The sequence below is a fragment of the Delphinus delphis genome, chromosome 5 (genome assembly GCF_949987515.2).
Source record: "Delphinus delphis chromosome 5, mDelDel1.2, whole genome shotgun sequence".
Classification (NCBI taxonomy): Eukaryota; Metazoa; Chordata; class Mammalia; order Artiodactyla; family Delphinidae; genus Delphinus; species Delphinus delphis.
The window spans coordinates 134,757,387-135,040,554 of NC_082687.1; the positions used below are offsets into that span (position 1 = coordinate 134,757,387).

Below are 283,168 nucleotides of genomic sequence, written 5' to 3' on the forward strand. Positions count from 1 at the left end.
AGTTTAAATACTTCTTCCTCCAAGAAGCCTTCTGGTCCCACTAGTTCGTGGTTTATAAAAACTGGTCTGTGGCAAAATGAGAAAAATGTCAGAAAACCCGTGTGTGTGTGTGTGTGTGTGTGTGTGTGTGTGTGTGTGTGTGTGTGTGTGTGTGTGACTAAAAGGTTGCCAACCGTGTTACCTTTCTCTGAGAATATCTGAGATATATTGTTACTACAATCATCCCTCCATTCAGCAGGGATTGGTTTCAGGACCCTTTCAACACCAAAATTGGAGGATACTCAAGTCCCTTACATAAAATGGCACAGTATTTGCATATAACCTATGCACATTCCCCTCCTTCATACTTTAAATCATCTCTAGATTATTTATAACACCTAATGCAATGTAAATAGTTATAAATACAATGTAAATGTTATGTAAATAGTTGTGGCAAAGTCAAAATTTGCTTTTTGGAACTTCCCGGAATTTTTTTCTTAAGTATTTTTTTGTTTTGTTTTGTTTTGTTTTGTTTGCGGTACACGGGCCTCTCACTGCTGAGGCCTCTCCTGTTGCGGAGCACAGGCTCCGGACGCGCAGGCCCCGCGGCCATGGCTCACGGGTGCAGCCGCTCCGCGGCATGTGGGATCTTCCCGGACCGCCGCACGAACCCGTGTCCCCTGCATCGGCAGGTGGACTCTCAACCACTGCACCACCAGGGAAGCCCTTCTCAAGTATTTTTGATCCATGGTTGTTTGAGTCCACGGATGCAGACCCATGGGTACAGAGGGCTGACTGTATTTTTATTTTTTACTGTTAATAAGTCCTTTTCACTAAATGATGAGTGTAGATGACGACAAAGTTAACGCGGCAAAAATTAAAAGTTGACCACTCTTTGCAAATCCTCTATATTGGGGGGTAAATTTCTCTGGTTGGTCTGTGAATCCCAGGTCCGAGGGCACCTGGGAACTAGACTCCGAAGCTCCATTACTTGCCCCTTCTTTGCACCCAGGTCACTCTGGATTTCCCACACCCTTTCATCCTCTCCCTCTTTTCAGAGTTTGATCTCCAAGAGGGCAGGGTCGCCCCTGCCTGGCGTCCAGCAAGGCCCAGAACAGGTGCTCAGAAGACACGGATTGAATGCACTGTGATTCATGATGAGACACATTCAGTTGAGATGAACCTCACAGAATAAAACTGGGAGCAAACTGATGAAGGGAGAGAGCTGTGTAAAGGAGAAGATCCCAGACCTCACAGCCAGGAGCCTGGGTTCAAATCCTGCAAGCGGCAGTGTGGTTTGGGGAAGTCAGAAGACCTCACTTCTTCTGGAGCAGTAAAGCTTAGGTGAAATCATTTACTTTCTCTCAGCCTCGGGTTTCTCTCCTGTGAGATGGGAACAATAATGCCTTGACTCAGGATTCTTCTTAAGAACAAAACACAGGTGTACAGAAAAGCACTTTGTAGAAAGTGTGCAAATAGTTTGTGGTCCATCCCTCCAGCACCCACCCAGCCCGTAATATCCAGTTTGCCCCTTCCCAGCCTGTACGTCAGCTTCTCCTACGCCAGGGAGCTGGTGCGGGAACCTTGCTTCGCAAGTTCTGAAAGGAAAGCTCAGTGCCTGGCACTTAGTAGGTGCTCAACAAATAAATCAATGGAGAATGACCCCCAGGCAGGTCATGCTCCCTCTTAAGAAAATTGGCAATCTCCAAGGCTCCTTTCTCTCTGGCGCCTGTGATACTTATTTGCCTTTTTAAGGACAGACCTACGAATCACATTTAGGAAAAGTGGGTGGGTGTGAAGAGACTTTGATTAAAAGGTTAGTGCACATTTTTGGTTCCCACTTCCGAATCTTCCAGAATTTATTTTTGCCTACTTAATAAAAAGAGCCATGTCACATTTCTTTAGCTTGTCTTCTGGGTTAAAAAAAAAATTTTTTTTTTTAAGCCTGTATTTTAAACCGCCCACTCCAGCCATCCCAGGACGCGGCGAGGAGGGGGCCGCAGACAGGTGGAGCGTGTGCCGGGAAGGCGGGGACCGAGGCAGCCCGGAGGCGGGGAGGGGCGGCGGCGGAGTTCAGGAGCCCCACTCGCCCCTCCGCAGGGGGCGTCTCCGCTCCTACGCCCCGCACACCGGGTGGGCTCCTGCCTCCTGTCCTCCAACCTCCCGGCGACTCCCAGCGCCCACCGGCAGCAGTAAGGCTCCGCCAGGCTCCAGGGCCCTCCGCTCGCCCGCCCGTGTCGGGAAGCCCAGCGCCGGCCGGAGGGGCGGGGCCGGGGCGGGGCGGTGGCGCTGATGTAATCCCGGCTCCTGGGCGGAAGGATATGGAGCGCGCCCGGTTGGCTGGGCGCTGAGGCCAGTTGCCGGGTAACGGAGCGGAGCGGCCGCGGTGCGCCGCCTCCCGCCCTCCGCCGAGTGGCGCCGGAGCCGCCGCCGCTTTACGTAAGGCGCAGGCCAGGGCTGCCCGGCGCTCGGCAGCCGCTCGGAGCCCTCGGAGCGAGGAGGCGCCCCCGCCAGCCGCCGCGACGCCCGGCCGCTCGGCAGGTACCGCGGGTGGGCTGGGCGGGCTGAGCGGGCCGCGGCCCCTTGGGCGGCTGGGGCGGGCCGCCACCGCGGCCGAGGGTCTCCGGGACCGGCCTGAGGGAGGCCGGGCCGCCCCGCCGGGCCGCGGGCTCCGCAAGGACCCCGGCCGGACCCCGGGCGTGCGGTGGGCTGCCGGCCCGGGGACCCCGGCCCTGGGGAGCCGGGCGCCGGCGCACGGGGCGGACGATGAGTCCGCACAATGGGCGGGTGTCGCCGCGCTGGGAGCGGTTCTCTGGGGGCAGGCGCGGCGAGGTGGGGAGCGGACGTGCGGCCGGGGTGCGGCGCCCAGAGTGCGGCGGCCGCGGGACAGTTGGAGCGGCCGGCCAGCCGGCCGGTGGGCGCTCGCGGCGCTGCCCTCGCCCAGCTGCATCCCTCCGCCCCCTCCCCTCCTGCATTGTCCTTTAGGGGCCCGGGAAGGGAAGCCGCCGGCGGGGGAGGGGAGGGGCGGGGCGGCGCGGACGGACGGGCGCGCGGGCCTGTGGCGCTGCGCGCGCGGGGCGGGCCCTGCCGGTGGGGCGGGCCCTGAGGCGCAAGGTTCGGCGAAGGTTACGGCCGCCCGCGGGAGGGACTGGCACGCAAAGTCATCCGCGGCCGCGGCGCAGGAGGGCCTGAGCCGGCTCGGGCCGGCTCCAAGCACACGCGTCCCCGGCAGCCCCTCGGAGCTCTCCGCTCCTCCGCGCCCGAGGAACGGCTGGTCGCGAGGGAAATGCCTGCAGCCCCAGGACTTAGCGGGCGGTGCGCAGTTGAACGGGCCTGCCGAACTGTTGGTGGCGGACCCCCCCCCCCCGAAATCCTGGCAGAAGCCGGTTTTGATTTCACTTTCGCCACCTTTCACTTTTTGCCCTCCATAGACAGGCAATGGAGACCTCACCTAGTACAAAGTGTAGGAGATTAAGCGGGTAGGGGGACATGTGGTTCTTTGGAATGGTTTAACTAAATGTGGTTTCTGCTAATAAATATCTGGGTTGGATTCTTGGATATCTAGGTCGGCTACTTCGGCCAGGTTCCTAAGATTGAGCTTTACGTGTCTGGGTCTTTGCTTGTTTTAAAAAAACTGTGGTAGGAGATTGGTGAAGAGGTCGGGGCAAGCAGTTTTGATAATAGGTGATGCCGTGGATAAAACTAACTATACAATCAAATCCCTAATCCCTAAGGTAGGTTTCTCCTGTGCAATAAGACCGGGGCCCGAGCACCTTGACATTTCATAGATTTCGAATTCGACGTGGCGGGGTCGGGGGCGGGAATCTATCACTTTGCAGCCTGAAGGTCAAATATTCTCTCATAGGTTATTTTGGATTGATCCACTCATAAATGGTTCTCGGGATCTTTATGACATTTCTTGGTAGCAAAAATTATTTCTGAAATTGTGCCTTTGCATACCTATAGATAAGCTTCTTGCAATGTTCTATATTCAGTTGCTGTACTTGATAAATAATGAATTTTTAATAATTCAAAAAAAATTTATTGCTTCAGTTTGGGCACATATATTACGGTTTTTATATAAGCCTGTGTCATCAGTGAAATGCCAGTTTGGCCACTGAAACATTGAAGGAAGGAGAGAATATTACTCTTCAATATTTAACTTTGTAGAAAGTAGAATTAGAGGTACAAATGTTTTGTTTTTAAAGAAAAGTACCAGTCTTTACCATGGCATCAACATAAGGCAAATCTGTAACTATTTCAAAGGCAATTAGCTTATTTGTTACACAAGTTGCAAACATTTAAGAAAATTAAATGGATTTTTGGTGCTTCTTTAATGGTACCGTAGATCACTCCGCGCTTTATTTTATAGCAGCACTTTTCAAAAGCAGTAGGGTTGTTTTTATTTCGCAGTGTGGAAAGTACTGAGCCTGGGTTGTTCTCCCTGTTTCAGCAGCATTTGACTTGGAGCAGTTCATGGCCTCTGGGCCAGTTTTCTCATCTCTAAAATGGGAAGAGTGTTGATAACTGTCCCGTGGCATGGTTGGAATGATCAAGTGAGGGGAGATGTGACATTGTTATGCCAACTTTCAGTCCCTTTTAAAATACTAGGTAGTGCTAGTATGTCCAAGCTTCAGATTCCTCTCTTGGCTTAAAGCTTTCTTGTGACCCTCCCCATCCCTTCCTGTCTGCACTTTGCCTGGCTGTCAGGTCACCTTTCCTAAATCTAGATTGCATCTTGTCAGCCTCTGGCTCAGAATGCTTCTAAGGACTGACCGCCTGTTGTTTGGAGGCCAGAACCAGACTCAGCAGCATCACATTCAAGGCCCTTCACAGTCTGGCCCTGGTCATCTCTGAACTTTACCTGTCTTCTCGGTTCCCCTTCCACACTGTCCCGCCAAATGAGACTACTCTTGGTTCTCTGAACAGGCCAGGCTGCTTCATCCCTTCTTCCCTTATAACTTTTTCTCTGACTGGAATGCCCTGTCTCACTTCCACCCACTCCACTTTTTAAAAGTCCACATCTGATTTTATGTCCTCTCTGGAGCCCTTTGGAAATCCTGTCAAAGTGAATTATTCATTTCTGCAGTCATAATCTTCTATTTTTACTTTCGTTATTGCCTATATCACGTGTTGTGTATGTAATACTCTGGCTGTGGTGACCCTGTCATTATTTTATCCCCAACACCTTGCTCAGGGGTTTAACCATGAAAATGTTCAGATGTTTGCTGAATAAAGTCAAAGTCTGTAATCCACCTTATTATTATAAACGATTTTAATAACAAACATCAGTACCAACCACAGCACTGGGAATGAGGTTTTATTATATTGAAGATGGTTAATACTTAGCATATTTCTTTTCAATTATTTTTAATCTCTCACAAAATACCAAGTGGTATTTTTATACAAAGTACAAACAACCACCTCTCCCACGTGTGTGGAAACTTTCAGGGCCCATGGACCAGCAATGCTGACTGAAGTCACTGCACCCTGTCTCTTGGGAGAGGGGATCAGAGCATACGTTTTAAAATGTTCCTTACCTTTAAAGTGTAATTGCAGTCTCAGCAGATTCACGCTTTTTGTCTGAAACGTTTCTGGAGGTTTATTGTACTCCTAAGAAGTAAACTGCTTTTGAGGGCTCTTATTTAGGCCTGGATTCGAGAGACTCAGGTCTGTGTGTTGGCTCATCTCCTCACCCCTGGGGCACCATGGGCAGGTCGGTTAAATCTCTCTGGAACTTCAGATTCTTTATTTTGTGAAATGCTTTGCGGTGTCACTTAGAGTGGCTATTCTTTGTGTACTGCGTGCCCTTGTTCAGATAAAGGTAATGAGATGATATTACTTCACAGCACATTGGTCTTCCTTGTTACCCAGGCTGGAAACTTTTTGAGGCTTCCTTTTCTTGACCAGATTTTTACCAGGTCTGCCTCCATGTGTCTTTTCCATCAACCTTCTTGTTTTTGCTTTTGTTTTTCTCCACAGTTCCCCGGTCGCTGCCCTCCCTGGCTCTTGTCAGTTCTTATGGGGGTTGTTCCTGTAGGCCTGCTGACTGGTCTCCCTGTATCTAGTCTCTCTAGTCCTCCTGTGTTCTGTTCCCAGAATTATTCAATATGTAAATCAAATCGTATCATGCCCTGCCCCCCAGGTATATACCAGCGGTTCTTGACATCCCCCCGCCCCCGAGTTCCATCACGCCTGGGGTTATGACCTAGTGCTGTCCAGTAGGCTTACTCCTACAAAGATTTTCACCTTGGAGGCATCACCACCTGGCCGGTTGAGAATTAGTGTTAAGGGGTTAGGAAAGCATTCTAAGACCTGTGCCATCTGGCCTCACTCTAACTTTTAGCTTCATATTTTACTGCATCTCTCTTGTTACCTGGTATTTCAACACTAGACCTCTGGCCACTTTCATGGTTGTTGGTCTGACTTCTTTACTCTTGAATGTCCTTTCTGCCTTTTTCTTCTTATCAAAATCCTTAATACTGAATGAAGGCTTGGCTTAAATGCTTCTACTTCTATGAAAGAAGCTTCCCCTGATTTTCAGAATTAACTCTTCATTATTCTCGCACACAGTGCTTGACGATACTTCCACTCAGCTAGTTTTTCTTTTTGACTTTTTAGTTTATTCTTTACATGGATTACAGACTCGTTAAGGGGAGAGAGGAAAATCTTATCCATTGCTGATTCCCTCTAGTGTGTAAAGTAGTCTTTCACATAGTACTTGTTGACTTAGATGCTTGATTGAGTTAACTCAATCACTCTACATTCTCTGAATTTAGCAGAGGGGTAGTGGGGTTGGAATGGCTTTATGTGAGAGCTTCATGAATCCACACGACATACTCAGAACAGGGTCCAGCACGTAGTAAGTGCCCAGTAAGTGGCAGCTTTTAGCTGTTAGTTGGAGCAGGTGTAGAGAATACTAGTGGTTGGGTATGTTGATTTTTTTTTTTTAAACATCTTTATGGAGTATAATTGCTTTACAATGGTGTGTTAGTTTCTGCTTTATAACAAAGTGAATCAGCTATACATATATCCTCATATCTCTTCCCTCTTGCATCTCCCTCCCACCCTCCCTATCCCACCCCTCTAGGTGGTCACAAAGCACCGAGCTGATCTCCCTGTGCTGAGCTGATCTCCCTGTGCTCTGAGGCTGCTTCCCACTAGCTATCTATTTTACATTTGGTAGTGTATATATGTCCATGCCACTCTCTCACTTCGTCCCAGCTTACCCTTCCCCCTCCCCGTGTCCTCAAGTCCATTCTCTACTTCTGCATCTTTATTCCTGTCCTGCCCCTGGGTTCTTCAGAACCATTTTTTTTTTTTTTAGATTCCATATATATGTGTTAGCACAGTATGTTGATTGATTGTATATGCTGGTTACTGTAACAGTGTTCACAGATTTATTTCTGGCTTCTGTGTAAAGGAAAAAAAAATCGTCTGGTCTCTCCATCTTCATTCTTTCGTTAGTTTTGGGAATTAGCAGAAAAGTGAGTATTTGGTTGGAGGGAGCTTTTGCATAAGCAGATTCATGATGGTGGTCCTAAATTATTCTGAAGACAGGAAACCTTTCTGTAAGTGAGCCAGGTTTTTTGCAGTGGCTTAAGAAAGTGGAAAATGGTTTGTCAGTTGTTATACTATATGTTATTTTTCTGTAAAACACATGCTTTCGCTTTAATCTTACAATTATATATTAAGCAGTAGAATCTTCTTATTTAGTATTTAGAATGACTGTTGAAATTTTGTTTTTGAAGTCATCTCCAAAGCTTTTTCTTGCCACTAGGCTTTCTCTGTAGTTCTCTATCTTTTCCTTTGTCTGCTCAGCAGTCTTGCCCTGTGACTAGACAGGGAGAACCTAGGGGAGGAAAACCAGCTATCATTTTGAAACTTTTAATTAAATATTTAGGTACTATTTTTAAGTTTATATGTGTTACTGATTGACAGGTTGTATTCAGAAACCTTAAAAAGTGGTATCTCTGGTTCTAACAAAATATGGAATTCCCTACTTGCAGCAACATAAGAATATGTATTAATTGCTATTTAGCTTACGTTGACTATATTGATGATTATGAGCTTTTAAAAAATCACTGGAAATATTATATTCCTATTATATTCTTAGGAATTATTATATTCCTAATAAATCTCTCTTAAAACCTGCCCCAAAGAATTGGGGATGATAGGCCTATCCCAGTGGATGAATTAGTATCAATTAGAAATAAAAGCAGTAGGACAGTTAGAAGATTAATAATTGCAAAAATGCTTGAGAATGTGTTGCTTTGTGTGTGTGTTCCTAGCTAGAGTGATGAAGGAATGTGAGTTCTGTGAATGCAGGTTGTGTGTGTGTGTGTGTGTGTGTGTGTGTGTACACGTCTGTACACGTATGTGGTTCTCTGGTGACGGGAAGCGAACCTAGGCACTGTGTGTCTATAGTCCTTATGGTGCCTGGCGCAAGGAGCGGTCACTCAGCACACACTGATGTCAGATGAGTCAGTCACACGTGGAGATAAATAAGTGTAAAGAAATGGGCCTCAGCACGTTTCCAGATTTCTTTTTTGGTAATGTGGTTGTTACCTCAATAACAGGAGGAGGTAGAAAGTGGGGAGGGATTTATTTTCCCTTTCAGCCAGGAGTTTGTTTCTAGCTCAACTACATTTTGCAAAGTACCTGTGGAATCTTAATAGCCAGTACATAACTATTTCAAAACTGTTTACCCAGCTTGGGGATTTATTCAGGCTCTTTACTTGTCTTCCTCAGTAACTATAGCTTTTTCTTGGGCATCTGATTAACATTTAGCTCCTTGTTAGCATCTTCCCTGAAGATTTTAATGGTGAGAAAGTTGAAAAAACTTTTCTTTATTGAAGTATAATTGACTTACAATATTATATGAGTTTTGCTACACAACATAGTGATTCAGTTATTTTTATACATTACAAAATGATCACGAGAAAGTTGAAACTGAATAGACACATTTTTGGTCCTTTTTTTGGTGGTTGTTTTTGCCACTGCTTCCTTTGATTACCACCATAGATAATTATTACTGATTGTATTGTTAATAGTTTTTTGCTGGTGCCATCGAAGGAGTTTCTTGTTTTTATAAGATGTAAAGCTCAATTTAAAACTATCAAAACATGTTTTGTATGATTTACCAAAACATTGTTTTGAATATAAGTAGCTCTTACAAAGCCTGTTTATTTTTTGGAGAGTCCGTGTTAAACCTAAACAAGCAGTAAGCTATAAGCTGAATGGTAGGTGCTCTCTTTCGCTCCCCTCCCCACCCTGCGCTCATGTTGAAAAATCACTGATAAGCTTCTCGGATGTCATACAAAAAACATTACGCCTGTACTTCTAAAAATTGGAGTCATGGTAGAGAGTGTTCTTCGTTTAAACAAACACTAAACTTTGTATCTTGGAGCGCTTTCCGTATCAGCATGTATAGACCTACCTCGTGTACAGATCTACTTCACTGTTTTTTTTTGTTTTGTTTTGTTTAATTTAATTTTGGCTGTGTTGGGTCTTTGTTGCTGTGCGTGGGCTTTCTCCAGTTGCAGCGAGCGGGGGCCACTCTTCATTGCAGGGCATGGGCCTCTCAGTGCGGTGGCCTCTCTTGTTGCAGAGCACGGGCTCCAGGCTCGCGGGCTTCAGTAGCTGTGGCTCACGGGCTCTAGAGCACAGGCTCAGCAGTTGTGGCTCATGGGCTTAGTTGCTCTGTGGCATGTGGGATCCTCCCAGACCAGGACTCGAACCCGTGTCTCCTGCATTGGCAGGCAGGCTCTTAACCACTGCGCCACCAGGGAAGCCCCACTGTTTTTTTTTAATGTGCCCAGTATTCTGTGGTATGAATGCACCAGAATTTATTTGATTAGTTGATGGAGTGGGTTTCCATGTTGTTATTGTAACACAGTAAACATTTTTATACATAATGTTTTGGTAAACTTGTGTGAGAAACCTCCTTAACCTAGGCAGCCTTAAACAAAACAAAACAAAAACTGACGAACAAGTTTCTAACTTCTCTAAATTATCATTGATCATATTGAAAATTTTCTTGGTGGCTTTATTATATTTAATAATTTTAGACATTAGGCTGGGTATTTTCTTTTCTGAAGTAGTCCTGCAGGTATTTAGGGTTATTTGGGGCATTATTTAGTTTAAAAGTGGTCAGAGTTTGTGGTGAAGGGGAAAGGTAAGGGATTCTTAGAAGTAGCTATTAGAAAACGGGTAAGGAGGAGTCTGAGCTCACGCTTGTTAAAGCACTTCCTACATGTGAGGCCTTTTGTTAGGGACCTTAGGTAAAGTGTTTCCTTTAATCCTCCTGACAGCTCTTGAGAGAGGAGGTATTATCTCCATTTTACAGATGACGAAGCTGCAGCTCAGAGGCCTCAAGAAACTTCCCCAAGGTTACACGTGATACATGGCAGAGCAGGAGCCCCAACTTCTATCTTCGCAACTTAAAGTTAACGTACTTCCCACTGCCCGGCTCTTCCTAGAGATTCATTGGTTCACACGGCACTTGTCTGCTCACAGTGTCCTATGCCTAGATGCCAAGATGGTTAGACGTGCACGAGACTTACACGGGGCGGGAGGGAGGGAGCAGGAGGGAGGGAGGAAGAGCCATCGGCTTCCGTGCAGGTGTCATCCAGGGGGAGGAGAGATGGGGGAGGGCAGGCCAGAGCAGCCTCAGGCCAGGGCAGTTTGGAGACTGTCTTGGCCAGGCTGCTGGCTGCTCGGCAGGTCAGATCTGTACCCCATCCTGGTCAGCATTGCTGGGAGCAGCCTGAGGGGCACGTGGCCTGATGTCTTTGCCACCATGTAGCAAGTGGAGGCTCTCAGTCAGCTGGGCTCCCCACGGCAGGCCGTCTCGAGGGGCCGCCTGACCAGCCCATGGCCACCACACCATTCAGCGCTGGGGCAGGTGGGGGAAGCAAGCAGATGGGTACACGGGTCAAGTGCAGATGCGTGCTGAGAGGGAAAATGAAGTAGGCCGGAGGGGTGTTGTGTGTTTAGGGTGGGCAGGAAAGGGCTCTCTGGTAAGACATACTTGAGCTGAGACCTGAGGGGAAAAGGGAGAAAGGTGTGGGGCTGTCTGAGGAGCAGAGCATTATTCAGGGCGAGGGCAGAACAAGTGGAAGACCCCGATCGTGCATCGTTATGAAGGTGGAACAAACGTTATGAAGGTGGAACTGAACGGAGAGGACTCGCTGACAGGTTGGATTGGAATGTGAGAGAAACAGGAGGAGTTAAGGATGATGCCAGAGCTTTTGATTTGAGCAGTGGAAGCACGGAGTTGCCCTTGACTGACACTGGGAAGGTCCTGGCAAGGTTGTTGGTGGTAAGAATTTTTGGGTTTTCATTTGTGTTTTTTAAGAGATGTTGTAAGTTGAGATGCCATTCAGACATCGTCTAGTAGCTTGATGGCTCTGTAAGTTTTGGGTTCATGAGAGAGAAGTGGGGGTGAGAGAAAGTTTGGAGTAATCTCTAGATAGATGTAGAGATTACAGTCATGGGAGTGGAGATCAGCTAGGCCTGTGCTGTTCAGTAAGGTAGCCATGAGCCACATGCGGCTTCTGAGCATGTGAGATGAGGCTGGTTTGACTCGAGATGTTCTGTAAGTGTCACATACACACCAGATTTCAAAGACTTAGTATGCGAAAAAAAGAATGTAAAATAGTTCATCTTTTACCTTGATTATATTTGGAGTGATAATATTTTGGGTCTGTTGAGTTAAAGTATATTATGAAAATTAATTTCATCTGTTTTTTTTAATATGGCTGCTAGAAACTTTTAAATTACATTGGCGTGACTCAGGTTTTGCTATTGGATGGCTTCAAAGGAGGAAGTGAATGTAAACAGAGAAGTGTGAGGGCTGGGCGGAGAGCTGGGGAAGAGGAGGGGCCCGCAGAGGAAGGGCCGAGAGGGCGGGGCAGTGAGGGTGGTAACAGTTGTGGTCTCTAGAGCTTGAGCGAAAGAAAAGTACCAGAGAGCAACTAGGCCTGCCACCGTGTGACCGACGGCCGTTGCTTTAGGAGTGAACGAGTCTTGGAGGTGGTCTGTAGAGTGGGATCTTTCCCTATACTGTTTTTTGTTGTTTAAGTGAGTCTCATCAGGACAAGACTGCGGCCTTTTCAACCAGAGTTATAATGTAGCCTCTCTGTGGATGCAGCCACGCAGTAGGAAGAAGCACACATTTAGAAGCTTGGACACAGTTAATGCAGGCAAGTGACTCTGACCTTCAAAGGCTCGCTCTCAGGGCTTTCTTTCATCTTGCAACCTTCCCTTGATGAAACAATTGTGAGAATTTCTTACCTTCCTTTTCCCAGTTCTAAGCCGGGGAGTGGACCTAGCTTCCACGTGGCCGTCCGTTATCTAGACCTGTAATTGGGTTTTCTGGTTGACACGCAGCTCGTTCTGTTGTGGTAGTCACATGATTTGGCACGCGTCCCTCCCTGCCCGCCCGCGGCCCCAGTCCACTTCTGGCCCGATCAGCGCACAGGGCTCCAGAGCTGAGGAACAGGCTTGGCCCTTCACTGGCAACAGGCCGTCTGAGGACCTTCCGGTGCCGCTCAGGGGCTTCTTTTTACTATGTTGGTATGTGTGTTAGGCACATGTTTTTGTCCTTAGATCTTATACTTTTTCCCCCTGCATTTCATTTTCCTATTTCCAAAAGCACACTTGCACATCTAAGGACAGTGTTTCCAAGTGTTTTCACTAGCCGTGTGATAGAAGCTGTCACGGACCCCGCAGCTCCTCTGCGTGGAACTCGCTTGGGCCTTGCCAGGGTAGGCTGGCGACCACCTTGAGGAGGCTCGGGTCGTGCCCTGCAGTCTGCACTGGCTGCGGTGGGGCAGGGCTGGTCTCCCTTTCTCTCTGGCTTGGGAGTCAGGTCTGTCAGCTTCTCGAGATGCCTCTGTGCCTGTGGGGACAGTGAGCAGAGATGGCTGAACCAGGAACTGATTCAAAGGAGACGCTAAATGCAAAGTAGGAAGACTTGGCTTTGTTTCTTTACAATTATCTGATGGCAAGGCTACAGGTTAGATGAGGGGTGGATGGTGTGATGGAAAGGGCACCAGTTTCGGACCTAGGCCCACAGTGGCCCTGGTCTTGACTCACCTGGGACCCCGAATACATGTTTAAGTTTCTTAATCCATAAAATGAGGAGGTTTGGTTGAGCTCAGTGTTTGTTCATGCTGTGAAAGCAGTGTCTGCACAAAGTAGGTGCTCAAAGACTTATTGAATGAACGGATGAAGAAAAGAATTCTAGAGAGCCCAGGTACTTAGGGCATGAGGCAGAGGATGGGGTGACGGGGAGGCGTGTTTGGCCAGGCCCCCCCCCTCACCTCTGCTCCTTCAGCCTGTCTCAGATATGGTACTGGGTTCTGCTGCTTTGAGAAATGTTTGCACAACACTGGGTTAGCAGACCGATCTCTGAACGTGAAGACGGCACGCTTCCGATGCTCCCCGCTATCACATCCCTGTATACTTAGTGCCAAGGTAAAAGTTGTGGGAGAATAAATGCAGTTGCAGTCATATGTGGGGTGGGGAGTGCTGCAGAGGTGCTGTATCGTTTCCTGGCGCAGCTGTAATAAAGTGCCACGAACTAGGTGGCTGAGAACAGCAGACGTCCTCTCTCAGTTCTGGAGGCCAGAAGTCTGCAGTCCAGATGTTGTCAGCAGGGTTGGTTCCTTCTGGAGGTTCTGAGGGAGGACCTGCTCTGTGTCCCTCTCCTCACTTCTGGTGGTTACTGGCAATCTTTGGCATTTCTTGGTTTGTAGGCACAGCAGTCCAGTCTTCGCCTTTGTCTTTGTGTGACATTCTCTGTGTGTCTTTGTCCACATTTTCTTCTTCTTATAATGACATCAGTCATTGGATTAGGGCCTGAACAGAGGTAGATTGAAAATGAGTAGTGCTTGTAAGAGAACGAAGAAGAGTTACTAATTGAAAGTGATTACGTTGCCTAGAGCTTTGATAAGCATATTCATGTTCTTAAACATAAAACATAGAGTTTCCATAGAGTGGAATGGTGGATCCTGGTTTTTCTGCAGAGCAAACGATGTGTGAGGATGATCATTTCATGCATGTGCTGAAATCACATTCTCTTAGCTTTAAAATTACTAGACAACATGCCACCATGACCTTCCAGGTTAAGCTGCCTTGTGTCCCCCACTGTGTCTTGCACAGAGTAAACATACACCAAATGGTGGTTGTTTCTGATATTTAACTATGATTAAGGGGGTCGTGAATCTGATGGGGCAGTTGGTTCCTTTATGAGTTCTTTGGTAGGTGGGTTCTCTGGAAAGCAGCTGCAGATAGTTTAGCATGCAGAATGTTGATTAGGAAGTACCCCTGGGAGGGACTTCCTGGTGGTCCAGCGGCTAAGGTACTGTTCTGCCAACGCAGGGGGCCTGGGTTTGATCCCTGGTCAGGGAACTAGATCCCACATGCCGCAACTAAATGATCCTGCACGCCGCAACTAAAGAGCCCGAATGCTGCAATGAAGGTCAAAGATCCCGCGTGCTGCAACTAAGACCCGGCACAGCCAAATAAAGAAGTAGATATTTAAAAAAAATATTAAAAAAAAAAAAAAGAAGTACGCCTGGGGGCCACACCTGCAGAACCTGCAGAAGGAAGGGAGAAGCTGGGCTGCTTTGCAGGCCCAGTCACAGCCTTGGCACCCCCCATGGGGAGCTGTGGAGCTAGAACAGCCCTTCAGAGTTGCCCCAGGTTGGACCTGTGTACTCTCAGTCAGTCATCAGATGTGGGGCGGTCCTGGGAAGGGTCAGGACGCTGGAAGGGACAGCTCCCTGCAGCTGAGGCAGTCCCTGAGGGGCTGGCACAGCACTCCCAGCAGCTGGCAACGTGTCCTTCAGTTGCGGGTCTGGCTGGTACATCACAGCATCTGCCACAGTTGGACAGTATTTTTCTTAGAAAACTTTTGATTGATTTGATTTGATTCATTGGTTAGCCTTCTGGAGAAATACAGGATAAGTCTGTCCCCTTTGTGACTCCCCTCACCCCTCCCCACTGTGTATGTAATGTGTATGTATATGTGGCAGGGGTGGGCTCGGGTGGTGAACAGAGTTACAGTTCGCCGTAAGCTTTTCTGTGCCAGGTTAGACACGCTGGTTTCCTTAAACTTACGTTATTTCACGTGGTTTTGATGCTAACCTGCTCTTTTCTTGGTGTGGTTGAGACTTCCTTGGTTTTCTTTAGCCATCTGTCTGCCTGTTTTCAAGTATTTATCAGTGACATTGAGGTCCTCAGAGCAATAGCTCATTCTCAAAAATGTGAAACCTATTTAATGTGAATTTAAATTCTTATCTCATTTTATGCTACTTCTCTCTTTCCCCTGTTGATTTGCCCTGCTTTGATGATTTGAAGGACCCTTTACAGAATCCGTGGTCATATTGGACTCCATTAGAGGAAAGTGTGTAATTCCTGGAAAGCCAGAGTTAGATGAGACCATTGCTGCTAAAGTCGTCCCCTTTGGGGCCAGAAGGATCCTTCTGGGTTGTTGCAAGTTGTTATCAGATGGTCTGTGGTGGTGAAGAGCTTGACCCTGGCGTTAGCTCAGTCTGCTTTCATATCTGAACTCTTCCTCTTTTCTTGCTGTTTGGGGAAATTAATTTCCTAAGTTTCATTTTCATCATCTGTAAAAAGGGAACACATAGATAGTAAGGATTCAGTAAACGTAAGCTGCTTCTGCCGTTGCTGGAAGAAAACCACACTTATGTTATAAGGAAGAAAGTATCTTTGTTCACTAATTCTAGATATAGGTGACTGAGCTATATCTGTGATCTTAGCAAATGTCAAGTAGAAGGAAATGTTCTTAACTAATAAAGAATGTCTACAGAAAACTTAGAGAGACATCTGTCTTAGTGAGGGTGTGGAAACATTTCCTGTATAATCTTGTACAAGACAAAGGGTGCCCCACTGATACTACTTCTCCTCACCGTGGTCCCGAGCACCAGCCCACACAAGGAGAGAACAGCGTTAATGGGATTGGAATGCTGGGAACACAAAACTGTTGTCATACGCAGACAATGATTGTGTAGAAGACCTAAGAGAATCTGTAACCTAGTATCTGGGAGTAAATCTAATAGCCACGGTCTGTGTGTTGAAAATTAAAACTTATTTGAAGGACATAAAAGGAGATCCAGTTCAATGGAGAAATGGCCCTTGCTCAGTACTGCAAAGCAGTCAGTTCTCCTCAGATTGATCTGTATATGTAATGCATTTCCAATTAAAATCCCAGTAGGGTTTCTCATAGAATGTGATGGTTGATTCTAAAATTATAAGAAAAAGCAAAGGGCCAAGATTGGGAAGACACCTCTGGAGAAAAATCTCGAGACTTCATGGAAAGGTCTAGTGATGAATACAGCATGGTGCTGGCGTGGGATGAGTATACTGAGCACAAGACCTGTGATTATGTGGAACTTTGATACAGGAGAGAAGTGGTGCTACAGATGGGGGTGCAGGGCTGATCCGTAAGTGATGCTGGACAGTTGATTTTCCTTGTAGAAAAGAAATGAAATTAGATGCCTTCTTCACAATTCCACTTCACTAATTCTAGACATAGGTAACTTGTGGATGGGTTAAGGACTTGAATATTTTATTAGACTTTACAAGGTTGTACTTTGATGACCAAAACCCCAAATCTCAGTGACTTAAAACATCAAACATTTCTTCCTGGTTCACATCACATACTGGCTGCTGTGAATTGGCTGCTGTGGCTCTGTTTTAGGTGTCTTCTCATTCTGGGGCCCATGCTGTTCTGTGATACCAGAAGAGGCCAGGCTGAATCCCATGATTAATTTTTTTTTTTTTTTTTTTTCCGGTACGCGGGCCTCTCACTGCTGTGGCCTTTCCCGTTGCGGAGCACAGGCTCCGGACGTGCAGGCTCAGCGGCCATGGCTCACGGGCCCAGCCGCCCCACGGCATGTGGGATCCTCCCGGACCGGGGCACGAACCCGTGTCCCCTGCATCGGCAGGTGGACTGTCAACCACTGCGCCACCAGGGAAGCTCCCATGATCACTTTTAAAGCATCTTTTTGGACCTGGTGTATGTTATGTCTGACCAGTCATAGGGAGCAGTGCAGGGGCATGTACTGAGGCTTCAGGGAGGTGCTGCCAGTCTGTCCCGTGGTGACAGTAGAGACCTGCTGGGTAAAGGGATGGATAAGGGAAGGAAAAGGATAGTTGGGAACAATAGTATTGCAGTCTGCCACAAATGCGAGAAGAGAAACTTGAATACTTTCAGACGAAAATGCATACAAGTATCTTTCTGATCTTGAGGTAAGGAAGGATATCTGAAGACAGTGTTCTCAAACTTTAAAGTATATGTGTTATCTGGGGGATGTGATAAAATGCAGATTCTGATTCAGTGGATCTGGAGTGACATCTTAGAGTCTGCATTTCTTTTTTTTAATCTTTTTATTTATTTATTTGGTTGCACCGGGTCTTAGTTGAGGCAGGTGGGCTCCTTAGTTATGGCATGTGAACTCTTAGTTGCAACATGCACGTGGGATCTAGTTCCCTGACCAGGGATCAAACCTGGGCCCCCTGCATTGGGAGTGCACTCCACTGCGCCATCAGGGAAGTCCCAGAGTCTGCATTTCTAACAAGCTCCCAGGGAATGCTGATGCTGCTGGTGCATGCACCACACTTTGAGTAGCAAAGTCTTTAAGGCACATAAAGTGCCAGCCATAAAAAGGGAAGATTGATAAACTCAGCATATTAAAGTTAGAATTTTTTATCAAAGGATAGCATAAAGAAAATGATGAGCCACACACTGGGAAAAATACTTCTGGCATATATAACTGGTGAGGGATTAGTGTCCATTATATGAAGAACTTCTAGAAGGCCACAAAAAAGAAACATTTCAACAGAAAAATGAGTAAAAACTGTGCACAAGTAGTTCAGATATGAGGAATCATAGCCAATAAGTATATGAAAAGGTGCTTGTCACTAATGATAAGGGAAATGCAAATTAAATCTCCATGAGCTATTTTTCTTTTTTTACATTCACTACAGTGACAAAGATTCATGTCTCTGAGTACCATGTATTAGAGAGGATGTAGATTAAGGGATAACTTACATACATTGCTGATTGGAGTGCAGTACTGGCATGATCTCTTTGGGAAATAATTTTACATTATGTTGCACAGTTCAGCATTTGTGTATCCTATAACTTGACAGTCCCACTTTTGGGTATATATCTTCAGGAGAAATGTGTACCAAGAGCCATATACCAGACTGTTCATAGCTGTTGTGTTTATAATAGCAATTGGAAACAACTCAAATGTTCATTGACAGGAGATTGAATGAAATATGGTATTTATACAATGGAGTATTATAAAATAGTAAAAGTGAATAAACCTCTGCATACAACATGAGTGAATTTTGGAAACATATGCTGAGTAAAAAAAGGAAGTCCCAGGAGATTATATACATTGTAATACCATTTTTACAGAGCTCAAGAATAAATACAACTGAAAAATATATTGTTTAAGCAAATCTGCATTTGTGACAAGTTTTATCTTTTAAAACAATCAAAGAAATGACAGAGGTTAGTAGCCACTGTTGGATGGGGAGGCAGTGGGATGGGGTGGGACGGGGTGGGGAGGTGGACAAATAAATGGTAATGTGTTCTAGGCTGGGTGGTACTAACTACCTTTTTGTGTTTTATAACTGAAAAGCGTTATGTGCGTAGATGTTTTACCTGTAATAAAAGCAAACGTTAATACCACTAGTAGGCTCGGTTAGAAGACAGATGAAAGAGACAGGCCTGCTCTGTCTTAAGTGATTGTGTTAGTCAGGGTCCTCCAGAGAAGCAGAACCAATGGGATAGGGGTGGGGTGGAGGGTGGGGAGATAAGGAACTGTTTCTTGTGATTGTGGAGCCGGAGAAGTCCAGACCCAGGAGAGCTGATGGTGTAGTTCCAGCCTGTGCGTGGAAGCCTGAGACCCCGGAGAGCTGATGGGGTACCTCCAGTTCCGTCTGAAGGCGGGAGAAGACCAGTATTCCAGTTCAAAGACGGACAGAGAGAAAGAGAATTCTTTCTTACTCCTGTCGTACTCCGGCCTTCAGTGGACGGGGTGAGGCTCACCTGTGTTGGGGAGGGCTGTCTGTGTTACTTAGTCTACTAATTCAAATGCTAATCTCACCTAGAAAACACCCTCACAGACACAGCCCAGAAACGCGTTTACCAAATATCTGGGCACCCATGGCCCGGTCAAGTTGGCACCTAAAATTGTGCCAAATATCTGGGCACCCATGGCCCAGTCAAGTTGGCACCTAATAGTGACCATCTCCCTTCCTAACTTCAGTTGCTCCTCTAGTAAAGATCACAGATCCCTGGGGAGGCATCCTTCTATTTCAGTTAACGCTTTCTCAGAGTTTCATTATTCTGAGCAACCGTCAGGCCAGAGCACTAGTTAGCTAGCTTTGTAGGAGGCCTGGGTGGTGTTGGCTGTGCTGTGCTTCATCTTCATCCCTCCCCCAAGGACATAAGGACACAAAGGGGATTTTGCTGGAACATAATAGGATACACAGTGGTGATTCAGGTATAGAGCAAGGCGAAGTAGATTGGTGATGTAGGGAGCGCAGAAGAATGAAATTAATTGATGTGAGATTATCTCAGGGAAAGAATGACAGAACATTGAAGGAAGGATAACAGTTAAATATGAGTGCATGGCGGTCCAGTGGTTAAGACTTCGCCTTCCAGTGCAGGGGATGCGGGTTCGATCCCTGGTCGGGGAGCTAAGATTCCACATGCCTCCTGGCCAAAAAGCAAAACATAAAACAGAAGCGATATTGTAACAAATTCAATAAAGACTTAAAAAAAATGGTCCACATCAAAAAAAAATCTTAAAAAAAAATGAGTCGCATGTATGTGCAACTCTTGTACAAATTGAGGCCTAGCTAACTTACGTTCAAATGGAAATATCCTCTGGGTAGTTGGGAATATTAGACTGAGAGGTCAAAGTAGGAGAATTGATTTGTAGATGGTGACATTTGCATAAGTTACACAGATCTTTAACATTGTCATTGAATAGTTGAAACATAAATGTTCATAGGGTCTGTAACACAACTCTAGGTAAAAGTCACTCCAGTAGTTATAATTACTGGTACCTGAAAGATGCATTAGAACAAGATTACTCTAATTTATTAAATATTTCAAGGGATGATAATCTCTTTCTTTTTAGAGTTGTTTAATTTCATATTCATCTGAGTAGAATACTCATTACTAACCCCCAAATCAGCTATTTCACATGACAGAAAACTTGACCAGAATCTATAAGAAAGGAATAATCAATTTCATATTTGACATGAGTTGTTTGAAAGTTGATTTTTTTGTTTAGTGTTTGGATAGTTAACTATTTTTCTTGCATCTTTGTTTATATGCCTTTCTGAACCATGCTGCTTAATATTTCTGCTGATTTTTTCCTTCCTTTACATTTACCTTTGTAACGTAATACTTACGATTTGAACATATCTGTGAAGTTTTAAAGAGTTTTGACCTGTATTGGGCTCTGTAGATAGTCTTTTAGTCTGTTTTTTTGAGGGGAAGAGTTTTAATTAGTGTAAAATTCCAATCTCAAATGTATCACCTTTGTTGAGTATCATACTTGGCTGCGTACAGTATTTTAAATATATTTTTCAGGAATGTTGCATTGTTAACCTGTCTTTTTTTTTTTTTTTAATTTACTTTTGGCTGCTTTGGCTCTTTGTTGTTCTGCGCGGCTTTCTCTAGTTGCGGCGCATGGCTTCTCTTGTTGCAGAGCATGGGCTCTAGGTGCACGGGCTTCAGTAGTTGTGGCTCACGGGCTCTAGTGCGCAGGCACAGGCTTAGTTGCTCTGCGGCATGTGCGATCTTCCCCGATCAGGGCTGGAACCCGTGTCCCCTGCATTGGTAGGCGGATTCTTAACCACTGTGCCACCAGGGAAGCCCTAACCTGTCTTTAAAGTACTTATATTTTAGGTTCGGAGAGTATGTCTATTTCATCGATCTAGGGAGAATTCCATACGTAAGTAGTCACTTGGGCTCCAAGTGTAGTAGGGCTTCTCATGTTTCCCAGATTCAGGAATGCCTCAAAGTACACTTAAATTTGGTAGCATTTCTAAATTTTTTAGCAGCTGTGCCTGATATCCAGCAAAAGTTTGTTAAATACAGGTACTTTGCGTTTAGCTTGCGTCTTCACCAGCCCCAGGAGTGTGCCCTCTGAGCGCCATCCTCTTTCCTCCATTGTAGATCCACTGGTCAGTTGGATTCACTCTTGGTGGTGGCTCTGCTATGAACATCCTGTTGTCAGATGTCTGTCTTGATCCACTAAAAGATAGCTTGGTTGTTCTGTGAAATAGGAACAACTCAAGACCATTTCAGTGGCTGTAGGCACCCGCATAATATGCAGGTGCCTGCCTTGCTGCTGCGCATGTCATGTAGGTAGGTAGGTCACAGTGGACCCTGCCCTTGCAGTGGGGCAGAGAATGCATTGAGGAGTCAAGAGCCTCCAGGTGTATGTAATCAAAGATAACAAATGAGGGTGAGGCATGCCCAGGGGAAAAGGGAGATTCTGGAAGTTTCTGACACTATTAAAAAATGGAGTACTGATTGATTTTACTGTATAGAACAGTACAATTTATGCAGATTATTTAAAGAAAAGGAGAAGGATATACTTAATGGTCTCATTCCTAAAATTATATCTTCAGTTTAACTTTTCAACCCTGGGAAGTTGAGACTGTAAGGACCCTAGGTGATCTATGTCTTGCTTATAATGTGGACCTTAGAGAAAGTGTTAATTCTTTCTGGTTAGAAGATTATGTTTACCAAAGCATATTCTGAGGAACACAGAAAGGATCCTTAACAAGTATGGAAAATGCTCTCTACTTTGTTTCCTTCAGGGAGGTTCCACAGGCACATTACCATATTAAAAGTTTCAAGATGTCCTAAAATAAACAAACCTGCTTTTGTTTCAGCTCTGGTATTTCCCTAATTTATGCAAAAAGAAGAAGTTCTATAACAAAAGTAATACATTTTTATATCACCTGGAATACACCTTGGGGAAACTGTGGCAGGTTATCTTTTAAATGATGACACTGTTCATTTAAATAGCTGCCTAGGAGCTATAACTATCGTTATGTTAAGAGTCACATCTAGTGGTATAAGCACAATGAAATATTACTCAGCCATTAAAAAGAACGAAATAATGCCATTTGCAGCAACATGATAACTGTCGTTATGTTAAGAGTCACATCTAGTGGTATATAAACAATGAAATATTACTCAGCCATTAAAAAGAATGAAATAATGCCATTTGCAGCAACATGGATGGACCTAGAGATTGTCGTACTGAGTGAAGTAAGTCGGGCAGAGAAAGAGAAATACGGTACGATAATGGGGAATCTAAAAAGAAATGATACAAATAGACCTATTTAAAAAACAGAAACAGACTCACAGACTTAGAGAAGGAACTTACGGTTGGGGGTGGGGGAGGATAGGGAAGGGATGGTCAGGGAGTTTGGGATCAAGAGGTGTGCGCTGCTGTATTTAAAATGGATTAACCAACGAGGACCTAATGTAGAGCACGGGGAACTCTGCTCAACTCTGCAGCTTGGATGGGAGGGGAGTCTGAGGGGGAATGGATACGTGTATATGTGTGGCTGAGTCCCTTTGCTGTGCACCTGAAACTATCACAACATTGTTAATCGGCTATACTCCAATATAAAATAAAAAGTTAAAAAAAATCAGTTTTAAAGCTAAAAAAAAGATCATTTTTAAAGCTAAAAAAAAGTCACATCTAAAAACTTGATTTAATCTTTGAAGCATGTATTGAATAATTAATGGATGCAAAATGAAAATATGTACTTTGAACATATTTTGAGTTCTCAAATATATATCTTTTTGCAAGATCAAAGAGAATTTTATTCTGATTCTTTAAAATTTATAACTAGTTGGATATGAGTCTGATAATCCATATAAAATTTTTATACTGAATTAGATATCTCTTATTAACAGATACTAAAACATCACCAAAGTATTGCTTATTACCTAAGTTCATTTTAGAGAATTGTAATATGTATTACTTAGATTATGGCTTTTAATAGTAACTACAAAAAAGAATTGACCCACTGTCTTACCAGCGAGTTGTAGAATTTCAGGCCATTTTTTTTCCCCCACTCATTGAAACTCAGAAGACAGATCACTTTGTAGTTTTGAGATGAGAAGTTGAAAGCTGTAAAATTTTAATGCACAGACATTTTGACAAGCAACAATATCACTTTGAAAAATTATTTTAGTACACAATGATCTAGTATTTTACTTGATAAAGTGTTTCATCCTTGACGAAATGGGTTTCATCATGTTAGAGCTTTTTGCATTTTCAACAATTCTGAAAATCTACTTGTTTTAATTTTTTGTTTCCAAATAAACTTGCTTTGGGCTTGTGAAAATTTGCATTTCTTAGAGTGAAGATCAATTTAAGTTTCTCCTAATTGAAGTTTTTAGGTTTCTAAAATTTAGTTGTTCCATCACTTTTCCAACAATTTTTCTAACAACTTTCTAGAATTTCATAATAGTGAACTATGTTTTGATTTTTGGATTTTGTTTGGTAGCTGGTTTGTAATCTTTTACACTGTTTCTTTATTTCAGATGTAAGTGTATACGTTTCCCCCTCCCTTTTGACCCAAATGGCTTCATGCGTGTTTTTTTATCCTGTAAACTGTGTGACGTGAAGTTTTCCCCTTTTAGGGAAAAAGGGCATTTAAAAAAATCTCCATAGGACTTTTTTGAAGGCATAAAAACTATCGTTTTGTAGCCCTGCTAAAGAATTCTGACATCTAATAGATCTTGAACTAAACACCTCATTGGTTACTGTACTGTGATAACCTGCAAAGAAATTATAACCTTTGAAAGGCAGTTCAGCTTTTCAAACCAGAAATATTAACAGATGAGTATGAATCAGCAAATAACTGCCCGTCAAGTAAAAGTTAGAGATAAAGCAATGTTACTTTACATAAGCAGTTCATCTCCTCAATATTCAGCCCAGTTAAAGCTATAAGAACATAGAAGCTGATCCAAACTCTCATTTCTGTAAGCATTTGACAACAGCACGGTCAGCAGAGGGGAATTCATCCAAGCTGGATGGAAAGCTCTTCCCTTTTATTCATTCTCATTACACACTTGATCTACATCTCATTTGTTTTGCTTTAATGGAAGTCTGTTTAGTACTTCTGATTCTTATGTAGAACTGAGTGCTTTCACCTATACTTTATCTTCATATAGTTGGTTCTTCCTTTTTTCTTATCTTTTAAACATAGATATTGGCCTAGGTCTGTTACATGCCTGTAATTTATTAAGACACCTGCTAGTTCCTGTTACTATCAAGTAGTAGTCTTATCTATAAGAACAATCCTACATTTATGAAAAAAATTGATTTTATTTGTTACTGGAGAATATACACTTATCAGTTCATTTCTGATAACCTGTAGTAAAAATGGAATTTCTTAATCTGTTATGCAGTTCTTCCTATTTGCACAGAAGGAACTCATGTCCCACACAAGATTTATTGATTATGTTATTTTTAAATGGAGCCTTATTCATTTCCTAGGACTTGATACATTTCTAGATGGGGAAGAGACTGTAGGTCTGATTGTCCATTTCCATACGTTTTCCAGTTACGTGGCTAAACAGGTGTACAAGACCAGCTTTTAGCCCTTGGTCCTGTCTTCAGTGATAGGGCTGTAGGTTAGGTTATAGATTCTCTGTGGATTTTCTCTTCTGGCCGTAAATTGGCTCTGGAGCCAGGCTACCTACTAAAGAGAAAAGCAATACCTTGTGTTCCAAATTGATGCACTGAGATCTGAAACTAACAGGTAAAGATTGTGTGTATATGTATGACTATCTCATTGTATGAGTGCACTCTCTGGTTTGCTTGGCAAATATTATTTAGGAAGTTTGTGAGAGTAGTAGAATATAAAAGCCAGAGGCTTGCTATGTCAGACATCTCTTCTCTTTTCTATGTTCTTTTGTCTATTTCTCTCTTATACCCTTTACCCTTCCCCTTCAAAGGCTTTTCTTTATGTGAAAATCCTATGGACACCCAAATTGAAGAATTATGAAAAGATAGTTGCAGGTAGTGTAGGCCTTTGATGAATACGGAGCATTTTAACCATTTTTTGATGAAATTTGTAGTGAAAAAGGACCAGTTAAAAATAGAGTGAAGGCATAATTTGCAGAAGTACCATACCGGGTCAAAGGGAGGGCAGTGGGTTTCGGTGGGAAGAAGTCCAAATTGGCTACCTAAGGATGAAGACCAAAGCCCACTAATTCAGGGTGGTGACCCCGAAGGAAAGACCCCAAGGGTCGCCGTCTGTGTGTCACTAACACTGTGCACAGTGCCTGGTACACAGTAAGCCTCCAGTAGGTGTGTGGGTGGTGAGAGAATGAGTGAGAGCCCTGGCTTAGAGGGTTACTCCCTTCTGGGGGGGGGTTTAGAAATTGACTAGAGTTGAGTCCCTCCCCAACCCTCCCTGCTGGTGTTATGAATATTGTTTTATTTCCCAAACTTTCTCCTTTGGAATTCATTCCCCCCCATTAGATTTGGAAAGTATTTGGCTAGACACAGGTTTTTTTTTTTTTTGCGGTATGCGGGCCTCTCACTGCTGTGGCCTCTCCCGTTGCGGAGCACAGGCTCTGGACACACAGGCTCAGCGGCCATGGCTCACGGGCCCAGCTGCTCCGCGGCATGTGGGATCCTCCCGGACCCGGGCACGAACCTGTGTCCCCTGCATCGGCAGGAGGACTCTCAACCACTGCGCCACCAGGGAAGCCCACACACCTACCCTCCTTGGACTAAATAACCTTTCCTCCCAATTTTGTCCGTTGGCCCTCTATTCTATTTATTCTCAGTTTTCTTTTTGCTCTGTTGATAAGCTTCATCCCTTCTTGCCGTTCTGAACAGTCTGGCTTCGTCGTTAAACCTTCCATGGTTGCATTCTACCATAACGAAATTTGACTTGTTGACATTTGAGGCCTCTCAAACATAAAGGTAAATCTTTTCCAGTTCCCTCACACGATTCCTCTCGGGCGCAAACTATCTCAAAATAACAGTGTGGTTGGTACCCTACCTTCCGGGTATAAGGAAGAGTGTCTCGTACAGTCTACAGGCACATGAGGAAGGACATGGTGAACTCTTGAAAAGAGCTAACGGTTCTTGGTTTAGCCCAGCATAATCATTGCCAGCATTGTCCAGTAGAACTGTGATGATGGAAATGTCCTATACTTTATATTAGCACAGAAGCTGCTAGCCATGTGTGGCTATTGAGCACTTGAAATGTGGCTGGTGTCGCTGAGGAGCTGATTTTTAATTTAAATGTAAGTAGTCACATGTGACTAGTGACTACTGTGTCTGACAGTGTAGTAAGACGCTAAAACAACACTGGGATGACATAATGCTAGGTGAAAAATGCAGGATACAAAAGTATATATTTGTTTTTAACGTGTTGAAATATTGAAAAATTTTAAGTTCTTTGCAAAGGAAAAAACACTGATAATCACACCAGAATACTAACAGTGAATTGTATTAGGGTAGAGAAATTGTGTATGGGTGCCCTTCTGTTTTCATATTTAAGAATACTTTAAAAAACTTTTATAATAAAGGTATATATGAGCAGAAAGAAAAAGTGTTCTGAGACTAAAAGAATGCTTCAGCAAGTGAATATATTGCTTGAACAGAGCTGCACAGATATTTCTTCACGAGATCTACCTTTTATTCAGTACATTTTGCCTGAAGAAGCCAGATTTACAACTTTTTACTGTCTGGTGCTCTTTATCATCAGTTGTGCTGTAACACAAGTAAATTGAGAAAACAATCCATAAATAATATTGTATGTACCGTGTCAGAAAGACATTATGCTTTTTGAAATAATTTTTATGAGTTTTGAGCAAACCTAAAAACCTAAAAACAATATATTATCAAAAATGAAGGGAAGTACCTTAATGTGTCTGCCACATGTCTGCTCTACTTGAGCACTAAGGAAAGTGAGCTATAGGTTGAGTGTATGTCTCTTACAGCTATTTAAGGACACTCATGGGAGCTGTAACTTGAATAATTTTCAGTAATGTATGTGGTGTTACAAAGAGTATAAAAAGATGGCACTACATTTCTTAGCACATTGTTACATAGGGGATGAGATTTTGGAAGATCAATGAGCTTCTTCAAAACCACCCCTCAGGGCTTCCCTGGTGGCGCAGTGGTTGAGAGTCCGCCTGCCGATGCAGGGGACGCAGGTTCGTGCCCCGGTCCGGGAAGATCCCACATGGCGCGGAGCGGCTGGGCCCGTGAGCCATGGCCGCGGAGCTTGCGCATCCGGAGCCTGTGCTCCGCAACGGGAGAGCCCACAACAGTGAGAGGCCCGCATACCGCAAAAGAAAAAAAAAAAAAAAACCACCACCCTTCAAGGGCTTCCCTGGTGGCGTAGTGGTTAAGAATCAGCCTGCCATGCAGTGGACACGGGTTCGAGCCCTGATCTGGGAAGATCCCACATGCCACGGAGCAATGAAGCCCGCGAGCCACAACTACTGAGCCCGCGTGCCACAACTACTGAAGTACGCGTGCCTAGAGCCCCTGCTCCACAACAAGGGAAGCCACCATGATGGGAAGCCCACGCACCGTGACGAAGAGTAGCCCCCGCTCGCCGCAACTAGAGAAAGCCCGCGCACAGCAACGAAGACCCAACGCAGCCAAAAATAAATAAGTAAAATAAATAAATTTAGAAAAAAGAAACCCCACCCCTCAGCACCCTGCCCCCCCCCCCCAAAAAAATCCCGCTTCATTATTAAATTACTCACTTGAAGATTGTGGCATTACTATGTTTTGGCTGGCTATTGTTGAAAAGGTACTTATGTAATAACTTCAGTACCTAGATCTGTTTTTTTCTCCTTAATAGACAAATCATTTGTGACTAATTATCACTCTGAAAACATGTGGACTAGATAAAGAATTAAATGCTTTCGATTTTAGAATTCAGTTTGTTATTCTAGTTCCAGGTCTGATCATAAGCACCACAGGCCCCAGGGCCCTCACTCCTGGAGACTGAGGGTGACACGGGGTTTCTTGCAGGGGTGGAGGGGTGTGTATGTGGGGTGGTGTCATGGGCGTGGGTGGGGCTTGATAGATGTTCCCCCCTCACTCCTCCATTTTCACTTCCAGGCTCACATTAATACTAGGCTTGGAGGCTTTCATCCATCCCCAAATCTTTGGGGAGTGATTTTCATTCACCAGCAGGGCTGTGTATAATTCTAGAGTCCTTAAAATGTCTAGAAATTGCACACTAGGCCACAGAAGGAAAGCGGTGTGTGCTAAGCTTCTGAGTCTGTACTGTTTGGGGATAGTGCGGCTTAAATGCAGAGGTTGCTCTGCAGATGTGCACATTCCAAAAGACAGGAAACAGCAGCCTTGGTATTTCTGTGTTCATCCTCTGCACTTCACCACCTTGAGTTCTTAGCAGCGTCGCACTGGAATTTGTAGTAGAGACCAAACTGTTACTTAAAAAGAGGAAAGGCTTTGGTATGACTAAAACTAGATTTTTATTGTAAATGAAGGTGATTTCATAGTTCTTTTTTTTTTTTAAGGATAGCGAGGAAATTATTTTTTGTACTAGAAGCCTAATGTATTTTACGTAATTACTATTCTTCAGGTAATCATATCAGTGAAGAACCCTGTTAGAGTAAGCAAATATAAACAATTTGAGGGGGGTAGTTTGTAATAACAGCACCTTCCATTGGTGTGACATTTTGTGAAATACGAAGGCCACAAATATCAATACTTGGATGCATTTCTCACTTGCTCATTGAAACAACGAGAAGTTGAGAGGCAGGGAAAGCAAGTATTTATTATTCTCCTTTACAGATGAGTTATGGGCAGAAAACCCAGCTATTCAGTAGTGGAAGTGATACTGACTATAAAAACCTACATGTTATGGACTGCTGGGCTGGTGCACTTTGCACTCTTCCGTCCTGCCTTCCTGAATTAAAGAAGATGCATGCTTCCATGGGCATTAATCCGCTATATATATTTTTTGGTATCCTTAATAGAAACCATTTAAAATTTAAAGTAAAAAAGACAAGAGAAATTCTAAAATAAGTGTATTATCGTTGGACCTTTAAAATTATCATTTATACAGCCCAGTCTTTAGGATGATTTGCGTTAATTTTACGTGGGAGAAAGATGCTCAAGACAATTTGTTGAAGGTCTTTTTTTCTCAGTGTAAACCTTTGTAGAAGGCAAAGTTGAAAAAACGAAACAAAACGAAGAACCTTTGAGTGTATATGGTGGTGCTTTTTCTTTAAAACTTTTAGAGAGGGCTTCCCTGGTGGCGCAGTGGTTGAGAGTCCGCCTGCCGATGCAGGGGACATGGGTTCGTGCCCCGGTCCGGGAAGATCCCACATGCCGCGGAGCGGCTGAGCCCGTGAGCCATGGCCGCTGAGCCTGCGCATCCGGAGCCTGTGCTCCGCAACGGGAGAGGCCACAACAGTGAGAGACCCGCGTACTGCAAAAAAAAAAAAAAAAAAAAAAACCTTTTAGAGAAGTTAAACTAAAATGCAGTTTAACTTCATACTGACTAAACTTCACATTTGGAATGAGTATGAAGATGAATAGACAGAGTTTGACATATGGGTGTTTGCCAGCCATGTTCTTGAACTTGCCAGGTGAATGTTAAGTGGGTTTTGCATGTGCTTGTCAGATCCCTCCATTGTTTTGGCCACGTGGTGAATCACACCTGAAGTAAGTTAAACAGATAATTTTATTTCTGAAACAGTTCAGAACTAAAAATAAAGAGCCTCTTGTTCGGTCAGATGTTCGCTCTGCTACCAAAGGCTTGCAGCTTAGGGGAGGGGAAGCTTAGTTATGACCCAATATTTATACCTGGGCCATCTGTTAACAGTTTATGTTCACAGTAAGGAGAATGGACACTCTTGAGCTCCAGGAACATTTAGACCTGTCATGACGGTACAGGAGGAAGCCAGCTTGGGGTGCTTCTGTCTCAGACCCTTGTTATTGGTGTCCAGTTACAGGTGCTGCCCAGATGACTACATAGGCTGACACTCCCAGACTTACCAGCCTTTCCTCTCTTTTCCTCAGTCCTCTGAGTCTGTTCTACGTAGAGAGTAAAAACAAAATATAGTCACTAATGACTCTAGGGATATGGACAATTTAAAAATTATATGGCATCAGCTATTGAACAAGTCACCGCAGGAGTTCTGTTAGTGGTAATGATGCAAGGGAAGGTCTTAACTGGCTTTGATGAGATCATGGGCGTTCAATGTGTTTTGCTTTCTTTTCTGCATCTCACCTACTTCTTGAATCCTTTGATTTGTCCAAATCTCTTAATGACAACAGAGAGAATCCCATGGTTGGGTTGATACCATGTTTTAAAGTAAACATAGTAAACTAAAACAGTTTTTCTTTATCAGTCTTAACAGTGAACCAGGTCTGTCATATGTGAATTTTTAAGGCCTTTATTCATTTAAATAATGGAAAAAAGCCTTATACTAAGTTGTTCGCAGCGAAACTAAGTTTTAGAAGTTCTCTGGCAAAGACAATTATATACATTTCGTTAAAGACATTCTTCTGATACCTCTGTACTCTCTGGATCTGATGTATATTGTTGGATTCAATTCCCTAAAATTTTGTTTAGAATTTTTGCATCTGTGTTCGTGAGCCATATTGGTCTGTAGTTTTCTTATAATATCTTAGTCTGGTTTTTATGTTAGGATAATGATGGCCTCTTAACATGATTTGGGAAATATTCCCTCCTCTTCAATTTTTGAGAAGAGTTTGTATAGAATTGGCATTATACTTTCCTTAAATATCCGGTAGAATTCACCTTTAAGCCGACTGGGCCTGGAAGTTTCTTCGTGGGAAAGTTTTTGTTTGTTTGTTTGTTGTTTATTTTGGCTGCGTTGGGTCTTCGTTTGCTGCGTGTGGGTTTTCTCTAGCTGTGGCGAGTGGGGGCCAGTAGTTGTGGCTCGCGGGCTCTAGAGTGCAGGCTCAGTAGTTGCGGCACACGGGCCTAGTTGCTCCGTGGCATGTGAGATCTTCCCAGACCAGGGCTCGAACCCGTGTCCCCTGCATTGGCAGGTGGATTCCCAACCATGGCGCCACCAGGGAAGCCCCTGTGGGAAAGTTTTAAACTGTAAACCCAATTTCTTTTATAGGTACAGGGCCATTAATTCTATTTCTTCTTGAGTGAACTTTGGTAGTTTGTGTTTTCAAGGAATTTGTCCATTTCATCTAAGTTTATTCTATTGGTGTAAAATTTTTCTAGTATCCCCTTATTGTCTTTTTTATATCTGTAGAATCTGTAGTGATCTCACCTGTTTCATTCTTGATATTGGTAATTTGTCTTCTCTCTTTCCTGAACAGTCTGGCTAGAGGTCCATCTTGTCTGAAAGAACCAGCTTTTGGTTTCATTGTTTTTCCATTTTCTATTTCATTGATTTCTGCTCTCATCTTTTATTCCCCTCTTGTGCTTAGCTTAGGTTTCATTTGCTCTTCTTTTTCTAGTTTCTTAAGATGAAAACTGATTTGAGACCTTTTCTAATATAGGCTCTCCTTGTGCTATAAATTTTCCCCTAAATACTGCTTTAGTGGCAACCTAAAAATATTGATACGTTGTGTTTTTATTTTCATTCAATTCAGAATACTTTCTAATTTCTCCTTTGCCCTATTGGTTATGTAGAACTATGTTCTTTTTAACTTTTTTTTTTTTAAATTTTGGCTGCGTTGGGTCTTTCTTACTGCATGCGGGCTTTCTCTAGTTGCAGAGAGTGGGGGCTACTCTTCACTGTGGTACATGGGCTTCTCATTGGGGTGGCTTCTCTTGTTGTGGAGGCTCTAGGCACTCAGGCTTCAGTAGTTGTGGCACACAGGCTCAGCAGTTGTGGGTCGTGGGCTTAGCTGCTCCGCAGCGTGTGGGATCTTCCCGGACCAGGGCTCGAACCCATGTCCCCTGCACTGGCAGACGGATTCCTAACCACTGGACCACAAGGGAAGTCCCATCCTTTACTTAACCTATTTGTGACTTTATGTTTATTGTAGAATTTTTACTATATTGTAATTGGGACTTGTTGTTTTAAGACCCATCTCTGCCTTTTAATTGGTTGTTTAAGCCATTTAAATTTATTATGATTATTAACAGCTATCTTATCACAGTCTTCAAGAGATAACATACCATTTAATGTGATGTATAAGAACCTTATAATAGTGTTCCAGTTTCCCACTCCTGGTCTTTATGCTGTTGTTGTCATACATTTTATTTATACATATGTAATTAACCTCACAATACGTTGTTGTTTTTGTTTCAATGGTCAGTTATCTATTTTCTTTCTTTCTTTTTTTTTTTTAAAAAATCTTTGGCCATGCAGCAAGGCGTGTAGGATTTTAGTTCCCTGATCAGGAATAGAACCCACGTCCCCTGCATTGGAAGCGCAGAGTCCTAACCACTGGACTGCCAGGGAAGTCCCTCAGTTATCTTTTAAAGATACTTAAATAACAAGAAAATTTTAGTTAATGTTTCTAGTGCTCTTTGTTCCTTTGTGTGGATAGGACATTTTGTCCTATCATTTTCCTTCTGTCTAAAGGACTTCCTTTGACATTTCTTTTAGGGCAGGGTTGCTGGTGATGAATTCTTTCAGTTTTTCCATGTCTGAAGAAGTGTTTGTTTCACCTTTGTTTTGAAATATACTTTTGATGAGTACAGGATTCTCAGTTGACAGGTTCTTTTTTTCACTACTTTCAAGTGTTTTTGCCCCATTCTCATTTGCATGGTTTCCATCAAGAAATCTGATGTCATCCATATCTTTGTTCTGTTCTACCTAATGTTTCTTTTTTTCTCTGGCGACTTTATTACTGGTTTGAATAGTTTTATTATGTGTTGATTTCTACATGTTTCTTGTGCTTAGAGTTCATTGAACTTCTTGGATCTGTGTGTTTTGGTTTTCATTAGTTTTGGAAAAATTTTGGCCATTATTCAAATATTTTTTTCTGTCCTTCTCTCTCTCTTCCAATTACATGTATGTTAGATTTCTTAAAGTTATCACACAGCTCACTGAAGCGCTGTTAATTTTTTGAACTTCTTTTTCTCTCCATATTTCATTTTGTATAGTTTTGTGTATGTGTGTGGTTTAAGATTCAGTAATCTTTTCTTCTCAAATGTCTGATCTGCCATTAGTCCTGTCCTATATTTTTAATCTCAGACATTGTAGTTTTCATCTTTAGATATTTGATTTTATATCTTTTCAAACATATGGAATATAATCATGATAACTTTTAAAGTCTTTTTCTGCTAATTCTAACTTTTGTGTTGATTCTGGATTGGTTTCAGTTAATTTTTCTCTTCATTTCCATTCCCTTTGTGTCCCATTTCTTTGCATGCCTGCTATTTATTTATTTATTTATTTAGACCGCACCACCACCGCGGGTCTTGTGGCATCTTAGTTCCCCTTAGTACCAGGGATTGAACCCAGGCCCTCGACAGTGAGATGGGAGTCCTAACCATTGGACCGCTGGGGAGTTCTCACATGCATGCTAATTTCTGATTGGATGCCAAGCTTTGTAAATTTTATCTTCTTGGGTGGTGGATATTTTGTATCCCTTGAGCTTTGTTCTGGGGCCACAGTGAAAATAGTTGGAAACAGTTTGGTCTTTTGGGTCTTGATTTTAAGATTTGTTAGGCAGGTCCAGAGCAGTGTTTAGTGTAGGGCTAATTATTCCCCATTACTAAGTCGAGACCCTTCTGAGCACTCTACCTAGTGTGCCCTGAATTATGAGGTTTTCCAGTCTGGCTGGTAGGAAACAGGCACCATCCCCAGCCACGCTGAGCCTTAGGGCGTGTTTCCTCCTTTCCTTTATGATGACCCTTTCCGGTGGGTGCCGTGGCTGGGTCCTCACATGCATGCCCCGATTAACACTCTTTTGAAGGCTTAGGAGCAACCCTTTGCAGATATCTGGTGTTTTCCTCTGGAGAGCTCTCTCCTCTCGGTACTTTTCCTGTGATCTCCAGCTGCCTTAGATTCTCTGACCTACTTCCTTCAGCCACCGCTTCATGTCTCCTCATTGTCTTGGTGCAACCTTCACTGAATGAGTGCTGGCTATCCACTCGCTTCAGGTGATGTCCCCAGAAGTGAAGGTATTGGTTAATTGATGATCTGTCTGGCATCCTGAGAGCCACACGTATTAAACAATTTATGGAAAATGTTTTAATTTTGAGAGTCAGCTGGAAAATTTCAGCAAGTAAACGTTATAGAAAATCTTTGCTTTAATTTATCTAGTTTTTATAATTCAGAAAAGAATTATAGAGAAGATTTTAGGAAGTAGCAGAATACATATTAGTGATACATTGATCTAGTAACTTCATCCTGTGGTGGATTTAAACATATTTTCTTTATATTTAATGTTTGTAACATTTAGTGTGTAGTTCTAGATGAAATGCAAGAAACTGAGCATTAAATCTTTGGTGAAGAGTGTCTGTCTTTCTGACTTGATGCTCTTACTAAAAATAATTATTAATACTTTTTAAAAGGTCATTTTTGTAACCCTCTTATTATCTGCTAAAATTCATGCAAAAGCTGATCCAATGAGATTTACCTATCACTATGTTAGTTTTCATTTTCTAGTGGCATAAATTAATCAGAACTCTAGCATAAAGAATATTATGACTTAATAAAGCCATTGTTAGATTAGTATGACGTATTGAAAGTATATTAATTTAGTGGAAAATGGCATCTATCACAAGTAATCAGAAAGTCAACCTAGGTATATAAGAAGAAAAGTTAAAATAGATATAACTATTGCCTGGCAGGGCTATAAGACAAATGTGTGTTTCATCTTAATTTTTATGAAATAAGTGATGAGCAGTCCAAAGTTTTTAGCCATACAAAAATTGATTACCTGTGTAAAACTTACGTTTATGGGACTAATTTTTTTTTTTTTTTTTTTTTTGCGGTACGCGGGCCTCTCACTGTTGTGGCCTCTCCCGTTGCGGAGCACAGGCTCTGGACGCGCAGGCTCAGCGGCCATGGCTCACGGGCCCAGCCGCTCCGCGGCATGTGGGATCTTCCTGGACCGGGGCACGAACCCGTGTCCCCTGCATCGGCAAGCAGACTCTGAACCACTGCGCCACCAGGGAAGCCCGGGCCTAATTTTTTTTTTACCAGTGTTTCAATGAAATTACCATTCAGCTGCTTGTTTCTGTTTTACTTTAAAATGAGCTAGTGATTTGTTACGAGATAAATTCTTTCAGCGTAGCAAAATTTTACAAGTCCAGTCCCTTGAGACATAGCAAAATAAACATCAGTATAATTGAGCATGAGTACAAAAATACAGATTTCTGAGTTTTCCTTACTTTTAAATGATATTAAGCTTTTAAAAGTTTAAAATGTCACTTAGTTTAAAATGTCAGCGATTACAGTAAAAAAAAAAAAAAATTAATGTTCCAAGATACCAAAGGTATTTTAATAAAGAGGAATGGTTCATTTGGATTTTTTTCAAAAGATCAATAACGTAATTTATATCTATACATAACACGTACCTTTTTTCTCTCTTATTTTTGTAGGTTCTGCTGGAGACTTACATTTGGCCTCAATGTGAAATTAAAGTAGAAAATCACATCTACATGTATGTTGCTATCAGGATGTTGATTCATTGGTCATGCCTGAAGAGGGAAATTCAGTTCTAGATGGCTGACTGCCAGCAAAAATAAATGCTTACCCTAGATGTCAAGCATCTCTCCTTTTTACTGGAGTGAAAATCCCCTCCAGATACCAACAGAACATCACTGCAGAAAATGCTCCACATTTTAAGGATGTCAGCAACCTAAATTCATGCGCCCTATCTGTACAGTTGTTGTGGATGGTTTACCATCTGAAAGCTCCTCAAGCTCTTATCCAGGCCCTGTATCTGTCTCTGAAATGTCTCTGCTTCATGCTTTGGGTCCAGTGCAGACCTGGCTGGGACAAGAGCTAGAGAAATGTGGCATTGATGCCATGATTTATACTCGATACGTCCTCAGTCTTCTGCTGCATGACAGCTATGACTACGACCTGCAGGAACAGGTATTTACATATTGTAAATGTTTTGTGAAAATTTATGATTGTGTTTACATTTTCCTTCAAAGAGCACTTTCGTATTCTAGCACAAGTTAGACGGCTGGGGTCCACCAACTTTTTAAGCTGTCAGTGAATATAGATGAGCCGCGTTACCAAACACACAGTTTGGTTCAGTCATTGTCTCTGACATTTTCTTGATGTTGATTGCATTCTGACACAGACTCTGGATCTTGTCACAGACGGTAGTAGTTTGATGACCCACTGCCTTTGAGTTAGCGCTGCTCCAGAATGTTGGTTTCTACTATTTAGGAAAACCCCACATTGTGATTAGACGTTTTCATCGTTGGGTCTGTTACACTTCTTAACATTCCAAAGTTTAATATTTCATTTTATCTCTAAGAATGATGATAAACTGCTTATTAATCAAAGTGTGTGTTTTGAATCAGTAGACTTAAAATTTCGGTAAAGCATATAACCTTAAAGTGGCCAATATACATTTTACTTGACTTAGGTGCTTAAAGTGAAGAAAGCAACCAAATCTATGTTCTTGAAAAAAATCTCAACTTCAGTCTCACTCTCCAAGAGAAGCTCCTGAATGTGAGGCTTGCTGAAAGGGAGGCAGAGTCATCAGCACTGAACCAGTGAGCTCTGGGTGACTTCTGGGTACAAATTTCATGTAAAAGGGAGTGTTTCGGGAATTCCCTGGCGGTCTAGTTAGTGGTTAGCACTCCGCACTTCCATTGCAGGGGGCACAGGTTCGATCCCTGGTTGGGGAACTAAGGTCCCACATGCCTTGTGTCACGGCCAAAAGATAAACAACTTTTTAAAAAGGGAGTGTTTTGTGGGCAGTATTTGTTGTTGTTGTTTTAAACCATTGTTACTAACACTGAAAACAGGAGCAAAGTTTCATTGACGGAAGAATCTGGCTTTGACCTTCCAAACCACAGAGCAGTTTCAGAGTCCTGTACATACAGGGGGTTTCACAGTGTGCCTAACATTCTGTCACATGTCAGTTGAGCAGAGTATTTCCCACTGCTGGTGTTCCGCATCCTTTCTAGCTGGACACAACTACATTTCCCCTGCTTCCAGGTTGCTTACTGCCCTGGCTGGTGATTATTAGGTCAAGTAAGGCTTTGAGGGGGTTGACTTAAAACCTAATAATCAGAAAGTGTGTTATTTTGGCGGTCAGTATTTTGCATAATTTTCTTACCAAAGCTCTATTATTTTCCATCATATTTCCAGTAAATGTACTTTAAGGGCAAGTAACATGTTAAATCTACCAACATAGAAGAATTTTTATTTCCAGAAATGAGGAAGATACTCCTCTTAACTCAAAAATCATGTACTTCAGTTGTAAATACGTACGTGTAGGAAACAAATCGTTTTTTAGTGGGAGTTTAATAAGACTTTTTACTTCTTAAAATTGTGTATTAACAGTATCAACACCAATAACTATATTAGCACAAAGTATTTATGTGTTAGGTGCTATAGTACATGGAAAAAGGGGGAAAACATAGGCCTGCTATTAAGATTATAGTGAAGACTTCTGTGATGAGACCTGTTTGTGAATCCCTCTGGTCTCTGTGTTCGCTGTAGGGTGGCGGCGGGCGGGGGGTGGGTGTCTTGGCAGCTGTCAGCGGCCTACTGTGTTGATCCTCCCTGTTCTGGTTCATCTTTAGGACACAGGACAGATAAAGGTTAGTGAAAACAGAGCATGTCTGGAATTACAAGGAGAATCCACAGGGAATTAAAAGGGCCCTAAAATCCTTTTCTGCTCAGCCCTGGCTCGCACAGTGCCAAGTCCCATGCTGATGGGGAAGGTCAAATTGAGAATGACCTTTCATAGGAGATGACCCATAACTTTTCCATGACTCAAGGAGGAGGATATGCTCACTGTATCCCCCCAGAGAGAGTCAGGGCATAGAGCCAAGGGAAGGGCCTGAGCTGACCTTCTGTGATTCAGACTCCACCTAATGGGCATACTCACCAGCCTGCTGTGGGCGAGCAAGCGTGCCACTCTCCTGATCCCTGGGTCACACTGAGGGTGGGCTCACCCCTCATTTGAAGGCCAAGTGACTCCACTTTTGGGTGTTTGTTTCCTTGCATCTTTTCTCACCCCTCAGTCCTTGAATTAGTCTAACCTTGACTTGAAAATGCCTAGTTTTAAGGCCGTTGCTTCAACTACTGGCCTTATTTGTCATGTTGAATTCATGGCTTTTCACAGCTTTAGCTAAAAGAAACACACAAAGAGCTCTTGAGTTCTGAGAAACAGATTTTGTACTTGTCTCAGCAGCCCCTGGTGATTGGGTAGGAAGTACAGCTGATCAGGCCCTGGTCTTGGTTGAGACTGACTAACAAACAGAGTTACATGTAAACCTCTGATTTGGGCAGGTTTGTAAATACAGTTGTGGCGACAGCTGTGTACTGCGTAGTGCTGGAGAACAACTGCCTTTTAATACGTAGATATTATAGGTGGGTCATAGTAATTTTATTTCCACAAATTCTATTTTTTTTCTTTTTGTCAAGATTACCATATTCTGATAAATGTATGCTTAGATAAATCAGGAATTCACTATTCATCATTTTTAGATGTAAATATAAACTACTTTTCTAACCCATCCTTCAAGGTCCAGGTCACCTTCCTCTGAATCCACTTCTGATAATTCCTGATGAAAACAATGGCTTCTTCTTCCAAACTTGACCATGTTTCTACTATAGAGCTCTTAATTATAGTTATTAGAATGTATTATCTTTCCCAGTAGTTTATAAGATGCTTAATGGCGGAAATCATATATTCATCTTAAAAATTTTTTTTAACTTTTTTCTTTTTTTTTTTTTTTTTGTGGTACGTGGACCTCTCACTGTTGTGGCCTCTCCCGTTGCGGAGCACAGGCTCCGGACGCACAGGCTCAGCAGACCTGGCTCACGGGCCTAGCCGCCCCGCGGCTTGTGGGATCTTCCCGGACTGGGGTACGAACCTGTGTCCCCTGCATCGGCAGGCGGACTCTCAACCACTGCGCCACCAGGGAAGCCCCTAAACTTATTTTTTGAAATAATTTCAAACATCAGAAGGATTGGAAGAGTACGACAAAGAACCTCAGTCAGCCCCAGTTGCTAACATTTTCCCACTTTTACTTTATTTCTCTCCTCTCCTTTTTATGCCCGCTTATCCTACATAAATCAGCATATTATATATTTATTTATTTATTTTGAGTTTTTGAATTATATTTTATTTATTTTTTTGTACAGCTGGTTCTTATTAGTTATCCATTTTATACATATTAGTGTATATATGTCAATCCCAATCTCCCAATTCATCCCACCACCCCCCCCCCCAGCCCACCACTTTCCCCCCTTGGTGTCCATACATTTGTTCTCTACATCTGTGTCTCAATTTCTGCCCTGCAAACTGGTTCATCTGTACCATTTTTCTAGGTTCCACATATATACGTTAATATACGATATTTGTTTTTCTCTTTCTGACTTACTTCACTCTCTGTGACAGTCTCTAGATCCATCCATGTCTCTACAAATAACCCAATTTTCTTCCTTTTTATGGCTGAGTAGTATTCCATTGTATATATGTACCACATCTTCTTTATCCATTCGTCTGTCAGTGGGCATTTAGGTTGCTTCCATGACCTGGCTATTGTAAATAGTGCTGCAAACATTGGGATGCATGTGTCTTTCTGAATTATGGTTTTCTCTGGGTATATACCCAGCAGTGGGATTGCCGGGTCATATGGTAATTCTATTTTTAGTTTTTTAAGGAACCTCCTTACTGTTCTCCATAGTGGCTGTATCAATTTACACTCCCACCAACAGTGCAAGAGGGTTCCCTTTTCTCCACACCCTCTCCAGCATTTGTTGTTTGTAGATTTTCTGACAATGCCCATTCTAACTAGTGTGAAGTGATACCTCATTGTAGTTTTGATTTGCATTTCTCTAATAATTAGTCATGTTGAGCAGCTTTTCATGTGCTTCTTGGCCATCTGTATGTCTTCTCTGGAGAAATGTCTATTTAGGCCTTCTGCCCATTTTTTCATTGGGTTGTTTGTTTTTTTAATATTGAGCTGCATGAGCTGTTTATATATTTTGGAGATTAATCCTTTGTCCGTTGATTCGTTTGCAAATATTTTCTCCCATTCTGAGGGTTGTCTTTTCGTTTTGTTTGTAGTTTCCTTTGCTTTGCAAAAGGTTTTAAGTTTCATTAGGTCCCATTTGTTTATTTTTGTTTTTATTTCCATTACTTTAGGAGGTGGATCAGAAAAGATCTTGCTGTGATTTATGTCAGAGTGTTCTCCCTATGTTTTCCTCTGAGAGTTTTATAGTGTCTGGTCTTACATTTAGGTCTCTAATCCAGTTTGAGTTTACTTTTGTGTGTGGTGTGAGGAAGTGTTCTAATTTCATTCTTTTACATGTAGCTGTCCAGTTTTCCCAGCACCACTTATTAAAGAGACTGTCTTTTCTCCATTGTATATCTTTGCCTCCTTTGTCATAGATTAGTTGACCATAGGTGCGTGGGTTTATCTCTGGGCTTTCTAACTTGATCCATTGATCTGTATTTCTCTTTTTGTGCCAGTACCATACTGTCTTGGTTAATGTAGCTTTGTAGTATAGTCTGAAGTCAGGGAGTCTAATTCCTCCAGATTCGTTTTTTTCCCTCAAGACTGCTTTGGCTATTTGGGGTCTTTTGTGTCTCCATACAAATTTTAAGATTTTTTGTTCTAGTTCTGTAAAAAATGCCATTGGTAATTTGATAGGGATTGCATTGAATCTGTAGATTGCTTTGGGTCGTATAGTCATTTTCACAATATTGATTTTTCCAACCCAAGAACATGGTATATCTCTCCATCTGTTTGTATCATCTTTAATTTCTTTCATCTGTGTCTTACAGTTTTCTGCATACAGGTCTTTTGTCTCCCTCGGTAGGTGTATTCCTAGGTATTTTATTCTTTTTGTTGCAATGGTAAATGGGAGTGTTTCCTTATTTTCTCTTTCAGATTTTTCATCATTAGTATATAGGAATGCAAGAGATTCCTGTGCATTCATTTTGTATTCTGCAGCTTTAGCAAATTCATTGATTAGCTCTAGTAGTTTTCTGGTGGCATCTTTAGGATTCTCTATATATAGCATCAGGTCATCTGCAGTGACAGTTTTACTTCTTCTTTTCCAGTCTGTATTCCTTTTATTTCTTTTTCTTCTTTGATTGCCGTGGCTAGGACTTCCAAAACTATGTTGAATAATAGGGGTGAGAGTGGACATCCTTGTCTTGTTCCTGATCTTAGAGGAAATGCTTTCAGTTTTTCACCATTGAGAATGATGTTTGCTGTGGGTTTGTCATATATGGCCTTTATTATTTTGAGGCAGGTTCCCTCTATGCCCACTTTCTGGAGAGTTTTTATCATAGTGGCTGTTGAATTTTGTCAAAAGCTTTCTCTGCATCTATTGAGATGATCATATGGTTTTTCTTCTTCAGTTTGTTAATATGGTGTATCACATTGATTGGTTTGCGTATATTGAAGAATCCTTGCATCCCTGGGATAAATCCCACTTGATCATGGTGTATGATCCTTTTAATGTGTTGTTGGATTCTGTTCGCTAGTATTTTGTTGAGGATTTTTGCATCTGTATTCATCAGTGATACTGGTCTGTAATTTTCTTTTTTTGTAGTATCTTTGTCTGGTTTTGGTATCAGGGTGATGGTGACCTCATAGAATGAGTTTGGGAGTGTTCCTTCTTCTGCAGTTTTTGGGAAGAGTTTGAGAAGGATGGGTGTTAGCTCTTCTCTAAATGTTTGATAGAATTCACCTGTGAAGCCATCTGGTCCTGGACTTTTGTTTGTTGGAAGATTTTTAATTACAGTTTCAATTTCATTGCTTGTGACCGGTCTGTTCATATTTTCTATTTCTTCCTGGTTCAGTCTTGGAAGGTTATACCTTTTTACGAATTTGTCCATTTCTTCCAGGTTGTCCAATTTATTGGCATAGAGTTGCTTGTACTAGTCTCAGGATGCTTTGTATTTCTGCGGTGTCTGTTGTAACTTCTTTTCCAATTTTATTGATCTGAGTCCTCTCCCTCTTTTTCTTGATGAGTCTGGCTAATAGTTTATCAATTTTGTTTATCTACTCAAAGAACCAGCTTTTAGTTTTATTGATCTTTGCTATTGTTTTCTTAGTTTCTATTTCATTTATTTCTGCTCTGATCTTTATGATTTCTTTCCTTCTGCTAACTTTGGGTTTTGTTTGTTCTTCTTTCTCTGGTTCCCTTAGGTGTAAGGTTAGATTGTTTATTTGAAGTCTTTCTTGTTTCTTGAGGTAGGCTTGTATTGCTATAAACTTCCCTCTTAGAACTGCTTTTGCTGCATCCCATAGGTTTTGGATCATCGTGTTTTCATTGTCATTTGTCTCTAGGTATTTTTTGATTTCCTCTTTGATTTCTTCAGTGATCTCTTGGTTATTTAGTAACGTATTGTTTAGCCTCCATGTGTTTGTGTTTTTTACATTTTTTCCCCTGTAATTGATTTCTAATCTCATAGCGTTGTGGTCAGAAAAGATGCTTGATATGATTTCAGTTTTCTTAAATTTACTGAGGCTTGGTTTGTGACCCAAGATGTGATCTGTCCTGGAGAATGTTCTGTGTGCACTTGAGAAGAAAGTGTGATCTGCTGTTTTCGGATGGAATGTCCTATAAATACCAATTAAATCTATCTGGTCTGTTGTGTCATTTAAAGCTTGTGTTTCCTTATTAATTTTCTGTCTGGATGATCTGTCCATTGGTGTAAGTGATGGGTTAAAGTCCCCCACTATTATTGTGTTACTGTCGATTTCCTCATTTATAGCTGTTAGCAGTTGTCTCATGTATTGAGGTGCTCCTATGTTGGGTGCATATATATTTATAATTGTTATATCTTCTTCTTGGATTGATTCCTTGATCATTATGTAGTGTCCTTCCTTGTCTCTTGTAACATTCTTTATTTTAAAGTCTATTTTATGTGATATGAGTATTGCTACTCCAGCTTTCTTTTGATTTCCATTTGCATGGAATATCTTTTTTCATCCCCTCACTTTCGGTCTATATGTGTCCCTAGGTCTGAAGTGGGTCTCTTGTAGACAGCATATATATGGGTCTTGTTTTTGTATCCATTCAGCAAGCCTGTGTCATTTGGTTGGAGCATTTAATCTGTTCACATAATTATCAATATGTATGTTCCTTTTATCATTTCCTTGTTATGGGTTTGTTTTTGTAGGTCCTTTTCTTCTCTTGTGTTTCCCACTTAGAGAAGTTCCTTTAGCATTTGTTGTAGAGCTGGTTTGGTGGTGCTGAATTCTCTTAGCTTTTGCTTGTCTGTAAAGCTTTTGATTTCTCCATCGTATCTGAATGAGATCCTTGCCGGGTAGAGTAATCTTGGTTGTAGGTTCTTCCCTTTCATCACTTTAAATATATCATGCCACTCCCTTCTGGCTTGTAGAGTTTCTGCTGAGAAATAAGCTGTGGACCTTATGGGAGTTCCCTTGTATGTTGTCATTTTTCCCTTGTTGCTTTCAATAATTTTTCTTTGTCTTTAATTTTTCCAATTTGATTACCATGTATCTCGGCTTGTTTCTCCTTGGGTTTATCCTGTATGGGACTCTCTGCGCTTCCTGGACTTAGGTGGCTGTTTCCTTTAGGGAAGTTTTTGACTATAATCTCTTCAAATATTTTCTCGGGTCCTTTCTCTCTCTCTTCTCCTTCTGGGACCCCTGTAATGCGTATGTTGTTGTGTTTTATGTTGTCCCAGAGGTCTCTTAGGCTGTCTTCATTTCTTTTCATTCTTTTTTCTTTAGTCTGTTCTGCAGCAGTGAATTCCACCATCCTGTCTTCCAGGTCACTTATCCATCCTTCTGCCTCAGTTATTCTGCTATTGATTCCTTCTAGTGTATTTTTTATTTCAGTTATTGTATTGTTCATCTCTGTTTGTTTGTTCTTTAATGCCTCTAGGTGTTTGTTCTTTAATTTTTCTAGGTCTTTGTTAAACATTTCTTGCATCTTCTCGATATTTGCCTCCATTCTTTTTCTGAGGTCCTGGATCATCTTCACTATCATTATTCTGAATTCTTTTTCTGGAAGGTTGCCTATCTCCACTTCATTTAGTTGTTTTTCTGGGGTTTTATCTTGTTGCTTCATCTGGTACATAGCCCTCTGCCTTTTCATCTTGTCTGTATTTCTGTGAATGTCAGCATATTATTTCTTAAGACTGGATTTTCTCTTAGCCATAGAACAGTTGTAAAATTCAGGAAGTTAACACCGACACATTATTATCTAATCTACTGTCAGTGTTCAGTTATTGTTAGCTGTCCCACTGATGTCCTCCACTGTAATTGTTTCCCTCATCTAGGGTCCTGCATTGACCTTCGTGGTCACATCTCTTTAATTTCTTTTAATCAGGAATAGTTCCTCATCTTTCCTTTGTGTCTCATGATGTTGACAGTTTTGAAGAGAACAGGGCAGTTATTATTTTGCAGAATATCCCTTATTTGGGTTTGTCTGATGTTTCCTCCTGTTTAGAGTCAGCTTATGATTTATGGGAGTACCGTTGTGTAATGTTACTGAAGCGATGAGTTTCCCTCTTTTTTGTGCATCACGGTGGACAGCACATGATGTCAGTCTGTTCATTCTTGTTGACGCTGACTTTGGTTCAGATGGTGGCTGCCAGGTTTCTGCACCGTAAAGCTGAACACTTCTCTGTGTAGTTTTCGGGTCACCTGTCCAGAGGAGACTTTTGAGTTTGCCGTCCATAGATGACTCCCACCTGAATTAATTATTACTTTGATGGTCGCAAAATGATGATCTTTTTTCTAACTTGGTTATCCCATGTACATTTAGTCATTGGCGTGTGCTGCAGTGCCTTCCATCTTTTTAAAATTAATCTCCTTGTTGTGTAGAGAACACTGCCGTAGGCCAACTGCAGTGCCGGCCATTTCCTGCCACATCTTGAAGCTAAGTGGTATTTTCCCTGCTTTTACTCACCTGGAAATATATGTTCGGAGGGGTTAGGTGACATGCCTAAGGCCGGGTGGTTAGTAATGAGTCAGGATTTAAACTCATGTCTGGCAGCCAAATCCCGTGCCCATTTGTTACGTCAGAGTTTTGTTTTTGTTGGCTTTTGTATGTAACAAATAATTGTTGAATGAATAACATTAAAACACTCTACTGTAAAGGCAAGTTTTAGAAACTACGTGGAATTGGTTTACTGTTTTTTAATGCACTGTGGGCTTTAGAGGTGGGGAAAGATCGCTTTGTCTTCTCAGCTCACAGTTGAACTATGCGTTGAGTGCCCATGGAGCAGACGTGAGCGGCAGACAGCGGTGTGCTTTGCTAGGAGGTCGGAGCATTAGCCTGGCTCCTGCAGCTCTTAAAACAGACTGTGTTACATTATTCCAGAATATTTCACAGTCTTATTAAAAATGGCTGAAAGGAAAGCTATAGTAAAACTGTAATTTAAAGGTGGGAGTTACCTTTTCTTGTCCTGAGGATCATGGTCAACAGCAAGTTCCCAATAACCTGTCATGAGTAGGAAGAATTATTTTAGGAAGGTGGAACTGCCTTTCACCACACATTCTTATACAACCCCAGGCAGTCTTAGTTTTCCTATGTAGCCAATTACGTTAAAACCACCATCCAAGAGTTTATTAAGACATGTCTTATGTCTTTATATTTTAATGTTCTCAGCATCATGAAAGCTTTGTTTGTCTGGTCCGTGATTATGACAGAAAGCCCAGCTTGGTCTGTCTTCAACAGAAGCAATGGTAAAACACAAGCCCATGTGCATCATGTGCTGCACGTGAGCCTCGAGCTGGAGCGCTCACTTCCAACACACGGCACCTCATTTAACCCTCACAGCCACCCTGCTGTCCCCATTCCATAGGTGGTGGTACTTAGACACAGTGGCTAAGTAACTTGCCCAGCATCACACAGCTAGTAAACATTGGAGCATTTATTGGTTTTAACACTTGAAATGTCCATGGGGTAGGGCTGGCCTCAGCGGCAGCTTGAGGAGCCTTCAAAGAATCAGTGCCTCATCTTGAAGTTTGCCTTCTCTGTTGCCGTTATTCTCGAGCTTCCCCGCTCCCCTCCTCACTGTAAGCCCAGACTCCCACCCTCATCCGTGCATGACCGGTCCCTGACCCAGCTGCTAGGATGAGGGGACTTTGGTGCCTGGGCTGCAAGCACTTGGAACCATGAGGACTAAGAATTGGAGAGGGTGGGCTCCCAAGGAAATCTGGGATGATGAGGGTGCTGACCCATCAAAAAGAAGCGCTCTCTAAATACCTGTGTACAAAGTCACGCTTTCTTATTATAAATTTAAATTTTAGTAAATATTCCCTGATTGTACTACATTCTAAGATTTGGGCCTCAAACAAACCACTTGCTAATGTTATCCACTCTCTTCATGATTTTGTTCTCTCTGCTACTTCTAGGACTTTTATCTTTGCAGACCTCCTCTGAAATTGTCCTTTCATGATAGACCCTCAACCTGTGTGATTGCTTTAGATGTTCTTACGATGTTAGATTTTGTTTTTAGGTCCCAAGGCTCCCAAGAACTTCATTAACTGTTGCAGATAGGGAGCAACTCTGGATTCTGTACAAGAATTAAACTTTTAATTGAGGTATAAAATGCATACAGAAAGGGTACAAATTAGTGAATTTTCACAAAGCTTGTATCTATGTAATTACTCCCAGAAAAATAAATAGAACATTCCATTGACACAGAAGCCGCCGCCACCCCTGCCCCACACAGCTTTAGAATTCCTCATGTGTCCAGAGGGGAATCCAGCAGACTGTGGCTTCTGTTTTCCACTCCTTCCTTTTTCTGGGATCCTGATGCCTACATCTCTAGTTTTTTCTCTCCAGATCTGAGAGACCACTCCCAGCTCCACTGGTTTATTGCCTCTTAAAGGCTACCTTTTTCTCAGCCTTTTGTCCGGGGCCTGGACTGGGTACATTTCCCAAGGGAGAAAGCAGCCTTAGCTGTCCCTCCCTGGAACGGTCCTTTCTGCTTTTCTCAAGGCCTGGGTGGCTCACTAGGTCACTAATGACTTAGCGCGGATGTTGGGTGTTTGGTTTGGTTTGGTATGTTATCTGGCTTTTCTGGTTAGTCTGGGCAGGACAGTTGATCTGCTGCCAGTTTTTTGGTTTTTCTGTTTGTTTTGGTTTTTTTAAGGCAGTTTTTTTAGAGCACTTTTAGATTCATAGTACAGTTGAGAGGAAAGTATAGAGATCCCATATCCCCCGTGCCTCCACATATGCACAGCTTCTCGCACCATCAGCATCCCTTGCCAGAGTGGTACCTTTGTTACAATCAACAGACCTGCATTGACATCATTGTTACCTAAAGTCCATAGTTTACATGAGGGTTCACTCTTGGTGTTGTACATTCTGTGGGTTTGGACAAGTGTGTCATGACATGTATCCACCATTATAGGATCAGACAGAGTAGCTGCACAGCCCTAAAAATCTGTTTGCTCTGTCTCGTCATCCCTCCCTCTCCACTAACCCCCGGTGACTGCTTTTTTTACTGCCTCCATAGTTTTATCTTTTCCATCATCAGGATCATACAGTCCGCAGCTTTTTCAGATTGGCTTCTTTCACTTAGTGATATGCGTTTAAGGTTCCTCCATGGCTTTCAGTGCCTTGCTGGCTCATCTCATTTTAGTGCCGAGTGACAGTCACTGGATGGATGGACCACGGTTTATTTATCCCTTCACCTACTGAAGGACATACTGGTTGCTTCCAAGTTTTGGCAGTTCCCAGTAAAGCTGCTGTAAGCATGCGTGTGCGGGTTTTTGTGTGGAAGTAAGTTTTCAGCTCCTTTGGGTGAATACCAAGGAAGCCTGATTGCTGGATGGAATGGTAAGGGTATGTTTAGTTTTGGAAGAGATTGCCACACTACCTTCCGACGTGGCTGCACCATTCTGCGTTCCCACCAGCAGTGAGCGAGAGTTACTGTTGCTCCACGTTCTCGCCAGCATTTGCTGTTGTCAGTGTTCTAGTTTTTGGCCATTCTAAAGGTGTGTAGTGGTATCTCACTGTTGTTTAATTTGCATTTGCCTGATGACATTATGTAGAGCATGTTTTCATATGCTTATTTGCCATCTGTATATCTTCTTTGATGAGGTGTCTGTTGAGGTCTTTGGCCTATCTTTTAATCAGGTTGTTTGTTTTCTTATTATTGAGTTTTAAGAGTTTTTTGTGAATTTGTGTAGCAGTTCTTGCAGATGTGTCTTCTGCAAACATTTCTCCCTGTCTGTGGCTTGTCTTCTAATTCTCTTGACATTGTTTTTCGCAGAGCAGTTTATATTTTAATGAAATCCAACTTACCCATTTTCTCTTTCATGGATTGTCCACCAGTTACTTTTTAAAAGAGGGTGTTCATTTGTTTTCTTGTTTAGTTTGGTGTTTATTTTGCTTATCTTCTCCTCAGTCTTTCTTTGACCACCATATTTAAAAAGAAACCTTCCATTCTCAGTCCTCTTTTCTACTTAATTTTTCTTCATAACACTTGTTGCTACCTGGAATTGTATGATTATTTTGTGATATTTTATGTTTATTTGTATGTCTCCTCTGCTGGAATATACAATTCATGAAGTTAGGGACCTTGTCCGCCATGTTTTCTGCTGTATTCCCAGCCCTTAAAGCAATTCATGGGATGTAGAAGATGCTCAGAGATTTATTAAAGAAATGAATAGATGTGTGCTTCTTTCTCAGGTGTATGACTTGTGTGTGGAGGGGGAAACATGATGGAGGTGAGTGCAGACGTCATAGGTACACACTGGGGCCTGCCTGCCCTTCAGAGAAGTTACTGTAGCTTCTTCCCTCATCACCACCACCATCTTTCCCATTTTAAAATTTATTTTATTTATTTATTTTTGGCTGTGTTGGGTCTTCGCTGCTGTGTGCGGGCTTTGTCTAGTTGTGGCAAGCAGGAGCTACTCTTCGTTGCGGTGCGCGGGCCTCTCATCGCGGTGGCCTCTCTTGTTGCGGGGCACGGGCTCTAGGCACACGGGCTTCAGTAGTTGTGGCACGTGGGCTCCGTAGTTGTGGCTCGCGGGCTCTAGAGCGCAGGCTCAGTAGCTGTGGCGCACGGGCTTAGTTGCTCCGCGGCATGTGGGATCTTCCCGGACCAGGGCTCGAACCCGCGTCCCCTGCATTGGCAGGCGGATTCTTAACCACTGCGCCACCAGGGAAGAAGCCCCATCTTTCCCATTTTTAAGTGTACAGTTCAGTGGTATTAAATGCATTCATAATGTGCAGCCATCACCGCCATCCATCTCCAGAACTCTTTTCATCTTGTAAAATGAAAACTTTATAATTCCCCTCTCCACACAGCCCCTGGCAACCACCATTATACTTTTTTTAAAAAAAAAAAATTTATTTATTTATTTATATTTTTGGCTGCGTTAGGTCTTTGTTGCTGCGCGCGGGCTTTTCTCTAGTTGCAGTGAGCGGGGGCTACTCTTTGTTGCGGTGTGTGGGCTTCTCATTGGGTGGCTTCTCTTGTTGCAGAGCATGGGGTCTAGGTGCACGGGCTTCAGTAGTTGTGGCACGCAGGCTAGAGTAGTTGTGGCTCACGGGCTCTAGAGCGCAGGCTCAGTAGTTGTGGTGCACGGGCTTAGTTGCTCGGCGGCATGTGGGATCTTCCCAGAGCAGGGCTCGAACCCGTGTCCCCTGTGTTGGCAAGCGGATTCTTAACCACTGCACCGCCAGGGAAGCCCTAGTTTGTTGGTTTTTTTTAATAAATTTATTTTATTTATTTATTTACTTTTGGCTGCTTTGGTTCTTTGTTGTTGTGCGCGGCTTTCTCTAGTTGCGGCCAGTGGGGGCTACTCTTCATTGCATGCACGGGCTTCTCATTGCGGTGGCTTCTCTTGTTGTGGAGAACGGGCTCTAGGAATGCGGGCTTCAGTAGTTGTGGCATGCAGGCTCAATAGTTGTGGCTTGCGGGCTCTAGAGCGCAGGCTCAGTAGTTGTGGCGTACGGGCTTAGTTGCTCCGCCACATGTGGGATCTTCCTGGACCAGGACTCAAACCCGTGTCTGCTGCATTGGCAGGTGGATTCTTAACCACTGTGCCACCATGGAAGCCCTATACATTTTGTCTGTATGATTTTGACTGCTCTTAAGTACCTCGTATCAGTGGAATCATACAGTGTTTGTCCTTTTGTGACTGGCTTATTTCACTGAGCACAGTGTCTTCAGGGTTCATCCATGTTGTAGCAGGTCAGAATTTCCTTCCTTTTTAAGGCTAAATAATATTCCATCATATGGATATGCCACTTTTTGCTTATCCATCCATCTGTCAGTGGACACTTGGGTTTCTTCCACATTTTAGCTACTGTGAACAATGCTGCTATGAACATGAGTGTACAAATACCTCATCGAGACCCTGATTTCAGCTTTGGGGGTTATATATCTAGAAGTGGAATTGCTGGATCATGCGATAATTCTGTTTTTAATCTTTTGAGGAAGTGACATTAGCTCCACCATTTTACATTCCCACCAATAGTGCACAGGGTTCCATTTCTACGTATCCTCACCAACATTTGTTATTTCCTGTTTGTTTGTTTGTTTTTACATAGTAGCTATTCTAATTGGTGTGAGGGGTACCTCATTGTAGTTTTTTTTTTTCCCACGGTACGTGGGCCTCTCACTGTTGTGGCCTCTCCCGTTGCGGAGCACAGGCTCTGGACGCGCAGGCTCAGCGGCCATGGCTCACGGGCCCAGCCGCTCCGCAGCATGTGGGATCTTCCTGGACCGGGGCATGAACCCGCGTCCCCTGCATCAGCAGGCGGACTCTCAACCACTGCGCCACCAGGGAAGCCCCCTCATTGTAGTTTTGATTTACATTTTCCCTGATGATTAATGATGTTGAGCATCTTTTCTTGTGTTTATTGTCTGTTTGCATATCTTCTCTGGAGACTTTAAAGTCCTTTTCCCATTTTTGAATCTGGTTGTTTTGTTGTTGTTGAGTTTAGAAGTTCTCTATAGGTTCTGGATATTAACCCCTTATCAGATACATGATTTGCAAATATTTCCGGGGTTTGCCTTTTCACTGTGTTCATCGTGTCTTTCAGTGCATGAAATTTAAAAATTTTCATGGAGCCCAGTTTGTCTGTTTTTTATTTTGTTACCTGTGTCTTTGGTGTCACATCCAAGAAATCTTTGCCAAATCCAATGCTGAGAAGCTTTGCCCTATGTTTCTTCCAAGAGTTTTATAGTTTTAGCTTTTACGCATAGGTCTTTGATCCATTTTGAGTTAACTTTTATATTTGGTATGTGGTAAGACTCAAATTCCATTCTTCTGCATGTGGGTGTCTAGTTTTCCCAGCACCATTTGTTGAAGAGACTGTCCTTTCCTCATTGAATGCTCTTGACACACTTGTTGAAAATAATTTGAGCGTATATGTGAGGGTCTATTACTGGGCTGTCTGTTCTAGTCATTGGTCTATATGCCTATCTTTATGCCAGTACCTCACTGTCTTGACTTTTGTAGCTTTGTTGCAGTTTCTTTTAAATCCCTAATTAATTGTATCTTCTACCTCAGAGTCCATCATTCTAGAAGTGTAACTGGGTTATTGCACTTTCTGGTTTTGCCCACAGGTTCAATAAGAATAATCCTTGTACTGATTGCTAGTTGAGTTGGATCATTTCTGTATTCAACAAAACTTGTTCTTTCTGCCCACTTGTAACCTACTTTACAGTATATCCCCATTAGTGTAGCATTTCACTGCTTGGAAAAGCTAGCATTTGCAGTGTTTTCCTTTAACAATAACAGTGGACCCATCCTGGGTTCCTCAGGTGTCTTGCTGCATATACTGTATTTCAACAATCATTCACTCAATAGACATTAATTTAAATTAACTTTACACATAAGGAGTGTGAAAAAAAATTGAGAGTAGGAGTTAGTACTAATGGTGGGTGCACAAGTTCATGTCCACAGACTCCCTCAGATACATAGTGAAAGGGGTGGGGGGGGGTTGGTAAAATCTTTTCATGGAATAGAGAAGATGTTTTGAATATCAGCACTGCATTTAATGCCTGGGTTTTTACTCACCACATGAATGGCCATGATGTGCTTGCTAGACACCGGCAGGCACCAGGACTGCAGAGATGACTGGGGGCGGGGGGGGTGGGCTCTGGGAGACGGCCATCAGGTTCGGGTCTGTGATGTGCTCTGGCTGTGCACAGTCCGGGACGTGGGCCTGGGGGGCAGCGGTGGCGGGAACCACAGGCAAGATCACGGTTGAACAGCCTTGAAGGAAGAAGAAAAGGCGGGTGCGTGCGAGGTCACAGGAGCAGGAAGGGGCCTGATACTGGGAGGCCAGAGGAGGATAGGGAGGGAGAGGGAGGAGATTAGACCGAGAGAGGCGAGCAGGAAGCTGATTCCAAAGAACCTGATGTGCTCTGCTGGAGGATTTGTATTTTAGTCCTGGAGACAAAAAGACCCATTGCTATATTTAGTCAACAGTACCAAATGGCAAGCATGGTAATGGGTGATCGGGTTGGGCAACTGAAAACAGGGAGGCCAATGAGGAACTTGTTGGCTGAAGACCTAGTAGGAAAAAAAAAGGATGCACTTAACCTGAAGTTCTCATTTAATTGGTGCTATTCAATTTTTAGAGGCAGTTTACAGTTCCTTTGAGCAGTGAGAAGTGAATTTATTACTGAGGCCTTTCCTCAGATTCTAGCTATATCTTTCATTCACAAGCAACCAAAAATTTGGTGTAAATCGCCTTAATTGGAAAAAAAGAAAGTCTCGTACAGCTGCAAGTCGAGAATGAGGACTGGCCCTGCCTGGCTCAGCTCAGAGCTCACAGTGTCGTTAGGGCGTCCGCCTGCCTCCCAGCACCAGCTTGGTTTTGCAGCCACTGCTGGGGACTGGAGGGCAAATGACAATGAGCACGTTTCCAGCATCCTGCTCTCACACTGTGCAGAGGGTGTGTTCCCTGCATTCCCAGCAGAAATCTTGTGTGGAGGGCCCATTTTCAAGTGCTCATTTCTGATTGGTCACATGCCTCTCTCTGAACCAGTCTTTGTGGCCAGAGGGATTAAGGCCCACAGATGGGAGTGGCATTAGTCCCATTCAGACTCTTGGTGGTTTGGTTTTTCAGGACTCTTGTTAATGGGAAGCTGTGGGAGGCGGGTGCCCCCGCAGCGAACAGCAGTCGTTGATCCCAGCTGCATTTCACAATGCCGTGGTCTTTTCCTTCCTCCAGTTCTCAGTTTCCTTTTTGATAGAAGACGGCAAGAGAAAGTCAATCAAAACTCTAGCCTTATGTTACCTCACAGTAGTGTCTAGAAAAGCGCCTGACAGTAGATTCTCGGCCTGAGAAGTCCTTTAGCCACATCTTCTTTTGGTGCTTAATAATTGTGCTCTGTCTTTAAGATTATGACTTTGAAGAATCATACTTGATTTGCTGAGTTTACCTAGTAAATATTTGACACATGCATAATATTATATGTTTATGTCTAAGTGGACTTTTAATTAGTATAGCACAGAAAATATAGCAAGTAAAATAGAAATATCTTGAGCTTTTTTATACTGTGTTCTTTTAAGGTCTAATTATTAGTTCAATGCTAATGGTTAATGAATAAGTCATAACACATTCACACAGTACATGAAGGCAGAAAAAAATAGAATAAGGGAGCTCTCAAATACAGTAAGTGGCAAGAGCAGGATGCATAAAAATATATCTAGTATACTAGTGTTGGTTTAGCTTTTGCTATAGACTTGATGGTGTTTCTTAATGGGTTCAGCCTAAAATTGCAAGGCAAAGTAGCACATATAAGCAAAATTTGTAATGTGGTAAAGTCATTCTAACAGCTAACATTGTTTGAATCACAAATAATGTCAAGTTGCTTTATGCATTTTCATTATGTCAGAAGTTAAAACAAGAAGCAAAATCTCCATTCCCACACAAATTTGCGCTGGATATGTTGTCCAAGGTCAAACTGCAGTTCTAGCAGCATTTTTCACACCTTGACACAGTGCAAAGGAAATGTCTGCCTCTCAGAATCTGTTTAACTTCAGTGAGAAGCTCCCACCTAACTTTCACTTGGGAGTGATTGATCTGCAATATGATGACATGCTAAAAGGCACGTATTGGGCTTCCCTGGTGGCGCAGTGGTTGAGAGTCCGCCTGCCGATGCAGGGGACACGGGTTCGTGCCCCGGTCCGGGAGGATCCCACATGCCGTGGAGCGGCTGGGCCCGTGAGCCATGGCCACTGAGCCTGCGCGTCCGGAGCCTGTGCTCCGCAGCGGGAGAGGCCACAACAGTGAGAGGCCCGCGTACCACACACACACACAAAAAGCACGTATCAAGGGAAGAAGCTAACAGAATTTTAAAAATTCCTTCTAAGCAATTAATCTGTTCCGTTGAACCCATGCCTGTGGATTAATATCAGTAAAGACATTTTCAAAGATGAAATACGTAAAATCTTAAAAATCAGCATTCACAGGGCAGTTAGGCAAGAACCAAAAAGACATCTAGCTTGGAGAGGAAGAACGGAAACTATCTCTACTGACATACTGACGTGGTGTTGTGTATAGAAAATCCTAAGGAATGAAATTATGAAAATTCCATTTACAATAGTATGAAAAAGAATAAGATATGCAGGAATAAATTTAACAAAAGAAGTGTAAGACTTGCACACTAAAAATTATAAAACATCATTGACAGAAATCAAAGAGATCTAATAAATGGAAAGACATCCCATGTTCATGATCAGAAGACTTAATATTGTTAACATAGCAGTGCTCCCCAAACTGATCTGCAGATTCAAGGCAATCCCTATCAGAATCCCAGCTACCTTTGTTGCAGAAATTGGCAACTGATCCTAAAATTCATACGGAAATGCAAGGGACCCAGAATAGCCAAAAGAATTTGAAAAAAGAAGAACAAAGTTGGAGGACTAACACTTCCCAGTTTTAAAACTTATTGCAAGGCTCCTATAAGCAAGATGGTTTGATCCTGGCATACATATGGCTGGCCGTATGTAATGGAACTGAGAATTCAGAAATAAACCTTTGTAGTTTCCAGCAAGACCATTCAATGGGGGAAAGAATAGTCTTAAGCAAAAGGTGCTGGGACAACAGGATAACCATGTGTAAAAGGATGAAGTTGGACTCCTGTCTCATACCACATACAAATATTAACTGAAAATGGATTATAGACCTAAATATAAGAGCTAAAAGTATAAAACGTAGGAGAAGACATAAGAGTAAATCTTCATGGCTTGTATTAGGCAGTGGTTTCTTAGATACCAAAGCATAAGCAGCCAAAGAAGATATCAATGTATTAACTTCATCACAGTGAAAAACTTTTATACTTCAAAGGATATCATCAAGAAAGTGAAAAGACAACCCATAGAATTAGATAAAATAGGGACTTCCCTGGCGGTCTAGTGGTAAAAAATCCGCCTTCCATTGCAGGGGACTCGGGTTCGATCCCTGGTCAGGGAACTAAGATCCCACATGCCGCGGGGCAACTGAGCCTGCGCGCGTCTAGAGAGCCCGCCTGCCGCACACTACAGAGCGTGCCACAACTAGAGAGAGAAAACCCACACGCCACAACTAGAAAGAAGCCCACGCCGTGACAAAAGATCCTGCATGCCTCAGCAAAGATCCCGTGTACCACTACTAAGACCCGACGCAGCCAAAATAATAATAATAATAAAGAAAATAAATAAATAAAATGAACATTAAAAAACCAAATTAGATAAAATATTTGTAAATCATTTATATCTGATAAGGGATGTGTATTCAGAATAGATGATTTAAAAATGGGCAAAAGATTTGAATAGACATTTGTCCAAAGAAGATATGCAAATGGCCAATAAGTACCTTAAAAGATGCTTAACTTCATTGGTCATTAGGGAAAATGATGAGATACCACTTCATCCTCACTAGGATGGCTAAAATAAAAAACACAGACAATAACAAATGTTGGTGAGGATGTAGAGAAATTAGAATCTTCATATACTTCTGGTGTGATTGTAAAATGGTATAGCTGCTTTGAAGAATAGTCTGGCAGCTCTTCAAAAGGTTGAATATAGAGTTACCATGTGACCCAGCAATTCCACTCCTAGGTATATCCCCAACAAGATTGAAAATATGTGTGCATACAAAAACTCGTATATGAATGTTCACAGCAGTATTATTCACAATAACCGAAAGGTGAGAACAATCCAGATATCCGTCAGTGGATGAATGGATAAACAAAGTGTGGTACATCTATGCAGTGAAATATTATTTAGTCATAAAAGGTAATGAAGTACTGATACATGCCACAACACGGATGAGCCTTTAAAACGTTACACCAAACAAAAGAAGCCAGGCAGGAAAGGATATGGATTGTATAATTCTATTTATATGAAATGTCTAGCATAGGAAAATCTATAGAGACAACAGATTAGTAGTTGCCAGTGACTTGGGAGAGAGAGGAATGGGAAGTAACTGCTAGTGGGTACAGGGCTTCTTTTTGGGGTGATGAAAAATGTTTCAAAATAAGGTAATGGCAGGACTTCCCTGGTGGCGCAGTGGTTAAGAATCCGCCTGCCAATGCAGGGGACACGGGTTCGATCTCTAGTCTGGGAAGATCCCACATGCTGCAGAGCAACTAGGCCTGTGTGCCACAACTACTGAGCCTGTGCTCTAGAGCCCGTGAGCCACGACTACTGAGCCCGCGAGCCACAACTACTGAGGCCCGCATGCCTAGAGCCCGAACTCCGAAACAAGAGAAGCTGCCGCAATGAGAAGCCTGCGCACCGCTATGAAGAGTAGCCCCCGCTCGCCACAACTAGAGAAAGCCTGCGTGCGGCAACAAAGACCCAACGCAGCCAAAAATAAATAAATAAATAAATTTAAAAGAAAATAAGATAATGGTATTGTTGCATAACCCTGTGAATTTTACTAAAAACCACTGAATTGTATATTTAAAAAGCAAATTTTATGGTTTGTGACAAAGCGAGTGCCAGACACGTGTTCTAGGTGAACAGCTACAGGAGCTCTTCTCATTTCTCTATTCTTGACTTACGAGTATTCCATTAAAAAAAAAAAAACAAAAAACTTTCGACTGTTAAAGGAGTATGACCTAGTTACAAGAAAAGTTATAGATTCCTGTTCCTGCTCACAAAGAGACGAGCTCCTTGGTGGCCTCTTAGTACATTTCTCTCAGACATTTTAATGCACATTAATAGGTGTGCATGTGTATTTTAACCAAAAATGAGATCATACTGTTGTATAAACTACTTCTCTTATATATATTGTGAGTAGCTTCCCATGTCAGTAAATACACTTCATAATCTCTTTAATGGCTGTAATATCTAATTGCCTGGATGAATTATAACTTATTAACCAAGTCCTCCTTATTTGACATTTAGGTTTTCTCTACATGTTTGCAGTTATTGACAGCTATATGATCAACATCACTGTAGCTAAATTTATGCACACTTTGGTGATTTTTTTTCTTAGGCTAAATTCCCGGAAGTAGAATTATTGATCAAAAGTACATATGCATGTTTAAGATATTTGATATGTATTGTCAAACTGCCCTCAAGAAGGACTGTGTGTCCATGTGAATTTTGAAAAGCCCTTCTGCCTGTATAATAAAACTTTATTTGGACCTTTGAATGTGTTATTAACCCTGCTGAGCTTTGATATAGCTGCAGTAGTGGACTTCCACTAGTGGACCACCAGTGGACTTACCTGGTGGTCCAGTGGGTAGGACTCCATGCTCCCAACATGGGTGGCCCGGGTTCAATCCCTGGTTAGGGAACTAGATCCTGCATGCCACAACTAAAAGATCTCGCCTGCCGTAACTAAGACCTGGCACAGCCAAAATAAATAAAAATAAATAAATAAATATTAAAAACATTTTTATATATATATAGCTTCAGTAGAGAAACATGTTTATAATGCTGAGTAAAGAGAAAGCCAGTCTCAGCAACTCAAACAGAAAGGAGTCCTGTTTTCAGTAATTACACAGAACTTTTCTACCTTCTTTGTTTTATACACTGTGAATAGAGGAAAATTATAACATTTTCCTCTGTCTTCAGAAGCTTCAAATCTACATTGTTATGGTTCCGTTTCTGCTCCTGTGAAAGAACAAGCTCTATCTCCAGAAGATATCACTGATAAGGAATGTCAGGTTTCAGCTGTTATCCAGCCAAACACATTAGATAAATGGAAATATACTGAGAGTTTTTACTTGGCCATCAAGCACATTTTCCCTTGGCAAATGGAATTGACACCACTCAGCCAGCAAATATGTTTTTCGGGTTCACGAGATCTGCAAACATGCCCAAGAAATTAAGTAAAAAGTATGTTAATCATGATGAGTATAGAGGGGAGGGGTCCTCCCACTCTTATCTGGTGGCCTGAAAGTAATTTTATGTATTTGATTACAGTAAAGATTGGCTACACAGTTGATGGTGTATGATTTGATCCAAGAGATCTTTTGAATTTATTATTATTGTGCTTTTCCTTTCTTCCATCTCATTCATTAATTCATATCTATTTCCTGAGGGCCCACTGTAGGCCAAATATTCTTCTAAGGAGTTTTCTTAATTTTGCCTTTGTCTTTCTTTCTAATCTTTTTTCCCCCTCTTGTCTGTCCACTGGTTTTAATAATAATTTACCAAATGAAGGGCAAAATGAAGTGGCAAAGCAATTAAAAATACTCAAGTCCCAGTTTAGGGAGTTAAAGTAAACCTACATCTTGGAATATTGTATAACCAAAGAATTTGTAGTAACATGGGGGTAATGTTTACAATATAAGTTAAGTACAAAATTGTACAAATAGTGTGAATTCAATCATGTGTGTTTTTGTTTTTTGTTTTTTGTTTTTGCGGTACGCGGGCCTCTCACTGTTGTGGCCTCTCCCGTTGCGGAGCACAGGCTCCAGACGAGCAGGCCCAGCGGCCATGGCTCACGGGGCCCAGCCGCTCCGCGGCATGTGGGATCTTCCCGGACCAGGGTACGAACCCATGTCCCCTGCATCGGCAGGCGGACTCCCAACCACTGCGCCACCAGGGAAGCCCCAATCATGTGTTTTTTTAAAGCATGTGAAAAAGACCAAATGAAGCAGACCAAATTGTTATAATTTTCACTGGGTGGTAGGATCGTGGATGATTTGCTTTCTTCCTGCTTTTCCAGTTTTCCTTAGTTTTTATAACAGGCATATATAGTCAAGGGGAAAATAAGCTTAAAATACATGAAATATTTTATATCTGTTGTTTTTTAGACTGCAAGTTACAGGAATGAACCATTCACCTGTTAAATGTTAAAATCTGCTAGTAAGGGACTTACTTCCCTGGCGGTCCAGTGGTTAGGACTTTGCCCTTCAACTGCATGGGGCACGGGTTCAATTCCTGGTCTGGGAGCTAGGATCCTGTATGCCGTGTGGCGCGGCGGGGGAAGAAAAGAAAATCTGCTGGTAACATGAGCAGTCATTATTGACGAGTGGGAAGTACAGAAAAGAGGACCTTTAATTGTGTGTATAGTTTAGAATTTATACTGAAATTTAAATGATAACACTTGAATTTACATGTGAATGAGTTTATTAGCATTTTCTATAAATATAAATGGGTCAGATTTATTGAGATCATAAATCCTAAATAATAATTACTTCAGTAACAGATATCGAAATAATGGATTAGGACTTCCCTGGTGGCGCAGTGGTTGAGAGTCCACCTGTCGATGCAGGGAACACAGGTTCGTGCCCCGGTCCAGGAAGATCCCACATGCCACGGAGCGGCTGGGCCCGTGAGCCATGGCCTCTGAACCTGCGCGTCCGGAGCCTGTGCTCCGCAATGGGAGAGGCCACAACAGTGAGAGGCCCACGTACTGTAAAAAAACAAAAACAAACAAACAAAAAAGGATTATTCTGAAGTGCTCTGATTGACAGTGTCCTATGGTCTCTTAATTTATTAGTGTATACCAATTTGTGAATGAAAATAATTTGGTAGGGGAATATATGTGTAAGTATGTGGGAAATAATAGTGTTTGAAACTTGTTATTCAGCGTTGATCATTGAAACTCGTCCATTCTTATTTTAGGAGAATGACATCTTCCTGGGCTGGGAAAAAGGAGCTTATAAGAAATGGGGAAAGAGTAAGAAAAAGTGCTCAGATCTAACTTTAGAAGAAATGAAAAAACAGGCTGCTGTCCAGTGTCTTCGATCTGCTTCTGATGAAGTAAGTTTACATTTGATTTCTAATACTTAGGGGAGAAAAAAAGGTGGTGTGTCTTAAAAGTTTACCAATAATACATCTTAACCAAAAAAACCTTAGAAAAGTAAAGTACTCATTATCTCACCACCGTTATGTAAACATTGCCATGTTTTCCTTTATAGTATTTTTCTATATATATTGAGTTTTATATAACATATTCTTTTTTATGTACTGTTGTAGTTGGAGAATACATAAAATTTTATATATATGTTTCCCCGTTTAACATGTATTTCATTTTGTTATTATTGATACCTTATCTTTATGCTTTTTAGTGGCTAAGTTACGTTTCATCAAGTAATATTCCAGTGGCCGCCTAATATGTTCTTTATTACTGGATATTGAGAGTGCTCTTGGTTCTGTGTTATGCTCTCCAGAATATTTTCATGCGTGGCTCTTTCCATGGTGTATATGTATATATTTTGGATACATTGCTAGAAGTGGGAAAACAGTTCTAACATTTAAGAACACTATGTTTGCTTGATTCATAATTTTTTGTTTGTTTTTAAGGAAAATAGTATAAGATTGTTTTAGTGACCTTTTAACGTTTCATGTAAAATATTTCTTATGTCCTTCAGCATCCTGAACTAACGCCATAGTTTTAGAGCATAATCGCTGTTTAAATTAATACTCTGATTCTTTGTCGCTCACTATAAGATAAAATCTCTGCGATCATAACTGCTTGGAAAATTATTTTGCTTTTACCATGCTATTTGAGATAGTGTGCTTTAAGCACCTTTACAGTTCAAAGTTAAATTGAGAAGATTCATACAAGGTGTGGAGAGCAGCTTCCGACCTGCAGAAACTTCCTTCCTAAATTAAGTTATCAAGCGGTCTGATGTTGGGGGTAACCAGCTTTGCTGCATTTGATAATCTGCAGAAGCTCTATTTTGTCTCCCACCTACCACACATAGCCGTGAAAGCTTGTTCAGTGCTTCCCAGCCGTGTGTTCTCATCCTGCTCAGAGTTGTCTGTGGGAGCCCGACTCCCTGGCCTGTGCCCATGGTACCTGGTGCCTACCCTCACATCCTAAACGCAGTCGTGCTTTTCTGTCTTCCCTTCATGACTGTGCTCCTTGGACGCCAGGACTGTGAGTTCCCCATCTTTGCATCTCCTGGTGCCTGGCAGAGTGAGTGCCTGTCGTGTAGAAGGTACTGCATTTCTCTTGAATTAGTTGAACCTCGGTTTCCAAAGCGTCTTCCACTTTCATCCAGTCCTTCTTTTTCCCCTTCCCACTGTTTTCCTCTCCCTCACCTCTTGGATTTTTTTTTAACTTCTGATTTCTTGAAGCTGCTGCCTCATAGACTATGGGATAGGAATTTGGAAGTTACCACTCATGTGGTTATCTTAGGTACCTTTTTGTTACAAAGAGGAGGAACATAATTAACCTAGTTTAGGAGAAAATGGAAATATACATAAAGGTTACAGGGATATCTCACTGAAACCCAGTGCTGGAAATGCAGCAGCCTGGGGAGTGACCTGAACTGGGAGCCAAATGATTGGCAGCCGAAGTCATTTTCTCTAATGACCCACAGTCTCTCATTTGCTTCTCTCTGTGCTTCTGGGTCATTCCCTCTCTACCTGAAGTCTGGCTTTCTCTGCTTCGGCACACGCATGGTGAAAAAATGACCATTCTAGCCCCAGCCCAGCATGACTGCTGAAGTCTGGTACCCAGCCCCATTCAGTTGAGGGAGAATCTGATTTGCTAGGCTTGGGCCGGTTGTCCACCTGTGCTTTGATAAGCTGTGGCGAGGGGACAGAGTTGCCTGCAGGTCCATTCCTTCAACAGGGGCTGAGTGATGAGCAGTCCTCAGAGAAACGGGGGTGGTTGGACAGTTACCCAAAAGGTGTTTTCTGTGTGACACTGAAGGGGGTAATAGATTGGTAAAGGATTTCAGAGCTTTTAAAGGAATTGAAAATGGAGATGGTTTTTAAAAGTGAGAGGTTAGTTCAGGTAAATTCTTTGAGCAAAATCCAAAAAAGCTACTGCTGAGTCATGGTGGGGAGGAAAATATTAGTAGGGAGTTTCAGTCTGGGAAAGGATCTTATTTCTGCTTTGGACCAAAGTTGCTGAGAAATGACTCTAGCCTTCGACTCATGGTGAAGTGGACTGAAAAACAAGGACAGCTGAAATCAGCTGTGGGCAAAGGGGGAGCACAGGCATCTTGTTGTGTGCAGTGCAAGACCCTTCTCCTCTGACAGCTTTTTGAGTGTGTGTAATTCATCCTAGCTGAGCATGATGTGTGCCAACAAAGAACTGGTGTCAGGTAGAAACAGTGCAGGGGAGGAGAGTGGCTTGCACAGATCTTTGATTCTTTAAGTTGTTGCTTTAGAAAATGCTTTCCTTTGCCTGGCTGTCAAAGGCGGGATTTTTGTTTTCAAACCCAATGAAGCATATTTGTCCTAACTCTTTCCTTCTCATTTTATTAAAAATTACTGCGTTCTTTTTCCTAATAAGGATTGTTTTTTTAATCTTACCAAATTAAAGTCGGCTGAGGAAGTGAATGTGCCAGTCGTACACCAGGAGCTCAGCCGAGTGCTTGGGGACAGAATGAAAAGGAAGTAGGAAGTCCTCAAGCCCCGGAGCCCTGTCCCGAGCCGCCTGCTGTGTGTGCATCAGTGCACAGCCCCCTTAGGACAGCTCACCTGGCTCTTGGGAGCCAATGGAAAGAAGTTGAAAAGAACCCTCTCTAACTATGGCCTGTAACAATGGAAAGGATTCACTGTGGTCACTTATGAACTGTAGGCTAGCTTTTTTCCCCCTAGAATCTGCCTGGTGGCTTCAGTGAAAAGAAGAGAGCAAAGAAGGCCCTATGTAGGAAATTATAATGCAGAGTTCTATTTTATCTTATATTTTTGCCACAGTGAATGTTTGCACGTGGGTGTGTTGTTCATTCCCTAAATACTGAGGATGGTAATGTTCGCGATTCTGTGCTTTGCTTTCCCACCCAGTTCTAATGCCAACTTAGACCCCTTCTTCGTGCAGCTCTGTGTAGTCACTACTAACTGATCAGAGTCAAAAGCCACTAACAAGTTTACAGTCTAATTGCTTAAAATGTTAATGACATAATCACAAGACAGTAACGTAGGTGATGCTATCACTCTATTAGGTAGGTAGGTAGAGGTGATGTTCTGAGTTACATGTGAGATGAATTCTTTTCTCATTACTTTCGTGTGTGCATGTGTGACTGTTACAGCTACAGTGTTAGCTGTTTCTGTAAAAGCATCCAGAGTTATCAGACTCTTCGCTCGCCATGGTTTAAATAGAATGGTAGACTTCTCTGACTGCAGTTTTACATCCCTGTGGTGGGACGCTGTGCCTCCGCTTAATCCTTGCATCAAGTTGTACCCGCATTTCAGCACGTCTCTGAACCCACTCAGCCCAATATTTATCTGAGAAACGTCACCAAAACCATAAGGAAACTCAGTTATGTCCAAATTTAATTTTATACACTGATGGTAGTTTGGCAACACCCGTGAACATCTGTGAGCCATCGTTTATTCCTGTTGGGGACCATGACCTTTAATGGGCTTTGTTGTTTGTTAAGTCCCAGCTGAAACTGCCTTTGCTAATACTCTTCGTTTACACATGCAAATAAAATGGAATTCTTTGGTACTCACTTTTTTATTTTTTCGGTATGCGGGCCTCTCACTGTTGTGGCCTCTCCCGTTGCAGAGCACAGGCTCTGGACATGCAGGCTCAGCGGCCATGGCTCACGGGCCCAGCCGCTCCGCGGCGTGTGGGATCTTCCCAGACCGGGGCACGAACCCGTGTCCCCTGTATCGGCAGGCGGACTCTCAACCACTGCGCCACCAGGGTAGCCCTGGTACTCATTTTTTGCTATAACATTTTGCATTTGATTTGAGTGCAGTTAGTAATGGGGACTGTAAATAAGAACGGTGCTGTGACTCAGCGATAGGCCACTCAGACCTCCCCCAGGTGGGCATTTTATAGTTACGTGATGTTATTCTAAGCTGTTCTGTTTCTCTTACCAGTGGACATGGCACATGCCTGATGTGGTTACATATATCCACACCTCCCTTTCTCCCTTTTAAAAACATAAAAAGTGGAACTGTGCGGACTGTTGTTTTTTGAATCCTCAAGTTTACTTGGTTCTGTTTTCTCTTTCCCCAGAGTTGGAGCTTTTCATATTGTTTTGTTTTTGTTTTTAATAATTAGTTATATTTCTGTTTTATTTTTATTGAGCTACTTAAAACTGAATCAGGGCTAGTATTTCATCTCCCATTTTGGGAATGGTTAGGATACTAGAAACTCAACAAGGCCCTGTTTGGGGAATAAAGTTAGGATGCAATGATAACTTATTTCAATTAAGTTAGTCTTGAAAGTAACAGCACTGCAACTTACCCTGGGTAACTGACTTGCTCTGTGGTTATTCAGCGTCTTGTAGAGGATTTATGTCCTCAGTACAGTGAAGTCTTATTGCAACTGCTCATGTTTTCACATTCAGCTAAGTTCACCAGTAACATTCTTTTTGCCAGGAAAAGTACGTAGTACATCTCAATATTTTGCGTATGTTTTGTTTATATGCTGTACAGGGTTGTATATAAAATACATGTAAAGTCATTTATGGCAATTTACTTTCAAGGTTAATTTGGACCATGTACATTGTTTCTTTGCATGCTGACATTTGAACTTATCCATTCTGGATAATGAGCATCAAGACAATGGTAACTAACATTTACTGAGCCCTTAGATGTGTGCAGTGCCCGTCTGGGTGCGCTGTCCACGTTGTAAGAGGTGATGCTGTGCTCCCTCTACAGGCCAGACCCCTGAGAAGCCAGTGGTTATTAAAGCCAAGAATGTTCACAATTGCTGTGTTGTCACAGCCAACCCTGCGTGAGGAAGCCTAGGCCTTATCTCCTTGGGCATAGAAAGAGCTGGGTATTCAAGGAAGCCTGTAGGCCGTTATGAGGACTTGGCTTTTCCTCTGAGAAGCCTCGAAAGTTGGAGAGTTTGGAGCAGAGGGGTGATGTAACTTGACTTAAATGCTGATAAGGTGCTGCTGGCTGCTGCATTTAAGAGTAGATGGGTTGGGGCGAGGCAGGGTAGATGGAGGGGCAGAGGCAGATGCAGAGAAAGCAGGTAAGGAGCTATTACCTTATTAGTCCAGCAGGCCGATGAGGGCGAGACCTTGTTTCTAAATGTATTTTGAAGGTAGAGCTGACAAGACTGGATGTAGGGTGGAGGAAGAGGGCAGAGGCAGAGAAGGCAGCCAAGGTTTTGGGGCTGAGCATCTGCAAGAAAGGAATCTTCATTTACTGAGGAAAAGGAAATTGGGAAGAAGCACTAATTTGTGGGTGGATGGGTGTGAGATGCCTGTGAGAGAGGCCGGTGGAGATTTTGAAAACGCAGTTGGATATGCGTGTCTGGGGTTGATGGGCTGGGTGGTTTGGGGGAGGAGATTGAACAACAGACCACTGGCTTGTTTGGCCAGAGCTTGCCGTCTGGCATGTCTCCAGGGGCTGAGTAGGACGCTAAATGAATGAGGTGGTGGGGAGCGGGTTGGCCTGTGGGAAACGCCGTCCCGGTGGTGCCAGGTCTTCTCTCTTTTTAGAAAAGGTAGAAAGTTGGGATTTTTATAGGAAATTTCCTACACTATTAAATGCTGAAAGTGAGGGTGTGGAAAAGGAAACAAATGGGAGGGGCTGCTCTAAAAATCTGAGGGTGAGGTGAGCAAAAGGGCATAAAAAGAGGCGTACGCGGGGGTTAGTGAGTGGGGTGTGACAGACCGAGTGCGCGAGGGCGGGAAGGCAGACGCGGGGAGGGACAGAGACCAGAACAGTGAGCACCTGTGTACGTGGCTTGAGAAACACATAATTGTGAAAACAGCTTGAGCCCCGCAAGTGCCCTTTCCTCGTGGTACTTCTCTCCCTCTCTCTCCAAGGTTACCAGTGCTCTGAACTTGGTTTTCCTCTCTCCCGTGCACATCTTTATACTTTTACTAAATGTTATTTGAGGGGATACACAAATGTGTGACTATTTTGCATGTTAGCTTTATATGAATGGTATCATACTCTATGTATTTTGTAACTTGCTTCTTTTAGTTAACATTTTGAAAGATTTATCTATGTTACTGGTATGATCTTATAATTTCTCTTCACTGCTAAATGTCCATTGTAACACTGTAAAGCTATTTATTCTTCTGGTAATGGACCTTTCAGTTGTTTCCCAGTTTTGATTGTTATAAAGAACACAGCAAGGACCATTCTTGTGCTCCCACCCTTGTGCACATGTACAGTGCCTTGTCTAGAGTATATACTTAGGCATCAGACTGCTACATTAAAGTCAGTTGTTTTTTTCACCATTTTAGCATTACAGGCTTGCGTATCTGATGAAAGCTATGGACCTAACCAGAAAGATTATCTTTTCTTCTATGCCGCCTTGGCCTATAGTAGGTGTGCAGTAATATTTATCCATTGCATACTTCCCTCCTCCTCTATACCATATTCTAGAGAGCAAATATAAATAAGAGCTGGAGGCAAGCCATTGGGTAGATTTTTGTAGATCCTCCTGTGTTTAAAGATGGGAATCACAGCCCTCATGCAGGTGCCTTGGCAGAGACAGCCTTTTGTTTGTTTGGATTTTTTGTTTAAAAATTATCCTTAAATGGCTGTAGGCCATGGATGTTTATTCCATCCACGTAACCACGTGCCCCACTGCTTCCTATTGCATTATACCTGGCTGTCACATGTTTGTATTACTTCCCTGGCCACTGAAGACATGAGTTTATGAACCCTGGTATATATTCTCAGTTGTCTTATTGGTGCTCTTTTATTTATTGACTTAACAAGTCTGTGGGTTGGGTAGGGCTCAGCTGGGAGGTTCTTTTGCTGGTCTTGTTTTTTTTTTTTTAACTATTGATATATATATATATATATTTAATATTTATTTATTTGGTTGTGCTGGGTCTTAGTTGGCGCGTACGGGATCTTCATTGCCCTTTTAGTTGCGGCATGCGGGCTCTTAGTTGTGGCGTGCGGGCTCTTAGTTGTGGCGTGTTGGATCTAGTTCCCTGACCAGGGATCGAACCCGGCTCCCCTGCATTGGGAGCACGGAGTCTTAGCCACTGGACCTATAGGGAAGTCCCACTGGTCTTGTTTGTTTGGTTTTTTTGTTTAATAAATTTATTTATTTGTTTTTATTTTTGGCTGTGTTGGGTCTTCGTTGCTGTGCGCGGGCTTTCTCTAGCTGCAGCGAGCGGGGGCCCCTCTTCGTTGCAGTGCACGGGCTTCTCATTGTCATGGCTTCTCTTGTTGCAGAGCACAGGCTCTAGGCACGTGGGCTTCAGTAGTGGTGCAGGCTCAGTAGTTGTGGTGCACGGGCTTAGCTGCTCCGCGGCATGTGGGGTCTTCCCGGGCCAGGGGTTGAACCCGTGTCCCCTGCATTGGCAGGCAGATTCTTAACCACTGCGCCACCAGGGAGGCCCCCGCTGGTCTTGTCTGCGGTCTCATACCGTTGCAGTCATTGGCAGCTGGGACCGGAACATCCAAGATTGCTCTCTTAGCTTGTCTGGCACCTCAGGAGGGATAGCTAGGAGCTGTGACCTTCTCCGCGTGGCTAGCTTAGGCTTCTGTCTACGGCAGATGGAGCCCGGGAGTTAGCATTCTGAGAGGGCATGCATCACACTTGCTAGTGTCTCACTGAGGAATCCTAGCACATTTGGGGGAGGGACCTATACTAGGGTTGAGTGCCAGGAGTCGTGGCTCACTGAGGTTACCAGGCTTTCCCCATCCTGACAGGTACTTTCGTGACAGACGGAAGCCAGACAGGCTTAGGACACCAGGCACCTCTGGGGGAGAGCATGAGATACCATAATGAAAACGGGGCGAAATGAAAGTTGGCAAGCTGTTGAATCCCCACCCCTTTCTTCTCCCTGTCTGCTAGAACTCTGAAGATTGGGGAATTTCTCTCTGAGGAAAAGGTTGCTGCAAAGAAGAAACAATCCAAGGGACAAGATGATCTCTTGAAAATTCTAAACATGATAATGGGAATGAAAGAACTCAACAGAAGGGTTGGAAGGTATAGCTGAGGAAATCTGCCAGGAAGTAAAAGCAAAAAACGAAGAAATGGCAAATAGGAAAGAAAAAAGAAATTAGGGGACCGATACAAGGAGTTCAAAACCCAGCTGTTTGGAAGTGTCATTGGTATGCTCCCATTTTCCAGCTGTGAAAAGTAAGGCTTTGCTAGGTGACTGGCTTAAGGGCGGCCATGTGGCTAACCCTGAGGTGAAGTTCAAACCCACGTCTTTTTGACTCCCAGCGGCATGGACCGCTTGAGTGCCCCGGAGAACCACATTGGTTAATGATCACAGGGTTGGTGTGGAACTGCCTGTCACGCATTTAGGCAATATCCAGTCCCAAAGGGTTCTCCATAAAAGATTAACCTTTGAGATGATTAACATAGCTACAGAAGCCTTTGACTACGGAGAGGAGAGAGAATGAGGCAGAATACGTCAGATTGCCTTTGTTTCCTTGATGCTGATGATTAAGTTCAGTAGTTGAGAAGGATGGGAAGCGCAGAGGGGGGAGAAGCATTGGAAACGCTGTGGTATGGGAAGTGATAGAAACTTATCAGGGAACAAATAAAAATCTTTCCCAGAAGCAGTGGGACAGTAGCTGCAGTGTTTGACCTGGGCTGCATCATCACGGAAGTGGCTCCACCCTGTAGCCTAGGAGACGGAAGGCAGCAGTGCCAGCACCGTGGAGTCCCCAGAATCCAGGGGACTCTGCAGTGTCTGGGTCAGGTTAGTTACCTTTCCTACTCCTCCACCCTCAAACTCAAATCAGAGCAAACACTCAAGGCATTTTAAAAAGCAGTGAATCCAAAACTGAGACTCTGGGAAGTGAGAAACGAATCAACAGTCTAGAGGGGCACCAGTATTTAGGTGACCCATGTGACAGGCACTCTGAGGGGTGCCTCACACGCACATCACCTTAGTTTACCCTCGGGAATCTTGAGAGGGAGGTGTTCAGAGACCAGGAGTGGCGCTGCACCCTACTGCCCAGTGAGTATGGGCAAGGCAGGAATGCAGGCCCAGATACATTGCCCCCGGCCATCTCCCAGCTGTGAGAAGTAACAGTTATTCGAGGGTAGACTCCCTGAGGGTAGGGAGCTCATCTCTCCCCGTGTCCTACCTGGCCGTCGGGGGCCCTGACCATTTGCTGAGAGTGAGTGAGTGAGTGTGTGAGAGAGAGAGAAGTACACGAGTGAATGGTCATGCGTCTGGAAGACCACTTATTGAACATCTCCTGAAAAGTGCCCGGCTCTGTGTGTGCGCCCCCCGGTGTTCAGATTTGGATACCATAACTTGAATTTTAGAGTGGTCCTGTGGTTTGCAGAGCAGTTTCTCATGTTGGTTTGGTACTGGGAGGTAAGTGGGTATCAGCCATCTTACAGCTGGGAAAAGCAGTTCATGAGTTACGTGGTAGAATGTTAGTGTTTTTTCACCTACGGCATTGTTTCCCCTTAGAGCTGTCACTAAGGTATGAGTATAATGTACTGCAGGCTCTCAGTATTCTTGAATGCCCTCGCGGATATGGTATACTGTTAAAATATGATTAACAAAATTATCTAGTATTTAATATCATAGTTGGGAAAATGGACATAGTTTCTCATTAACAGCGCCAAGTCGACACCTCAGAATGCCTGCCAGGAGACGACAGGGTCCGGTGCTGCTTCTGACACCCCTTCTTGTTGCTCAGTTTGCTATCATGATAACCCAGTGGTCTAATGATTTTTTTGAAAAAATACAATTATGATGCTTCAGGAATCAAGGAAGACAGAATCGGGGTCGGTAGAGCTTGCTCTTGTGTACAGGGTCGAGGACTAAGCGTGTTGTCTATTATCCATTTATATATGAGAGCAAATGTATATACTTCTAAGCTGCATTACTATCCAGAACAGCTAAATTTTACAGTTGCTTGCAAGTGCTTTCCAAGACAAAGCGTAAAAAGTAACATCTGGTGACTGTTGTAATGAGCACTCTATGGAGAATAGTAGGTGGCCCGCCGTTGCAGAGGATCGAGCGGAGTCGTATAAGCAACCCCTAGGGCTTGGTGTTCTGCCCTGGAGACTGGCACCGGCTTTAGAAACACAGTGACACAGGCTTGCTGTACAGACCAGCGTGCAGCCGCGAGTCAGCTGACAGTGGTGTTAGGTTCATGGTCTGGAGGAAGTGGAATAAAACGGCCATACTCATCACACCTTTAACATTATGGTAAGCAGAATCTTTCCGATGGAATTGTGTAGTCAGAGTTGTGCTTATGACTAATATCTGCCATGGTTTTTAGGAATTTTTAAGGAAAGGACAGCTCTCCTCTGGCCCATTTCCCTTTCTTCTTTTGTCCTGTCTCCTGTAAAAAGCTGTGATATGATGTGGATAGACTGTAACTATCAATGTTTACAATTAGCTGTTTTCATTGTAATCTTTCTTGCTGCTCAAACTGTGTAACTGCGGTTTCTTGTTGAGGATATCTGTAATACTTTGCTGAGTCATTTTGTGTGAGGTGAATGGGGTAGCGTCTATTTTTAGCCCCTCAAGGCCCTGTGAGGACGACAGGAGGCAGAGTCCTGTGCCTGTTCGGGTTGTGACCACCTAGAGAGACTCGATTCCAATTTAAGTAGGGCTTTCAGCCACTGAATAAACAAAAAGTTCCTAGGAAATGCGTTCACTTTTTTTGTACCTTGTAAAAGATTTTTCTTTCCTCCTGTGAGAAATAGAGAATTTTAAAAGTTTAAAAGTCTCCATAGTAAAAGATTTGCTTATGCCTGTTTCCATCATTCATTTTTCTTTAGAGTTTGGCTCTTATTCTTTTCCTCCCAATTTCAGACTCTTCCACGCACTCTCCTTAAATTTTACCCCAGTTCTGTACAGAGGCTAATACCCTATTCATGGCCCTTAAAGTAAAGCTTTCACATTCGCTTGCAGTAATGACATATGTTTTCCACCTGCTCTGTTTGTTCCAGTCATGAGTGTTCACTTTAAGAGAAAAAAAAGAAAAAGTCACCTGTTTTCTTTAGACCATGTACTCCTAGAGGACCACGAGGAGATTTTTGTGATTTTAATTTGTACTGAGTCTCGTACAAGCCCTCGCTTGTACAGATATTGAATAATGGTTTTGATAGCGACTGACTTTTAACCGTAAGATGGGCATTTAGGTCCTTAGGCTCCCCCGTGAGCAAGATGCTGTATCCCTGGGAAGACAGAAGCTACTCTGGAAGGTACATTAGTATTTTCACATTTTATCAGTAAGTGCCGGTGAATATACTTTGTTAGTAAAATACGTATACTAAATTGAATCTAGAAACCTATAGTTTTTAAACTCTTCATTTAAATATTCATAATGTGTTTCTTTTGAAACATGGAAGATTTGTAAAGCTTTTATATTAAGACAAAAGTGTACAAATACCTGACTCTTACATACCTGGCAGTAAACTATGTGCTTTTCTGTTTCCACGCAGAGCTCTGGTATCGAGACTTTAGTGGAGGAGCTCTGCTCCAGGCTGAAGGACCTGCAGAGCCAGCAAGGTGAGGGTGCCGCCTCCAAGGGCCATCCCCGCACAGTGGGTAGAGCCACCAGATCTTGGAATTGATCAGAAAGAAGAGGCAACAGGAGCAAAGTCTTTGTATTCAGTGTGTCACCAGGCCAGTGTCACGCTCTGTCTTTAGCTGTGAGTGGCTTCTGGGTCATTCCACAGCCATCACTGGTCGATAGATCCCTGCCCTCAAAGGGATGACTTAATCCACAAGTGCCCTCATGGAAAGGAGACGTTTCATTGTGTTTGTCTTCAAACCGAAGCTCAGGGATCTGGAGCAATAATCTCTTACCTTTCCCATCCTTCTCCTCCCCCCCACCCCCCAAGTTAATATTTGCCTGTTGACTTCAGGGCCTGCAAAGGTGTCAGCTAATTATTTTAGGTTTGGAAGGAGCTTTTGCCTTTACTCTTGAAGTTATTGGAAAGGCAGGCTTGACAAGCTCATTGAGTCATTTTGATGCGTGAACCCTCACAGCTGCTTTTCTCAACTTTCCTGCAAGCCCGTAGAGTAAGAGTGACCTATTAAAGTGAAGGATCTTTATTTTACATGTCCTCCTCATGGTCATTGTGCTGCCCACCAAGCCTTGAGCCTTCTTTTTTTTTTTTTTGCGGTACGCGGGCCTCTCGCTGTTGCGGCTTCTCCCGCTGCGGAGCACAGGCTCCGGATGCACAGGCTCAGTGGCAGTGGCTCATGGGCCCAGCCGCTCCGCGGCATGTGGGATCTTCCCGGACCCGGGCACGAACCTGCGTCCCCTGCATCAGCAGGTGGACTCTCAACCACCACACCACCAGGGAAGCCCGAGCCTTCTTTTTAATAAGGGCACAATTTATTTGTTTCTAATCTGAGGGCAGTATCATGAGCTAAGCTAAGAGTATAGCCCTCTGCTTCTATTTTAGTTGAAACATAGCCCTCACCTAGATGTTAAGTAACAGAGAGCTAATTGTAATAACTTTCTTTACAGATTAGTGTTAGTCAAGATGAGGCAGTATAAAGTCGGTGAGTGCAGAATTTTGTGAGAAAATATTTTTGGAATCTAAACAGGTGTTCTCTCCTTCTGGTGTAATTAATAAGTACACAGGGAATTTCATTCTCTTAATTAAGTGCCTCTAGAGCCTCTGTCAGTGATGAGGTGAACCTCTCTCCGTTCTCAGCCCAAAGTTAATGTGGTTTAGCCAGAGTTCCCTCTGGCACACTTAAGAAATAGATTTTTATTAAAAAGATAAACTGGTGTAGAGTTCTTTTAAAGCCACAAAAGCCTATGTAATTTCTGATTAAATTTACTTAAGAAAAAGACAGGAGCATTTATTAACTAAATATAAGACAAATCTTTCTGAATTTTTGTTTCATAACAGAAGAGAAGATTCACAAAAAGTTAGAGGGGTCTCCCTCTCCAGAGGCAGAATTATCCCCTACAGCAAAGGATCAAGTGGAAATGTATGTAAGATTGTATTCAGTAATAAAGCATGTGTTTGTTAAAATCAGACAAATGACTGCTACATGGTTTACAGTTTTTTGTTTGTCATATGCTATTTAGTTTGATATTTTATAATTCAGGAATTTATTGAGCACTTACTGTGTGCTTGACGCTGAGAATTCAAAGGTGAATAAGAAGGTCTTATCTTTTTCACGCATATTGAATCAATATTTGTGAAATTCACGGAATGACACAAACAAGGCCATTTATGGTCCATTCATATACCACTTTTGAAATTCACACCAGTCCTTTGAGACAGCTGTAAGCAATTAGGCTTGTCCTTGTTTTATACACAAGGAAGCCAAGTTCCCCTTGCTGATTACAGAAGGAACTGGGCAAGTCATTGACCTTGTCCGACTTGTTTCCTAAAGATGCTTTTCTGTCTTTGTTTGTAGATGGTTCATATTTAAATTGACAGCATTGTAAGGAGACTTCCTTATTATACATTTTATTTGAATCTTCTCAACTTCTAAATCTTAAGGGAAAAAGAGTACTTGGTTGTGTTGCTGTGCTGTCCAGCACGGTAGCCGTAGCCATGTGCGGCCTCTTGGCCGTTTGCGATGTGGCTGTTTCAGGCTAAGAGGTGCCGTGTGTGTCATACCCATCAGCGTTCAAAGACTTCATTTAAAAAGAATGTAAAACACTATATTAATAGTTTTTTCTGTTGATTACATGTGAAATGATAATGTGGATATATTTGGTTAAGTAAAATATATTATTGAAATTAATTTCACTTTCTTCTTTCCCATTTAATGGGATTCCTAGAACATTAAAAAGTACTTAAGAAGCTCATAATATATTTCTATTGGACAGCTCTGGTCTAGACTGAAAAGGAGAGTCAAGTATAGGCCCTTTGAACACCTGGCCTTTTATCACTTCATGTGTGAGCTTGACTTGCCTCTAGAATGACCCCCACTTTGGTAGCCATCCTGACTCTGGAGTCTTCCTTTGTCAGTCTGTCTTGCTCTGAAATCTTCAGTGGCTACCAGTTTCCTAGCAAACTGAAAACGCTTCTTTCCTGTTGAAGCCCTCTGAAGCCAGCCTCCCTGGTTTTCCTGCCGTGTGTTTCCAGTGGTTGCTGGTCTGACGAGGCACAGCATCTTTGTGTCCTCACACAGGTTCCCGTGCCTCACAGTACTCGCCAGACCGCTGCGTAGCTGGAACATCAAGGCTCAGCTGTGGTCCGCTTTGTCTGATTGTTCTAGGCCTCACCAGCATCCCCTTTTCTGAACACTTGAATTCCAAGAAACCTGCCATTTCTGAGGGTCTGCTTAATGCTGGGCATTGCACTTGCCTCCTGAGAAAAGATTCGATAATAACAGTCACTGACTCATCTCGCATGTTAATTCCTTTACTCCTCACAACTCTGTGAGATAGATACTATAATTACCCCGTTTTCTAGGCCACAGAGAGGTTAAGGACCGTGCCTAAGGTCACATAGCTAGGCAATAGCAGAGTGAGGATTCAAACTCAGGGAGTGTGGCTTCAGAGCTCATGCCCTCGACTGCTTTGCTATCCAGCTTTTCACCTACATTTGTTTCCAGTGCTCATAACAGCCTTGTGAGGTAAGTCATAGTATCACTATCTTACAGGTGAGGAAATGGACCAAGACATTACATGATTAGCTTAAAGTCACAAGCATAGTAAATGACTGAGCTGAGATTCAAATTCAGATATTTCGTATCAAAATATTACATTCTTTCCACTGTATTAATTTGTAACTAGTGACTTATGAAAATCCAAATTTTAAAGATCAGAGTCATCTTAACGTATTTTCTAAATATTCCTATAGTGCTTATCTCACTGCTGAATGTAAGGGTGCTTGATCCATAGAACTAAGTATAAAGTATATTTTACGGTATTACTAATTTTTAAGAAGTTACTAATTCATGGGTGACGTAAACACTGACTCTATTGAAATGAAATATCCCGTTTCTCTGATCGGTGATGTTTTTACTACATCTGATACGTCTGAGCGCCCACTTTTGAACTCTCTACTTGTTTTTCAGGTACTATGAAGCATTTCCACCACTTTCTGAGAAACCAGTTTGCCTGCAAGAAATCCTGACTGTGTGGAACAAGTCTACAGTCTGTTCTTACCCTAGCTCTTCTTCATCGTCCACAGCCCCACCAGCTAGCACAGACACGTCCTCCCCGAAGGACTGCAACAGCGAAGGTGAGCTCATCAAGGAGAGAAGCAGCGACATGCCCACCACTGTGCACGAGAAAACCCAGAGCAAGAGTCAAAATGAGAAGGAGAACAAATTTAGGAGTGGCACAGGTGAGGAGAAGCCTGCTTTGTACAAAAAGCAAATCCGACATAAGCCTGAAGGAAAGATGCGCCCTCGCTCCTGGTCTTCCGGCTCCAGCGAAGGAGGCTCGAGCTCAAGTGGTAATCAGGGAGAATTAAAAGCATCCACGAAGTGTGTGAAAGTGAGACACAAGACACGAGAAATCCGAAGCAGAAAAGGGCGGAATGGGCAGAGCAGGCTTTCACTGAAGCATGGCGAAAAGGCGGAAAGAAGCGTGCATGCCGGAAGCAGCAGCAGCAGCAGCGGCGGCTCCACCAAACAGCTGTGCAAGCGGGCTAAAAGGCCGCTGAAGGAGATGGGCAGGAAAGACGCCGGCAGCACCGAAGGGAGAGACCTGTACCTGGAGAGCAGAGCCGACAGAGAGTACAAAGAGGAGCCGCTGTGGTACACCGAACCGATTGCTGAGTATTTTGTTCCTTTGAGCAGGAAAAGTAAACTAGAGACCACATACCGAAACAGGCAAGATACAAGTGATCTGACCTCAGAAGCAGTAGAAGAATTGTCTGAATCAGTGCATGGTCTTCGTATCAGCAACAATAATATTCATAAAACATACCTCGCAGCAGGTACTTTCATTGATGGTCATTTTGTAGAAATGCCTGCAGTTATAAATGAGGATATTGACCTCACGGGGACCTCATTCTGTCCTCTACCGGAGGACAGCAGATACTTGGATGACATTCATCTATCAGAATTAACACACTTCTATGAAGTGGACATTGACCAATCCATGTTGGATCCTGGTGCCTCAGAAACAACGCAAGGAGAAAGTCGGATTCTGAATATGATTCGACAGAAAAGCAAAGAGAAGACAGATTTTGAGGCAGAATGTTGCATAGTGTTAGATGGAATGGAGTTGCAAGGGGAACGTGCAATATGGACAGATTCTACCAGCTCTGTGGGTGCTGAGGGCTTATTCCTGCAAGACCTTGGCAGTCTGGCTCAGTTCTGGGAGTGCTGTTCATCCAGCTCTGGCGATGCCGACGGGGAGAGTTTTGGAGGAGATTCTCCAATTAGACTCTCCCCGATCTTAGACAGCACAGTGCTCAATCCGCATTTGCTTGCTGGCAATCAAGAGCTCTTCTCAGATATTAATGAAGGATCTGGTATAAACTCTTGTTTTTCAGTGTTTGAAGTGCAATGCAGTAATTCTGTTTTACCATTTTCTTTTGAAACACTCAACTTGGGAAATGAAAATACAGATTCTAGTGCTAATGTGCTTGGAAAAACACAGTCTAGATTACTAATATGGACCAAAAATAGTGCCTTTGAAGAAAATGAACACTGTTCTAATCTTTCAACAAGAACTTGTAGTCCATGGTCCCATTCAGAAGAAACACGTTCAGACAATGAGACATTAAACATTCAGTTTGAAGAATCCACACAGTTTAACGCAGACGATATGAATTATGTAGTTCCTAGAGTCTCGTCAAATTATGTAGATGAAGAACTTCTAGATTTTTTGCAAGATGAAACTTGCCAGCAGAACAGTAGAACTTTAGGAGAAATTCCGACATTAGTTTTCCAAAAAAAATCCAAGCTAGAATCTGTCTGTGGTATTCAGCTAGAACAAAAAACGGAAAACAAAAGCTTTGAGACTACACAGGTATGTAGTGAAAGCAGCCCACGTGGAGATGGCTACAGCTCAGGGGTTATTAAAAACATTTGGACAAAGATGGCAGATAGCAATTCTGTAGCTGTGGTAGAAGTAGAAAGGATCGAGGATGAGTTGTTTTCGACAGATGTAAATAACTACTGCTGCTGTTTGGATGCTGAAGCTAAAATGGAGCCCCTCCAGGAGCCTAACAAGGCTGTGCAGAGATCAGAATATCATCTGTGGGAGGGACAGAAGGAGAACCCAGAGAAAAGAGCTTTTGTTTCCGGTGAGCTATCAAAGGTGGATGGTGGTGACTATACTACCCCCTCTAAACCTTGGGATGTGGCCCAAGATAAAGAGAACTCGTTCATTCTTGGAGGAGTTTATGGAGAGCTCAAAACCTTTAATAGCGATGGGGAATGGGCAGTAGTACCACCCAGTCACACAAAAGGAAGTTTGTTACAGTGTGCAGCTTCCGACGTGGTGACAATAGCTGGTACAGATGTCTTTATGACCCCAGGAAACAGTTTTGCTCCTGGTCACAGGCAGTTATGGAAACCCTTCGTGTCATTTGAACAGAATGACCAGCCGAAGAGTGGGGAAAACGGATTGAATAAGGGGTTTTCTTTTATCTTCCATGAAGACTTATTAGGAGCTTGTGGTAACTTTCAAGTTGAAGATCCTGGACTTGAATATTCATTCTCTTCCTTTGACTTAAGCAATCCATTTTCACAAGTTCTTCATGTAGAATGTTCGTTTGAACCCGAAGGGATTGCATCTTTCAGTCCTAGTTTTAAACCGAAATCAATCCTCTGCTCTGATTCAGACAGTGAAGTTCTCCACCCCAGGATATGCGGCGTTGACAGAACACAATACAGGGCTATTCGGATCTCTCCTAGGACTCACTTTCGCCCAATTTCTGCATCTGAACTGTCCCCAGGAGGAGGAAGCGAGTCAGAATTTGAATCTGAAAAAGATGAAGCAAACATCCCCATTCCTTCTCAAGTCGATGCATTTGAAGATCCACAGGCAGATCTCAAACCACTGGAAGAAGATGCAGAGAAGGAAGGCCATTACTATGGAAAATCAGAGCTTGAGTCTGGAAAATTCCTTCCCAGGTTAAAAAAATCTGGAATGGAAAAGAGTGCTCAAACATCACTTGATTCCCAGGAGGAATCAGCTGGGATTCTGCCAGTAGGAAAGCAGAATCAGTGTTTGGAATGTAGCCTGAATGAGTCTCTGGAAATCGATTTAGAAAGCTCAGAAGCAAATTGTAAAATAATGGCACAATGTGAAGAAGAAATTAATAATTTTTGCAGTTGCAAAGCAGGTTGTCAGTTCCCTGCTTACGAAGATAATCCAGTTTCTTCAGGACAGCTGGAAGAGGTATGTGTCAGTGTGTATTGGTATTTGGTAAAAGCATTTGATCAGACTTTAATTCTAAAGAACAGTCATTTCAGACAGTGAAAGATAGGGTTAAATTATTGGGAATTTAGTTTAAATGTCTTAAAACTTAGCATTCTGAGGATTTTTACAGAAGGACTTAACGTGGATTTGATATTCATAAATTTGAACTGGACAGTAGACATTTTCTGCAAAGACATTTTTAAATAAATCAGGATATGAGATGTTTCCGTGTTGTCTTAAGGTGCACGTACTATGCTTAAAGCAAAGCCTGGCATATAAGTGCTCCAGCTTTCAAAAATTGATGAATCCAGAAGTCGCTATTTACTCTTCAGACAGTCCTTTGCTCTTCAGAAGTGGCAGCAGAGGGTTTCTTTACATAGGAAGCCTGTCTAATTGTCTCTGAAACACTGATTAGCTTATTGAAACTTATGTTTTACATGTAAAATAAATTACATCTCTACAGAATTCTCTAAAATTTGTCGTGGAACATGTAAAAATTAAGCCACAATCCAAATGCAACAAAATAGCTTCTACAAAACCCGTACAGGTGGACTTTGCTTTATACAAAGTACCTATTCCCGAGGTTACATGAATGATACGGGTCAGCCTATCAGATGAGGTTAATAGTAATAGCTTTGTTAATGGGAGTCATTGTACCATTTGACTGTTCCTAAGAAGTGATTCGAGGTTAAACTGAGTGAGTGTACAAGAGATAACACTTAAGGCAATAACCTGTTTCACAGAAAAAGCACAGTGCTCTGCCCATTTGCAGCCATTATTTGATATAGCAGTGCCTGGCCTTTTTCCAGGCGCAGCTTTTAAGAAGACAGTTGGAGGTGTTTAGAAGTCAGGCCACCTGTGGCTGGAGAGCAGCTGTGTCGCCCTTCCTCCCATCTGTCCCCACCCCCGCACACTCCGACCCCCCTTCACATGGCTCAGTCCCACTGGTACCATGAGGCTCCCTCAGGCTCCCACGTCTCCCACTGACGCATCCCTCATTCCTCTTCTCTCCCCTGCTGCATCCCCACCTGCATCAGAAATCATTTCTCCCTTCTTTTAATTTTCATGTGCTCTATGCCTCTTCTTTTAATTGCATTTGCCCTTTTTCATGAGTCATCGATGTACTTTCCTCATTAGATTATAAGCGCCTTATGGATACAGTTCATGCCTTACTCATTTGTCAGCTAGGTGCTGACGTGTGGCCCTGAGTGCATGTGATGGTCGGAAGCCCCACAGGCAACTCGAGAGTCAGTGCTCCCATGAGCTGGCCTGGGGATGTTTAGACATGAGTTGAACCCCACTGAAACGCTGAAGTCTGAACTGCTCAGAACAACAACAAAAAATAATGTTGTTAGGTCTTATCTGTTTGTTTATTGCCCCACTTTTCTTCCTTAAAAATTCCTGTATGTACTTTGTATTTCACCTGGTTCCACATTGGGAAGAAAGAAAAAGAGGAAAGGAGTGAGATTCTGCATCATACCATTACCATGTTCCTTAGCTTTCTAGTACGTTGACGTACTTATGTGTTACCAGAATTCTGGGTTGTCTTGAAAGGTCTTAGCTGCCAGTAAAGTCCTCAGAGGACACTGAGGTTGTCCGATATCCTAGCTGTCCTCGGTCCTCACAGCGCTGCTCTCTCAGCAGAATCGCTTACAGTTCAGAGCCAGGTTGGAGCTAACTTCAGAGATTCATCTGAGGTACAGAAAGGTTGAGGGTGGCCTGAAAGGACAGGCTGGGGCCAGAATCTGTGCCTTTTCACTCTCTCACACTACCTGTCGGTCTTGGGGAGCTCCTGCCAGGGTCGTCTTCCCCTCCTTTCCTGAGTGAGGGCAGTCTTTACAGAGGGCCAAGCTCTGTTTTAAGTCACTAGCTGCCAATCTGTTTCAGTGCAAGTGGTCTAGAAGGTAGGATTTCTAATAGAATTGTACCCAGCAACATGAATTATGATCCTTTTCAAAAATTTAGTGGAGTTCAGTTCAGCAAACATTTATTAAACATTTACACGTTCTGTGCCCATCACTAAGGTAAGTGACCTGGATGAACAAGACACTGACCTTGCCCTGGGAGAGGGAGAGTTCAGTCTAGTACTGAAGACCAGTTGGCAAACAGATCACTTCTTTTCCTTGACCTAGGTAATTCACTCCTGTGGTTCAAATTCAGGAGTTACAGGAGGGTATGTACACAGTGCACAGGTCCCTCCCCAGCAGCAGCCATGAGTGTGGGTCCCGGTGTGTATCCTCCGAGGATACTGTGTGCTTGGAGAGCAAATACCTGTTCACGTATGTTTCCTCCTACTTTTTTTTTTTTTTAACTGAAATGACTTTATTATAATCACCCTTCTTTTTTATTTTCTGCATATTATTCCATTGTATGGATGTACCAAAATTTCCTAGCCAGCTCCTTATCTTTTAGGCTGTTTGGGTAACATGGTGGGTGGCTTGGGGAGGGTGAGCATAGGGTGCCGTGGGATCGCAGAGGAGAACCGACCCAGCCCGTGAGAGTTGAGGAGGGCTTTTGCACGTACCTGAGCATCCAGGGCAGAAAGGAGGAGGCACGACGCTCTAGGCAGAAGCAACAGCGCGCACGAAGGTAGAGGGGCTTGAAATTTCTCACGTGTGCAGGGGAGCTGCCAACGTTTAGGTCGTGGCTGCTGAAGTAGGAGCTAAAAGCCGAGGAGCAGTGCGCCAGGCGTCCGTTATTTGTGCGTGAGTTTGTGCAAGAGTGTTCTCTGTGTCATCTGCTTGATTGCTGCCTCCATGTCGTGCGCTTTAAGGCGCAGAGAAGCAGTAGAAGGCCCCGCCCTGTCTCGGGGAAACCATAGTCCAGTCCAGCAGAGGAGGCCTCCCGCGAGGAGTGTGCCAGGGGAGTTGGAACGCTCTGTTGAGGGGAGGGTGCTCGGTCCCAGCCCCGCTGTGCTGGCTCTGTGCCCACTGCTGTGCCACCACTACCCTACTGAATGCCTGTAGTGACTTGCCGCCATGGGCTTATCCCCCCCGTGGCGGCTACGGGCGCGTAGGCCCAGAGGGTGGGATGCCTGCCCCAGACCCCAGTGTAAGGGCAGAGCCCAAGTTCCTTCCAGAATGGGGCACTTCCTGTCAGTAAAGGAAAACTTAGGACAGCAGTGTCCCTTACTGGTCTCTGTTGCACAGGGTATCTCTTCATTTACATTTTCTCTCTCCTTTTCCAAAGAACAAGGCTTATTATAGGAGGCTTTCTTTTCCTTTTGTGAGGCAAATAACTGAGAGCTGACTGTGTCAGAGGGCACTGTTCAGTGCTCTGTTCCCAGAACAGAACTCACCTTTCTCTTCACCAGAACTAGGACTGTCTAGTGAGCATTTAAAGCAGTGAGCCTTTACCTAACTTTCACCTTCTAAAGAATTTCTGAGTATTACGTCTGTGGCTAAAGACGTTTCTGATAAGCCTTTCTGGATTAAGTTCATGTTCTTCTCTCTTTTTTTAATTTTTTTTTTACTGTTTCATTCATACATTAAATATTTATTAAGAGCCTACTATGTCTGGGCGCTATTCTAGGTGCTAGGTTTAATAAAGGAATAGACAAAGACCCCTGCGTTTGTGGAGGTATATTCAATCAACAATATGAAGTTACACAGTATGTTAGAATCCCAATGCTGTGGAAGAGAAGAGCCGGATAAGGGACGTGGTGGGATGGGAGTGCTTGGAGGGGTTTGCCATGATAAATGCGGAGTAAGGGCAGGCTTCCTTGCCAAGGTACCACTGAAGAAGGGCTCCCAGGTGGCACGTGAGCCAAGAAGCTACCCGGAGGGAGCGGGAGAGCGCTGCTAAGGCAGAGGTGCTCCTGGATCGCCCAAGCTTGTGTTCTGGTCCGTTTTCCACTTCTTCCATTCTTTCTTCATGCTTTTCATTCTCAACCAAGTCAGAAGTTGAATTAATGCATTAAACAGACATTATTTAAGCAAAGCCTGGTTATCTTTTGCAGCCTAAAAATTGGAAATAGCTAAGTGGAAAGATGTCATAATGTGTATTCGGTGTAACAGAAAACAGGAAAAATAAGTCCTTGCTGTTGGAATTGACATTCAAATGGAGGATGCAGAAAAAAATCCTAAAACTATGCCAGAGTCGGCATGGTCTAACAGTGATTTCAGCAGGGGAGGGAGAGAGAAAGTGGTGTGCTAGATAATCAGGGACTTTGACCAGGGGGAGCCTTTTCTTGAGGCCAGCAGACCTGGAGTATCTGCTTTGTGCCAGGCCCTGTTCCTGGAGGTGTGAAGATCAGTAAGGTGCGCTTGCTGCCTCGTGCTCACACACGTCTGGTCCTGCCTGTGTCTCACCTGCTGTTCATGCTGGCCCAGCCCCCCGGCTACACCTCGGTCCCTCCAGCCTGCTTTCTCCCACCGCATCCTGTCTGTCCCGGTGAATTCTCCCCCTTTCTTACTCTTTACCTCACTTGCACAATCTCAAGAAAGGATTAAAGATAAGCAGTCTGACAGCACTCACATGAATAAAACACTGATCCTTCCTCAGCCTGCCCCACACACTTCCCTTCTCAAATAGGAACTTGTTACCTTCAAATCCATCTCTCTTCGATAGTGCCTTGGGGACGACCGGGAGACTTCTGTCCAGGGAGCCATCCTTGCTCCTCCTGGATAGCACCAAGTAATCTGTTCGCAGATAGGTATACCTTGGAGAGAAGGCGGAGCCTTTCCAGAAGGGCCTCATAGTGCTGTGAGTTATGTGCCAGACGCAGGAGTCAACCTTGAATTAACTACAGACCTGGCATGTTGCTGGCTTCATTTGCGTTAACCCTGGCCTTGTTGTCGCTGTTGCCCTTGCTATCTGTTTATCTAATAGGTTTACAAATTTTTATTGTTAGAATATACTGCAGGAGAAAATGGTGAAGGTTAACTGACCACTCTGGGTAGACAGCACAATTCTTCAGTTTCTAATTGAGGGGTATTTCTGAAAAGTTACATGAAAATCAGAATCTGAAATACATTTCCCGTTTAGTAAGTAATAAAAATCACACATTACTGAATCAAAAAGTTCTTGATAAAGTAAAATAATTTACTTTGTTTAGGAGAGTAACAAAATCCTGTTAGAGAACTGAAGATCATGGGTTGTAAGACAGTTCAGGTTTTGAACTTGAACATGTAATGAAATGTCTCCTGAAACACAGGTGTATGCAGTGTGTACAGGTCGTATGCATCGAGCAGACACTTCCTGAGACTGGGATGGGTGATGGGAGTTACAGAGATGCCGAAAGCAGGCCTTACTGAGCCTGGCAGGGCCTGTTGTCAGGCACAGTGAGGCAGCAGCGTGGAAGACCCCAGCAATACCAGGATGTCCCCGGGGTGGCTGCCCCTGGCCACGTCTTCTGACGACCGCTCACGAGGACACTCCTCGATCATGCGTGACAGCCACACTGCATCTAGTCCTTGCTGCCCAGACAGGTGGGCACGTCCAGCTGGGACTTGAGAGCTCCACCAGCGAGGGGTGGGCGTGAGCGCCTTCCCCTCTGCCAGGGCTGTGGATGTGCACGGAGTACGGGGTCATTCCTGCTCTCAGGAGTCCTGCCCTCCTCTCATTTCGATGTCTGTTTCCTGTGTTGAATTTGAATTAGTATCAGTGTTATTACTTGGTTTTAGTCTCAACTTCCTTCTGGTTCTCATCGAAGCAGCTAATTGTTATAAAGACATTAGGTTGGTAACTCTGCCTATAAAATTTCCTCTGTCCCATTTCTTCTTTGACTCCCTCCTGCCTGAGTGTGTGAAGGAGAAGAGGGTCCTCCTCACGTTCTCTCGAGCACCTCACACTAGCCACCCCGTTATCTCTGTACTTCCAGAATCTAAAAACTTGCCTTATTTGAGGCTGTTTCCTTATGGTTTTGCCTCGTAAGAGTTTTGTTGTGGTTTTTGAAAAGACTTTTTATTCCATTTGCAATATAAGTGTTTTTAAGAAAAACTTCCTTTGTATGCTATGAACACGTTGGCTTTCTGTATTCACCTTGTCTAGAACAGTAAAAACAAAAAGTCAAAAAGAACCTCACCAGTTAAAAAATCCTGGGTTTGTAGTCCATAGTTAATAACGCTTGAATTTTTTCCCCTTTATTTTGGAAGTTTGTGAACTTTGTCTATATTTGGTTTGATCTAAACAGTTTCCTGTATTGAACACTGATGTACAAGGAATGAATAGAAGTCAAGAAAAACAGACCTGGTGGGAAAAAGCCTTGTACTCTCCTCTTTTTCCTGCCTCAGAATGTGAAGGTAAGAAGACCTGCGTTAGGTCATTGATTCATCCACTCAGATGTCTAATTCATTAAAAGCAGTAAATTCTTTTGCTGTAAAAATCAGTCCAAAAACATTCTGTGTGGCCAGCGTTTGTCAGGCACTGGGGACGCAGAGATGCATGAGGACTGGACCCTGCCTTAACCCCTATCCCAGCCTGGAGGGGCGGGGCGTGGAAACGCTACGGAGAGGCACCCCAGCCCTGACGGGCTCCGTGCCTGCTCCCCGTGAGAGGGGGAGCCCCCGTGAGAGGTGGAGCAGGGAGTCCTCAGCTCTGGGGGGCCTGCAGGAGGGGCCCCGGTGGGAGGGCTGGGGAGAGGTAGTCCCCGTGACAGGAGTGGCCTGAGCAAAGGCCGAGGGTCTGCGGCAAGTCGGGCTCGGGGACAGGGACCCACTGGGCCCAGCTGGGTCGTAGCTGAGGCTGGAGAGAGGCGGGGGGCGGCGGGGGGAGCGCTGAGTTTGGCGGAGTTGGACAGGCAGGAGGAGAGGGCCACTTAAAGGAGTTCACATTGGAGGGTATCACGTCAGGTGTGGTTTTTAAAACAGTTCTAGCAGCAGAATGGAGGGGGGAAGGGATTGAAAAACTGCAGAGCCCCTGCTGGGGTTCTTAGGCTCTTGCAGTGATCTGGGTGTGACAGGATAAAGGCCTGGATTGAGGCACTCGGGGGGGTGGGGGGGGCATAGAGAACAGCATCGAGAGGTTTTGTGGAGGATGCCGGAGTTTGCTGGGTGACTTTCTGTGAGTAGTGAACAGCAGGAGGGAGTTAGGGGAGACCGGACGTCGGAGCAGTAGCAGATTTGGTGAAGATGATTTTAGTCTGTGAGCCGCCCAGGTGGACATACTCAGAAGCTATAAAAAGATCCCGATCTGAAATGTTGGGAGAAGTGAGAACTAAGGAGGCAGCCGAGTGGTCAGCTCAAGACTCTGAGCTTGTGCAGACCTCCGTGGTCCCCTGGGCTGTCAGCTACAGCACTTCGTCAGTGGTCTCTCCGGTCAGAGCCCTGGGGGCAGGTCAGTCTCCTGTTAGTATTTGCATGTTCGAGTGTGTGTCTCTCCCCAGCTCATTTGTAGTTAACCTGGAACAGTGATGTCCCTCACTGCCCGTGGGGCCTTGCACACGCTGGGGGCTCCGGACGCCTGCACTGGCCTGCCCTCGCAGCCTGGCCTCAGCCGACTGCGGGGGAGGCTGGGACTGTTTGCTTCTCTCTGTTCTGTGGGCACAAGAAACGGCTTCCCCAGCCCTGCCTTCCTCCTTCCCAAAGGGTCATAAGGGGAGCATAGAGCAGAGTCTTTATTTTCAGCATCTTTTTTTTTTTTTTTTTGCGGTACGCGGGCCTCTCACTGCTGTGGCCTCTCCCGTTGCGGAGCACAGGCTCCGGACGCGCAGGCTCAGCGGCCATGGCTCACGGGCACAGCCGCTCTGCGGCATGTGGGATCCTCCCGGACCGGGGCACGAACCCGTGTCCCCTGCATCAGCAGGCGGACTCTCAACCACTGCACCACCAGGGAAGCCCTTCAGCATCTTTTTTATTTAACAGCATTTATTAAAGGCCTGTTCCTCCATCATTAGCTAGTATTTGGGTTGCTCTACATGACTTACGAGGTGCTTTCAGTCTTTTATACAAGCCCCGTGAGAGCCTGGTTTTCAGATGAAGAAGCTAAGTCTCAAGTTGAATGCCCAGAATCAGGCACTAGCCATGCAGCTCAGGCTTGAGTCCAGGCTGTCTCCTTGTGGTCCAGAAGCTTGCTGTCCACAGCAGCTGTCTGCAGTTGGTGCCCGGGAGACACCAGGGTGATAGGAGTGCAAACCAGACCTTGACCTCAGTCTAGTCCAGTGCACTGGCTGAGTGAGTCCCAACTGCAGTTAATGGGAGTGCAGGCGGCGAGGGCCGGGGACCCTGGAACAGTGCAGCAAGAGGACACCCACACGCAGGAAGGACCCAGAGGGAAGGAGGGACGCGGTGGCAGAGCAGGCAGGGCCAGGGTGGGGGGCGGCTTGGGGTGACTTCCAAGCACACTGAGTTGGGGCTCCATCTCTGTGTCGCGGGCTGTCTCTGCAGCCTCTGTCCCGTTTTCTGAGGAATGCGCTTCAGCTGTCAGCTCCAGGTCCGTGGTTATCTATACAGTGCCTTGTAGGTGCTGTACGTGGTTGTTAGTCCATTCAGCTTTTTATATATTGTGGAGTGGCGTGCAGGGAAACTCTCAGTGGATAAGTGTGGTGACCAGGCCTTTGAATGACCTTGAACTCACGACCGTGAGTTAAATCCTTGCACGGTTGCCTCATAGTGCCGTTACGAAGTGTGGTGCTTTCAGCCTGTGGGGTGGGGGCATAGACTCAGCAGAAGCTTAGCCGGGAAGCAGGTGGCCTTCTCACCCACTCAGCAGCCGTGACTGCCGACGCTCGTCCCTGCTCCAGAAACTTCTGACGTCACGCTGATGATTACTGAGAAGCCTGTGCAGCTCTGAGTCTGAGCTGGGAGCTCCAGCCTCCCCGGGAAGGAGGGCAAGGAGGATTGTCCCTTTCTCCTGTGAGTCAGGAGATGGCGGCCCCAAAGGAGGAGGAGGCAGTGTGGCCGTGGAGCAGGGGCAGCGAGGGCCCCGTCGGCACGAAGGCCCAGCCCCCGCCCTGCTGTGTGCCCACACACACACCCACTCTGCACATATTTCGTGCATGCTTGCCTCATGCCAGGCACTGTTCTAGGGGCTGGGGACGCAGAGGCGTCGTCCCTGCCCTCCTGATCAGCTCACCTCTCAGCAGGACCTGAGGGAGTCAGGACACAAGCGCCTGGCGGCTGGGGCGCGGTCCGGGCAGGAGCGCCAGCCGGGGCAGCAGCAGGACTGCACACGCTGTGGCCCCTGTGTGCCCGGCACGTGGGCCGGGGGTAGGGGCACGTCAGGTGGGCAGCAGGGAGTCCGACCACAAGGGCCTCGCAGCTGTGTGCCACAGTCTGTCCCACGCGTCCGTCTCCAGAGCTCATACACCGGATTCAGAACATTTGGAAAGCTCACTTAGAAAAGTGTTTGTGTTATTTGAGTTTTAAAGAGAGAGCCCTGCAGGGAAACAGTATAGGTAATAGTGGGGGGGATCCGCTTCGTCTATGGGCATATCCGAGCCAAGGAAATGGTTACCTTCCCCACCTCGTACGAGTGGTGACCAAACGCGGTGGGGCGCGGAGATGATGAGAGCTTGGTAGGTGAGCTGAGAAAAAGGTGACGGCCCAGAAAGGGTGAGGGTGAGTGTGAGGGTGAGGGGTTCCCTGCCTCATGGGAGAGCAGGGCGTCCTCCCCAGCTGTCCTGCGGCGGGCCGGCCCCAAGCCCAGGGCTTTCGTTAGTAGCAGCTGTGGAAGGTGTTAGTGAGTGTGCCAGCCCGAACTTGAGGCTTCGCACAGGTGATTTCTGAACTTGCACAGAAATCTGCGAGGGCAAATGATGATCCTGTTTTAGAGATGAGAGAACTGGGGCTCCAAGAGGTTCGATAAGTTGCTCCAAGTTCCATCACAAGTAAGTAGCATCATCAGCAGTCAACTGACGTCTGTCTAATCCCAGAGCCTGGGTTTTTTCGTGAACCTACACTAGTAAGTTTGAGGGCCTGAGGCTGTCAGGACCAAAGGTCACGGAGAGTACAGCCTTTTGTGGGAGGCCAAGCAGGGCCCAGGCTTGCCCGCCCCCGGTGATGGCAGGAGGGCCCATGGTCGTGGAGCTGGCCCTGCCGCTGCTGTGACGCGTGGGGTGGCGCGCAGCTCATCCGGCACCTCGCGGTGACTGCTGCGGGCGGCCGGGGTGGAATCCTGACACCCTTTCCGTGGAGTTAAGGTGACTGGGGGGCCAGTGCAGGTTAAGGCCGGTGGGCATCAGCCCTGGGAGTGCTTCAGACTCACCTGGGAGCTTCTCAGAAAGTGCTCATACCCAGACCAAGTCAGTCAGAATCTCAGGTGCGGGCCGGGCTTCCGGACTTTTCTTAAAGCTCCCCAGGCGCTTTGAATGCGAAAGCAGGGTTGAGAAGCTTTAGACTAAATGATTTATCTGATTCCTTCCAGTTCCAGCTTACAGTCCTGTCCCCTTCCGAGAGCCGCTTACCCAGTCAAAGCGCTAGCCACCTTCCTCCTCCCTGTTCCACGGGTGGCTTAGTTGCTGCTGAGCTGAGGAGGAACAGAGGATGTTGCCCTGCTTTGTTATCTCCGTTGCGCCCCCTCTTGTCTGAAATTCCTTTGCTCACTTGTTCTGTGAACATACGCGTGGTGCATCATCTGTCCCCCTCCACACCACGTACGTGCTTGAGAGCTCGGACCTTGCTGGTCTTTTTATCCTGTTTTCCCAGGGCCTGTCACTTAGAGGTGTGAGTACGTATTTGTTGAATGAATGTCTCATGGTGGGATAACAAGAATGCATGGTTATGCTGGCGTGTGTTTTTGGTTTTTGTTTTTCTTTTTCTTTTTAACTCCGTGAACAATTTGTTAGAAGAGTTTTTAAACTGGCCTAACGTTCTCCTCGTACACCCCTGTCTGGCTGGTGCTGAACGTGTCTGCTTTTAGTGACTTCATAAAATCCCCAGAGGGCTGTAGACCTCATTGATCTGACTTTTCATTGAAAAATGAAACAAGAATGTATGTTTCGTAACTGTGTCTTAATGAAATTTCCCCCCTTTCCCTCTTCCCTTCTCCATTCAAAATGACTAAGAATGTTACACAAATACCAGGGGAGAGAGTGGTATAGAAGAGCGTCCAGATGCTAAGGAGGCGCCCAGTAACGGAGAGCGGCCGTTAGATTTTAATAGGGTAAGTGGACTGTCCTCCTCCTTATTACTAACTTACAAACGGCCGCCACAACCCCCAGAGTCTGGGAGTCCTGTGACTGCCTTTCCCTGTCACCAAGCTCTGTGGGTGTGGCCTTCCTCGTCCGCGGCCCTTTGGTCTGCATCGCCTCCCACTTACTGCCAAGGCTTCCCTCTCTCCCTGCAGTCTGTCCATCACTCTGCCGCCAGAGGGAGTTTCTCCATGCGAATCTGACCCTGTCACTCCCCTTAAACTCCTTGGGTGGTCGCCCTCTTCCCCATCAAAGTGTGGTGCTCATTCCTGCCCCTCAGCTGACTGCACTTTCTGCTCGCCCGCCTCCCACCCCGCCTGTGAGCCCCTGGGGCAGGGACAGGGCCTGTGCCTCGCCCGGGTAGGCAGGCAGGTGAATGAGTCGGAGGGAGCTTCCTTGGCTTCTCAGTGTGATTGTCATTGTCAGTTGAAGTCTCGTGAGAAATTGCTCCCAGAGCGCCCTGTGGTCTTGGTGTCCGTGGACCTGTCAGACCGAGCACATCGAGGCAGACGTTTGGGGGCGTCCCCCAGCGTCTCTCCATCTCCGTGGATGTCCCACCCCCCGGTGTCAGTCCCCAGACCCAGAACTCGTTCTTCGTTCCTCCTTCTCTCACCTACACACGCGGTCCGTGTGCCCGTGCTGACCACCCACCTCTCAGCCGGCTCCATCGTTCGCGCTTCCTCCGCGTCACAGCCCCCTGCGGACCTCTGCCGTGGGCTTCGCCGTGGGCTTCGCCTTGGCCTTCCTGCTTCCGCCTTCCCCTCCGCAGTCTTCTCCCCACACCGTGAGGCAGGACAGCCTCGCGAGGGTTACTTCGTTTAGTCTCACAGCCGCCCCGGGAGGTAGGTGCTGTTGTTTTGCGGAAGAGAAAACTAAAGGCCCGTAACGATTCAGAACGTGTATCCACACAGCCACAGCCCGAGTGCAGACCTGAGCCATGACCCTCAGCCCTGAGTCCGACTCCCACTGCCGACCGCCATGGCCTTTCGCCCTCGCGCACTCGCTGCCGGGCCGTGTGTGTTTGCCCTCGCCTGCCTCTCTGATCCTGCGTCCTCTGCTCCCCCCTCAGGCGCGTGGTGGTCTTTCCGTCCTCCTTCCTCGGGGGCTCTCAACCAGGGACAGTACTGCCATCTGGAAGTGGGGGCGGGCGGGTGCTTGGGGGACTTTGCTAGTCACTGTGGCTGGGGGACTAGGGAGGCATTGCTCGTCACCTGGGGGAGGGGGAAGAATTACTAGTCACTGTGGCGGGGAGGAGGATGTTGCTAATTACTGTGCAGGGACGCATCACCAGGTGTTATGACTGGGGAGGGACTACCACTTGCACTTGGTGTCCTGAGGGCCAGAGATGCTAACCATCTTGTGGGTGGGGGAGAGTCCCACACAGCCAAAAGTATCCCCCAAAGGTGCCATATACCTATGGACCCCCAACTCAGAAGCACAGCCCCGAAGTCCCAAGCCAGCTCTGGCTGTTTCTGTGGTACCGCTTGCTTCTCGGCCGCGGGCGGGGATGCCCCGCCGCTCCTGTCTGGAGAGCCCGGCAGCCACTTCCCCCAGCTGGTCAGCGCAGCAGGAAGCTGGGAAGCTGTGCTGGTCGGTCTGCTTGCTGTCCTCTCCCCTGGAACGGGAGCCCCAGCAGGGCAAGGCCGTGCCGTCCTCCCGGTGGAGGCCCCGCTCAGAGACTCGTTTCCATCCAGCCCTGACATCGGCAGCCTTTTGTCCGAGGGGTTGAACATGGAGAATTAGGGCTTGGGATCGCGTATAGATCAGGGAGGAAAGCTTGTTTGTTTTGCTTTCAAACAGGAAAACTCTTCAGATTTTTGTAACTCTCCACTGGAAAACATCAACGATTTGTTTCTTAATCTCTGCATATATAGAGTGTCTCACATAGCCCTTTTGAAAAAATAACTGGCTTTTGGCCTGTTGACAGTTGTTCCTTTCATCTTAGGTGTCTTCTGTTTATGAAGCAAGGTGCACAGGAGAGAGAAATTCTGGAGCAAAAGCAAACGGCTTCCGCAGAAAGATGTACTCCAGTGCCAGCTCTGCCTCGGAGGACACGGGCTCGGAAGGTGGCGGCGCGTGGGTGGAGCCCAGCGAGGAGGCGCTCTTTTCCCGAACTCATCTCTAAACCTGCAGAGTGTAGTACAAATTATTTTTAAAAATTGATATGTGAGCGAAAAGTACCCTTTTGTGAGGCCTGTTCATCTAAAACAACAACTTAGGTTTCTAAGGTTTCTTCTTCAATTAACTGGTTCAGATCAGTAATTATCTTTCTCTTCTTGCTTATTTTAGAGTTGAGGACAGCTATCCTGTTGAAGATTTTTTTTTCAAGCTGTTAAATTCTTGGCTATTTGAAATAGACTAGATGTGTTGTCATACCAAGAATGGGTGTGCATGTGCTCGTCTTAGAAGCATCACTGCCTTTTGCATCTTCACTGCAGTTACCTTCCTTCCAGCTGCAGTCACATCACTATCACCTTACTAGCATCGCAGTGTCAGCAACCACTTCCGCTATTCAGAGACTTTAGCTTTGGAACATTTAGGCTTTGTCCTCCAAGAACTGGGATATGAATACTTACCCTGCAGTGGATCAGTGCCTTTCTTGAAGGCAAGAGGGCAGCATGGGTGACTCATCCCCGGTCTTCATTCAGTAAAATCTCATGTACATTTAACGTAGGAACCACAAGGGTGTGCTTTTTAGAGACTTACAAAATACTGTGTTTTCTCTCTTAGGATGTTCCCCCTAGAGTATCATGGACAATACCATGGTTTGTGACTTTCTTGTCACCTGAGGCAGCCAAGGCTTTGAGGTACGGGGTAGCGTTTGAGGCCAAGCGGGGTGAGAGCGCACCCCCGACCTGCTCTTAACGCCGCAGTTACATTTTCCGCAGGCGCCGCGCAGGGTTATTTGCGGTGCGTCTGACAATACTCGATGAGGACCTTAGTTGCAGATGAGATTTTTCTGGTGACCGATACTGAATCGCAGCCCCCAGAACTTGAGACTGTACACGTCTGGCACGCAGTAAAGGCCATCCCAGCGCCCCAGAGAGACCTTGGCTGCTGCAGCGGGCTGCTCCTGTGGCTGTGACTTAGTGTAGCTTAGATCTCATTTTGTGTTTGCGAGAATGTTCTGGGCAAGTTCTGTGTGTGGCGGGTCGGAGGGTAGAGTACTGATTTCTCCCATACCTGTGTGATTGCTTCATGGGACCCGCTTTCCCGTGTCACTCGGGAACCCAGGGGTCAGTCCCTCTCATCCAGTCCCGTCCGTTCGTGACGGTTGCTTCCTTGAGCTTTCACGCTGCCATGCAACAGGCTGAAGTTAGAAGGAGCAACATTTGCAAAACCTAAACGTTTAAAATTGTTTTTCTTTTTTAACCAACTCATTGTTTTTTAAAAAACAAAAAACAATGTGTGACATCAGTTTAGCATGTCTAACATCAGGAAGTCTAATATGGGTGAGACAGCTTCGCCACTATTTTGGCGGGCAGTAAACACATAATTTACTAGCTGGGAGCTGAACTGGCTGAGAAATACATCATTTGCTTCGAGCATTGGGTTTTGTTGCCTTTTTCTTCATTGATGACACAGACAACTCCATCCAGGGCTGTGGAGTCATCCCCGGCGCTGTCTGTCCTCACTGTGGGAAACCTGATGGGCCGTTGGGTTTGGTCTCACCACATGTCAGGGTTTGTTTTTATACAGCACATCTTTGACACTTTAAAGTGGGTTTGTGTGTGTGTGCGTGTGTGCGCGTGTAAGGTTTTATGTTGCTGTTATTTATTTACAGACTTTATAAGGTTATATGTATTTTTCTTTCTTCCAGAGCTTCCTAAAAATTGATTAGCATCTGCACTGAAATATAATTTAACAGCAAAGGCAAAAAAGAATTGGAAGTTGTAAATTCCTAAAATCACTACAGTGACGATCATCCTAGAAATCGTTGCTTATGTAGCCGAGACCAAATAAATATATTTCAGACACAACCTTTAGCTCAGTTGATTTCTGGACAGCTGCTTTTTATCACGAAAGGGCTCCAGGTGGTCAAGGCGCAGCCTTCCCTACACGCCAGTGGGAAGACGTTGCACCTTCCACGGGGGAATGGGAATGGATTATAAGCGGGCAAGGGGATTAACAGATTATGTATTTATTTGTTTTCATAGCTAAGTGGCTGAAGCCCAGAGGCTTTCAGCGACAGAGCTGAAAGTATGGTTTTCAGTTTTGTAAATGGATGATCACAAAGAAAAAGCATTTTTTAAAAAGTTGGCAAAACGCTGAAACGCACTGTGGTATGAAGCGCATTGCATATCCGTAGCACTGAAGTATCAGTTTTCCATTCCTGGGCTCTTTTTTTCCCCCGTGGTTGTATCGTTCTGATTTCACGTACACCAGAGTAACTGGTTTTTTGTTTTCTTGTGGAGTTAACACCAAATAAAAAATTTAAAAAACAGTTGGTTGTCTTTATTTATCATAGCAAAGATTCTTTTATAAAGAACCCCAGCCTCCTCTTAATTATGTGTGCCAAGGTCACATCGTTCCAGAAGAAGGTTATTTAGCTCTTCCTATAGGCGTTGCAGAAAGTGCTGGCGTCTGCTTTGCTGGAGAAGAAAATGGGTGGGGCCTGCTGAGAAAAGAGTCCACACCCCCCCGCATCCCCACCCCTAGGAACTACTGCCTGAACCTTGCAAAGAACACACCGTTTTTGTCTTGTGGTGGTAGACAAAGCTTAATCTTTCTGTTCTGAAGAAAAAAAAAAATTACATGTATGTATATTAACATGATCACTGTAGACTGTAAGAAAGAAATCAGTGTATTATTAAAGAAGTATACAGGAATATTCATCTGTACCTCCATCACCCTGAGAGGGTAGCTTCTAACATTTGTGCAAAACACCATTCTAGACAGCTGAATGTATATATGGATATATATAGAGAGAAATTTACATTAAAGGGTTGTACTATACCTGCTCTTCTGTGACTTCAGAAATAGGTTTTTTTCTCAGACATCTTTTCATGTCAGTAATGATAGATCTGCGTCATTTTTATAGCTGTATGATTCTATTATATGAATTTAACAGGTTCCTTGTGGATCAATTGTTTTTTTTGGCTGTGCTGGGTCTTCGTTGCTGCGCAGGGGCTTTTCTGTAGTTGCGGCGAGCGGAGGCTACTCTTCGTTGCGGTGTGCAGGCTTTTTGTTGTGGTGGCTTCTCTCGTTGTGGAGCGCGGGCTCTAGGCATATGGGCTTCAGTAGTTGAGGCACGTGGCCCCTAGAGCACGTGGGCTTCAGTAGTTGCGGCATGTGGGCTCAGTAGTTGTGGCTCACGGGCTCTAGGTCACAGGCTCAGTAGTTGTGGCACACGGGCTTAGTTGCTCCGCAGCATGTGGGATCTTCCCTGACTGGGGATCGAACCCGTGTCCCCCGCACTGGCAGGCGGATTCTTAACCACTGCGCCACCAGGGAAGTCCATGGATCAACATTTAGAATGTTCCTTTCGTGTTTGTTCAGTATTCTAAATAGCATTTCTGTGGATGTCCTTAAACATGGGTCTCCTTGGACGATGGCTGCGGAAGGGCAGTTCCAGCCCGTGGGATGCCTGCTGCTGGTGCTGTGGTGTCGCCCACGTCACACTGACACAAGGTCCTTTAGACCTGTGCATGAGCTTAGACATCCTTTTCTTTTTTTTTTTTTTGACTTTTAAAAATAGTTTATTTCAAAATAATTACGGATTCACAGGAAATTTCAAAGATAGTACAGAGAGGGCTCATGAACCCTTCACTGTTTACCCCATGTCTACATCTTCTAGAACTACTGTACAATATCAAACTCAGGAAATATGTGTTGATGAGATATGTATGTATAATTCTGTGTCATTTTATTACATGTATAAATTCATGTACAGCTGCCCACCCTTACCGTGGATTTACTTTCCAGGGTTTCAGTTACCCACGGTCAACCTCAGAAAGCTTAGACCTCCTTTTTTTCAACCGTCCTTAAGCTGAGCACTTGCCTCTCGACAGCACGGAGGAGAGGTGGGTTTCTACAGGAGGATTCGAATTGTGTTCTACCCATCTCTTTTTTCTGGTTTCTAGGATGTGTAGGCACGTTTTTAAAATGCCTTCTCCATCTTAAGAGTGAAAAAATAATTCTCCCGCGTTAGGTAGAGCAAATCTCTGGAGCATGCATCTTGCAGACGAGGACCAAAGCTGAAGGAGTCAGCTTCACTTTTCCCAGCTAGCTGAGCGGCTGCCTCAGCACCGTTGTCTGTGAAATCCTTCCCCAGCCCGACTGGAGGTGACATCTGTAAAGGGAACCCCAGGGCTGAGTACCTAAAGCAGTGCCTCGTGCCCAGCAAGCCCCCGAGCGTTCTCTCGTGGCTGAGCAGCGGGTGGGCGCCATCCCGGGATGCGTCTGCATCCTCCCTGGCTGAACTGGCCGAACTACGTCTTCCTTGGTCTGGCCGCGGCGCCCAGCTGGGCGGTGTGGTGGCAGCCGGCCGCCCTGCCGGAGGCACTGAGGCAGGGCCGGAGGCTGGCGGGGCGGCCCCGTGTGCGGGCGCGACAGGAGACGTCACAGGAGCGTGCCCTCCGCTGCCGCGTCCAGGACCTCTCCCGTCCGCCAGCTCCTTGCACGGGGGTGCGCCTCGTGGCCACGGCGACCATTGGCCCTACTGTCGTCGTGGCTCTTTGAAGACCTGCGAGCGTAACTGCTTCACAAGTGCCCTCACCCGCAGAAGCAGGGTGGGGTGTCGAGCTGGACTGAAACGGGGCTGCCCTGTGCACAGCAGCTGGGGGCGGGGCCCTGGCCTGTTACTGTCCCCAGGAACCGTGGTGTCACAGCCGAGTGAACAGCGAAGGGAGGGGCGTGAAGGCCCCTGCTTAGATGTCCCTGAGGTGCCGACCTTGCCCCTTCTGCCACTGCAGACGCCGTCCCGGCGGCCCTGGGCCCGTGGGTGAAGTGACTGTGACCGGGCCTGGGAGGCTGGCGGCTGCACAGCGGTCGAGGAGCAGGAGGGCCCCGCCCCCGTTTCCCTCGGGAGCAGCTGGTGGACGGCCTCCCAGGCTGGGCTGTTGCCAGCACGGAGACCAGCACCCGAGCCTCTGCTTCGGAGCCCGCCGCTGGCCTTCCGTCGCTGGCGGGTAGTTGACAGCATTTTTCGGGGACAGTTCCCTCAGTGAACTGACAGCAGCTCCTGACACGCGGGCGGGGTCGGCGTCACCAGTACCAGCCGAGCACGTGCCGGGCGTTCTCGCAGACAGTGTTCAGTGTTCATGCTCAACGCCGTGGGGTAGGTACAACTGGCCCCCTTTACGGCTGAGAAAGCATACACGGGGGGAAGGTAACCACCCGCCTAGGTCTCACGCCTCGTGAACGGTGGAGCCCATCCCAAAGCCTCCATCTGGCCAAAATGCCACTATGAAAAGTGTGCTTGGGGGGGGGGGGAGGGGAGGTGTTGAGCAGCCGCCTCTGCCCCTCCGTCTCTTTCTAGTCCTCGTGAGTTACGTAATCGTAAGGGCGTCATCTCCAGGAGTCCAGACTGAGACAGGATGCCGGGGGCGGGGGGGGGGGGGTGACTCCTGGCTCTGCCACCCGCTGGCCGTGCGCTCCTGGGCGAGTGTCCACGCCCCGGTGTCCTCGGCTGTCAGTGGAGATCACGACAGGACCTCTCGTCAGGGTTGGCTGTAAAGATGAAACAGCGCAGCCGCACGGGCTAGAGTGAGCGTCAAGACCCCTCCCGGAAGCCGCCGTGCCCAGCCCTGTGGCTCAGGAAGATCACAGCTTCTGCAGGCTGCCCCTCGCTTCCTCCCCTCCCCTCCCTCCAGCCAGTGGCAGCAAAGCCCTGGGCTCAGGGTCAGGCCCTGCAGAGGCCTGTGGCCCTGGGCGCTCACCGCGGTCACGTGGCCATCAGGTGGCCTGCTCAGTCCTACCCGGTCACCCTCACGAGATCACACTGTCCCTCCTGGTGGGGGCCGGGGCCGCAGCAGAACCAAGTGTGCCCATCGGAGTGGAGCCAGGATGGCAGGAGGGCCCTGACCCTGCGGCAAAGCAGCAGCTGGGACCCGGCCAACACTTGTCTCCCTGGGGGACAGGCACGTGGCCGGCTGCAGCTCACACTGGGCTGGCCACTTCATGTCACAGTCCAGGGGACCCAGAGCTGGGGAGGCCTGTGTGGGAGGGACAGAGGAGGCCCCACCCTCTGGCCTGCCATCCCAACAGGCCCTGGCTCCCCTGAACCCCAGCCTCGGTCGCAGAGGGGGACTGGGGAGGGGGCAGAGGAGGGCACGCTGACTGCTGGGCCTCTCAAAGGAAGAGGCTGGCCTACCTGAGCTGGGCCCCTTCCTCCCTGCTGCTTTTTTTTTTTTTTTTTTTTTGGCGGTACACGGGCCTCTCACTGCTGTGGCTTCTCCGGTTGCGGAGCGCAGGCTCAGCGGCCATGGCTCACGGGCCCACCTGCTCCGCGGCATGTGGGATCCTCCCGGACCGGGGCACGAACCCGTGTCTCCTGCATCGGCAGGCGGACTCTCAACCACTGCGCCACCAGGGAAGCCCCTTCCCCGCTTCTTGTTGCCCACCTGAGGAGGTGCGAAGTGACCTCGGCCAGCCGTGTGACCCTGAGCTGGTCACTCTCCGCCAACTGGTGAAGGGCAGGTAAAGCTGCCTCCCCTCCCCTCGCACGCATGCGCTTCTCTCTGTCCCCGAGCCAGTGCGCGGGTCTGGGACGCGCCCGGGTCTGGGACGGGTGGAGGAGACCAGGCCCACGTCAGGAGCTCCTGCTCTGACCCGCCGCCGTGGCCAGAGCAGACCTGCCACGGACCCGCCCCCTCCGTTCCCTCGCTCGGGAAGTCCAGGGGCCCGGCCAGGAGCACCGCCAGCCGGGGTGAGCAGGCCTGGGCTGTCACTCCCAGGTCGGGCAGCCTACCGCCGTGTGGCCTCCATGCTCCCGCGCCCCTGCCCCTGCACCGTCAGACCCTCGGCAGAGGGAAGAGCCCCCGGAGGAGCCTGGGCTGACTGCAGCACCGCGGGCTCGGGGTCCCCTCGAGGACACACGGAGGCCTGGGGGCCGCAGGCCACGAGCCCCAGGGCGACAGCTGGGAGGCCAGCTTCAGGGCGCTTCCCCCCTTTACCGAAGAGGGACCCCGGACCCTGTGCCGAAAACCCCAGGCTCACTGAGGGCCTCGAGCACATCCTGGCCCCTCTGGGCCTGACTCTCAGCTCTTCTCCTCCCAGCCCCGGGGGCAACTCCTGTGGCCCTGCTCAGGACCCAGTTCCTGCCGGTCACAGATGTCAGGTGTGACCACGGCGTCCTCCCACACACCGGAAGCTGCGAGCCAGCGATGGGCAGCAGCCCCCTCCGCGGCTCCCCCTCTGGGCTCGCGTGCGCCCCCGGCGTCCCTGTACCCTGCAGCGATCGCTCGCAGACCCCAGGACTACTCAGAGAGGTTGGGGACCCTTCGGGAGGCACACTCACAGTGGTGGGCCCTGGCTCTTAACAGCGGTGCTGCACTGCTCTGGTCACCACCCCTCACACTCACCTGGGCCTGTCTCCATGCCCCAGCCTTGGGAGCCTGAAATTGCGTGGCACTCAGTCCCGCTGGCAGCCCCACCTCCCCCCAGTAAGGCCCTACCGGGGGTGCTGGGTGAGCCTGGCCTCTCTGCCAGCAGCTGTTGGTAGGGTCTCAGGTGGTCTCCTGGGACCCTCACTTCCCCAGGCCCACTCCCCCACTGGGCATCCCCCTCCTGAGCTTGGGAGGAAGTGGGGAGACCTGAGCCTCTGGGTCATGTCCTCATGCTGAACTCGGGTCCCCCGCTCAGAAACGCTTCTCCCAGGCTTGGTGCCATTGTGCTGGGAGGGTGTTTTGTTACCTGGACGAGGTTGGAGAACAGTGGAGCCTTGGAGTCTACACCTTGACCTTACTGAGCCATCACGTGGAAGTAGGGACAGCAGTTTGGGGCCTTTGGGGGGCCAGCGTGTCTTCATGTTGGCATTAAGCTACTAATTGGGAAGAAAAGGAGGTCTCTGGGCCTTGGTCGCAAAAAATAGGGTTTGGAAACATTCATTCATTCAACAAACACATGTTAAGAGCCTACTAATGTGCCAGGCCCTCAACCTGATGTTGGTATGAATCTTTTTTTTTAACGTCTTTATTGGAGTATAATTGCTTTACAGTGGTGTGTCAGTTTCTGCTGTATAACAATGGTATGAATGCTATTTTTCTAAGTCAGTAAACCTCCCTCAGCCCTAGCTGTCTGGTGATAAAGATACCACAATTTCCTCTTTCGTCTCTCCTCGATAAACTTCGGAGGGTCTCTGCAGCCTGCCTGAGCTCTGGCCCTCTGAAGTTTTCAGCAGTTTGAAGGAAAGCGGTGAAGCCCCCCGAGCCCAGGCAGCCCCCTTCCTTAGAAGGCTGGCTCTTCTTATCTTGCCCCCAGATAGCCCCGCCCCACTCAGGGGCCTCGGAAGTCAGCAGGCCAGGGGTGCAGGGTGACGCGTGCGGGGCCCAGCTCTGTCCTGAACAGCTGGGTGGCCTTGGGAAGGCCACGTGATATCCCTGGGCAGGGCAGGGGGAGGAAGGCGGTGCAGTCGTCAATTTCACACACTCCAAGGGCATACACGCGGCCCTTCCTGTGGAATGAGTTACCCGTTTCATCTGGAAGAAACATACTGGGGTCCGTTTCCACCCCGTCACTCTGCAGATTGGCCGTGAACAGCGTGGTTTCCTTCCTGGCAGTGACCGCTCTCCAGTGCGCTGCAGATGACAGAAAGCACAGGAGACCAAGGCCCGGCACGGGGAGCTCCGACGGCGTGTGGAGTGGAGCTCTCCGCCACACTTTCTGGGGCCCACCTTTTCCCAGCCCCGGGGAGGTGGCTGCCTGGGGCCACCTGGAAGAAGCCCGGGCCGAGGCCGTCCTGCACGGCTCCTCATGAGCTCCGGCCCCCTTTGGCAAGCCGGTCACCCTCTCCAAGCCTCGGTTTTCTCATGTGAAAGCTGAAAAGGTGAAACCCACTCCCCAGTGTTAAAAGCAATAACGTGCCTGCACACATGGGTGCTGGACAGGGGTTAACCGCCTCCTTAGTGCCCACCAAGAGCAGCTGGTCAAGCCATAGCAGAAGTCTCCTGTTAGTGTATCAGAATCCGAGTTCGGTGTCCCAGTTGGGTTTGGCTGGGGTGGGGACCGTGATGTGGGAAAAGATGGGGAGACAGATGTGGGAGGGGCTTGAGAGGGTTTGGGTCTCATGCTGGAGGTGGCAGGAGGCCTGAAGGGGTGTGAGCCGGGCCCCCCTTTGTGTCATGGGTGAGCAGTGGTCTCTGAGCTTGGAGAGGGATGCTAGAAACAGCTGATGCACAGCAGAGAACCCTTTAGAACTTTTGTAGCTCTTAAAAGAAGATCACAGGGCCTTTCCTCCCTTCTCTGCAGCTGCATGAGCTCAGCATCCTCCAGTGAATGGAGCTCTGGGCGGCGGCCCTGCCCAGGCCTGGCCTGCTTCTCCTACTGAGCTGTGGGGTCTTGTGCCCCTTCCCTTCTCTGATCTCAGCCTCCTTGTCTGGAGAAAATTATCAGAAGATTATCGATAAATGGGGAGATTGGGATTGACTTAGACACACTACTATGTATAAAATAGATAACTAATAAGAACCTACAGTATAGGGCTTCCCTGGGGGCACAGTGGTTAAGAATCCCCCTGCCAGTGCAGGGGACACGGGTTCGAGCTCTGGTCCAGGAAGATCCCACATGCCGTGGAGCAGCTAAGCCTATGTGCCACAACTACTGAGCCTGCGCTCTAGAGCCCGCGAGCCACAACTACTGAGCCCACGTGCCACAACTACTGAAGCCCATGTGCCTAGAGCCCGTGCTCCGCAACAAGAGAAGCCACTGCAATGAGAAGCCCGTGCACCGCAACCAAGAGTAGCCCCCGCTCGCCACAGCTAGAGAAAGCCCGCGTGCAGCAACGAAGACCCAACGCAGCCAAAAAAAAGGTAATAATTAATTAATTAATTTTTTAAAAAACCTACTGTGTAGCACAGGGAACTCTAGTTAATACTCTGTAATGACCTATATGGGGAAAAAATCTAAACAAGAGTGGATATATGTATATGTATAACTGATTCACTTTGCTGTACAGCAGAAACTAACACAACACTGTATATTAACTATTCTCCAGTAAAAATCAATTTACAAAAAAAGAGGAAGATTATTGGACCCGCCTCCAGCATAGCTGTGAGTTTGGTTGTTCGATCCTGGATGGGAAAGCCCTTTGTAAACAGTATGTGAGAAAGCATTAAAGTCATAATTGCATTACACTAAAAAAACAATAGGTCTCACCATCCCGCAACCCGAGTGGTTGATCTAGACCATGATTACGAATGGTTGCGGAATCATCAGGTGATGTGCTGACAGCACCGGGACCCCCTAGTCCAAGGCGATGTTGCTAAGAGTGGGATGAGCTGTCCACTCCTGATGGGACATGTAGGAAGTACACATGCGTGGATGCTGGGAGTGACCCCTAGATGTAGACCACTCTGCTGGTCCCACTCCCATCCCCAGCGCAGTGCCTCCTAAGGGCCTCTCTTCAGAGGATACTGCAAAATGTTCCTTGGGGGCAAAATTGAGGACCGCTGCTTGGGATGAAACTGAGTTTATAGGACATACTGGGGCTAGAGGAGCTTGTTCAACACCACCACAAATGTACAGTCCTCTGAATCCATAATTCAGAAAATTCCACAAGACAAATAACACCATGTCATCAAATATATCGCGTAGGAAAAACAAACCAAGGGAGAACTATTTCAGACTAAAAGAGACGTAATGACCCATCTACCAAGTGCAGTGTAATTTTGGAACCTGATTTAGAACCTTAATTCCCCGACCAGGGATCGAACCCGTGCCCCCTGCAGTGGAAGCGCAGAGTTCTAACCATTGGACTGCCAGGGAATTTCCCAGAACCTGATTTGAACAAACTATAAGAAGACATTTTTAGAGATAATTGGGGAATTATAAAACATTGAGGAATTATTGTTAATTTTATAGGTATCTGACGATATTATGATTATGCCTCAAAAACAAAAAGCCTTACTACTAAAGATGTGCATGGAACAAGCTGAAGTATTTTCATGGGTTCTGATATATCTGAGATACACTCTAAGTGAATCCAGGAAAAATAAAAACAACAAGAATATGGGGTGGTGACAGGAAGAGCAGAATATAACCAGTGTTGAGATGGGTACCTAGGGGATCACTCTACGGTTCACTGTGTATATGTTTGAAATTTTCCACAATAAAAATGGCTCTCGGGCTTCCCTGGTGGCGCAGTGGGCTTCTTCTGCTTCCCTTGGTAGCCCGCTTCTCGGGCTTCCCTTGGTAGCCGCTGTCTACCAAGCACCTGCCGCCCCGCCGGCTACACCACTCCACATTCACTGCTGCACTCGGCTTCACACTGTCCCACGGGGGAGGGAACGCGTTTTAAGCTCTATTTCAGAGACGAGGAAGGTGCAGCTCACAGAGGCGGCTTGCACCGAATAAGCAGCAGAGAAGGACCGCATCGGGGCTGACGGTTACTCAGAGGGTAGTCCGTAGGGAAAGAAGACAAAGGGGACGCCTGAGTGGCTCACATGCCAGTGGCTCTCTGGAAGGGAGGGTGGCAGGCACCGTGTATTTTCTTCTGTGGACTCATCTGCATTCGCCAAATTTTCCACGGTGGCTATTACTCTCACATGGAGCTAAAGTAAAAGTTTGAAAAAAATAAAATATCATTTTACACGTCTCCTCTATAAACTGAGAAGAGATTGTTTCTGAATCATTTCTTGGTCCTAGCTTTTACCCCATGACCTGGCACGCACGAGATAATTTGGTAAATATTTTAGTAATGATAAAAGATCCTTTTTTTTTTTTAACCTGTAGAAAGTACCTAGGGTAAAAATCACACCACCAGCCAGTTAACGAACAGGAACCCAAACTACCCGGGCCCTCGCCCCTTCGAGGGCCACTCAGGGTCTCTGCGAAGATGCTTTATATCTTCTGCAAACGGAAGGCCAGCCTTTCCCTCTAATATCTTTATTTTTATTTTTATTTTATTTTATTTTTTTTTGTGGTACGTGGGCCTCTCACTGTTGCAGCCCCTCCCGTTGCGGAGCACAGGCTCTGGACGCGCAGGCTCAGCGGCCATGGTTCACGGACCCAGCCGCTCTGAGGCATGTGGGATCTTCCCGGACTGGGGCACGCACCCGTGTCCCCTGCATCGGCAGGCGGACTCTCAACCACTGCGCCACCAGGGAAGCCCTAATATCTTTTTTTTTTTTTTTTTTTTTGCTGCACTGCATGGCACGCAGGATCTTACTTCAACAACCAGGGATCGAACATGCGCCCCCTGCAGTGGAAACTCAGTCTTAACCACTGGACCGCCAGGGAAGTCCCTTCCTCTAATATGGAAAACACATAAAAATGCAAGTGGTAATCCCTGTACATCTAAAATCGTCCTTGTGGAATTCTAGCTTGTCTCACTCCACACACACGTTAGAGCTCTGTCTGTGCCACACACTCCGTGCCTTGGGTAAACCGCACACCTCCTGATGTGCCCATTTCACAGATGAGGAGACTGAAGTTCAGGCATGTTAAATATGCCGCCCCTTTGTCACACTGGGATGGGGTGCCGACCCCAGTCTCCTGGCTTGGGTCTCTTTCCTGACCCCACGTGGTCTCCCTGCATAGGCCTCTGGAGGGGCTCAGGGCGGCTTCTTGGGCCCCTCCTATGTCTCCAATGTAGACATCTGCCGGGAGCCTCGATGGGGCGCTGAGGGAGGCTCTGTGTCTCCCAGAACGTGGGCCCGGCTCAGGGCTCCCTGGCACACCCCCGCTCACCTCCTCTAGGTGGTGCTACGCCTGCCCCTTCCACGCAGAACCCCACCTGCCACTGCAGCCCCGCCTCTCCCCAGGCATGCACCTCCCCACGGGCTCCCAAGAGCCCAGGGAGGTGGCGACGGTCATCCGCATTTTACAGATGAGGAAACCGAGGCTCAGAGAAGGGCAAAGTCAAGACAAGCCAGTGCCAGACGGGTGTCTCCAACCGCCGCCATGTGCTGGGGGAGCAGAGGCGGGCAGAGCAGGGCGGCCCGGCCCTGCATGTCAAGGGCAGTGAGAGGGTGCGACGCAGTGTGGACCCGAGTGTGCGGATCGCTCTTTCTGGAAGCTCGGCTGCGCAGGTTTGGCAAGAGGTAGTGGCAGCTGGGAGCAGGCCTCGGAAGAGGTTTGTCTCCTTCTGGGACAGGAGGCAGCTGAGCCTTGCATGGGCCCAGGGGAGGAGCTGGAGTTGGGGACTGGCCCTGCATGCGAAGAGGCCCCCAGGGAAGGCGCCCGGAGCCTGGTGGACCCTGGGGGAGTGACCAGCTTTTTCCTTCTCGCCCCTGAAGCCCAAACCCAGCTCTGCTCAGCGCCCCTGGGCAGCCCCAGGCCCATCTTTTCTGGACGTCCCACCCAGGGAGTGGTTGTGCTTGTTGGGTGAAGCCTGGATCTCCCTGGAGGGCTGGGCCCACTGGGATTGGGAATGCCTGGAGGGGGGACCCTGATGCCTGAAACAGCCATCCTCAAACCGTCCTGAGCACTTCCTGTGTGCCAGGGTTAGGCTCACAGCCTAATGGGGAGGCAGGTGGACAGACAATTCTAGAGGCCACTGACCAGGACCTGAGGCTATGTCAAGAGGGCCCAGAGAGGGATCTCCAGGAGAAACCAGAGGCCAGGGTGCTCGGCCTGGTCTCCCTGCGGCTCCAGACAGCACACCTCACCTGTGGCTCTTGGCCGATATCTTGGCCCATTTTAGAGTTTAGGGGCAGCTCTTCCCCCAAGCCCAGCCCCACCCCCGCAGGGCAGGAGGAGGGCTGGACCATCAGGCGGGTGTTGACGCTGAGCGCGTCCCAGGCCAGGCTGCGTGGGGTTGGGAGACCCCTAATCCGGCGGCTGCCACCCCCTTGGAGAATCTGGTTCACCTGCCGCGTGCCCAGCACGGAGGGCCACGGGGATGAGCAAGGGGCTCCCGGGCCTCTCAGGAGGGCGTGGCCAGCTCTGCCAGGTGTGGGAGCTGGGGGTGGCACGTGGCCAAGGGGACCAGGGTTGTGATGGCTGGAGAAGGCAGGAGGGGGTCCAGGCAGAAGGAACAGGACAAGCAAAGGCGGGCTCTGTGCAGCCAGGATTGTGAGGTGTCTGGAAAACGCCAGTCTGGATGGGAAGGGGGCGGCGAGGCTGCAAGGTTAGGCTGGGGCCGGATCTGGGAGGGGGTCCTGGAGAGATCGGGGCTGGTGGCCTGGTGGCTCTAGGGGGGTGGGTGCAAATGAAGAGGCAGCAGTTTGGAGGTGGATCCGCCCCCCTCTGTCTACTTGTCACCCTGGCTGCTACGCTGCTCCTCTCGGGCCCACACACCCTCACCTTCACCTCTGCAGGCCTGTCCTTGGGAAGTCCCCCCGCCCAGATTCAAACAAGAACAAAAGCCTTGCAGCCACCTGTCTCCCAGCCATGAGCTCACCCTCCGTGGGAGGGAGTGGGCAGCCAGTGCTCAGAGAATCAGCGCGACCCGGCAGAATCTCAAGGCTTTTCCTGGAGACTTCTGAGACCTTGAAGGGCAGAGGTGGACCTCGTTCAGGCGCGCACCGGGTATCAGCTGGGCATCGGAGCCTGGTGCAGAGAGGGTGTCTACAGTATCTGGGGGTTGGGGGTGGAGTGGCAGCGGGAGGGAACGTCTCCTGATGGGTGACACTTGGTGGGGGGGGGGGGAGGAAGGTCAGCCGGCCTGGGGCTTGTGTGAGGCCCCTCAGGGCAGAGACCCAGGGGTGGGCAGGCTGAGGCCTGCTCCCTCCCCAAAGAGGAGGGGCGGCTGCTCTGGGGGGGGGGAAGGGCAAGGAGCCGCCAGGGGTGTTTTTGTGAGAGCTAAGAACATCCTCCACTCCAGGTGCAGGGCGGAGGAAGGACAGCGGCTGGACTGGGTGCTGGGACATTTAGGAAGCCAACTTCTGTAGCCAGGAGGGAGCTGGGCCCAACTCTGTGTGTGTGTGTGTCTCAGGAGCTGTTGGTTGGTGGGTGGATGAGTTAGGAGAAAATAGGGGCTGAGGTTTGGCAAGAAGAGGAACATGGAGTGCATCCAAGAAGGTTCCTCTAAGGTGGGCAATATCTAAGGTTGGCTTAGGATGGAGGAGCAAAGGGAAAGGTTGAAGTCGCTAGGTCAGGGAGGGTAGATGCGTCAGGAAGAAAGAAAACACGTATTAAACCCCTCCCCCACCTGAGGTATGTGGGACACCCCTTCCTCTGAAAGAGGAAACCGAGGCTCAGAGAGGTTAAGTAACTTGCCCAAAGTCACACAGTAAACACCAGAGTTGGGATTCCAGCCCAGATCTGCCTGACGTGAAAGCTCATGTTCTCTACTATCGTCAACTGCTTCTCAGGGGCTGGAAAAAAATGGGGTCTCTTGTGGAGGGGCAGTGGGGAAGCAGGGGTGGGGAGAGTGTGGCATGGGCAGGGCCTCACCCCAGGTGTCCCGTCTGTCACCACCAAACAAGCACCACACTGTATGTTACCTGGAGCCAGACGGCCTGGTTGCCAATCCTGCCTGTGTCCTTCGCAGCTATGGGGCCGTGGGCACGGAACGTTCCCCCGCGTGAGCCTCAGTTCTTCTCGGCAACATGGGCGACTGCGAGGACGAAGACGGTAGACACACACTGCGCAGGGCTCAGGCAGGCTACGCTCTTCCCCTCTCCTCCGTGTGGGCCCTGACTACCCGCTGGGGACCTGGGGACTGCACAGAGACCAGACAAGATGGTAAGGCATCTGGGAGGTGGCCCAGGGGCTGCTGGAGCCCTGCACGGCCTCGGGTGGGAGTTGGGTAAGAGTCGGGGATGCCGTTCCGAGGGTCAGAGCACCTGGGGTACCATTCTGAGCCACACACCAGAGGGGACTAGGAAGTAGAGGAGAAGGGAATCCCAGGAGGTCCAGGCCGAGGGCAGAGCAGGTGCAAAGGGGAGGACTTGACAGAGTTCGAGGTGCTTCCGGGGAGCCGTACGCGTGCAAGGGGCGGGAGAGTTTCCCGCAAGGGATGATCGGGCGTGAGAAGCATCTGCATCCCCTGCCACCTCTGCCCTCTGCACCCATCTCACGTGGCTCCCACGTGAGACCTGATCCCGCAGCTTCTAAATCGGGTTTCGCTTTCTGAGGGTGGCGGCAGCAGAAGGCAACGGGGCGATGCCTTTAAAAAACAAGGCTATTTGGAAAATTCCACTGTGGTGTGCTGTAACGCAGAGCCCCACCCCCACGTGCTTTCTGTGGTTTCTTAGTACCTAGAGCCTTAAGGCCTCCAGCCCTGGGCTCCTCTTAAGCATCAGTGAGCCGCAAGCCACAGGGGGTCCCCTGCACCACACCTCCCCCGCCACGCCACCCACCAGCGCCAGGTTGTGCATTCCATACTTTGCAGGGTCTGTTGGTTTCATTATAACTTACTTCCTCCAAGCAATTACTTGGGATGCTCTGAGAATTAGTGACCTTTGATTTGGGCACCAGACCCCACTGGTTCAAATGTCCCCAGTAAAATGGGGCAACAATACAGCATCATGGGGCTGCTAGGGCAGCTAGAGACGCTGTTACAGACGGTAGAACACACAGACCGTAGTCACAGGGCTCTGTGGTCAGCACTCCCGTCACAGCAAGTGTGTTTGGCTCTGCATTCATTACCTAACCCCCTGGAGCACGCGTGTTCCCACTGACAAAATGGTGACAGGACTTGTCGTGCTTTGATGAGAAGGGACAGCGTGCAGAGCCCTCATCCGATGGCCTCAGGTTACTGTGCCTCTTGAATCTTGTCGGTTACCCATCAGTCAGCATCTTAACACATCTCATTATAAATAGAATAATATTTAAATATTATTATAAATAGAATATTATAATAGTAATATTACTATTATAATATAGTAATAATAATATAATAATAATATTATTACATTATAAATAGAATAATAATATTCCAGGGGAATTTCCTGACGGCCAGTGGCTAGGACTCTGCGCTTCCACTGCAGGGGGCATGGGTTCGACCCCTGGTCAGGGAACTAAGATCCCACAAGCCACGTGGTGTGGCCAAAAAAAATATATATATAAATAGAGCATTCGTTTGTTGCGGGAAATCTAAAAGTTTCAAAATACATAATCAGAAGGTAATCATGTGTGTTCTGATATCATTTGAGTGTTTCTACCTGTTTGTTTCTGTGGATGACATTCCATATTCTATGATTATGTTTTATTTAAAATTCAGTATCACTCTTACAACTTATGCATTTCCTCTTTGCTATAATAAACTACTTGAAGATTTTTAAAAATTAATTAATTAAATTTTGGCTGCATTGGGTCTTTGTTGCTGCGTGTGGGTTTTCTCTAGTTGCGGTGAGCAGGGGCTACTCTTCCTTGAGGTGCGCGGGCTTCTCATTGTGGTGGCTTCTCTTGTTGTGGAGCACCGGCTCTAGGCGCGTGGGTTTCAGTAATTGTGGCACGTGGGCTCAGTAGTTGTGGCTCGTGGGCTCTAGAGCACGGGCTCAGTAGTTGTGGTGCACGGGCTTAGCTGCTCCGCGGTATGTGGGATCTTCCCGGACCAGGGTTCAAACCCGTGTTCCCTGCATTGGCAGGCGGATTCTTAACCACTGCGCCACCAGGGAAGCCCTAAAGATTTTTTAAATGGCTGCATAGAAGTCTCTCCAGTTAGTTAAGCTTCCCCCATGACTGGACGTCCACATCATATCCATTTCACTGTTGTAAGTAGCACTTCAGTGAGCATATTTTTACAACAGTCTTTGCCTGACTTTGGGGGTATTTTTTTTTTATAAGGACAGCTCCCTTCAAGTGCACTATTAGATGAAAAGGATTCAGTGTGTTATAATTTTCTCTTTTGCTGGAGCCATGCCTTCTCCCTTTTATAAATGTGCTGTAATACTTCTAGGAGTTCCACCTCCCTGAATTCACTGATTTTCACCTCTGCAGGTAAGCAACAGGTAACTGCCCTTGTTAAAACTGAGTAGAATACGAGTTGATGGTCTGGTTGTGAGGGTCTGATGCTGCTTCTTTGCCGCAAACTGCAGAGGTTCGTGGTGACTACTCTGGTTGTTATGACACTTTTCCGTCTCCGTGTCTCTGGCCATCTTCTCTGGGCCTGAGGTTGCTGGAAGGCTTACCTCCAGCTACCTGGGCTACTTTTGACTTTGTTTTTTTTTCCTCCTCTTGATCAATTTTCAGAAGCAACAAGGCAAACCCAAGTTCCAGGCTTTGTGTCCTAAAAATGAGAACGTCCATCTCCACAGTGAATTCCTTTATTCCAAGGAATGAAGACAGAAAAGATGGGCTTTCCTGGACTTCTGAAATCCCTTGGGCCAGCGGAAAGCTCCTTGGAAATAAATGATGGTTGCTCAATCTGCCTCTGCCTGGTGGGGACGGCCCGCTGACACTCACAAGTGAAGTGTGACCACCGCCGCCGGTACTTTCATTCCCACCCTGGGCCCCCGGTGGCCCTGAACAGAAGCTGGGGGCAAGGAGGGTGGGAGGGAGGATGGCGAGTGGGCGGCAGCTTTTGGACAGTGGGGGGCAAGCTGTGAGGGCCAAGCTGAGCGGCCTCACCTCACCGCGCCTGCTTCCCCACCTGTAAAGCAGGAGTCAACGTGCCAGTAGGTGTGGTGATGGGGTGAAATAGCCAGCACAGCATGGGGCACCTGGGAGGGCTCACGCGAGTGCAGGTATGACAAAGGTTTATTCACGCAGTCAACAAATATTTAAGGAGCTCACATTCCCGGGGCTGGGGAAGAGTCGGGGGCAAAATATGCATTTGGGAGGCTAGAACCCCACATCTCCCGAGAAGAGGTGCACAGGGGTTTGGTGGGGCAGAGGCTGCTGGCCAGGTCCTGTGCCCACCCCCTTCCCCACCTGACCTTGGGCCCCTCCCCATGTCTGTCTCTGGGCCTCACTTGCCCCACTGAATAATGAGAGGGGTGGGCTTGAGGACTCTAGAGGGTCCCGCCAGCTCCGACACCCTGCTGGTGACCCTTCTGGGGTCTGCCCCTGGTGAGTTCCTATTGTCCTGGTGAGGGGATGTGAGTGCATTTGCGAGGTGCCACGTCTGTCTGCCCCTCGAGACGGGGGCTCCGTGGGCGCAGGAACTGTGGGCTATCAGTCACTCTGCTGTTCCCGGAGCCCAGGGCGCCGGCACACAGTGGGCTCAGGGCTGCCTTCCGTGGGACTCGGTCACCCTGGGAAGGGCTTCCCACTCCTGCTTGGTGAGCTTGGGGAAGGCTCACAGGTCAGGCTTGAAGAAGTCCCTCCGCGGGGTCCCTGGAGAATCTTAGCATCTCTCCTCACCTTGGCGGGTTGACTTTCTCTACATTATATTGCTAGGAAGAGCTCCCTCAAATATGCCAGAAACTGACAGAACCAGACAGCTGGGTTTTTTCTTTTCTTTTTTGGTCGTGCCGCGTGGCTTGTGGGATCTCAGTTCCCCGACCAGGGATTGAACCCCAGGCCCTCGGCAGTGAAAGCGTGGAGTCCTAACCACTGGACCACCAGGGAATTCCCCAGACAGTTGTTTTACATTTAATCCTCACACAGTTCGGGAGGCGGAGATGCTCAGAGCCTTGTTGAGATGGGGAAAGTTGGGGAAGGGAAGGGAGGGAAGGCTTCAGGGCTGACCCAGGCCAGGCCACCACCCACCAGTCCTGTGCCTGGAACTGAGGTGAGGCAGCTGCAGGCCTGGTGCTTCTCTACATCAAGGGGCAGCTTTACAGCCCCCAAAGGAACGACCAGGTGAGAATCAGTTTGGGACCCTGGCGGTTAGGTCTGCACAGGGGAGCCGGGATGGCTTCCCCCAGGCAGGCAGCAGTGAGCCAGCAGAGGGGGACACGGCACTGACCACCCTGATACAGTTCTCATCTCCATATCAGAGACGGGGGCTGGGAGGTGCTGAGGTTCTGAGAGGTGACGTGCGTGCCCACTGCCACGCAGCTAATCTTGTTCACTGTATTTTTAATTTCGTTAGGCTGAAGTTGCAATGAGGATTCATCTAGAACACTCCTGGGTGCTGATGACAAGGGGTAAGAAATAGGTCAAATCACACTGAGGGTGTTAAGTGACAGATGGGCTCCAGTGGGGAGCTCTGGGCTGTGGCAGGGGGAGGGGCGGGAGCCAGGGAGGCAGCAGGGTGGTGAGAGGGTGAGGAGAAGGCAGACAGAGGGCGCCAAATGCAAACCCACGGACCACAAGCTTCCTCGGTTCTGGATGTAGAACAATGGTTCCTGTGATTGTGGGGTTTTAAAACCCTAAGACTGACAATGAGGGCTTCAAGGGATTTGGGGAGTCGCAAAGAACACCGTAAAGGCAGATTTATTAATCTGATGTATTAAATTGCTAATTAAGTCAGGCCTGAAGCAAGTCTGTACTTTCCTGTTTCCTTAAAATAAGCTCAGGGGGGCACACTGGGGGGGGCGGGGCTTGAAAGAGACCTGCTATTAGTTTTCCTTAAGACATCCAGAAATGTAAGCATTTATAAAGCCTCCATTATGCTCTAAGCATAACAGAAGCACTGTGAAGGGTGTTCGTGTATTCTATTAACACATTTCCTTTGTAAAGTTCTCACCCCTCCTGCTATCATAATAGGCGCTAAGAGTTATTAGAGCCATGACCCAGGCAGGAGAAACAAGTCAGGGGCTCTTCGGCCCAACGCTAATGACCACAGCCCAAATTAATCTTCCGTTGCATGCTTCCAGACGCTGTGATGGAGAGATCACCCTTCCTGTCCCCGACGGCCCTGCTAGATGTAGCTGGCTGTCTCTCTGAGGTTTCCTCTGTGGTAGCTCTGGCCGTGACAGCCCTCAGGGGTCCTGGTTGGCAGGAGCCAATCCTAGCTTGGAACCCAGGCCTTCCAGCTCCCAACCACTGGAGTCTTTCCTCTTGCCTTGATGCCCTCAGAACATAATCTTTCAGGCTCAGGGAACATACCAATAAACAAGATAAGCCCGGTTTGGCTCAGGGAGCGTACATTCTAGGAGGGGGATGAGGTAGGGGTCAACAACGAGCGAACAAGACCTTTCTTATTCAGGGCCTTCCATGATGCTGGAAGGCGGTCTGGGGCGGGGCATCTGGTTTCTGACCCCTCTCAGCTACTGACCAGCCCTGACCCTTGGGTAAGTGACTTCATCTCCCACTCTGTACGACGGTTTTGATCACAGACCTTGTCTCTGGAGGTTCTGCAATATTGACAGGAAGTAATGCACATGAACGCTAGGCCAGCGGCTCCTAAACTTGTCTGCACATTACACAGCTTCCAAAACTGTACCTTACCTCCAGAGACTGATTCAGTTGGCCTGGGGCGTGGCCTGGGCTTTGAAATTTTCAAAGATCCCCAGGAGACGCTGAAGTGCAGACAAGTCTGGGGAGGCACGGCGCTATGCATTGCGTAACCGCTCGATAAAAGACAACTAACAGAAAAGCCCGTTCTACAGATTAAGAGACCAAGGCCCGGCAGGGAAGACCTCAAAGCGACCTTCCCGAGGCTGTACGTCCCGGGCCCGAGCTTGGATCTTGCCCACCTGGTCTCTCGCAGGCGGCCAGGTGGGGTCCGGGCTCTTCCTCCCCCGCACACCTGCTGGGGGGCAGGGGCGCCCATCGATGCGCTCCGCTGCTCGGCTCCCCACGCCTGGTCGCTGCCCGCTCGTGCCCCTTCCCCCTCCCGGGCGCTTCCCACTTCCAAGATGGCCGCGGGTGGAGCCGACCAGGTAAGGAAGCCCCTGATGGGTGTTCACGGGGGGTCTGCGGGCATGAAAATCCCCTCAGGCCTCCCCACAGGCTCCTCTTGCCCTTCGGGAGAGAAAAGGTCCGGCAACGCCGCTCCGAAGCCCGTGGCGGGCGGGCGAGCGGGCCGGAGGAGGGGCAGCGGGACGAGCGTCGAGCTCGAGGAGCGGCGGCAGCCCGGCTGGGCGCGGCAACCCGGGCGGAAGAGCAGCCTGCGCAGGCAGGGGGCGGGGCGGGGCGAGGGCGCGCGGGGCGGGGCGAGGGCGCGCGGGGCGGGGCGAGGGCGCGCGGGGCGGGGCGAGGGCGCGCGGGGCGGGGCGAGGGCGCGCGGGGCGGGGCGAGGGCGCGCGCCGCTGTTGGCTGCGGGCAGCTCGCGGGCACCTGCCGGCCCGGCCCGCCGCCTGCAGCGCCGGGTGTCCTCGCCGCGCAAGTTGCGGGTCCCGCAGGGCCTGGGCTGCGGGCCCGCTGGCCCCGGGGATGGCGTCGGAGCCGCGCTAACTCCGGTACTGAGGGCCTCCGGCGAGGGCCGGGCCGCGAGGGAGGGAGGGCGCCGGGGCGCGCGGGGCAGCTGACACCTGCTGCAGCGTCGGCCGGAGCGTGGAGGCGGCCTGAGGCGGGGCGGAGCTGGCCGCGCGGGTTCGGGTCCTGCCTGCGCGCCCCCTCGACGCGCGGCCGCCGCTCCCTCCCACGCTGGGGGAGCGCGTGGGGCACGGGGAGCATCGCGGGGCCCGGGGGCGCTCGGCTCGCCCGCTCCTCGGTGAGACGCGCGCCCCGACCCGCTCCTTTCCCGGAACTTGACGAAAAGTTTTCCCCCTCAGACGCGCGGGGCTCCCGGGCCGGGAGAGGAGCCGGCTCGGCGCTCCCCGACCCATAAGAGCCCCCACGGCGTCGGGGCCACAGAACACCGGGATCCCGCCACTTCGGAGCCCCCCAGCCGCCGGGACCCCCTCCACCTCAGGGCCCCCGACCCCTGCGACCCCCGGCAGTTTGCAGTCCCCGACTCGCCGGAGCCCCTCTCCCCACACCTCGGAGCCTCCGACCGCCCGGAACCCCCTCCACCTCTGGGTCCACCTGGCAGTTCCCGACCCCCTTGCTTCTCAGATCCCTGTTCTGGGGCCGCAGACGCCCCCTTCTCTTGAGACCGCCTACTCCCCAGGCCGGGGACTCCCTTTTGCTTCAGGGGCCCCCGTACCTGGACTACAGCCCCCTTAGCCTCGGGGACCCGCCTCTCGGGATGCATCCCAGCGGGAGGCTGAGGGGCAGGAGCTGTATGGGGACAGAGAGCTGCCCCGAGGAAGGAGCGGGGGGGGGGGGGCGGCGGCTCAGAGCTGGGGGGATGCGGCCGCCGGGAAGGCTCCTCTTCACGAGGCCGCAGCGCCGGCCGGCGGACCCCAGACCCCGCGCCTGCGCAGCAGGCCACAGGCAGCCGCGTGCGTTTCAAAGTTGGACAGGCGCCATCTGCTCCAACTTGGATGTGGAAGTGGAAGCTTGGCTTTGGGAAGTTCTGTGGGCAGGAGGCTCCTGGGCACGGACTCACGCCCTTCGTTTACAGGGGAGGGCGGTGTCTTAGGGCCCGTGTCTGCAGGCGTTGGCCCCTCGCCGTTGTCTTGGCTACCTTTGTAGAGGATGGGTGGCTGCTGGGCACTGTTAGGAGCTGTGCATGGACCAGGCCAGACCTTACAGCAGTCCCTTCCTCTTGCCCGGTTTATCTGGCCAGTACCAACCTGTGTCTCAGGTTTGGATAGGGCTTCTTCCCAGCTGCTTAGCCCACCTGTCCCACCTGGGTTGCTCCGCCGTCCCACCCCCCAGCCAAGGCTGTCTTACTACTGTCTTGGTGGTGGTATGTTTGACCCCTTGAGACTGTGGGCTTCACCTGATTAACAGCCCTTGTGAGAAGCTGGCATGTTCTTGGGGCTCAGGGTTATTGAGTGAATGCAGCCTTTGGGCCGCATCGAGGGCGGTCAGGTAACCGGTTCAGGGTCACCCAGCTGGAGAGGGGCAGGGATGACATTCACACTGAGGCAGGTCAGGGGGCCAGGCTCCGCTCATCTCAATGTCCTTCACGGCCCCAGCAGGTCCTGGCAGGTCCCTGCTTAGCATTTTGCGTGGCGCCGAGGTGGGCTTGCTCCATGCTTGCGAGACTGAGTGTTTACAGCCTGCCCCCAGCCCACCCTCTCATGCTCCGAATCAGGGCTGCCTCACCTGGCCTCCGCGGGTCCCTGCAGTTCCCCTCAGGCACCTCTCTCTACTTCTCCACCCCTCCACCCCTCCGCCCTTCCACTTCTCCATCTCTCCCTCCCACTGCCCTACTTCCCTCTGTCCAGCGGGTGAGTTCCTGCCCGTCCTACCTCCACTTCCCCTTGCTTGTGCTCTGCTGAAGGCCTCTCAACAGAGAGGACACAGCTTATCAGAGCAACATGCTTAGGAATCTGTCTTCCCTGTTGGTCAGAGCTTCTGACTGTCACGTCCTCACCCTCAGCACAGAGGATGCCTGCCCAGCATGGCGTGGGCGCTCGCGGAGCTTTGAGACCTTGGAGAAGATTTGTCATCACACCAGACATTGTACCTAATATGTAAGAGAGGATTTTAGGAAAATGGGTACGTGTTGTCAATGTTTGCTGTAGGGAGGGTGTAAAGTTTCTAGGGTCTGGGTTTAGAATTCTAGATTGTCAAGTTGCAAGGACCTCGGGTAGCTTGGCTGGGCTAGTCACCTCATTTGACAGATGGGGAAGCTGAGGCCCAGCGCTCGGTCAGTGCCGCAGCGGAGGTGCGAGGAGAGATGCTGGTGACAGGGCGAAGCCGTACAGTGAGGCTGTGCAGACTGGCTGTGTCTGGGCTTGCTTATGCAAATGAGTTGCTAAAATAGGGGGCCTGAGCTGGCTGGCCGTGTCGGGTGCCCGGGGAAGAGTGATGCCAGCGAGCATCTTCCAAGGCACGATTCTAAAGGCTTTATGTAGGTTTCTTCCCCGATCTTGTCAACGGCCTAATGAAATAGGGTCTATTATTGTCCCCCTCTTACTACTTGGAAATCGAGGCACAGAGAAGTTAAACTAGTCCAAGGTCCAACAACTGCTAGGCGGAGGAGCCAGGATTTGAACTTACGTGGTCTACCTCCAGAACCTGCATTATTTTTTCCCCTTGCGTATTTTAGTTTTAAAACTTTTCTATTGAAGTCTAACATACATACAGAGAAGTCTAAATATTGTTGTATTTAACTTATCGATGATCACAAAGTGTAGGGTCTGTACTCTTAAGCACTCCAACAAGCCATGTTTGGCCTTTGATGTCAGACCCGGTTTGAATCCTGTTTCTCTTGCTGTGTGACCTTGGGTGTGTCACTCAGCTTCTCTGAATCTCATAGTTTCTTGGGTGTACTTGGCAGGCTTGTGATGATTAGAGCATGTGATAGCTCCTGGCATGTTTGGTGTTTGGTAAATTTTCAGTAAATTATTTGACTTATTAATAATTAAGATTATAAATTGTGTTGGCTTTGTTAAGTGGACTATCTTCCGAACCTGTGAGTTGCCTTCCGGTCACTTTACAGGTACTTATGATGATTAGTTTTGGTAAATATATGAAGCTGAAACATTTGGGGGTAGAGGGGAAACCTCCCCTGTGCACTGAAAGTCCTTAATTTAAAATGTCCCACCTGTGCCTTTTAAACATCACCACCTTTGGGCGGTGTAAGTTAAATATCTGTTCCTTAGGGTTGGGAAGGAGCCTCTGGGGACCCTCAGCAGTTTAACGCCAGTTTCTGCCTGGTTTGCTGATGGACGGAAACTTACTGAACTACATCGTGTTGAGTTCCAGGTGCCTCAAAGTTGCCGGGCACCCTCCAGAGGAGTATATTGGGCTTCTAGGAAATTCTTTTTTAGGATTGTTTTTATCCTAAAGAATAACTCTTTTAAAAAAACAAACTACTTTTCTAGTTGACTTTCCTATTCTGTGGTTTTTTTTTTCTTTTTTTCTTTTGGCTGTGCCGCGTAGCATGCGGGGTCTTAGTTCCCTGACCAGGGATCAACCCCACCCCCTCCCCTGGCAGTGGAAGCGTGGAGTCTTAACCACTGGACCGCCGGGGAAGTCCCGACTTTCCCTTTCTATGTAATGCACATTAGTCCATTATTTTAGGCCGCTTGTGCAGCAGTGGAAAGAGTAAGCACCTTAGTGTAGGCTCCAGGTCAGCCCCAGCAGGACCCCTTCAGTCTGCGTTCCATCTGCACCTCGGTCTTGTCTGTGAGATGGTGATGACAGTGTCCTCAGCTCTGGGGGTTGCTGGGGAGGTTACATAGGTCATAGATGGTGGGTGTGGACACCGAACACAGTGCCCACCGTGCAGCGTGCACCGGTGAGCAGAGGCAGCTGCTTGTGTTAACTGTTAATGCCGAGGCGCCTGAGATGCAGAACGTCCTATGCCTTTCTCTCCACTGCTTGAATTAAAAAGAGAAAGAGACTCACAGTGGTTGGTGCTTGTGAGCCCTCTACACAAATGTCTGATTGTCATGGGAGATGTCTCATAGGTCAGTGGGTTCTCCTTTTTGTTTGGTCTAGGCTTGAGGTGAAGGCCTGAGAGAGCCACTCCTGTGGCGAGTCTGGCGGTCCCACCAGCATCCTCACCAGGAAACGTGAAGGACCCCTGAGAGGCCTTCTGGAGGGTGACGCAGGTGTTGGAGAGAGAAGACTCAGGTGGGACCCTCCCTGCAAGACCTTGGGCAGGTTGCTGCCTCTGGCTCAGCCCAGCATTGTTCCCACCTGTGAGATCCTCTTCTTTCACGGGAGGGATAAGGATTTGAGGAGGTGCTTGATGTCTGCATTAGGGCTGTAAGTAGCAAAGCTTACCAAGGGGCTTTGGGGTCACAGACTTGGGCTCAGGCCCCAGCTGCTGCCACGTGAAAGTGGAGACCTGGGCAAGCTGTGTGCTTCGGTTTCCTCCTCTGTGCAGTGGGGGTAATACCTGGCGCAGAGGGCTGCTGAGGGCTCTGGCACAGAATGGCATGTTAAGAGCTTAGAACGGTGCCTGGTGCTCATGAAATTGTAGTTTTATGGTGGTGCTCTGGTGTTGTCAGGACTTGCAGTCCGAGTTCCTGCCCTCTGGAAACTTTGGATCTGTGACAGATGGGCCCTCAGGCCATGGCTGATAGAAAGGGGCCGTGTGCGCCTGACTCTTAAGCGGCAGGGTACGGCGAGCAGCGGCAGGCCTGGGTTGACAGGAGGCTTGGCAGCGAAGATGAGCGCACCCTCCGTGGAGGATCAGGGAGAGTGGCGTTGCCCCGTGCTGATGGGGGTGCGAGGGGGCCGCTCTCCTCCGCGGTGTCCAGAGGGGAGAGCTGGGACGAGGGAGGCTGTGTATAGCACACGCCCCGTGGGCAGGAAGGAGCCACGGGAGAGGAGAGGAGTGCAGAGGATGTCTGCATGGACGGGCAGAGCTGTCCCTCCCTGAAGCCACCAGTGAGTGGAGTTTTCTTCCCCTGGGACCCTAACTAAATCATTTAGTTTTGGTTTCATAAACTGTTTCTTTCATTTATGAAGACTTGGTCAAGACTTAGTCCCATTACTTTTTAAGGAGGAGAAAATTAAATTGTTGCTTCAAGATGGACTTGTTTTCCAAAGCCTTGTTCAGAGTCACTGGCAGAGCTGCTCTCCACTCTCTGACTCGTATTAAACTAAAGACGGGCCCCTGAGAGTGAAGGCTGTTTCAGTCTCTTGGGCACTTTTCCTCTTTGCTTCCTGCAGAACTCAGTTTTGTGGCAGGTAAGTAAACGTCAGGTGGCCTTGCTGCCTGGAATAGAAAGTCTTCGTCTTATCTGTGCGTCATGTCTTGTGTGTTTCTCTCCTCCGGACGGTGACGGCTGCTCCTCATCAGACTTGGATCTGGTGCCGGGCTGTGCCCGGGTGACTCTGAGAGCCCAGGTCGCATGCTGTGGCGGCCACTGCGCAGGGGGTCGTGTGAGACTTTGGGAAACAACTGCAGAGGGAAATTTCGTTTTACTTTCCTGAGCTGTCAAGTGTTCACAGTGTTGGTCGCCGTCTAGTCTAGCAGCGGATACGGCGCACAGGGCGGTCACCGCTCACTTGCTGGGTCTGCCGTCTGCACGCATGGCTGGGAGCACGATGGATTTTCTTCCTCTTCTGTGACCTCCCCTGCTCACCTTGTTCTTGAAACACAACCCAGCTCTCAACAGATGTTTCTTGGATGGATTGCCCCTGAAACCTGCCCACAACTAGAATGTAGTTGTTAGTAATAATTAATTCAGCAAATACAATTTTTTTTTTTTTTTTGGCTGCACTGCGTGGCATGTGGGATCTTAGTTCCCCCACCAGGAATCGAACTTATGCCCCCTGCAGTGGAAGCGCGGAGTCTTGACCACTGGACTGCCAGGGGAGTCCCGCAAATAGATTTTTTAATCCTTAACCATGCTAGGCATTTGACCAGGCAGTGGTATCCAGAAACTGTTAGCATGTGCCCGCCTGAAGCTTAGTCAGGAGCCAGGAGAGAGAGACACGGAAACTGCTGTAGGTGGGGTGTGGCCACAAGGAGCTCAGGAGGAAGGAGGGCCTGCAGCCTCCTGGGGGAGTTGAGAAAGGCTTCTCAGGGGAGATGCTGTGTCTCCTCGTGGCACACGCTCCCAGATCCCCAGGGGCGCTGATGGCAGAGCTGGGGAGAGTACCTGCGGCAGTGGCGCAGGACGGCTGGGTGCTGAGAGAGGTGAGGGTGACGGCATGAGGCTGGTGTGGCTGGCAGGGACAGATCCAGAGGGCCCTGGGCCGGCTTGGGGAATTTAGGCTTACTCTGTCTTTAGAGAACGTGTGATTTGGAGGCAGGCCATCCGCAGCTGGTCTCCTGGCTGGCTCCCAGAGTCCACCCTGCAGCCCCTCTTGGAAGCACCTGCTTTGTGCAGCCTCGCCCTGCAGGGCCGCGTCGGGAGGCAGGTGCTCTGGCGCGTGGCTTCTGGTTTTACGGCACTGGTAGCACCAGGTGAAAGGGCTTGAGGACAGTTGGCCTTGGCCCTTGCGGAGTTTGGTCTTAGAATATGGTGCAAGGGGAAGTACTTTTTCCCTTTTAGGTTTATTTCTCTGAAGGCTGTTCTCTGAGTCTGTTCCTCAAGTTTAAGGAACTTAAGCTGGGCTTGGAACCATCGGGGGCCCCAAAGGTCCCTCAGCTTCTCCCTAGAAGAGGCCCTCAGGCTTCTCTCTGTGGCCCCAAGGCAGAGGAGAGAAGACGGAGGACGAGGCCACCACCAAGCGGCTTGGGACTCTGTCCGACCTTGTTTCTTTCTTCCGTGTGCTTCCATCTTGGCGACTCAGAGGAGAAGGGGTCCTTGGGTCCACATCACACACTTGTTCCATGTTGCTGCCTATTCTAGTGTCAAAATTTCAGTTTAAATTCGTAGGTTTTTTTTCCAGGTACTCAGGCTCTTTATGTGGCTGGAGTGGAGGAAATTCACATTTATTGGGCACCTACCGTGTGTCAGGTACAGGTGTGCCGGCGCTTCACCACACCTCATTTCCTTTATCCTCAGCCAGCCTGTGAGGTGTATGGTATCGCCCCCTTTTACTCCTGGGGAGGAGGGAAGTTGAGGCTCAGAAAGGTTGAGCATCTCCCCAGCTAGTAAGTGGCAGGGCCAGAATTTCAGCTGGGGCTGTCGGAGGGTCTCGGCTCTGCTTACTGTGAGTTTTTCCTCTTGTGTTTATGGCTTTTTGCCAGTTTGACCTGTTGGTGTGTTGATGGTATTTGGATAATTCTCATTACCTTTGGCGTTGCCAAAGATTAGCTCTTAACTATGTGCTAAAAATGTTTCTTACTGGATTTTCCTCTTGATTAAAAAAAAAAAGTAGAACTTTCAAATTGGTATACAGATTTATCTTCCTGTGTCTTCCCGTCGTGAATCCTGTTGTTTCACATCATGGTTTGGTTCGGGAGTTTTCCCAGCGCAGGGTTCCAGAGACAGTTTGCTGTGGCCTTGCCTGGGAGGAACTCCTGGCTGGGGACTCAGGGTAGGGGCCGCAGCCCAGGAAATTCAGGGCAGTGTGAACTGCAAAACAGTTAAGACAGGTTCCCATGTGGTGAGGGGAATGCCCAGATCCTTTCCGAGGATGAACTGAGTTTTTGCTCTGTAGGTTAGGGAAGCACTTTATTTTGTGCAATACCTTTATAATCTCATTTTTGTATTAAGCTGTAATTTTGCTTGTAGTTTTGTTTTGGTGTAGTTCTACCTTCCAAGAAAAATTGATAACCAATTAGTACGACACCATGATTAAATAATCCTTCCTTACTCACTGGGTCATATTTCAAGTTTTTATTCATAGTTCAGTCTATTTCTTTCTTTCTTTTTTTTTTTTTTTTTTGCGGTACACGGGCCCCTCACTGCTGTGGCCTCTCCCGTTGCGGAGCACAGGCTCCGGACGCGCAGCCTCAGCGGCCATGGCCCACGGGCCCAGCCGCTCCGCGGCATGTGGGATCTTCCCGGACCGGGGCACGAACCCGTGTCCCCTGCATTGGCAGGTGGACTTTCAACCACTGCGCCACCAGGGAAGCCCAGTTCAGTCTATTTCTGAATTCCGCAATTGAATTCATTCCTTCTTATTTCTGTTTTTGCTCCAGTGCTGTACTGTGTGACTGGTTCCTTCCATGTCTGGGAGGGGGGGAGATTACCCCTCCCCCGTTTTCTGCTTTTAATGAATTTGCTTTGGCCGTGTTGACAGTGAGAGGCAGACCAGGCTTCCTGAAGGGGAGCGGGAAGCTCATTGCAAAAGCTAAAATAACACCCGAAAGGGGGTGGTTATCAGTGTTACTGCCAGGCTTCAGACCTTCAGCTGTTTGCTGTTGTATGATAGCAGCTGCTAACAGTGCCTGCGGTGGGGGGCGCCTGCTGAATGCCTTTCTCACGGCACTTTATTTAATTCTCCCAAGGCAATCTAGTGGAGTTGGGATTAGAACCCAGGAAGGACTGAGCCCAAAGTTCCCTTCTTTATGTGGTTTCTGTTCGATGGATCAAATTTAAAGGCACCACCAGGTTTCTTTAGTTTTTGATGTTTTAAAAGGACAGGAGAAGGTAATGTAACAAACCCCAGGGTTCTCAGAGCACAGGGGACTGTGCTGTCCAGGCTGATGCGCCTCCTACCCCAGTCTTAGGCCAGAGAACCATAGGCAGGGCCTGTGTGTTTACTGCAGGTTCATGGCCTTTATTTTTTCCTTTATTGATCATCCGTCTTCACTGAGCCAGCCTTCTGACCTGGGTTTTTATAACCCCAAACTATACCATTCATCCACTACTATGGCTTATTTTGGGGTCAGTCCTATAGATCCCAGCTCTGCGGCTACATAACAATGTGATCCTGGACCCATTTCTTTTTTTTTTCTTTTTGGTTGCCTTGGGTCTTTGTTGCTGCGCGCAGGCATTCTCTAGTTGCGGCGAGCGGGGGCTACTCTTTGTTGTGGTGCATGGGCTTCTCATTGCGGTGGCTTCTCTTGTTGCGGAGCACGGGCTCTAGGGCGCAGGCTCAGTAGTTGTGGTGCATGGGCTTAGTTGCTCCGCGGCATGTGGGGTCTTCCCGGACCAGGGCTCGAACCCGTGTCCCTTGCATTGGCAGGCAGATTCTTAACCACTGCGCCACCAGGGAAGTCCCATGGACCCGTTTCTTGACCTGAGCCTCAGTTTCTTCCATGGTAAAGGGGATAATATGCCCCGCCTTGTAGACCTGAGTAAGGTGACTAAAACATCGTGGAGACCCATGGCTAACTTGAATGTGTTTGGGGTCATCTCACTGCACATGGCATACACAGTTCATCTTCTTTTCTGTCATGAGGAAGGCGTCTCGATTTCTGTGCTGTCTCAGAACAAGTTGAACCTTGACTTATGTATGCGTTATGAATTCACATACTTTTGACAGAGGTATCCTGTTTATCATTTAAAAAAACGTGGAAAACAAAACCCCTTCTCTCTGCCCGGCACAGCCCTCACACTCCCAGTGCTGTCCTGAGGATCGCAGATGTGACTGGGGGCAGTGATGGGGATGATAAAGATGGTTATTTTATGTATTTTTACCCTAGGTGTATCCTTTGTTTGAATTATCTTCCTGTTGTTTTATATCATGATAATATACGTTAAAACTCTAGCTTCTGGCCCTGAATTAAAACTTGTGTATGTAGGGCTTGTTTCAAGGATTCCTCTTTTAAAAGGGGTGTCAGAACATTTGAACGTGCGTCAGAGGAATTGCATCTTTGGCTTTTATATTCACTGTCCTGATTTCCGTTTTGGTGTTTTTTCTAGTTTTTCCGTGGACCAAGATGACTGATGGAAACCTTTCCACCACTACAAATGGCGTAGCCTTGGTGGGCATTCTGGACGGTCGACCAGGAAACCACGTTCAGAACCTGCAACCCCTGAATCTCAAGGCACCCAGATCCCTCTCGTTGCCTGAGTACGGGCCCAAGCTGAAACTTGGTGCTTTAGAAGATCGGCACAGCCTTCAGTCGGTGGACTCAGGCATCCCTACCCTAGAGATCGGCAACCCGGAACCTGTCCCCTGCAGCGTGGTCCACGTGAAGAGGAAACAGTCCGAGTCGGAGATCATCCCTGAGCGAGCCTGCCAGAGCGCGTGCCCACTGCCTTCCTACGCGCCACCAGCTCCCACCAGTGCCGAGCGGGAACAGAGTGTGCGGAAGTCCTCCACGTTTCCCAGGACAGGCTATGACTCAGTGAAGCTCTACAGCCCCACCTCCAAAACCCTGAACCGCAGCGACAATGTCTCAGTCTGCAGCGTGTCCAGTCTCGGCACAGAGCTGTCAACCACGCTGTCCGTCAGCAATGAGGACATCTTGGACCTCGTGGTCACGAGCAGCTCCAGTGCCATCGTGACCCTGGAGAATGACGATGACCCACAGTTTACTGATGTCACCTTGAGCTCCATCAAGGAAACCCGTGACCTACGCCAGCAGGACTGTGTTGATGAAACCGAGGAGGGGAGGAAATTGAAAATATTGGGACCATTTAGTAACTTCTTTACAAGGTAATGCCGTCTTTATCTCTCTAGAAGAGCCAGGTTATTCAGTTCAGACCAGTTGCTTTGTTGTTCTTGTCTGCAGTGTGTCCTGTGTTTCCTGCCCACAGAGCAGACACTGTCATACAGAAAATTATGCCGTTTCCAGTAGCCCAGAGTCCTGTGGACTTGTGCGGAGGACTGGTGATTCTGCTGTTCGCTTCCTCACTGCTGGCTGTCACTTCTGTGTCCCTGTTACTCGCGCAGTCTCTTGTCACTTCCTGGCCTCTGACCTGCTGTGGCTGAGGCTGACCTGTAAGTGGCCACTGTCACCAAATCAGCAGCCTTTGTCAGCTTTATCCTCCGAAGGGCCCTTTATGCTGATAACTTGAGTTTCTTGGGCCAAGCAGAGGGTGCTGGCGAGGGTGATATCGGACTTAGTAACTCCAGCCTCCGCTGGCACAACCCAGGGCAGGTATTTCTGGGTGCCCCTGGACGCGCGCCCTGTGCTCCTGCCTGGCTGTGCTCTTTTGTTCGTGTTCTGGCCCTGGGCCTGCTTCTGAGATGTGTGCTGTCACTGCACTGCAGCCACACACGTTCCCACCTGTGTTAGGACCAGGCCGTCCACCCCACTCCCCGCGGTGCCCTGTCCCCAGGCGCCCAACCGGGATGCTGGCATCCCTGTGTCTCACCTTAAGCCCCGTGCAGCCCTTCCTACAGCCTCTTTTTTGTGCCCTTGTGTTTCCGTTCAACAAGTGTTTTGTGTTTGCGTCCTGGGCTCTGCCCTTGACAGGCAATATGGGAGTAATTCGGTAGTGACCTTGGGTGGGCTTGCGGGCTGGGGGTGGTGGAAGTGGACATATCAGTCAGTCACATAGGCAAACGTGAACTCTCAGACTGTGGAGTGCCGCAGGGAAGGGCCGAGGGCCCTGGAGACTGTGTGCAGAAGGGCCGTCTGGTCCCCAGCAGCTCTTTGGAGGGCCTGGGCCCAGGGCCTGGCAGGTAGGAACGCCGCCGTGGTCCACCTGGCTGCCCCTGTCTGTGCCCGTAGCGGAGCCCGTGTTGGACACTTGGCGGTACGGGTGTCCCTTCGAGGTGGTGGATGTGCTGGCTTGAATCAGCCGGGGCTTCTGCGGCTGTGGGCGCGCACGTCCACTTACGGCTGCCTCGGCTCACGCATCGTCTGACGGTGGGGTCGTCTTGGATGAGCCGAGACCAGTCCTGAGTGAGAAGCTCTCCGATGGCGGCTGTGGTTTTATGGGGCACCTCTTCTCTCTGATGCACCCGCAGACAGGTATTGTGCTACTCCCAGGAGAATCCTGGCCCCAGAACTCAGTGACTTCACGGTTGCCTTCAGTGGGAGAAACCCAAGAACCGTGGGGGAGACCCACGATCCTCACTGAGGCCATAGCCCTAAAACAGTGCTGCTGCAGATCAGGTCTGTGTGGCTGAACTGTTCCCTTTGCTCAGATCAGTGTCTTCAACTTTGCCTGTTGATGAATACCGCCTGGGTGCCTGTTAAATACGGCTCTTCAGGCTCCATCCCAGAGCTCCAGGATCAGAATCTCAGGGGAAGGGCTTTGGAGACAGGTTTTTAGAATCATCTGAGGTTCTTGGCAAATTTGGGAACCCTTGCTCGAAAATGGGGGTGGCTGGGAGACAGCATAGAGGAAAGAACTTAGCTTTGGAATTCAACAGATCTGCACCCACATTCTAGCTGTGTGACCTTGAACAAGTTACTTCTCCTCTCTGAGCTTTCTCATCTCTAAAGTAGCGTTAGTAAATAGCCTAGCACACGATGCCTATTGTGTTGTTGATTTATTGATACCGTGTTTGTAGTCTTACCTGCATTGTTCCCATCGTCATTTGCTTTCTGTCTCAGCTTCATCATCTACAAAATGGGTATGATGAGGCCTACTCCTGCAGTGGTCAGGGAGACGAAGTGGGCTCACACATGTGGACCTTAGTACGGACCCAGACAGAGTGAACGTTGCAGCGTCAGTTGTTTGTTGTGATGGTCGTGACTGCGTCTTGCTTTGTCTGCTTGCCTTTGTCTTACTGTCTATGTTGGAGCCTCATTTCCTTTGAAAGGAAACACTATCAATTACTGCAGATTGTTTCTTGAAAATCTTTCTCGGCTTTGTGCCACAGAAATCAAATGTCTCCTTGTTGTTTTATTTCTTAATTCTTATCTCCTTCCCCTCGTTTTGATGACTGTGACATTATTATTGTGAGCCATTATTAAGTACCTTTGGGAAGCAGGTGGCATATTAATGACAAGTGAATCAAGATCTGTGATATCGTGGGCCAAGTGTAGTGAATTTTTTGTCCTGGAGTCTTAAGTGTTAGAGAAGAGTTTCAGTCCATAATTCCTTTGAGAGGAAAACGGGGGGTTCTGTGCAAAAATGTCTGGAACCCACTAAACATTTTACAGGTGAGTTTATAGGCAGGGCCTGGCACACAGCAGGTACTTCGAGGATGGTGGACCGTGTGAGTTCTTGTTGGGGGCAGGGCTGCGGCTGGAGCTGGTCCTTCGTGGTTCCCAGCCCAGGCTTCTGAGTCATCCTGTGTCTCCACTCTGTCCCCTCAACCCAGCGACTCCCTTGACCCTCGTGCCCGTCTGTTGTCCTTGTCCTCACCGAGTCCACTTCTGGGTTGTAGAAAGCAGTGTGGGCGGCATTGTGGAAGGCCGGTCTAGGAGAATGGGGCTCAGAGGAAGCAGTGGAGGTGGTCAGGGAACTTGGAGCCTGAGGGAGCAGACCTGTTGGTGAACCTGACTGCTTGATGAGGGTGGCCTGGACGAGTCAGGAGCAGAGGAGCGCCAGGAGGGCTGGCTGAGCCCGGCCACTGCCCCGAGGAAGCCCAGGCCCAGCTCCAGTTTGTGCCTTTGGCCCCTCCTTCACATAGGCTGCGGTAAGCACCTCCTGTGGAGACTCCACCCTGAGCTTAGAGATAGTCCCTGCCCGTAAGGAGCTCCCTCCGGTGGGGGAGATGGACACACACTGCAGGGGTGGGGGGCACGAGTCTTGACATGGGGCTGTGTGTGTGTGTGTGTGTGTGTGTGTGTGCACGCGCGCACGTGCGTGTTGGGGGTACCGAGGTCAGGAGCACTGGTTCAGGAGTTGGGCTGCCTGGGTTCCGTGTTAGCTGTCCTACTTAATAGCTGTGTGACCACGGGCAAGTTACTTCACCTCCCTGAGCCTTAAATGGGGCATAAAACTACTGTGCGAGGTTAGAGATCAAATAGGTGAAGCACCTAGCACACTTCCTGGCCCTCCATAAGTAGTAGCTATCAGTGATTCTAACATAAATATTATCATTTCTAAAAAATATGTTTTCTAAAGCTTTCTCTGGTTCTTATCCCCATATTGTGCTTTACTTTGATCAATCCAGGATTGAAAAAGATCAGGATTTCTCCACTTTGGCTCTGTTGACATTTGGGGAGGGGTGAATCTTTGTGGTGGGAGCTGTCCTGTGCATTGAAGGCTGTTTAGCAGCATCCCTGGCCTCTACCCACTAGATGCCAGTAGCATCTTTCCAATTGTGACAACCGAAAATATCCTCAGACAGTGCCGAATGTCCCTGGAGGGCTGGGGTGGGGAGATGGGCAAAATCGCCCAACTGTCGAGGACTGCTGAGCTAGCAGGTTGTAAATGTTGGTATTTAATTGCTTCTTTGAAGGAAATTTACTAATGTTGTATACATATGTATATTTTTCGTTAAAGTCTAGTTGATTTATAATATTATATTAGTTTCAGTGATTCAATATTTTAATAGATTTATTCCATTTAAAGTTATTATAGGGACTTCCCTGGTGGTCCAGTGGCTAAGACTCTGCACTCCCAATGCAGGGGGCCTGGGTTCGATCCCTAGTCAGGGAACTAGATCCCACACGCCGCGACCAAAGATCCGCGTGCCACAGCTAAAGGTCCCGCGTGCCTCAACGAAGATCCCATGTGCTGCGACTAAGACCTGGTGCAGCCAAATAAATAAATACTAAAAAAAAAAAAAAAAGTTAATATAAAGTATTGGCTATCTTCCACTGATGTAATATATTTTAAGCAGGATCCTCATCTTTTTTTTTTTTTTTTTTTTTTTGTGGTACACGGGCCTCTCACTGTTGTGACCTCTCCCATTGTGGAGCACACGCTCCGGACGCGCAGGCTCAGCGGCCATGGCTCACGGGCCCGGCCCCTCCGCGGCATGTGGGATCTTCCCGGACCGGGGCAGGAACCCGTGTGCCCTGCATCGGCAGGCGGACTCCCAACCACTGTGCCACCAGGGAAGCCCAGGATCCTCATCTTATATAGAAGAGAGGGACTGTGTTCAGGGCTCCTCTGAGCCCGGTGTAGTGTAAGAGCCTTTATCTAAAAAGCTGGACAGCAAATATGAGAGGAATTCAGTAACACACTTGTTTTCCACAGGAGATAGGGCTGGGATTTCTGTGAAGCCCGGGGTTTAAGGCTACTCATCTGCTCCGGGCTGGAAGGTAGTAATTACCTTTGACCACTTACACCTTCTTTTGTGCAGCCCTTTATTAAGCTCTCAGGAGAGATGAGCTGAGTATCCTTTGCTGAGAAGCGATGCTTGAACTGCATCTGAAGGGTGAGAAGGAGCTTGCCAAGCGAAGACGTGGGGCAGAGGGGACAGCTTGTGGACGGCTGGGAGCCGTGGAGCCCCTGGGTGTGTTTAAAGGAGTGTAATGAAGCATTTTTCCGGTCCGCTTCCCGACCTGGCTGAGAGGTCCTTGTGGGCACAGTCTGTGTCTGGTTCGCCCTGGCACTGAGTTGTAATTCAAAGATAGAGACAGAGGAGTTGGTGGTTCAGAGCCGGAGCTGCTCAGACCCAGGTTTGAACCTCAGCTCTGCCATTTTTGACCTGTGTGACCTCAAGAAACTTCCTTAATAACCTCTGTGGTCCCCAGGGTGTACTGGGTGACAGGGGGTTAATTGTGCCTCTTGTGAAGCGTTGACATGGAGGTTAGACGACATCCTCCAGGTGAGGCTCTGGGCAGAGCACATGCCCAGTATGAGCAGGTTGGATTCCTGGCCCTGCTCTCTGCTTTTGTTGGGTTTCCCATAAGATTTCACTTTTTTAAAAAGGGAGTGTGAAAAAACTTGAAACCACTGGCTTAAGAAAAATAAATCTTTAGATGGGCACTTTGACTCAGTGGGCAAATGCGCAACTAAAATTTTAGTTCCTGTACTGATCTAGGCATTTGGGATTTGACCATTTGAAAAGCGACATGAGCAGTGCTAAGGAACGTATCTGCCCCCTGCTTTCTCTTTAGGGAGGTGAGTTAGCTTACCAACAGGGCGGACGCACTTCAGAGACACGTGACAGCCAGAGCCCTTGGCACAGGGAGTAACAGACAATGCCCAGTGCCTGCCGGGTGCCATTCTCAGCACTTCTGAGGGGTCACCTTGCTTAATCTTCAACTGCCACACGAGGGAGTGCCGTGTGTTAGATTCGATGGGCTGGCTTGTCCATCCTTCTAGGGGCCTTTCCTGCACTGTGGAGCCAGGGAGTTAAAAATGTATGTTTCCCAGAGATGCTTGCAGCCAGGGCTGTAGGCATGAATTAGGTCCCGTTTGTGAAAGATTTGAGGCCGAAGTCAGGCGGAGACCATGTTTCCTCCCCTTTGGCTGTTTTCTGCTGTTTAGTGATGTCATAGAGATGGGAGGCTTCCCTGCAGCATCCTCCCTGTGTCCCTTTCCCGAATGTGTAGAGGCCGCGGCGGTGCAGGAGGTGTCTGCGTTCTGCATCCCAGGGTTGAGAGGAGTTGTGGTGGCTTCCTGCTCCTGTTGCATTCCACTCCAGTGGCAGTTCAGATGTGGCAGCTCCCCTGGTGCGTCAGTTCTGTGTTGTTCAGGGAGCCGTTCCTGGGGGCCCCGTTTAGAGGTGCCTAGCTCAGCCCTTACAACGATTTTGAAATCATCTAATTCCTTGAGTTAAATCCCTTTCTGCTTAAAATTCCTAGAGTGGGTTCTGTATGCTGCACTGAAAGCTGATGGATTCAGGTGAGTGCCGTAATAATTCTCATTTATAGGTGAGGAAACTGAGGCAAGAGGTGGTTAAGTAGCTAGCAAGGGATACAAAGATGATACGGGGTTTGGGACTCTGAACTTAGGTTTCTTTTCTGGAAAACAGAAATAAGTTCATGCTTCAAAGGATTAAATGGGGAGGAAATAAATGTACACGGATGGGAAGCACCCAGCACATGGCAGGCATATTAATGTCTAATTTATTTGTTTATTTTTTTTTTGCCTGACTGTAGTTTTCTACTGCTTTGACCATTTTAGAATTAGCATCAGTGAATTGAGGTATAACATTGTAACTGTGAATTTTCTGTAAAATGTGCTTGCCAATATTCTTGGTGACTTTGACCTGGCATTAGTGATATACAGCAAACACCTGCTGTATATCTGAGCTGCCGGGGTGCGTGTATGTGTACGCACATGCACCGCTGTGATACCTGGACGGAGCGCTGGTTGGTGTTCTCTTGATCTCCCTGTTTGCTGGCGTGTGGTCTTGGGTAAGCCATCCACTCAGCCTCTCTGGGGCTTAGGGTCCTTGTCTGCAGAATGAGCTGAGGGTGTCCTCCTCCGAGTTGTGAAAATGAAAGGAGGGACCTGATCAAGGTGTCGAGCTCAAGCGCCAGGCAAGAAGATACGAAGATGGGCAGACACAGCTGCAGGCGGCCGTGCAAATCCCTATACTGTGCCGTGTGATGAGGGTTTGGAAAGAGTTACGAGCACAGCAGCAAATGCCCTGGGGAGGTCCAGAAAGAAATACAGGGCTGACACGCCAGCAGGCCTTCGAAAGTGTCTTCCGTGTGCACAAGGTTGAGACAGTGTTTCTTTGTCAACGTCACAGGAGCAGGGAAAAGCCCAGCATTTCTGGGAAAGCACCGTAGCAGGAGGTGCTCAGGATGGAGAGCAGAGGTGGGAGAGGAGATGGAAAGGTGGGCAGGAGCTCATATTCGGCAGGGCCTTTAGGACCCACATTCAGGCTCAAAGCACTCAAAGCACGTTAAGAGCCACACACAGTAAGATGCAGGTCTGCCCAGGAGCTGATGACTGCCTTGACAAGAGAGGGTTGAACCTGGTTAGAGGAGGGGCTCCCCTTGGGGGAGGGAGTAGCTGCCCTGTTCTGAGCACACACCAGGCACTTCACTCTCCCTCAGGCATGTGTTTCACAGCCCTTCGAGTAGGGACTGTGACCTTTCACTTGTCCAACTCCGAAGTCCCTGCTCTTTCTACGGAAGACACAGCCCTGCCCCTTGTCACGTGTGTGTCGTGATCAGAAAGGGGAGGGGGGACTTGGGCAGGGAGGGCAGGAGGAGAGGAGGTGGAGACTCTGCAGGCCGGAGGAGCAGAGACTAAGCCGGGTGGGTCGGGGGGCAGGGTCGTGACACTTCCTCAGGGCTGGGGTCAGCTCCGAGGCTTGCTGGCTCGTGGGCGGGGGCGTGGGGGGCTGCGGCAGAGCAGGGTCAGTGCCAGGCGCCGCCTTGGCCTTGAGCGCGGAGGAGCAGGGGGGCTCTAGCAGGCAAGGACCCTGCTAGGGTGGTTCCGATGTCCCTAACGAAAGGTCTGTGAGGCGTCTCCGTTATTCCGAGTGTTGCCCTTTCTGTGTGCCTTGTTTTCACAGGCACACGTTTACCCTGGGGCTTCTGTGGGTTTTGAAACCCGCACCCCAGGGTTTTCAGCGCCTCCGATGTGAATTCTCGTACCAGGTGGATTTTCAGTAGCTCAGCCCCCTTGATTACGGAATGCCTGCACTTCTTTTCCGACCCCTGTTCGCCCAGCTCAGTTCTCACCAACTGGTGTTTAGGCACCTGGGAGGTCATCGGTGACCTTGACTAGAGATGTTTCTCTCACTCCAGGTGAGGGTCAGTTTGAGGTTGTCCTTTGAGTTCGGAGAAGATGCAGCAGATAGTGGCCCTCTGCCAACATGTGACGGGAGCCGCAGGAGGCCGGCCGTCTGTGCTAGACACCTGGGGGAGGTTGGGTGCCGCCGCCGGCACTGTTGGAGAGCCCTTCTGACGGCGATACAGCTGTGCTCAGAAGGAACAGCTGGGTTTGTTGAGGGTGCGTTGCCTCCCTGTGCTTTGCTAGGCTTTGTTTGTTTTCTTTTGGCAGCAAGTCGCAGCCATGGTAATTTATTTATTGAGTGCCTGCAGTGTACCAAGCCTTGAGCTAGGTCCTCAAGTATGTTTCTCATCATACGTTCTTTCCAGAAATATTTACTGAGCAGCCACCATATGCCAAGGCGCTGTTCTAGGTACTTGGGATTGATCTGTGGACCAAAGACCTTTGTCCTCGGAGAGCTTACATTCTAGTGGGGGGAGGCAGATAATAATCACCATTAATAAATAAGTGAAGCATATATGTGGGCAGTGATGAGTGCTGGGAGGAAAATGAGAGAGTAGAGGTGGTAAGAGGGGCAGGGGGACTGGAGAAGGCAGGTCAGGGTTGCCCACCGAAGCGGTGCCCATCGGGTGAATGAAGAGGAGAGGTTTAAGCAAAGACTTGAAGCAGGTAAGGAAGTTCATGGAGCAGATGCCTGGGGGAGGAGCGCCTCGGGCCGGGGAGCGAAGAGGCCGAGCAGTGAGGAGGGGGCTGAGGTCAGTGGGACCAGGCCCCGTGCGGGCCTGGAGGCTGCTGTAGGTGGTGACGGAGGAGTCTGGACCTGGGGAGCTGGGTCTGAGCAGGGATGCGAGTTTGGAGTTGTTGGTACTCCAACAACTCCAGGGGGTTTGGGACAAGGTGAGGTCACCAAGAGGAACGAGCACGGAGCGCTGAGAGGCCTGCGGGAGGTGGGCCGGGGAGGTGGAGGAATGGGGTGCCGGAGCCCAGGGAAGCCAGGAGCAGACCAGACAGGGCGTCGGGGGTGGGGTGTGATCGGCTGGGCCGAGGGTGCTCGAGGGTCAGGGGAGATGAGGACAAGTGACTTTAGCAAAGGGACCTTGGCCAGAGCTGTTCTAGGGGAGCCGTGCGGGGCCAAGCATGACTGGAGCAAAGTTAAGGGAACGGGAGGAGGGAAGCTGGAAGCGGCAAGCGCAGTCCTTTTGGTGGGTTAGCTGCGTCGGGGGCAAGGAAAGGGGGTGATAGCTGGAGGAAGAAGTGGTGTGAGCTTGCTTCTTTAAGACTGGAGAAATCCTTTTTGTTTTTGTTTTTGTTACTATTTTTGTTTATTGTGAAGTAAAAGAGTAGAAGTTGAACATATCAGAGAGAGTAGAGAATTCTGGAGCCTTGTCCCTGAGTTGCCTCCGTCGGAGTGGGATCTAGGGCTCAAACAGAGGAATTGGCTTTGGCCGGGTGGCGTCATCTGGATAGACAGGCGGCGGAGCAGAGTGTGTGGGCACAGATGCTGGAGGCCAGACGTGGCCATAGGAGACTGGAAGTCCTCTCTTTTTCAGTGCATAGAGACTACTTTATTGTTTTTAATGCTGCTTCATTGTTTTGTGTGTGTGTGTGTGTGTGTGAATATAGATTTTAATCAACATATTTGCTTTTTAAAAGGTAGACTTTATTTTTTAGAGCAGTCTTAGGTGCACTGCAACATGAAGCAGAGTTCCCATATACCTCCTCCCCCGGGACCTGCGCAGACCCCCACTGTCAGCATCCCTGCCAGAGTGGTACCTTTGTTGCAGTCAATGAGCCTGCATTGATACTGGGTTGGCGAAAAAGCTCGTTCTGGTTTTTCCATAACATTTTATGGAAAAACCCGAATAAACTTTTTGGCCAACCCGATAGATACATCGTTATCACCCAAAGTCCATAGTTTACGTGAGGGTTCACGCTTTTTTTTTTTTATTTCGGTACGCGGGCCTCTCACTGTTGTGGCCTCTCCCGTTGCGGAGCACAGGCTCCGGACTCGCAGGCTCAGCGGCCATGGCTCACAGGCCCAGCTGCTCCGCGGCATGTGGGATCTTCCCGGACTGGGGCACAAACCCGTGTCCCCTGCATCGGCAGGCGGTCTGTCAACCACTGCGCCACCAGGGAAGCCCCGAGGGTTCACTCTTGGTGTTGTACATTCTGTGGGTTTGGACAAGTGTGTCATGACATGTATCCACCATTATAGGATCAGACAGAGTAGCTGCACAGCCCTAAAAATCTGTTTGCTCTGTCTCGTCATCCCTCCCTCTCCACTAACCCCCGGTGACTGCTTTTTTTTACTGCCTCCATAGTTTTATCTTTTCCATCATCAGGATCGTACAGTCCGCAGCTTTTTCAGATTGGCTTCTTTCACTTAGTGATATGCGTTTAAGGTTCCTCCATGGCTTTCAGTGCCTTGCTGGCTCATCTCATTTTAGTGCCGAGTGACAGTCACTGGATGGATGGACCACGGTTTATTTATCCCTTCACCTACTGAAGGACATACTGGTTGCTTCCAAGTTTTGGCAGTTCCCAGTAAAGCTGCTGTAAGCATGCGTGTGCGGGTTTTTGTGTGGAAGTAAGTTTTCAGCTCCTTTGGGTGAATACCAAGGAAGCCTGATTGCTGGATGGAATGGTAAGGGTATGTTTAGTTTTGGAAGAGATTGCCACTGCCTTCCGACATGGCTGCACCATTCTGCGTTCCCACCAGCAGTGAGCGAGAGTTACTGTTGCTCCACGTTCTCGCCAGCATTTGTTGTTGTCAGTGGAATTCTCTTTCTGTTGCATCATTTTCTTGGTGAAGTAGGAAGCAAGATCCTCAGCTGACAGCGAGGGTGGCGACGGAGGAGCAGGGAAGTAGGTGTGAACGCCATCCAGGTGGCTGGGAGAGTAAAGGGCAGGGCAGCGTGACTGCGGGGGCGTCAGGGGTCTGGCCCGTGGCTGGAGACCAGGCAGCTGTGCCTCTTCTCCCGTGGGTTCCCTGCACGGGTACGCACGTGGGGCAGGGGCATAGTTTCGCTGAGTGGATCCAGTGAAGTGAGAGGCAGGCAGGGGAGCTGAGGGTATGTGTAAGAGTGTGACCTGGCCTTGGAGCCGAGCCAGGGGTAGGGGGTGTCTGGGGGGTGAGGGTCAGTGAAAGGAGGAAGGCTCAGCAGAGACTCCGGTGGGTGGGGAAATCAGAGGAGCCAGTTGGAAAGACGCAAGGCTCGAGGTTGGTGGGGTCTTCACCTCGAGAGCAAACGGGCTTAGGGTCACACGGCTAGTTGGCAGTGGGGCTTGGAGGGGCTCAGCCCGCCTCCTCTGCAGCCCCAGTCTGTCTGCTCTGCTCTGGGCCACCACACTGTTAGAGCTCTGTCTGATGGCTCTGGTCAGGGAAGGCGGAAGAAAGGCGGCGAAGTGCCTCGTCCCGCTCCTGTCGTGTGCTGGGGCGGGAGAGGGAGGCAGCGCTGCTGTCCCAGGGGCATGGTCATGATCGGCACTGCTCTGGTGGGCTGGCCATGGGTATAAGAAGACCCCCCATTTGTGAACAGCACCCCGTCCTCAGGGAGATGTTGGCGTGGGGTGCGGGGTCCCGTGTTTGGGGCCGGGGGAGAACCGTGGGAAATAGCGCTGAATGGGCCGTGTGGCTCCCCCTTCCCCGGGGCTCACTGCAGGCCCCACTGCTAAGGAGCTGCATGGGACATTGGTGCCCTGCTCTGGGGCTTTGTGCCCTGGAGTGGCCGCCCAGGCCAGGATAGCAAGAGGGGAAAGAAATGCCACAAAGAAAGGTCTGCGAGGAGCGTGACCATTGTCGGGCTGGACGCGAGGTGCCCCTCCGTCTTCCTCAGTCCTTGGTCTGCGGGGGACTCCACCCTCCCTCCCGCTGGCTGCCCGCGCCTTTGTGTTGATGTTCCTGTGGCCCCCTGTCCAGGCGCAGGCCTGCTCACTCAGGGACGCCTTCTCCATGCTCCTCTGAGGATCTGCACCTTGAAGCATGCCTGTAGATGCTTAGCCAGTGTCAGCAGGGCCGGTCCATCCTCTACGTGGGGACCAGCCTCACGGGCCTTCTGTGTGCCCCGAGGAGCCCGTGTTCACACAAGAGGGGGGCTCACGGAAGATACTGGGGGCCGGGGAGCTTGTGTGCGTCATCGCAGCTGCCCGGTGCTGGGGCTTTGGCTGCCCTCCGCCTGGTGGGCCCCATCTCCTGGCCATTCTAGGTCCGTGGGTGCCCCCCTTCGCCCCGCAATAGCACTTCCCAGAATGTCTGTCGGGGCTGGAGCCCACTCGAGGGCAGCATGGGGACTGCACAAGTAAAGGCGGGGACGTGCAGTGACACACTAGCGGCTACCCTTTCCCGGGGTGGGGTGGGGCGTGGGCTCAGCTGGAGTGACGTGTGGGAAGGGGCAGTGGGAACCTGATTGAAGCCCTCCGAGACGTCGGGTGGTGGCCTCTTCCTCAGAGCTCTGCCGCCTACCCCCTTCGCGCCTGTGGCAAGTCGCTTTGCAGGTGCTGCGTTCCCACGTGTGAAATGCAGAGTTGGGCCAGGCGGTTGGTTGATCCAGCGGGAGGAGCCGTCTTGAATCGGTGTCTCACCTGCGTGCAGCCCCTGCTTTCCTCCCACAGGCCTGCCGACCCCTCCTGGAGTAGGTTCCCTTTCTGCCCCTCACTGCTGCGCACACTTTAAATGAGAAGAATCTACCGAAGTTTCCCGGGGAACCATTGTGCCATCGTGTAGTGTCATCCGATGGGTTCCCCCCTCCCCCGGCCTGGGTGCCCGAGGGACTACATCTGACTCATCCCAAGCTGGCATCTAGTTAGAACTCAGTAGATGCTTGTCTGATCGTTGAATTCAGATGTCGTTCATTTCCTCGGTGAATAGCCACCCAGGACCTGGTGCTGGGGGTGCAGCAGCCGACAGCCCCTCCCCCAGCAAAAGTACCAAGTGGCCCTTACATCTACTGTGGCCACAGGGTTGCGGGAGATGCTCCATGTCAGGCTTTAACTGCTGGGGAGAGATCAAAACATCCCTCTCCATTTTGGGAGAGGGATGAGGGATGGTGTAGGGTCGGGCTGCCGGAGGTTCCGTTTTAAATAGGGAGGTCAGGGAGGGCATCACTGAGCAGGTGACATCTGAGCAGAGATCCAAGTGAGATGAACAAGAGTGTTCTGGTTGAAGGACACGGCAGGTACAGAGGTGCTGAGGTTGGTGGGGACTTGCCTTGTTTCTCTGATGTGTGTGTCTTATGGGCTCCACTGACCTGCACCCATCTCCCTGGGGAGCAAACCAGTGGGCTCCACGTCCCTGGTTCCCCGGCAGCTCGTGCACGCTTCAGCAGAGGCGCCCTGCTTCGTTGTGTGGGTCCTTACGTTGGGACACAGTTGGTGCTTCTGCCGGAGTCCAGACCTGAGCTGTCCAGCACGTTAGCCACTGGCCACACGTAGCTGTTTGAATTTAAATGGGAACTTTGGTTCCTCAGTAACACTGGCCACATTCCAGGCTCAGTAGCCACACGTGGCCGGGGTCTGTCCCATGAGACAGCTCAGATTTATACGTTCCCGTCATTGTGGGATGTTCTGTCGTCCAGCGCTGGTCTAGATCGTCCAGATGACAGTCTGTGGCTTGAGTTTTCACCTTTGTTTTCATGTGTAAAAGCAGCACATGGTGGTTGTGAAACAAGCAAATCAGTTATGAAGTGTCTGAAGCCAAGGGAAGCCTGTAGAAAGAACCATCCACGGGACCCCTAGCGAGAGGGAGGAAGCAGACAGGGTGGCCTGCTTCCTCTTCTGGAACGGAGGGGTGGGGGGCCAGAGCCGCTTGCAGGGTGTTGAGGGTCTGCCCAGAGGCCCTGCTGGACGCTGCCTGTGAGCTCTAGTGCAGGTTTCAATATCCCCAGATACTTGAGAGTGGACAGGGGGAGGACTTCCCTGCTGGTCCAGTGGTAAAGAATCCGCCTTCCAATGCAGGGGACGCGGGTTCGATCTCTGGTCGGGGAACTAAGGTGCCGCGTGCCGCGGGGCAGTTAAGCCCGCATGCCGCAAACTACAGAGCCCATGCGCTCTGGAGCCCGTGTGCCACAACTAGCGAGGGGCCTGTGCGCCGCAGCAAAAGATCCTGCATGCTGCAACTAAGACCCGATGCGGCCAAAACACTAAAGAAAATAAGTAAGTAAAATAAATATTAAAAAAAAAAAGAGTAGATGGGGAGGAGCCTGCCCCCTCAGAGGTGTGTCCTGAAGGTGTCTGTTGTGCCTCCAGTAAGCTCAGTGGGGATTCAGAGCGGGCAGTTGTAGAGCCAAAGGTGTGAATATCCGTTCTGCCCTTCTGGATGGGTGGCGGGCAGGTTGCTTCGTTTTCCTGAACCTTGGTTCCCTTATCTCTGACGTGGTGATAAGGAGGCAACGCGTATAATAAAGCGCTTGGCACGGTGGCGGTACTGCGCCCTCTCTAGAATTTATGAGGGGCCTCTTCCCTGCTTCTTGGTTGAGTGGATGAATGAACACTAGTAAGTAAGTGCCAGCGTGCCCAGGAGATGAGCAGCAGGAAAGGGAAAACAGACAATGGATCCAGTCAGCCCTGAAGGGTGGACACAATGGATTTCTTTCACGTTACTGATGGACTTGATTAAAATCAGGCCACGGGTTGGTTTTGTGTGGTCTCGCCAGTTCTCTGTTAGGTGTGGAACTTAAGGGAACAGGAAGATATTCTGGGAGATCCCAGCTGGGTTTGATGATCTGTTTCCTTCGCATTTGTGGGTTAGGAAACTTGTCCATATCTGAGGAAAGAAACCTTTTAAGTTCAGCCACTTATTGTTGGGTGCTGACATTGAAATGCCGGTTGGCCCCAGCGGGGGAGGGCAGGGACTTTTCGCTGCAGAGTGCCGGAATCGGTAAATTCAGGAGCGGCCTGAACAGAACCAAGAGAGAATGTCCTCAGCCTGCGCATATGTGTCCTATTCAGTAGCCAGACCATGTGTGTTTCTGGTAAACCTCACAGGCTGCACTGATTTCTCTGCCGCGTTTCTGCCCTGGCTTCTGGAAGGTGTTCATGTCCTTAGAAATTTCACAGCCATAAGCAGGGTAGTTTTGGGGAGTGGGGGTGAGGAGAACGTATTTGTTCTTTGCAAGGTTCATCTGGCTTCCTGAGTTTATGCAACACCCTCAGTGTGCTGGCGCTATCGGGAAATCATACACTGCGTCTTTGTGGAAGTTTGACGTTATGGTCAGCCTGGGAGGGGTGATTCACTGTGAAATGCAGGACACTTTGTGGGGGGTATAGGAGTTTGTGGGATTGTGAGAAAGCCACAGGCAAAACGCATTCCTGCAAAGCAGTTCTTCAGCCATCAGTTACTTTCTACTCATAAATTAACTTCCCTTTGCCCAGGTGGGTGTAAAATCTGTTCTACTTAAAAAATGTTGGTGGAGCGATACAACAATTAAAACTGCCTTATTCTGTTTTCTACCTCGAGTAGTGCCTATTCTTTTTTTTTTTTTTAGAAATTCTTTTTCTTTTTTTTTTAAGATGTTGGGGGTAGAAGTTTATTAATTTATTTATTTTTGCTGTGTTGGGTCTTCGTTTCTGTGCGAGGGCTTTCTCTAGTTGTGGCAAGCGGGGACCCCTCTTCATCGCGAGGCGTGGGCCTCTCACTATCGCGACCTCTCTTGTTGCGGAGCACAGGCTCCAGACGCGCAGGCTCAGTAGTTGTGGCTCACGGGCCTAGTTGCTCCGCGGCATGTGGGATCCTCCCAGACCAGGGCTCGAACCCGTGTCCCCTGCATTAGCAGGCAGATTCTCAACCACTGCGCCACCAGGGAAGCCCCGAGTAGTGCCTATTCTAAAATGATTATGTATTTGTTCGTAGAACACTGGGTACTTGATATAGCTAACATTAAACTCATCTGAGCCTTCTGCGTTTTTCGTGGTACACATCCTACTGGATTGCCACATCAAATCAGCTAGTTCCTGTTTATGTGAGGGGAACTGGGTGTGTAACCGAGAGTTGTTTCAATTCCAGTTTTGCTGATTCTTTGTTGTGAATAGTTGTGGTTTGTCTCAGGATTCCTGTAAGGCTCTGTACATGGAACAATGATGAGTCAGGCAGACTTGCCTAATAGCCGTTTTGGGCCCCACAAGCGTCCAGTTTTCCTGTTAATTCTCCTTTGCTTGCAGCCAGAGGCCTTTTAGAATCCAGGCTCTGTGTACGGTGTTACAGGGAATAGTAAATGTTTGTAGGGGTTTGAAAATTAGGGTTTGGAATTAAGTCCTAATTTCCTTTAGGTTTCAGATTTGGGTGGTTAAATACATTTCCCACCAGGAGGGGAGGCCCAGGGGAAAAGGTCAGGAGGGCATGGGCTCTGCCTCCCCGTCCACGTCCTGCAGAGGTGTGTTGACTGAAAAAAGATGCGCAACCTGAAAGTTGAGAATTATGTTTCACTTGGTGGCTTTACTGAGGACTACAGCCCAGGAAGGCAGCCTCTCAGATAGCTCTGAGGGACTGTTCCAAAGAGAAAAGCAAGGAGCCAGGATATACAGGAGTTTTTTGCTGGGGAAAAAAGCAAAACTTGCAGTGAGGCACAAAAGATTATTGCTAAATCACCAAAAATAACCCCAGATATCTCAAGTTAATGATTTTAGAGCTTTTCTGTGTATGGGAAGATACAAGTGTCTGTGCTGATTGAAATGATTCCTTAGATATGCATTTACTATCTAGGGCCAGTATCCTGTTTTTCTCCATCCTGAATCCCCTCAGGGTGCACCAGAGGGTTGGACGGAGTGGCTGGATGGCTTGATGGTGGGCAGCGTTCCTTGTTTACTGGAATGGCAGGCAGCACTTTTTTGTCCGCAGGTGGAAGGGAGCCCAGTACGAGGAGGAAGAAGGGGCAGGAGGCCAGTCACGTGAGGAAAAATATTTCCTGATGCACCCTCACGCCTGACGGTTCATTTACTCTAAGTCTTTACCCTGGAATGAACAGGTTTCATTCTTTCTAGAAGTTCCCTCGACAGCAGTTGTTTTTAAAGTAGAAGAAATTGAGCGGTGGTCAAAGTTTGTGAGGAGAATACACAAATATGTATTGATATTTACTTGGATGAGTGCCAGCTGCTGTAACGAACGTGAAATATCATGGCTCAGACACAGTGGAAGTGTATGTCCACACTCTGCCCTGTTCTTCCCATCTGTGGCTCTGTCGATTGCAACCTGCGGACTCTGGGCTCCTTTGCATCAAGCCAAAGAGGGGAAAGAGCCTGAAGGCGCTGGGCGGGGGAGGTTTTCTGGCTGTAGGCCCACTTGAGGTGGTACACATCACTCCACTCACAGTTTATTGTCTGGAACTGTCCCGTGGCCACACCTACCTGTAAAGGAGGCTGGGAAATGGGACCAGTTCCTGGGGTAACGAGAAAATGGGTTGGTGAAGAGCTAGGAGCCTCAACCACTGCGCCACCAGGGAAGCCCTGGGGTCATTTTTCTTGATTCCCCTTCTTCATGAGAATTAGATGCCTGGAGTCCATGAGTTGAATGCTGTGTCATTCTCTTGCTTACATGGTAGTTCTCACCGCCTGCAACCTAAACTCCAAACTGCTTGACTGTAAGGGGCATTCTGGATCCAGCCGCTGCCCACCTCTCAGGCCTCCAGCTCCGCCCTGTGCTACAGCCACAGACCCAACAAAATGTTACTCAGCGTTCTCTGGGCGCTTCCCTGGCGGTACAGTGGGTGAGACTCCGCGCTCCCAACGCAGGGGGCGTGGGTTCGGGCCCTGCTCAGGGAACCAAGATCCCGCATGCCGTGCAGCGCAGCCAAAGAAAAAAAAAAGGGAGTTCTCTGAACCAACCGTGCCTTACCCCTGCACCTTTGCCCGCTCTGCTCCCTCTGCCTGGCAAACTCCTGTTGTCCTTTAGGGTTCCGCTTAAGTGACACCCCCTCTGGGAAGCCTTCTCTGATCACCCTACCCCCTTCCAGAGCCCTCAGACAGCACCCACACCCTCTGCAGGCCCCCCTTTTGCGACAGCAACCACAGCCTCTTCACGAGCTTCTGGAAGGCAGGGGCTGCGTCTTATTCATTCTCTTTTCCTAGCCAGTGCAGGCACTGAGTGGATGTTCAGTAAATAACCTTAAGGGATGGAGGGGTAGACTGCAAGTCTAAAACAGTAATAAAGAGATCTGGAGTACTTAACTTTTAAAATCTAAATATTTTCCTTTTCGGCTACATTACTGTTCTAGAATTTGAGAGAAGACCCTCCCCCCCGCCAACAGTTTGGTCTCCCTTCTCAGGTCACCCATCAAAGTAGGTTTCAGACTGCACGTTTGGTGTCCACACCTGGGGTGTCTGCGAAACTGGTATGTTCTTCTCAGAGGTTTTTGTTTTTTGTTTTTGACAATAAACCCTTTTTACCTAATGTTCTCTTAAAGCTTCTCTTTGTTTAAAAATACACAGGAAAGGGCTTCCCTGGTGGCTCAGTGGTTGAGAGTCCTCCTGCCGATGCAGGGGACACGGGTTCATGCCCCGGTCTGGGAGGATCCCACATACCGCGGAGCGGCTGGGCCCGTGAGCCATGGCCGCTGGGCCTGTGCGTCCGGAGCCTGTGCTCTGCAACGGGAGAGGCCACAACAGTGAGAGGCCCGCATACCGGAAAAAAAAAAAAAAAAAAAAAGGGTTTTGTTTCTACAGCTTGGCATCCTGCTTTTTTACTTATAGAAAACATCTTCTCACATGATTAAAAATGAATTGTTCATACAGTTATGACTATCTTTATGGTATTCCATCCAGTGAATCATTTACTTATCCAACAATAAGGAAATAGTTTTTGTTCCTGCTTTTTGATGATAAAATTACCTGTGTGCACCTCAGTGTGCATTGCGTGCATTTCAGATGATTCCCTGGGACAGACTCCCAGAGTGCTTCTTGCTTCCTGACTGCGGTCCTGACCCCGGTCAGCTCTGATCTGCCTTCTCCTGAGGTGATGACGGCAAACCTCTGGGAGTCCTCTGTCCTTGGTGCAAGTTTACTGCAGTGAAAGTCCAACCTCTGTTTTATGAATGAGGAAACTCTCAACGAGAGCTGATGGACTGTTAGAATTGCTCGTAGCTCTGGCCTCAGGTTACTGTAAATTGAAGTTTAGGAGGATTTGTCCTTCCAGGTCGTTTGGTCTACAGAATGCAGAGATGCCTTTGGTTTCCTCCTCTGCTTCTCCTGGGCCCTTGCTCCGGCTCATGGGACTGAATGCTCTGAGCCCAGCATTGCTGGTTCACACTGCCCTGCCTTTACCTGAGATTCTCTCTTCCCCTCCGCTCTGTGTCCCCTTGGCCGATTTCTGCACAGCCTTACAGCCCAGCATAGCTGATACCTCTTCTGTGAAGCCTTCCCAGCGTGGCCAGGGCAGAGGCAGCCTCCTCCTGGCATGCTGCTCTCTGTTCCTGCAGCCTCGCTTAGTCTAGTTTTGTTCTGTGTCTTGCTCTTACTGTGAGCCTCTCAGGGACAGGGCCTGGGTCTTTGTCATCCCTGATGCCCAGCTGATGTCCAGTCAATGTTCTTGACTGGCCCTGGAACATTAGAACATGGCTTGGTTCTGTTCACTTGCACAGTATGGACTCTTGTCCCTGGAGCCGCATGTAAGAGACTGGTTTGTTTAATGCCCACGGGCAGGGCCTGCTTCGTGTACGCTCTGGGCTAAGCGTTTTCCACATGAGAAAAGATAGGGATCTGCTGGGTTCCAGAAAATCCAGGGGACAAGGCCTGGATATGCTGCAGTGGAGGGAGAGGGCACACCAGGTGAACTCCAGAGCTACCTGACCAGGTAGCCTGGTCAGTGGAAACAGAGGAGACTGGAAGATACTAGAAAAGTTTACATTGTAAGGCAGGTGTTCACAGTTTGGTTTTACTTTAGTGAGTAGAATTGTTGGAATAGTTTAAAGCAAAATCTAAAAGTAATTCACTCTTCATGGAAACTGCTGGAAAGGAGTTAATCTTAAATTTGTATGTGTAGATTAAGGCATCAATTAAAGAAACGAGATAGAATGGGAAGGGAACATTTATTAGCTAAGGAGCAAAGTTCTCGGCCTTTGCAGCACAATAGAATTGTTCGGGAAACTTAAAAAACAAACAAACAAAAAGTGTCCAGGCCCTGCCCTCAGAGATCAGTTTTAATTGGTTTGGGGTGAGAGCTGGGCATTAGGATTTTTGCAAAAGCTCCCTAGGTGATTCTAGTTTGCAGCCAGGATTGAGAACCACCAGGGGAAAATACTGGTGGCTTAAGTCCAAATCCAAGCCTTTCGGTTTACTGCGTGACCTTAGGCAAGGTTATGTCTCTGAATTTCCTCGTCTTGAAAGTCACACGTAAGCCCGTCGGGGATGGGGACCTGTGTCTCTGGTCGTTATTGATTGTATTCCCTGAACTTGTCACAGCTTCGGACATGATCAGTGCTCAATGTGTACTTGTCGAATGAAAAGAATAACATGTATGACGCAGGTCAAGATGAAATTAGATGAGATGCTTGGCCCTGTGTAATGAATGAATGCTTTTAGTGTTACTGATAAGCACACGTAACAGTCACAAACCAGGTAACTGAGTGGTGATGCCTCTGCTCCACTGAGAAAACTGAGAGGTTCATTTCTTACCCAAAGTCAGGCAGCTTGTTGTGAAGCTGGGATCTGAGGCCACATCTGCTTGACGCTGAGTCCTGTGTTTGCTCTTTCCGCCGCAGGGCAGATCTTATTCGTTATGTTCCCTAAAATGGAAAGAACACGGCCATTTCATCCCTTCTCTCAACTTGTCGCTGCGGTCCCCAGACCACTTATGATTTGTGATGCTTACAGACTATTACTAGCAACTCTGCTTTTCCTCTCTTCTTTAGTATTCCGTCGGAGATTAAGAATAAATTTGTATTTTTTTCCTTAGCAACGTTCTGTACTACATTACATAGGCATTTTCACCCTGCCTTCTCTTTCTCTCCTTGTAAAAACCTAAGCTGGTGTTAGAGAAGGCATCTCTATTTAATTTTTCCTTCCTGTATTTAGATGTTGGGAGCGTTCGAAGGAGATTTCAAGGAGGTCGTGACGCAGGAGAACAGCGGGTTTTGTTTTGCACTCTGACTTATCAGTGAGAGGCGCACAGGCGGGAGTGCGTTTCAGGGTTAGTTAATGAATTACCTGTTAATGCAGCAAGTCCAGCAGGTTTTTTTAAAAAAATTAATTAATTAATTAATTTATGGCTGTGTTGGGTCTTTGTTTCCGTGCGAGGGCTTTCTCTAGTTGTGGCAAGCGGGGTCCACTCTTCATCGAGGTGCGCGGGCCTCTCACTATCGCGGCCTCTCTTGTTGCGGAGCACAAGCTCCAGATGCGCAGGCTCAGCAGTTGTGGCTCACGGGCCTAGTTGCTCCGCGGCATGTAGGAACTTCCCAGACCAGGGCTCAAACCCATGCCCCCTGCATTGGCAGGCAGATTCTCAACCACTGCGCCACCAGGGAAGCCCAATCCAGCAGGTTTTATGCCAGGCCTTGGGGGTACAAAGACCAAGAAGGACCCCTCCCCATGTAGTGGGAGGTGATGCATAAATAACTAACATACAGTCCCCAGCTCTCTGTCAGACATCAATGTAAAATCAACGTAAAAGTGCTCTTGGGGGCACAGAGGAGGGACTCGGGAGGAAGGAGGCCCATCAGCCCGGAAGGCTCCAGAGGAGAGTGGCTGGAGCTGTTAGTGTTTGTTGAACATGGACAATGTGAGCCCTCTCTTATGTGTCCTGGAGAGTATCCCCAGTGCCCCCAGTCACACCCCTTCCTGGTCGGCACCTCACTCCCCAGGGGCAACCATTGTTTTGACTTCCATCTCCCTGGATGAGTTCTGCTTTTTTTGGATGTCAGGTAAATGGAGTCATACAGCATATACTTTTTTTTTTAACATCTTTATTGGAGCATAATTGCTTTACAATGGTGTGTCAGTTTCTGCTTTATAACAAAGTGAATCAGCTAAACATATACATATATTCCCATATCTCTTCCCTCTTGCGTCTCCCTCCCTCTCACCCTCCCTATCCCACCCCTCTAGGTGGTCACAAAGCACCGAGCTGATCTCCCTGTGCTATGCGGCTGCTTCCCACTAGCTAGCTATTTTACATTTGGGAGTATATATATGACCATGCCACTCTCTCACTTCGTCCCAGCTTCCCCTTCCCCCTCCCCGTGTCCTCAAGTACATTCTCTACGTCTGCGTCTTTATCCCTGTCCTGCCCCTAGGTTCTTTAGAACCATGTATTGTTTTTTTTTTAGATTCCATATATACGTGTTAGCATGCAGTATTTGTTTTTCTCTTTCTGACTGACTTCACTCTGTATGACAGTCTCTAGGTCCCAGCATATACTTTTGCATCTGGCTTTCTTTGCTCAACCTTGTCTGAGGTTCACCCAGGTGGTCACTGTGTGGCAGCAGTATTTGTTTTCTTTCGTTCTGTATAGTTTTCAGTTGAACAAATGTATCTCTTTATGTTCTCCTGTGGATGGATGTTTGATGTGTTCCGCTCCTGACCACTGGGGAGAATGCTAATCATAATGTCTTTTGGTGCACATATACCTCAGGTGGAATTGCTGGGTCTGCTTTAGTGGACACTGCTGAGTGGTTTTCCAGTGTGGTCGTACCAGTATATACTTGGACTAGCAATTTTCAATTTTCTGTTTCTTTTCTTTTTGCCATTCTGATAATAGGGTAAGGGTATTTGGTTTTAATTTACATTTCTCTGATGACTAATAATTTGCTGTACTTTTTTATATCATATTGACGATGTGGCACCTTCCTTTGTGACCTGCCTGTCTGGGGTTGTAGGTGTACTTTCTGTATTCAGGAGGCGAGTCCTTTGTGAGACATATGTATTGCAATATCTTCTCCTGCACTATGGCTTACCTTTTTATTCTCTTAATGTTTTAAACTTTTGTTTTCTTAACTAACAAAAGTTCTTAATGGTAATGAATTCTGCTTTATAGAATTTTTCTTTTTATGGTTAGTGCCTTTTGTGTTCTGTTTAAGAAATTCTGTGTTATCTTCTAGAAGCTTTGTTTTGTCATTACAGACTAGATCCATGATCTGTCGGAATTAATTTTCTGTTATAGTGTGAGGTAGTGAGTGGCTGATGTTTATTTATTGTAAAGATTGTCCATCCCACTGAGCCTTTGAAATAAATCAGGTGACTGTATATGTTCCGTCATCTATTTGTCCTCTCACTAATGTTCTTTTAATTACTATTACTATATAATAAGTCTTAATAGCTATAGAGTAAGTCCTCCTACTTTGTTCTTCTTTAACATTGTTTTGGTTATTCTAGGTCCTTTTCATTTCCATGTAAATTTTAAAATCAATTTGGCAATTACCACAAAAAATCTGCTGTGGTTTTGTTTGGGTTTACATTGAATCTGTTGGTCATTTTTTACTATATGAAGACATCTGATCTCTGAATATGGTATGTCTTTCCATTTATTTAGGTTTTTAAAAATTTCTCCACAGTACTTTATAGTTTTTTTTAATGTAAAGGTCCTGTGTTTCTTTCATTAAATTTATTCCAGGATATTTGTTATTTTTTGATGGTTTTTAAAATGTCATTTTATAAACATCAGTTGGAAGTGGAGTTAATTTTTGTGTGTAGACCTTGAATCCCATGATCTTGCTAAATTCAGGTGTTCTGATAGTTTATGGATTCTTTTGGGTTTTCTCTGTAGAAAATCATGCTGTCTGTGGATGAGTTTTGTTTCTTTCCAATTCTTATACCTTTTATTTAGTTTTCTTGCCTTATTGCATGACTAGGAACTCCCATACAGTGCTAAATTAAAGTGGTGCTGGCAGAAAGCCTTGTGTGGTGCTGGTCTCTGGGAAAGTTTTCACCATTTCCTCATTAAGTGTGATTTTTGCGGTAAGATACCTTTTATCAGATATCTTACTTTATAATAAATATTTTTACCAGATTAATAAGGAAGTTCCCTTTTATTCCTAGTTTTATGATTTAAAAAAATCATGAATATGTTGCATTTATCAAATGCTTTTTTCCTGCATCTATTGATGGTTATATGTGTTTTCTCCTTTATTTTGTTTATGTGGTGAATAACATATTTTTCTAATGTTAAGTAAGCTAACTTTGCATTCTTAGAATAATCCCAACTTGTTCTTGATAGATCATCCTTTATATCTGTTATTGGATTTGATTTGCTAATATTTTGTGTTTTTAAAAAATTTTTCTGTATTCATAAGAGTGTAGCCTGTAATTTTCCTTTCTTATAATGTCCTTGACAAGTTTTGGTATCAAGATTATGCTGACCTTATAAAACGGGTTGAGGAATGTTCTTTCTTCTGTTTTCTCAAAGAGTTTCTGTAAGATTTTTCTCTGGTGGTTAAACGAACTGACCAGTGTGTTAAAACTCATAGACCTGTACACCAAAAAGTCAGTTTTATTGTATATGAATTTTAAAAAATAATTAAAAGCTTCATGGGAATTTTAAAAAGTGTACACACACGTGCGTGCACACACACAGGTGTGCGTATGCGCGCGCGCACACACACACACACACTCCGTGTCAAATGATCCTTGAAGGAGCATCAGAAAGTCCTGTTTTTTTTCTTGGTGACTAATACCTATAAATGTATCCATTGAGTGACCTAATAAATTTGCTTTGGGGAGGGGGTGTGTGGGGATTAAAAGGTTTGTTCTCTGGAAGAGTGTGTGTGTTTCTTCCTTAAATGTTTGGAAGAATTCACCAGTGAGACCATCTGGACCTGAGTTTTCTCTGTGAATTTTAAAATTAAGGATATTTTTGGAAATTTTTTGCTGAGGTATAATTATAAAACATGAATACCGCAGGTTGAGGAAAAATTTGGAAGCATGTAGGGACATGAAGCTGTAGTTTCTCCTGTAGTGTAGGAGAAAAGAAAGCATCCCGAGAAAGACCGAAGATGAAGCCGAAGAAAGGGGGCCGTGTGTTGGGGGTGGCTGACTCCCCTGTTGTTGTGGTCACTTTGTCAATGATTACTCTGCGCTCACCCTGAGCTGCTGATGTGCCAGGCCGAAGAAGGTCGGTTTGACTCCTTGGGCAGTGAGGCATTTGACCAGAAGTCTTAAGTAGGACAGCAGGAATTTTAAGCATATAAACATCGTCCAGAACAGTGTGCTTCTGGAACTTGAGCAGCATCAGAGCCACCTGGAGGGCTCGTTAAACAGAGGTTGCTGGGCCCTACCCCAGAGTTTCTGATTCAGTAGGTCTGGATGGGGCTCAAGAATTGGTATTTCTAGCCAGCTCCCAGGTAATGCTGCCTCTGGTCCAGACACCCCACTTTGGGGTCCCCCGCACTGTTAGAGTATGTTCGTTAGTGTCAGCTGCCCTGGGGCAGGACTTCTGTCGGTTTTGTTCACTGGTCTCAGGGCCTGGCACTGGCTATGTGCTCAGTACCACTCTTGTGCCCTCTTATCTCCCATATTTGATTGTCTCTCTTTTCTTTTTAGTTGCCAACGTTTGATTTTTTTTAAAAAGCAATACAGATATTTGTAATGTAGAAGTAAAATTTCCCTCTTTGGTCCTCACCGCCTCCTCTTGCCAGAGATGTCCATCTAATGACTGTCTCCAGTCAGACTTTTTTTTGTGTAGTTTCAAACGTTGCAGACACGCCGACAGATTTTTTTTTTTTTTTAAAGGGACGGTGGAGCCGATTATTAGAAAGAGGACCCTGGCCAAGGCGCCTGGAGGATTGTATTACCATGGGCTAATTGTTGATACATAATTGAACGATGCTTGCCCCAAGGGCCAGCCAACCTATAGTATCTTCTTGTGGATTTAGAATAGATCAGTTCCATAGACCTTGAAGTTGTTAGTTAGATCTTGTCCTTTAGAATTTTTGAACCCTACTTGAAGTCATGGAGGGAGAATCCCGTAGTGATGGTTCTAATGCAGGTATTTGGACAGAGATTTATGTGACCGTGTTTGTGACTTACCTAAATACTTGGTTGCTTCTTCACAAAGTGCAGGGTCTGGCCCAAAGGAGTAGCTCAAAGTGGTTCCAGTTACATTTCGCCTTGCCTCTTGGTCAGCAGTGGCCATGGGTTTGGTGGTCGTTCGCCTATCCTGGCGTGGTGTGGCTCTGGGTCTCGGCAGGGTGCTGAGATGCGGGAGCAGAGCTGTGCTGGGGCCCAGGAACCCAGTCACTCAGCTTTGCTTCCCAGACTCCCCGCACCCTCCCTCCCTGTGATTAGTTAGGAGTCAGAGCCTACCCGCACTGCCTGCCTTTGCAGCTGGTCCGCTCCGCCCTGCATGCCTCAGTCTTCCAGACAGTGTGGTGTGGAGCAGGGCTCGGAAGGGCGCCCATAGTGTTTCCTGGGACTGTGGCTCCAGCTGGGCAGGAATGTTTCCAGGGGAGGGTCAGCGCCTCTGTGGCTGGCCATGCAGACCCGGGTGCTTACCGTAGACGTGATGGCCTGCTCCCCTGCGCTCCTGTTAATGGACAGGTTTGTGGTTGCGGTCTTGCCTTTCTTGCTTTTGTAATTGGAGACTTAACTGGAGCAAGGTTTCTACCACGCTATGGAGGATTTAACATGATTTAGCCCGCCCACCCCACCATGGGGCAGAGTTGTTTCTTTGGATATTCCTCAGTTTAAAGTGGGTCTGATCCAGCAAGGGTCTGCTGTGTGTGTGTGCCCGAGTTCTCGGGCCTGTGTTTACATCCGTGCTCACTGCCCGCGCCCCCCTCCCTTGTGTGTTATCACTGTTTTTAGGGGATTAAATGTTTAGCGTCAGATGCTACTTGGGTAACATTTTCTGAAAGAGGAGAGACTCCGGGTACTTTTAGTTGTGTGTGGAACTAGGAATTTTTGGCACAATGATTTTGATCGCAGTAATAACGCCTCCGTGTCTTTCTTACTCACTTCCTATTTCCCACAGGGGAGGGAGAATTTTATCACACAGGAGGTTTGCTTTGCAGAATGCTGTTTTATCTTTGGTGTTTCTGTGGCAGTTGAAGGGAGCTAGCCTCGTCCCCTTGCGTTTGCAGAGCGGAGTCAGAGGCGCAGCGTAAGTGTATGTGGCAGTGAGCATGTCGGATTTTGAGGGGTGGACGTCTGGAAAAAATACCTATGAGGTGGAACTTTAGTGCAGTCAGTGGAGATTTTTCCCTTCTCTGCCTCAGATGAGCGTCACGATTGATATGTCCCTTGAGGAGCAAATTGCTTAACCTCACCAAGCCCGTGTCCCGTCTGTGTGGTAGTAACTATAATACCTTTCTTGTAGAGTTGTTTCACACATAAGATACGCTAGAAGTGCTTGGTGCAGGACCAGTGCCTGACAGGTGATCTGTAATGCAGGAAGTGGTGGAGAAGATACCCATCTGGGCCAGGGAGTTCTGGGGCAGCTGGTGTTTCTGCTTGTTTCTGATTGCTTTGGAAGCAGGATTTGCTAACAGTTTGTTAATGAGACAGGAGGGGAGGGCAAGAAGCCCCAAGTAATTACTGAATTACAAATGGGAGTTCAAGCGTACGTTGTCTTGAAGGAGGAGGACTTCAGAGGTTTATTTCTTAAGACTGAGAAGTTTTGAGAAACCCCTGAGGAGTGCCACTGGCTTGTGGAACCTGCTCCACCAGGTCAGGGAGGATCGCGCCCTTCCAGCCCAGCTGTCCTCTGTCTTCTGGGACAGCCCTGACTCCACACCTGCCAGGGAGTGGCCTCGCTCTGTGCCGTTTAGCTGTGTCTCTCTGGGCAGGACTCCTCAATCTCTCTGAATCCTAGCTTCTCCTATTTTAAATGGGCGGGGATAATTCTCATGTAATCTTTATGAAAATTCCCTGAAAAAAGCATACATTCAGTAAGTTTGAGTCTTTTCCTATATGCCAGGAACTGTTCCAGACACTAGAGGCACCACAGTAAATAGAAGAGACAGCATTCACCCTCGTGGACTTTACATTTTGGTGACAGAAGACGAAATCACAGGTCAATAGTATCTAGGAATGTACTTGAGTGCCTGCTGGAGGGCCCACACTGCTATCAGCGCACTCACAGCACCTCGATGTTCGCGAGCACAGGGACCCAGGTCTAACACCTCATAATCTTGTCAGCGAGCATTTTGCCTCTCACTGCTGTGGTGTCTCCCGTTGCGGAGCACAGGCTCCGGACGCGCAGGCTCAGCGGCCATGGCTCACGGGCCCAGTCGCTCCGCGGCATGTGGGATCTTCCCGGACCGGGGCACGAACCCGCGTCCCCTGCATCGGCAGGCGGACTCTCAACCATTGCTCCACCAGGGAAGCCCTGTCAGCGAGCATTTTTAATTGCTCCTGGAATCGCCTTCTTTTGGCTTCAGTAACTTGGGAAAGTTAAGTTCGTGCGGGGTGGAGGTGAAGGTGACAACCTCGGCCTCATAACACCTACGAAGAAAGGGTATTATTGGTTTTTTGGCTCTACGATCGCTTGTCTAAAAACAGAGACGTGGAACGTTGGACATAAGTTGGTGCTGGAGTTTCACCTGCTGGAGTTTCATCACCTGTGAGCACCGGCAGCCGCTGCGACACTCGTCCCAGGTTTCAGAAGCCAAAGACATATAATTGGGTTTATGACAACGTTAATGATACTTAACCTTCAGGACCTCTCACTTGTACCTAAGGAGTTTTTCTTTCTTTAAAGAGGATTCCCCAAATTGTATAAGCTTCAAGGCTCCCCTGATCCTTTAAGCCTGCCTATGAGTAGATCATGAACCCTGGGGCTGTTTCCGTCTTTCAGTGACACTTGAAAGAAAATCTTTTCTAAGCCAATACATCATTTCAACATGTGCACCCTTCAAGTGGTCAGTGGCCGCATGTGGCTAGCGGCTCTGGTGTTGGTCAGTGCAGGGCCAAACCTTTTGTCAGAAGGTGAGGGGCGTTCAGGTCTCCAGGTGTTGCTTTCCCCACTCACACTCAGCCACCTTTTGCCTGTACCTCCTGTCAGTGGGGCACAGGGGACAAGCCTGCAGCAGTAAGGATCCTGGTGACTTCGAGTGCAGAGGAGGTTGTGAAAAGGGAAGGTGTGGTCAGGATGTGAGTAGGCTCACGCCTGACTCTTCCTGTTGAGGGCTGGGATCCTACAGGTCCACCTCGTCCCAGCTAAACGTCAGTAGGCAAGCTGGCTCCTAAATGTGGTGGCGCTGGTGTCTTGTGGCATGGCGTCCACGGTGCCTGTGAGCATCCAGCCTCACGGGGGAGCTGGCAGGACCTGACGCACTGTTAGGTCGAGCGCCGCTTTGTCACCGGTGTCCCATATCTTGTCCTCTGAGTTGGTGCGTATTGAGACAGGAATAAATATTTTGCAAAAAGCCCTGGGGTAGATGCCAGGGATGGCTCCTTCTTCTTGCCTCCCTCAGGCTTTCAGGATGAGGCTCTTCCCTTGCAGCTGGATGTGACAGCCCCCAAAGTGTGTTTCCTGAGGTGGAGCCGGAGCCTCCTAGGTCACCTTCCTTCAGCCCGCAGTTCTTGAAGCCTCGCCTTCGGGTGCAGAGGGCTGGCTCGGCTGAATGGCGTTGAGCCTGGGGACGGTCACTCCCTGCTCGCCAGCACTCAGTCCCCAGGCGGAGTTTCGGTGGCCAGGTGTGTGTGCCCAGTGCCTGTGCACGGCCTGCGGGGTCCAGTGCCTCGTTTAATCCTGACGACCCCCCGTGAGGCAGGCACTCCTGGCTCCTCTTTCAGGAGCACTTTGAGGGCAGAGGGAGCAGCATGTGTGATGGTGCCGTGAGCAGCTGGAAGCCACTGAAGGGATTTGGGGCTGGGGCTGCGTGGTCCATCCGTGCTTTCAAGAGACGGCCCCGGCCGCTGTGTGAAGAGATGGTGTTGGAGTTCTGCAGGTGCCCAGGGCTTGTTGGGTCATGGAGCCGTGCCCAAGGGACAGGGACCACAGGCCCTTAAAGGCCCGGGCCCGAGGGGGCGGCCAGACCATAGCCATCGGGCCGCGGTTTGCCGTTAGCCTGAGGAGAGGCCGAAGGTTTCTAAGCACATAAGGCTGCCTTTTCTGTTCAGTATAGTTGAGGCCCTCAGAGAGTATTCGTTGAATGAATGAGGCCTGGTGGGTTGTTGAGAGGCATCTCCACTCTGGCCCCCTGCCTGTAGGGGGTGCTTCTGGGGCAGGGCTGCTGGAGGCTTAGTCGCCACGGTCAGCCTCTTGGGAGACGTGCTTGTCCTCTGTCTTCGGAAGAGTCTTCAGGTGCTTCCGGTGCCAGCTGTGGGAGGGTAGATTTGAGTGGATTTGAGTGGCCACTTGGAAGAAGGGGGCTAGTGAGGAGTTCAGCCATGCCCTCTCCCGCACACGCGCGCGCTCGTGTGTGTGTGTGTGTGTGTGTGTGAGTGTGTGTGTGTGTGTGTGTGTGTGTGTGTGTGTAGGTAGGTGGGGTGAGGGGTGCCAGGTTGGTGTACTTGTGTCCGCGTGTGTGCAGGTAGGTGGGACAGGATGCATCACCTGGAGTCCTGGGTGGCTCTCAGGGAACCTCCACGTGGACAGTCTTGGTAAGATTGTCATTGTGCCCTGTGGACTGGAGACAGGGGACGTATCCAGCAACGGCACGGGTTCTTTATTAGCCCTTGGTGGTCTGATTCCCTTCAGGTGCAGGTAAGAGCCTCGTCCACTTCCATGTTGTTTTTGCCCTTCAGTCAGAGACCGAATTGAGCCGAGGCCCCTAGCGCGGCCAATAGAGGAAGTGCTTGCTTTCCTTATGGTGAAGGGGTTTAGCCCTCGCAGCGAAGGGCCCTTTACTGGGGTGCCCGGTTCTCATCGCCTCCTTGGCACGGTGCTCAGGTGCTCCCCCGGAGCCATCACCCCCCGCTGACTGCCTTCCCCCCAGGAGCCAGCTTGCCGTGCTGTCCTCTGCCACCCCCTGCCCCGGCCTCTCCCAGCCCCCCGCCTTCCACTGCCCCTCCTTTCCAGGGGGACTCCTGCCCCTGCTCAGAGGCTACCTCTGCGTAATTCTCAGTCCTGGGCTTTGATTTGTCCAGATACGTCTCTCTTGCCTTGAGCCCTGCCTTGAGGGTGCCCATGCGTGTGCCCCACCCTTGGAGGTGGCCCCCGCTGGCCTTGGGGCTGCTGCCACCCTGCCTCCTCGCGTCCCCTGCAGACACCTATGCTGGCTGCTCCATTTGCCAGCAGACACATGCTGGATAGAGCGCTGGGGATGCAGAGATGACTCTGCCCAGCCGCCTGGGCCACCCCACCCCAGGGGAAAGGTGTGTGGAGAGGGGAGCAGACAGAGTACCTCCAACAAACACAGAATAACTTGGTGAGTGCTCTAGAAACTGCTGGTGTGGGAGCCCAGGCCTGGGGGCTGGGCTGGTGGCAGGCAGACAGGCAAGGCTTTGCAGAGTAACCTGTGTTCAGTAAGAGGACTTGCTTCAATCACACGGCCCCCGTGTTCTGCCACCTGGTGAAGTGTCAGGGACGGCGGCTGTGACCACTGCCTTCCCCAGGAGCCCGAGAGTGCTCTTAGGCATCTGAGGGCCAGGCTTGGGCCGAGGCTGTAGTCACACAGCTCATGCGGGGGCCTCCCGAGGTATCCACAGACGCGTCTTCCTTCTGGGCCCTCCTGGACTGGGGAGGAGCCTCTGCACTTGCGGGCGTCCCTGAGGGCTCCTCTGAGACCCAGTCAGGAAGGCAGCACAGGTGCCGAAGGGACGGCTTGCCCCGCCGCCCGTGTTCTCGCACTGCACCTGGCCCCCGGAGTGGGGTTGGGTCGTGTGATGGGCAGAGGCGGGTCCCTGGGGCCACCTGGCTCCTGGGCCCAGCAGCCAGCTCCATGCCAGGCTCCCCATGACCCTCGACCTGGAAGGGAGCCGGGGGCCGGAACCGTTTTCTGGTGGGCTTCCCCACTCCCCGTGCCTGCGCCAGGGCTGCAGACGGCACAGCAGCTGAAGCTGGGGACGGATTCCTTTGTGCTCAGAGCTCCTGGTACGTGTGGTGACTGCAACTTCACAAAAAGTAATACATCCAAAGATACCTTTTACAGACCTTTCAAAAGTCATGGCCTATTATGTATAGCTTAAGCTCTTATGCTAAGAAGAATTCTGCAACTCTGATTTTTTTGGCCTCGCCATGCGTCATGTGGGATCTTAGTTCCCCGACCAGGGATCGAACCTGCGCCCCCCGCACTGGAAGCGCAGAGTCTTAACCACTGGACCGCCAGGGGAGTCCCACAACTTTGATTTTTGATAAACTTTATCTGCACTACATTTGTGTGAACTTATGTAGCCTTAGCAGTGGGCAGAGAAGCCAAGGTTTCTGTTCCCCTTGGTTCACCTCCTGCTGGTCGGTCTCAGCGAATAGCACCACCGTTTACACCCAGCCTCCCAGATCACAAAGCCCAGGCTTCTTTTGAGTTTCCCTGTACCCAGTCCCTTCTGAGCGGTTCTCTACTGTTACCCCTCTAGACCCTCAGCAACTCACGTCCCTCCAGAGTAAGGTCAGGGTCCTTTGGGAGGCCTACCTCTCACTCCCGGCCCCTCCCCTTTCTGGGTGCGTTTGGTTTCCTCACCTTTTGTCCCTTGCACCCAATTCCCTTCCTCAGAGGCAACTCCTCTTTAGCAAAATGTTAGCCGTTAGTGGATCCAGGCTCTGGATGCCCAAATTCTTAGACCCTTTCTGGGTGGCTGAGGTTTTAGCTTGGTTTTAATTGTGTTAAGTCTTTTACGGCTGGCTGAATCTTAGATGTTAAACAGGTTGGGCCTGGAGACACCTCAAACTTCATTTCTCACTAACGTAAATATAAATTGCCTTGGGGTATGAAACCATTTCTGAAATAGGTTCTATTATAACCACAACAGAAAAACAAGGAGGAATACAAAGAAACCTTGTTTGAAAGTTTTTGTATAATAACTTTTTTTTATATAATTTCAAATTTACTGAGACTTTGCAAGAAAAATACAAGGAACTCCCTTATGTCCTTTACCCAAATTCACTAGCCATTTACATTTTACTCCATTGTTTTATTCATTCTGTGAGTGTGGTATCTATTTTATGTAAGTGTATAAGAATTTTTTTTTTTTTGCGGTACGCAGTCCTCTCGCTGCTGTGGCCTCTCCCGTTGCGGAGCACAGGCTCCGGACGCGCAGGCTCAGCGGCCATGGCTCACGGGCCCAGCCGCTCCGCAGCATGTGGGATCTTCCCAGACCAGGGCACGAACCCGCGTCCCCTGCATCCGCAGGCGGACTCTCAACCACTGCGCCACCAGGGAAGCCCAAGTGTATAAGAATTTTGAGGAAGCATTAGAAGAATCATTTGGAGGTATCATGCCCGTTTACCCCTAAGTATGTCAGTATGTTTCGTAAGAACAAGGGCATCCTCTTCTGTAACTGTAGTACAGTTATCAAGATCAGGAAATTTAATATTAACCCAATGCTGTTCTCCTCTATACTCTATGTTCAAATTGCGTCCATTGTCCCAGTAGTCTTCTTTATACCTGTCTTGGCCCGTGGTCCAGGATGTGGTCCAGGATCCACCTACTGCATTTAACTGTCAGGTCTCTTTAGCCTCCTTTTAATCTGGAACAATTCTTCAGCCTTTCTTTGTCGACTGAAAAAAAAAAGCACAACCTAAAAGTTGAGAATTACGTTTTATTTGGTGGCCTTTCTGAGGTCTATAGCCCAGGAAGGCAGCCTCGCAGATAGCTCTGAGGGACTGTTCCAAAGAGATAAGCAAGGAGCCAGGATATACAGGAGTTTTTGCTGAAAAAAGCAAAAACAAAAAACCATGCAGTTGAGCATCAAAAGATTACTGCTAATCACAAAAAACAGACCTCTCAAGTTAACGATTGTATGGGAAGATGTAAGAGTCTGGGCTGATTGAAATTATTCCTTTGGTATGCATCTTCACTAGCTAGGGCCAGGATCCCAGTTTTTCTCCATCCAGAATCCCCTCAGGGTGCACCGTTGAGATGGCTACAGTGGCTAATGGCTGGATGGGTGCAACATTCTCTGTTTACCGAAATGACAGGCACTATTTTTTTGTCCACATGTGACACTGGCCTTTTTAGAGTGAGATTCATTATTTCATAGGCTGTCCCTCAGTTTGGGTGTGTCTGCATCTCCTCATGGTTATATTCAGGTGATGCACTTTTGGTAACTGCCATTGACATGGTGTGTTGTTCTCAGCATCAGAGCAGGTGACGTGTGCTGTCCATCCTGACCTGGGGGATGCCAGCTTTGATCACTTGGCTAATGAGGTTTCTCGACTGTAAAGTTAACTATTTTTGTCTTTGTCATTACAAGTAATTTGTGGGAGATACTTTCAAACTAAGTAAAATTCCTTTTCTTCATCCAGCTTTCACCTACCAGTTTCAGCATCCATTGATTAATTCCTAACCCCATCAGTCTTTCTCTACTTATTAGGGGGACATTCTAAGAGTTTTCCTTCCTCCTCTGTTTGTGTATTTGTATCCATATCCACTTGGGCTCATGGATTTCTGTTTCATTTGATGGGTTATAACCCCATTATTTATTTTGATGATTACATTGTTCCGGATTTAGCTAGTGAGAGTCCTTTTCAAGCTGGTACAGTTTTCATGAAACTTGTCCCCATATTTCTTTGAGCACCTTCTTTCTAGCACGCAAGATGCTTCATGCTCATCTCATACTTTCCAGTGAGCCCTAGAAACCATTTGTTTTTAATGAATGTACCAATACAATGCATTCCAAAACATAGTTTATTTTGTAGTACCATTTGGGATTTATTTATGTTACCTGGGTTTGTTAACGTGTTGTTGGGAGAGAAGACCTTGTGATTATCTCATGAGTGGCTTTCTTTTTATGATACATGGAGACTCTTTATAAATAGATAGTATAAATCTACCTTATAGATAATTTAAACTAAGTTAGAGGTTTAAGTACTAAAACAACTGTTATCCTTTGAGCACTGATCATGTACCTGTAATTTTAATTCATATAGTGACCCTTGTTAGACATAAGGAAACTGAGCCTCAGAGAGGTTAATATACTGGTCAGAGTCACACAGCTAGTGAGTGATTGAGCCAGGGTTTCAATTCAGTTTGGTCTGACTTAAAGCTCACTTTTTTGGATATGCTTTGTTACGCTATAATACATTTCCTTGCTCTAAATGATAGAACTTGTACATGCTATTGGTGAATAACAAAAAGCTTGCTGTGGTTCAAGGTCTTTTCACCTGCTTCATAATTCTTTGTCGACATGAAAATCAAGTCTGCAGAATTAAAGTTTGTGGTTCATCACATTGTTCTCTGAAAGGAAAGTCTACTTGTTTTCATTAGAGAGTGATTTGGCTGTCCTAGTGTTTCTGTAAATACCCAACAATTCCCTAACCCTTTTATTTTCTTCCTATAGGAATTTGCTTGCTAGAAAACAAAATGCAAGACTTGACAAACAAAATGACTTGGGATGGAAGTTATTTGGAAAAGTACCACTCCGAGAGAATGCTCAGAAAGAGTCAAAGAAAATACAAAAGGTATACATGATACAGAAACACAGCAACGTGCGGCACAGCATGCATTTATGAACCGTGCAGAAAGGACCATTCCGGAGGCTTTGAGACTGGAAAGCTTTGCTTTCACTTGCATGCTAAGTACCTAAAATTTAAGTCTGTCTTCAGAATGTGGATGACTTTAACCTTTTTCACTTCTTATAGCTCGTATGCACACATAGGAAAGTTCCGTTGAGAGAGCTGGGCTTTAGATATTTATAACTTGATGAAATTTAATCAGTTTTTTTTCAATAAGAGTTGCAAATATGTTTACGATCTAATTTTTATTAATTGTGTTTGATGTGAAAGAATTCTCCCTCTCTGATCCCAGGGGTTTCTTGGGAAGGACTTAATCCTTCCAGTGCTTCCTTGGACCAGGAAACCTAGGGCCACTGTTACCCAGGCTGCAGTATGACCTCTTCCCCTCGCGGGCCGACGCTGCCCACATGTCTTGGGAGGAGAAGATGGGGTTCAGGGCCAGGCCAGCTGTGTGGAATCTCACCACCACTGGGCTACTTCACTCCCTGTGGAGGGAGTGATGCTAGCTGCTGGAGGCATGCGCTCATCTTTACGGGGAGGGGGGCTCAGGCACAGACTCAGCCAGGCCCCGGGTGTCAGCGGCCTCGGCAGCCCTGATTGTTACCACCCGCATCTTCTGCTTGGCCCTGAGTCCCAGCCGTCCTAACAGTGCAGTGCTTGCCCGAGCTGTGACACTGCCCCGCAGCAGCCTTACCCCCCAACCTCAGTTTTGTATTCACGGACAGTTGTTCAACAAACACTTCTAAGTGCCAGCACTGGAGTTAAGAGAGACGGCACTGCACCCAGGCTCCAGAGCACGCCTCTGGTGAGGGAGTGATGCCAGCGCAGGTGTCGCAGGTGCGTGGCAGGGAGGCCGGGCCTGGTGGGCGACGCGGCACAGAAGTCTGAGTTTAACGGTGTGACAGAGAATTAATAGTAATGGGGATCGTGTACTGAGTGATTACTATGTCCTGGCGATAAATGAGCCAGCGCGTGGGTTTCTAGTTCATTTAAAACTCGCAACAACCTTATGAAGAAGGCACTGTTACTGTCTTCATTTTACCAAAGAAGCCCTGAGACCAGGCTGAGTGACTTGTGCGGCTAGTAAGCGGCAGAGCTGGAGTTCAGCCCCAGGCATTTGGGCGCCAGGGCCCTCGCAGCTGCTGAGCCCCTGCAGGAAGGGAGGGGCAGGTGCTGGGCGGCTCGCGCAGCGTGAACCCAGGGAGCAGTGAGAGGGGCTGTCCATGGGGCCTGTGGGGTGGGATGTGATGCATGCAGAACCTGTCTCTAACCTGGAGGCTCTGGGGCGCCCCTGAAGGGTTTTACTCATGTAGGGAGTGAGGAGGTCCCCCTGGCGAGAGTGTGGCTCTTGGACTAGTCCAGGTGGGAGACAGTGGGGTCTGGCTCAGTGCAGTGGTGGCAGTGGGGCTGCAGAGTATTGCGGCCCTCTGAGGATAAACACGTGAGGTCCAGGGCTGCAGTGTGTGAGCACGTGCTGGGGCTCTGGCTTGGACAACAAGCTGGCTTTGCACGTATTTCATTTTTTATGTCTCGTCAAATTAAAGATGTTTTGAATGTTGTGTAGTGTTCCTTATAGCAGTTGCCTGGACCTAGGAAACTCACAAAGTAAATCAGTGTTGGAATTCATTTTTATAGACTGTTACATTTTAAATTTGAATCACTTATCGTGTAGGCTTGTTAAAATAGCATACAATTAAAATATGATGTGTTTGTATGCAGAGCTAAGCTATACATTTCTTAGGAAACTCAGTAGCTAACCTGTTATAAAATTCTTAAAGAAATCTATGGTTCTCAAAAAAGTAACCATCATGCTAAATAGATTTTCCCATGGCTCTTAATGTCACTTGCATCATGTTTGAATTTCTTTGTTATCTGTGTCGTACCGTTTTTTTAAGTTGAACGTGGATTATGTTCTTGGACTTAAAGGATTTTTGTGAACTGAAGTGACTAGGTCAGCTAATTATGTAGTAACACAGTACTGCAAAGAAGAGGGCCATCTGGCTCTAACCATCAATAATAAAGGATGTAATCGTACCTGCATGCGTCATACAATCCTGCCTCTGTCCTGTTTGCTCATGCTTTGTGTCTCTGGCCCTCTCATTTGTCACCCTGTCCCCTCCTCCCCCGAGCTGGCAAGGCCTGAGAGGGATCCAGAGCCGGGGACCTGCCCCTGGGAGGAAGCTCCTGGGCACCAGGCTCGAGCTGGCTGCTGTCACAGGTGTCGGCTCACACAGCCTCCCCTCCCCACTTTAGAGAGCCCATCACTGGGGTCCGAGTGTCCAGACTTGTGATCCCAAATGGTGACAATAACTCTAGTTAGAGCTAAAGCATAATTGAGGTACTTAGTAAACTCTAATTCCTTTTCCCTTTCTCTTTGGAAGTTTTTTATACTTGAGAGAGGTAGCATCACGTAGTGATTTAAAAGCATGGACTCTGGAGTCAGACTTATTGCGTTTGGATCCCAGCTCTGCTACACTTCGGCTGTGTGACTTTGGGCAAGTTCCTTAACCCTTCTGAGCCTCATTTTCCTGCTCTTTAACGTTAGGAGAATAATAGTACCTACCTCCGAGGTGGTGAGGATTAAATGAGTGAGTATACATCATGTGCTGCAAGCAGTTATGAATGTCCCAAGTGCTAGAAAGTGTCTGCTGGTATCATTGTGTGTTTCCTTTGACTGAGAAATGGACCACAGTGTGAGAGGGTGAGCCTGTGCCCTCCATAGATCCCTTAGTTTGCTTCTTCAGCAAACCTTGCGCCATTTTGGGGCCAGGTCTTGTACTGGGCACTGGAAACACAAAAGCGGATGGGTGGACATGTCTCAAGGAGCCCGTGGTGAGCCGAGGGTTCAGGTACGAACACCAGCCAAGATCTTTGGACTTGAAGGCTCGGGTTTGATTTCCGGCGTCCCCTCTTCTTGTCTGTATGACCTTGGGCCAGTGACTTCTCTGGTTCCTCATCTGCAGAATGGGCCTGTTAACTTATAAATTAACAGATAATGTATGTGAAGTATTTTTGCCCAATGTTTAGTACAGTGTGTGGCCCAGAGTTAGCACTCGGGTGTGGCTGTCGTGACTTTTTGTTAATAAATTGCTCCATTAAGTGGACTGGGTGCTGTATGTGGTTTGCCCAGGGTGCTCTGGGGCACAGCTGACTTCACTGTAACTGGGCCACATTCTCTTGGTTTGGGCCTTCTTTTTTGGTTGCCATTTTTAAGGAAATGATGCAATGTTATTGATACTTTCTGTTAACTCTTCAAATTTCATAAACATTTTGAAGTGCAAGTAATTTTCTGTCAGCTTGCATTATGATTTTTCCTAGGGGAAGCAAAAATGACCAAGAATAACTATGAGAATCACACTAAACCAGTGGTTCTCAAATTGTGGTCCCCAAGCTAACATCATCATCACCTGGGCATTTGTTAGAAACACAAGTTCTCAGGCCTCTCACCCCAGACACACTGAAACAAACTCTGGGGCTGGGGCACAACACGTTGTGTCTTAACAGTGCTCCAGGCATTTGTTCTAACACACACCAAAATTTATGAACCACTGCCGTGTGAGAAGGGAATGCTGGCTATTAGGAGGAAAATAGCCGTCTTTGCCCACAGCGGGTTAAATAAAGGGCCCAGGTATGCCGTGTACACTTTCGGCCATTGCTGGTGGACTGGCAAAGCTCTTGAGAATAAAGCCGGGGAGAAGGTATTTGAAGATAGCTGCCTTCAGATCTCCTGTCATTGGGTTTGTATGGACCAGGGCTCTGGCCAGATTGGTGCGGGTGGCGATGCTGTCACAGAAGTACAGTCCTTTGTTTGTGAATGAAGAGGAACCTTCTTTCTTGGATTCCATGGTCCTTTCACGTGTTCCACAAATTTGAGACACTGTGTGGATCAATCCTGGTTATTATAATAAAGGGCAAAGACTTATTCGGCCCCTGCCTTCACTGGAACTTACCAGGGGTCGGGGAAAGAAAGATTTGAACAAGTAACTCTACAGGTAATTGTAGCTGTGATAAATGTTGCGAAGGAGAAGTAGAGCGCAGCCGTCCTGAGACGCTTCTGTACCACTGAGCACATTTCTCTGAGATTGGTTTTCAGGTGACCTCCAGGTGCTAGGTCCAATGGTTATTTCCCTCAGCCCTTGTCCACTTCTCTGCTCCTTGGGAGGCTTTCTTACTGTGGCTTCCAGGTCACCACACTCTTCCTCCTTTTTCAGTTTCCTTTGCCGGGTGCCCTCAGCTTTCCAGCCCTCTGAACATTAGGGTGCCTCTCGAGCGCTTCTTCATCTGTGGGCGCCTCTGGGAGATCTCCGCTGGACTCAGGCTGCAAATGTCATGCCTACGCCGACCACCAGCCAGGCCTTCACCCCTGAACTCCAGACATAGGCAGCCAGCTGCCTACTGGACAGCTCCACCTGGACGTCTGATAGACATTTCGTGGCTAACAAGCACCGAGCTAAACTCTGATTTTCTTTCTTTCTTTTTCTTTAAAAAATTATTTATTTATTTTTGGCTGTGTTGGGTCTTCGGTGCTGCACACGGGCTTTCTCTAGTCGTGGTGAGCGGGGGCTACTCTTTGTTGTGGTGCGTGGGCTTCTCATTGCGGTGGCTTCTCTTGTTGCGGAGCTCGGGCTCTAGGCACGAGGGAGCAGTTGCAGCACATGGGCTCAGTAGTTGTGGCTCGCGGGCTGTAGAGTGCAGACTCGGTAGTTGTGGTGCACGGGCTTAGCTGCTCCGCGGCACGTGGGATCTTCCCTGACCAGGGCTCGAACCAGTGTCCTCTGCATTGGCAGGCGGATTCTTAACCACTGCGCCACCAGGGAAGTCCCGACTCTGATTTTCTTTTTCCACTCTGTCAGACCTGTTCCCTTTGCAGCTTTCCCCATTTTGGTGAATGACAGCCTTAGCCTTCTTTTTCAGGCCTGAAACTTTAGAATTGCTCTTGACTTCTCTTTCTCATACCTCGCTTCCAGTCTGACAGGTGTTTTGTTTTTGTTTAGGCTCTGTGGGTGAATCCGATGTGCCCTAAGGTTTGAGAAGTAGTGACTTGCTGGGAAATTTTGAGCCTCTGCTCCAGTGAGGTCATGTGGATGAAATCTTCTTAAAGAGGTGCTCCTGGTGTAGCCTTGGCAGGAGGTGGTTGTGGCTTTGTGGTCCGTTATTGGGAAGTGGGGAAGGGGCTCCTTTAGATAAATTAGTAATACTTCCCAGTTATATTCACGTGTAAAAGATGTATAAGATATTAACAAATTAAGAAAAAGGAAGCTGACTGTGATTTTCCCATCAGAAACCATGGAAGCCAGCAGGAATGATTTCAGCATTTTTAAAGTGCTGAAAGAAAAGAACTATCAACCCCAAATTCTATATCCAGCAAAAATGCCCTTCAGGAATGAAAGTGAAATAAAGATCTTTTCAGATAAAGGAAAACTGAGAGAATTTGTTGCCAGCAGATCTAAAAAAATTACTAAAGGAAGTTTTCCAGACAGTAGGGACATTATACGAGAAGGAAACTTGAAACATTAGGAAGGAAGAGGAACAGAAATGGTAAATGTCCACATGAATACAGTAGACCATTGTTCTCTTTATGAATTCTTTGAAATATGTTTGGTTTCAGCAAAAAGTATAATGTTGTATGGGGTTTTCAGCACATGTGGATGTAATACGTATTACAAATAAAACACGAAGGAGGAGGGGATATGATGGAAAAGTTTCTCCATTCCACTTGAAGTGCTAAAATATTGATACTAATTAGATTGTGAAAAATATATATTGTAAATCTCAGATCAACCACTAAACTACACATAGAGAGAGTGAAAAACACAGTATGTTAAAATAGAATTCTCAAAAGTTCCAAGAACTGAAATCAAGATAGGAAAGAGGAAATAGAAGAAGGAAAAATAGAAAACAAATAAGATGGTAGGCCCAAAGTGAAAGATACCAATAATTTACCTTCATGTAAATTGTGTGAGCATACCAGTTGTGTTTCTGAATGCTCAGTCCTGACAGATTGCTGTCTAAAAGAAATTCACTTCGGGCTTCCCTGGTGGCACAGTGGTTGAGAGTCCGCCTGCCGATGCAGGGGACGCGGGTTCGTGCCCTGGTCCGGGAAGATCCCACATGCCGTGGAGCGGCTGGGCCCTGAGCCATGGCCGCTGAGCCTGCACATCCGGAGCCTGTGCTCCGCAACGGGAGAGGCCACAACAGTGAGAGGCCTGTGTACCGCAAAAAAAAAAAAAAAAAAAAAAAGAAAGTCACTTCAAATATAAAGTAGGCAGTTGAAATTAAAGGATGGAAAAAGATAACACCACCATGAAAACATTAGCCAAAATGAAGATGGGGTAGATAGATTAGTATCAGAAAAAGTAGACTTCAGAGCAAAGAAAATTACCAGGGATAAGGTAAGGTAATTACCAGTGAAGACATAATGCTATTAAATGAGTGTGTACCTAATAAAAGACCTGCAAAACTACATGGTACAAAACCTGACAGATCTGAAACAGGTAGACAAATCCATAGTTACAACTGAAGTGTCAGCACCCCCTTTGTAATTGATAGAACTATTGACAGAATTAGCCAGGACATAGAAGAACCTACCGTCAGTGAGCCAGGCTAACGGACATTTAGCCTACCGTCAGTGAGCCAGGCTAACGGACATTTAGTTCTCTAAATGTCCGTTAGCCTGAGCCAGGCTAACGGACATTTAGAGAACGCTCCACCCTCCAACAAGAGCACACATTCTTTTCAAGCACACGTGGATGGCCACCAAGATAGACCATAACCTGCGTTATAAAAGAAACTAAATCGGAAAGGATTAAAATTACACAAAATACGTTCTCTAACCACAATGAAATTACACTAAAACAGTGACAGAAAGATAACAAGAACATCTCCCCAAACTTGGAAATTAAACAAGCAACATGCTTCTAAATATGTTTTGGAACAATAACGATGTCACAAGGAAAATGAGAAAATATTTTGAACTGAACAGAAACACAGCCTATCAAAATTTGTGGGGTGCAGTGCTTAGAAGGAAATTTATAGCATTAAACCAGTCAGATTAGTAAAGAAAAAAGTTCTCCAATCTAATTTTCTACCTTAAGAAACTGTAAAAGGAGCAAATAAACCCAAAGCAAGCAAAAGGAAGAAAATAATACACATAAGAACAGAAATCACTGAAATTGAAAGCAGAAAAATTAATAGTCAGTGAAACCAAAAGCTGGTTCTTGGAAATTATCAACAAAATCAAATGCTAACAAAACTGACAGAAAAGAGAGGAGAACCAAATTATCAGTAAGAGGAATGAAAAAAGGAGATACTACTGTAGACCCTGAAGAAATTAAAAGGATAATAAAAGAGAATGTTATGAATAAATCTATGTACGTAAGTTTGATAACTTAGATGGAATCGTCCATTTCCTTGAAAATCACAAATCACCAAAACTCACCCAGGATGCAATAGATAACCCAAGTTGTCCTGTAATTATTAATGAAATGGAAATTTTAGTTAAAAGCCTCCCGCAAAAGAAATCTCCAAGCCCAGAGGGGGTTTCATTGATGAGTTCTCCTGCATATTTGAAGAAAAATAACACCAATTTTCAAAGAGGAAGGACTGACTCATAATATGAAGCCAGTATTACCCTGATAGCAGAACCAGACAAGGACAGTACAAAAGAAGCACATTGGAGGCCAGTATCCCTTATGAAGACACACGAAGTCCTCAACACATTATCAGCAAATTGAATTCAGCAATACATTTAAATGTGGCATTTATCCAGGAGTGCAAAGCTGGTTTCTTATTTGAAAATCAATCAGTGTAATCCACTATTTTAACAATCTTGGGCAGATCTCACGGGTATTATCTCACTGTAGGAATCCAGTCTCAAAAGGTTACATATGTGCTGTATGATTTCATTTGTATGATATGCTTGAAGAGATAAAGCTGCAGTGCCAGGAGTGAGTACTAAGGGAGAGCATGGACGAGGTTTTGGGGAGGATGGCACTGTCCTGTATCTTGATTGTGATGGCTATAAGACAGCGTGTTTTAACAGTCCTAGAACTTACACACCAAAAAGCTAACTATATGTTAATTTAAAAAATAAAACTAACATGAATGAATGAATCAATCAAGCAGTTAGGGTACTTTTGACCCAGCATTTCCACTTCTAGGAATTTATCTTACAGATCAGTTACTGCGTAGGTAAACTGACGGTTTTATAAGGGTATTGATTGCAAAAGATTGGAAGATTACAAAAAAGATTGATTAGAAAAGACCGGAAGCCGTCTAAATGCCTGGCAGTAGGGAATTGGTTAAGTTCCGAAATGCAAGGCAGTGCATACCTTAAAAAAGCGAGCTGAATAACCATCAGTGTGCTCTGTATGCATGAGACACAGGCATATGCTCGTAAGTGCGGATGCTGTATCAGGGAGGCCCCTTCGGAAACTGATAATAATAGCATTGCTTTGGAGAGGCGAATGAACTGGGGGAGGAGGGAGACCTACTTTCACTGTTTACCCTTTGATACCTTTTGGATTTTATTTTGTGTGCACGTCTACTCTAAAAAAAGTTTTTAAAAAGTATGCAGAATGGTAGACGAAAAAGTGTTAAGGAATTTGGGCAAAGGACCACAAGACGAAACAAGAGCCTAATGGATACCCCAAACTACAGCTCACAGATTCCCATGTAGCTCGCAGAGGCGCACTACAAATTTGACACTGAGCTTCCTAGTGGTAGGGCAAAGAGGGCAACTTTACCCAGTGAGTGGTGATCCAGAGGAGAAAGCTGAGCCTGTTCTGGAAGGTTTGGCTTGTCCAGGTGGTAGGTGGCACGCGTGTACAGGACCAGGACCTTTCGGGTGAGGGTGAGTCTATCAGGAAATCACCTCATAAAATGTCTAATTGCTATTAATTTTGGATTTTAGAGAGGCAGCAAGTTAATTACGTATCAGATTTCTACATGATGCCTTTCTGGAAGAGAAAGAAAAGGGGGAGAGAGAAGAAAGGGAAATGGCAGCGTGGTCATTTAATTTGAACTTTGTTTTTATTCTGTGGGTAGATTGTCTCCTACTGTTGTCGTGGCAACAGTTAGTTGATCTGAGGAGTATAACTCTCTTACCTCAGATGCCTTTAATAATATAAACTGAAATTCTAGTGCATAGTGCTTCTTAAGGTTTGCTTGTTTTTCCTAATGTGGACACTTCCCCGTCAGTCTGAGAGGGCAGCATTCAGAGCACACTTTCAGTCTTACCGCTGTGGCTCCCAGGAAGAGACAGGAGTTCAGAGAACAGGAAATGGACAGATCTTTACTGGGACCACTAACAGTGCTGGGGTCAGAGGGGTCTCAGGCTTGGGAAGGCAGGGGGCCTGGGAAGGACTCTAACTTTAGGATCACAGAGCCCCTTGTCTGTGTCCTGATTCTGTCACTCATAGTCAGTTGTGTGACTTTAGGCCTCCGAATTGACTTTGCCTCTGTGACCTTGGTCTCCTCCTCTGCAAAGATAATGCCCATCTTGCCTGTGCTCATGAAGGTTCAGTAGGATGAAGTGTGGGTGTTCCTGGAGCAGTGGTTGGTGTCTAGTGGGAGCTCAGTAAAGGTCAGTGGTTTCTCTTGTTCTGGTCTTACATCATGGCTACATCTTTACTCCTCTGAGTGGATAAAAACAAAAACTTTGCTGTTGCTCAGGCGTGTTCAGTGTGTTTGGGAACTTGCCGTTGCCAAAATCAGTCTTGGATTCCATCTGAAATGGCTTAAAAATTGTTTTTTTTTTCAAATTATAAAAAATAGTTCATGAAAAAATACCTGTAAAATACCCAAATGATGGAGGTGGGCAGAATCAAATGGGAAAGCCTCTTCCCCCCGAGACTCCACAGCCCCTTCCTGGTTGTAGTCTCTGACCGTTTAGTGCCCACCCTCCCAGGCCTTTCTCTGAGCCAGATTACGTTTGTGTACGTTTCACTCACATGCATACGTTTGTGAGAGAGTTGTGCAGCTTCCCTCTGGTGTGTACACGATCGGTTCTCAGGAGACCCGCCCAGCACTGACCTTGAAGGTGCTGTGGCCGGGGCTCTTCGGAAGCGACCGTCCGTGTTCTGAATCCACTTTCTGACCGACTCTGGGCTCAGGCGATAGTGTCTGCAGTTGGGTGGCCTGTTGAATAAGCTGAACCAGAAAAGCACGTTTCCTGGAAGTAGCTGAATCGAGGCAGCTTCCTAGGAAGGCCTGGGGAGGTGGCCCTTGGGAGCTTTCACATGCTTTTGCCCTTCCCCGAGCAATTTAATGTGTTGATATGAAAATACTGACAGCCAAAGAAAACTGCTTTTTTCACATTGATCTAATTCCCGATGGAAGGTTGAGATTTTAAAGTATTAGATAATCTCTAAACACTGTTGGATCAGCAGGGGAGACGCTTCTTGGGTCTTTGCCAGGCCCGGCTGGCTTGTCTTGGGCTGTGGTGCGTGGTGCAGGGCCCGGAGCACAGCTGGCCTTCCCGAGGAGGCGTCATTGGCAAGCGCCCGCCTAGACTTGGAGAAACCTCAGATTTGAGAAGAGCAAGGCTGTTAACCTTGCTTTCCTTCGAGTTAAGTTTCCTCTAAACTCCCCTTTAAGTTGCTTGTCTAAGTTGGACTCAGAATATTACTTAACATCTTGTCAGCGTGTGGAAGCACTTTGGGTGGAGTCTTCTCTTTGGTGCTGGAAACTCCGTGATATCCCTAATTAATAGGCAAGTGTTGCATTTGTTCCTTGATCTTATGCCTGTGTCTGGTAGTTAACAAGGCCTTAGGGCCACAAAGGGAACACTATTTGGGGATCCTAGTTCAGAGGCAGTGCATTAGGGGAGTTGATAGGAAGAGGCCCTGGAGCCAGACTGCCTGGGTTTAAATCCCACCCTGCATCTGACCAGCTGTTTACTTAACTGGGGAAGTTACTCAGAGCCTTAGTTGCTGCATCTAGGGAGAAGAGGGGGGTAGGGGAGATGATGGTGATAGTACCTATATTCGTTTCCTGTTGCTCCTGTAATAAGTTACCACCAACTTGGTGGCTTAAAACAATTCAGATTTATTCTCCTATAGTTTGGGGGTCAGAAGTCTGAAATGAGTCTTCCAGATTAAAATCGAAGTGTTGGCAGGGCTGGTCTTTTTAGGAGCTCCAGGAGAGAATCTGTTCTTTCTTTTCCAGATTCTATAAGCTGCTGGCATTCCTTGGCTTGTGGCCAAGGAATTTCTGTTCCCATCAACACACTGCCTTCCCCTTCGATAGTCACATCTCCCTCTGCTTCCATCTTTTTTTTTTTTTTTTAATAAATTTATTTATTTATTTTTGGCTCTGCTGGGTCATTGTTGCTGCTCATGGGCTTCCTTGAGTTGTGGCGAGCGGGGGCTGCTCTTCGTTGCGGCGCACAGGCTTCTCGTCATGGTGGCTTCTCTTGTTGCGGAGCACGGGCTCTAGGTGGGCGGGCTTCAGCAGTTGTGGTGCGTGGGCTTCAGTAGTTGCGGCTCGCGGGCTCTAGAGCACAGCCTCAGTAGTTGTGGGCTTAGTTGCTCCGCGGCATGTGGGATCTTCCCGGATCAGGGCTCGAACCCATGTCCCCTGCATTGGCAGGCGGATTCTTAACCACTGCTCCACCAGGGAAGTCCCTGCTTCCATCTTTTAAGGACACTTGTGGTTATTTTGGGCTCACCCAGATAATCGACGATAATCTCCCCATCTCAAGGTCCATAACATTAATTCCATCTGCAAAGTCACTTGTGCCATGTAAGGTAACAGTCCCAGGTCCCAGGGATTAAGACATGGGCATGTTTGGGGGCCGTCACTCAGCGTAGCACAGTACTTACCTCATGGGATTGTTAGGGTTGAATGAGACTCATCGGGTCCTAGCTCAGATGCTCCCTCCTAGGTGGTGTCTTCTAAGAAGTTTTCCCTGACCACCCCGTCTGAAGAACCACCCACTGTCGCCCATCCGTTGTCACTCTGTCACAGAACTCTCAGGTATTTTCTGCACAGCCCATGAAACCTAGGACCAGACCTTGTTTGGTTCTCACTTTATCTCCAGGGCCCAGAATAGTAAGTACCTAGCTTTAGTGAATGGTTAATACAGGTTTGTTAAATGGATGAATGTCAAAATTTCAAAACATTCCACTTTGTAGACTTTCTTCTTATCTCTATGACAACAGAGACATTTCCCCATATCATTAAATATTCTTCCATGATCTCGTTTTTACTCACTAAGTAATGGCCTTTGTGTAGCTGTATCATGGTTCACTTAACCAGTCTCCCAGGTTGAAGTCGTTCCTTCAGTGACCTTTTTTTTTTAAAATAGATTTATTTATGTATTTATTTGGCTGTGTTGGGTCTTCATTTCTGTGCGAGGGCTTTCTCTAGTTGCGGCGAGTGGGGTCCACTCTTCATTGCGGTGCGCGGGCCTCTCACTGTTGCGGCCTCTCTTGTTGCAGAGCACAGGCTCCAGATGCGCAGGCTCAGTAGTTGTGGCTCACGGGCCCAGTTGCTCCACGGCATGTGGGATCTTCCCAGACCAAGGCTCGAACCCGTGTCCCCTGCATTGGCAGGCAGATTCTCAACCACTGCGCCACCAGGGAAGCCCTTCAGTGACCTTTTGATCCTGTGAAACCTGGTGGTCTAGCAAGGTTGGGTTTGTCAGCCTGTCTCTTAGGATGCTGCATCAAACAAATCACCCAGTCTTCCCTCCTTGATCTCAAAGGATAGAGACAACAATGTTGTAGGTTAATCAATAAGCAAGTAAATCCAGTGTGCTGGTGGAGATACAGGAAGCAGGGGGATGAGTGCTGGTTAACGCAAAAACTTCAGGAGGAAGAATTCTTTTCAGGTGGATTAAGATAGAAGTCACATCTAATGCCAGATTGAGATAGAGAAAAAGCCTCTGTTAACGTCTTATATTTGCCTTAAGTTTCAAAATTTAGTAAAAGTCAACCTGTCATCACATGGTATAATAGTTAAACCTTTCTGAATGGTACCCAGTTCCGAAATATGTGATAGAAACTGTTGGTAAAGTAACCTGCAGGTTACAGCCTGTCAGAGGAGATAAGCAGTGTGCTTTGGAAGCACATCTTAATGTGTATTTAACACATGCTTAATGCGTCTGTCTCATATTTACATTTAGTGAGCCTGTGGGCCCCGGTTGGCTGATGTCTACAGTATGCATAGCACTACGTGTTGGTAGGAGGCGTGGAGGGGCTGAGAACCCACGCCTCGCTGTGAGAAGGACGCCAGCTCTCTTCCAGTTGCAGGAATTATTTCTGGAAAGTCACCAGTAACTCCTCAGGCCAGGTCAGCTGCCTCCTGGGGCTCCTGGAGCCCTCAGATTTCTCTCAGTCATAGGACTGAGCACCCGTATAGTGTGGTAATTGTCTGTTTGCTGGTCTGTGAGGGACTTGAGGGCAGGGACCTTGTTCATCTTTATTCTTAAGGCCAAGCACCATAAGTGCTTATCGGACGGGTGCAATGAAGGATGGAACAGTGATGCTGAGTGTCTCCTCTGTGCCATGTACTTTGTTAGCAATCAGCGCGGAGAAGACTACAGTAAGACCCCGCCCTCGGAGGTTTCACAGTCTCTTGAGGGAAATAAGTATTAATCAGAGAGTCATGTAATTACAAGTTGTGATTAAGTGCTATGAGAAAACAGAACCTGATGCTAGGAGAGAGAGGAACCAGGGCCTTGCTGTAGTTTACATGGTAGGGCAGGAAGTGTTTCTGTGGGATGTGTATTTAAGATGAGATCTAAAGGGTTGGTCATCAGTCTTCTTACTGGTTTATTCCCCTTGTGAAGAAAAATTTCAAACCTGGAGAAGGGTTCAAGGAATAATTTAATGATGAACAGCCATATGTGCTCCACTTAGATTGAACAGTTGTTGACATTTTTCCATATTCACTTATTGTGCCTCTTTCTAGTTTTAAAAAATGGAATCATTTGAAAGTAAGTTGCAGATATCATGACATCTTATCCATAAATACATCAGCATTCATTCAGCTCTCTACACAACCATGAAGGTGTTATCAGGCTTAAGAAAATTATCAGTTAATTTCCATAATAGCATCTTACCATGACCATGTTCAGACCATGTTCGTGACCAGATCATGTTCTGCTTTCTCTAGTTACACCAAACTGTTCTTCATGAACCAGCCTCCAGTCAGGTTTGTGTATTGCCTTTAGTTATTTGTCACTTTATTCTCTTAAAACAGTTACTCTACCATTCTTTCATGACATTTACCTTTTTTTTTTTTGAATGATCTTGTTAGTTAAAGGTTCATTTAACACATTGAGGAGATGCATTAAATCAGTTAAATGAACCAGTAAGATGGTAAAATTGATTCCAAAGGCATTTGAGGAACTAGGTATTTATAGACATAAAACCAAAAGAGTTAGAATAAGGTTGCTACATTAGATTAAGAAAACATCATCTTCAGAGTTATCTATTCTATTGGACATAAATCCGCAAGTTAATATGTCACTTCACAGTGTCTGGGCTCTAATAGAGTAGTAAGTAGCACAGGCACATTCTCCTAGAGAATTAAATAAACCTCAGGCAGGCATATTAAAAACGCCCAGGTAGGGGCTTCCCTGGTGGCGCAGTGGTTGAGAGTCCGCCTGCCGATGCAGGGGACGCGGGTTCGTGCCCCGGTCCGGGAGGATCCCACGTGCTGCGGAGCGGCTGGGCCCGTGAGCCATGGCCGTTGAGCCTGCGCGTCCGGAGCCTGTGCTCCACAACGGGAGAGGCCACAGCAGTGAGAGGCCCGCGTACCGCAAAAAAAAAAAACAACAAAAAACGCCCAGGTATAAATGGAAAAGGCACCTCTCCTCCATGCTTTTGTCTTATTTCCAAATTTTGAATAATTTTTTTATAACAAGGCTTTCCCTAATCATTCCAGCCAGAATCAGCCTCTCCAGTTTTATCCTATTACTTTTAAAAAATGGCTTTATTGTGGTATAATTTTTATACCATAGAATTCACTCATTGTACATGTTCATGACTTTTAATAAACTTATGCAGCTATGCAACTGTCACAGCAATCCGGTTTTAGAATATTTTCACCCCTCGACAAAGTCCCCTCACGCCTGTTTGCAGTGGATCTCCGCTTCCGCCTCCAGCTCCAAGCAAACGTCAATTAGCTTTCTCTCTAGAGAAGGAAATTTCATATAAATGGAATCATGCACATTACCTTTTGTCTGGCATCTTTTCACTAAGCACAATGTCCCTGAGGCTCACCCGTGTGGTGTCCATGTGGTAGCGTGTATCAGTGCCCTTTTCATTGTTGCGTCAGTGCTGTTTATGCATTCCTCACTTAATGGGTTTTTGGAATTTTTTTTGGTGTTGGGCTCTTATGAATAATGCTGCTGTGAACATTTGCAGGCAAGTCTTTTTGTGGGTGTATTTTTTATTTCTCTTGGGTGGGTTCCTAGGAGTGCGGTAGGTGTATATTGAACTACGTAAGAAACTGCCAGATTGTTTTCAAAAATGGCTGTAACTGCTAGTGACTTATGAAAATTCCAGATTCTCCACATTCTCGCCATCACCTGTCATTGTCTGTCTTCTCGATTATAGCTTGATGGACATTGTAGGCTCCTTCTGAGTGAAGAAGTTTCTGGTGGCAACTTGGTAATGCTATCATCCAGAAAATCAGCTGCGGAAAGCGTGGTACCATGGTCTGAGGACTTGTGAGTTCCCTTCCGGAAGGAGAGTCTGTGTTGTCTCAAGCCCAGTTTGTTCAGCACTTGGACATTGGACCCATGGGCTGACCAGAAATAATTTTGACCTTGTGCAGATTTTAAAGACTTAAAACATTGAGGTATGCTCTCCAAACAGTGGAATGCTGCCGTCCGAAGTGTACTCTTCAGTTAGTTGTGATGAATGTTTATCAAGACGATACTTCTGGCACCCCCTGGGGATATGTTCTGCCCCTTCCCAGTCAGTCCCCGAGAAGCAGTCACTAGGCAGATTTCCATCACTAGGTGTTCCTGCGTGCACCCTGACGCTCTGATTGAACTGATCTTACTGTGGAAAGCATTTGATCCGCAGTAGCGTATAAAGAAGAGAATAAAATGGCTCATAGTCACTCCACTACCCAGAGGTTACTAGTGTTACTATTCTTATGTAGTGCCTTCCGGTAATGTACTTGTGTCATTTTTTAGAAAATCTCACAAAGCAGAGCTTTGGCGTACGTTGTTTGGCGTGTCACCGCTTCCTTTTTGGAGTGTACGTTTTCCAGCGTGATATTTGTGTGCTGAGGACGCAGCCTAACTCGCTTGGCGCGAGCATTTAGGCCCGGTTTGTATCGCGGGCGGACAGCCCGCGTCTGGACTCCCCGCTTGCGTGGGCACGTCCGGTGTCTGAGGGCGCCGCGCGACCTTCCCTACCTGGGCGGCCAGAGGAGGAACCCTTTGGGACTTGGGGGACCCGGGTCCTCCCCCAGCCCCGCCCGGCGCCCAGGGTCCCGGCGAGCCAGGCCTGACGCGCCGAAACCGAGCCGCGGATCGGCTGCGCGGCATCTGCGCGCGATTGAGCGGCCTGCCGCCCCCGCCCGGCCGCCGGAGCCGCCGCCCGAGGTCCCGCCGCGGAGCCCCGCTTGCTCGCTCGTTCGCCGGCTCACTCGGGCATGGAGCCGCCGGCCGCGCGCCTCTGAGCCCCGCGGCGTTCATGGTGAGTGGGGCCGGGGCCCCGCCCGCGCCCCTCCGGGGGTCTGCCCGCCCGTCACCGGCCGGAGGCCCCAGCGTGGGTGCGCCCGTGTGCATGTGTGTGTGTTACACGCATCTGTTCCAACGAGCTGAAGCTTGCATGTGGCCGCGGTGATGCGCCTTCCTCCCCCCTGCCATTCTTTGTCTGTGATTCCATGTAATTTCCTCACAGCGTTGAGTTTTAATGGGTACAGTGGGGGACTGTAGGAGAGAGAGCCAGCGCGTCCTAATTCTTACCACCCAGAGGGGGATCGCACCCTGTGTTCAGACTGAGGTCAGTCCAGGCCAGGCACCCCTCTTAGAGGCCTGAATGGCATTCATTGCCCGTGATCCTGGGGGCAAGAAGCCTTTGTACGGAGCTCAGGCTGTACCCCGTTTGCTCAGGGTCCGAGTAAGGTGGTCAGATCGTAGCAGTAACCAAGCTTGTTAAAACCCACAGTTCAGTTTTAACACATTTCATTCACCAGCCCACAGGTGAACTTCTGTGTTCTACATGTTTTGTAAGTAACATGACAATTAGAAAGGCCCCCTGAGAGTTGCTGTCCCAAATGCCAACATTTCTGGTAACCTAGAGGATGCTTTCTGGGAAAAAGACTGTGGTAAGGAGAGAAAAGAGTTGAAGTCTGAGGAGCCCTTCAGAGGATTCCGGAGGGTCCTTCTTACTGTGAGGTCAGCCTCATTGGTCACCAGTACTGTCGTTTTGGAAGTCCCAGCATTTGTAAGACCTGTTCAGGCCACTCTTAACCACTAAAAATGGCAAAATAGAACAGATCTCGTCCCAGATTGTGAGACAACACCCCTCTCCCCCCAAAAGTTGCTTGTTATAAATGGCAAAGTGTGACGCCAGCTGCAGTGTTCTGGGCTCTTTACTTTCATCTACTCTTCACAACCTTATTAAGCACCACTCTTAGCGGGAAGTGTTGTGAAAAGTACTTCTGCGGCAAAATAATGACAGTAATACTCCCTGTCATTTTGAGGCACCTGCTATGGCCATGTGTCTTTCGTTAATTCATTCTCATTTAATAGGTGGGGAAGCAGGCTTGGAGGGGCGAAGGAACATGCCCAAGGTCACACTGCCGTTGGTGATGATCTGGAGGTGATGGTTCAGACCCAGGCCTGCCGCCAACTCACAGTGCTTCCTCTGCAGGGTCCTCAGCCGGTGCCCACAGGGTTGCCGTACTCTCTGTCCCTCACGCTGGTTTCACGTCAGTCTGTTCATAGGTGCCACGTGGTGACCTGCTATGCTTTATTCCAGACGTACCTCTAAAACCCCCTCGTTATTTTAAAAGGCTAATCTTGATGCTATACCAGTTGAGTCCAAGGCTTAAGCACAGGTTTTAACTGATGAGCCTCTCTCCTTGTAACTAACATAGATTTCCAGGAAGCTAGGGGGCTTCTGTTACCATGTTTGGGCGTAATTGGCTGTCTTTTACAGCACTCTTCCAGTTCTGTGCGTAGCAGTCACACCCCTCTTGTCATCCTACCAGGAGCACTTTCTTTACTGTTTGAGGATCTTGATCTTCTCCTCTTACACAGATGTCTGTCGAGGTAGACATTTTTTTCTTTTCTTCTTCAACTGGCAGATTATAACTTTATTTAGGAGTCTGATGCCCCGTCCTTATCTCCAGCACTGTTCAGATCATGCACATGATGCAGACCTTGCCATTGGATGTATCGAATGGGCGCATCACACCTCACACTGTTTACTTTCGGGCTCTACCCCGGTCTAGCTCTTCCTTTCTCTCTCTCGCTTGGTCTTGGCTTGTCCCGTCAGCTCTGGGAAGCTTGTTGTTGAGACCATGAAGTCTAGAACAGAACTTGGACCCGGCGTCATTCGCCACGTAATAAAGCGTTCATGCTCAGAGAAGAGAAGAGAAGCCTGTTCGCCGTCATCTCCTGGCTGCTGCTTGTGCTGTCGGGCTGCCCCTCCCTCACGGCTTCCAGCCCAGCTCTCCCCTGTCCTTTGTCCATTGAGATGGCACCCTTTATGAGCTGTTTCCTTTGATTCTCTCCAGCCACAGGTGTCCTGTCCTTGGGGCTCCCACATTTTTTATCGTCTGCTCTGGTTTCATAGCCTCTGCTGGCATCGTACTGCCCCTGCTAGAGTGAGTGAGCCCTTCAAGGTGGGGTCTGCAGGTCTGCTAAAGTGCCAGGCCCCTTCACAGATGAGCTCCTGGCCCCTGTGTGGAGTTGAGGCTCTGCTCGGCTGTCCTGGTGTACTGCTTTCTTCCTGAACCTTTGCTGCATTATCAGACCACAGCCGCACTTAGCCCCCAGTTGGGTGCAGTAGGCTTTGTTTGCTGCTGTCTCTCTGGTGTTGGTCTTACCTTCCCAGCAGGATACAAGCACCACTCTGGGCAGGGACTGTGACCTCTTCTAAATTAGTGACTTGTAAACTTTTTATTCTGACACAACACCCCACCCCCATCCCTGGGTTAGAAAATTTAGGTTGAGACTCATTTCTCTCAAGAAGGCATAGCTATAAGTAGGTACAGAACTGAAACAAACTGTCCTTACTATGTGCACTCTGTATTTTTGTGTTGTTTGATTTAAAAAAAATACTGTCGTGACCAGTAAAACTGATTTGCCACTAGAACTTTGCAGAACCCTGTTCTAAATTCCCTCTAGGGTTATGCGGCGTGTTGGAATCTGTAGTGGTTCCTTGAATGGATGGTTTATACTGATGAGCCTGCAGGACTTCTGATGAGCACAGCAATGAATGGTATTGTTACTTGGTTTAAACCAAGAGACTTCAACTTGATCCCATAAGGGCCCCAAGAGGAGAAGAAACTTTGGAACGATGAGTTGCACCGGGGCTGGGCCGACCCCACCATTTGCCTGGCACACAGAAAGGGCTCATACTTTATGGGCAGCCGTTGAATGTTTGTCTCGTGATCTCATCATCACAGGAGTCTTCACAGTTGCTACCGTTTTATAGCCGAGAGAGAAGCAAGATGATTTGCCCCAGATCAGAGCCAGGACGTAGATTTAGAACTCAGTCTTTTCGCTTCCGAAGCCCTAGCTCTTGCCATGTCACATGCTGACCTCAGTGTTGGTAACTCACAGCTGAAAGTTGTTTGTCCTGAGAGTGAATCGTCCCCTTTCTTGTTCCTGAAGTTGGTTTGTCTGGCTGGGAAGATGAGCTTACTGTCGACCCCTCTAGGTAGCAGTGTGAGAACTACATGTGGAGTAGGATCTGTTAACAATTTCCAAAGCCATTCGTATTCTGAAATGCCATTTAGAATTTTGAAAAGGCTTTCCCTGGGATTTCAAGTATGGACAGGCCAGGCCTCCTTTTTTTTAAATCATGCGGGGCTCTGTGTGGTTCAAACATAAGTATTTGACTTGCATCTGCACTTAATTCACTATTACAGGTTTGTGTCATAGTTGAAAGCTTCATTTAGACTGAATATAAATGATTAAACTGGATCATGCATTCTAGCGAGTGGCAGTCTGCGGTGAGCAGTGCAGGGGCAGAGCCAGGGTGCTGGCCTCTGGTCCAGCTCCTCTAGCCCCAGCCCGGCCTCCACCTTACGGCAGCTCCTCTCTCGGGGTTGTGGGGAGCTAGTGTGAAGGGCAAGTTGAGCCAATTCCGTGTGTGTAAAGTGCTTGGCCCGTTGCGACTGTGCTGCTTGTTACCGTTTGTGATGGAGCCTCCGAGCTCTAACTGAAGAGACTGATTTTTTTAAAATCACAAGTCAAGGCATTTAATTAACTTTACAACGCGTCTTCGTACCTGTGCTCTTTGCAGACCTCGCAGGGCTCCTTGATTGTTGTTTGGCCATAGAGCATTTTTTCTGCCTTATACAGTTTCAAGCCCGAGGAGAAAAAGGGTCATGGCAGACGGCAGCCAGGGCCAGCCTTTACGGAGCACTTCCTCTGCACCCAGAGGCTTGTGCGGACTGCTTCACAAGCCTCTGCCACTCCTTAGACAGCCCTCTCTGCTAGGTGCTGTTTCCCTTTTTGCAGATGTGGAAATGAGGTGCAGGGATTCTAAGCTGTGCTTTGCCGGGGGTCACAGCTAGTTCCTGGTGGATCTGAATTTGCTCCCAGGCCCGTCTGGCCCCGAAGACCACACTTAACTCGAGTAGGACCTGGCCTTTTCCCTCCAGAACTGCACACCTGTTTGTTGAGTATATCCACACGAGAGGTTGGGCCTGCGCAGAGTGGCGGAGTGGGGAGTCCTGCAGGCCCGGCTCCTTGCTGGCTATGGACTTGGGGGCAAGTCACTTCACTCTGAACCTCAGTGGCCCTACCTGTCAAATGCGGTGACACTTGCCATAGGGATCGTTATGGAGATAAAGTTAAACTATGTGTAAAGCACACAGAGCCAGTGGAGGTGGGCATCCGCACGCTGGGGCCTCTGCCTTCGGGGCTCAGCGCCTTCGGCCTTGGCATAGAGCTCACTAGACCCGCATCAGCAAGTAAGTAGCACCTTGCAGGGCGTTCGCTAACAATTCTTGTTAATATGCAGCGTGCCTCAGGATCTTTCTCAGCACACACCTTCTGGTAGACTTCCTATAGAATACAAGATTTTACGTCGGGTGCGTATGTAGAATCTGATGGCTGCATAGGGTACTTCAGATGGCTGTTTAATAGCTTGTGAAGTTGCAGCTGAGTGCTTGGCATGTGGAGGTGCTCAGATGTTTGAATGGATGACAGAGTGAGTCCATTTTCTCCGCTTTGGGTGAGTGGAGGTCGTTTTAGATTTTAATGGAACCATTTTACACCGGGATAAACAGTGTTAAGACATCTAACCTTGTACATCCAGATGTACAGAAACTGCCCCACCCGCCTGTTTCTTGGTGCACACGCGTCTCATAGCCTGTGGGTTTTGAGGAAAAAATTTTTTCTTTTAACTTTTTAGAAGCCTCTGTAGGCTTTCCTGGCTGAGAGAATAATTGCTTGCCAAATAATTTTACCAGTAACACCCCGCTTGACAACTAGTGTTAATAAAATTCATTTAGCAATTCATCACTTTCCACTCCTGATACTGCTTCTATTGTATCGGGAGTGGTTATTTAAATCTTAGTTTAATCTACTGGGTTGTTTGTCCTGTCTTCCCAGTTAGGTTGCCTTCCCTTAAGGGAGGGTCCTGAGAGCCTTGTCTATAATAGGCAACAAGAGAACACTGTTTTTTTATTTTTACAGAGGGCTAAGGGTACACATGCACAGGCACGCATACACACACAGTTGCAGAAACTGGACTCTTTGGCACAGATTACTTGGCTCTCCTGAACTCTGCTGGTTGGGTGTTTGGAATGTGGGTCACCAGGTGTGACTGAGGTTTTGTGGTTGCAGCTCATAGGACGAATTAATGACCTGGAAGTGTGGAGGCCGCTCGTAGATTTCCAGGGCATGGCACAATTATTCGTGTAACAGCTTGCAGTGATGGCTTCGCACAAAGATGTTAAAGAATTTCTTTCTTGACGTTTCTGCTTTAAGAAAATGAAACAGCTTTCATCACCTTCAAGCAAAAGATTTTTAATTTTTAAGCCCATCCTCATTTCAGGAAAGGTTTGAAAGGCAAACAAAAATAGATAAAATGCTGTGGGGTAAAAGGAAATGCATTAGAAATTTAGGGTGGGAGTGGGAGATGAAGCCAGGGGTGGGCGTCAGATGAATGCTAGAATTGGCTATCACTCTGACTCTGAGCTTCCCTGTGACCACTGCAATAATCAGTTCAAATTTACGGTGTCCAGAAGACAGAATACACACCCCTTACCCAGAAGCAGCCTAGGAGACCCGAGTCGATGTTTGCGGGCCCTTAGAGGAGCAGCTGGGATGATGAGATCCTTAGCGACTTCCCTACCAGTATGGGAAGCCCACAATCCCCATAACGTGATGGCCTGAACTGCAGAGCTGAACCCCTTTCATGGGCAGTTTTCCCTTCTAAAGAGCAAGAAATATTTTCAGTGTATCATCCTCAAAATCGACTTAAAGGACTTCACAACAAAACACCTTGCTTACTTTGAAAAGGGCTTCGTAATATCAGAATTGGCCGGGCCTGGAGTTATCCCTGGTTTCTTTGTCCTAGGAATATGAAGACAAGGCTGGACGACCTAGCAGGCCACCCTCTCCAAAGCAGAATGTGAGGAAGCATCTTGACTTTGAGCCTCTTTCCACCACCGCACTCATCCTGGAAGACAGACCAGCGTGAGTCTGAAGAAGAGTCTGTGGAGAGTTTGTTTTCAGGGATAAGTACATTTGCTAGTCACCTTTTCATTAGAAAAGGGGAAGAAAGATTAGCACGTCACTTACTAAAAATGCGGGGCCCCTCTTCATTCCCTCCACTAATGTGTATTCTATATGATAGCATGACTGATGTGGAAAACTTTCATTTAACGTAGAAGTTTTTGATCAGGATTTTCCATTCAGGTGATTTTTTACTTTAATTTAGCATTTCCAGATGCTTAAGTAGCTGTTATTAATTGTAGACTGGCTTGTAACGGTAAGAAGCACCAGGAAGTATACTCGAAAGTGGGTGTTCTGGAGGCATCCCAGTATTGTAGAACAATTCCCGGACTAGCCTACTGGTTCTTTGGGATCTGCAGAAAACAGGCGGGGTGATCCCAGCAAGTTCCCTTCCCTTCTGGGCCTCTGGTTTCCATCCGTCTGATGAGGAGAGATGGGTTTTGATGACGGGCTTGTAGATCGTGTTTGGAGACCTTAGTAAGGGAAAGGGATTGCTCCATTGTACCAGGCCATAGCTTATCTCTATTTAAGCATCGAGTTTCCATAGAACACTGTATTTGAATAGAAAGATTCCACAGCTTTTTCTCACTGTTGTGGCCTCTCCCGTTGCGGAGCACAGGCTCCGGACGCGCAGGCTCAGCGGCCATGGCTCACGGGCCCAGCTGCTCCGCGGCATGTGGGATCTTCCCGGACCGGGGCACGAACCCGCGTCCCCTGCATCGGCAGGCGGACTCTCAACCCCTGCGCCACCAGGGAAGCCCGTCCACAGCTTTTAAGAAAAAGAGAGATTGTAAAACATTCGGCTAGGATCCCTAAGGTCCCTGCCAACCCTGACATTTAAAATTGATGAAGTCTGCAGAAGAAATGTGTCTTCTGATGTTAATTTTCGGTCCTTGGAAATTGTGGATGTGTGGGTAGATGGGGAGAGAAACCCTGAAATGGAGGATTCAGAAGGTAGGTAGAGATTATTGGTAGAAGCCGCCGCACTGTGAGGATCCGTCCTGTAATGCTGTCTAAAACATGAGCTGTGGGAAGTCGTGCCCTGTTCTCCTGCAGCAAAAACACTGTGATGTGCGCAGGCAGCCAGACATTGCCGCCCTCCCAGTTTTCAAGGACCAGCAAATTCACCAGCACGTTTCTGAAAGAGAACATGCGTTTTACTTTTTTAACCGGGATTCGGAGTTGTATAGCACATTTAGTCGTTTAGAACTATTGTATGAATCTGTGTGTGTGTGTGTGTGTGTGTGTAAATGAGATGAACCACATAGCTAGTATGAAACTTACTTAAAAAAACTGGCCAGGGAATATATTCATACATAGATGTATCAAGAACATATGCCATTAGGGTACTCTACTTCAAGGGTAACTGTTGACAATTATTGTATTCGTGCGATGTGGTCAAATCAAAGTTTCTTTGGAGACTGGGGTGGAAAAAAAAACACCCAAAGATTAAGTGTGTATCTCCATTGGAGTTATGGTTAATTGCTGTTTTCTTCTTTCTGCTAATCTTTAGACTCCAAGTTTTTAAAAATGAGCTTATTTTAACACTTTTGTAAAAAAATATTTTTAGTTTATGAAAGAGCTGCGTCTTTATCATCTAACAAATGTGGTTTTGGTCTTTGAGCTTTTCATTTGTTAGTAAATGATGCTTCAAGTTTCTCTTATTTAGTATTTAAAATGGTGAAAAATCATTTCTTTTCTATCAAGAAATCTCCCGGCGAAGCCAGCTGAAGAAGCTCAGAAACACAGGCAACAGTATGAAGAAATGGTGGTTCAGGCCAAAAAACGAGGTAATGGAGCTCACATGTGTTTGGTTATGTAAGTCAGCACAAGATTTTGTGTCTTTGTGGATATTTTCTCTTTACCTGATGGAGCTGTAGAACCTGAACTTTGGTGAATGCTTTATTTAATATTTTGAGATTTATAATTTTCATCAAAAACGTATGTTTCTACTAACTACTTATTCCTGGTTACTTCATTCAAGATAATAGCACTTTGAATTTACACAAGGAAAGAGACTGTGTAGGATAAAAGTACTAGGCTGGAGAAAGCTTTAGCCAGTGATGCTGGAGAGGCAGATCTCTTTCTGTCTGTGGGCTCAGTTTTCCTTATTTACAAGAAGATGTGATGGGATTTGACAAAGTGCCTTGTGACACCTAAAAACCCTATGATTCTTAGATGTTTAAAAAGTATGTATAGTAAAACGTGGGCTGTCTGTACAATGGAATATTATTCAGCCTTAAAAAGGAATGAAATTCTGACACACACTTAACATGAAGCTTGAAGACATTATTCTAAGTGATATAAGCCAGACACAAAAGGACAAATGCTGTGTGCTTCCACTTATATGAGGTATCTAGAAGAGTCAGATTCATAGAGACAGAAAGTAGAGTGGAGGTTGCCGGGGGCTGGGGAGCAGGGCGGGGTGTGTTTGTCGGGGGGTGAGAAGTTAGTGTTTCGTGGGGAGAGAGTTCCAGTTCGGGAAGATGAAAAAGTTCTGGAGATGGACGGTGGTGATGGTTGCATAACAATGTGAAAGGTACTTCACGCCACTGGGTGTACACTTAAAATGGTAAACTTTATGTTTTGTGTATTTTACCACAAAAAATGTATATATAAATGAAAATGCATGATATTTCTCAGAGTTGCTGTTATACCCTAAGAGTTATTCTTAAGCTGTGAGAAGTGAAGTTGCAGGTTCCATTGGAAAGGGTGAGGCGAGCACAGAGAGGCTTCTGGTGTGTCTGTTCCTGTTCGGTCTTTTGACTGGGGCTGTAGTTTCATGGGTTTGTCTATTTTGTGATAATTTCGTTAGGTTCTTATTTGTATACTTTTCTGTTTATACATTATACTGTATTACGTTACAGAAAAGCTTACTAAAAGGTGGATAACGCCTAAGCTTTCTAAACTCCGTAAGGTGTGAAATGAGTCTCGGAAGAGGTCAGGTCTCAGGTCTCTACTTCACTGCCCTCTTCCTGGTGTTTTTGCAGCCTGGCTCTTTGAGAAAAGTCACCTAGCTTGAAATCAGTGGATATCAGTTAATAGATGTTTCCTTCTTTTAACTGTGATTTCTAGAGCTGAAAGAAGCCCAGAGGAGAAAAAAGCAGCTGGAAGAAAGATGCAGATTAGAAGAAAGTATTGGAAATGCTGTCCTCACTTGGAATAATGAGATTTTGCCTAACTGGGAAACAATGTAAGCTCTCTAGACGCTACACTTCTTTGCAGAATTCAGGGGAAGCAGCTGTATTAATTGTAGCTCCTCTCACAGCCCCTGATGAAATTATCTGATAAGTTTAAGTTGCACAGAGTCTCCTTCCCCTGCCTTGGTTCAGCCCTTGCCGTTTCTCACCTGGTACTGTGACAGCTCCCCTCCCACCCCTTCCACTTGTCTTCTGCTCAGCAGCCAGAGGGATCTTCTAAGGCACGAATCTGTGTCACTTCCATACTTTACATTTCAGTAACTTCCTGTGACTCTCGGTGTAAAATTGGAATTGCTTGGCTTAGCCGACAGGACCCTTCGTGGGACAGCACGTGTCTTTCCCTGTAGCCTCACCTTTCATCTCTCCTTTGCTTGGACAGTGCCCTTTCCTTAGGGAGCCTCAGGGCCTTTGCATGTTCCATTCCCTCTGCATCGAGTGCTCTTGCCCTGTATCTCCTCATTCGGTTAACACTTTGTTCTTTAAAGCTCAGTCTTCCTTGGAGAAGCCTTTCCTGCCCTCGCCCTGGCTCCAGGTGCCTGTAGAGGACCCCGCTGGGTACACTGCATCTGTCTGCTCAAGTTTCTGTTGTCCTGTCTGAGGAGGGGCGCCGGGTGTGCTTTGGTGACAGCCCCCAGTAGCCGGTACACAGTAGAGTCCGGCACTGTTGTCTCCTTCGCGTCTGAGGGACAGCTGTAGGTCTTACCTCGTGCGTGGTCAGAATGGTTAGGGGCCGGTGTCTGGACAGCAGTCTTGGAGCCACGCACAGAGGCTGGTGCCTCCTTTTGGGCCTCCCCCTATCAGCAGGAGCTGGGGGAGCTTGGACGCCAGTTTCCTTTTTCTCTCTTCCAACCTGAACCGTGTGTCAGGTTGTTGGGGACTTGCTTCTGGCACTTACCTGGGTGTTACTCACTCCCACTGTGGAGGTGGGGTCCGGGGGGAGCAGAGATTGCCCTGTTGAGGCTCTGCACGGGGAACACACGCTGTGCCCAGAGCCTGCTTTTCTGGGCAGTGGGGCCCAGTAACAAGAGTTAAGGTCCTCAGAACCCTTGGACTGACTCCCTGTGTGGCTGCAGAGCCCTGGCCCACCCTACATTGACTGATGCTTGATGTGGTCCAGACGCGTGCATTCATACAGGAACTGCCGCTTAATGACCGCCAGCTGGGTGCCGGGCACCTTTCTGGTTTGTGCCACTTAATCCTCACAGCAGCCCTTGGGGGTCAGGGGGAAGGTTCCATCATCTTGGTTTAGGGAGAATGATAGTGAGAGGAGAAGGAGTTTGCTCCGGGTTCCCCAGCTAAGGGTGTTATGGGGCTGCAGCCCCGGTTTCTGCAGCGTCAGCCCGTGCTCTCCCCTCTGCGCTGTGCCGAGGAGCACCGTGTTGGGAGCCTTTGGCACCTTTATGTCTGTCCCGGTCTGTCAGCAGCATGTGTTCATTGTGACCAGCAGACCTCAGCGACTCTGCAGTTACGAACGTTCTGAGTTAGCAGAGCTGTCCTGCCGTTAGAGTTGCCTTGCCTGAGCGCTTCAGCTGTGTGTGTGCAGCTGTGCAGAGGCCGGCGGCTGTGCCCTCGGGCTCCCTTCTCGAGGCCCCCTGGGGCCTGCCCTCCATCGGCAGCTCTGCGGCAGTGCCTGCTGGCTCCGCACACCGTGCCCAGCTGCCTGCCGTTCCCGGAGCAGGCCGGCTTATTTCTCGTTGCTGTGCTTTCTGTGCAGAACGTCCTTCCCACCCTTCCTCTGCTTCCACTGCTACTGGTCACTGAGAATTTGGCTCCGCAGTAGCGCTCTGGGCTCCTGGTTTGTGGCGCCCATCTCTGCGCGTGCAGTGCCTGTGGCACACCTGGCACGGCAGTAACCCAGTGGAAGGTAGTCGTCGACCTCCTGGTCTGTCTGTCTGGAACGGTGGACTGTAAGCTCCCTGAGGCCAGGGGCTGTGACATAACGACTGTGCCTCCCCCGCTTTTGTGGTTTGGGGTTAAGCACGTGGGTAGACAAACATTTCGTCACTGAGAACAAACTCATAAACTCATGCTTCCGTTTTTGTCCAGGTGGTGCTCTAGGAAAGTTCGAGATTTATGGTGGCAGGGAATCCCTCCCAGCGTGAGAGGCAAAGTCTGGAGCTTAGCCATTGGCAACGAGTTAAACATCACCCACGGTGAGTGGCTTGCATGACCCTAGGCCTGGGGAGTCCACCCCTGGGTCCTGTGGCTTCTCCTGTCCCATTTGCCCCATTAGGAAGAAAGGCAGCCATCGCCACGCCGCTGTGTCTTCGGAGAGGCCAGGTAAGTGTGCCTTCCAGGAGCGGAGCCGGTGGGGAGCCAGGGCTTACTCCTGGGTGCTACAGTTATCTGGTGTCAGTTGAGAGCGGACGCCCGCCTTCTTCCTGATAGCTGTCACCTTCCCTGAGTACATGGGGAGCATACATGGGGCTCAAAGCTTTAGTGGGCTGAGCCATGTTCGGATCTCTTCTCAGAGTCCTGCAGAAAGCGAGCCTTGATGGGGACGTGAAAGTGGAAGGGAAGGATGTTTCTTTCTGTGGAGGTGCTGTATCTGGGGTACTTCTGGTTTTTTGTGACTTTTTTTTTTCCCTAGGCATCTTATACGTCAGCACCTTAGAGGGGACAGCATACTGTGCTAGGACTGGGTCCTCGAGGGTCTAGTAGCTTGAGACCAGAGGGAGGCGAGCTCTGTACCCTCCTTTCTTAGGGCTGTTTGTCCCGCCATACGCACTCGTACAGTTTGGGTGTGCTTCTCCTCCACCAGTGTGTTCACTGGTTCACTCCCCTCTCCGCCCAGCGCTCTGCAGGCTGTGACCCAGGGTGAAACTGACGCTAGGAGCTCATAGGCTTACAATTAAGTGCTGAAGAAATGGTAATCCTTCCTTTTTGCCTCTTCCTCCCTGTCTGCCGTCAAAGCTGCTGAGGGCAAGAGCGCCTTCCTTGTCTTGTCTGTATCAGTGCCCAGCTGTGGAGTTGGTGGTGGCAGTTTTCACCCTGTTGAAGGCCCCTGAGTTTAAAGTAGATTGATTTGTGTCTTCTCCGTGTGGCTCGGGCTCGTGTCGTTATTGTCATTTTTATTTTGTCAGGTGTTGATCTCACCACGTGCAGTGGTAGCCTTGGCCGGCAGTGTGCTCCGTCTTGAGTCATGACAGCTGGTTGGGTGAATGGGGACTGGTTTCCTTTCATTGTGATCTCCTCAAAGTTCCATTTTTTTCGGCTAATCCATAGCTGCCCCAAACTTAGCACCTGTGCGTGAGAAGATGCATAGCCTTTACCTTGTGGAAATGGCTTTTCCGCAGCTTCCCTGGAAGTAGATGTTTGGAGAAACGGATGACCATTTATCTCAGTCCCTGTTCTTGAAAATTTCTAAACTGTATCAACAACTCTACACCAGTTGGATGTAATGCAGGGAACTCTGTGTGTGTGTGTTTAATTTTTGGTGCTCACTGTTGGCTGCACTGATTTTATTTAAATTAAAATCCTTCATAGACCGTATCATCATAGTATATCAGGCTAAATGGCTAATTAATCAGTCACATGCCTTGAAAGTTTGTCTACATTTTGATATTGGCTCGTTTTATTTAAATTGTGTCTTTCTTGTGTAATTAGCTGCCTGGTGTCAGTTGCCCCCATAGAATTGATGCTCGGGAAGCTGGGGCCTCACCTGTCGTGCTTTCCTTTCCGTCACCCGAGCCCAGCACAGCTCTCTGTGCAGTCAGGCCCTCAGGAAGTATTTGCTGAATGAATGAATGAATGGGTGCCACCTTATTGGGTCCTTCTTAACCTCAGTTTTGCTGCATATTCAAGCCAATGAATGTGACAACACAGATGATCTTGAAGTCTGCTGTTGAGGCCTGGCATCGGATTAGGTTCTTTACTCGCGTCTTAGTTAACATTGGCAGCGGTCTGAGGGGCAGGTATTGTTGACCTTATTTCCCTACTGAGAAAGTCAGCCACTGGCTGACTCTGAAGCCTGTGTTGCGATTTGGAAGCCCCACGGTTTTGCTCTTTTTGTGGCTGTGCAGTTGGAAACTCACTGAAGGTCAACCTAATCGTACTGTTAAACTTCACTCTTTGGGAAGTCAGCCTTGTACTTTGAAGTTTCGTCTGGAAAGAAGGTGTGTTCATTGTTCTAACTCCCTCTCCCCCCACAGACACACGCCAGTAAAACCATGCGGGTGTTTTAAAAACTGACACTTTGAGCCATTTTACCCTGAGGCTGCCAGCATCTGTGCTTTAACTGTCAAATAACCTCATTTGGAAAGTTGTTGCCAGTGGTCAGGGGCCACACAGTTGTTTTCCTCCACCTCCTGCCAAAAGGAGCAAAGCTAAGCCCACCTCCTGGAAACTGGGAGTGGGCGGAAGTTCCCCAGACCCTCTAGCCTCCAGCTCAGCACACCTCCAGATTTGTTCCATAAGCATTTGAGTTAAGATGCATGCAGTCCTTCCAGGTGATGCCGTTAGTGTGAAGTTATATTTCATAGTTGTACTGCCCTTGCAGACTAGTGTAGATGGTAAATCAGATCCTTCACAAGGTTGGAAGAAGGTCATTCATCAAAATTTAGCTTGTTGGAACACAACAGTGTTACTAGAATTTAACTTGTATTTAAAAAAATAGCACAGACTGTCTGGAAGGCAGATGTGCTCTGCTTTATTTTCCAGAAATATTGATGGAGAAAATAAAGTGGTCGAAATTCTCTGGGTAGCTGCAATTGAAGTCTTAGTGACTGACTAGTGGTCGTTCGTGATCCAGGGCAACCGATGGCTGGGCGGCATGGGAGGCACCCACCAGACGGGTGGGCCAGCAGCGGCCTGGGAGGCCTCTCTCTGTGGGTTCCGTCTTTCGGGAGGAGTGGGGCACGGCTATACCCCTGGAGGTCTGGGTATAAAAGTGAGATTTGTGAGTGTGAGTTATTTAACTGTCGCCTAACTACCCAAAGAGAAGAATTATTGAAAAAATAAGTTCTGAATCTGGAGGAGATTTGGAAACTGTCTTGTGAGAGACCTGTCTTGATACGTCTCTGCCACCAAGAATCCTTATTTTTTGAAACTTCTGCCTGTGTTGCTTGCACCCCTCTCCCACTTTCAGGCAGCAAGTTCAGGAAGACTGGGCCAGGGGGTAGCGGTTCCATCTTGTCTTTATTTGAAACCAGATTTTCTGCTTGTTCTGGGCTTTCTGCTTGTTTCTCCCTTTCTTCATCAGTCAGGTATTCATTGATTATATTGATCTGTGTCAATCCCAGAGCTATTTGCTCTGGATACAGACATGAATGAGAGACCCTCATGGTCTTACCCCAAGGAGCTCACAGTCTAGTAAGGCGAGAGACTCACAAACACATCAAAACAATATCGCTTTATGGGTGGGTTGTGTAACAGAGTGAATACCGGGCATGGAGGCATTTTATGTACTTCTTTGTATATAGCGATGTCTATAGACAATAGAAGTACCTTCTGGCTACGTTGGGGGGATCGTTTTACCAGCTGTAATAAGCCTGTGGTGCGCAGTTGAACTGTAAGTATTTGAACGAGGCAGCAGTGTCTTCTCTGGTGTTTCTGAGGAGACACGTGTGCGCGTGACACTTACCCAGAGGCCTCTCTTCCAGAGCTCTTCGACATCTGTCTTGCCCGAGCCAAGGAGCGGTGGCGGTGCTTTAGCACGGGAGGCTCTGACGTGGAGAACGAAGGTATACATGGCGCTAAGCCCGGTGGGCTCCTTGGATCAGTTACGCGTATCATCATTTAGTACATGACAAGGAAGGTTTACTTAACTGAAGAAGTGGTTGGTGCAAATTTATAAAAGCTTCATGGGAAAGGGGATTTTTTAAATTTTTATTTTTTGGCCGCGCAGAGCAGCTTGCGGGATCTTAGTTCCCTGACCAGGGATGGAACCCCGGCCACAGCAGTGAACGTGCCGAGTCCTCAACCGCTGGACCGCCAGGGAATCCCCGAAAAGGGAGTTTTTAGAGCAAACAGGTTAAAGAAGAGAACTTTTATAAGAAAGATTATACGAGTCCCTGAGACTTGTTAGTGTCCTAGCATGCTGGAGGGTTGGTCATGACCGATATCTTTTCCTTTATTCACTGCTCAGTGATGTACAGTGGCCTGGCACCCGGGATTGCTTGAGTGTTGGTTTATATAGGAGCATCAGAGCTACTTCCAAAGAGAGAAGAACACTGCGTATTTCCTAGGTTATGCTTTTAGGATTTTCTGGGACACACGAGAATGGTTATGATTACTTCTGTTGGTTAACTAGTATCTTTTTTGCCGCTCTTTTTTAATACTGTCTGTGTGGTATTGGAATTTAAAAAATATAAAGCCAGTTATTCATAATTATTTGTTAGAAATAGTACACACGAGTGTTATACTGCAGTAACCCACACATATTCTACGTTCATACCAGTGATGTTCTGGATTAAATAATGATTCTTTTGGTGTTTTCTGTGTCTGGAATTCATTTGTGTCTGTTCCCTGACGTGCCCTTACTTCCACTGACAGTCGTTGATAAAAGGTAATTTCAAATTAGATTTTGATTTCAGACTCTAGAAAATGTCTGATGATGAGCTAACATTAGATGGTGCTCTGAGATTTTTACTCTTAAAGCAAGAAATCCTACAAACTGTTGATCCTGTTGGTTCAAGTTGTAATTAGGCTCGTGTGCTTCTGAGGAACTTCCTTCCCTTGTTTCATTCTTGTAAAAGTTCTAAGCCTCACAGTTATTCCACACACTCACCTCTGAGAGGTGTAATGACTCTTGATCTTTTGACAGATGCTGGTTTTTCAGCAGCAGACAGAGAAGCCAGTCTGGAGCTAATTAAACTGGACATTTCCAGAACATTCCCTAATCTCTGCATTTTCCAGCAAGTAGGTGGTGGCAGTGATTTGTTGCTCTAAGTATGTTTTGTCTAAAATTCACAGATGTCAAATTGCATGTATTTGTAATCAAGTTTGAAAAGTACTAGGGATTTTTGTTGGGAGGGAGGGTCCTTTGTTAATACAGTTAGACTTTTAAAAATAAGGGTAACTGATCCTTTCCAACAAATATTTAATATGACTTAGGAATACCCAATCTGATTCTGTCATGCCCCTGTTTCTAGCATCATGCCTTGTACATACTAGGTAACCAGTAAAGGACAGTGGAATAAATTACAACAGATCAGTTAGCGCCCACCTAGAGTGAGCCGGGAGGTGCAGAGCTTAGACACAGCTGGGCTTTTAAAAAATGTGGCGTGTCCCAGGTGCTCTCCTGGTAGTACATACGGCAGCCGGGAGAGGTCGGGGACGAGGCATCAGGCATGCTGTCACCGAGGAAGTGGCTCTTGGGCTGTGGTTGGACTAGGTTTGAATTGACAGCCTGACCAGAGAATGGGAAAGACATTCCAGGCAGAAGGAGGACCAGAATGGAAGCATCAAACAGCTTATGGTTCAGGGAATCCCCAGTTCCTTTTGGGAGAGGGAACCTCGCTAAAGGAATGAACAGGGAGGATACAGCTCAATTCCGTGGACCCTACTAACTAACTGGTGGCTGCTCTGTTTGAGGTAGGAACCAGCTGCAGGGCAGTCCCTGCTCTGGAGGAAAGAGAGTGTAAGGGCAGAACTTTGAGACACACTTGGAGTGTAGCCAGGAAGGGCCGTCACAGAACTGGGACAGGGTCTGAGAGGGTGCTTGCACCCTGTGGGCACCGAGGTCCAGCCTTTCCCAGACCCAGGCCCCAGAATGTTTTCCGTGGAACGTCTCTTGGGGGTTCGGCATCACTGACTTTGAGAGTCACCGGGTGATTAACTTGGTGCTGAAAGACGTGTTCAGAAGAGGAGGAGAGCTTTAGGGATCTCTTTCGGGTGAGGCTGGGGACAACTGGCTTTCCTCTTCGCTCTGGCTTCCTTTAGGCGTGTCTCTCTCAGTCTGTGGTTCCCAAAGTTCTAGATTTCATAAACGGGCGGTATTGAAAACATCAAAGGGGGGTGTGGGGAAACTATGAAATGTCCAGAGCAAGTTAAGGACGTTTAAAATAAGGAACTGCCATCTGCTGGCACCATATTTTCACCAAACAAAGGCCATTTAGCCCCAAAGTTAGAGGGACGTAATCAGAAGGGTGGTGGGAAACCTTGTAAGTTAAGAACGTTTAGCTTTAAGGAAAGCTCAGGATAGTGCTTTTGCTTTTTCTCATTTGGCCTTAGACCAGATTTCACTTGGTGATAGTCGACACTAATCCTCGGGTGGACATTTGACGCTACCGCAGGGTCCCTCCTTGTCCCCCCTTCTCTTACCCGCTTAGCCCTGGATGTCGTCTTTTTACCCTCCCATTGCTGTTTGCTTTTGTCCCTCTGTGGTTCGGAAGTGCTTCTTCTTTTTATACGTCAGGATGGGATGGCTGGGCCATGGCACTCTCGTGTAGCCACACGGCGGACGTGCACAGTGAGCATGTGACGTGGGCTGAGCCCGTCAGCTCCGTGTCTTCAGACACGTTCGCATCAGTGCGAGGCACCTCTGTGCTCAGTTAGGAAAAAGAAATTCCAACACTTAAATTTTTGGAAGAAGTTACAGGAACAAATGGAAATCTTGGAGGGATGGAAGAGCTGGAGAATGCTTAGAATAAAAAGGTGGCTATTAGGACTTAAGAATCAGAGGGGATCTCCTGCACCTGCCATGCTGAAAAATACAAAAGAAACCCAGACAGTGGCCGTTAGGGCAAAGGAGGCAGAAAGGGTGGTCAGGAGGGGGGCGTGCCGGGGGTGGGGGGGCAGAGCGCCGGTGGGCACGCACCGGCTCTGAAGAGCCTGGGTACCTGGTCACCTGCTGAACTTGCCGGGGAACTACAGTCACACAGCAGCAGCCAAGCTAAGGGAGTTGTTCTAGCGCAGGGCTCACACCTGGCCCACCAGCTCAGCGCAGCTTCGTAGGCGGAGCTACAGATGACCTGGTCAGCTGTGGGTCGGTAGACAGCGTTTGTCCAGTCACGCGCTACGCGCCGAGCTGCTTAATAATGCTTGGCCACGAGGTCTGCTCAGAAACAGCAGGTGTGCCTGGTGGCGGCGACATCCATCACCCAAGCACTAACACGGCTGACGCATGTCTTTGGTGTGTTGGTCCCTGTAGGGTGGCCCGTACCACGACATGTTGCACAGCATTTTGGGCGCTTACACTTGTTACCGACCGGATGTGGGTTATGTAAGTGAACTTTTCCAATATTTTATAATGTTCTCCTCTAGAAAGTCACAATATTGCCCGGCACATCGTAGGTGCGGATGTCGGGTTGAATGCCATGTTTTGTTGGGTATGGAAAGTCTCACGGTAAATGACTTGCCTCAGTTTCCTCGTAGAGAAATGGAGCTGACATGGCCGCTCTGTGGCATTGACTACATTTTAACTGGGTTTGATTTTCAGTTTTTGCATGTGATTTTTTTTTCTCAGCGTTAAATCAGGAAAGCTTTTAGCAATAACAGTTTTTAAAGCTATGCTGCTGACGTTTCTGTGGCTTAGCAGACGTGTGCATGCATGGCTTTAGAAAGAGTGACGTGTTCGCTCAGACGTACATTTCTGCGGCACCAGGAAGCGGTACATTCTGCAGGGCAGCGTGTCAAATGCAGAGGTGGGGGCGGTTACGGTTTCCCACGTGTTAGGGGTGGGACTGAAGGAGCTCACACAGGCGGCTGGCGCGCCAGGGCGCTGGTTCCGAGTCGGGGCGGGCCGGGATCCATGAGGCTGTCGGTCCAGCCTCTGGTGGGTGGCGATGGGTGGGCGCAGTGTGGGACCTTCCAGCGTGAGGGTGCTTGGGTTCCTCTTTCAATAAGATGGAAGAGCTGCTCTGACTGTGGCAGCTGCCGTTCGTTTAACGCCCCTTTCTCTTCTCCTCTCAGGTTCAGGGCATGTCCTTTATAGCGGCCGTGTTGATCTTGAACTTAGATACTGCAGATGCCTTCATTGCTTTTTCTAATCTTTTGAATAAACCCTGTCAAATGGCGTTTTTCCGAGTGGACCACGGCCTCGTAAGTATCCCCTGTGTGTGTTGTGTCCTGGGTGCTGTGTCCTCACGCAGCAAGCGTTGCCTAATCATTCTCTTCAGCGGGATAAAGAATGCATTCTCCCTCCACTAAGATACTGAGAATAAGTCGCCCTAGGTAACGTGGCGGCTCATTTGGGGCGTTGTGTTGGACTTTAAAAACGTGGTCAATAGCCATACGCATGAATTTCTTAGTACCTTCTTTCAGAAAGTATTTCTGAAAATACATTCTTTAAGTGAGGGAGGAGGGAGACTCCTGCACAAACGTACACACTTTGTGTCCAAGCAGAAGCTCAGGAGCAGGCCCCACGTTAGGGTCTGTCCAATAGCCCGTCGCATGGTGGGGCCCTGTGGCTGCCCGCTGCCACGTGGGGCTCTGCTTCACGCGGTGGGCTGGTACGCAGGAGGGGAGACGCGTTTGAGACCAGCGTCTCCATGGGCGGCGGCGTGTTCAGGAAGGAGTTGGCAGTCCTTGCCCTGGGGAGGCCCCACCTGCTCCTGGCGAGGTGAGGAAGTGAGGCTCGGGAGTGACGGGGTTCCTTCGAGGCGCATAGCTGGTCCGCGAGCAGCCAGCGTCGGAACCCCTTCTGCTTCCCGTAGCCCAGACGAGGAGTCACCAGTTCAACAGATCATCAGCTTTTTAATTAACGTTGTCTTGATTTGCTGATCATTTGTTGATAGTTCACTGATAATTAATTTATCGTCAGTACTTTAGGACCAAAGCGATCTAACAATTTAGATCAGCTAGGCAATATTTCTCCTTGACACCTTAAGGACTCCTGAGTATTTCTTGCTCAGCCCATACATACATTTTTTTCTTTAAAGAAGTGTTTTAAAGCTGCTGCTGAATGCTGGCTGTGAAGGGAAATGTTAAATCAGCAGAGTCCTCCTAGAAGACAGTTTGGTGTTAGATGTCAGTAGCAGTAAACGGCGTTGCTATATAATTCTGCTCGTAAGAATCGGTTCTAAGAAAGTTCAAGTGTGGGCAAGGCACTCTGCACAAAGGTGGTTATTACACGGTTGTTTGTAGTTATTCAATAAAATTTAAAATTATTTTTCATTGTAAAAAATGAAAACATTGAAAAATGGGGATTTAAGGGAATGCAGAACGGTTCCTTAAAATCTGGAAATATATCCAGTGCAGTACTGATTGCAAAGAATTGTATTGGAGAAATATTTAAGATAAAATGCTAAGTTTTTCAAAAGCATGTATAACAGAACGTATTCCATAACAGCTACCATATTTAACGATAAAAGGAAATTACCACAATCGTAACAGTGTTTACGGATGATCTTTATTCATTTCTGTGCTTCATAAGTTTTCCGCAGTGAGCATTTTAACAGATACTACTTTCATAGTCAGGAAAAAACTCTTTATATATAATAAAATGACTTACATCTAAATACCTCCTCATTTTGAAGATAAGACCCCAGCTTCCTCTTTGGAAACACATGATAAAAACTGTGCTTAAAAATTTTAGCTTGTATTATTAAGGAAAAATCATAGAATCATAACGTTGAGTGGGACCTGCATTTCCAGCAGGGTTTCTTTGCAGCAGCGCTGTGGACATTTGGGGCCGGGTAGCCGCGGTGGAGGCTGTCCTGTGCATCGAGGCTGTTTAGCAGCATCCTTGGCCTCTACCCACCAGATGCAGTAGCACCCCCCCATTCTAGCTGGAGCAACCAGAAATGTCCCGAGGCACAGCCAGATGTCCTCCGGGAGGCAGATGCCCCCCAGTTGGGAACCCCGGGTTTACCGTACATGCCTTCATGAAGATGTGCGCACAGCATCCGGGAGTTGCCGTCTGCCCACGTGCATCCAGCCTCTGAGATCATATCGCTCCCACCCACTTGGAGCTGTTCTTTCTGTTTCAGCACCGCACCGCTGCTCTGTGTGTTTCGTTTCCCTGCAAACCCTGTAAGAAGTTGAAAAGCATGTGCTCATAAAACAGGCTGTGGCCGCTTCCCTTCCCTTCAGCGTTTTCTCCCTCAGTGCCTCAGAAGAGCTGCACTTTTGAGCCAGAGCGCTGTTGCCCTGCCTCAGTATTAGCATTATATGCCCTCTGGAAATGCTGGGGGTCAGCAGGGAGGCAGGCGTGTTTTTTGAGATCATTTTCGACAGTTAATTCGTTCCTGGTTCTTAGAAAAGACTGAGCCCATCAGGAGTCAGCCTAGCCTGCGGGACAGGCACGGGTTCCGGGCCCTGCCTTGCCACACGCTGGTGATGTGACCTCATTAGGCAAGCTGCGTAACTGCTCTGGGTTTCAGTTATCTACAAGTGGAACAAATAATAAGATGTAGTCGGTAACGTTATATGAGGTTAGAGAGTGAGCTTATTTAGAAATTGCCTGTGTAGTGCCTAGTGTCGGGTTGCCGATGAAGGTGTGTGAGAATTTACATACGAAGATGATTGTTAGATTCTAAAGGTGTACGTATATTGACTGTTTTTGGTAGATTGGAAACGTGTGCTGATAACGAGTTTATTAGTGTATTTCACATTATCTCCCTAGATGTTGACTTATTTTGCTGCATTTGAGGTGTTCTTTGAAGAAAATTTGCCGAAATTATTTGCTCATTTCAAGAAAAACAACTTAACTCCAGACATCTACCTAATCGATTGGTAAGACTGCATTTTTATGTGTTTTCAGAGTGTTTTCTCATCTCCGTGCCCCCATTTTTCATTCCTCACTGCCAGCTTCTCTCAGGGCTCACCTGAGCCCCACGTCCTGCCTTACAGTCTCCCCAGCCGCCCTGAGCACGATACGCCCCGTGTCCTCAGCCCCGTGTCCTCAGCCCCGTGCTGCTGGTCACCTGCTCGGCTCTGTTACTCTCTTGAGCGCTGCCTGTGACTGTGACTGGTCCTCCTGAACTCCCTCCAGGGGAGAAGGGTGTCTTGGACTCTCAGCTGCCAAGGTGCCGTTTACCCATTCCTTCTGCGAGGCGTCGCTAAGCACCAGGTCTGTGCGGGCTCTCCGCTGGGATCGGAGACAGGCAGGCGGAGCTGCCTGTCCGGAGCTTCTGTCTCGGGGGAGAGGCTGTCCGTGCACAGCGAGGCTGCGCAGCATGTGATGAATGCCGTCTCTGGAACAAGGGGAGGACCAAGGCCTGGAGACAGGCCGAGGGGTCAGGGTACACAAGGTAACACGGGAGTTTGAGCAAGACGTGACATGAGCATGCGGTGCTGCAGCATCATCAGGGCAGCAGCAGTTGGCGTGGCGATGTGGGAACCTAAAGTGCAGGGCAGAGAATGGCTGGCGAGAGCTCGGGAGGCCGAGTCTGGTGCATCTTGGATGCCAAGCTGAGGAGCTCGGGCAGGATTACCGGGGCCAGAGGGAGCAGTTGAAGGCCTTTGCTTGGGGTGAGGATGGAGGTGCGTTCTGTTGGAAGTGAGTTTTAGGTTAGGGGAGGCGGGGGAGCCTGGAGGCGGGACAGACGAAGGGTGGAAGAGCAGGGCCTGAGCCAAGGCCGCAGAAGTGGGTGGAGGGTGAGAGAGGGGCGCTGGCCAGGGCGGGCTGGGGCCCCAGGGCAAGTGCTACGGGACCAGGGACCAGCCGAGATCAGAGGGGCCGGATGCGGCGACAGGGCAGCTTTAGGGAACCTGTCGGACCTCGGAGTATACTTACAGGCTTCCAGAGAGTTCCGGGGTGGAGCGGTAGACCGGCAAGTCTTCTCTCACAGTGGATGTGGCGGCCTGGGGAAAGGCTGGAATGTCACCCGCAGGGGGCCAGTTGAGAAGGCTGGCGGTAGCCGGGGGCAGAGAGGGAGCAGCGCCTCAGGCCCCACTGCAGGAAGAGTGTCAGCTCCGGGGTCCCACAGTCCCGCCCGACCCCTGGCCTCTCTCGTTACTTAACTGTGGCCTGAGCGAGGGCTGTGGAGCCTCTCTGAGCCTGTTTCCTCATCTGCCTACCCAGATGGTTAGCCTTTCAGGGCCTTGTAAGGTGATCACCCTACATCCCCCTGCCCCGCCCTGCAGAAGGGGCTCTGCAGAAGGAAAGACGTACTTCGACTGAAAGGCCCGTTTGGGCTCCAGCACTAATTTGCGCAGTGAATCTAAAACTGCTGGGAACGTGTAGCTGGTTTGACTTTTTTTTTTTTGCTCACTTTTTTCAGGAGACAAAAGGCTTACTTCTAGAAGGTCAAGTCCGAATGTCATCTGAAACGAGGCTCAGTCCCTTAAATAAAGCTGATTTGTCTGCACCCGTGGGAATGAGCCTTTGGGACTTTTGGCGTTTCATTACTTCTGTTCTAAACCCTGAGACTGTTCTGACTACGCTGAATTCTTGCTGGGAACAAGGGTTTGGAGGTCAGAGCTCGTAGCTGAGGCCACAAGTGCTGACGTCACTACAGAATAGTATAGACATCAGGCCGTGAAGCGGCCACTGCTGGGGTGCTGGGCTCACCTGTCTGGCTGTGCCGGGTGGGAGTGTTTGGGGCCTGCCTGAAAGGCCACCTTAATTTAACCAACAAATGATTTCTCTACACCATGAACAGTCAACTTTTGCATAGGCTGTGCCTCTACACCCCTGTTGGTGCACGTGTGCTGTAATTTGACTATGAACCCTGGCCTCACAGATTCCCAGGCCTGGGGCCTGTGACCCCTCGGGGAGGGTGTTACGAGAGGATAACATGGGACCAGAGTCTCCAACTTCTACCTTACCTGTTTTAGGCCCCCAAGTTAGATTCTTAGGATTCCAGGTTAAAGGGAGGTTTGGAAAACACTGTCTTGGAATAGTGTCTTTCAAACTTTTTTCACCCTGACTTGCAAAAGGAAATAAACTTTGTGTTGTGACCCGGTGTGTGGCCATGTGTGCAGCAATGTAATATGTATATATACATATATGACTGAGACAGGTGTTTTGAAGCAGCACCTGGCCTTTACTATGTGCAGAGCGCCCTGGAATTTCCTATTGTTTTTGTTCAAAAAGCTGGTGCTGACCTACTCTGATGATGTCACGGTGCAAGAGATCAGTGATGGTCACGACGGGCAATGTGAAGAGCGCTGTCCTGGGGAGCGCTTCTCTGTCTTTTTTCTAGGCCGAGGATAGCTGTAACCCAGCGGGGGCAGAGGCCAAGGGGACTCGCACCGATTGACTCCACTGCTTCTCACGTGATCTCATTTAACCCTTAGGACAAGCCCTTGGAGGGAATTGTAACACCTCTGTTTTACATGTGAGGAAATAGAGGCCCGGAGAGGCAGAGTGACCTGCCCAAGGCCACCCGGCCAGCTGGATGGTACCGCTGGTGTTCATGCTCCAGAGCCTGTGCGCCTCCCCACAGAGTCCTCGCTAAGGGATTTAGTTATGAGGCAGCGTAGCCCACGAGGTGGGTCCCAGAGCTCAAAGACGCATCAGCACTCTGACGAGAGAGCGTACAGTGTGCGTCAGACATGTGGGCAGTGAACGTGCAGCAGAGCACTGGGTGTCTCAATGAACGGGGCTCCGAGGATTCCTCTTCCGAGACCTTTGTGATGTGATGTGGTCGGTGCCTGATGCCTCGTGAATGCTGCCCGCTGTGCTTTGGTGCCTGGGCCTCTGCTGGTGTTGGCTTATTCTTGGTGAAGTGCTGGACTGCTTTCTAGAATTAGGACCAAGTAGAACCTTGCCTGTATCCGCAGTCCTAGCGCAGGCCTTAGTAACTATTTGAGTTGAGTGCATTCATGATTCCTTGCAGTCCACATTTATAGAAGGTCTGCAGTGATTCAGGCTCTTGGTAGAAGCTCAGATCAGAAACAGGGTGGGCAATGGGAAGGAGGCCCAGGGAAAGAGCAGGTGTTGCTCAGGACCTGCCCTAGACGCTGGCATTTCAGAGACATTCATTGCTTTGTTTCACCTTCACAGCATCTGGAGCAGGTCCGTCTTAGCACAGAGGAAGCCACTGAGGCCCCTTACCCAGTGTCACACCTGTGGTGAGCGGTCCAGATCGGTCTCTCTCCAGAGCTTTTGCTTCTTCTGCTACATCACATCACTTTCCCAAAGCCGCATCTACAGCCCTGACATCAGGGCCTGCCTGAGCTGCACACGCCTGGTGGAGCTGCACTGTGTGTGGTCTGCAGAGGGTGCCGGTGGCTGACTCTCCTTGTCCATGTCGGAGGGTTGTGGAGCCCCTGTGGTTCGGCCGCCGAGTGTCCTGGGTGAGCTGTGTAGGTGCTCAGATTAGATGACAAAATCTCCTCTCCTGCCCCGCCGTCTGCCCACCAGAGGCCATCTAGGAATTGTCCTTCTTCACTCCCAGGACAGTTTCTCCACCCCCTGGATTATAACACTGTAGCTTTATAGGACATTGTCTTGACCAGTTTAAGAGTTATTCTTCCAGAATCCTCTTTTCTCTCCCCTCCACCCCAGCAGTTGACGCTTCCGTCCATCACAGCACCGACCCACTGAGAGCATCGTTGGTTTCTTGCTGCTCCGGTAACGGACTGAGCTTTGTCAGTCCCCTCTGTGTCCCTAGTGCCTGGCCCCGTGCTGGGCTCAGAGTCCTAGAGCCAAGAACGCATGTGTTCCTGAGGGGCCCGTCCTGGGTTTAAAATCCATGGAGTCCAGCCCGAGGCTCACTCGGGTGCTAGCCTCCCCACGTGGACCGGGGGCTGCTGTCTGCCCAGCGCTACAGAGACTTCACAGCTGAGACTTAGATTCACTTGCCGATGTCGCCTTCCTGACAAGGGGTCTTATTTAGTGTGCTTGTCGCTCTTCTTTGCTCACACGGAGACGGGAGGGTCACAACAGGGTCTTGCCCGCTGTGCTCATCTTCCTACAGAGTTTTCAGTGTTCAGGCAGAGGACTGACATGTGGTCATTTAACTTACAAAAACATTTCCCACTGCTGTCAAACGGCAGAATTATTCGGAGGCGTGAGTAGGTTTTGTAATATATAATCCTGAATTAATAAAAGCAGAACTTTCTCTATCCTGATTAACGTTTCTTGAATGACGTTTGGTGATACTTGGAGATCCTGTCATTACACTCAGTCTCTACCTTAAAGGCAGGTTCAAGGTGAAATTACCGTCGGAAGATTTTAGTTTCCATCGCATCTTGCATACATTTCACCATTAGCTTTTATTTATTTATTTTTAAATTAATTTATTCATTTTATTTTTGTCTGCGTTGGGTCTTCGTTGTTGCCACGGGCTTTCTCTAGTTGCCGCGAGCGGGGGCTACTGTTTGTTGCGGTGCGCGGGCTTCTCATTGCGATGGCTTCTCTTCTTGCGGAGCACGGGCTCTAGGCGCGCGGGCTTCAGTAGTTGTGGCACGCGGGCTCAGTAGTTGTGGCTCGCGGGCTCTAGAGCGCAGGCTCAGGCGCACGGGCTTAGTTGCTCCAAGGCATGTGGGGTCTTCCCGGACCAGGGCTCGAACCCATGACCCCTTCATTGGCAGGTGGATTCTTAACCACTGCGCCACCAGGGAAGCCCCTCACCCATTAGCTTCTAACTTCCGGGTCTGCCTGAGAGCTCCTCCAGGGTGGGGTTGTCGCGCAGGACTCCCGGCATCCGGAGTAGAATCCGGCCCACGCGGGGGCCTCCTCAGCGCGTGTGGAGGGCTGGAGGAGGGTTCCAAGGCCGCAGGTGGGAAAGCTGCTCGCAGGAAGGGCCCGCGCAGCCTGTGGTCGCCAGCGCACCGCAGCCTGGCTGAGATGGAGCCCAGGCGCTAATGCAGGGGCCACATTATTTACCTGCTGCTTGGTGCTGGCGCCTAAGGTGAGAACACCTTCGGGCTCAAGTGGGAGGGTGCTCTGGGGGCTCAGAGGCGGATCCGGCTGATGGCTTCCAGGATTGCGTCAGGGGTTGGGCTTATTAATTAAGTTTGAACCAAGACACATACAACTGCCTTCAATTATTTAATGAATGCAGCTGTGCGTTGGGTGTTCAATGTTGTTTTATTTAATCCTCACAACATCTAAGGAGGCTAGGTAGTTATCTAGCAGCGTCTTCCCTGCTTGTCTGAGTTTCTGGAGCACCATGGGCTTGGGAGTGGGGTTCAGGGCTCTGGGGACGAAGGCTCATTCTTAGGAACTGGTCAGGATGGGAAAATGTGGGCACAGCTGGAAATCGGTGATGTCAGGCCGTGAAGGTCCACGTCTCTGACGGTGGCTTCTCCATGAGGGAGACTGCTAGGTGACCTTTGCCCTTTTACCTCAGGCTAAGTCTGTGTTCCTACAGCCTCCCTTTATTTGTGGTTTCTTCACCTGTAAAATGGAGGTGGTTGTTGTACTTCCTCAAGGAATAAACTGGATAATCCAGGTAGGAGCTTATAAAGCAGCGCCCAGCCCCGGGAAGTATGTGCTTCCTGGCGGCTCTGTTTTACCTGCAGCGCCAGGGCCTTTGAGAAGCAGACCAGGGTGGGTGTCCGTTCTCCCACTACTGGTTCCTGAGAAGGAGCTTTGCCTCCATGCCCAGCTTTGGAAGTGGTGGACTCCCTCCCCACCTCCCTTCCCCGACTGTGCTCCCTGTTTGCAGGCAAGCAGTTAGATTAGGCATCGCCAGATAAGAATGTTTTCTGGAAATTGTGAAGGCTTGACAGGGAAGAAACTGTTCCTCTTACATACATTAAGGGGGAAATAGATACACACAATTTGTGTTTGTTGTCTTTTATGAGCCTATAGCCACTTCATTAGTTTAGCAATAGAAAAAGACATTTTTATGCATTAGTTGAATCGGTACCTGAAACTATCATCTTTCATATACAGTGCAGTAATATGCAGTGGTCCAGGGGAGCAAAGCAAGCGTGTCTTGGGGGAGAAATCCTCGAATTCTCTCTTCCTCCATGGGAGAACACCACCAGCGGTCCTGGGAAGGCCCGTGGGGCTTTCGCCGTCTGCCCCCGTCTCTTCCACACGCATCCTGGCTGGAGCAGGGTGAAGCCGAGTCCACCTTGGGGAGCAGACTTGCAGGACTGCAGGCAGGGAGGGCCCTGTGCACACAGCACAGCAGCCCTCGTGTTCCTGGGCTGTGGGCTGTGGGCTGGTGCGGCTCACCTCAGCCCCAGGGAGCTGAGTGGCTCTTCACAGCAGGAATGGAGTCTGATTAACCACTCTTCTGAGAGGAAACCAGGAGAGAGCATTGTTTCAGTGTCCTCTTCACAGCTGGTTCTGAGTCTGAATGTGGTTTAGAATACAGTCAAGCATTTGAAAGCTGCTGGTAATGAATGGTTTTCCAGTGAAAGAGGAGCTGGGAGGAGAGGGAGGGAGCCTGCGGACGCTGGAGCACATCAGAGCAGCCCTGCTTGAAGGGGAGGGGGGAGGAGAACAACCTCCCTGCTCAGAGGCTGGCCGTCCAGAGCAGGAGACCGGGAGGCAGTGACCCTGGAATTTTGATGTCGAGCGGGAGGTGGCCCGGGCTGGATCCCAGGGGCCGGCAGCTGACTGCTGGGAGGCCTCCCAGAGCCTGTGAGGCTCAGAGCACGGAAGGTAGCTGGGGTGGGAGGCCCATCCCCGTTCGATGAATGTTATGAAAGGGATGTCTGAGGTGCAGTGTGAACGTCTATCGGGAGAGACCCAGCCTAGCCCAGGGGCCAGGAAACAGCCTTCCCAGAGAGGGTCACCTACGCTGAGCTGTGGGTGAGTAGACATCTGCCAGGGGAAAATTTTAAAACGTTTTTATTTGAAAGGCACATTGTATTTAAGATATAGTACATTCAAGGCCTTAATAATTCCATTTCAGTACATAAAAAATAGTAAATGATACAATGTATGGCACAGTTCCTACTTTTCTGCATGAAGTATGTGCTTGGTGATCAGTTCTCAGTCTTATCTGACTTTTCAGCAGCATTTGACATTCTTCACTCTCTGATTCTAGAATACTTCCTTTATCTGATACCATCTATACACAAACTGTCGCCAGCCCAGAGCCCTCTGAACTCCAGATTAATTCATTTATCTGCTTGGATGTCCGGCTTACCAACGTTAACATGCCTCAAACTCACCTCCTGACCTTCCTGTCCAAACCAGCGATCCCACATCTCCTTAAACGAGAACTCCATCCTTTGAATTGCATCTTAGACCCCTCCATTGCATTTCCCGTGAGACACATCCGTCGCAGAGTCCGTCCACAGTCTCTCTGCTTCAGGCCACCTCCACTGCTGCCGTGCTGTGCTGACCTGCCTGATTGTTTCAGCGGTCGCCCAGTGAGGCCTGCGTTCCCCTGCAGGCGCTTCTCAGCGCAGGGGACAGGCCCCACCCTTGGTCAGATGCTCCACTCACAGAATAAAACCTGCAGGCCTTGTAACAGCCTGTAAGGTCCTGTGTGCTGGGCCCCTGGTCCCCACAGGCATCCTCGTGTTCTCCCCTTGGCTGTTTCTGGCTTCAGCCCAGTGGCCTCCTTGCTCTTTGGGTGTTGCTGGGTTTACTCCTGCCTCAGAGCTCGCGAACTCACCACTTCCTCTGTCTGGGTACTTCCCTGACCCTTTCTCCTGCCTTGCCGCTTCCTCTTCAGGGCTTTATGGAAGTGTCACTTTTCAGTGATGCACTCTCCTTGACCGTCCTGTTTACACAGCCACACTGGCAGTCCCTATCTCCCACCCCTGCTTTTATTTAAATCAACGTCTGACATTCTGTGCATATCCTTTCCACCCATGAGGGCAGGGAAACTTGTCTGTTCTGTTCTGTGCTGTATAGCCTCAGCACAAAGAACAGGGACTGGCATAGAGCAGGCTTTGGAAAATATTGATGATGAATGGACTGACCTGATGAGAACCAGCAGGGCTCAGATCTCGGAAGTGACCTCATGGAGTAATGGGATGCCTAGGATGGTTGGCAGGATGGAGCAGGTGGGCATCACAGGCATTAAGGGTGGCGCTCCCTTTTTTTTTTTCTTTTTGGGGTGGGCTGGGCTTGGCTGTAATTTTTATATCTTATTTATTTATTTATTTGGCTGTGTTGGGTCTTCGTTGCTGCGTGTGGACTTTCTCTAGTTGTGGCGAGCAAGGGCTACTCTTTGTTGCGGTGTGCGGGCTTCTCACTGCGGTGGCTTCTCTTGTTGCAGAGCACGGGCTCTAGGCACACGGGCTTCAGTAGTTGTGGCTCACGGGCTCTAGAGCGCAGGCTCAGCAGTTGTGGCACACGGGCTTAGTTGCTTCGCGGCATGTGGGATCTTCCCGGACCAGGGCTTGAACCCGTGTCCCCTGCATTGGCAGGCGGATTCTTAACCACTGCACCACCAGGGAAGTCCAGTTTTTATATCTTAAGTCCATCCTAAGTTCAGGGTGAGTTTTTTGAACTTTGAACCGTTGACTTACTACAAATGCTACCTGCAAATAATGCGTATTTGCCAACTCAGTAAAGCAAATGGTTGATAACAGCTTGATTGGTAAATTCTTGTGAATTTTTTAAAAAATGTAAATTGAAGAGGATTAAATTAATCATACTTCTGAGTTCATGGTAAACTAGTGTCACTATTTCATGCAAGGCTACTCTTGTTTGTCTGTCGTTATTCCTTTTTATCCCATCCCCACTCCATAGACAGTACTTCGAATGTGTTTAATATATATCATTTTTGGTATACATTTTTAAAAAATGTAATAATAAATCACACTTGTATAGAACTTTTACTGTGTCCCAGATGAATGTGGCATTCTCCATCATTTGGATGTTGGCTTAATTTTGTAAAGTTCAAAATATATCTGAAGTAGTTTATGAAGACCCACACACAAATCTGAACTCGAGAATATTATGTTGGAGAAATTTCTTTTGTTGTTTTTCTCCCTCTTTGCCTATACCTACTCAATTTTCCCATCTTTTTTGCTCAAGACTCTGCTTTTAAGATGTAAAGGTTTGATTTCCACTGATGAATTGGCATGGATTAGGTCAGTTCTTTTTCATTTTTTAAAAATAAAATGTCTTCTAGATAGAATTGAGAATGTTCAAACTGAGAGGCGAAACAAAGATCTCTTGGCTGTCCCTTGAACTGTGTTTTCTAGACTGAGTAATGAGATGGTTTTCTGTCTTTTGAGACAGTAAAACCCTCAGGCTGAAGGTTGGTTGTACCTTTTAAAGGTAGGTTGTCCTCCCCAGCATGTTGCCTGAGGGCACGTGGCCCACTGTGGACATTCAGGGCATGGGTTCAGGGTCTGGTTCTGTCACTGGTGGCGGGAGCTGGGGTGATTTTTCTCTGACATCTGTCTCCCTCTTCCATCATCTGAGTTGAAATCTAGATTATTATGCCTTTCTTGAACCTTGTAAAGCACTGACGGGGGTAGCCCTGAAGGTTACTGGGTCTCAGTTAGCACGCTGTCTGAATGCTCCTCCGCAGAGCATCCTGCCAGGGGAAGAGAGGCAGAGTAGATTGCGGCAGACAGGAAGCCCGTGCCTGTGAAACCTGTGAGCACGTCTGCCAGCATGGGGTGACATTTCTTTTTTTTTTTAAGATTTATTATTTATTTACTTTATTCATTACTTTTGGCCCCGTCGGGTCTTAGTTGCGGCTCGCGGGCTCTTGTTGAGGCGTGCAGGCTCAGTAGTTGCCGCACGCGGGCTTAGTTGACCCGCAGCATGTGAGATCTTAGTTCCCTGACCAGGGATCGAACCCGCCTTCTCTACATTATAAGGAGGAGTCTTTACCGCTGGACCACCAGCGAGGTCCCGGTGTAATGTTTCTGGTAGGATCTGTTGTAGGAGAGTGAGAGTCCTGCTGTTAAAGGCCTGGTGACACTACCTCCTGACCAAGGCAGCCCCGCCGTCTGAGTCCAGCACCTGAGCTCAGCTGCCTTCACGGGCCCTGTGGGTCTCGAGTCAGCATGGGCACTGAGGAAATACTGAAACCTGTGGACAAGTGATTTTCCAGGAGGGCTAGAGAACGTCCCCACTTGTGATGAGGACTAATACAGGGAAGAAGGCAGTGAGAACCACTAACACCTGTACCGTCCTGGATCGGCTGGGAGTTTGTGGACACACTTCCTCAGCAGAGAATGCCAGGTGCTGCGCCAGGTGCTGCGGATGGAGATGCAGTGGGTGGAGTCCCTGCTCTTGGGCAGTGTCCGTGGGGAAGACAGGAGCAAACAGCTCGCGGTCAAAGCACAGGGGCAGAGCGGGGCCCGGAGCGGGTGGGGGTCAGGAAGCACCCGGAGATGGCACCCGGGCTGCGTCTCACAGCTGCGGGAGGAGGGCGGATTCACAGAGAATCAGCTTGGCCTGCATCTCACCCTGGACTCGCCTTGCTTTGTGACATAGGCCCAAGTCCAGGGTAGAGATGATTAGACCTGTTTGCTCACCTAAGACTGTATTTGTTTGGTAGTTTGATTTGTGACCATCCCAGTTTTCTAAGGGAGTACATATCTGTGTTTCACTTTTTTCATCTGATGGTTTGCATTGCTAAATATAAGATCAATTTCTTGTAATCCACTGTCAAATTTATTTGGAAGAATTTACTCTGTTCCTTTGCTGACCCCTGCTGGGAGAAAAGTGTATGGTACTCTTCAGAAGTAATGGGTACTTGTGTATGCTGAGTGTGTGTGTGTGTGTGTGTGTGTGTGTTTTTTGTGGCCACACTGCGTGACACGTAGGGTCTTAGTTCCCTGACCAGGGGTCGATCCTGTGTCCCCCGCAGTGGAGGCGTGGAGTCTTAACCACTGGACGGCCAGGGAAGTCCCTGAATTACACATTTCCATTGGCTGTTTTTACTCCCTACCAGACTCTAAGCTCTGTCTGCCTTATTAACCTTATATCTAGCACTTACCTCAGAGTAATAAGCACATAGTAGGTGCACGGTAAATATGTGTTGTACGTAGAAGTAATTGATGTCCAATTCAGAAACTGTACGGTGTTTGAGATTCTCTGTGAAAGCTGATAAGGCTGTTTTTTGTTTTTCATTTATTTATTTGGTTGCGCCAGGTCTTAGTTGTGGCAGGAGGGCCCCTTCATTGTGGCTCAGGGGCTCCTTAGTTGCGGCATGCATGTGGGATCTAGTTCCCTGACCAGGGGTCGAACCCAGGCCCCCTGTATTGGGAGCACGGAGTCTTAACCCCTGCGCCACCAGGGAAGCTCCCTGATAATGCTGTTCTATAAAATGTTTAAATTGACCGTCAGAGTTAATGCAGGCTTAGGGCTTCTCCACTCCCCCCCCCACCACCCCGCAGTGTAAGTATGAAAGTGACTAACTGAGGGAGCATTTTAATGGATTCGACCTGAATTCAGAGCTCTTTCTTTGTGCCATCCAGAATGCGAACAACTCAAACTTTTTTTCCAGGATCTTTACTTTATACAGCAAATCTTTGCCCCTGGATCTGGCCTGTCGTGTGTGGGATGTGTTCTGTCGTGACGGGGAGCAGTTTCTGTTCCGCACGGCCCTGGGCCTCCTGAAGCTGTTCGAGGACATCCTGACCCACATGGACTTCATTCACATAGCTCAGTTCCTAACGCGGCTGCCGGAGGACTTGCCCGCAGAGGAGCTTTTTGCTTCCATAGCTGCAGTTCAGATGCAAAGTCGAAACAAGAAGTGGGCTCAGGTAAGCGGGTCTTTTGTTCTCTACTCCGTAGAGCCATGGCTCAGTGGTCTGATTCAGGAAGTGAGTTATGCCGAGTGCCCTTTGAGGAAACGGCCCTCTCTGGAGTAGTTCTTGGGCTGGAAGTGAGGTGACCTGGGCTTGAGGCTTGGCTCTGCCACAGGGGGGTCTTGGGCAGGCGCTTCCTCCCTGGGTCTCTGCCAGAAGAAGGGGCTGGAGAATAAAAGCCTTCCCACCCATTCTGCAGTGGCACTGGGAGGTCAGAACTTCTGGTTTGCCGTCCCAGTACTCTCTGCGTGTCAGATAGTGTTTTGTAAAACAAGCCTTCCCCCCTTTTCTTAAATGTCAGAGACAGTAAACTAAGGGAACTAACTTGTCCCCATGTCACGGATAAACAAGGGAGGCCCAAAGAGGTGAACTGTGTGTTCTCAGCAGTTGCGGAGGCAGAGGAGGGTGGGGGGAGGAGGGGGAGGGGGAGGGCGGGAGGAGGGCTTCCCTGGATGTGGGGATATGTTGCTCCGGCTCTAGCAGCTGTTAGCGGAGCAGCTGAGCCGATAGCGCGGGAGTGCGTCCACCCTGGGCCTGCTTCTTCTAGGTTCCTCTCTTCTCCTCTGGACACCCCTCTTAGGTTTTGTCCCCTGTGGGATTGGCTGTTGTTGTCTGGTTCTAGTCTTGATCATTCCGAAAGGGAAAAAATAAAACCTTGCTTCCTGACGCAGCGTATGCTCAGTTTGCCTGAGCATCAGGTCCCGGGGGGGCTTGCACTTGCTCAAGTGTGCCATACGATGCTTGTTCCTGATTAATCTTTTTTATTAGTAGAAGATTTAAAGTACATTCAAAAATAGAATGAAATAGAATAACGAACCCCCATGTGCCTGTCACATCTCCAGTTTCAGATTTCTGTTTTCAGATGTCAGCAGTAGCTTTATAGTTTGCTTAAGTCAAGATCCAAATAAGGTCTACACATTGCAGTTGGTTGAAATGTCTTTTAAGTCTTTTTTTTTTTTTTTTAGTGTATAGGTTACCCACCTTTCCACTTCTCCCTTCCCCCTTTATTTATTGAGGAAACGAGGTCATTTGTCCAATAGCAGTTCCCACTATCTGGATTTTGCAGGTTCTATCCCTGTGGTGTTTTTAAAATGTATTCATTCATTCATGCCTGCCACACAGCACGGGGGATCTTAGTTCCCAGATCAGGGATTGAACCTGCGCCCCCCGCGGTGAAAGCGCAGAGTCTTAACTGCTGGACCGCCAGGGAAGTCCCCTGTGGTGGTGTTTAACGTGGTCCTTCCACGCTGTATGTCTGTAAATTGACAGATCTGAAGGCTCAGTCAGTTTTTATGTTTGGCCAGATTCCTTCATAGGTGATTAGACTCTCTCCCTTTGATCTTAGTTAGCAGCCTCTTTATTTTTATAACAGCTTTATTAATTTACATACCATAAAATTCACCTTTTTAAAAGTGTACAGTTCAGTTCCTGTTTACTTATTAACCAGAGAGAGGTTCCCCTCTCACCTGGGCCCTCTGGTCTGCCTTGCGGCTAGTCCTTCCTCATCTCCCTGTCCTGTTACATGATGCTCTCTGGCTGGCGGTCTTCCTTCCTATCTGGGTCTTTTGGGAAGGAGCACAGCTGCTATAGTGGGCCCCTGGGTGTTACTGTGAACTGCTCCCCTGCTTTTACAGGGCGGGGTGGCCACTGTTTTGTGCTTAGTGTGACATGAGTTGCATTTCTGAAGTAAATATGTTCAGTTTATAAAAAGGAAGTACTGACTCATGCTACAACATGGATGCACCTTCAAAACATTATGTTAAGTGACAAAGCCAGACACTGAAGACCACATACTGTGTGGTTCCACTCATGCAGTTTCAGAAAGGGAAATCTGTAGACAGGAAGTAGATTAGTGGTTGCCAAGGGAATGGGCGAGGTGGGGGGCAGGGCTGTGATAGCTGGAGGATGGGGTGATGAAAATGTTCTAAAACTGACTGTGGCGAGGGTTGCACATATCTACGAATATACTCAAAGCCACTGAATTGTGCACTCTGAATGGGTGAATTGTGTGGTATGTGAACTGTATCTCAGCAAAGCCGTTAAAACAACTCAGCTCACGTGTGAGCGGGACTGGCTGTATAATTATCAGGAATCTGGCGAGAGGGAAGAGCCTTTCCCTGATTAACGCAGAATGAAAATACGGGGCTACATCTTGAAATCCTTAATTAGTATTAGTATCTTTCCATAAGATTACGGAAAAACCCGAAGGGACTTTCTGGCCATCCCAGTATTTCACTGGTCCTTCCCTCTATCCCCACCCTTGCCTGCGTACCCACAGAGACACGCGAAGAGAGAAGGACTGAATCCAGATCTGTCATTTTGCTCCTTGCATTTTAGGTGAAAATTATTGGTTAAAACCAGGTCAAAGGTTATTAAATAGTAGGACATTCTCTGATGGTGGGACAGTAATGGGAGTTAGCCTGCTGGTAGGCACCAGCGAGGTTATTCAGTTCCAGGTCCCATGGGAACTGTGCTTTATGCATGTTTCTCTTAAACACTGTGCTTAAGGTTAAGATCCTGGTGAGCTTTACAAAACAGTTAAATGTTTATGTTTAGCTGAAAGTGTCACTTACTTAGAGGTAGAGAGAGGGACTTTTCTCTACCTTTAGCCCTTCTGCGCAATTTATTTGAAACCCACAGAAAATGTTTCTGCTTTACCCCTTGTACTTTGTAATTCAATTAAAGTGGCATAGTGCCTGGCCCAGGTAGTTTAGCACAGGTGCTACAGAGAGTCCCTTGGTTTTGAAATCAGACAGATCTGGGTTTGAGTCCATATGAGCTGCTTGGCTTTTAGCAGGTCACTTGTATGAGTGTCTGTTGTTCAGGTGACTTACAGTGTTGTGTGGATTAAACAGCTGCTGTGCTGGAGGTGCCTGGCGAGGGCCCTGCTTGGCTAGAGTGGGCGTGCGATAAATGGGGCCTATTGTTATGTCCTGGCTGTTATAAAGCAATCAGAGTGGAATGTCACGTTTTTAAAAACAAAGGTGTTAACTAAGAGCTGAGCACCCAGTTGAATGAGCTCAGTTGCCTTGGGAACTCCCAGGAAGGCGTGCGAGGAGCTGATGTCTCTTAGGCCTTAGAAGGATGCATCATTTGCTGGTGGAGAGAGAGGGGCAGGGCAGCGGGGGCAGCTGCGTGTGAAGGCCCCAGAGGATGTTGGCATTCTAGAGTGGGGCGTGCGGGGGCTGGAGCCAGGCTGTGGAAGAAACAGAGCCCCGCAGCCCTGCCTTGCCATTGGTACCTGCTGGCTGGTGGGAAGTGGCCGTAGACGTTAGCCCGGTGACAGCGTGCTCGGATTTCCATGCCGAAGGGTGGGTCTGGATGCAGGCGTGGCAGACGGACCAGAGAGGTGGCAGGTGACAGGAGGCTGTCAGGACCTGTGTTCAGTGTGTGTTGCCGCTCACCCACCGATGTCTTCCTGTGATTCCCAGGTACTGACCGCCTTGCAGAAGGACAGCCGGGAAATGGAGAAAGGAAGCCCATCTCTCAGACACTGAGGCGGCAGGTGGACTTGCGCTCGGCACTGAAGCGGTTCTCCAAGTGGCACCTGTGTTGTTACAGGCGGACACGCTGGCAGCTCCGAAGAACAGGGGCTGTTTTCACGTTTGATTCCTAATGCTGGAGTTGGCCTTAAACAAAAACAAAACAAACAAAAAAAGTTTTAAAAGAATTAAACCAAGGCTAAGCCTTAAGAAGCTCGGTGGAATGATGGCCATGGCCAACCACTGCATATTCTGCATGGTTTAAAAATAGGGCAGTGGCTAATCCCCTCCCCTCATTTCAGCAAAAGTTAATTAAATTGTAATGCTTTTATGTCAACTACTGGAAAGTACATTACAATTTTTCATAGCCAGGGTGCATGAGAAATGTTATTTGGGAGACCTCAGAGATGTTATTGGCTCATATTTTCGTCAGAAAGGGATTACTGATTTAGTTACCGAGATAATCTTTCGAGGGCCGCAGGTCATGTTTCTAAAGCCCAACTACCAAAGATAACATTACAGGAAAGTGGGTTCTCACAGGACAGCCGCTGACGAGTGCGCATGGGCTCCCCGGGACACGATCTGACCTTCAGGTTGACCTTCTACCACGTTGCCTTGACAGAATTCCAGCAGGAGGGCTGACAGTGCATGCTTAGGTTGCAGTGGGAGCCCTGCTGTCCCAGAAGCTGCGCCCACGCTTGTCCAGTGGTGGCGATGAGTCCAAGCAGGAGGAGGTGCGCACAGAGACGCTGCGACAGTTGAGACGGGCTTCACGCTAGTGGGAAACGGACGGCGGCGGCCCCTCTGAGCCGGAGGGGAGGCAAGAGGGTGTTCAGACCCACCCCCTCGTGCACCCTCCTGGCTCCTGTGGAGGCCGGCGCAGCACGGCGGGGTTGGGGGCTGCTCCCTTGCTCTGCCAGCGCACTCCCCTTGTCCCCTAAACGGCAGGCGCAGTCTTGCGTGCGGTGATCCCGCCTCACGCATTTGACTTACAGACGGACGGTTGTAAGGACTGAGGATCCAGCGGCCCGTACGTCTTGTCAGGATTCTCAGTATCTGTGCTGGCAGCCTTTCCCCCCGCACAGCTGGTTTTCCCCAAGTTCGTTAGCAACTTTTTTGTTCTAGCTTTTCCTTGACTAATTTGAGAACTTTGTATTGAGAACTTTGGTTATCCAAATTCAAAGACATGAAGAGTTTTGGCACAGAAGGGTCCAAAGGACAGGCCAGTCTCCACGGAAACCGGTTCCATGCTAACGCGTTGGCATGTTGCTCTCTGGCGCGTTCAGTAGGCCAGGTTCAAGGGCACCTGCTGCCCTGCAGCCCTTGTCAGCCCCCTGTCCCACCCCCAGGGAGTGCCCCCAGCTGACCTGGTTCCTGATGTCGGGAGCGCCCTCGGCTCTGAGAGCATAGCGTGCGGCAGGGAGACACGGGTTGGGGTAGAGCCTAACTACAGCATTATTTTTATAGGTTTTCTATATCTGCCATATCCGCCGATGACACTTCAGGTACAAAGCAAGGTGCCGAGCCAGTGGCCATCCTCATGCCCTCCGTCCCAGCTCTGTTCCGTGTGTCATTTTTTCCCTTGTGTTCCTGGCTGAACTCTCCAGGGAGGTTGCAGAGCATCTTGCATACACTGTCTGCCTCAGCCTTTAAACGCTGACTTGCCTGACCTCCTGGAGGAGGTGTTCTGTCTCCACCCAGCTCTCGGCAGCCTCCCAGACACAGCCGTTCCCTGACGTCATGCGGCTGAGTGTAACCCAGGCTGAGCCCGGCCTGGGAAATGGGCCGCGAGCCCTGTCACACTGTTCCTCACGGATGTACTTGGTTTTGTTCCATGACATGGGCTTTCTGTTCTTGAAAGATGTATATATTTTCTTACTGTACATAAAGATGTTCCTTAAGTGGTGACAGAAAGCGATGCAGCAGGGGGCGTGGGCAAGTTATCGAGAATGCGTTTGTGCAACTTCACGTGTAGTCAGACCCCAGCCCTCAACATTATCGTCAGACAGTTTGACATAAATCTCTTCGGATAGCACCATATATGCATTACATTTTTAAACAGGATTCCAGGCCAATCTGGAATACTTCCACATCTTTAGTTCAAAGGAGGTTTTCCTGACCTGTCCAGGGACCACACAAGCTCTTGCTGGTTTGATGCGTCCACTTCAGAGGCCGGGAAGTTCTAAGTCCAAGTCTAGGGTCACTTCGCACCTTTCCGCAGAGGGCTGCCGGACAGCACAGGGCTGTGCTTCTCTGCTTGACCTTCTCGTTTAGAAAAACTGGAAGCAGAAATTGAAGTGCAGCCCCTGGAAGCCTGCCCTCTCCGCTTCCCGTGCCATTGATTTTCAGGATGTGAGACTTCAGGTTTGGGACCTCTGTGCAGCTGGTACTTCAGAGTCGGATGCCGTGTCCCCACCAGTCATTGAAATCCCATCTGGAGAAACGTTCACTTTAAAGGGTACTTTTTAACGGCTCAGTTTTTGACTATTTTAAATAGTTTGCTGATAGAAAACCCCTGATAACACTTGCTCTACAGATCATGTTTTAATTGCTTGTACAGTTAACCTTTAATTTTATTTAGTAAAGTGTATCAAACTAGGACTTTTTCAATTGTAAATATGTGGTTTTATTAAATAAAAGTCATGTAAAATTGTTACTTACGTTCATGGCAGTTTGGTTTAAAGTTGGAGTTCTCACCCTGAAGCATGGCAAGATCTTGAGTATCATGCTGTTTGAATATTTTAAAATCCACTTACTAGTCTCAGTTAAATAAGGAAGATGGTACAGTTATGGTAATTTAGTCAAGGGCTGGAAAGTTAGTGCTGCACCCCTTCTAGGCGGAGGGGAGCCCCAGCCTTGCTGCCCCTCGAGCCTGAGCGCCCGTGGCTTTAGCCCCTCGTCTCCACGTGTCTGCCACACTCACCTGCTCACATCCCTGAGCCTGCCGCCCGTGCGAGCAGGTCATCGGGCTTTCTGGGCCAGCCGCCGGGCTCTTGACACTACCTCGACCCTGCTGGGAGCCTCGTAAGGTCAGCGGGCGGCCGTGGCCCCTTCCCGTCTGGGGTGGAGACCAGCAGCACCGCCCGTGGCGGCGGTGGGCTAGGAGCAGGCCGCCAGGTCCCGCAGAGCTGGGCAGAGCGATGCCCACGTTTCGGTGCGCCCTTCCTTCCAGTGCTCGGAGGCGCGCGGCTCGTGGGGTGTTTGGGCCCTCACACGGTGCTCAGAAACGGTGCCCTCTCTCCGCAAGTGACCTGCCTCACTGCTCTGGGCCACTGCCCTGTGGTGTCCGTCCTCCGCAGGCTGAGGGTGCTCGAGGGTTGACTGCCGGGGGCTCGCTCACTGCTCCACCCGTGCCGGGCTCTGGGCTGAGTGCTCCGTGGCTGACCTGATTCCTGTCCACGGCGGCTCTGTCACTGCCCCATTTCTGAGGTGTGGCTCAGAAGTGATCTGCTTGGGCCCCTGCAGCCAGTTGGTGGCAGAGCTGGGGTTCAGACTCTGGCCTTGTGGCTCCCCAGCCCTTGCTCAGAAACACCCCTCCCCAGAGAACACGTTGCTCTGGGGCCTTCGGAAGCTTTCCTCTGGGACCTCTGACCTCAGCTCGGAGGAGGTAGAGCCGTGCCCGACGGCCGGCCCCTGGGGGAGGACCCCCTTGCAACGCGTGAGCCGTGGGTGGGAGCGGAAGTTGGGGACCGTTTTCCCGAGAGAAACTGGGGGCTGACAGTTCAAAAACCACGCCCCCGCAGTGTGCAGCCTGCCGAGAAGGCAGGAGAGGGAACGAGGTGCTGCCAGTGGGGTGGGGAGGTGCGGGCCACCCAGTGGGGCCTTGGGGTGAGCTGTTGGTCACCAGGTGGACCAGAGGAAGGGCGCGGCCAGCGGAGGGAACTTGGAGCTAAGGAAGTCCTCAGATGGGAAGCGGCGGAGGTACGCTCCTGGAGTCCTTTTCACTCATAGCATTTGCATGCTTCATCACTCTGACTTAAGACTTACCTGAAAGTTTAAAACATAAACAGTACCAAATTGGGGTGCATTAACTCTTTTTATAGACAGGCATCCCTGTTGAGTGGCAAAAATCTAAATTATAGCTGCAGATGAACATGTATTTCCACTTATGTAGTACAAAATTTCCAATGTGATGTCACCAAAAAATGATTTTCATTTACCAATAAAAAAGCGTTTCTTTTTCAGATGCCTGGAGCTCTATCCAGATAGTGCCTGCTTCACTCCTGCCAACTGCTGCCCAAAACAAACAAAAAACCCTCTGTAACAGTGGACACGTCCGACTCAGACCAATGTTTTCAAAAAGGCTAGTTTACCCTGAACGTTCCTGGCCCAGTAGGCTGCTCTCTGGCATGTCCACATCTACGAGTTGAGTGTAAGTCACTGTGATTCTTGTTCCAAAGTTTGTTTATGCCAATGGTAGTAGTTACTGTATTTACATAATTTAATGTTACGTGAACCGATGGTGCAAAAAGAAATTGTTGTTTCTAAGAACACTAAAAGCTTTGAAAAGTCTCAATAAAGGCAGATCTCTTTAAAATGCTATTGAATTGGGTGTGGGTGACACAACTGGAAAATAGTTAACATCTGTTGGGTGTTTACTGTGTGTCAGGCACTACGTTAAGCCTTTATATAAAATATCTGTTTGGTCCTCACAGTAACTCTGAAATGGGTACTGAGAAAACCAAGGTACAAAGAGGCTGAGCAACTTGCCTGATTTAGGAAGTGGTATGGCCAGGATTTTGAAAGAAAATAATAATGGAGTCTGTGCTGAGATTATTTTACAAGAAATTTAAGTTTCTGAAATCCATAGACAATTCAGAATGGGTGCAGTCATTCGAGAATCAAAGACTCTGCCCTTAAGGGAAGGCCTTGGCTGTCTACCTGAAGACCAGAAGTGGTTGTACATTTGTATTTCAAAATTAGAATAAAGTGTTGAAAACAAAAAAAACCCAGAAGGCTAGTTTCATGTAACACCTCATTCAAATTTTCTCGTGCCTGCATTTTTCAGGCCCTGTACTTTATTTTATTTTATTTATTTTTGGCTGTGTTGGGTCTTCATTGCTGCGCGTGTAGGCTTTCTCTAGTTGCGGAGAGCGGGGGCTATTCTTCGTTGAGGTGCTTGCGGGCTCTAGAGCGCAGGCGCATGGGCTTAGTTGCTCCTTGGCATGTGGGATCTTCCCGGACCAGGGCTCGAACCCATGTCCCCTGCATTGGCAGGCAGATTCTTAACCACTGCGCCACCAGGGAAGCCCCAAGCCCTGTACTTTTTGACACAGAGATGAAAAAAAAACTTTAGCCTTTTAGTGTTCATAAAAATAATCTTAGTTTTAGGGATTTCTAGTCCAAACTCAGGCACTACTCTCTATAACTTTCCCCTCATGGAAGGCAGGGTCTCTGCTGGAATGGACAACTCTGTGCATGTCCTTCTTCCGTGGTTGCAAGCCTGCTCCCCTATCATTTTCCTCAGTGGTTCTACTTCGTGAGAAATCCTCTTTTCTGCCTGTAATTGTTTCTGAATCTGACATAGAACTTGGTGCCTGACATATAACAGGCATTCAAGTAACCCTTATTTTCAGAAAATGAGACTGACATCATGCATTAGTCCAACACATTTATTCAACATTGATTGTGTGCTTGGCACTGTGCTTGGCCATTAAGGAGGATGGTAAGCCAACAGTCCTTGTCTTCCGGGGCCTTTGTCTCGGGGGCACAGAGGACGAAGCAGACATTCACAAAGCGGTGGGTCAAAGGCTGGCATGGGGCTAAACGCAGGCTGCTGTGGGGTGCAGAGGGCTGTAAGACGGGGGAGAGGATGCTTTAGGGTCCTGGCTTCTATAATCAACAGATTATTTATCTAGTCAGTTGGAACATCTCCAGCACAGGTCATGTAATTTGAGAGACCATCGGCAGCTTTGCTGCTTAAAGCAAGGCCAGCCTCATCAGTCTGTTTTGTGTCTTTGTGCTCGCAGAGACCTGCTAGTCACTGGGTTGAAGGCTTATGAGGAAAGGTTTGGATCCACCTGGGTAACTGCCAGTGGTTCAGAGTCAGCTGAAAATACCTGTTCTCTCTAGTGAACCAAGGGGCTGGATACTGATAATGAAAGCTGCTCGCTTGGTGAAGGCACCGAGCCTGTTGCCAGTTTGACTTTCAAGCCTCCTCAGCCACAACAGAACCTAGTGCGCCTGTGTCGCTTTCAGTTTGAGACACCGGGAAAACCAAGTTCTATTTGTCAGTGATTCACTACTTCACTTTGGTCTTGATGAATAGGGTGGAGAGAAGACAGAAATTAGAGGTAGTAGAGGTTGAGGAGAAGGGAAGTAGGAAGGCAAAGCTTTTTACTCCCCTCCTTGTTACATTTGTGTGCTCTGATAAGTACAGTGTTGTAAAAAAGTGTGTAAGTGTGCTGAAGGAATTTTAATCAACCTTTATTGGCTTTAAAGGGAACACACTTCAGAAAACAAAATCATGTCATCAAAAGATGAAAGTTATTGTGATTTTCTCACGACCAACTGAGTCATCTGCCTAGAGAAGGGTTTCTAAAGGTGTTTAGCACCAAAAAAGAGGTCACCCTCCTTACGAGCTTTCTTATTCTTAAGTTTAGCGGTGGGAGAATACTGTTAATCCCAAATCCGCACATCTCAAAATCCAAGCTAAGGTTAAGAAGAAATAAAACCAAGCCCCTAGCTCCCCAAAGTGTCAAAGAAACCGGAAAATATTCATCACTGATTCCAGGTTAAGGAGATAGACCTATCAGGTGTTTCTTACATGAACTCAAGGAGTGAGAGACATTTTAATATTTGATACAGAGTGAAATCATGTGCACAGTGAGGGTCCAAGATCTGAAAATATCTCGCTGAAAACAAAAGGCTTACAGACAGTCGGCAGTCACCAGTCTATATATTTTGCACCTGGCAAAATACACAATACAGTCACCACTCTGTCTTCACTGGAAGACAAAATTTCATTTTTTGGTACAGATCAATGCATTTCTTTCGTGGATCCAAGAAAACGTTTCATTAGAATTGAAGACTCGTTGAGCCAGAAACAAACATTCACAGTTAAGCAGACAGACTGAGCCTCCTTTCATTGGAAAAGGAGAGACGAAGGAACGTCAGCTCCTTTCCCTGGTTCTCATTCCTCCTGTTCCTGGGTATTTTTTTATTACCCCAGAAGCTAGTGCTACTTACATGCAAAACAATTTTAGACTAAGGGAATTAGTGAGGTTCGAACCGAGCCGGGAGACTCAGGACCACACAGTTCAATGCATTCAAGGGGCATTTCACACAGCTTAATGCACAGGAATGTTGTTGGCACCCTGCCCCTTTGTCGAACCCTGTCACACATGGAGGAAGGAGTTCTCCTCAGTGTCAGGACACTGAAATTATGGAATTGCTCAGATAGAAAAGGGCTTTTGACAGCTTTTTATGAGGAGTAAGTCATCCCTGTTCGTTCCTCTGTACCTGTTTTACTTAACCCTGTATGAACTGAGTGCTAACTCAATTTTGTGCGCAGCACTAATTGGGAAGCTGAAAAATTAAGAAGACAAAACACAGTTCCATCCCAGACATCATAGGCTGCCTTAAGAATGGCAAGGAATGGAGCATAAGCGTTAACGAAGGATGAAGTTTGGTGAGATCGAAGACGCTCTGCCGACTCTTTCCCGTCAAGGAGGCAGAAAGGCTTTGGCTTCCCTGATCTTCTGCTTCACGCCTCTGCAGGACAGAATAAGCCCAGCGTGATGGTGCTTCAGGGCTTCCAAGTGCTGGCTGAGTTCTGCAGTCCTATCCACCTTCTCTTCCATGTCCCGAAGGAGTGCTTCCTTGCCCAGAAGCCCGCACTTCTGATTCAGCTTGATGTTGTCAGTCCGCAGGCTGTCCCGGGCTTGCTTAGTCTTGGTCAGGATGTCCCTCTTTAGGGCCACCTGAGCCTCAGTCTGCATAAGCTCTGACTTTTTACACGCATTTTCTATGTCCACAAAGTGTAACTTTTCCTTCACATGGGTTATGATTTGCACATGGTTGGTCACCTTGCTGCGCAGTTTCAAAAGCTCCTCATTTCTCTCCTCGACTTTCTCATGCAAGGTCTGGTTCTCAGTCTTAAGCTGTTCAAAATCTATCAGGAGCAGGCCCTCTGTCTGGTCCTCCTGGGCCCTCAGCTTGTTTTCAAAGTGCACCAAACTCTGCTTCAGCTGCACGTTCTCTAGCCTCACAGCGCTTATCGCCTTCTCCTTCTTATCCTCCAACGCCTGGATCCGCTCCACCTCTCGCAGAGCGGCCTGGCGACCACCCCTCATCCAGCAGCTGCCCATGGCCTGCATCACCACCTGCTTCTTGAGTGCCTGCAAGCGTCGCCATTCCTCCTCCACCCGGGAGAGCTTCTCTTCGCACTGCCGCTTCAGCTGGTCCAGCTCGCGGTGGTACCAGCGCAGGTCATCTGACTCCTGCTTCTTCAGATCCTCCAGCATGGCCAGATGGCGTAGGTACGCTTGCTGTTTCTCGGGGGCCTCAGGCTCCGCGCCCTTCTCGGGCACCTCGGCTGCATCCAGGCCCTTCTTGCGCAGCGCCTCGAGGATCCTTTGCTGCAGGTAGATGCTGTAACGCTGTTGGCGCTCTCGCTCCGCCGTCAGGGAGCGGAACTGTGCCAGGAGCTCGGCGCGCAGCTGCTGCTCCTGCTGCTTCTGCACCTCCTCAGTCCAGTCGCAGCTCTCAAGCTCGGGTCCCTCGTCCAAATCCCCCAGCTCGTCCTCGGTTTTGCCCAGGCCTCCTTGCACAAGCTTCTTCTGGCTCTCCTCGCTCTCTTCTCCTTCCTCCGCCAGCTGTCCTTCCCGCTCAGCCTCTCGGTCTGGCGCAGCCTCTTCCTTGCCGGCCGTGGCCTGCTGCAGACAGACCTGCGACGGGATTTCCTTCCTCCTCGGCTCCGCCGCCACCTCCGCCTCGTCCTCCTCCTTCCACTCCTCCTCTGGTTCCTCGGGGCCGCCTTCGGGCTCCGGCTTCGCTGGTTCCTCAGGCCCCGCCTCCGCCAGGTCCCGTGGCTCGGCCTCCGCCTCGGCCTCGGCCGGCCACTCCGGCTCTCCGGGCCCCTTCTCTCCAGCAACCTCGGTGGCCGCCGGCTGTTCCTGGGACTCGGCCGGCTCGGCGCCTTCCTCTGAAGCCTCTACTGCCTCCGCCTCCGGCTCCGCGGGTTCGGCCGCGGACTGGGGGCCAGAGCTGGTTTTGATCCCGGACAGCCGTGAGGCCAGGCTCTCCACAGCTCCAGCTTCCTTCTCGGGGTCCCCATTGTGGTCGGAGCGGTCGTCCATCTCCCTCCCGCCGGGCCGGCGCCGCGGTCCCCGGCTGCAGGCTGTTAAGTTTCCAGGGGCAACCAGGGGCGCGCGCGGTGGGCCCGGCGATTGGCTGGACGTCCTCCTGACGCCCTGCCCCTTTCCCCCGCCTCCTGGCAAGAGCAGGCCAATGGGAGGTCGCGAGCGGACGACGGGTAGCGTTGATTGGGGGAGGCCGTAGGCTCGCTCCACGAGGGGCGTGGCGCGTGTGCCGCGCTTCCTTTCCGCCCTTTTCCCCGCGCCCGGCCTGGGGCGGGGCGTCGGGGAGACTCTGGGAGCGGCGGGCGGCCGGCGCTAAGGACGCGCAGGCGCAGCGCGGCGGGCCGGGCCCCAGCGCGGTGGCGCGCGCGGGGCGCCTGCGCGGTGCAGCGGGGCGACGGCGGCGGCGGCGGCGGCGGCCGGGCCGGCCCGAGGGCGCCTGCGTGTTGAGGCGGGACGCGGCCCGGCAGGCCGGCTCCGGCGGCGCCTGGGCGGGGCGGCGCGGTGGCGGCGGCCGCGGCGGCGGGCGACGGTTGCTGGAGCGCGGCGGCGGGCCCGGGCGGCGGCGCGCTGACGGCGGGCGCGGCGGCGGCGGGCGCGGGCGGCGGGCGGGGGAAGATGGCGGAGCTCGGTAAGAAGTACTGCGTGTACTGCCTGGCCGAGGTGAGCCCGCTGCGCTTCCGCTGCACCGAGTGCCAGGACATCGAGCTGTGCCCCGAGTGCTTCTCAGCCGGCGCCGAGATCGGCCACCACCGCCGCTACCACGGCTACCAGCTGGTGGACGGCGGGCGCTTCACGCTGTGGGGGCCCGAGGCCGAGGGCGGCTGGACCAGCCGCGAGGAGCAGCTTTTGCTGGATGCCATCGAGCAGTTCGGCTTCGGAAACTGGGTGAGCAGCGGGCCGGGAGGCCGGCGCACCTGCGGGTTCGGCGCGGCCGCGGAGGGCCGGGGGGACAGGGCCAGTTCACGCCCCAGACCCGGCGCAGAGAGGTTAAGCCACCCGCCCAAGGTCACACAGCAGGAAGTAGCGGAGCGGGGATTCGGACCGTGGCTGTCTTGACACCAGGGCCGTTTTCCCCGCCTTTGGGATTCCTTCCGTAGGTGTCTGCCGAATGCACCCCTTGGGCGAGACACCGGACGGAGTGGGAGTCGGGGGACACAGGAAGGTCCGCAGACTTGACAGCAGTAGGCGCCCGAGGAAGGAGTTGGTTTTGCCTGGAGGACAGTGGTGGTGAAGGCCAGACGAGCTCCTCACGGGCCCGCGGCCTCTCCCACCGCCTCGCAGGCGCTCACCTTGCCTTCATGGCCCCGCTCGCTTTGTGGCCTGTGTCCCCTGCCAGGCACTTGTTCATCCTGGCGTCTCTTCGACACCAGGACCTCGTGTGAGGACTCAGTGGGTTCCGCCACAGGAACGTCCCGTCCTGGGTTTTGGTCTCTTCCTCTGTCAGGAGGTTTCTATAGGGACACTTATCTGAGAGGAAAAGGCGAGAGCTGGACTGGATTCGTTTACAGCGGGCTCCTTGAGAGAGAGAGACGTGGCGGTGCTTCTCTAGGTGGTCCCTGAGGAGCGCTCTTTTCACTCTGCAAGAGGAAGCTCTCATCCCTATTAGAAGGGAAAAAGCCTGGCTGTACTCTGGGCCGCAACCGTCAAGGATGTGCGGCCACCTCCAGGCATTGTGAGAAGTAGGGAGGAGAGACCCGACCCCAGCTCCCCATCTTTCCAGACCCTTCCACTTGATGGTCCCCTCGCTTCCCCGAACCAGTATTTCATCTTGCTGCCACTTCTCCAGCAGTACAGCCGGCCCTCAGTATCCATGGGGAATGCGTTTCAGAACCCTCCCAGGCCACCAGAGTCCTCCAGTACTCAGTCCCTTGTATAAAATGGCGAAGCGGGGTTGAACCCACGGGTACCAAGAGCCGACCGTACACCCCTCCTCCTGGGCTTACTGGAAGACATTCCACACTTCTCCCCACATTCCCAAACACACCGTGCCTTTATTTATGTTTGCTTTTCTTTCTGTAAAGTGAGCCAGTCTTCAGGGACCAGTACCCGTTCCACAGCCCTGGAATCTTTACTCTTCTCCCCAACTCCTTAGAGACACTGCTGTACAAAGTCTCACCTAGGCACCAGCGTCATGATTGCCACCCGCCAAAACCTTCCTTCTCACTTTGTCCTGAAATGCCGTTTATTGATGTGTGTGGAGCATCTGCTCTGAGCGTGTTACAGAAAGGCTTCACGCGGGTCTTCAGGGGCTTACAGTGCTGTGAGCAGCTGGCCCCGAGCCTGGAGTTCTGCCCTGAGCTCCGGCCTTCGATCGCGAACCCGTCCCAGACATCCTCGTGCTTGTCTCCCGGACACCTCGACGTTCCCTGACCCAGATCTCACACCTCGAGCAGTTGCTCGGGCTGCACATGAAGAGCCATCCTCAGGGCCTTCTGGGTCCAGTTCAGCAGCAGGCCTGTCTTCAGAATATTTCCAGAATCTAACCTCTTGTCACAGCCTTAGTCCGGGCTGATGTTTACCTCTCGCCCGAGCACTTCGGGAGCCTCCTTACTGGCCTCTCTGCTTCATGCTTGTGCCCTGCAGCCCATTCCAGGCAACAGGATCAGAGTGATCTTTGAGGACACGTCACGTCACACCAGCTTTCAGTGGCGTCCAGTTCTCTGCAGATGAAACTTCAGGGCCTGCAGGCCTTATATTTCCTGCCTACTCCTGGGATCCCCGCTGCTATCCTCCTTGATCATTTTTTAGTTCTTCTGCTTAGAGAGTTCTTCCCCCAGATCATGGCTCGTGACTAGTCTTTCTTCCTGTATATCAGTGCCTTAGAGAGCCTTCCCTTCCCCACTTCATTCTTGCAGCTCTTATCTCTACAGTAGCAGCTCAGAATAGCTAGCGTGGACCGAGAGCCTAGCTGGGTGCCAGGCACCGTGCTGAGCTCTCCTGTGTTGCTTGTGAGATCTTCCCGGCAGCCCAGTGCAGCAGGTTTTAAACTGAATAGTTTGACTTCAGAGGCTGTGCTCCTAGCTGCACTGTCTACACTGCCTGCCCTGCAGCACTGTGGAAAATGCTCGAAAAACGAGCCGGGGACTAAAACGTTTGTAGTGTATCGGAGGAAGCTGGGAGGGCGTTCTGGAAAGCAGGACTTTTCAAACTTTAACTTGCACATGAATCACCTGGGGAGCTTGTTAAAAATGCAGATTCTGGCTCCCGGCCGGCAGCAGGCTCGGCTGTTACGAGAGACAAAGCCGGGTGCTTCTCCCTGCCGAACCGGGGGTGGGTTTCTGGGGTAGGCTGGCCAGGCCTGGAGGGCCACAGGCCACGCCGAGGCGCCGGCTCCAGTGTCTGTAGCTGTGCTGTCTGGGGCTGCTTTACCCTGAGCTTCACTGTGCGTCATCAGAAGCTCCTCTGCTGCTCTGAGATGTGTGTCGTTTCCAGGTGTGCGCTCGGTGTGCGCTCGTAAGCGGTGTGTCCCACTCTTGCCGTCGTTGGCAAGCACCGGTTCTGGGTGACGCTCCTCCCAGCGGCCCTGTGGGGTTGCTCTTAGTTTACAGCTGAAGAGCAGCGACTCTGAGAACTTAAAGTGCTCGTGCAGGATGCCCCAGCCTTCCACGCGGTGGAGCCAGGGTTTAGACACAGGCCTGACCCCGGAGCCTGGGCCTTAGCCTCCCCGGGGTAACGAGCGACGTGAGGAGCCAGGTCTGGACCCGGCTCGGTGGGAGGTGAGTGGGTGGGACGGGGCGGGGTGCAGGAACCGGCTTTCATGGGCTGAGTGTGAAGTGTGGAGAAAGGCAGTGGGGACGGTGGCGCGGAGGCAGGTGACAGCCTTCATTCCGATTTCTCCGATGGTTCGTGTGAGCGCGGGGTCGTGGGGACTTTGTGGGGACAGGCTGCCGTGAAGCCCGGGCCATCTGCTCACGCCGTGTCCCAGCGCTGCGGGCCCGGCCGAGGGGTACTGGCAGTAAGGCCGGGAGGGTTTGGGGACGAGCCGCGGGGGCCGGGGGGGACACACAGCTGTGATGGCGAGACCGCGGAAGGGCTGGCGGGTGGGCCCACAGGGTCTCATCACCGTGGGTATTGAGACCTCCTCCCCCAAGGGCAGCCGGTTGTGTTGTGGACGCTGTGCAGATTCAGAATGAGACACGGATCCTGCAGGAATGCAGATACAGATGTAAACACAAGGGTGAAATATTCTACGTTTGTTGATTGGTTGCTGGAGCATTGAACAGTTTGAGGGAGGCCCGGGCTCCTGCAGACGGTGGTCAGGAGGACTCTAGGGGGAGGTGGGGTTCAAGCTGGCCTTGAAGCTAGATTTCAAATTGAAAAAGGAGGCGAAGCTCTCTGTGGACTCTGCGGGGGCTTGTGCTTGTGCACATACATTCGGCCTGATTATTGGAGGCAGGTGGAATGTCCTGAACAAGGAGTTTTACGCTTGTAGATGACAGTAGGCGTCCGGCAGCCTGGGTGATGCCGGATATGTAGGTGATCGCTGTGCTGTGCAGTCGTTGGTTCATTTGTTCATCTGGCACTACTTGGGGCCCGTTTTTTTTTTTTTTTTTTTTGCGGTACGCAGGCCTCTCACTGCTGTGGCCTCTCCCGTTGCGGAGCACAGGCTCCGGACGCGCAGGCTCAGCAGCCATGGATCACGGCCCAGCCGCTCCGCGGCATGTGGGATCTTCCCGGACCGGGGCACGAACCCGCGTCCCCTGCATCGGCAGGCGGACTCTCAACCACTGCGCCACCAGGGAAGCCCTGGGGCCCGTTTTATGTCAGCCCCTGTGCTAGGTGCACAGAGTAGCCCCTGGCTGAGGTCTGGAAATAGGTGTTTACAGACGTTCTCTGGGAGTCCTAATGCAGTGGGTCAGCAGAGCCTCGTTTGGGGACCATGAGAACTGTCACCTTCTCAACCAGGCACAAGTCCCTTCTGTGTTGGTGGGAGCGGGCAAGTCCATCCTGTGAGCCTCCCGACGGCGGGGTTCTCAGTCGCCATTGCGGATGGCGAGGAGGCGGCGGGGGGAAGAGCCTGGATGGAGAAACCAGCCAGGATGGGCACGGTTATGCAGAGCAGTGTGACTGAGAGCGCCTGGTCGGCTTGTTAAACGCGGGTCCTGCCCCCCTCCCCCTCCGGGTTCTGAAGTCACAGGTCTGAGTCTTGGTGTGAGAATCTGCATTTCTCACCACTTCACCGGTGAAGCTGCCGCTGGCCCAGGGGCCCTCCTTAAACACCACTGATGTGGAGCACGGCCTGTGACTTCTAAAACTTCTATTATTTTAAAAAAAGTATATATTTTTATTGTGGTGAAACATACATAATGTAAACGTTGCCATTTCAACCTGTTGTAAGTGTCCAGTTCGGCGGCATTAGTACGTCCACGTTGGGCAGCCATCACCACCATCGTCCCCAGAACATCTTCACAGACAGAAACTCCGTCCCCCGTCTCCACCTCCCCCAGCCCCTCGTAGTTGCTATTCTACTTTGTGTCCCTGTGGGTTTGCCTGTTCTGGGGACCTCACGTAAGTGGGTTCACGTAATAATGTTTGTGCTTTTGTGACTGGCTTGTTTCACTTAGGATAATGTTCCCCAGGTTCGTCAGGGTTGCAGCAGGTGTCAGGACGTCCTTCCTCCTTAAGGCTGAATAATACTCCATTATGTGGACCGACCACCTTTTGCTTATCCAGTCTTCCTCGATGGGCATTTGGGTTGCTTCCACTTTTGGCTGTTGGGAATGATGCTGCAGTGAATGTAGGTGTGCAGTTATCTTTTGGAGTCCTTATTTTGGGTAGATACCAGGAGATGGAATTGCTGGATCTGTGTAGTCTTTTTGAGGACCTGCCGTGCTCTGTTTTTGCAGTGGGGCACACAGCTTTATCAGGCTATTTCACAGGTGGCCTGCTTTGACCCGAGAGGCTTTAGTCCCCTTGAGGGCCAGTCCCCTGTGTGAGCTGGTGAATCCTGAGTGAGTTTAGGGAGGCAGACAGGGAACCTGGAACTGGGGGGAGGCTTACAGAACTTTCCAGCTAAAAAACCTATCAGACAGGATTAGTGGCCCCGGGACACAGGGCCCGTGGAATGGCTGATGACCTGGAAGCACAGACGAGAGACCCGTGTTAGTCACCGACCTCTGCGGTCGGAGGCGGCCCTGACCTGGACAGCAGCGCATCCCGGAGGAGGGGTCGGGCTGGAAGGCAGGGGAAGGTCTGGGGCCTACGATGCGGGATGGGTGGCCCAGGGCGTCCTTCCAGCCCCCAGAGGCAGGCGGGCTGTTCTCTTCAGTGTGAAAGGTGACCGGCCGGGGCTGGAGGAGGCAATGGCCGCGTCCAGGGCCCTGTGTGAGCGCGCAGGGGGCTGGCCTGGCCCGGGGTCCTCGCAGCCGGTCCGAGGAGAAGGGCACACACGCACGCGGGGGCGCAGAGGTCCAGGCGGGGCTGCAGGTCCGGGTCCGGGTCCGAAGCCAGCCCCCGGGACTGCCGGGTTGCTTCTGTCCCCTTGAGGCTTCTTCCCTTAAAGAGAAAGGAAGCTGGAGCGGGGCCTCTCTGGGGAGATGCAGCGCACGTCCGCCCCGGGCCTGGCCCCTGAGCCTCCGGAGCAAAGGCAGACGCTGCCGCCGAGAAAGGATGTGCGCTCTCTAGGACGCTCTAGAGCAGAACCGCCAGCCTGCACAGGAAGGATGCTCTGTGACGCTAAAGATAGTCGTTCTGTTAAAGGCACTGGTTTGTGCACAGAGATTGGACTGAATTCTCTGCCCGGGAAGAAGTAGGTCATGCAGTGCCCTCACACATCCCGGAGGGGAGAGAGGGAGCCGCGGCCGCACTTCTGTGATGTGGTCCGTCTGGAAGGGAGAGCTGGAGCCCGGCGGCGGGGCCTTGCGCTGCCTTTTGAACGTCTCAGAAAGCAGTTGACTGCATGGCCTGCTCTTGCTGTGCCCTGCGCCACCGGGTGGGCGAGTGCTGGCCGGTGCCCTGGGGGTAGCTTCACCTAGGGTTATTCTCCCAGTCCGTAAAAGTCATGGTACCTCGTGAGAACTGCTAGGAGGATGAAACGAGGTGACAGATGTAAAGGGTCGTACGCTATTCATGATGATTTTTGTTTTATCCTGACCAAACCCTTTAAGAGGAGGAATTACAGATCAAGCAGCAGAAGTTGAGAGGTTAAGGACCCCACGCTAGTGAGTAATTGAGCCAGAATCTGACCCTAGTTCTGGGGATCGTCAAAGCCTCCCTGGAGGAGATGATCTGGGTCTTGAGAATAAACACAGGTTGTGGAAGTGACGCTGACAGCTTCGCAGTAGTAACAATAGCCAACATCCCTGGGGGCACGCTGTGCCCGGCACTGGGCCAAGCACTGTGCGTGCATCACCTCATTAACTCCCTCTTCTGTGCTGTGAAGGAGGTGGTAGCATTACCTCCGTAATTCAGACAGGGAGACTGAGGCACAGAGAAGTGACTCGTCTGAGTTGCTGAGCAGTGAAGGGGTGGAGCCAGGAGTGGGTCGCGAGGCCTGGCCCCAGCCTGCGCACGTGGAGGATGGTCGGCACTTGTCTGGAGGATGTCGGCATGGCAGCCCGGCGAGCAGACCTTCAGGTCAGGAGGGGCCGAGGCTGCCTCTGGTGAAAGCGGCCAGCACGGAGGGCAGAGACCCCGAGGCGGCGCCACTGGCGGGAGCGGGCTGGCCCGCAGTGCTGGCGGCTCTCTGGACGGTTCTTTCTCCCTTTCCCTGCTCAGGTGCTGGAGGCTGGCATGCGTGCGCCTGGAAAGGCCGGAGGGCGTGCAGAGCAGCCAGAGAGCCCGGTGGAGCTGTTGCCCACTGGGGCCTCCTTCCTCTCCTGGAGAGGCCGCATCCTGGCCTGGGTCTAGTGACCTTGGAAAGTAGACTTCACGGGCCCAGTTCAGTGTCTGAGAGACACGTTTTCCTTTATTTTTCGGAGGACTTAAGGAAGCAGCATCCCTAACTCTCCTTACCTTTTTGCAAAGATGGGAGTCTCTTTTTTTCTAAGCGTTTAGCGTTAGACTTCGGGCTACTTGCGGTGTGTTACTGCGTGCTGCAGTGGGAGCGGAACCAACCGCAGGATACAGTTGTGTTCCTTGTTTAGTTCTAGTTGTACTTGAAGTGAACTTTCTCTTCAAATCTCTTTCCCCCAAACTCACTTTTGTTGCTCCTGCCTGCCCAGCCGTCTGTCTGTCCATCCATGCTTCTGTTCATCTGTCCTTCCATCCATCCATCTTCTGTCCATCTATCTATCCGTCTATCCATCCATCCGGATTAAGCAACAACTTTGACCTTGAACGTGTGAGGGAAAGAACTTCCCTCCCATTCACCCCCCTGCTGTCACATGGGATGCTGTCACTTGGTGATGGGACACTCCTCTCACGTGTGTGGGCTGGCCTTGTGTGACCACTGACACGTGAAGCTTGAAGGGGGTGACGAGCAGGGTGCTGGGCCTGTGGCAGGAGTGCCGTTGCTGTTTTTAACCATCATCTTTCTATGGTTTCGCTTCCCTGAACCTGTCTGCCTTCTGTGGACTCCTTTTAGAATCAGAGCTGGGTCATCGCTGTCACTTAGACTGTTCCGTTATGACCCTCCCTGCTTGAGGGTCCTTGGAAACAAGGGTCTTGCGTGCTTTCCCGGGCCTTTCTCAGTGCTCGTTAAGCCCACGTGGTGGCCCCTGGGGGGGGCGATTCTCTTCAGCAGCAGCTGGCGGCCAGTGTCTCCTGGCAGTGGCTGGCCTGATTGCTGGTGGGGGTTCCTGGGCTCCTAGTGACAGGGCGCTAGCCCCACAGCGCCCCACTGATCTGTGGCTTCATAAATAACCCCTCACCCGGGTCCGTCTGGAGCCAGAGACCCCCTTTGTTACCTGAAGAGGAGCTGGATAACTGAGGTGTCAGCGCAGGGCCCGCAGCTGTGTGGCCCTCTTGCCTGGCGAGGCCGGAAACTGCCTGGCCTCCACGCAGCGCGGGAGTGTCTGCAGATTTGCAGAGCGAGGCGTGCAGCCACGGAAGCGTTGGGGTGTTGCCCCCTGGAACACAAGAGCCGTGTCTTTTTTTTTTTTTTTTGGCGGTACGCAGGCCTCTCACTGCTGCGGCCCCTCCCGTTGCGGAGCACAGGCTCCGGACGCGCAGGCGCAGCGGCCACGGCTCACGGGTCCAGCCACCCCGCGGCACGTGGGATCCTCCCAGACCGGGGCACGAACCCATGTCCCCTGCATCGGCAGGCGGACTCTCAACCACTGCGCCACCAGGGAAGCCCAAGAGCCGTGTCTTTTAAGGGCTCTGTATGTTTTTCCTTTACACATTTTGGATGAAAATCTTAGACCTGTGTAAACAGAGAATTGAGGCAGAATTTAACTTTACTTAAAAAATACTTGTAGTTTTACTCAAAAGAAGTGAAAAACCAGCACACAGAATCCCTCGCGAAGTGTGAGCATCGTGCATCTGCCCCGTGCAGGAAGCCAGCATTGGCCCAGAGCCATTAGCCTACGCACACACAGACAGGCCCGGGGTCCCACCAGCACCCCCGTTGAGGTAGCTGCCACGTCTCGTCCTCTCTGGGTCTGCACACTTCCTTCCGTGTCTCTGGGCCCGGGACGCCTGTGGGGAGTGCTGGCCCGGTGCTTGTGGGGCGTCTGTAGTTTGGGGTTGGCTGCCGGGCCCTGGCCTCACAGTGGTGAACAGAGCCGCTCAGGGTCCCCTTTCCTGATGCTTCCCTCTGCTTGGGACTTTTCCTTAGTTTTAAAAATGGGCAGTACGTTCATAACTTGAAAACGCTAAGTCGTGAGAAGGTGTGCAGTGAAGTGGCCCACTGCCAACCCCACCCGATGCCCTGGGGGACGGGGCTGGAGTCGTGTGTCCTTAGAAGGTGTCTGATGCACCACAGGCGGAGAGCTTTCTGTCTCCCAGCCGTTTTGGCACGAGGGCACGAGGGCAGCAGCGTGAACACATCCTTCTGCTGCATGCGTTTTCAGCTGCCCCATGTGGGAGCGAACGCGGGTGAGGCCCCGGGAGCCCTCGCCGGGAGGACGCGCCGTGCATCCCTGGCCTGCGGCCCCCAGGCTTCCTTGCTGCCTCCACAGCCTCTGCTCTCTGTTCCCAGAGTGTCGGGATTGATGGAGAGAACCGCAGATCAATAAAAATACCTTGGTTTGGTCAGATGCAGCTTTACTGCTGAGAATCCTTCTGTTTTTCAGGGTTTAAATTTTACCCTCAGTGTGGTGCTCTGAGCATCTGATGCTTTCTGGGAGGCAGGTCGCTGGGGTTCAGGGTGGACAGCGGACTTGCTGGAGGGCAGAGCTCTCACAGCAGGTCTGCACCGCACCAGGGACGGGGCCCAGATCTGGGGCCCAAGTTCCTACGCACGCAGCCTGGGTGGAAGCTGCGGTGAGGGGGAGAGGCTGAGGGGCACGGCTCCCCGAGCTGGCAGCTCAGACCAGGCGCAGGCGGGCAGTCCCGCTCCCGACACGCTCACCAGGGTGACATGCTCCCGAAAGGGCGTGGGTCAGGGACAATGTCTTCCCAGCGTGTCCCAGGGGCTCCCGGGCCCCAGGGTGGGGTGGAGGAAGACCGTTACCGTCCACGAGAGCCTCGCCGGCCGCTGAGGGGGGCTCTTGCTCCTTTACTGTGGGACTCAAGGCTCCGAGGAGGGCGGGGCCAGCCTGCGTCAGTGACAGTAGCTGTTGGGAATGGTTGTGACTTGCTTTTGTTTTGTTGTTTTTTGGACGAAATGCTTCCTGGGGAAGGATAATGACAGAGTTGATGCTAAGAGTGAGTGATTTTTTTGAGTGTCTTTTCTTTTTAATAAATTTATTTTATTTTATTTATTTTTGGCTGTGTTGGGTCTTCGTTGCTGCGCACGGGCTTTCTCTAGTTGCGGCAAGCGGGGGCTACTCTTTGTTGCCGTGTGCAGGCTTCTCATTGCAGTGGCTTCTCTTGTTGCGGAGCACGGGCTCTAGAGCGCAGGCTCTGTAGCCATGGCTCGCGGGCTCAGTAGTTGTGGCTCGCGGGCTCTAGAGCGCAGGCTCAGTAGTTGTGGCGCACGGGCTTAGTTGCTCCGCGGCATGTGGGATCTTCCCGGACTAGGGCTCGAACCCATGTCCGCTGCACTGGCAGGCGGATTCCCAACCACTGTTCCACCAAGGAAGAAACCCGCTAAGAGTGATTTTTAAAGAAGAAAGCACGTAGTTTCTCCATGGGACAGAGTCTAGCTTTAGCTCTGGTCCTCCCTTTTCCCTGCATGGTGCTCAGAAAGAGGCCTTGCAGTTAGGTCCTGGTCCAGCCTTCTTTGTTCCGGTGCCTTTCAGCCCCGCCCTCTGCGCGGCACCTCCGGGAGGGCCGCTGGGTCTGGTCACTGTACCAGGGATCCTTCCTAATGCTTCCCTCCCCTCCCGTCCCCTCCCCTCCGTGCCCAGTTTGTCAGCAGCGTCAGCCCGAGGGGGCCGGCTGTTTTCTTGGGTTCCAGTTTGGCCTTTCGGGGTGCAGGGAGCATCCCGATCTCGGGGGGCGGGGGGCGCGAGTTTGTGGGGCGGAAGGCAGCCTGCGCGACGCCCCGGCGGCTGCCAGAGCCGGGAGGGCAGAGCGCGGGGCGAGCGAGGCCGGCGGGGTGCTGAGTGGCTGCCGGTGAGTGAGTGCGCATTCTGGGCAGTTACTTTCTGAAGTGGCTTTAGCGGTTGACTTTGAGGAAGAGGCCTCTTGGCAGAAGGAAAAGATTGAGGGAGTTGTACGATTTCCTCCCATTAATAACCCTGTGTTCGCGGGCAGTTACCTTCTGTAGGAACGAACGCCTGCTTGCAGCCTGGGCGTTTCCAGCTGCCAGACCACGGGGGCTGTCCGAAGTGATGGCTCGCCTTCCCCTTTGAAAGGCTCTTTCCCACTCAACCCGACCGCCCCCTAGGAAAGGGACAGGCGGACCCGCGGGGCCGGGGTGTCAAAGACCGGGCCTCGGCCCTTTCTGTTGGGAGGCGGGCAGCGCGCTGGAGACCCGGGTGCGTCTGTTGTCCGGTGTGGGAATGGAGAGGTGGGCTGGGATGAGGCGGGCGCCCCAGAGCTCTGGCTGTGCGCCCGCGTCCTGTGAGCCCCTCAGCCAGACAGCCGCCCCGAGTGCGGGGCGCGCGGCGGGCAGATCGGCCCGTGCCAGGGGCCTCTGCTCGCCCTCTTAGGGAGCCCGGAGGAGAGTCGGGGTCTCAGACATGGGTTCCAGCCCCACTCTGCCGCCAGCTTGCACCGTGACCCCGTGCACGTTGGTGCCTCTCTGGGTCCTCACTTTCTCGCGGGCGGAATCCTCGAAGTTCCCTCTAGCGCTGACTTCCACGCGATCAGCCCAGCCCAAGAGAACGTGCAGGAGGAGTGTCTCCGGTGCGGGGGGACCATAATGATGCCATAGGAAGTAGTTCAGGTGAACCTTTGTGAAAGCATTAAGGGAATCGCGCGAACGCTGAGTCTGACACTCTGACTTTGGAAATGACCTCTGACCTTTGCCCTTGTAGGAGGATATGGCTGCTCACGTTGGCGCTTCCCGGACTCCCCAGGAAGTGATGGAGCATTATGTAAGCATGTACATCCACGGAAACCTGGGGAAAGCCTGCATCCCCGACACCATCCCCAATCGGGTGACAGACCACACCTGCCCCAGTGGAGGCCCCCTGTCTCCCAGCCTCACCACCCCCTTGCCTCCCCTAGACATCTCGGTGGCCGAGCAGCAGCAGCTGGGCTACATGCCACTGCGGGACGACTACGAGATCGAGTACGACCAGGACGCCGAGACGCTCATCAGCGGGCTCTCGGTCAACTACGACGACGACGACGTGGAGATCGAGCTGAAGCGCGCGCACGTGGACATGTACGTGCGGAAGCTCAAGGAGCGGCAGCGGCGCAAGAACATCGCGCGCGACTACAACCTGGTGCCCGCCTTCCTGGGCAAGGACAAGAAGGAGAAGGAGAAGACGGCCAAGCGCAAGGTCACCAAGGAGGAGAAGGAGCTGCGGCTGAAGCTGCGGCCGCTCTACCAGTTCATGTCCTGCAAGGAGTTCGACGACCTCTTTGAAAACATGCACAAGGAGAAGATGCTGCGCGCCAAGATCCGGGAGCTGCAGCGGTACCGGCGCAACGGCATCACCAAGATGGAGGAATCGGCCGAGTACGAGGCGGCCCGGCACAAGCGGGAGAAGCGGAAGGAGAACAAGAACACGGCCGGCTCCAAGCGGGGGAAGGAGGACGGCAAGGACAGCGAATTCGCCGCCATCGAGAACCTGCCCGGCTTCGAGCTGCTGTCGGACCGCGAGAAGGTGCTCTGTAGCTCCGTGAACCTGAGCCCCGCTCGCTACGTGACCGTCAAGACCATCATCATCAAGGACCACCTCCAGAAGCGGCAGGGCATCCCCTCCAAAAGCCGCCTGCCCAGCTACCTGGACAAGGTCCTGAAGAAAAGGATTTTAAACTTCCTCACGGAGAGTGGTTGGATTTCCAGGGATGCTTCCTGAAGGCGAGTCCCTGTGAGACCTGGAGTGATGCTGAAAAGCTTGTGAGCCAAAATGACCCGGGGGGTGGGGGGGGGTAGGGGAGGGGCGAGGAAACGCTTTTTTTCCCCGTTGCTCTTTTTTAAACAAATTGAGTTCTCTTTGGGGGATATAAATTCTTTTTATGGTCCTCTTCAGAAGCAATAGTAACACTTAGATCAGATCATGAGGGAGACAAGTATCTATTTTACCTTAGTCCTGAAAGTAATACTTTAAGATGACGATTTGCCTTTAAGTGTTCAGTTTGGAGAATTACGAGATTGGGTAATTTCCCTTTGTGAGTTTCTTCCCTTTGGTACGTGACTGTTGTGCTGTGGGCAGAGGGACGCCTTGCCCTGCCGGGCTGCCAGCTCCGCCCTGTGACCTGACACCCCGGCACAGCCCGGCACGTGGCACTTTAGATGGGGGCCGGGCAGGGCAGGTGGAAGAGAGGCCGGGGGAGGACAGGACAGGGCGTCCGTAGGGACTGGAGAGGAGGAATGTGGTGTGGAACAAGTTGGCCAAATGGAGCGTCCGTAGCTCCCGAATCCGACCGCCCCGGCTTGTTCCCGGGGGTGAGGGGGTCACCGTGGGAGGAGCAGCGGCCCTTGGCAGGCTCCCTTGGGTCTCGGGGGCACCGGGCCCAGTACGGACTGCCAGAATGCTGGGGCTGCTTTTTGCTGCTCTGAGAACTTGCATGCGTTTTACTTGGAAGAACTCGTTTTAGAAGGTTCACGGTTGAGAGTTCTCTGGGTTCTGGCGTTAGCTCCCCCCAGGGTTTTCACCCCGGTTGCAGGTACCTCTTTCGCTGCGACTCTGGCCCTGCATCTTACTTGGGGTGGTGTCAGGCGCTCAGCTTGGCGAGGGCGAGGCCTGGGCACCGCTTCTCTGGGTCACCGTCTTGAACCACACTCAGAGGTGGCTTCTGCCTGGCCCTGTTTAGAGATGCTCCCAGGGGCGCTCTTTCGTGGACCTGGACGGTACCTTCCTTCCGGAACCTGAGGAGTCCCTCGTCTTCCCGCTGCTCAGGGCTCCTGTGTCCAAGGCCCTGCTTTAGAGTTGGTGGAGTGGCCAGAGCCCAGCAGTCAGTTCCTCCTGGGGCGTGTCCTGCCTCTCCTCCCTCATAGCTACCAAGACTGTTTACCTCCCGGAGTGTTTGGGCTTGAAGTTACATTAAAGTGAAGTCATTTGAAAGAAAAAGGAAGAAAACCTCATCATTTCCAAGAACGACTTAATTACGGTGCCTTTTCCTTTCTTTTTACGTTCTTCTGTCCTCTAGGGGTGAAATTTTCAGCATTAAGTAAGCCCTTCAGATACACTGTATATGGCTTTAGTTGTAAACTGCACGGCACGCTGGCAGAGAAGCGCTCCCTGTGGCCTAGCGAGGAGTCCAGGGCGTCTCTGTGAGCACGCGGTGGCGGGCCGTGCTGTTGCTCCCGGTGCCCCGCAGGACGACGGCTGGCGGAGAGCGGGTCCCGTCCGCCACTGAGCAGAGACGGAGGCAGTGCTGCGTTCCCGCAGGTGTTCAGCCAGTGGTTCTCACCTGGGGTTCCTGGACTGGCAGCATCAGCACCCCCTGGGAACCTGCTAGAAATTCAGGTACTCAGGCCCCGCCCCAGTCCTCAGAAACTCTAGGGGTGGGGCCCGTGGAGCTGTGTTCTTACTGGCCTTCCAGGTGACCGGGATGCAGGCTGAAGTTTGAGAACTACTGGCTTTAGCTACTCTGATGTCATTGATTTTCTACATCAGATTCCTAGTTTGATGAGGTTTTAACTTTAGTCTTATTTTTATATAAAATGATTGCCAGACTTTCATTAAGCTTGAGAAGCAAAAGCTCCCTGTAAATGTGCGTGGCCCTGGCTGAGAGCTGTCAAGTGAAAAACTTTTGTGTTTAAGCAGGTTTTCAGTATGTGTATCTCTTTGATGGTATGAAGAATTTATCTAGGCTTGACTGTTTTGAAACAAACACCATAATGAATGTATAATTTATGTTAGAGTATTAGCGCTTCGTTGCAAGGGAATGTAATTTTGTGATTGGTTGCCTCTTATCCCATCAACTCCAGCTGTTACTGCCACATAGCCCTGACCCTGCTGTCAGCTCGGAGCCTTTAAATTTCTATATTTAATTCTCATGATAAATTAGTCACCATAATCCCATGGAGTTAATTAGGTCTTTTCAGAATTTAAACTCTTTGAGTCACAAAAGATAATCAGCTATTCAGAATGATGCTCTGGGTGGCCAACATTCCGAGAATGTATTAAAACCGAAACTCTGCCTACTGTTCTTATTTCCCTTTTACATATTAAACAGGTTGAGAACCAAATAGTGTCACTGCTTGCTTTTTACCGCCTGCCCCTGGAGCCTTAGCTTTTCAGTCTCGTAGATGGTATGAGCCAGCCTTCAAAATCAGGATGGGGGACAGCCCGTGACGTCTTAGTGCGGCACTTCCGTGTCACGCCAGTCTTTTTCCTCCAGACTGTGGGGAGTTAAAATAGATTGCACTTAAGCAGAAACCCCTTTACGCCACTCTCCTTCCCTGAAAGAAGCGGAACAGCCAGAGCTCTCGTGGAGCCAGGCCGGGAGAACCGATGGTGAGTAGACAGCGCTGCCTCTGTCACCTACACGTGCTACGAATCCAGGCCACGACTGCGCAAACCCAGGAACTCGACGAGAGTGCAGCCCACGGGTCTTTAATTGCCAGTGTCAGTGTGTACAAAATTAAATGTTTTCCTGTTAGCGGTGATTGTGGATGAGTGAAACAGTAAACAAATAGCTGATCACCTTTAAGCGAGACCATCTCTAGGTTTAGCACCTTTTTGCAGGTGCAGCTCTAGGTGAAAAGGGATGGGATGGGACTGCACACGTTCCAAGAAATTAGTTTGAAAATTACTTCTTTATTCACCCTCATTTTACAGATGAGTCCAGGGAGGCGAAAGGCTGTGCTCACAGCCACGGTGTAAAGAGCAGGCGTAACTTTCGGCTGTTTCTCAATATGCTGTACTGTTGCCTTTAGTTCTGGGCTATGCTCTTGACCAAGTTATTTAAAGCAGCTTAAAAGAAAAGGGGGACGGGCTTCCCTGGTGGCGCAGTGGTTAAGAATCCGCCTGCCAATGTAGGGGACCAGGAAGATCCCACGTGCCGTGTACCAACTAAACCCGTGCGCCACAACTACTGAGCCCATGCGCCACAACTACTGAAGCCGGCGCGCCTAGAGCCTGAGCTCCACAACAGGAGAAGCCACCGCAATGAGAAGGCCGCGCACCACAATGAAGAGCAGCCCCCGCTCGCCACAACTAGAGAAAGCCCGTGCGCAGCAACGAAGACACAACGCATCCAAAAATAAATAAATTTATAAAAAGGGGGGGAAATTTCTTGAAATGGTATAAATTGGAATTTTAATTATGGGAATATCACCTACACCTTTCAAATCGACTACCCACCTTTCTTACATAGTATTGACCTTTAATCCTAGAAGTACCTCTTAGAAGCAAAGCTAGTGGAAGGTTACTTTTTTCCCCCTCGTTTATAAGAATACCTCAGTCATTCAACTTTTCCCCTCAAGCGAGGAACGGAGGGTCCGGCGGCGAGTCACAGGGCCAGCGCTTGCCGGTCGTGTGTCCTTGCTGCTGCTTCCAAGTGTCCACGGTCCCCTTCCGGGACAGAAGCCAACACGTTTACGTGTGTCAGGCGCATAGCTGCAGGATTTGAGCAAAGACCCGGAAAGCTAAGCCACACTTCTCTGCTTAGTAAGGATCTCCTCCACCAAAGCACACAGCTAGCAGAGCGTAGGAAAATAAACAACAGGGCTTCAATCCTCTGAAATAAAATTTTAAATTTAACATTTAAAACATACCAAGCACACAGTCCCTCAGATTTCTAAGGAAGTCCATCTTACTAGGGGGAAAGTACCTTCTGGTCATTAGTAACTAGTTGGGTATAGATTTAAACCTTTCTATAAAGAGATGAACAAAACAGGACGAAAGTAACTGAGTGTGTCAAATTCAGTTACTGGCAAAATAAGGAGGTGAGGACGTTAGGGTGTGCCCGCTGGTCTCACACCTCCCAAAGCCAGAAGACGATCGCTCTTAGCAGCGAGACAGTAACTGATCATAAACGAACGCAAACACGTTCTTCACCAAGGGTGTCGTACAATTTCTGTTAGCAAGAAAAATGTTTAAACTCTTGCCTTGCCTTCACTGAGTGACGGGTGGTGGCTAAGCAGTCCAGGAACTGGCGTGCTACAGTGAGACGCAGAGGACGCAGTGCAGCCGGCGCAGCCAGCTAGCAAACAGCAGGACTCCTGAAGACCTTTTATTCATTTGAAATACTCTGACGTCACCAGAGTTTGAGCAGACACGGTGTTTTTCCTGATACCCTAGGGTCCGGTAGCATCCCGCCGGCCTGTCCTGTGAGCACGTGGAACTAGTAACTCCCGAATGTTCATTAACACAACTGTGCAACTGGCTTACTTCCTGTCCAGCCACTGGTCACTAAAGCCTGGCAACAAGGTTTAGGAAAAGGTCACGCGCACCCGCAGCTGAGGAAAGATGAAGTGGCCTGAGTCAGCGAGTGATGGTAACAAAGCCCCGGAGCCCGTGGGGGCCGCTAAGCCTCCTTCACCACCCCAACCAGGGCGGGTCTCAGGGTGCGCCCGTGCAGCTTGTACCCCACTTTGGTAACGAGCGCCACCGTGCCCGGCTCCTTGCCCTCAACCGGCGTGTGGAACAAGGCCTCGTGCTCGTAGGGGTCGAACTTGGCCCCCGCGGGGTTCAGCCGGAGTAAGCCGTGCTTCCTGAACACCTTCTGGATCTGGACCTCAGTCATCACGAGCCCCTCGTAGAGGTTCTTCAGGTGCGGGTTATCGTCTCTAATCTCCTCCTTCGGGACGCACTGTGTTGCCTTCTCCAGAATGTCCGCCACCTCCAGCAAGTCCTTGCAGAAGCCCTGAATGCCTACACGAAGTTAAAGAAGAACAGCGTTTGCATTCTGTACCAACTGCATGGGCAACTCAACACTGTAAGCCCCGTTTACGTCACACACGGTCTATTTAATGACACCGTCTCAAATCACTAGTTTGCCCTAGAATTTCAATGGCTGGATTAAAAAACAGACAAACTTTTCTGGGGTTTAGACAAAAGCCAATGAGGTATAAAGACCAGCAGCTGAAAACCTGCAGAACCACCATCAGTCCTGCTCCAGGCTAAGAGGACGTGCAACCCCCGCAGACGGCAGAGCCAGGAAGGGGCGCAGGTGGCTGCCTCAGCTAAAGAACACGGGGCCTGGGGCCACATCCCTGGCTGTCACGGAACTGCCCATGTGATCTGGTTAACCTCTCTGGGTCTCAGCTTCTTTGGTTATAAAACAGGGATAACAGTACCTCACACAGTGAGGTTATGAGGACAAAACCACACACACTCAGAGCACCTAGAACACTTAAGGACTCAACACACACGTTAGCAATTATTTGGCACTGTGGAGTAAAAGTTACCGGGACACACCCCAAGCCTTAACCTTTATCTAACAGAAGAAATAACGTGTTAAAAAACTTCGCAGATACAAACGTTTGTGGTTCCAAGACGATGCTTCAGCTGCTGAACGAAGGAGGTCAGGGCGGATGAGAGGCGCACACGGCTCAGCTCCCCCGCCCGCCCCGCCCTGGCCCTGGCAGCGCAGCGACCGTGAGGCTCTAGCACGGCCCACTCAAGTCTTCGCGGGTCTTGAAGGCTGTGCGTCTCGAAGGAGGCAGCGCTCGTTTTAGGCTTTACTCTTTCACACAGGGTTTTCACCCCACTGCTTTAAAATGAAATTAAAATTCCACCTATCTGATAAAGATGGGAGCGTCTATTAAGGATTAACCCTGTGCTAGTTCCCGTATGGTCTCTGAGACAGGCAAGAAATGGTCACACAAGTGGCAAGTACAATCACAGTGATACTTACACAAGGCACACTCATGAGTGCTGAGAACAGATTAACCTAAGGGACGTGGTTCAGCAGGGTAGGCAGAGGAGGGTTCTGGGAACTGAGGCCTGGAGAGTCGGGAGGGAGCCACACGTTGGAGGAACTGAGGACGGCCAGCCTACCAGGAAGATGCAGACCCAGAGTAGCTGAAGGTTCCAGATGGTGCAGTGGAATGGGTAGAGGTCTGCTGTGGCCACTCTGCCTGGGGTGTGGAGCAGGGATGCAAGAGCTGAAGCTGGCCTGGACCACAGCGGAGGCAGCAGAGACAAGTGGATGAAGCAGAGTCCAAGCATCACCACTCACCGGATGGGAGGGGAGTGAGCTTGAGGGAGGAGAGGACAGTTCACATGCCTGACCTAGACACCTGGGCGGGCAACAGTATCATTTACTCAAATGAGGAAGACAGGAAGCACAGGCAGAGGGGAGAATCCAGTTTAAAACAGCCCTGAGACGTCCAGGTAAAGACATACAGGGCTAGAACGCAGAAGAAATGTCTGAACTGGAAAGAGAACCTGTGCGTGGATGCCATTCAGACCCGTGGGAGGGCAAGTCAGTAGGGGGGACGGCGAGAGGAGGGGGGAGGCCTGCTCCGAGCCCTGAAGAACCCAGACACATGGAGGGCGACAGACACGCAGCCAGCGCAGGCCATGACCCGGAAGAGGAGGAGCAACAGGAGGTGAGGTGACCGCATCCAGGAACGAAGAGTTCCTAGAAGAGGTGAAGCGCCGCTGTTAAGGGGCCCGCAAGGGAAGGGTGGGGCCCGCCATGGCAGCCTCTTGCTGGGTGCCGCCTTTATGAGCTCTGGGAGCACCAGTGCCAGGGGGCTGCCCACACGCGGAGGTGAGACTGAAAACAGAGCCCCCTCCTCGCGGCTGTGTGATCCACGCCACTGCCGCCGACTCTGTCAACTCAGCAGCGCGTGCGGGACGTCCGAGTGGAAAGGGTGCTCCCGCGGCTGGGACAGGTCCGGCCTTCGCAGCTGTGGGCTCTGTGGGCACGCACAGAAGCAGGGCCAGGGTCTGGGCGGCTCCCACGGCAGGTCCAGGCGCACGACTACTCCGGTCCTGGTACCTGACCTCAGTGGATCTGTGCACACAGCACCTGAGGGACCCCAGGGCCAACTGCCTGCGTTCCCACGGTGCAGGCGGGGCCGAGGGCAGTTGACAACAGCGCGCTTTGTGAGCCCGCACAACAGGTGACAGATGGCATCACAGAGCACACTCCCTGGTAGATGGCTCTGGTGGAGGGATACTGGGTGGCTCCCCTTCCAGCAGGAGCGCTCCAATCCTGCCTGCCCCACAAGGCAGCTCAGAAACGGATCTGGGGGCCTCTATTCCAACAACTAGGGAGCAGGACCTGCCCCCAACAGGGCTGTGACAACCACAGAGCAGAGAGGAGGCCCCGCTCAAATCCAGTGCAGACTCTGGTCACCACACCACCAGTCACACCTCCTATCAAGGGGATAATGGCCAGGATATGATGAGGAAAGAGGTGGCAGGCATCCACACTAAAAACAGGCCTTGGGCCTTCCCTGGTGGCGCAGTGGTTAAGAATCCGCCTGCCAATGCAGAGGACACGGGTTCGAGCCCTGGTCTGGGAAGATCCCACATGCCAAGGAGCAACTAAGCCCATGCGCCACAACTACTGAGCCCACGTGCCACAACTACTGAGCCCACACGCCTAGAGCCCGTGCTCCACAACAAGAGAAGCCACCACAATGAGAAGCCCGCGCACTGCAACAAAGAGTAGCCCCCACTCGCCACAACTAGAGAAAGCCCGTGCGCAGCAACAAAGACCCAATGCAGCCAAAAATAAATAAAATAAAATAAAATAAAAAACTCACTACAAACAAAAGTCCAGGACCAGATGGCTTCACAGACGAATTCTACCAAACACACAAAGAACCTATAGCAATTCTCAAACTCTTCCAAAAGACTGAAGAGGAAGGACACTATGAAGCCACCATCACCCTGACGCCAAAACCAGACAAAGACACCACCAAGGAAGAAAATTACAGGCCAGTATCTTTGATGAATACAGATGCAAAAATTCTCAACAAAATGTCAGCAAACCGAATCCAACAACACGGAAAAAAGGATCATATACCACGACCAAGTTGGATTCACCCCAGGGTCATAAGAATGGTTCAACATATGCAAATCAATCAATGCGATACAGCACATCAACAAAAGAGAAGACAAAAACCACATGATCATCTCAGTAGATGCAGAAAAAGCATCTGATAAAATCCAACAACCATTCATGATAAAAACTCTTATGAAAGTAGGTACAGGGAAAACACCTCAACATTTAAAGCTATTTACGACAAACACACAGCCAACATAATACTCAATGGTGAAAAGCTGAAAGCCTTCCCGCTAAAATCTGGAACAAGACAAGGATGCTCACTCTCACCACTTCTATTCAACATAGTATTGGAAGTCCTAGCCACAGGAATCACACAAGAAAAAGAAATAAAAGGTATCCAAAATGGTAGGGAAGAGGTAGAATTGTCATTATATGCAGATGACATGATACTATATTTTGAAAACCCTCCACACAAAAACTACTAGAACTGATAAAGGAATTCAGCAAGGTAGCAGGATACAAGATTAACATACAGAAACTGGTTACATTTCTTTACACTAACAATGAAATATCAGAAAAGGAAAGTAAAAAAAACAATACCTCTTAAATCCCATCAAATAATACTTAGGAATAAACCTGACAAGGAGGTGAAAGACTTACATGCTGAGAACTATTAACCATTAGTAAAGGAAACTGAAGATGATTCAAAGAAATGGAAAGATACCCCGTGCTCTTGGACTGGAAGAGTTAACATTGTTAAAATGGCCACACTACCCAAAGCTATCTACAGATTCAATGTGATCCCTATCAAATTACCCATGACATTTTCCACAGAACTAGAACAAATAATCCTAAAATTTATATAGAACCACAAGCCTCAGAACTGCCAAAGCAATCCTGAGGAAGAACAAAGCTGGAGGCATAACCCTCCCAGACTTCAGACAATACTACAAAGCTACAGTAATCAAAACAGCATGGTACTGGCACAACGACAAACATATAGATCAATGGAACAGAATAGAGAGCCCAGCAATAAACCCACACACCTACAGTCAACTAATCTTTGACAAAGGAGGCAAGAATATTCAATGGAGAAAAGACAGTCTGTTTAGCAAGTGGTGTTAGGAGAGTTGGACAGCCACAGGTCAATCAATGAAGTTAGAACACACCCTCTCACCATACACACAAATAAACTCAAAATGGCTTAAATAAAGATCTAAATAGAAGACAAGACACTGTAAAACCCCTACAAGAGAACAAAGGCAAAACATCTTCTGACATAAATTCTACCAATGTTTTCTCATGTCAGTCTCCCAAGGCAACAGAGATAAAAGCAAAAATAAACAAATGGGTCCTATCAAACTTACAAGCTTTAGCACAGCAAAGGAAACTAAAAACAAAACAAAAAGACAACATACAGACTGGGAGAAAATACTTGCAAATGATGCAACCTACAAGGGCTTAATTTCCAAAATATACAAACAGCTCATAAAACTCAATAACAAAAAACCAAACAACTCAATCAAAAAATGGGCAGAAGACCAAAATAGACATTTCTCCAAAGAAAACATACAGATGGCCAATAAGCACACAAAAAGATGCTCAACATCGCTAATTATTAGAGAAATGCAAATCAAAACTCCAATGAGGTACCACCTCACACCAGTCAGAATGGCCACCATTAAAAAGTCTACAAATAACCAATGCTGGAGAGGGTGTGGAGAAAAGGGAACCCTCCTATACTGTTGGTGGGAATGTAAATTGGTACAGCTACTATGGAGAACAATATGGAGGTTCCTCAAAAAACTAAAACTAGAATTACCATATGACCCAGCAATCCCCCTCCTGGGCATACATCCAGACAAAACCATAATTCAAAAAGATACATGCACTGCTATGTTCACAGCTGCACTACTTACAATAGCCAAGACATGGAAACATGGAAATGTTCAATGACAGATGAATGGATAAAGAAGATGTGGTATATATGTATATTCAATGGAATATGACTCGGCCATAAAAAAAAGAATGAAATTATGCCATTTGCAGCAACACAGATGCAACTGGAGATTATCATACCAAATGAAGTAAGTCAGAAAGAGGAAGACAAATACCATATGATATCACTTATATGTGGAATCTAAAGTATGGCAAAAATAAACCTATCTATGAAACAGAAACAGAATCAGACACAGAGAACAGACTTGTGGTGGACAAGGCAGGGGGGTGGGGAAGGGATGGAGTGGGAGTTTGGGATGAGCAGATGCAAACTATTATATATGGAATGGATAAACAACAAGATCCTACTGTAGAGCACAGGGAATTACATTCAATATCCTGTGATAAACCATAATGGAAAAGAATATAAAAAAGGGAGGGCTTCCCTGGTGGCGCAGTGGTTGAAGAGTCTGCCTGCCAATGCGGGGGACAGGTTCGAGTCCTGGTCTGGGAAGATCCCACATGCCGCGGAGCGACTGGGCCCGTGAGCCACAACTACTAAGCCTGCGCGTCTGGAGCCTGTGCTCCGCAACAAGAGAGGCCACGACAGTGAGGGGCCCGCACATCACAGTGAAGAGTGGCCCCCGCTTGCCGCAACTGGAGAAGGCCTTCGCACAGAAACGAGGACCCAACACAGCGAAAAATAAATAAATAAATCTATATATATATAAAAAAAAGAATATAAAAAAGGGAATATAGGGCTTCCCTGGTGGCGCAGTGGTTGAGAGTCCGCCTGCCGATGCAGGGGACACGGGTTCATGACCCAGTCCGGGAAGATCCCACATGCCGCGGAGCGGCTGGGCCCGTGAGCCATGGCCGCTGAGCCTGCGCATCCAGAGCCTGTGCTCCGCAACAGGAGAGGCCACAACAATGAGGGGCCTGCGTACCGCAAAAAAAAAAAAAAAAAAAAAAGGGAATATATACATGTATAACTGAATCACTTTGCTGTACAACAGAAATTAACACAACATTGTACATCAACTATACTTCAATAAAATTAAAAAAAAAAAGAGATTTGTTCTCTGTGTTGAACTCGGATCTTATCAAGTTTCCACTGTGAGCACCCAAGGTCTTGCTGTGAACCTGAGGTTCTGCATCTACAACAGGGGGACTGAAAGCTCCGTCCCCATAGGTACTCAAATGGTAGCCTTTTGGGTAATCAACACAACACATCTGGGGTTGGGAGACGGGCCTCAGTGCCAGCGCCATTACCAGGTTTGTGCTGAATGGCAAGTCATTTCAACCTCACTGATCTCAACCGTAAAAAGGGGAAGGACGATAACAGAAACATACAAAGGTGACAATGCAAACAGAATCTGAGGAGGTCCTAAGTGAGACCAGTGTTAGGGCTGCTCCAGCTAAGGAGCCGAACCTCATAGAGCCGACCTGCTAGTTACCTGCAGGCTCACACCGAGGTCTCTGTGGAAGAGCAAAGCACACGCTCCTCATTGAAGGAATCACGCTCACCACTCCGAGTGCGAGTCCTAAGGGCAATTTTGCTCCTTCTAGACAACGGCTGACCCATCTCCAACACTGGAGGGAGTGAAGCAGCAGGCTCCCCACCTCCTCACGGGGCTGGCCCCCTTGCCTGGCACTCTGATACCCCCTCCCTTGCCCCGTGTTTCCCTCGGTCAATGTCATGTAACGTTGAAAGTTACCATATAGTTTCGCCTCCTCCACCAATTTTTGGCTCCTCTGCCGCAAGTTCTCCGTATCTGCTAAAGCTCGCTTATACTTTTCCTTAAAAAAAAGAAAGGGAGAAAGAAAGACTGATTCGCGTGAATTAAATATGGAACAAATTCATAAGAAAGCATATCTGATGTAACAAACTCCAAGTCAAAACACAAACAACAGCTATCATCACGTTTGAAATTTTGGGTTACAGACAGCTGCTGCTTAATAAACACAAACACATTAACCCGTGTCACTGTTTCCAGCAAGTGGGGAACAGATGGCCCGGTGTCGCGTATTCAGATAGCCCTCAAGGGCATTCTCACTCAGTGTGCAGCTGGGGAAGGACAAGGAGAGGCTTCTCATTTCTCATGGTTCCGATGGCTCTCCTCCAGGGAGGACCATTCATTCATTCCTCAGCAGAATCTCCAACTTAAGGGAATCCTAGAAGCCCGGTTAGGGGCTGACCCGCTCAGTTCCCACACCCTGAAGAGACGTCTAGGAGAACAACGAACCTGAGTGGACAGCTTTGGCCTCTACGCCACAGAAGAGGAAAAACCCCATCAATGAACCTCTGGTATTGTTAACATTGCCCAGATATGATTCAGTTGAAACATTTATTGTGTACTAATCATCTGAATTCTGGTATCTTCCTCATTTTGCACCAACTTTTCCTGTAATCTCATCCGTCTCCTGGAATTTCTATTTTTCGTGTGCACCAGGTTACTGTGTTCAGCCTTCAGGCGATTCCAGAGCCGTGGTTAAGAGCAAGGGCTCCCAGGCTCAGGCCCTCGCCCTGCCACTCAGTGGCCAGGTGACCTTGGCAAGTTTACCAAACCGTCCTGGACCTCAGTTTCCTCATCTGTAAACAGGGATATTAATGGCTGACTCACAGGGTTGTTGTGAGAATTAATATAAATAAAGGGGTGAGAACGGCCCCAGCACACAGTATTTGATATTATCATTCTTAAATGCTCACAGAGCTCGATTTGTGCCACTCATGCTTTTCCACATGGGGTCATAATCCATATTACTAATCAGTTCACAGAACTCCTACCTCCCTAGGAGAGTGCCACGTGGCCGTACCTCTGCCCCCCACCCTTGTCCTTCCCTAAGACCAGCTTAAAGGGCCCTACTGAATAGTCCTCACCTGTAAAGACCATTTTAAGCCTCAATTCAATATAATCTAGGTAGCACATACAGATGACCCTCACGACAACCAGAGCCACACAGGCTTTCGGTTCTATCCCTTCGCCGGTAGTAACTTGTTATAGGACCCAGCCGTAGTCCTTGGACAACGATGGGATTTGTCTGGGCTCCGTCTCTGTTGTCACGGAGGCTGGCCAGACGTCCTTGGAAAAGACTCACCTGGAGTTTGAACGACCACGCTCCCCCCAGAGCCCGCAATCTTACCATGGTCTCCTTTAGCTGCTCTTCCAGCTTGACCTTCTCTTCCATCAGTGTCTTCTCTGCAGAGGGCAGATCTGTCTTCTGTTCATTCTGACCCATGTCCTCTTCCAAGTTCTGGCCATTGTTCTTCTGTTTTGTAGCTGTGCACAGCAGCCGAGGAGAGGACCTAAAGACAAGTCCACACGCTAGAAATTAAGATGTTTGTTTTGCTTCTTAAAGTCAGATGTATGACTTAAGAAATCAGAATTTAAAACTATGTGCTACTGACCCATGGGGGAGAAAAGATTTATTTCAGATCCAATAAAAGCATATGACGTATAGAAGCTATTTGTTGATATAAAGTCTTCTGCAACAAATGCCTAAACTAACATGTCAGTGTACCAAGGCTATGGTACTAACCTCCTCTTCTTCCCACTTTAAACATCTCCTTCTGAGATATGGTCACCCAGGCCCACCACACAGCAATGCAGTAGCTACTACTGGAGGTGAGGCCCAGTGCTGATGCTGATTACAAAGCTGGAGGGGCAGAGATCTTGCCCACACGGTACTTCGGGCATGCAAAAAAGATATCTACACACAAAGAACCGTAATGTGGGGTCTGAAAGTGATAAAAGAGGAACCATGCACTTTGGGAGGCTCAGAGTAGAATATTTCTAGCTTTGGGTAAATGGAAGGCAATGAAAGGGTTTGTGCAGCGAGGCTTTGAAGGATAAGTAAGAGTTCACATACAGAGTCAGGAATGGATGAGACAGACGCACTTCAGGAAGAGGGAAGGACTGGAGGTTGGAAAGCATGGGGATGGTATGTACAGGGGAAATACAAAGAGCTCTAAAACTAATGCTGCAAGGGACTTAAAGTATTACCCAATCTGATCCCCACATGAAAAAGGTTAAGTGATAAACTCAAGGCCGCAAAGCCATTAAGGAATGATACACATCTCTGCACCAGGTCCAGTGGAACTCTTAATTATGCCACAGTCCAACCTGAAAATAAACCACATGCGATTTCTTCCCAGATTAAAACGAACTGCCTCAATGAACAGGAAAGCTAGGAGTACACAGAGCATATGTACAAGGATGTTTACGGCAACTGGAAACAGATCGCTGTCAGAAGGAGACGGCTGAACAAGCTGTTTCTGCCGACCCCCTCCTGGAGCGCCAGAGGCTCCCGCAGCAGCCAGAGCGAGTCTCGCTTTGCTTTGCAGGGAGGGAGACGGAGGCTCCGGGGGCTCAGTTACCCCGAAAGCTACGCATACAATTCAGCTCTCTAAACTCCCCAACTTGAGCCTCTTGCCACAAACCCAGTTCTCAGAGCAGAAATTCACGCGTCTTGGCAATTAATTCCAGATACAAAAATCACAAATTACTCGAGCAAAGAGGCCTTTTCACTCGGGCTTTCCAGGGGGGCTTGTTCCCACACAGTTCTACACCACGTATCGGGCTGGAATCGCCGCTGCATCCCGCGCGCTACCGTAGTCCACGCTGCCCGGCCCGGTCTCCCCATCACTCCAGCAGCTCCTGCGGGGAAAGCCCAGCTCCTGCTCTGCGCAGCTTCTACCCAATCTGTCTTCTACCAGATAACCTGGTTCTGGGAGGCTCCTCCAACGCAGACGGTGCTAAGCACTCGCTAAACTAACTTATGAGGCTAGACTTTGAAAAAGCAGAAACCGCCGGTTTAAAAAAAAACACGAAAGAAGAAAAGCCAAGGTGAGGGCACTGCCTCGTGACCCCCGCCGCGGAGTCACCGCTCCTGTATAAATAAGCCGCTGTCCCCACCGTGGGGCAGGCACCGCTGCCCTTCTGACCTCAGGCTCCTGGGCACGCGGTGGTGGACGAGGACTCGGGCCGAGAGGAAGGAGCCAGCGCGCCGCCGCCCCGCGCCCCGGGGACCCGCACACGCGGCCGCCTCGCGCCGGCCTGGGCTCGCGGGAGGCTCGGCGCGGCCTCGGGCTCGCGCGGGGCGCCGTCCCACTCTCCCCGGGTCCGCCGCGCGGGCAGCACGGGCAGCGAGGCCGCGGGGCAACCCCGCGGTGTCCGCGCCCCGCGTGGGGGAACCGCCGCCCACAGCGCCCGGGCCGGAGCCGGGCAGGACTCGGGTCGGAGCGGACGGGGGCGGCACGCACACCGCGCCCTTCCTCAGCCCGGGCAGCCGGCGCCCCTTACCTGAGAGACAACGCCAAAGCCGGAAGGCTGTGCCGCGCCACCCTCACGCACCGAGCCGCCATCACTGCCGCGGGGTCTGCGCGCGCACGGGGCATGCGCGGAGGCGGCTGGCCCCTCCTCTCGGCCACCAGGACACTCGCGCAGACTCTGTGCTTCCTTCCCCCTCCCAACTACTTCCCCTCAGCCAATCCACCACCGCTTCTCCTCTGATAGACAGATCATACTCACCACTAATTGCCGGTCTTGGAGTAGCACTCTCCCCTCCCCCGGTGGGCGGGGTCTGAGGCCTTCCAGAGCCCGAGAAGGTGAGGAGGTGAAAGGTGAAGGAAACCGTGGGAGGAGACTCTCCGCGGAGGGGCGTGGTCAAAGGAAGAACCAATAGGGAGGGAGCATGGGGGGTGGGACGCCGGAAGTACGGACTTGGGAGAGCAGAGAGGCGGCAGTCCGTTTTCCCGCGTGGTTGTACGTTGTATGTCTCAGGCCGCCCTTTCCTCTGGGAGTCGGCGATGCGCCGGGGCTGGCATTTGTCCTGTTCTCCCTTGCAGCGCGAGCTCCTGGGACCGTGCCGGGCACCGGGCGCTCAGTGTGAACTAAACGCAAATAGGCCAAGGACAAAAGCACGTCCACGGGCAACCGCAGGACTTTAAAAAAGTCGGTTAAAACAGTGTTAGGGGGGCTTCCCTGCTGGCGCAGTGGTTGAGAGTCCGCCTGCCGATGCAGGGGACGCGGGTTCGTGCCCCGGTCCGGGAGGATCCCACACGCCGCGGAGCGGCTGGGCCCGTGAGCCATGGCCGCTGAGCCTGCGCGTCCGGAGCCTGTGCTCCGCAACGGGAGAGGCCACAACAGGGAGAGGCCCACGTACTGCAAAAAAAAAAAAAAAAAAAAAAACAGTGTTAGGGGAGCACCACCCGTCCTGCCTGCGGCTCCGCGGCGGCGGCGGAGGAGGGGGAAGGGGCGAGGGCTGGTGGCCGGAGGGGACTCCGTCGCTACCTGTCAGTTTTATTAAGGCGAAAACCAAAACCCAGGAAGCAGATGTGACACAGCACGGCGGCGTTGGTGCTGGGTGAGGGGAATTGGGTGTGTGGTGTTTTCTCTTTGCCCTCTTCTTTCACCTTCAGTTTTATCAGAGTAAAACACGAAGCATAACAAGAACAGCACCGAGGAAGGCTCAGGGGACACAGTCAAAGCTCATAAATACAAATGTTTTTGTTAATCTATCAAAGGTCAGTGCTACCGTATCACGTGCCACGAAGGAGCCGAGGTGCTGGAAGAGGAGGTGTCCTGGGCTGGAGCCCGTGGTGTCCCAAGTGTGGTGCTGCCTGCATGCCATATTTGGGGTTTTTTTGGTTTTTCTGTAAATTAATTAATTATTTTTTGGCTGCCTTGGGTCTTCATTGCTGCGCGCGGGTTTTCTGTAGTTGCGGCGAGCGGGGGCTACTCTTCGTTGCGATACGCAGGCTTCTCATTGGGGTGGCTTCTTTTGTTGCGGAGCACCGGCTCTAGGCGCGCGGGCTTCAGTAGTTGAGGCACGCCGGCTTCAGTAGTTGTGGCTCGTGGGCTCTAGAGCGCAGGCTCAGTAGTTGTGGCGCACGGGCTTAGTTGCACCACGGCGTGTGGGCTCTTCCTGGACCAGGGCTCAAACCACTGTCCCCTGCATTGGCAGGCGGATTCTTAACCACTGCGCCACCAGGGAAGCCCCGAAGTTTTCTGTAACAAAATATAAAACATGTCAGGGGGAGGGATAAATTAGGAGTTTGGGATTAACATACAGACACTACTATGTGTAAAACAGATAGCCTAAAAGGGCCTACTGTAGAGCACAGGGAACTCTGCTCAATATTCTGTAATAACCTATATGGGAAAAGACTCTGAAAAAGAATGAATATAGGTATATGTATAACTGAATCACGTTGCTGTACACCTGAAACTAACACAACATTGTAAATCAACTATACTCCAAAAAAATTTTTTTTAAATTTAAAACATGTCATGTTTCTCATTGGCGGTGACCTTGGGCAAGTCATTTAATTGCTCTCAGCATTGATTCCCTCCCTGTAGACCTGGGATTATATCATTTATTGTGAGGTTTAAAAGAGGTACAGCTATTCATTTCCTAACTCTTAGGGCTCAAGGGAATCAGATGGGAATCCTGCCGTAAATAGCTCACAGTGCAGCATGGGGACGATCAACAGTGGTAGCCGCTGTGTCCTGAGACAGAGCCAGGCACTGGCTGTTGCAGTGGCGATGCTTCTGCGACACTGAATCCCTGGTCCCTGCAGGACAGCCGAGAGGCCAGGCCCCAGATCTATTACGTCCAAAACGGCAGATTTTCCGGAACAGAGGCCTGTCTGTGCTGCCACCTCGTGGCAGCATTGGGAACTACGCCCTTGGGAGCCTGCTCAGGTAGTTCCGTGAAGTCTGGAACTTCTTTGTCACCACATTGCAAGTCATCAGCACGCAGAGATGAAGCTGCCTGTGTGGGAAGACTCCTGCATCAGCCCTTGGAACGAATTTCTAGCCAAGAGAGTGGGTGGCCCAGACAGGGGGTGCAGGAAGAGCAAGCTAAACAGCCCATGGTGCCCCCAAAAAGGATGGGGCTGTGTTTAAAAGAAAATGTCTTCAGGAGAAGGTTGTGCAGAAGCAACAGCATGTGGGCTGTGGGTGTGATGCTCATGACAGCTGAGTGCCCACAAGTGCCAGGCTCCGCGCAGGTGTCCTCTCCTGGACCAGCCTGCCCTGCGGTGATGGGGAGACAGGGGATGGGCCAGGCTCGTCACACACTTGGAAAAAGGCAGAGCTCTTGCCTGTTTTTCCCGACTAATCCCAGCCCATGTGACCATCAGGGCCAGAACCCTCATCAGAACGTTGGCTGCTGCCATACGGTGCGTCGTCACCTTTTATTATTATTATTATTGTCCCTCACCTGGAGCATGGAATTTCATCCTTTAACTCTGAAATAAGCAAATTAAAGAATATATATATGGCTATGATGGGTGTGGTGCACAGAATTCTAAAGATGGGCCCAAGATACCCATCCTCTGGTTATTCAGTCAAACACTAATCTAGGTGCTGCTGTGAAGGCTTTGCAGATGTAGTTGGCGTGTCAAGCCAGTGACCTTCATGGAGAGTATCTGGTGGGCTTGACCTTGGTGAGCCCTTTCAAAGCAGAGAGTTTCCTCCAGGAGGCCAAGGCAGAGAGCTTCACAGCAAGAGGAAGACTCGAATCACTGCTGCTGGTGCGAAGACGGACGGGGGAGTGAGAAGGTGGCCTCAGGGAGCAGACGGCGGCCCCCCTCCAGCCACCAGCGAGGACGTGAGGGCCTCAGATCTGCTGTCTCAGGGCACTGGACTCCACAGGCCATCTGTGCGGGTCCCCAGACCACAGCCCAGCCCGGCCTTTTGAGGGGCATTACTTCTCTCCTCTCCACTTTATCTGTATTTGGGATATCAGTACACAGAATGGAGTAACCATAAACCTTGTTCCCATTCCCTTCATGGGGTCTTATTCGTGGCCCACTTTTGTCTGTGTGTTCATTTGTTTCCATGCTACAGGAGACCCCCACCAAATAAAAACCTCCACCTGGAGGAAACAGGGGCTCCCCGGTTAAGAGACTTTGCTGGAAGAGGGACCTGAAACCGGCAGATTTCACCGACATTCCTCCCAAGCACATGGACGCCAAACTGAAATGCATGTTCTTGGTAAGAAAATGCCACCAGAAGGGGCCACAGACGTTCAAGCTGAAATAGCTTTCTGCAGAAGGAGCCAAATCAGTTGCACGAGGAACGAGCAAACACGTTAACTGGCAGCCGCTTCCCCGAGAGCATCTGAAGGCCAACGGCAGCCGCCTGGAACTAGCGGCCTCCAGGTAGGGCTCAGGCGCAGCCCTCGGCACCATCAGTTCCTCCCACAGAGACGCTGGAAGGACAGGGAAGGAGAGAGCAGCGGCAAACTCCCCCATCCCGAGGAGAGTGTCTTCAAGAGCCCTTGGACGTCAGAGAGAGTCTGAATCCGAGGCTGACTAAATCGTTCATCACAAGCCCACTGTGATTGGAGCGCTCCTGCGTGTCGGTCGAATCAGCCATTGGCCAGAAGAAAGGTCAGAAGGGTGCAAAGCCTGCGGGTTGGCGGGAGGGACAGTTTCTCATTATAAAAATAATGGATGCCCATCCTAGAAATGTTACAAAATGTAAATGGGAGGAGAGTGTAGGACTATCAGCCTTTCCCTCCTGAGATCCTCTTTCTCATCCCTGTTGGGACCTTGGGCACCTGCACTCTGTCTCCCCTTGACCCTGACCTTGGATTGATTACAAACCCAGAACTAGAGCCAGAGGCATCTTGAGGTGACAGCCATGACCCTGTGATGAGCAGAGACGATTGGGTCCCTTGCCTGTATCACGGGGCTAATGACACTTCTTGTGAAAAGCCCGGGCTTCCCACGAGCAGGGCTCGAGGGCAGAGGGGCTCCCAGGAGCTGTGGCTGAACCCGACTTGCCTAGGAACCTCCTTCCCCTGCCACCGGTGGCCTCGGGTGCCTGTCTGGAAACATGGACACGGATGCAGGGTGCACACAGGGCAGCCATGGAAGCAGCGGGCACACCTGCCCCTGCTCTTAACCCTAAGCCCTCCTGGATCAGGAACCAAAGCAAACCAGAAGCGTTTATGTCCCCCATCTGCAAAAGTCCAGGTGGCTCTGTGGCTTCAGGTCCTCAGGGGCCCAGGCTCCTTCCTGCTCGCAGCTCTGCCCTCCCCAGGGCAGGGCCTTCGCCCTCACGGTGAGGATGGATCTCTGGTCCTGACAGCAATATCTCAAACAGCAGGCCGGCAGAGATGAGGGGAGGGAAAGGCCGCGCTGCAGGAGTCTTCTAAGGAGGTTGCCAGGATGCCAGGTACCGTATCAGCTCCTTCCCTATTGGCCTTAGTCACATGGCCACACCTAGCTGCAAGGGAGTCTGGGAAGGAGGTCTTTGTTCCTAGTGATCCCTTCCCAGCTTAAAATTCTAGTCCCGCAGAGGACAAAGGATGCTTGGGGACACCAGCAACAGCTCCACCTGGGCTCTTCCGTGACCCTCCACTCCCTCTGGGTATGGGGGACCCCCTCCCTGACATCCCAGGGATTGGAGCAAACCCCTCCTACGAGCCAGGGCCATGCTCTCGCCAGGCCGTGAGGGTGGGTTCTCCACCCACTCATTCAACACCCCCGAGTTCTAGGCTATGCACCCCACTGATGGATAAACTGAGGCCCAGAGAGGTGAAGTCCATAGCCAATGCGTGCTGGACCCAGGGTTTGAGCCCGGGTCTGTCCCGGGCCCACACCCCACCCCTAATCCTTCAACCCCGCTTGACCACAGCCCCCATCTCTGGCCCAAACCCCTGGGGTCCTCCCACTCTCACCCCCGACACCCCGTCTGTCAGCAGGTCCTGTTGCTCGGCCTTGGGGACAGGTTCACCTCCAGCCCCTGCCAACACCCGCCCCCGGTGGTGCCACCCAGTCTATTCTGTTCTGGTCCTCGCTGTACAGAGCACTCCCAGCCCACACAGTCCCGGCTACAAGGCCAGCCCCACGCTGGGACCCATCTGCCCTCTCCTCTGTGCCCTCTGACGTCCACTAGCTCATAGCAGGCACGGTGGCCACCATTAGCCCCTGGGGTGCCTTTGTGCCAGTTAGAAAGAGGTGCTCTCCGTGAGGACATGGCTTGCAGGGCTTGGCGGGGGAGCCCAGCCCCGAGCTCATGCCCCTTTTGTCCTCAGCGGGCCATGGAAGGGGCTGCAGGCTGTGACACTGGGTCACTATGTGCCTGGCCAGCCAGCCTGGTTCTTCCAGCATTTGCTCCCCCTGTCCACATCCCCCTGCCCCACCAGTCCATCCCGTTGCAGATCTGTCTTGCTTATTCGTCTCGTCCTCCGTGGGCCTCTCCTGACCAGAACGTAAGCTCCATGAGGGCAGGAGGGGTCTGTTTTATGTGCTGCGGATCTCAACAGCTCATGACAGCCCCTGGGGCTCAGTGCAAGCGCCCGTAGGTGAATGGATGTATGAATTAGGGCTTCATGAAGTCTGGGGAGAAAACCTCCCTTTCATGACCACATGAGAATTGTTTCCCTCTCCATGATATGATTAAAGTTATAGCTGCTTCACGGACTTGACTGCGTTTCCCTGAGGTGTGAAGCCCCGGAAAACACTTTCTCTAAGGTGAGTTTTCAAAACTGAAGATTTTCCTTTCAACAGAGACAAGGCCAGCGTTCCAAGGCAGTAGAAAAGCCGATTGGAGCCTGGCTGGGGCTGGGACCCCAGGGAGAAGCCCGCCCACTCCCGCCGGCTTCCCTGCCCTCCTGCTGGGCCTCGGCCCATCTGCCCAGCTTCATATTCTGCAGATGGCCGGTTCTGAGTTTCATTTCTGAACAAGAAGCGTCTTGAGTACAAAGCAAACATGCTTCGGTCCAGATACTGTTGCTCAAAAATTGGGTTCAAAAAACATGCACAATGCTTTAAAGTGTTTTTTGAGGAGGATTTTCTGCTGGTGGGGGGTGGCGGTGACAGCTGGGGGAAGGGAACCTCATTTGCATGTTCTCTGTCCCATGTTGAGGACCTACTGTGTGCCAGGGCCTCTTCCAGTGCATCAGAAACCTTCACTCATTGAATCCTGTGGCCCCTGTGGTTGTTTTCTCTTGTTTTGTAATAAACAATTACAACTGGCTTTTTTTGTTTTGTTTGAACTTCCCAGCATGTGTTTCAATTCCCTTCTTTTTGTGACAGACTGGGCAGAAGGCTGTGCCTGAGACCCAGGCTTTTATAGATGCCCATCCTTTTGGCAACTGTGGTTGGTCCAAGGACTGGCCATGTGACCCAGGCAGGGCCAATCAGATCCTTCCCTGGCAATGCTATATGGAAACTGGAGGAAGCTCTCTCACTGCCAGGGTTCTCATGCTGGGAGACAGATCTGGACCCTGTGATCCCTGCCCCCCACCCCAGAGGGAACCAGCAGAGACAAGTAGAGAGGGGAGGTGGGGAGACTGAAGTCTGAGGGCCTGAGTCCCTGTTCCAGTGTCCAAATCTTCACTTCTGGCAGCCTTTTCCTCACTCCTGAGGTATTTCAGCATCCGTCCCAGCCTTGAGAACCAACTACGAATGAGCCCCGTTTGCTTAAGCTGGTTTGAGTTGGTCTTCTGTCCCTTAGAACCCATGGTTCTCACTAACATTCATGTTGACAGTCACTTCCAAGGCCGTAACCCCAATGGACAGAGCAGGGGGTGCATCCAGGATCCAGATGCCAATCTCGCTCGCTCTGGACCTCGTGCTCTTTCCAGCACACACTGTCTCTCGTGTAATTACATCATGACAACCTCAGTGTGACAGCGCCATCATAGCCCTGCGAGGGTTTTCTAGGTGAAGAACCCGAGGCTTGGAGCCAGACGACGCACAGTTGTGGGGCAGAGGCTGGGCTGCCCCCCCGCACGGTGCCGCCCCCTGCCCCATGCTACACATAACGCCAGCAGGAGGACCTCAGCAGGTGTGTGAGTGGCCGAGCGTGATGTGCAGTGACAGAGATCAGGACACCCACAAACCTGCCCCGAGTGATGGCACTGCCTGCGATCTACTTCCACTGAAATTCTCACCATCGTCTTATTGGTGTGATGATGGTAACTTCAGCAACAACAATGGCACTCATGAGAAGAGGGGCCTCTGTGCCCCCTCCTGCTTACATCACCTACCAGCCACGTGCTGGGCCCTGGGCAGGGAATCCTTGGGCTCAGCCCGAAGCAGCTCTGCAAGGCAGGGCTTCATCCGTCCTGCAGACGAGGGATGGAGTGTCAGAGGGATGGGTGGGAAGAGGTGGCGGGGAGAACCACGTCCTTCTGACCCAGTGCTCAGGGCAGGAGAAGGACCCACCACATCAGGGGCAGGGTAAAATCCTCTGCATTATCAAAGACACTTTCTTTTTTGATTACACAAGTGGTCAATGAATACTTTCTTGTGAAAATCCAAACAACGCAGAATGAAAGTCTGCAGGCCTGAAATGTTCAACTACTTTTAAAGGTCGTCATGTATTCTTCCAGATACATTCCTAGCCATTTACATATGTGTGTATGTGGGTAGGTGATAGGTAGATAGATGTATAGGTAAACGCATAGAATTTTTTTTTCCCGTCTTCACTGCGTCTCTTCGTTTTATTTATTTTAACATCTTTATTGGAGTATAATTGCTTTACAGTGTTGTGTTAGTTTCTGCTGTATAACAAAGTGAATCAGCTATATGTATACATATATCCCCATATCCCCTCCCTCTTGCATCTCCCTCCCACCCTCCCTATCCCACCCCTCTAGGTGGTCACAGAGCACCGAGCTGATCTCCCTGTGCTATGCGGCTGCTTCCCGCTAGCTAATAGATTTGGTTTTATAAAGATGGGTTCCTCATGTTATTTCTATGTTCTCCACTTGCCTTTTTTTTTAATAAAAAGACTGATTTCCATGCCTGTAAATATATTCTTTACTGGTAACTGCTGATTATGTAACCATTTCCCTAATGATGAATATATTGTATTTAGGTTGTTTCTTTTTTTTTTCATCATCAAAGCCACATGTTTTGGTTATACTTACTCTTTTTCTCTTTCAGGTGAACTTTAGGGTCAGCTTCTTAGTCCCGTGAACTGGAATATTTAGGTTGAAATGTATAGATCAATTGCGGGAGAACTGGCATCTTTATAATATTAAATTGTCTCTTCCAGAAAAATGATGCAATCATGTTGTTCAGATCCCCTTAAATTTTTCTTTAGGAAGGGTTTTGTTGTTTTCTCGCGCATATATTGTGGGAGAGTTTTCCTTTTGCGGCTTGTGTGAAAGGGCTGTTCTGTGCAAATGGGCCACTGGTGCGTAGGGAGCCTATGGTGTTCCCATGTTGACCTCATGTCATGTAAATGGATTGAAGAGGGCCCCGTATTGGCCCTGGGTTACTTACTTCCTCACGGCAGCCTGGACCGTTAGCTCAAAGCCTGCTGGCCCCAAGCTCAAATTTTACACATCCAGTTACTTAAAATATACGCCAGATAAACATATTTTTGCCATTTGGTGCCTGCCTGCTTTGCACATGTGAAATTTGCCAGCAAAGGGGCCTGTGAAAGATTCCAGGTGGCTGTGTCTCTTCAGAGCCCTCTGGCCCAGAGACGCCCCACACGATGCTGAGTGACGCCAGTGATTCCCCCAGGAGGTCCTGTGCCCTCCTCCCTCTCTGGCTGGTGGCCCTGGGCTGCAATCTCCGGAAGGTTTCACACTGTGAGGGACTCCCCTGCCCCCCCCATCCAGCCATGACGAAAGGCAGCCCAAATGATTCTCATCCCACTCCCCTGCCACCTTGAGGTCAGATCATTTTCCTCGCACTGAGATCCTCACTCACTACAACTTACTGAATGGTTATTTAAAGTTGTTTTCAGTTGATTAGCGTTATTTTTCAAGTAACTGTATAGTCAGCTATGACTTCTCTATATCTTTCTTTCTGTCATTTACGTCTCATTTTGTTACCGGGGCCAAGCTTGTATTGCTTGCCGTGAGACAGGCCAATAGATGGAGTTGTTGGGACAAAGAATATTCAGAAGCCAGCTGACCGAGAAGACGGTGGGCTCGTGCCCCAGAGAACCATCTTGTGTGAATTAGAGTTCAGGCTCCTTTTATACTAAAAGAAGAGGGAGCAAAGTCAAACACTTCCTGGTTCCCGTCAGCCTCTGGAGGGGATGTGTTCATTTCTTCCCCCTGCAGTCATTCACAGGTGGGCCCGGTCAGGATGTTTCCTGTGAGCTGAACAAAGGTATTTTAGCTTAATGCTCATTATCTGGGAAGCAGGATTCCCAGAAATGGACAATTATGTGTAATTTAAGCTTATTGGCGACATCCCTTTATTGATTAACATGTAATAGAGTACAGAAAGGTTCTTCCCTATTACAGAAGGAGGACCAGTGTTGGCGTCCCAGGAACAGAGGCATTTAACCTTTATTTTTAAGGTGGACATTCTTTACATCTGGTCAATGTGCCCTTTTCCTCAGTAATTAAACAGATGGACAATGTATGTTTGACAGGCCACAAACAGGCTGAGTTAGCATGAAATCCAAGGTGACCCACGGATAAGCCAGAGTGACATCCCCAGACCTCACCATGTGAATATTTCTTTTATCACGACCATGCGGCGGTGAGGGGGATTCGGTGCTCACGGCCTGTGTCTAGGGGCAGGGGCTCCAGGAGCCCAGGGACAAGGGCCTGCCATAGGGCAGTGGCACCATCTGGGCCGTGTGGCCTCCCTGGCGGCTTTGCACAGTCTTCCCACCAGACCGGCTGCGGCCCCGCTGACTGCCTCGGGGCCCCCAGGCGTGGCCTCTGGGCCAGGTGGTTCCCCTGTGGGCACCCTCAGCCCTCCCGCCAGCACCCAGACTGGGGCCAGCCGGTGGTGGCACTCAGGGGCAGGCTCAGGGGTGACCGGAAGGAGCAGAAGAGCAGGTGGGTGAAGGCGGTGATGGGGCCTTTGGTTTGTGCAGCCGTGTTTGCTGCTCCCGCCTCTGGGCACCTTGGCCTCTCCCTTGTCTCTGCTCGGTCACACCTGTCACCACCCGCCCACCTGGTCCCTCCCAGGCTGCAGAGGAGCCTCTGGTTTCTCTCACTCGCCTCGACGGCTCTGATGCTCACTTCGCACTGGGCGCTCCACACAGGGGCCCCTCCTGAGTGTGTGTGTGTGTGTGTGTGTGTGTGTATTTGTGTGTGTGTGTGTATCTGTGTGTACCTCTGTGTGTCTTGTCTGTGTGCGTCTTGTCTGTGTGTGTGTGTCCTGGCTCTGGTAGCCTTAATCCTGATGTTATCTTACTTTTCAAATATAACAGACGTCTGACTTCCCCTGTGATTTTTGCTGCCCGTTATTCAACCCAGGATCCTTTACCTAACAGCACTCCCGCTGGCTTTTATCCCAACTGAATTCAATCTGTGCTCATTGTAAACAGATTGTGTGGAAATCCTCAAGTCCACCCCAAGCCAGTCTGGAGTCACCCAGGTGGTTACCACGTTACCCCCACCTCCTTGAAGGATCAAAGCTGCGTCAAGCTGAGCAGAGATGCCAGGAGGAGCGTCAGAGGTCAGTCCTCACATCCTTCCCTCCAGGGGACACGGTGAGTTTCCCAGAGTTTCAGAGTAGAAATCCCCGGGGAACTGTTTGGTTCCTACTAATGTATTAGACAATCAGGTAAGACCCAAGTGCACAGACCTGAAGATTTTTGACAGTTAAACATCTGGGATGAGCAATTCCACTCCTAGGTATTCACCCGAAAGAACTGAAAGCTGGAACTCAAAGAGATATTTGCACAGTCATGTTAATAACAGCGTTACTCCCAATAGCCAAAAGGTGGAAACAGCCCAAATGTTCATTGGCAAATAAATGGCTGAACAAAATGTGTTATGTATATACAATGGAAAGTTATTCAGCCTTGAAAAGGAAGAAAATTCTGACACATGCTACAACAGGGATGAAACTTGAAAACATTATGCTAAGTGAAATAAGCCAGACACAAAAGGACAAATACTGTGTGATTCCACTTACAGGAAATATCCGGGATGGACAAATCCATAGAGACAGAAATAGAATAGTGGTTCCCAGGGGCTGAGAGGGGAGAGAGAATGGAGAGTGGTTATTTAACAGGGACAGAGTTTCTGTTTCAAAAAGTTCTGGAGGTGGACGGTGGTGATGGTTACACAACAAAGTGAATTCACTTAATGCCACTGAACTGTGTACTTGAAAATGGTTAAAATGGAAAATTTTGTTATCTATATTTTACCACAATCAAAAACAATTAATAATGTAAGAAAAAAAAAACCTAGGATGGGTTTGGAAAAATTTTACTAGACATGGGCATGGACATGCTTGGGAAAATCCTGGCAGAGTATGGGGAGGAATGGAAGCAAATTAAACCCCTTTGAGACCTCCTGCTTAGTCAATTTCAATTTCTTCTAAGTAGCAAAACATACAAGACCAACAACCTAAATGCTTTTCACAAAAACAGGATTGATAAATTTTATGGCCCATTTACATTGTAAATCTTCAATTAAGATGAGAAATAAACCAGCCTCGAACAGGTGTTATGAATTAAATTGTCTCTCTCTCTCTCCCCCCCCCCACCTCAAAATTAATATGTTGAAGTCTTAATCCTCAGTGCTTCAGGATGTGACCTTATTTGGAAACAGGGTCTTAACAGAGTAATCAAGTTAAAACGAGGTCATCAGGGTGGGCTGTAATCCAATATGACTGATGTTCTTATAAAAAGGGGAAATTTGGACACAGACACACAGGGAGATGTCATGTGAAGACGAAAGCAGAAATTGGGGGGATGCTTCTGCAAGCCAAGGAACACCAAACATTGCCAGCAAACCCCAGAAGCTGGGAGAGGGAGGCAGAGAACAGATTTTCCCTCGAGCTTGGAAGGCACCACCCTGATGACACCTTGACCTTGGATTTCTGGCCTCCAGAACTGTGAAGCACTCAATTTCTATTGTTTAAGCCAGCCCGTCTGTTATGATACTTTGTTATGGCAGCCCTGGGGAGCTAATACAGGTGGCTTAAAACAACAGAAATGTATTCTTCCCTCCATGACTGTGTTCAAATTTCCCTCTTCTTAAAGGACACCAGTCAAATGGGATCAGGGCCCACCTCGCTCCATCTTAACTAATTCGTCTGCAAAGACCTCATTCCCAAGTAAGGTCACATTGACGGGCATGGGGTGGGGGCAGGGTTAGGACTTCAACGTATCTTTGGAGGGGACAGAATTCAACCCATGACAGTCTGCCCTCTGGCTGCCCAAAATTCACGTCCTTCCCACATGCAAAATGCGTTCACACTATCCCAATATCCCCCCAAGTCTAAACCATTCCTGCATCAATTCTAAGTCCAAAATCTCATCTAAATACCATCAAGTCAAAGTCCCAGGGCTTCCCTGGTGGCGCAGTGGTTGACAGTCCGCCTGCCGATGCAGGGGACACGGGTTCGTGCCCCGGTCTGGGAAGATCCCACATGCCGCGGAGCGGCTGCACCCGTGAGCCATGGCCACTGAGCCTGCATGTCCGGAGCCTGCGCTGCGCAACGGGAGAGGCCACAACAGAGAGAAGCCCGCGTACCGCAAAAAACAAAACAAAACAAAAAGTCCCAAATCTGTGCTCCTCTCTGTGTCCCAGACCTGGCACGGAGGTGGTGCTCAGGGACTGGGTACCTCCACACCCATTCATTCACTCACTCACTGTTCACTGCACACCTACTGTGGGCTGCTCCTGGGGATCCCGAGATAAATCAGACAGAATCCCTGAGTCTGATGGGGAAAATAAACACATGAATACATAATCTGAATAAAATGTGATACTTGGCTTCTTCTATCACAATGCTTATCACACTGTTTTATAACTGTTTACCTGAAACAATCTAAAAAATGCACACGGTTGCATTTTGTAAAACAAAGCAAAATGGTTTCCACTGAGTTTCTGTTTCTTCTTCCTGAGATTTTACATCTCTTAGAACTGGAAAGTGTTTTTCATTAAAAGCTTGTGGTTTGGGCACAAACTGAGCAAAAAATTTTTTTAAAGTGTCTGTAGGATCTGTAATGATGTTACCTCTCGTTCCTGATAGGATCTGTAGGATCTGTAATGATGTTACCTCTCGTTCCTGATATTGGTCATTTATGTCGTCTTTTTTTTTTTCTTTCTTTTACTGATTAATTTAACTAGAGGTTATAAAATTTATCAACCTTTTCAAAGAACCAACTTTTGATTTTCTCTATTGCTTTCTGTTTTCTATTTCATTGATTTCTACTCTGATTTTTATTTTTATTATTATTCCTTTTCTTCTGTTTATTTTGGGTTTCAGTTTTCCTATATTTCTCATTTCTTATGGTAGAAGCTGAGGTCAATATTTCACTTTCCTTCCTTTCTTTAAAAGATTAAAAAACAGCTTTCTTGAATATAATTCACATACCATACAATTCCCTCTTTTAAAGTATACGATTCAGTGGTTTTAGTATATTCATAGATACGTATACAACCATCACCGCAATTAGTTTTCAGACATTTTCATCGCTGCGAAGAGAAACCTGTGCCCATCAGCTGTCATTCTGCATTTCCTCCTCTTTCCGCTCCCGGCAAATGATAATCTACTTTCTGTCTCTGTAAAGTTTCCTATTCGGGACATTGCCTAAAATGGAATCATATAATATGAAGTCTTTTGTGACTGGTTTCTTTCACTTAGCAGGATGTTTTAAAGGTTCATCTGTATTGTAGCATGTATCTGTATTGCATTCTTTTATTTAAAACAATTTTTTAAAGCCCCTTTTTTTAAAAAAATGTTTATTTTATTTTATTATTATTTATTTATTTACTTTCGGCTGTACTGTGTGTCATGTGGGATCTTAGTTCCCCGACCAGGGATCGAACTCCTGCCGTGGAAGCGCAGAGTCTTACCCACTGGACCGCCAGGGAAGTCCCAGTATTGCATTCTTTTATATGGCTGAATAGTATTCCAGAATATTCCAAACAAAAGGTGGAGGAAGGAGGAATTCGATCTCTGTGCTTGAGCTGAGACGTCCATCTTCTCCTGCCCTCAGGCACCCGCTCCTGGGTCTCCAGCTCTTGGATTCAGACCAGGACTTACACCTGACACCCGCCTGGCTCTCAGGCCTTTGGCCTTGGACTGAATTACAGCATCGGCTTTCCTGGGTCTCCAGCTTGCAGACCGCAGACTGTGGGTCTTCTCAGCCTCCATAACCCCGTGAGCTCAGTCCTATAATAAACCTTCTCTTATGTAAATCTCTCTCTATCCCCGGTTCTGTTCCTTTGGAGAGCCCTGACGAGCAGCAACGCAGACCTCTGCTTCTGGGCTCTGAGCCAGTGACAGGTGGCTGTCCTAGTCCATGAAGTCCGGCAGCAGAGACCGAGCACACTTCTCCTGGCCCGATGAAGGATGCCTGCCCACACTGGGGAGGCCTGGGGCCCGCTGTCAGGAGACCCACTGGCCCGCAGATAGAAGCCACATTCTCTAAAATCAACTTCCCCAGCAACAGAGGTTTCCCATGTTGGTTTCCTATCTGCCATGTCATTTTCCTGACACCTTTTCTTGTTGAAAACATAGGAGAGGAGCCATTGGCTGGGTCCCTGGGAACATCTGATCCCGTGGTTCCTTTTTGCCGCCCACAGGTGGGTCCCTGCTGCCACCGGGATGAAGCTCACATCCCTAGGATGGCCAGCCTCAACTCCCTGCGTGCCCCTCCAGACCCCATCAGCACAGTGAACTGACTGGTCTCTAGAGCCTCGGCCCGGAGCATTCCTTCCTCTCCTGAACACCCCACCCCAAGTTCCCTTTGCCTGGCTGATAGCTATCTTTTGACTCAGGTCCCAACCGGGCCGTCACCTCCTCCAGGAAGCCTTGCCCAGATTGCCCAGGCTGTAGGTTTCTCCTCTGTGTCTTCCTCCGTCGGGGCCCTGGCCACACAGAGGTGTGTGCGTGTGTGGGCGTCTTTGCTCTTGTCTTGACTGAGGCTGTGGGTCCAGCTTGACTCCTCTCAGGGCGTTGAGCTGAACAGAAGGAGCTGTCTTTCCTCCCGTCCTTCTCCCATCACTGCCCCCTACTGGTCCCTTCCTTCCTCCGGGATAATGACAGAGCTGCAAGCGGCCTCCTTCCGTGCCGCTGACACGCCGTCTTGGAGTCCAGCCTTCTCTCCTGGCTGCCCCCACCTTCAGTTCCACACCAGCTGTGATTTACCGGATAGGTCTGGCCATTTGCCGGGTCCTGTCTAGAAGCAAGCGGTTTGCTTCGAGGTGATAAACGTGGCTCAGTGGGCAGGTGATAAATGTGGCCCAATGGGCCTCGGCCCAGCTGTGGTTCCCGGGTCAGTCCCGAGCCTCCTGGCTGCCTCCCCCACTACCACTCCCAACTCTGCCAAGAGTTCAGCCCAGAGGGATGATTTAAATAAGTGGCCCCCAATTTTTCTTTGTTCCCGGAAATATCTTACACACGCTATTTATGTTTTGAAAAATCCATGCAACAAGTGATGTTAAGCACACTCCTTAGCTGGGAAAGGTGGACTTCCTTCTGCCGGTGCATTTCTATTCCTGCCAGCAGGGGAGGCATCTGGGCTGACGAACGACCGCCACGAGAATGACTGCAGGCGTTTGGAATTTGTCTTCAGAGAGCGGAGGGGGGAGCAGGCATTCTCGTTGCTTTGTGCAGCCGGGGAAGTATTAGTTGTACCTCTGGGCTCATGAGGGTCTTGAGTGAACAACGTGACAATATGCCCTCAGAACGGCCCTCCCTGCAGGATCCCGAGCCTGGGCAGAGGACGTGCCCCTGGGTCACGAAGCCACCTCAGCAGGAATGCCTATGGCAGGAGCAGGACACCTGATCGCCAGGCAGAGAAAAGCAGCTAAGTGCCTCCTGCAGCTCTGAGAGGGAATATTCTGTATTCGATCGCAACGCAGGTTATGATTTTCACAAAGGCAACATACAGGGTAATTTACGTGGCAGAATTCTAACTTGCAGAAAATCGTGGAGTACAGTGGAGGGCCTTTGTTTTGGGAGCTGCTTGGGGCTTGGAGCAGTGGGCGGCGCCTGTAAGCCCTGGGCCGGGCTGTGGCCCGTGCGCCGGCCTGACTTGGAGCTCCCGGTACCCGCTTCTCTTTGCCGGGTCCGTTTTGGGCTTCCGGTACCAACCGTCCACGTACACCAGCGCCTGGGAACCGGCCCATCCCAGGGCCGACGCCTGTTCAACAAACACGACGGGTATCCGCCCTGTGCCGGGCACGGCTGTGGGTATCAGCACTGGAGGAGGTGGTGAGATGCCCCGCACCTGCTCTCAAAGTGCCCCAGGTGAGACAGTCAGAAAAGCACTGTATAAGTCAGAACCTTTCCCTAGGACCTTCTCTGCGGAGTCACCTGCCACGCGCAGTGCCAGCCCTTTTTGTGGGTTCATTCCCCCCCCCACACCCTGGCCCCTGGACTACAAGCTCCTTGAGGCCAAGGACTCTGTCTTGTGCTCTGTGTATCCCCAACATCCAGCACGGGGCCAGGCACCTGGAAGGTATAGGTGCACGAGTGTCACGTTGAACTAACTTAATAAAAGCTGGCTTCCACGCAGTCAGGGGCGGGACGCGGTGGGCTGCCCACTGCAGCCAGTGCAGACTTCCGCTGGCTGCGTGTGTGCCCAGTGGAGGTGCTGAAAAGTCTGGAGGAAACGGCAGGGAGGGGAGCTGGGGCAGGGGCCGCCCTGCGCCTCCCCTCTGCCCTCTCGGTGACCCAGATGGGTTCCTTCCCCTCGCTGCCACTGTAGGGTGCACCCCGGGCTCCGTTACCTGCAGGAACTTCTCTGGGGATGTCTGAGGTAGGGCGAGGGTGTGAGTGTTGGAGTTTGATGGACTCAAGTTTTAGCTCACCCCCACCCCTCCCTGGCTAGTAATCCCCCGCCGCTGAGCGTCCACTTCTTCCCCTAGAAACACAGGGGAAGCAGAACCAGCCCCACAGGATGCTGTGCAGGTTCAGGGGGATGAAAGGTCTCAGCACTGCACGGGGCTCAGAGCAAGTGCTCGAGACAGAACAGCAGTCACTGTTATTGATATTGGCCCTGAAGGGCAGTGTACTGGGGTGAAGACGTGGCCACATGCTCCAGAAATGTGCACCCCCTGAGAAGCCCAGGGGCTGGCTTCTGATCCGGACCCTGCAGCTGGCCTCTCTGGGGAGGCAGTAGAGGGAGAGAAGGCTGGCTTGGTTAGTTTATTTGAAACAGGCTCTGTCCCTTCCTGTGTGGCCTTGGACAAGTTGCTGAATCACTCTGAGCCTCAGGGTCCTCATCTGTAAGAGGGCGTGGCCTTGAGGTTAGATAGAGGAGGGCGGATGGTAGGCGGTGACATGTGAGGGACACTGCTCCCCGTGGTGGAGGGAGATGGGGCTTTTCTAAAGGCTGGGTCTCTTCTTTGGGAAGTTCACTTCCCTGATCTTCCCAGGGCTGAGGCTGAGTGGCCCCCAGAAAGCGAGAACGTTGGGCTTTCTGCCTCGGTAGGCACTGGGTCTGGGCAGGCCCTTCGCAGGTCAGTTAGGAATGAGTTTAGCTGCAAGTCTGAAAACCTGACCAGCAGGGACTTGAACAGATAGGAGTTTATGTTCCTCCTGTAAGGACCAGAACAAGAAGTCTGGAGGGAGTGGCCCCGGCATGATTTCGGCTGCTGCCTCGTGCTGCCAGGGATGAGGCTGCTGTGGCTCCAGACATCACATCCACATCCCAGGCAGGAAGATGGAGGACAGGAAGACCTTTTCCCTCCATGGTCTTTGCTTTTGGGGTCAAGAAGGGAAGCTCCTCCATGAGAGTCCCCTTATATCTCATTGGTCACCACCGGGTCATACATGCCCACCCTTTAAGCAATTGCAGGCCGGAGGAATGTGATGCCAGGACTGGTGTGGACCGATCATGACTCACCCCTTTCTCGGGTGGACCTGCCTTTTCTGAGATCCTGAAGGCTCCAGGTGCTGCCTGCAGCCTGGTGGTGGCCGGGGTGGAGAGGCAGTGCCAAGTCTGGGCACACGTGGCCTTACCCAGGCAGGAGCCGCCCCTGTCCCTTGTAAAGATGGAGAAAAGAGGACAGGTGACACAGTCCCGTGTGCAAGGTCACACCTGGTGGGGACTTGCCCCAAGCCACCAGTGTCCACACCGATCACGTTCCCCTGGCAGATGCTGGAGCCGAGACTCCGGCAGGGAGCGCCCCCCGCGAGAAGTTACTTAGGCAGGGTTACATCCAGCTGGGTGCCTGGGAGCCGTCTCCATCGGAGGCATCCCTGGCTTGCATGCCTCCAGCGACGGGGAGCTCTCCACCAGTCCAGGCCAGGCGGCTCTGGCCAGGCACTGTGAGAACAGGGAGAACCTCTCAGTCCCTGAGGAGGCCGGAAAACAAACAATGGAAACTCATCCAGGAAAGTTTTATGCACATCTGCACTCCGGCCACGGTGTCTAGAGAAAGAGCCTATAAAAATGTAGCCTTCAAGCCAGGCCCAGGGGTCAGGGGGTGGACTTGTCCAGCCCCTGGCTTTCAAGCTGTTAAGCAGATCTCTGCAGCCCTCCCCCCAGCCTCAGGTTTGCCCTTGTGCCCATGGCTGTGAGAGATGAACCAGATCCAAGTGGGTCTTCAGATGTCTCCCGCTCTGTCTCTCTGTCTCTGTGTCTCGCCCCTCTTCTCTCTCCTCTCTCACTAAAGCTAAAAGAGTACTTAACAAAAAACACCTTGAGAATTTCCAGAGCCAGCACGGAGCTGCCAAAAAAACTGCAGAGTCTGGAAAACAAAGAGTTGGCAATGATCCTGTGGCCCGACCAAGGAGGGTCTGAAGAAAGATTCACCCTCAACCTCCTTCCAAACTCCCCGCCAAAGACAGAACCCCGTCCCCAGGAGGGTCCAAAGTAGGGGCACCAGGGCCGATCTCAGTGGGGTGCCTCTGTGTAGAGGCTGGTGGGCGTTCCCCCAGGTGGATGAGAAAGGGGATACTGCTCCGTTGCGGGGGAGAATATGAACACCAGAGGAGACTGTCATCTTTTCCAGACCCTGGGCCAGCGTGTGTGCTGGTCTGCAAGGTCTGGTTGAAGAGCAGAAACGGCCTCTGGTGGGGAGGACAGCAGCGGCCACAGGATGCAGGATTGCATGGACCAGTGGCAGAGCCCTGGCTGCTCACAGTGAAGCCAGGAGCCCTGGGTCCTGTGGGTCCTGCAGGCTGGGAGGAGTCACCTCCCTCCCCCCCCACCTCCTGCACCGGTATGTGGGCTAAGGGCGCCTGCCCTGGAGTGGGACACCGCTGTGAGCCGATCCTCCCCTGCCACTCGCTCCCCGAGCCCTGCGTCTGCATCTCCAACCTGGCTCATGGTTCCCGGCCTGGCTGAGTTTTGCTGCCGTAACAAGCAGCTCCCCCATCCCAGGGGCTTGAAGCAAAGGCTTGTCTCCTGCTCAAATCCCACGGCCCTCAGGGTCCAGATGAGGGCCCTGCAAGACCCTCATCTCTCACCTATAAGCCAATTGCCGTTAACTGTGAACATACCCATTTTTAAGCAGTTTTGGGTTCAAAGCCAATTTGGAGACCCAAACATTCAGCTCACTGCTTAATTCAACATTAAATTTTATGATTCTGTTTCGCCCTATGTGTTCACCATTGTATTTAAGTACCTTTTCTTTTTTAATTGCAACAATAAAAGGGTCAGGATGAAAAAAAAAAAGATGTCTTTCTCATCCCTTGTCTGAGGTTGGGGTCCTCAAAAGCCGTCCTTGAGATAAAGCTTTGCGTGCAGGCAGTTTACCTGGGAGATGACAGCAGGAAGTGTCAGTGGGGGAAGGCGAGAGGGAGGGAAGGAGCCATACGAGGCTGCTTTATTTGGGGGCAGACGACCCCTGTGGACAGTGGACTCAATCCCACAGGGCCCTGGGAGAAGGTGTAGAACCGCCCACCCAAAGGCAAGGTTACTGTCGGTAGTCTTGTCCATCATGGGCCCCGGAGGTGGGTTACCCAGCACTTTCACCCACCTGCAAAGAAACCCAGGCCAAGCACTCAGAGACAGAGCTGGGGTCCTGGAAGGAAGCCCAAGCACCAGTGACACCGAGGATGGGCACCAACCCCGTCTGCTCTGCTCCGGAACCCAGGCCGACTGGGACCCCGCTCCCTGAAGAGCTGCCGGTGGTTCTGCAGGACAAGGGGATGAGATGTCCTGTACTGGTGCTGAAGCTTCCGCCAGAGGTGATGGGGGCTACTGCTGCTCAGATTCTATTGGCTGAAGACTGGGACCTGCCCCCGAGTTCTCCTGGGTGGGGATGACAGTCCTCACCTGGGGGTGGGGGGAGGATGCTATCAAGTGTGATAGCAAGTGAGCAAAGCATGTAGCTTAAGGGACTATGCCACGTAGGCGCCAGGTAAATGTGAATTTCTTTATTTTGCATTAATTCAGCAAACCTTTCTGAGCCCCTCTGGGGGATCAGGCACGGAGCTGGTGCCAGTCCCTGCCCTCCATGAGTTCGGACTGGCGAGGACAGCTACATTGGCACGTCATCGCAGTGCTGGGCGAAAGCTGGGTCTGGGGTCTGTACCCTGGAATCCCGCAGGGTAGAGTCACGATAAACATCCTAGAGGGGGGGATGTTGGGGAGGGCTTTGAAGGAGGGCTAAGAGCTCTTCCAGTGGAGAAGACATCTAAATAAAAACGTCATCCTTCCTCAGGAAGTAAAATGCATCCCAACTCATGGAGGCCCAGAACTTTGCGGTTTACAACAGTATTTCTTATACATCATTTCATTTATATGTTGAAATGATTCTTTGTGGTTAATATTATTATGCCCATTTTATGGATGAGTAAAACTGAGGCTCAAGGTTAAGTCAATTTCCCAAGGTGACGCCATTAGAGGGTGACTCAGGATTTGAGCCTGGGTCTCGTATTCTATGACAAGTATCTCCTAGAGGGGTGTCTCTGCCCCTCAGTAAATGTGTGACTTTGCACAGGTCACTTTTCTCTTCTCAGTTCCTTATCTGCAAATGGGGACAGGCCCCCAGGGTTGTGCATCTCAAGATGAGAAGGTGAGCCTGGACCAGAAGGCCCTCTGCAGACATCCCAGGCTGCTGTGGTCATGCCTGTTTTTGCTCAGCTGCCCTAACAAAATACCACAGACAGGGGGGCTCAGACAGCACAGGCTTATTTCTCACAGTTCTGGAGACAACAAGTCCAAGATCAGGGTGCCAGCATGGTCAGGCTCCTGGTGGGTTTCTCTTCCTGACCCGAGGATGGTCACCTCCTCCCTGTGTCCTCACAAAGAGAGTGCTGGTGTCTCCTCCTCTTAGGAGGGCACTAACCCCATCAGGGGCTCCACCCTTATGACCTCGTGACCTAATCACCCCAAAGGCCCACCTCCAAATACCATCTCATGCTCGGGGGGAGTGGGGAAGGGAGGGGGTTAGGGCTTCATCATATGAATTTTGGGGGGACACATTCAGTCCACAGGAGACCCCCCTTCTTTCCAGGCTCAGTACCAAGTGCCAAGCAAGCCCTCTCTTGCTTTTGTTCGTTTACCGGAAACACATGCTATTTTTGTTTTTCCTGCTGGTGGGAAGCAATGGGTGATCTTTTCTTTACCGATGATGGCTTAAGGGGCAGAGACAAGGCTGGAGCCTGCTGTGGGCTTGTGCAGTGCAGCTTCTATGGTCACCAGGAAGTCTCCAGAATGGTCCACCTGAGTGTGTCCACTTCTGTCCAGCCTCACGGCCACTGTCCTGGTGGTCTAGGTGGCTTCTACCGGCCTCAGCCTCACCTCTCTCCTCGAACGCACCTTCCGTGCGGTATCCAGAGGCATCTTTCTAAAAGGCAGATCTGACCCTGGCAACCAGCTGCCTCAACCCTGCCATGCCGCCTCACTGCCTTTAGGGTAAAATACCTCCGCTTCACACAGTCTCAGGGGCCCAGCGTCTGGTCCTCATTTTCCTCTGTGAGATCACCTCTCCTCTGCCCAATTCCCTAAACACCAGGCCAATGGAATGGATTTTGGCTCGGGCCCCTGGCTGCACTCCAGCTGAGAGCTTGTCTCCTCCCTCCCCCCTCTGCTTCTCTGACTCAGGCCCCAGCCACCTGGCAGCCTCCCCAGCCCCTCCCACCCAGGCTGGGTCAGGGCCCTCCATGCTGGGGCTCCTGAGTGTCCTGGGCTCCCACCCGCCCCGCCCCGGGAGAGGCAGGTCAGCACCACGCGGGCATCTGGAGCTGGGCTGCCTCCATTCACATCCCAACTCCTCCGCAGCCTGGAGACCTGGCAGGTTTCTCCCATGCCCATCCTCTGCTTCTGCTTCCTTCCAGCGCCACCCCCACACCCGATGGGGAGCTTGTGAGGATTAAGTGATCCTCGGACGTCCCCCGTGGTAGCTCCAGGCGTGTCCGCAGTATGAGCTGGGCTGGCTCTGTGGGCAATCGAGGAAGCTCGCAGGCAGTCTGTCCTCTGATCGTACAGACACGGGCTCCCTGAAGGCAAAGCTGTGATTCGTCCACCCAGTGGGTTGGCCAGAGCCAGGGCTCGGACTGCATGTGCTGAAGGGTCAGAAACCATGCTGTCCGCTTGCTGCTTGGTCCTTGGAGTGTGGAATTCCTGTAAAGGTGTCAAGACACCTTGGCTCCTTTCCACGCTCCCGTGACTCAGATTTGATGACTACTTTATTTTGCCTAAAAGACTGGCAATTAGAGATTTATGTGCAAAGCCCCTGCTGGGTCAATACCAGGCTGGCAACTGCCCCCTTAATCTTCCCCCCCCTCCCCCCCTTCATCCCTCCTTCCCTTTCCTCCCCCCCATCTGCTCTCCTCCTCTCCCCTCTTCCCTCCCCACTCCCTCCCTCCCATCCTTCCGTATTTATTTAAGTCCCTGATTTTGGTGTGAGGTACTCAGGGTTCAGGGGTGAACGAGCTGCCCGCCTGCCCTTCTGTTACGGTCTTTACGGGTTATTCCAATTCTCTCCAAAGCAGGCACCGAAGGTGCTGTGATGACACAGGCGTGAAAGGAGCACGGAGGTCAGGAGTTCGGGAAGGTGAGAGGCAGCCAGGTGACAGGAAAAGGTCTGGCTCCTGGAATTGTGAAGTGCAGGTGCTGGGCTGCCCCTGGGCTCACATTCCTTTCTAGCTGGACGATGACTGAAATCTTATCACCACCCCTCCCCCATCTCTAACATGGGCTAATTCTTCCTCCCAGGTCGTTTTGGAGACCAAATAAAACAGTGGCTGTATCAGGTCTCTATAAATAACAAAGGCTGCACCCATTTTTGATTTATGGAATTCTACCTTCCCAAGTCAATGAGATTTTCTTGTTTAAACTTTCTTTTTTTAATTGCAAAACTAAAACATGTGGATTGAAAAAAGTTGCGCCACATGCAAGCTGGTAAACAAAGTGGAAAAGGTTTCTCTCCACATCCCAAGATTCACCATCGTTAACGTTGTTTGTTCATGCGGTAAACGCAGAAACATCTAGAAAGTATGAAGGCTCAGCCACAGAAGTCGTGTTGGCCTCACTGCTGCGTGTTCCTGGCGTGTTCCAGACGCTCTCCGGGCCTCGGCTTTGCCAAGTTTACACTGGGGAGGAGAACCGTCTCTACCTTTTGTGCGGGGATTGAATGATCCTTACTAGGCACAGCTTTGTCACAGGCAGTGTCAGCTTGTTCCACAACTGTGGTTTCAAAGCGCTGAGACGCATTTACCGAGCAGACGTGATTCTCGACTAGCGTTTTGCAAAGGCCCAAAACATCGCGAATCCTGTTATGATTCCAAGAGCGATTTTCATGGCAAACAAGTTGCGCTGGGATTCCCTATTTTGTTTGCTGAAGTTACTTAATGCCTCCCACTCAGTGTGTTTCAAGTCCTGCTTTCCAGGTTTTTAAAAAAGTTGTGATCAAATACACACAACATAAACCCATCTCAACCATTAAGTGTGCATTTCAGTGACATCAAGCGCGTTCACGTGACACAGGCGTGAAAGAGCACGGAGGTCAGAGGTCGGGGAGGTGAGAGGCAGCCAGGTGACAAGAAAAGGTCTGGCTCCCGGAATTGTGAAGTGCAGCTGCTGGGCTGCCCCTGGGCTCACATTCCTTTCTAGCTGGACGATGACGGCTCAGCCGCAGAAGCCCTGCTGGCCTCACTGCTGCGTGTTCTTGGCGTGATGGTGCGGCCATCACCACCATCCGTCCCCAGAATGTTTCCATCTTCCCAAACTCTGTCCCCATGAAACTCCCCGTCCCCCCGCCCCCAGCCCCTGGCCCCCAACATTCTACTTTCTGTCTCCAGGAATTTGACTGCTCTGGGAATTTATATAAGCGGAATCATATAAGTGAATTTATCTTTTGTGATTGACATTTCACTGGGAATAATGTCCTCAATGTTCATCCATGTTGTAGCCTGTGTCAGAACGTCCTTCCTTTTTAAGATTGAATGTTATTCTGCTGTGTGGACGGACCACATTTTGCTTATCCATTCATCCATCCAGGGACACCAGGGCTGCTTCCACCTCTTGGCTGTTGTGAACAACGCTGCTGTGGACACGGGTGTGCAAGCATCTGTCCTAGTCCCTGCTTTCGGTTCTTCGGGCTGTAAACCCACCCAGGCTTGTAGCACTTTCCAGGTCTGGCGCCAGGTGTCGGGGGCAAAGAGCTGAGGAGATTGAGGTTTCTGTTGTCAGGGAGCCGTGGTCCGGAGGAGGGAAGCGGAAGTGGACAGGTAATGCCACTGGGTGGGAGACGCCAACCAGTCCTCTGAACAGCACTTTGACTTTCCAGCGTCCTCTCACCTCTGTTGTTTCATCACTTACTCACGGGTGCCGAGAAGCAGCTATGAACATCGGCTCCATTTTATAGCTGGGAAACCGAGTCGTGGGAAGATACAATGCCTTGGCTGGGATCACCTGGTTAGGCGCGAAGCTAGCGCCAAAAATCAGGTAAATGGAGCCCAATTCACCAAGCTGTTCTCGAAAACAGCGTCCCCCACGCAGCTAGTTGTAGAATTTTTGCCTGCACTTGCAGGTGACAGAAACCCAGCTCACGCTGGCTCCAGCGAGGGAGTTGATGGCTCATGTAATTAGCAAGGCCAGGTGTTGGGCTGGCCCGGGCTCTGCTGAACCCGGGGGCGGCAGGGCTGTGTGCGCTTCTCTCTCCACCTCCTGGGTCTGCCTTCCACTGGGCCTCGACTTTATTGAGCAGTTCTTCCGGGCAGCTGGGGAAGCTGACTGCCCGCAATTCAGGTTTCCGTGGTTCCCAGAACTCAGATCCCACAGTAAGAGAGAGCTTCCCCAGCCCTCCTGGCCCAGGGGGCCAATCTTTGGAGACCTTCCAGGGCTAGTTTGGTTCCCAGGCCTGGGCTTGAGCTAGGCATGTGTCAGGAAGATAGATTTTGGATTGGCAGGTCCGGCAGACCTCACGCGTAAGGGAGGAGAGGCAGGCAGGCTGGCAAGGCACGGAGTCCTCACAGGGCGGGGAGGGCTTTTTTTGTTTTTTTTTTTGCGGTACGCGGGCCTCTCACTGTTGTGGCCTCTCCCATTGCAGAGCACAGGCTCCGGATGCGCAGGCTCAGCGGCCATGGCTCACAGATCCAGCCGCTCCGCAGCATGTGGGATCTTCCTGGACCGGGGCACGAACCCGTGTCCCCTGCATCGGCAGGCGGACTCTCAACCACTGCGCCACCAGGGAAGCCCTATTTAATTTCTTTTAATGTGTATTTTTTTCAAAGTAGGATTTTTATTTTGATGGTTTCTAGCTTCTTTCAATGACTACTTTACTGAGTTGTAGATTCTTTTTTTTGGCTGCACTTGTGGGATATTAGTTCCCTGACCAGGGATTGAACCCAGGTCCCTGGCAGTGGAAGCGTGGAGTCCTAACCACTGGACTGCCAGGGAATTCCCAGGGAATCGTTTTTAGTATAAATATATCCCAAACAATGTATGGGACATACTTACTACTAAAAATCATGCGTTGCTTAATCTGAAATTCAAATCTCGCTGAAGGTCCTGTATTTTTATTTGCTAAAACTGAAAGCCTGCCAAGGAGACAAAGAGGCCCATGAGAGAGAGAGATTCAGTGTGGGGAATAAAACAAGGGCTGGGGGGGGATCAGCTACTTCTGGGCCACAGCTGTGTTCCTGATGATTTATGTTTGGGTTACTTTATTCCTATCTAGCAAATTGGTCCTACAGATCTCATTTTATTTTCCGTTTGTTTGTTCATTCATTCAACCAAGACACCTACTGCATGAGGGCCGTAGCGTAGTAAAGGCAGATGCCGAGCCCCACAGCTGCTAAGAGAACAGCTACAGTAACAGCATCCTCCCCTGACATGTCCTTCACTGGTTTCCTCTAAAACACCAGCCCCATGAGACCAGGGGTCCTGCGTGTCTCGGTCACTGCCGTATCACCAGTGCCCAGAGCAGGGCCTAAGGACAGAGCAAAGCTTTCAATCAGTATATCTGTTAGGTGAATGACTCTGAAAATGGGCCCCAAGCATTAACAATCATGTGAAACGCAGCATGGCGATGGGGGCATGTCTTTAAATTCAAAGCACCCCTTTCCTGGGTCATTTCATAGGAAATACTTGCAGGAAAATGGGTTTCTGCTAGATTTGCACCTTGCAACAACTGCCCAGGAAAACAGCTCACTTTCATTGCTGTGCCTGGGCATTCCGGAATCTCTTCCAGGCAAGTGTGTTATCCTGGGGACCCCTGTAAGCTTTATATCTCCCGGGTTCTCCCCACCTTCCTTTCCCTCCCCTGCTTCCCTGGTCTCCATGTGGCCTCCACCTGCGAGCTGGGGGCTGGGATGCTGAGGGCAAGCCCTCGCCGCAACTTTGGGTGGTGCCTCCCCATGTGTACGGTGCATTCAGCATAGAAAAGGTAACAGGGACCAAGGTCCCGGCCCTGACGGGGCGCATGAGGACAACACAAGACTGCCTGATTCTCCTGGCAACGCAAACGTCACCTTGAAGTGCGTGCGTGCGTGCGTGCGTGCGTGTGTGTGTGTGTATGCACACATGAGAGGGACCGTTTGTGGGGAAGTGAGAATTTGGCAGTAACTCAGCCAAGTGGGATTTTTATGGTGTGTCTCCTGCTTTGGGGCCCTGCCTGCACCTTCTGCAGACCAGCAAGTTTCCGTCCAGGCCCATTTCCCTCCATCTGGTCCACACCTCCTTCCAGACCCAAGTCTAGAAAACAGACCTTCTGGAGACTAAGTTAAAACCAAGAGGTTTCCAGCCAGCAGCCAGCCTGGGGCCACGGGAAGAGCTTTTATTTGGGAGGGGTGGCTGTTTATCTCAGAAAAGTGGACGAGCTAAATCTCCCTTTAGAGGAACCAAAAGATCCTCACAACCCCCATGCCGGACAGACAGAGGCACGTCCGTCTGTCCAGCACCCCTGAGTTTTGGGAACTCCCCCACGCTTCCGGGTGGCTCCAGTGGGACTGTCAGGGCGGGGCCGTGACCTTCCTGCCACAGGGTGGGCACAAGACCTCAACAGGCAGGTCAGATGATTGGGCCAAAGCTGAACGCAGGACTGAAGCAGAGTCCAGTATCCCTGTCCTAAGATTGCGGTTCAGAGAGGTTAAGTGACCTGCCTTAAGACACACAGCTGGACCAGAACCAGAGAGGCCCCCAAGGCTGTGGCACCTACAAGGGAGGGGCAGGAGGCTGAACCCTGACACCACCAGCAGGGAGGGAGTGATGGTGGAGTTCTGACTCTGACCTGAGAAGGGCCCTGGGGTGGGAGATGGGTGGGCCACAGTGGGACCCCCAAACACAACCAGAGCTTTCTGACAGAGACAGAGGCAGCCAGAAAGCTCCTCCACCGGCCCGTGGAGGGTCTTGGCTGTGTTGGGACGGCTGGAACAGAGTTACTGCCTGGGGAGTCTGCTGGAGTCACGGGCCAGGACCACGGCGCCTGCACGAGGAAAGGAGCCCAGGGAGGCGGCGCAGCTGGAGGAGGCATGAGGGCCCCTGCGCTGCCCTGAGGGAGGGGGAGGGAGAGAAGGCCGGCTGTGTGTCGGGGCCGCAGCAGGGCCACTGGGCCAGAGCCGGGATGGTCCTGGCAGGGTGGGTGTGGGCTATGGTGGGCGTGCCAGCATGTGGAGAAGAGGGTGTGTATGAATATGCGAGTATGCACATGTGTGTGCGTACACACGTGTGGGAATGTGTGGTGTGTGTACACAAGTGCACATGTGAGCACGTACCTGTGCGTATACGTGTACACATACACACGTATGCATAGTGTATGTGTACACATGCACGTGTGTGCAAGTTGTGTGTAAACGTGTGTCCTCTCAGGGCTGGGGCACGTGGAGGCGGCAGAGGTAGAGGCACCGCTGGTGGGGCTGCAGGGCAGATGCCAGGGAAGGGATGACGGCAGATGAGGGAAACTGAGGCAGGTTGACTTGGGGGTGGTGAGGGGGGTCGGAACAGGGCCCTGCAGGGAGAAGGCCGGGCTCAGGTCCCCGGGCCAGGCCTCTCCGCTCCCTCTGCCGGTGGTCGGTGGTCACGGGCGGTCCCACCGGGGCCGGGAAGAAAGCTGAGCTGCCCCCTGCAGCAGCCCCTGCAGATCTCCCAGGCCGGTGGCTTCTGAGGCGGAGGTTTAGGCAAACGCCGCAGAATTAAAACCTGGGAGGATGTTAAGAAAACCACCCAAACAACCCACACCCACAGCCCTCCAGTCTAAGGCGGCTTTAACACGTGCCCGCCGCCGCACAGGGAAAGGAGTTGACTCGGGAATTCCCAGCAAAGGACTGTTCCCAGCCCCAAGTGCAGGGCCAACAGTGCCTCCCTGGGCCTGTCCTACCAACCTCCCCCCTGCCCGCCCCTCCTCCGGGCCTGGGCTGGGCACCCAGGACAAGGACGCCAGGGAAAAGCCAGGAGGGTAACTGGGGCAAGGAGGACGGAAGGGCCCGGGGTGGGGGGCTGCGCGAGGGGGCCTGGGCCAGGCTGCTATGGGAATGTGCTCATGGCCCCAAACCACCAGCTTCGCAAGGTCACGGGCTTTGGGGCACCCGCACGCTGGCTCAGACCCCACCAGCCCGCTCCTCCCATGGACCAGTGGGAGGTGGCTTTGCTGTGTGGCATGCTGCCCTCTCCTCCTGCCCCATGGCCTTCTCAGCTCTCTTCCGGACCATTGCCCAGCCCCTCCCTGGGCTCCTGCCTCCATTCTGAACCTTCCCGCCCACCCTCCACACAGCTGGAAGACGATGAGTTGCTTACCCAACGATGAGTCCCTTCCCTCTTTACATCAGGCAGAACCCTGATTTTGTGTGGGGGCAGCATTGTGTCCGGATAAAATGCAGATTCCCCAGGGTCTGTTGCAGTTTGGGTGGCCATGGGACTCAGTGCTGGCCGTGAGATGTGTGTGCAAGTTCCTGGGTGGGGCTTCTCTACCCTCCTGCCTGGAATGGCAAGGCGATGCCTGGTATTCTGGCAGCCATCTTGTGACCATAAGGAGAGACACTAACCCAAGGAGCCTAGAGACAGAAAGAGTCTGGGTCCCTGAACAAGTTCTGGAACTTCCCGACGATCCCTGGACTGATGCTATCTAGCCGGCTTGTTATCTGAGAAAAGGTGATGGGAGAGAGCCTTCTAAGGCCTTACAGTGAAGGAAACAGCCTGTTCCAGGGAATGGAGATAAGAACATAGCTGGAGAGTCCAGCTGTGGAACGCATGCCCAGGTCTTCCGGGCTCTTTGCCTGAGGCAGTCTGCCCTGTTTCCTCTGGCCCTTGCTGTCCCTCCCAGGATGAACTCAGGAGAGACCAGCCTCACTCTCCTCCTGTTCCCGGCCCTCACCTCCAACTTCAGCCCTTCTGTGTCCTTGAGGGCCCCTTCACCTCCATGATGGCCCTGAAACCCCCCTCTGAGTCCTTTCTTCTTCCCCAACTGGAGGCAAAGCCTCTGCCACCCCAGGCTGCTGCCCAAGTGTGCCGGGCTCTCAGTCCCAGGGCACAGACTCCTGGACCCAGGACACGGCAGCTGCACAGAGAGGGGGGTTGAGCATTTATAACGTGGCAGCAGGGTTCACAGACTCCCAGCATCCCAGGCGGCCCACGGACTCCTACTGCCCAGGGGCTGTGATCCAGGCAGGTGGGGGTGATGGTTTGCTGCACCTCTCCAGACTGCATGGCTGTTCAAACACCTGATGACTGAAATACCGTGCCCAGCACCACCTCCCTGGGCAGCCTTCTTGCGTGTCTCATTCCTGCACACAGACAGGATTGTGCTGATTCTCCCGGTTTGGAGGGACACCACGGCAGCCACAGGTGCGTGTGTGCACACGTGCGTGCTCTGCCTACGAGGCGGGGATTGTCAGGCCCTGCCCCTGCCGCCCACCCCCTCGTCTCCCACCGCTGCACTGCTGGGCTTTTTGCTCATAGGACCCTCGGCTCCAGGACCTGGCCTTCCTGGACGCTGGAGGGGCTTCGCAGCTCTGGCCCCTGAGACGTGCGGGCGCCCTTATCTTTCCTCCTGGGTCCGCTGTGGGGACCCGGCTCTTCCTCCGGTGCTGTATCTGAGAGCGTCTACCACTCCTCTGGCGATGCACCTGCTACTCCTTGGTGTCCCAGGCGGGGCCTCCCAGGAAGCTGACTCCGAGGTGGTGTTATTGTGCGGGGTTGTATCAGGGAGTGCCCTTGGGAACCAAGCCCCAGGAAAGGGAGGGGAGGGAAGCAGGATTCGGCAGAAGT

At 49.2% G+C, this 283,168-nt stretch overlaps 5 protein-coding genes and 2 long non-coding RNA genes across 14 annotated transcripts; 4 read left to right on the forward strand and 3 right to left on the reverse strand.

Annotated features, from left to right (window-relative positions):
• Positions 1-2,408: 2,408 nt before the first annotated feature.
• Positions 2,409-95,317, forward strand: KIAA0232 (KIAA0232 ortholog). 5 transcript variants are annotated; one of them, XM_060013021.1, is made up of 9 exons: positions 2,409-2,520; positions 35,584-36,082; positions 60,172-60,309; positions 71,825-71,891; positions 73,253-73,334; positions 75,384-78,669; positions 84,824-84,932; positions 89,633-89,730; positions 91,704-95,317. In XM_060013021.1, exons 2-9 carry the CDS (start codon positions 35,852-35,854, stop codon positions 91,881-91,883), a joined length of 4,191 nt encoding a protein of 1,396 aa, XP_059869004.1. In that variant the 5' UTR covers positions 2,409-2,520; positions 35,584-35,851; the 3' UTR covers positions 91,884-95,317. The 5 variants fall into 5 exon arrangements, 4 of the variants coding, with proteins under 4 accessions (XP_059869004.1, XP_059869006.1, XP_059869008.1 ...); XR_009519623.2 differs by lacking the exon at positions 89,633-89,730 and having other exon boundaries at positions 75,384-80,969; positions 91,704-91,830; XM_060013023.2 differs by lacking the exon at positions 89,633-89,730 and having other exon boundaries at positions 91,704-91,830.
• A 4,236-nt stretch (positions 95,318-99,553) lies between these two features.
• LOC132426179 (uncharacterized) lies at positions 99,554-113,417 on the reverse strand. The gene is made up of 3 exons (XR_009519624.1): positions 113,332-113,417; positions 107,305-107,522; positions 99,554-100,497 (listed from the first exon to the last, which is right to left on the reverse strand). It is a non-coding gene; the product is annotated as an uncharacterized lncRNA (long non-coding RNA).
• On the forward strand, positions 106,276-110,156 carry LOC132426180 (uncharacterized). Its single transcript, XR_009519625.1, has 3 exons — positions 106,276-106,411; positions 107,352-107,545; positions 109,997-110,156. It is a non-coding gene; the product is annotated as an uncharacterized lncRNA (long non-coding RNA).
• Positions 113,302-216,534, forward strand: TBC1D14 (TBC1 domain family member 14). 4 transcript variants are annotated; one of them, XM_060013028.1, is made up of 14 exons: positions 113,302-113,517; positions 123,802-124,540; positions 159,673-159,793; positions 182,581-182,699; positions 184,446-184,528; positions 185,814-185,931; positions 187,985-188,091; positions 191,539-191,619; positions 192,702-192,796; positions 195,030-195,101; positions 195,791-195,919; positions 198,444-198,553; positions 210,103-210,361; positions 213,838-216,534. In XM_060013028.1, the coding sequence occupies exons 2-14, from the start codon at positions 123,819-123,821 to the stop codon at positions 213,901-213,903; spliced, it is 2,082 nt and encodes a 693-aa protein (XP_059869011.1). In that variant the 5' UTR covers positions 113,302-113,517; positions 123,802-123,818; the 3' UTR covers positions 213,904-216,534. The 4 variants fall into 4 exon arrangements, with proteins under 4 accessions (XP_059869011.1, XP_059869009.1, XP_059869010.1 ...); XM_060013026.1 differs by lacking the exon at positions 113,302-113,517 and adding an exon at positions 113,882-114,036; XM_060013027.1 differs by lacking the exons at positions 113,302-113,517; positions 210,103-210,361; positions 213,838-216,534 and adding exons at positions 113,882-114,036; positions 200,044-200,982.
• A 3,723-nt stretch (positions 216,535-220,257) lies between these two features.
• Positions 220,258-223,187, reverse strand: CFAP184 (cilia and flagella associated protein 184). Its single transcript, XM_060011877.1, has one exon. It carries the CDS (start codon positions 223,185-223,187, stop codon positions 221,553-221,555), a length of 1,635 nt encoding a protein of 544 aa, XP_059867860.1. The 3' UTR covers positions 220,258-221,552.
• Positions 223,188-223,762: 575 nt separating this feature from the next.
• On the forward strand, positions 223,763-236,700 carry TADA2B (transcriptional adaptor 2B). Its single transcript, XM_060011879.1, has 2 exons — positions 223,763-224,075; positions 235,658-236,700. Exons 1-2 carry the CDS (start codon positions 223,806-223,808, stop codon positions 236,648-236,650), a joined length of 1,263 nt encoding a protein of 420 aa, XP_059867862.1. The 5' UTR covers positions 223,763-223,805; the 3' UTR covers positions 236,651-236,700.
• A 2,690-nt stretch (positions 236,701-239,390) lies between these two features.
• GRPEL1 (GrpE like 1, mitochondrial) lies at positions 239,391-252,048 on the reverse strand. The gene is made up of 4 exons (XM_060013030.1): positions 251,954-252,048; positions 249,795-249,957; positions 248,369-248,450; positions 239,391-241,618 (listed from the first exon to the last, which is right to left on the reverse strand). The coding sequence occupies exons 1-4, from the start codon at positions 252,046-252,048 to the stop codon at positions 241,272-241,274; spliced, it is 687 nt and encodes a 228-aa protein (XP_059869013.1). The 3' UTR covers positions 239,391-241,271.
• Between the last annotated feature and the right edge of the window lie 31,120 nt (positions 252,049-283,168).

Coding starts and splice junctions, on each gene's coding strand:
- TBC1D14 (XM_060013028.1), top strand. CDS start 123,819: ATGACTGATGGAAACCTTTCCACCACTACAAATGGCGTAGCCTTGGTG. Junction 182,700..184,445: donor ATCCTGGAAGACAGACCAGC/GTGAGTCTGAAG, acceptor TTTTCTATCAAG/AAATCTCCCGGCGAAGCCAG. Junction 195,102..195,790: donor ACCGACCGGATGTGGGTTAT/GTAAGTGAACTT, acceptor TTCTCCTCTCAG/GTTCAGGGCATGTCCTTTAT.
- KIAA0232 (XM_060013021.1), top strand. CDS start 35,852: ATGCGCCCTATCTGTACAGTTGTTGTGGATGGTTTACCATCTGAAAGC. Junction 60,310..71,824: donor TTCGATCTGCTTCTGATGAA/GTAAGTTTACAT, acceptor GTTTCCACGCAG/AGCTCTGGTATCGAGACTTT. Junction 89,731..91,703: donor GGCCGTTAGATTTTAATAGG/GTAAGTGGACTG, acceptor CTTTCATCTTAG/GTGTCTTCTGTTTATGAAGC.
- CFAP184 (XM_060011877.1), bottom strand. CDS start 223,187: ATGGACGACCGCTCCGACCACAATGGGGACCCCGAGAAGGAAGCTGGA.
- GRPEL1 (XM_060013030.1), bottom strand. CDS start 252,048: ATGCCCCGTGCGCGCGCAGACCCCGCGGCAGTGATGGCGGCTCGGTGC. Junction 249,958..251,953: donor GCTTTGGCGTTGTCTCTCAG/GTAAGGGGCGCC, acceptor ACTTGTCTTTAG/GTCCTCTCCTCGGCTGCTGT. Junction 248,451..249,794: donor AGCAGCTAAAGGAGACCATG/GTAAGATTGCGG, acceptor CTTTTTTTTAAG/GAAAAGTATAAGCGAGCTTT.
- TADA2B (XM_060011879.1), top strand. CDS start 223,806: ATGGCGGAGCTCGGTAAGAAGTACTGCGTGTACTGCCTGGCCGAGGTG. Junction 224,076..235,657: donor AGTTCGGCTTCGGAAACTGG/GTGAGCAGCGGG, acceptor TTGCCCTTGTAG/GAGGATATGGCTGCTCACGT.